Source organism: Perna viridis, chromosome 9 (assembly GCF_037379345.1).
Source record: "Perna viridis isolate PV_CMFRI_1.1 ecotype Kerala chromosome 9, ASM3737934v1, whole genome shotgun sequence".
Taxonomy (NCBI): domain Eukaryota; kingdom Metazoa; phylum Mollusca; class Bivalvia; order Mytilida; family Mytilidae; genus Perna; species Perna viridis.
The window spans coordinates 20,321,010-20,609,367 of record NC_142453.1 but is presented as its reverse complement, the minus strand read 5'-3'; the positions used below and the strand labels follow the sequence as shown (position 1 = coordinate 20,609,367).

The 288,358-nt window shown below is 32.6% G+C and overlaps 10 protein-coding genes and 3 pseudogenes across 27 annotated transcripts; 4 read left to right on the top strand and 9 right to left on the bottom strand.

The window, feature by feature from the left end:
• Window positions 1-26,710: 26,710 nt before the first annotated feature.
• Window positions 26,711-32,101, bottom strand: LOC148607266 (uncharacterized). The gene is made up of 5 exons (XM_088546004.1): window positions 31,978-32,101; window positions 30,945-31,283; window positions 30,209-30,568; window positions 28,066-28,155; window positions 26,711-27,629 (listed from the first exon to the last, which is right to left on the bottom strand). Exons 1-5 carry the CDS (start codon window positions 32,024-32,026, stop codon window positions 27,418-27,420), a joined length of 1,050 nt encoding a protein of 349 aa, XP_088402130.1. The 5' UTR covers window positions 32,027-32,101; the 3' UTR covers window positions 26,711-27,417.
• A 7,696-nt stretch (window positions 32,102-39,797) lies between these two features.
• On the bottom strand, window positions 39,798-42,283 carry LOC148607265 (uncharacterized; annotated as a pseudogene). Its single transcript, XR_015915410.1, has 5 exons — window positions 42,199-42,283; window positions 41,735-41,912; window positions 41,044-41,112; window positions 40,290-40,526; window positions 39,798-40,053 (listed from the first exon to the last, which is right to left on the bottom strand). The product of XR_015915410.1 is annotated as an uncharacterized LOC148607265 (transcript).
• Window positions 42,284-48,728: 6,445 nt separating this feature from the next.
• On the bottom strand, window positions 48,729-60,364 carry LOC148607264 (uncharacterized; annotated as a pseudogene). The gene is made up of 5 exons (XR_015915201.1): window positions 60,341-60,364; window positions 50,649-50,826; window positions 49,958-50,026; window positions 49,204-49,440; window positions 48,729-48,967 (listed from the first exon to the last, which is right to left on the bottom strand). The product of XR_015915201.1 is annotated as an uncharacterized LOC148607264 (transcript).
• Window positions 57,633-60,382, bottom strand: LOC148607263 (uncharacterized). 2 transcript variants are annotated; one of them, XM_088545376.1, is made up of 5 exons: window positions 60,341-60,382; window positions 59,872-60,052; window positions 59,133-59,201; window positions 58,355-58,591; window positions 57,633-57,883 (listed from the first exon to the last, which is right to left on the bottom strand). In XM_088545376.1, exons 2-5 carry the CDS (start codon window positions 60,044-60,046, stop codon window positions 57,645-57,647), a joined length of 720 nt encoding a protein of 239 aa, XP_088401502.1. In that variant the 5' UTR covers window positions 60,047-60,052; window positions 60,341-60,382; the 3' UTR covers window positions 57,633-57,644. The 2 variants fall into 2 exon arrangements, with proteins under 2 accessions (XP_088401502.1, XP_088401503.1); XM_088545377.1 differs by lacking the exon at window positions 59,133-59,201.
• A 6,505-nt stretch (window positions 60,383-66,887) lies between these two features.
• On the bottom strand, window positions 66,888-69,702 carry LOC148607262 (uncharacterized). 2 transcript variants are annotated; one of them, XM_088545584.1, is made up of 5 exons: window positions 69,601-69,701; window positions 69,136-69,313; window positions 68,388-68,456; window positions 67,611-67,847; window positions 66,888-67,139 (listed from the first exon to the last, which is right to left on the bottom strand). In XM_088545584.1, exons 2-5 carry the CDS (start codon window positions 69,305-69,307, stop codon window positions 67,114-67,116), a joined length of 504 nt encoding a protein of 167 aa, XP_088401710.1. In that variant the 5' UTR covers window positions 69,308-69,313; window positions 69,601-69,701; the 3' UTR covers window positions 66,888-67,113. The 2 variants fall into 2 exon arrangements, with proteins under 2 accessions (XP_088401710.1, XP_088401709.1); XM_088545583.1 differs by having other exon boundaries at window positions 67,081-67,387; window positions 69,601-69,702.
• Window positions 69,703-73,416: 3,714 nt separating this feature from the next.
• LOC148607261 (uncharacterized) lies at window positions 73,417-75,350 on the bottom strand (annotated as a pseudogene).
• Window positions 75,351-83,013: 7,663 nt separating this feature from the next.
• LOC148607260 (protein CFDP2-like) lies at window positions 83,014-87,713 on the top strand. The gene is made up of 4 exons (XM_088543510.1): window positions 83,014-83,468; window positions 83,591-83,894; window positions 84,234-84,365; window positions 87,594-87,713. Exons 1-4 carry the CDS (start codon window positions 83,014-83,016, stop codon window positions 87,711-87,713), a joined length of 1,011 nt encoding a protein of 336 aa, XP_088399636.1.
• A 2,856-nt stretch (window positions 87,714-90,569) lies between these two features.
• On the bottom strand, window positions 90,570-148,977 carry LOC148607259 (neurofibromin-like). 5 transcript variants are annotated; one of them, XM_088545767.1, is made up of 61 exons: window positions 148,845-148,977; window positions 146,996-147,139; window positions 143,639-143,722; window positions 142,813-142,881; window positions 141,736-141,860; window positions 140,593-140,696; window positions 139,900-139,967; window positions 139,389-139,464; window positions 138,153-138,256; window positions 137,491-137,556; window positions 136,679-136,855; window positions 135,912-136,118; window positions 135,384-135,530; window positions 134,706-134,840; window positions 133,829-133,942; window positions 133,142-133,221; window positions 132,468-132,645; window positions 131,829-132,015; window positions 131,060-131,301; window positions 130,060-130,232; window positions 129,389-129,560; window positions 128,227-128,366; window positions 127,515-127,721; window positions 125,697-125,807; window positions 123,557-123,673; window positions 122,566-122,744; window positions 122,010-122,221; window positions 121,259-121,342; window positions 120,474-120,655; window positions 119,602-119,694; window positions 118,886-119,016; window positions 113,397-113,571; window positions 112,286-112,450; window positions 111,612-111,704; window positions 110,711-110,896; window positions 109,620-109,743; window positions 109,317-109,454; window positions 108,634-108,798; window positions 107,864-107,965; window positions 107,311-107,448; window positions 106,815-106,995; window positions 106,234-106,417; window positions 105,556-105,643; window positions 105,087-105,173; window positions 104,511-104,630; window positions 103,407-103,524; window positions 102,522-102,662; window positions 101,756-101,976; window positions 101,042-101,103; window positions 100,290-100,404; window positions 99,746-99,826; window positions 98,431-98,571; window positions 97,947-98,073; window positions 97,485-97,572; window positions 96,663-96,706; window positions 96,078-96,424; window positions 95,684-95,917; window positions 95,002-95,102; window positions 94,076-94,215; window positions 93,318-93,364; window positions 90,570-93,115 (listed from the first exon to the last, which is right to left on the bottom strand). In XM_088545767.1, the coding sequence occupies exons 1-61, from the start codon at window positions 148,905-148,907 to the stop codon at window positions 92,783-92,785; spliced, it is 8,457 nt and encodes a 2,818-aa protein (XP_088401893.1). In that variant the 5' UTR covers window positions 148,908-148,977; the 3' UTR covers window positions 90,570-92,782. The 5 variants fall into 5 exon arrangements, with proteins under 5 accessions (XP_088401893.1, XP_088401891.1, XP_088401892.1 ...); XM_088545765.1 differs by lacking the exon at window positions 118,886-119,016 and adding an exon at window positions 118,256-118,392; XM_088545766.1 differs by lacking the exon at window positions 118,886-119,016 and adding an exon at window positions 118,256-118,392 and having other exon boundaries at window positions 110,711-110,893.
• LOC148607258 (protein spinster homolog 1-like) lies at window positions 145,402-179,064 on the top strand. 10 transcript variants are annotated; one of them, XR_015915278.1, is made up of 13 exons: window positions 145,402-145,558; window positions 153,005-153,190; window positions 154,364-154,566; window positions 156,971-157,122; window positions 158,492-158,558; window positions 160,883-161,019; window positions 161,651-161,779; window positions 163,292-163,487; window positions 164,270-164,335; window positions 165,588-165,686; window positions 167,324-167,504; window positions 169,823-173,282; window positions 173,722-179,064. XR_015915278.1 is itself a non-coding variant. In XM_088545773.1 (13 exons), exons 1-13 carry the CDS (start codon window positions 145,477-145,479, stop codon window positions 173,735-173,737), a joined length of 1,599 nt encoding a protein of 532 aa, XP_088401899.1. In that variant the 5' UTR covers window positions 145,402-145,476; the 3' UTR covers window positions 173,738-179,064. The 10 variants fall into 10 exon arrangements, 8 of the variants coding, with proteins under 8 accessions (XP_088401899.1, XP_088401901.1, XP_088401897.1 ...); XR_015915277.1 differs by having other exon boundaries at window positions 169,808-173,282; XM_088545773.1 differs by having other exon boundaries at window positions 169,823-169,907.
• Window positions 179,065-181,845: 2,781 nt separating this feature from the next.
• On the top strand, window positions 181,846-184,395 carry LOC148607257 (uncharacterized). The gene is made up of 2 exons (XM_088545381.1): window positions 181,846-182,249; window positions 183,946-184,395. The coding sequence occupies exons 1-2, from the start codon at window positions 181,883-181,885 to the stop codon at window positions 184,359-184,361; spliced, it is 783 nt and encodes a 260-aa protein (XP_088401507.1). The 5' UTR covers window positions 181,846-181,882; the 3' UTR covers window positions 184,362-184,395.
• A 2,969-nt stretch (window positions 184,396-187,364) lies between these two features.
• LOC148607256 (uncharacterized) lies at window positions 187,365-209,639 on the bottom strand. Its single transcript, XM_088545255.1, has 18 exons — window positions 209,541-209,639; window positions 207,955-208,092; window positions 207,663-207,725; window positions 205,777-205,809; window positions 204,926-205,107; window positions 203,370-203,529; window positions 202,698-202,779; window positions 201,822-201,907; window positions 200,060-200,224; window positions 198,971-199,052; window positions 197,050-197,204; window positions 196,346-196,508; window positions 195,602-195,682; window positions 195,061-195,209; window positions 193,602-193,707; window positions 192,291-192,393; window positions 190,695-190,827; window positions 187,365-188,567 (listed from the first exon to the last, which is right to left on the bottom strand). The coding sequence occupies exons 2-18, from the start codon at window positions 208,071-208,073 to the stop codon at window positions 188,444-188,446; spliced, it is 1,986 nt and encodes a 661-aa protein (XP_088401381.1). The 5' UTR covers window positions 208,074-208,092; window positions 209,541-209,639; the 3' UTR covers window positions 187,365-188,443.
• A 5,824-nt stretch (window positions 209,640-215,463) lies between these two features.
• On the top strand, window positions 215,464-228,691 carry LOC148607255 (eukaryotic translation initiation factor 4H-like). Its single transcript, XM_088545828.1, has 8 exons — window positions 215,464-215,522; window positions 219,133-219,310; window positions 219,798-219,846; window positions 221,366-221,430; window positions 223,048-223,135; window positions 224,384-224,665; window positions 225,191-225,387; window positions 226,044-228,691. Exons 1-7 carry the CDS (start codon window positions 215,473-215,475, stop codon window positions 225,364-225,366), a joined length of 888 nt encoding a protein of 295 aa, XP_088401954.1. The 5' UTR covers window positions 215,464-215,472; the 3' UTR covers window positions 225,367-225,387; window positions 226,044-228,691.
• An 8,500-nt stretch (window positions 228,692-237,191) lies between these two features.
• LOC148607254 (uncharacterized) lies at window positions 237,192-257,716 on the bottom strand. The gene is made up of 16 exons (XM_088545825.1): window positions 257,689-257,716; window positions 257,193-257,274; window positions 254,731-254,829; window positions 254,012-254,091; window positions 250,799-250,897; window positions 249,144-249,266; window positions 247,926-248,024; window positions 246,148-246,273; window positions 242,845-242,967; window positions 242,243-242,362; window positions 241,831-241,944; window positions 241,483-241,596; window positions 240,194-241,082; window positions 239,636-239,759; window positions 239,125-239,284; window positions 237,192-238,363 (listed from the first exon to the last, which is right to left on the bottom strand). The coding sequence occupies exons 2-16, from the start codon at window positions 257,228-257,230 to the stop codon at window positions 237,834-237,836; spliced, it is 2,838 nt and encodes a 945-aa protein (XP_088401951.1). The 5' UTR covers window positions 257,231-257,274; window positions 257,689-257,716; the 3' UTR covers window positions 237,192-237,833.
• Between the last annotated feature and the right edge of the window lie 30,642 nt (window positions 257,717-288,358).

Here is a 288,358-nt window from a genome sequence, read left to right as displayed (position 1 = left end):
GCAATATAAATATTCGAATAGTGCCGTAATTTGCTTTATGTGTAATGTACTGTGAAAGTACTTTAATTCTTGTGTACCTATTTTCCCGTAAGGAGAAAATAATCAGTTCGCAGATTCTTAAATTCGAGGATTTGACAACTCGATCATACAAATGAATGGGTAATTGTCATTTCGTCGGGAATCAAATTTTGTTGCTTAAAAAAAGCCATTAACAATAATAATTTCATAGTATTTTCATTTAGCTTTAAACAAGTCTTAAAAGAACATGAAATTATTGACTCTTGAAAATATTTTAACTCTTAAGTTATTTCAATTAACTTTACAGCTATTTCCCGATTTCTTCGAATATATATATTATTAGCGTACACAAATATAACAACTGTAATTGTTGTGTTAAATCTATTATAGACTAGTAGATACCAGACTAAAATCATTTATATATTTCACTTTCATAGTTTAATAATTCTTTAAAATCAGATTTCATCAGCATTTATTATGTTTGCAGCTCACACATTTCTATCAAACTCAGAAAATAAACATCGAAAAAAATCATAAAATAAAAAAAATAGCCATTTACCCTTAATTCAAAATGTTCTGTTTGTTCATACAATTTATCACTTGAATATGAATCAAAGTATTTGTAATTAGAAGTTGCTTTTTTTAACACCTTTAGCATATTCACACAGGGAATACTGCATGTAAGCAGCTATACAGACTATGGCACATTTTGCCCTATATCAGTAGTAAAGTATTCTTGATAGTTGAATGCCCTTGATTGATAACTGACACTTATTTTATTTATAATGGTTGAATACATTATGAATTAGAATACATCAGACAAAAGATATTGGAGACTTCAATATTTCTATTGTATAGAGAAGTTAACTCGAATTCTTTCAAATCAGATTTTCATCAGCATTTATCATGTTATGTTTTCAGCTAAGATAATCTATCTAACTAAGAAAAAACAATACTGAAAATTTAAAAAAATAAGGTTGATTGTTTGATTGTTTGTTGGGGTTTAATGCCTAGCAGCAATATTTCAGCTATATTCAGGCGATGAACATGAAATGGGTGATAAAATGAACATGCAATAATGATGAAATGGAAAATGGGATGGGACACAAGGAAAATGGCGTCGACAAATTTTGATTGCCACTGGAAATAGCGAGTGGTGGGTAGGGTCGGGCAATTTAGCCTCCTGTGGTAGAGAGCCAAATGGTTCCTACTCCGGGAAAATACCACAGTAGGGTTTTTTAACAAGCGAGGAACGTGACACCTTTCCCAAAACGTTGCACCACTATGGTTTGCGGTCAGGTTTTCTGTATTATGGTCTGACGATCCCAGCATGTAACATGCAAGGGTATCCCCATTCCACCACCTGGGACACACAACCCAGTTGCTCTGTGTGCAGAACGCCCTAGCCCCCGGTTAGAGTTCTTAGCACTATTTAGTCGCCTCTTACGTCAAGCTTAGCGCTGCTGGGGGACTATTCGTTTAACACCCGGACCCGCATGGGGCTTAAAATGAGGAGAATGTATATGGTGAGTATGTTAAACAACCCCAACGGTAGAACAAATGTCAGTTCAAAGACATCTTTGGGTCTTCAATGAACGACGATGAACTCTCACACCACTAGGCAGACTACATTTGATCCCAAAATAGCATTAAACACATGTACAGCATAACAGTTGCCTCATAATACCCCAGCAACATAAAGTAATTTGAAAGTGGAAACAAAGCAAGACATACAGAGGCCAGAAATTCCTGACTTGGGACGGTCGCAAAAATTACGGCTGAGTTAAAGCGTGATCACAACCCTTCCCTTTTTACAACTGGCCACAGTGGAAAAGTATTACACGATCAAACATACCTTAACATCATTTCAAACATGTCTGAGTCCCTTGGTAAAACCCAAATAAAAAATAATTATACGTTTACACAAATGCACACAAGGCCTACTGCAAGTTAAATGACGTGTTAGCTCCATGCCAGTTAAACCAATAATATTAATGAGTTGTTAATTTACCCTCGATGCAAAATGTTCTATTAATTCATATTATTAACCAACTATCCAAAATACGTTAAAATAGGTCAAAAACTGACCTATTGATATAAATATAAACCGGGCATCTCATGTGCTTTCAGAATTGTGTTATTTCAGTAACTTTGATCACCAGGACAAAAAGCTGCAGAAACACAAAAAATATCTTCCATTTTATACAAAAAAATATAATTTAAGACTGACTTATGCAAATAAACCAACATGTTCTCGGTAAAACACAAAAAAAAATGTTCTACAAATCATCTAGTTAAGTTGGTTAATAAAATTATCAATACATGTGTAATTTCAATTGTCCCTGTTATAGGTTTAGGTCAATCATATTGGCCTCGACAGCCATAGTGGCCATCGGTGACGCCTCGGGGCCAATACAACTGCCTCGGCCAATATGACAGACTTCAAAAACTATTACAGCGCCAATATGAAAATACATATTAACATATATTATTTAACGTGGTAATTAATTATATATTATTTAACATGACAAATTAATTATATATTATTTAACATGACAATTAATTATATATTATTTAACATGACAATTAATTATATATTATTTAACATGACAATTAATTTTACTATATGTAGGTATAGTTTGCTTTTTAACACATTTTGCATATACACACTGGTAATACTGCATGTGAGCAGCTAAGGAATTCGTAGAATGCATCTGGAACATACCGTTCTAAATTATCGTAACATTCAAACATGATATATTATTACAAACAAATGACACCAAAAAGAAAACAAATTTAAAAAGTCTATAATCGTTCACAAAAGGATATAAATTGAAGTAGCATGGTTTAATCAACGAATAAATCCATCCCAATCTTCAGGCTGACATGGATGTATTGGATGATTAAACCACGAGAATTAGAAAAAAAAGACTGTAAATCTTGACATTTCTAAAAGAAGGTTAATCCTTTATGAGTATGAAATTAATTGGAATATAAACAGATATTTGTCCAAAACGTTTTATAACGACACTCATTGTACATTTCACTGTTTTGTATGTATTAGAAACAATAATAAAAACAAATTTGTATGCAGAATATACTACCACCAAATTGTAAGTTCAACTGAAACATTACATGGAAAGGGTTCTGAAATGCCACACATGTTCATTAAATACAAAAAAAAAAACACAATGTTAACTGAGTACTGAGTAGCATTTTAACTTCAAAATGGCATTTCAAGTTCAAAATTAAACGGAAAGAATTTATGAATTGATAATAGTATGGCATATATTACAAACAAATCTTCATAATTAATCACAATCACGATGCCTTGAAATCATTTCTATTTTTTTTCAAAAAATGTGCTACCCTTTAAGGTTGAAACATAATAATCAAAAGAAATATTATTTTAAATATCTGATGTTATTTTTAAATGTAGCACACATGGTTGAGTAGTACGAAGTATTAGATACAGAACGGGCGAATATCAACCGTTACCGTATAGTTTTTTTCTGCACGAGTAGTCAGGCGAAGGACTGAGGGGCGGGGTCACTTGACCTGACTACGAGTGCAGAAAACATTATTTAATCTTAGTATTTGCCTGAGACACCGTCAAGAAAATGTAGGTGAATTATGCAAATTTAAATTCAGAAGGGAGAGCAGGTGGTTAGCGAACCCATTTTTATTAGAACATTAGTCATTTTCATGTGTAAAATTGACAAAAATTGTAAATAATGTCCTTGCACCGAGCACCCACATATTTCCAAGGAGCTTTGGCTGACACCCCTCCTTTTCAAAGTGTTATTATATCCCCACCCCCCTTGGAATTGTATCGATTCGTGTAAAATAGATTATAATGTTATATATAACATGAACAATAAAACTGAAAAGTCCAATAATAATGTATGACAAACATGTATAAGTAAAAACTAACGATTACATATCTTTATTTTTTTTATTTTTTTTTTATTTTTAATTTTAATTTTTTTTTTTAATTTTATTTTATTTTATTCATTTTTTGAATAATACAGAGAAATCAATATCATCACGTTTTCATGCCATATTACATTTTTTGATATGGGAGGACCTTTTAATTAGCTTATTCTAAAATTAAGTGCGCATCATCATACATGTACACGATATTCCTTTTTCTTCGGATGGACCCGCCTCTGTAATCCCTGTCATAACAAGTAACATTGATGCATACGATAATATTTAAATATTCGAGTGAACCCATAGCCTGGGTCAAGGTCGTAAAAATATGTTAAATTCTTTTCCTGTGGAAGAAGAACTAATAGGGAACCTTCCGTATAACACAAGTATTGATCTTGACGACAGTGAAGATTTCAACCTGACAACCAGTCAATCTAACAAGAGATTTGGCCGTCCATCAACAACTAAAGAAGTGGGAAAAGTCAAGGATAAAAGTCTCCCGGTAAACAAAGTGAAAAACACCAGTTGGGGCAGTAACACTTATGTTGCCTGAGTAGGTTAGCGTAATAATTTTAATAGACAAAATGTACAAGTCCTACACTCTAGTCCCACCTTTAAGTTCGGTAATTACCGACGAACAATTGGATTTCTACCTTTCTAAGTTTGTTATTGAGGTTGGTACATGTAACACGTTTCACTAAACAAAAACCAAATCAGAAATCAGAATGTGTAACGGTGTATTTGACAATGTATCAATTAGCCGGATCATTTCAGTACATGTATGAAATTTAATATGGTCGCCTTTTTGAACTGTTGAAGAACTTGTAAATTAATCAGTTTACCAAAACCTATAAAAAAGCTCGGTTAATTTCTCTTTTCGAAATGTACCCAATGTTAAGTTCAAAACAACAATGGCATTAAGCTAAAAAAGCTCTTATAATAAAGGATATTGTTGCATTAATACATTGGTAATCCGTAATCAAAATTTTAAAATCAACACACTAAAACCTGTCTAAATCAAACCCTTTTCGGACTGTGAAATTTGTTCTGTTTCCACATGAATTCGTTTTAATAAGGTTTTAGGTAGCTGCCTTTGTACGAATCATGCAAAATCTGAACAATGTGATACACCCCATAAAGGCTACATATATTTATTTTTGTAATTTAGTTGTTTTACGGATCTATATTATGAAAATGAAAATCCAATAGATTCAATTGTATTTGAGTGTCATTTACAGAGTTATCTCCCTTACTTTTGAATCTACAGTGCATTCTACACAATTTTTATCTCATTAGAACACAGTTTATATAAAAAATTTACTAGGTCAATTTAAACAAAATATCAAAAATAAAAATATGTCGGCTGTTTACCTATGGATCACATTTTGCATGACTCTTAGCTAGAGTGCTAATTAAACACATGAATTTGATGTTTATCTCATTGGCATGTAAAAGCATTGATCGTAGATATATTTTGATGCCCAAAGTTGGCGACCGCTTCATTGAAAATTGTGTAAGGGCTAACTGTCGACACTTATACACGCCGATGAAACGTCCAAAATGAAACATTAAATTCTTATAATTACATTTCTTCTGCATCTTTCTCTTTTTTCATTCGTGGTTTGGGGTAGGTTTTTTTATTTCAAAGAAAATAAACAAAGCGCAGCGATCAATAAATATGGTCTGGTGATTGTTGGCGTGGCCTACTAGTAAATATTAATAGCAAGAAACGTGTTTCACGGAATTCACTCTTCTGCAGACGTACTTCAAAAAACGGAGTGGGGAAACGCTCCCAGATCCACCTGGGGTCTGGGAGTAGACCAGAGCCCAGCCGGTGGTAGTACATACTCTGACCAATTCCCTACGAAAATGTTTTCTGTTTAGACAGTAAAATTGGCACTTCTCTTGTAAGATCATGCTTTGTTAAAAAATTGACGCAGGGTAAAATGCTATCTTAACGATTTTTTTAAAATCATATTACACAATAAAACAATGGCAAGCTTATTTTTCAGGTAACCACCGCAACTACACTTTTTCATCATAATCATGATAAGCAACTGGCCACAAAAGTGACTTTTCATTCAGAATTGTTACATTCCTTTCATCTGTGGCAATATCCCTTCGGCACCTGCGTATGGAGTATTCATATCATAACTCCTACGTTATGCCAGAGCTTGCCGAAACTTCGCAGACTTTTTCTATCGCGCTAGAACTCTAATAAATAGGCTTCTGGAACAGGGCTATGTTGCTAAAAGATTTATGGTCCTCATCATGAACTCATGGATCTTTATAGTGTATCCATCTGCACCATGAAAACTGATTTATTTAACGGGTCATAGTTTTCCTTTCCTCGTTTGTCTACCCCGGACTTGACATTTTATGAACAACTCGGCGGGTTTTTCTGGAAAAGCAGAGGACGCTTACCCTACCGGTGCACCTGATCCATGCTCCCAGTTTTTAGTGGAGTCCGATTTGCTCGTTTGCATACTTTGTATGTATGATTTTAGTTACTTTATGTTCTTTGTTGTGTATGTCTGTTTTCCATGTCTGGTCTTTGTCCCTGGATTACATTCTTTTGATTACAGCTATAACCTTGGTTCCCTTGATTACTCACACAAAAGACAGTGAAAGACAAATAAAGCAAATATCTGGCGTCCTCAGCCCCCAATTAGAAAATTGTCTTGAGGATCTGACACCAAAGGAAAGGAGCGCAATTGTCCTACCTAGTAACACAAGTACTAGTTAAGGAGGGGGATTAATAAAATTTTCAACGGAGTGTCACTTTTTGGACTCAAATTTTAATCAAAATATTTAATTTGAACATCGTCGTATTACAATGTAGATAAGGATTATTTTATTAAAATTGATCCCCCATTTAGACATTCATCGTTTTGTGTGCATTGTCTCAAACAATTTATTGGATAATTAACAATGCTTTAAAAAGGTTGTTTTCATCTGTTTCAGACCTTTTTGAAAATTGCCCAAAATGATTTGACGCCCATGGAGAAATATAAATTTAGCATTTTCATTCATATAATATACACGGTACCTTTTACGAATAGAACCAACTGTGTGTTTTGCTCACTTTGACCAACTTTTAAGTTGGGTACGCATGATTGGTTCTATTCATAAAGAGGGTCCATGTAACATCCGTTAAAATACTGTTTTTCAATAGCTCTGCCGGGGGTAGCAACTTACAACTGTTTTTATTCCTTTCTAATATTTTTTAAATCAGTGGATATGTCCCATTTTTCTAACAACAACGTTATAGAAGATTTTTTTGTATTAATTTAGGAATAACTGGGTACATAATTTATATTGAGTATTCCACAGGCAGGCTTAGAAACCAGTACGGTAGATAGTTACTGCTACAACCGTACTAATAATTATCACAGGTACGGAATGTGGTAATTTTCATTATGAATATGGAAAAAATACCTTCGTATTTTATTTTTATTCCAATAATAACAATTTCCAGTTGATAAGTACTTTTTAGGAAATACTTCTGGTTCAATTTATGCAACATTCCCTGAATCTGAATCCTTTCCCTGCATCTGAATCTTGATAGCTCAAACGCTCGGCGTGTGTAAATATATTTTTGATAATGAAAGAAAATTAGAAAATCCTATAGCTGATTGTGTCTAATATTTGTTTAATCTACTTGTGTACCTAAATGAAACGGCAACTGCTTATACAAGCGATATCACTTGTTATGGTATACAATTATGGTAGCTCAGGTGACTCTAAGACTAGTCATATTGCACCAGAAACATTGTGTCATGAAAGTAAATAGTCGAAATCAACCATACAATATCACTTATAGTAAAAACTCCTAGCGTGCACTGTCGCCAAACATGGTTGTCAGAAATGCACTGAATAAATGGAAAGTATAAAATAAGAAAATTTATAACATGTAAAATGAATTATAATAGTTTATGCCTGTACAAAATAATTCAAAGAACACCCTCCCCACACTGCCCCTACTAAACTGACATATGTAGTATTACGCGCATCGATAAAGCCAAGTCACTTGTTGACCAGACATTTATAAACCAGACATTTATAAGAAATGTGAAGGGAAACTGTTTTAATGCTATTCATTTCAAATTTTGTCTGTATGTCCGTGCTGGTAATTAAGTATCAAATTGTTTAGACACAAGGCTAGACATACCATTACTCTAATACTAACATAAGGATTGATTTTGGTCAGTATAATCCACTAAAATCCACCACAATTTATGTCACTTTCACCAGAACTCAATGGCTGATTATATTTTATATTAAAATTAATTTGAGTTATACAACCTCAGGGGACAGTCACATGTCCCCGATATTCTACAATCATAATTGTGTACAACTTATTGTGCAACGGTTTTCGCAGATGATCTCTCGATGACACTGAATAGTGATTTTAATGTCTGGTTATGTGACTTCGTGGTTTCACGAGGATATGTCCTAATCTACCATTCAAATGCATAGATAATTGTCATTTTCGAAGCGTTGGATTCATAAGCAAAACACATTTTCGTGTAAAAATACCTTTAATAATGACAACTATATATTTCTACATCAGAAAGGTGTTTCGAGAACCAGGAAATATACAATAAGATGCAGACCAGTCTTCAGATTTCAATGTGTTTGATATCAGAAATTTCGGTAGGGAAAATGAAAATTAGAACGACTTACAGACCCTATTTTCATTAATTGCTTAAAATATTTAGGTCAAAGCAGATTTTCTTAATTAGTTAGGATTGCATGTTATTTCATGTACATAAACACAGCTCATGCAAATTTTGGTAACGAAGAAGACAATTCAACGGCGTAATCATAACAAACTTTGGAACTTACAACTGGTGCAAGAACAGGTTATATTTGCAATTTATATGAAAATAGAATGGTTTTATTTGTAAACATAATTATTACTTCAATAAACAAGAGAGACCTCCTATACTTTCAATGAATGGTTAGTGGCTGAACTTGACATTGCAAAGCGAGGAGGGGATTCAACTGATTTCCTGGTGTTTTTTTAGTTTTATTTTACGTTAATACTGTAGTCCTCAATGGGTTATTTTTGTTGCCGATATTAAATGAAAAAAGTTCGTAGGTTGGCGAATAATTGGATTATGAAAGTATATACAATATTTCATTGCATTAATATGTATGTTAAAAATATCAATAACTTTGTTAGACAATGATAAAAATGTCATTAGGTTACAATAAAATTGATTTGTAATATAACTTTCCATTTACAAAACTAATACAACATTTAAAATGATCAACAAAAATAAGTGTTGATACAATATGTGTTTTACTTCTTAACTAAGCTAAAAGAACTTGTAGAATAAATCCATGAACGTTTGTTGCATGCAACCAATTTAGTTCACTTTGTCGATAAATCAAGGGAAGTGTTTTGTTGTTCTTCGTTATATTTGCACAACAGCTTTCTTAAGCTTTCTCTAAACTGCTTAGACATTCCGATGTAAATCCAAATGTTCACGAGGTAGGAAACAACTAGAGAAATATTGCCGAACCAGAAATATATTTCGGAGCTTAATACGTCATTATGAAAGAAAGATTTCGAAAACAATCGAATTGCAGACGGCATTTCACCAAGAACAAATACTAGCATAATAAGTACTAGCATGATGGTTGTTCTTTTCTGCACCTGATCATGTGATGATTTCCCCATTTGCATTCTCCTACTACTCACAGTAATTAGACATACCACCATACAAAATGACGTAATGAAGGCTGGAATCACTTGGTAGACAAACAAACGTATGTTTGAGTCTATCATATCAATGGTTTTCTTCGTGAGGCCCCCTCTAGGTTTCACATAACAGTATACTGTTGTTTTATTTTCCAGTGTAGCGCTGATGTTTCCATGACGTTCATTTAAAATGAAATCCTGTAAAGGGACTAAGGACAAAAGCACAACAGACGCAACGGATACAATAACTATTGTTCTTATACCACATATTCTTGGTCCAACAAAAGGGAAAACACAGACAGTGCATCTTTGTATTGCTAGGAAAGATGTCGTAAAACATGACATAGAATGGAAAAAGAGCGCAAAACGAAAGAAAATAGGATCAAAATAGCAAGCAGTCGTCGACAGGAACTTAATTGAAATGAACGTTGTAACTTTATGAAGACTTCCGGAAACCATAGTGAGCATGTCATACAAAGCAATCAAGGAAAGAGTTATCGTCGAACTTGACCTATTTACAGCTGACAGCCACACTTTCATCACGAGGCCGTTAGATATCAGTACAATAAGCAATAGTATCATGTAGATGATAATGATTGTGGATCCAGTCCTCGTTGCTACGTCGTAGATAAAATACATTGTAAGTAGCTGTTAGTACTCTGCAAGATAAGAAAAAGTCAATTAAATATTTACTTGCAGGTTTCTATAGGCGCATCTGATTAATTGATTGATTGTCGGTGTTTAACACCCAAGCAGCAATATATTAGCTATATCCAGGCAATGAACATGAAATGGATGATAAAATAAACCTGAAATGATGATGAAATGAAAATGGGATGGGACACAAGGTTTATAGGGTCGACGAATTTTTATTGCCACTGGAAATACGGAGAGGTGTGTAGGGTGGGGCAATTAAGCCTCCTGTGGCGGAGCACAAAACAAATCCTACTTCCTAATGAAAACCACAGCAGCGTTCTTTTACCTGCATGGAACTTGGCATCTTTCCCAGCACCTTGTACTACTGTGGTTTGCGAACAGTTTTTCTGTATGATAGCCTGACGACTCCAGCATGTAGCTTGCCAGGGTTACCCCATTACACCACCTTGGCCACAAACCAAGTTGATCTGTAGACAGAGCGCCATAGCCCCCGGCTAGGGTTCTGAGCACTCTTTAGTCGCTTTTACAACAAGCTTAGCGCTGCTGTGGGCTTATTATTTTGACATCCGTGTCTGCAGGGGGCTACCTGATCATCTGACAGCTTTTTGCTGTAATTGTATCGTCATTGTGTTCAATAGGTTTAAATACACCTTTTATACTTCAATTGACGACGAATCTAAGACCAAAAGGTCAACGATATTACTATATTTTAACCATAACTCTTAATGTAGATTCCAAAAATCTTTATCATGTTTCATTTTATTTACCATGCCTTACGAACACAGCATGATAAGCAAACGTTTATGAAACTTTCAAGAGGACGTTAGAGGAATACATCATGATATAGATCAAGGTTTTTGTTTAAATTCAAATTATGATGGTTTGGATGCGTTTCGGTAAAAACCCGTTTTAAATACTTTGATCGAGTATACATCAAGACTTACTGGCAGAGGTAACAGAAATGGTTATTGTAGATCGACTTCAGTCACAAACTGAAAGATCCTTTGCTATATCTGTGAAATAGGTTAGTTGTGATATAAGAACTAATCTCGTGTAAAGAGTAGTGTGTTGCGGTTATTATTTGAATACGAGAAATGGTCGAAATTAATTCCCACTGAATAGTATTTTGTTTTATATTTTGTCGGTATGAACAAATATTTTTAAATAAAACCTTCTAAAAGACGCTCATTACACTCATGCATATCGAATTACTGTAAATTTTTAATAAATATTGAAATATAGGTTCCTCTAGAATCCGGAATCCCACTGAAAAAATAATGTGCTTTGTCCTACCTAAAATATGATTTGAATTTGTACTGGATTAAATTCTGTATAATTGGAATTCGAGTTCCTGAAAGGGCAAATTGAAATATCAAATAATGAACACTTAAGACTTAGGTAAAGATGCCTATAGCGTGGAATGTTATGAAAATATATATGCATACTGGGTAAAGTTGTATTATTTATATTTGAATTTAAATTGAACTTCATCATTTAATAAAATAGTTAGTTGATCACGGTTGATCTAACATACCAAAGAAGAAACATCTGTTCCCTAAGTAGAAAAATGTTTTTTTTCAATTTTTTTATCAGCTTAACAATGGCATTCTGAGATAAAAAAAAAATATACATGATTTAGTTTATTGTAATATATTTTACAAATTTCTGTCATTCTCTAACTTTTTTTCTTTACATGGAATTTGATAGATCAAAAGAGTTTTACTTTTGAGAGCCTGTTACACTTGCTGTGTTCGCTGTTTAAGTTTTGAATGTAGTAAACTTTTTATTCGATTGCTATTAGAATCTGTGATTTTAAGCCGAGGAGGATAAGGCTGTTAACAAGATCTTCATATGAATGAATGCAATGTTTAATTAAAGTATTTCTCTGTCTTAGAATCAAGCTAAATAAGAAAAAAGTGTGTAACGGAAGAAACATACAAAGATATTTGTTTGTAATATCCAATTATTTATACCTCAAAGCCTCAAGGAATAACCAACAAAGTGTTTGTTAAGTTTGAACTGTCACGATATTGTAGGTTGAAATTTAATTGAAATGGACTTCGGAAAACTGGCGGTAAAATTCCTCTATGTCTGCAGTAAAAAAATACCTACGTCACCAATGCTTCGGGGTCAGTTTATATAGTTTCTCTTGACGTATTGATTATAATTAAGGCAAAAGTGACCTAATTGAGAAAACAATAATACTCCATCCTCTGCCTGATTCTTGCACGGAATGAAACTTAATTTTTGTTTTTGTTTTGCTTTTTTTTTTTTGTTTTTTGTTTTGTTTTGTTTTTTTTTGGTTGTTTTTGTTTTTGTTTTTGTTCGTTTCGTTTTTTTTTGTTTTGTTTTTTTTTGTAAATATAATATTCTTATTGATATTTAATGAAAGACATCTGTCAAATTTTAAGATTAACTTAATAAGATAAGGAGGCAGGGTTTTGTTTCTCTTCAATTTATGTATTTATTTATTTATTTATTTGTTCAAAACCCTTCAACAAATGACAAAAACACTACACAATTTAAAATACATTACTACACATTTTATTTAAGTAAGCAGGAATTTTAAACCTTCTAATACAGGATGTTTCAATTAATCATTGAATGATTTAGATTTTTTTTCCAAACAAGGTGTCATAAGATTTATTTAATATTACATTTAACACGTATTAAAATCATAACTTGTTCTCGGATAATTTTCTGTAAAATAACATTTATCAAGTAAGTACGGTACTTGATGCATTTGAAAACACTTGCTTGATTTAACTAATGCCTACCATTAAAGAGGTTGACCTGGGCTAAGGAGCATAAAGCTTACAAATCATTGGACTATATGTGTTAAGCATCTTACATCAAACTCATATTAGCATCAAATTAACTTGGATTAACATCATCCTGTTTTTATATGGAAGCTTGGTATGATTTGGTAAATGTGAATATAATACAAACGTATCACTTATTTTAAGAGTTATGTCCCTTACCATTGGTCTACATCCTTGAATTTTAAATATCGTTCGTTTGATTGTTTGATTTAAATGATGATATCATTATATTTGTTTTAAAATTTCAGTTGTTCGTGTAATCATTTTACGTGAAAATTTGTCTCTATAAACCTATTATAGCCAACCTGGTGTTCCCCTAATAAATTAAGTATTAGATTTCAGATATAAAAACCATCACAATTTTACAAAAGTGCATTCTTACCTTCTTTTTCTTCACCTACGACGAAGACAATGTATTTTTTGTTTCTGTAATCTTCTTTTTCATATGTTTCGAATGCCTTTGTTAGAAGTACTGTTAATGAATAATACTGCCGGACATCATTAAATTCTTTGAAGAGAATATTTTTTATGCGCTTCGAATAACATGTTAAAATTAATACTAATGAATAGAGTAGAAGACAAACATTTCAACTTGTTCTTGGTTTAATCAAGAAAATGTGTTCTGTTATGTTTTACATTAAACTGTAGACCTGTAAATGGTATTAAGCTAGAACAAGAGTAACATTTTTATTGCCATTTTTGATTAAGAATTAAATCACGAGAACACCACTTTTTTCATTGTATTACAACGAGTTAGCCATTTATGTTGCTTTGTAACATTTTATTTATGATATGCATGAGGATTGGTTTTGATATTTCACTCTTGTGTGAATAGTGTAAAACTGCATTACTGCTCCTACATTAGTACTATATTGTACTCACTCGCTGGCTAAGTAGGACATGCGTCAGCTTCCAGTGAACCTACTTTCACTCCCAATTTTTTGTGGGAAATCATATTGCATTTGTTAATCAACTCAATACCTTTAAAATCATCAACTTTATTTTTATTTAAGTAGGTCGGTGGGTTGCTGAACGTTGCCATTGGTTCATTGGTTATTTAACAAATTCTTTGAAAACTTAAATCAATTGATAATATTGAAAAATGAACTGAAGCATGTATTAATTAATCAAAACTAGTATTCTAAAGACACCCTGTGTTAGCTCAGGATGTATTTACAAATATGTCTATAATAATAGCTGTATCTGATCCACGAGTTCATGATGACGACCATACAACTTCTGTAGTGATGACTTCAATCTTGTAGCAACATAACCCTGTTCCAGAAGCCTATTTGTTAGAGTTCTAGCGCAATGTCAAAACTAGTATTGTAAAGACACCCTCTGTTAGCTCAGGATGTATTTACAAATATGTCTATAATAATAGCTGTATCTGATGCCACATGTTATAGAGGATATCAGTATGACAGGCAGTTTAGAATACGTGTGTTTGTTAATCATACTAAATCTTGTACTGAAATTGATGGGTTTTTTTTGTGGCTACAATTTATTGCAAAAGGTGCGCAAGGATTTTAAGTCCATTAGCAGATGTTTGCAAACCTTGTTATGATTTCAATTTTAAATGATTTTGCAATCGACATGCAAGTATTTATATTCATACATGTTTTAAACTACAATTCAAGGAGACACAAGAAGAAAGAAAAAATATGACACGTTGAACTTATTGTTTCTCATAAAGCAGATTGGTACACTATAAGATGAAGTCCTATCAGACATTTATGAGTTTTAAAATGAAAAGAATATATCGAAGTTTTTGGTTAACCCAGCATAAACCTATTTATATCATTATAAGGATAACCACCTGTCAAAGAGTAGTTCTGGCTGGCAAGTTATTCCTCCATCTCCTGTGGGGAGATTTCTTACCCAATAGTTAAGACATTACGTTTAAAAGATTGCTGATTTTTTGCTGTCAAGAATGAGCGATCATACATCGGTTTTTATTGAAGAAAAAAAATAGCAAGAAGTGCTTCTGCCTTGAAAATGACGAGATTTACGCTGTGAACAGTACATGTAATCCCTTTTAGGAATCACATGTCAATGAGTAGTCCCTAGTATTCCTGTTCATGAAGCTTATTATAAGAAGTCGAATACAAACACAAAAGGTCCCCATAATTTCTGCAAGATCTGACATTACGTTTGCGTATTGATATAAAAACTCCATACGCATGTGCTGAAGGGACATTGCCACAGATGAAAACAAAGTTGACAATACCGAATGTGTACTCATCGCAATTGTCGTATAGTTCTGTCATATGAGTTTTTTTTCTTTCCATCGATCTCTTAGGTAAGTTAAAATGTAAGGCGTAATTCATGGTTTCTGTAGTGTCTTATTTCTGAGGTTGACGATACCAATGGGTATTTACTAACTATTTGGATTAACGAAAAAGTAAATGCTATGCTAATGGAAAGTCGACACCCATCCATCAAATGAACAGCTGCTAAATTTGTGCATTATTTAGAAGATTCAATTACTGAACCTCACAACAGTATTTTTTCCACATATTGGGACCATTTTCAAATGCCAAAATATTCCATTCTATAATTCACGGCATCTTTAGAGTGTTTTGCAAACAAACGCACGGGTTTCAAAACTTTCTAAATTTCACTTATTTTATGATAAGACCAATTTAACAATCTAATAAGACATTTATTGTATTTCTTAGTCAGAATATAATTTAGTATATAATAGATCGACTGTGAGGATCGCTTTGTTGACAACATCGTTTATTTGCTGACGAATAATGTTAAAGCCGTTTTGAAATAAAAGAGAACAAGACAAAACAAAATAAAACGGCATGACCACCACTATACATGTATATCTTTCCCTTTTCAAGCGGAGGTAAAAATATGATGCTATATTATGCATGAACAAAAATATTATACTTAAAAAGTGGAGATAAATACAACAAGACAGCAAGATACGATACAGTTGATCTTTGAAGAAATAACCTCAATCACGTGGTGTACACGTAATAACCTGAAATTAAATAAAAATGGGACGAATGAATCCTAAAGCACTCCAAAAGTAACCGTAGAATATATAGAAAATACAATGTTCCTAATTCGTTCGAGAATTACTTGGCTTAGTTTGAAAGAAATGTACTTTACTTCCTATCCTTTATTTTGTGGCTCAGTTTGTAACGAATGGACTGTTCTTCCAATCCTTTCTCTTGTTTACCCCAAACATTTATTTTAGAGGCATTTTGACATTAACTGGATCAGGGAATTAGCGTAAGGATTACACGGGGAACTGAAACACAATCCTGAGAGCTATTTACCTATGTGCTTTTTTTGGCTAAGAGTATAATGGGCCTGAGTATACCAGTAAGTACAACACACTATAATTTCTACAATTAATGCTCCCGTATCAATTTTAAATTTGCTAAACGGTTTGCACGAATTTACTCAAGAGGTTTTACTTTTTGAAACGTCGAGTCGTTCAGTATGAACTATTTACAAAGTCTATAACGACAAAAATATAATACAATATATTCGGCCATTTTAATGTGTCGTCAATTTTAGTACTTAAAGGTTATTTTACAAAACAAATGTGGACTTAAATTTGCACACTTTGAACAAATTAAATAATTGCCCGATGTTTCTCAGATCTGTTTTGTAAATGAAATAGGTAAAAGAATTTTGTTGTTGAAGCGTGTTTTGAGTTTCGAATGTTAGCCTGGTACTTTGCTTGTTAGATTCAATTGACGACGGTGAACAGTTGAATGGTAATTTATCGGATAATAAATTATATAAATGTTTGATTGAACCGTTAAAAAAATTATCGGAAACGGTTAATTGAGCCGTTAAAACGATTGATCTGAAAGAAAGATACCAGATATATAGAACAAATTTTACATAATGAAACCCTGTTTTTATAACACTTTGAGTAAGGTAAGAATTGTACGTTTTCTTACTTACACATAACATATCAAATTGGTAACCTGTTAATTTTACCTTTGATCTTCTAGTTCATGACAAAATATTCAAAAATATCCGTCATAACATGGGGATTGTTTGTGACCTCATAAGCTCTTCTTTGGAAATTGACTGAAATGAAGCCAAGCACCAACAGTGTGTAAAGTGTCACTTCTCGATTTTATTTTTTTTCTTGTGCTAAAACTATACCAAAAATTAGTTGTACATTAAAATGGTAAAAGGCATCATTAAAGTCCCATTGAACAGAATAATAGCAACTTAAAGTAGTAGACCTGGGATACCCCCCAAATTTTTCTATAATTCAATGTTCTTGAAATTTGTACATGAACTGTGCGCGTTCAATTTTAAAGATATTTCACCGCGCACATTTTGAACAATAAGAAATAAAATATTGAAATATTTAGAAATCTGAATCATTAGCTAGGCTGAATCATACCTGGTATTTTAGGTTCATTTTGACGATATTGTTACATGAATAACTGAATATTAAAGAATTAAAATATCATATTTAACATGAAATTATTATTCTATCAATGTTGAAGAAGAGATACTAAGCTTTTTAAAAAATAACAAAAAAAGTTAATTTTCAGCTAATTGCTTATATAAAAACCTCTGTTTTGCAAATTTTCTATAATTTAATTTTCGTACAAAATATTATCGGACTGTTTTTATGCAAATCAATTAACAAATTTTCAGAAAGGTTCACCGGTAGTCTTTTTTAATGTTTAAATGATTGTAGGGTAATACATTAAAATCATTTTTTTAATAATTCATGGCTAAAATCATGTTAATATTAAATAAGGTACCAAATATCAATTTATGATGACTTATATTGATGGTAGAGCATTGTTGCATGGCACTAATTTACACAACTACTGTTACAAATTAATGTCACACAAATATTTATATTTCTGCACGAAATGACAAATTTATATGCTAAACATTTGTTATAGAAGGCATAATTTCAAACATTTCACACCTTACAAAATTATATATTTCTCAATGTACCCATTTGAAACATTTAATCAATACTTCAACAGAGCAGAGTTACTGGGGCTGGCATCTTTGTTCTAAAAGTTGTGAATTAGTTCCCTTAATATCATTTTGAAGCTTGCATATTAGGAGTCATTCAAACGCTTTAGTTGTTAAAAGTCTTTCAATTTGGTTTACCTTCCATACCCCAGGTCTACTACCTTCACGCGTAGGTCGAGACATATAACATCATAATCGAAAGTAGCTATTTTTCTACGTTTATCTGTAAATATGCTTCTATTTTTAAATAATCATGGACCCAGGTCTAAGAAATATAATGCCCACAAAAATTACTTCTATATGCTTTATTTTTTTTTAAACTCTATATAACTTTGAGTCCTGAAAATAACACTTACTTCGCTAACCCTTTATACAGTAGGTCCGTGAAAACTTTTTTTTCAGATTTTTTCTCGGCACAAATTTTGGCTTTTAGATTTGTGAGTATTCCTGATTATAATAGAATTTGATATAGTATCATTCATTACTCGTGAATGTTGATTTCAGGTAGGATCAAGAAGCAAACTTGTGATTTGAGTAAGAATAAGAATACAGATTAGATTTATAATTGGACTTAACAGTAGACTTGAAGGAGGTAGACCCAGGGTAAGGGACATAACTCTTGAAATAAGTGATATGTTTTTATCATATTCAGTTTCACCAAAGCCTTTCAAGCTTTCATTACAAATAGAATGAAATATATCTGAAAAAGCCAGAAAACAAACGTTCCAATTTGTAAGAGTTGTGTCCCTTACCGTAGGTCTACCTCCTTAAGACGTATAAGAGTGCTAGTTTCAAAATGAGAGAATTAAGACTTTGAATCAAGGTACGGTTAATGCTAAATATTATGAAATCGTTAACTTTTATAAATGTAAAGTTTTTTAAGGCAAATCATCCTTTCGAATCGAGTTGAAAGTAAGGGCGTTTTCCCATGTTCTGGTCAACGCTTAGTACCCCACAGGATAATGTTTCTTAATTTATTTTTTGTTTGTTTGTTCGTTTGTGTATTGTTTTGTTTTTGTTTTTGTTTTTGTTTCTATTTTTTTACCTGGAGATGTTTTCCGTATCCAGTCGTTACGACACAGTTTCTAAAATTTCAATACATGTGAAAGAGTAATCAAAGGAATCAAGGTTATAGTGGTAATCAAAAGAATGTAATCCAGGGACAAAGACCAGACATGGAAAACAGACATACACAACAAAGAACATAAAGTAACCGAAATCATACATACAAAGTAACTAAAGCAAATGTGCAACTCGAACTTCACTAAAAACTGGGAGCATGGACCAGGTGCACCGGTAGGTTAAGCGTCCCCGCTTTTCTAGAAACACCCGCCGAGTTGCTCATAAAAAGTCAAGTCCGGGGGAGACGAAAGAGGAAAGGAAAACTATGACACGTTGAACAAATCAGTTTCCATGGCTCAAATGGATACACCGTAACGATCCACGAGCCAGTGGTAACGACCATAAAACTTTTGTATGATGATTTCAATCTTCTAACAACATAACCCTATTCCAGAAGCCTATTTGTTAGAATTCTAGCGCGATACAAAAAGTCTGCGTAGTCTCGGCAAGCTTTGGCATAACGTATGAGTTGTGATATGAACATTCCATACGCAGATGTGGAAGGGATGTTGCCACAGATGAAAGGAAAGTTAACAATTTTGAATGAAAAGTCATCACAGTCATAAAATACTTATTTTAAAATGTTAAAATAAAGCTCAAGTTCTTTTTTCATATTCCCAAATTTGGCTACTTTTTTAAGATTTTATAAAGCCAAGGAGGAAACTTTCTACTAATTTGTCATCCGGCAGACTAGTTTCCTGTCAAAGAAGAGCCACGGACAGCAATAGACTTCAAATTGAAATGTTTTATTTGTTAGAGCCGCGATGAGTACTTGATTTTTTTAAAAAATAATTTGCATCTATTTCAAACCATTAAGGTACATAACGAAGTGAAAATAGTTTAAGTTTCCCAGAAAAAAAATTTCTCTGTTTTCCCTTTTCGCAATGAGACCATCAACCAGGTTGTCGGGTGTTCTTGGATTATGTCCCTTTGAAAAGCTGAATAAATTTGCTTGAATTTCGTAAATATGAAAAAGGATTGTTACTTTTGTATTTGAATGCATTGTTATATTATATGTTTTTCGTTACAGGGAACAACTATATCATGTATTTTGTATACGATGCAGCGACGAGGACGGGTCCAACTATAATAACAATTTACTCGATTTTGCTGGTGATTGTACTCGTATCTAACAGCCTTGTTATAAAAGTGTGGCTCTCGAAAACAAATAGGTCAACTTCTACGATAACTCTCTCCATTATTGCATTGTATGACACTCTTACAATGATTTTCGGCACTCTGCACAAGACTGCAGTGTATATTGCAGTTCAGTACCTAACGACGGCTGCTTGCTATCTTGATCCTATAATAGTGCGTTTTACGTTCTTTTTTCATTCTATGTCTAGTTTTGCAACCACTTTTCTGGCAATTCAGAGATGTGTTGTATGCGTGTTCCCATTTGTTGGGCCACGTGTATGCGGTGTAAGAACGATAGTTATTGTAACTGTTGTATCTACTGTCGTATTATCATTTGTTCCTTTGCATGATTTCATTTTCTATGAGCGGCATGGAAACATCAGCAAAACGCCTGACAATAAAACAAGTGTTTATTGTTACCTAAAGCCAACGACTAGTCTTAAAAAAGAAACTCTTGATAGAATGGAAGGTAATGTTCGTTTGTTTGTCTACCAAGTGATACCAGCATTCATAACATCTTTCTGTATGATGGTTTGTCTAACTACTGTAAACAGACGAAAAATTACCACTGGAAAATCAACTCGCGACCAGGAGACGAGACGGACAACTATAATGCTAGTTTTTATCATGCTTATCTTCATTCTTGGAGAGTTACCAGAAGCAATTGCGATGTTCTCAAAGTCCTTCTCTTACAATGCTGTATTAAGTTCCGAGTCATATTTTTGGTTTGGCAATGTTTCAATAATAGTGTCTTACCTTGTAAACATTTGGGTTTACATTGGCATGTCTAAGCAGTTTAGAGAGGGTCTAAAGACCACAATTTGTGGAATTCATGAAAAACGTGAACAAAAAAATGCACGTACAATTTCCTCGGTATTGTAAAAGAGAGTGAATATGACAGTGCTTCAGACTCGTTTTGATACATTGATACCTACTTCAAACGCTTCAGTGATTTTATTAATTTTTCGTTAAACCTTATAAGTCTGTTTTGCTTAACGCTTGTAATAAAATGTTTCAATAAAGTTTACATGTAGAAGTTTAATTGTTCGTTGCCTGACTTTTGGTGGATGACTCATTGGCAATCTGACCACATCTCCTATTTTTATGTGTAAAAATGTCTTATTATATGAAGAAAGGTTGAATAGTATAAATATGTTTTTTATAACATAAATTTGGAAATTGAATGTCTTAAAAATAGATATTACAAAATAGTTCAACAAATGTTAAAAAAAATGCTTCATGAAAGAATGTGTAAATTTTTCGATTATTTTATAACAAAGGGAAAGAAAAATGAAAAGGGTCAAATGGGGAATGAAATGCAAGAGTAATTAATGAAACCAATGATCTGGCGAAATCAACAGAAAGCAATCCAGGGACAAAAACCCAACATGGAAAACAGACATACACAACAAAGAACATTAAGTAATTAAAATATTACATACAAAGTAACAAAAGCAAATGAGCAACTGGGAGCATGTAAATTATGGACAGAAATTCTTGTTTTGCTTCTGGTTATGAATTTGAAATTTATGAGATATATCAGGATTTCGCTCAAAAGCTAAGACTCTCTAAAACATATAATAATAGATTGACATTAATGATTACATTAATTGTATCATTTCCTGATATATACAATAGCGTAAAAAATTATCAACTGACACTTTTGGTGACTCAACCTATCGATATCTTTCATTACTATACAAATAATTCTCCTGAGCTGTTTCGAGGTCAAAGTTTTGAATCGATTTAATACTGGGTTCTTTCTTGATAGTTCTTTTTTTTTTTGGCATACTGATTTGGAAGTAGCTAAAGAGTAATCAAAAATTGAATTCAATCACAGATTCGAACGAAAATAAACGAAATATACACGTATTCCAAGGATAAAGACTAACAGGGAGAACAAACGCACACAACAAAGAACATGACATAACCAAAATAACACTTACAAAAAAAAACAAAGGTAAATGAGCAATCCGGACTCCACTACAAACTGAGAGTGTGCACCGGGTGCGCCGGTAGGGTAAGCACCATCGGCTTTACTAGAAACACACCAGAATAATATACCACTAGGACGCTTCAATATATACATTTTTAGTTTCTTTTCTTATTTTTAATTATTTCTTTCTTTTGGTAATATAGCTCACACACGTAATGTTAGGTTGAATACATTAAGAAACCAATCTCATAGGGCTTATATGATATTCAAAACTGACATTCTCTCCTACGGTCGACATCATGTTCGATTTTGCGGCATTTTATGGCATTTCGAATTTAAGTAGTCGGATTACTTGTGTAAAACGGCATTAGTAAGACATCGAAAAAGGTTTTATTGCTGAAGTATTACATGAAATTGATTTACATTGCCATCCTGTCCTAGACTTTTGAAATTCGTTGCGTAACTTTTGCTCACAACTATAAAAAATGGGGAAAATTACAAAATTAAAAAACGAATTTTATTAGAAAATTTATAAATAAATATCTTGTAATTATTGCATGAAGCATAAGTATGAATCATGGAAGAATACTTATAAAGGGTGAATTCATATGATGTTTAAACAACTACAGACATTCGTTTTACCAAGATTTTGGGTATAAGTGTATTGATATCCATGTAACTGAACAAGTTTCTGTCTCAGAAAATTCAGGTTAGTATTCTTTCCAGTGGTTCGACCTAAACATATTGGGCCAAATACAAACATTTTTCTGATTTCCATTTTTTTCAAGTTGTATAAATCATTATTAATTCTGTGACAAGGCTCTGTAATTAAGAAATAAGTTTGGGATTGAAGAATTTTGTCTCGAATCAACTGGGAATAAGAGCCAAAACGTTCCCTAACTGCTTTTGTATTTGAAAATTTCCATTTTTCCTTTTTTATAGTTATCGTCACCTAAAAGGAAAAACTAAGCGCATGAATTGATCGGATATTTTTGTATATCATTATCTTAATTATGAATGCTTAAAAAATGAGTTCTGCAATGTCGGTATGCTGTGCAAGAGAATTCTGTTTGATACTGTAACCAGTTTTTTTAGGGGATAGTGTAATATTTTTACCAATTTTTGAAAATTAGTTTTTCATACTTTATTTATGTAGAAAATAAAACTATCTATCGAATGATACCAAATTTGAGAGGTTTCAGTTGAGCAATAACTTGTAGAGAAGAATTTTTCCGACTTTTTTACGAAACAAAAAAGAAAAACCCAATTTTTGTGTAATTTCTGACTACGAAAATCGCCAAAATTTATATAAAAAAAAACCCATAAGTATAAATTGTGATAAATTAAACAGAAAATACTCAATAAACCATTTTTTTACTAAAGTATAAATACTCTATTGGTTTTGAAATTGAAAAATATATCAATTTAAGAGAACTTTCGGTGGGGTAAGGGTACATTATATTCATTTTATCCCAAAACTCTAAATGTTACCGAAAATGTATTTATACCATTGCAAATCTGAGATATGGGGCTACGTGATGATACATACATATGTAAGTTTAATTCATTTTGATAAAAGAAGAAGTTCATAGAATCAAAATACTCAAAACACGGATATTTGCCTCAACTAGGTATAAAAAGTAGCCGAAAAATACAAAAATGCTTCAGTGGAATTTTTGGTCACAAAAGTATTCTTAAATGGGAGGTATAAGGGTACCTGAAAATCATATTTTGGTTGATGAGTGGGTAGTGCATGGGGTCTATCTCAGCCCACGTACTACTTCGAAATGGTGGGTCTTATCTTATTATGTTTCACCCATTATGTTTTTACAGAGACAGTTGCTTAACGTTTTAATAATGTACCGTTAATGTATTGTGATTGAAAACAAATGACTCATGGTTAATCGCATGATCTGAAGTAAGCGACTAAGCACCGAAGGTGCGACAAAAACAAAAATAAGATTTATTATAAGGTTAAATCTGTACTTTTCTGCTTTTACCATAGTGGCGATAATCCAAAGACCAGTTTATTGACATTTTGGTAGATTCTTCGGTAACAGAACTTTGACAATTCCTCAAATTTAAACTCGGAATAAATATTACGACTAAAAGACACATAATTGATCAATATATCTTGACTGTGGAGAGGCTCGTGGAATCTGCAGTGGGATTCAATTTGTTTTATCAGACCAAAACCACACCTTTTAATGCAAGGTCAAACAGGACCGAAACAATAAGCAATCACACAATAAATTACCCATAATGATGCATTCAATTTAAATACCTACATATACTATATAGACAAACCCGATATACTTTCGTAGTTACTAAAACCTATATTAGAACACAGAGTGAAAAAAACGACCAGTACTTTGATTTTTGGACTGTGAAATCGCAATCAGTTTCGCAATAAAAATTTATCACGATATGTTATAATCATCGGGAAGCGTATGATATCACGATATGAATTACAAATGAACGATAAATTTTTCATGATAAAAATGGAATCAAAGTATTTTTTCATCCAATATCACAAATAAACTTATTAACTATGTTTGGTCTATGCTATTTCTATAGGTAATGATCATTGAAGGCAAAGAGTGCTTCATTACTATTATAATATGTTTTTTTTAAATTTTATTTTAATGTAACATTCATGTATACTTTTCTTCACAAGTGAACCGTCTCTTTATGCCGTTCATTAAAACAAATTACCGTTTTATAGAATATTAAAAACGACAAACCATATATATATATATATATATATAGAAAATTCCCAACGATATTAGAACTGTCATATTTGCGAAGCAATTTTTGGTCGTTCCCTCCGCGGGACTCGAACTCGTACCGCTGTGACCTCTATGGCAACACCTTCTGCACAAATTCCACCGCCCAAGCTAGGCTATATAAATATAGCTTTCGCAGGTTGGGTCATTCCTCCTCGTAGAATAAATCTTGGGTTGTAACTTAGTGCCCGATGTAGCACGGGATAGTTCATCTAGGTGTTGTTATGTAGGATAGAGGATCAAATTAACGATAAATGTCACAAAAAATCAATATTATACATACATCTCAGAATGTGACCACTCTTTTCGCTACATTGCTTGATCGGATCAAGTTAATACAGAAAAAATAACATAATCATAGAAGGGCCCTAAAAATCCCCAACATTTGACGAGGCCAGGAGGACTGGATCCTTAATAATAATACTATATATCCTGATTTCCAACTGTCTTATGGTAAAGATTTTTCAGTCTGCAACACAAAATCAACTTCTACGATTACACTATCTATTATTGCTTTGTACGGTACGGTTACGATAGTTTTCTGTGCTGTGCTTAAATTTACAACTTGTATTTCTGTCCAGCTTCTAACGACAATCGCTTGCTATTAAGACCTTAGATTTTTCGTCTGGTGTTCTTTTTCCATTATGTTTTTTTTCTACTACACATTTTCCTGACATTTAGAGATGTATCGTGTGCTTTTTTTACCTTTTGTATATGTGGTATTCGGACAATCGTTACTGCCATGTTCATTTTATTCGCATGGCTATCATTTTTTCCCTTGCATGATTTTGTATTTTATGCTCGGTATGGAACTCTCAAGGAAATAAACGCTCGACAATATGACCATAGTATTCTGTCATCTTAGATTTAAAGGCTGCCTTGCAAAAATTATCATTGATACTTTGAAAGGACGATCTGTATGGTGGTATGTCTTATTGCCGTAAAACAGACGGAAAATAATGACTTGGAAAGTCCGTCATGACAAGGGAACAATGAGTAAAGCTTGTATTTGTCATGCCTGCATCCCTTCTAGGGGATTTACACATTATACTTTTTTTCCTGGAACTAAACATGTGTTAAACTCGGTGGTATTTGACTGGTAACATTTAACTTGTGGTATCTTCTCCAGCAAACATTTAGGTTTACATCGGTATGTCTTAGGTTTTAAGGGAGAGCCTGAAATCGACATTTTGTAAATTTTGTAACACACAAGATAATTGTACAAACTGTGCGCAGCCAATCACGGATGAAATAAAACATTCTATATAAGATGATTTGTGAGATTAGTAGGGATAATTGACGGCAGCAGTTTGAGTAATTGTATCTCATTACATTTCCATCGATATTTGAGTAAGCAAATGATATTTCGACAGAACAGATAGATGTCCAATGGCAATGTGTTAAGGCATATCAAAATATTACATTTTCTTTTCTTTTTGACGTTTTTTATTTAACTAAGTGGATTTATTGGTAAGAAAATTGCATTTAAGATTTTAATTCTGTAATGTTCTCTGTTGTTCGACGTTACATTGTACTTAAAGGGAAATAAACAAAAAAAAATGACAAAAATATTAAGGTAATGCTACATTGACATCAAGAGTACTCAAGAGAACTAAGGTTCTATTGGTAATCAAAAGAATGTAATCCAGACACAACAAAAACATGAAGTAATTAAAATAATACATACAAAGTAACAAAAGCAAGTGAACAACTCGGACTCCATTAAAAACATTGAGCATGGGTGCACCGGTAGGGTAATCGTCCTCTGCTTTTCTAGAAACGCCCACCGAGTTGCTCATAAAAAGTCAAGTCCATGGTAGAAGAAAGAGGAAAGGAAAACTATGACATGTTGAACAAATCAGTTTTCATCGCGCAGATAGATAAAATGTGACATTCCACGAGTTTATAGTGTCATACTGCTATAGTGATATAATATTGTGGCACCATAACCTTGTTCCAGAAGCCTACTTGTTAGAAGTCTAGCGCGATACAAAAAGTCTGCATAGTTTCAGCAAGCTCTGACATAACGTATGAGTTGTGATACGAACACTCCATACGTAGGTGCTGACGGGATATTGCCACAGTCGAAAGGAAATTTGACAAATAAGAATAAAAGACCTCACGTTTGTCGTAAAGTTTGGTCAATAATAGGGTGGGTATAGAAAAACAAAAAAAAACGTGAAGCGCAACGACCAACAAAAAAGGATAAACACATATACTAGATAATACATAATAATCATACTGTAGAACACCAAAATTTTATAAGTTTTTTTTCTATTCATTTCTTGCTTTTATTTTATTGCCATTTTTTTAGCCGTCTATTTTGATTTGGTTCCGGTTGTTCCTTCTTCTTTTACATTTCTTCTTGCAACATTTTCTGCATCTTTTGTTGCATTTCCCGCGTTTATCTGTACACTTGTCACATTTTTTACATTTTCTTTTTTTACGATTTCTTTTTGACGTGAATGGGTCAGCTGTGGAGGTAATCTGCTGAGGGAAAAAGGTGTATTCGCACAACACATCTGTAAAAAAAATACAAATTACAAATATTCTTTACATTTGAAATATTTACTTTATAGGGTTTGAAGGGCATATATTTTTATGGTAGTAGGGAAGAAATATACAAAATGACATCGTCATATATATAACGCCTAAGAATGTGAATTCGCTACACTGCTCCATCGGATCAAATAGATACAGGGAAGATAATGTAAACATTTAAAAGATTCTGAAAAGTCCCAACGATGTCAGAACTGTCAAATTTGAGAAACAAATTTGTTATCGTTTCCTCCACGGGACTCGAACTCGTATCGCTGTGACATTTATGAAAACACCGCCTGCACAAAATATTTTGTATCTAATTTTGTCAATTATTTGTTATTTCTCGTGACATGACAGTTGTTTCTTTTCTTTTTTTTAATTTTACAAAACAAAACCTAAATCTGGTGAGATAATTACCTGACGATGTTGCCAAAGTAGCAGTTCCTTCTCCTTCTGTCACCAATCCCTTGCAAGCTGATACTTGACCAGCCTTGTCTCCAACTGTCTCTTAAAAATAAAAGTCATTTGGATTAAGCTCTAAGCAGACGCCGCTCGTTTACTCTCTTATTAATTGCTGTAGGCAAGTCTTTCGATATTCTCGGATATTATTCAAATCAACGTCATTTGACAATGGGATAAGGTCGCAAAAAATCATTCACTTTTGCCGATTTTGCAAGATTCGTGCATGTTCTGAAAGGGGTAGCTGCAGCGTCTATCAAGAGTGAATTTCGAACGTCGGACGCTGTTCGGAGCTTGCAGTTGAACATGACATTTACGTTTATAACCATCAAGCGAAAAACAACATTGTAAAGAAAATAAGTGCAATGCCACGCGCATTTTTACAAGCCGTCCTCACACATCGTAATTTTTGACATTCTAAATAGAAGTACCCACGGTTGCATTCAGTAGATAAACCATGACCGATAAGTTCATTTCAACTTTAATATATAGAACTATATTTAACACACCGACAAGAACTTCAAACAGTATGCCCTATAAAAGTATACATTTTTCAAATCCTTATATAATGGAGATTCATCAATATGATAGAAATTCTCCTACATGCTTCCATACAAATTTAAGCTTTGGTCACATACTTTAAATTGATAATTGGATTCCAAAGTCTGGTCTTTTTCTAAAATAATTTCAAAAACAAAACAAAAAATAATAACACTTCCACGAAATGTTAGCATACACGGCTTGTTGTAAAAAAATAAAAAATACATACTTGTACACACTTCAAAACAACAATCTAATATTCAACATAACACTGATATTTGTTAAAAATTGTAAAAAAATGGTAATCATAATTAATGACACCGTGACCTTTATAATTGTAATAATTCAAACAAAACATCTTTGATTTGTTAGCAAAACATTTGGATGAAAAAATCATTTGATGACGTTTTGATAAAACTGTCTAAAATGTATCGACATGTATCTTGACCTACACTTAGAGATCGATGGTAATGAAAAACTATTGAACAAACTATACGACAAAGGCGATGACTTTACATTTCGTATTGCAGAAGTTTCCTTTCATCTATGGCAATATCCCTTCGGCACCTGCGTGTGGAGTTTTCATATCACAACTTACACGTTATGCTAGATATTGCTACAACTATTTAGACTTCTTACAATTAGGCTTCTGGGAAGAAGTCTCATGGTCGTTATCATGAACTCGTGGCTTGTTACGATGTATCCATCTGCACCATGAATACTGATTTGTTTAACGTATCACAGTTTTCCTTTTCTCTTTCGTCTACCCTGAACTAGACTTTTATGAGCAACTCGGCAGGTGTTTCTAGAAAAGCAGAAGGCGCTCACCCTACCGGTTCACCAGGTCCATGATCCCAGGTTTTAGTGGATTTCGAGTTTTTCATTTGCTGTTGTTTCTTTCTACGTGTTAATTTATGTTCTTTGTTGTGTTTTTCTGTATTCCGTGTCTGGTCATTTTCCCTGGATTACATTCTTTTGATTTCCGCTAGCACCTTGGATCCCTTGATTACTCTTTCTATGTTTGCGTAAGAGATTGAACTTATGACTGTGGGACGTTCTCTGGACACGCCCTGATTAATTATGGATTTTTTTTCTGATTTTCTTTTTTCTTCATACACATCATGCCTCCTCTAATCTAATAAAATCAAATTTAACAATTACAAAATTAAAACCATTGTCATAACCAAGTATGTTACGCATGCAAGCGTCTAACCAGTACTTAAACAAAAAGGGTCGAAAGGAACCAAAACAACTAAAGTGCAATATATCCAAAATTTACAAAAATAACAAAATCTGCAAGATGTACATGTTATGTGGTATAACTTGAGTGCATTGTTGAACAAAAAGATTTAAGAATACTGAAGATCGTTATTATTTTAAGTGACGACTTTGAGACATATTTCGATTACCGCCTTAATTGTCATTTACTTGTAAATACGTATAAATCCGCTAAAGCTTGTCTTGATATAGACTCAATACCATTATGTAGGAGATTACTGCTTGTTTATATGTTTTAATAATAAAAAATAAGAAAATTTCTTTTTAAGTAATTAAAACTTACTCTTAAAACATATGACGAATCCACTCCCACTCTTACTAAAATGACTCTTAGAAAACTTTATGCTCACAGCAGTGTTTGGATTGTACGTTTGTTTAAAACTCTTGTCCGTGATTTTCTCTTTTTGAATCTCGAGGATATCATTTTCAATGTCGATATCAAAGAAATCTACTTCAATATGTGTGAACGTTTTACCATCTAGTCGATTGTTAATATTTATAATACACGGTTCTGAAGCTTTTTTGTAGTTCCATGGTATAAGAGTGTGACTCAAAATGACTCCGCTACTAGCTTGCCTTCCTATCTCCCCTGGTTTTCCTGATTTACCATTGTTGCATATTTCACCGAAATAATTAGATGTACCTGTAATGACAATGAAACAAAATGAAAAAAAGAAGACTTATACATTTCGTTTACAACAAATGCAGGTGTTATACCCATTAAGACGCTTTATAGTTACATGAGTAAATGTGAATGATAATATGGTTAAGTTATTTCTGTCCGTTCATTGTTTTTTTAAACAGGTAGGGTCTAAATTTAACTGTAAATATGAGTGGCATATATTTGAAATCTTTAATTATCTCAAACATTTTAATGGTATTGTAGCACTATACACAAAATATAATTGAACACTAACTGCAAAAATTTAAGTCTATTTACAGGAAAACATTTAATATATTCATCAAACACTGTATAACACAAACATAACATAACTATTGCGGTGAAATATTAGTTTTACTTTTCTTTATGCACCGTAAAGTCCTCACTATCAGAGATTTGGCAGCCTTCAGACATGTTTGATGGGTTATATTGATTATCAAAGTTGAAGGGAATCGCACCAGACAGGTTCGTCTCCAAAAACAATCAGCTAGATCCTTCTTTAAATCAAAGGGAATACCAACGCATGGTATGGAGTCACCGGATAGAGAATTCCCGTTGGAGCAATTTGCAGAGGATGCAACAACTTCTGGATTATATATGACTGTTCCACGTGGACATGTGATGTTAATTGCTTTGCATATTGTCTTTCTGTCATCATCTTTTCTTTTATTGAAGCAATTTAAATCGTTTCCAAAAACTGGAAGTAGACATGTTAAAATGAAATGGCTTAAATTCCGCTTTTATTTAGAATAAGACCAAATCATTTGTTTTTCACATTAAACAAATTTTATAATTGATGTATTTAGTGTCGACAAACAAATTTAAAACTAAACGCAGTAGCAAGTTTCTTTGTTCGTGCTCTCAGTTTCAGCGGGATTCAGATGGCTCTTTTTCATTGTTTCTTTGTACGTTTAATTTTAATAAGTTCATTTTCTTTGTTGTGTGTGTCTATTTTACTCTTGCTATTCTTGGCGTATATAGTTTTAAACTGGAGAGGAAAATGAACAATGTTCACAGTGGCATATATAAAAGTACTGATTTATACATTTTAATCTTTCAACGTAAATGAAAAAAAATGTAAGGAATCTTTAAAACTTTAAGTATATTTAGTGTCCTGAACTTTATTTTCGATTGTTTGCGGTGGAGATTTTCGGGGCTCATTGGTTTGACAAACCGCGAAACTTGGCTTCCAACGAAAAGGGAATGTTCCATTTATTTGTAAGATGAACGTGTCGAATCCACTAATTCAAGAATCTACGAACTGACGTTTCTTGTTTAACCACGAATAAATGTATTTTCACATTAAAAGAAAACTAACTCTTCAGTTCTCAGATGTTTTTCCAGCAAATCGTATAAATTTAGGATGCAACTTTATCATCGTATACTCTTACCTGATGCTACAAGGCTGTAAATAAGCCAAAATGCACATAGTTCAGTCATTTAGAAAATGTTCGTTTGACCAAGACTTGAATGAAGAGTATCTACTTTTACTTAAGCCTTGACATGTATTATTTATATAAATCGGATAAGGAGATTTACTGAATACAATGTGACTGGTTTAGCGTGGACTTTTATTTATAATTATTTTTGTATCTGTTTTGTATATGATACATAGCATAATTTCGTGTGGACTTATTGTTTACTATTTGTTTTGATTTTTTGGTTTGTTGGTTTTTGTTTTTGTTTGTTTGTTTTTGTTTTTGTTTGTTTGTTTTTGTGTTGTTGTTTTTTGTTGTTTTTGTTTTTGTTTTTTGTTTTGCTTTTGTTTGTTAGTTTGTTTGCTTAGTTTTTTTATTCTAATCAAGTATGATTATTTAGGTATATTGCATAGAACTATATATAATGTACTTTGCATTAATTATATAAGAGAGGTCGTGATAGGTATTAAGCATATAATTTATGTTATTATACGGATGAGCTTCAAAGTCCAACAACGCATGCTCACCATAAGCCAGAACGCATTAGAATCGGATCTAATAAAGTTCGATACATAATTTGATATATGTCAATGTTTTATATTTCGACATGTATTATGTTAATAGTTTTGTCAATATTCCTTTTTATTGAACTTTTCCCTTTGATTATCGAGTTTGGAAGTTATTGATTGATTATGTTTCACAGCTTATGGCAGATATTTCTTGCATGTCAGGATGAAAAATATTTATCAATGGAGATCCTGCTTTTACTAATCCGACCCGATGAGCTGGATCTTTAATGTGTTTCCTCAAAGCAGCAACATCCCGAGGGTAGGCAAACTTTCGACTTGGACACTATATTCTAATTTATTCAATCAGTTGTCACTCCTATAACCCATCAAATACCACATGCTTGGAGTAGAAATCAAATACCGCATGCTTGGGGGAGAAGCAAATCCACGACATCCCGCACATGAAGAAAACACGCTACCCTGGGAACACAAAGGCGTTTTTTTTTGTGTTTTTTTTTTGTTTTTTGTTTTTGTTTTTGTTTTTGTTTTTTGTTTTTTTTTTCAAATTGTGGTTTCATCTGATAAAACAATCTACGCGTGATCAGAACGAGTTGTAAAATAATAAGAGCCACTTTATATTTCCCTTGCCAAAATGGGACACTTAAAGTACTCAATTTCATACATATAGTGTATACTTTTATTAATTTTAATAGTTTTAGTTCACGTATAATTATCATCATTTTTTTATTTTATTTTATTTTGTTTTATTTATTTATTATTTTTTTGTGTATCATTTTTTAAATCACGTGATACATATATCGCATGTACAGTTATTTTTGATTTTCCGTCTTAAGTGTCTATTAAAATAGACCTGGTCATCCAAGTAAACTTCCTAGGTTTAACATGTGAAAGGGTTCTAAAACTGTCCATTTTTTGGCTCTTTATACTTCTATTTGTTATCAGCAGCTGTCAGAAATACTTAAAATATTGCTCAATTACAACTGTTATTGACAACTCTTATTGAGAAAAGTATGTCGTTATTAGATACGTACCTGTTTCAAATCATGAGGTTCACTATACCATTTCACTATACCATTTCTCGATAATGTAAACAACCATTGAGAGAATATAGTTCTTCATTTACAGTAATCATTTTACTAATACTAAAAGCAATATATTCAAGAATAAAGTTTTCTTTCAATAAAACTAGCTATTTCGATTCTTCTAGACCGTATTTTAAAGACAAATAGTAACTGTAATTTACTTACGGTTCAAAGAGTTACTATTCTCGAAACTTTGTGACAATATGCACTATTGTATACAAATTTCAACTGCAATAGTGTCTTACTTGGGGCTCTAACTCATACCTCTCTTGAACATTTAATACCAATAATGTGACGAGAAAAAAAGAAATGCCAAATATACAACAAAAAGTCAGATTTTATTAAGGTACCATACAAAACGAAGTTTTTATTATAAAACACAAGACAAAGGAGACTATACTCATTATCCCTATTCATGTCATAATATGAATGAGAATCCACTCATTTTGTTGTTTTGGAAATAAATACTGAAACAAATAGCAAATGGTACATATGTAAGTGTGGTGGATGTTGTAGAAAATTTGACATATCTGAATAAAACAACTAATATCCAATCAATATAATACAAAGCGATTTATCATTATCACAAATTGACAAATCAACACCTGATACATTATGTCTGGAAGTGTAATTTGAGACACATTGTCAATTTCACTTAAAATAAACAGCAATGAGCTTCCATATATGATTTTCAAAAAATGTCAATTATACAAAATTTTCAATTTCAGTAGACTATGAGACTGTTAGGACTAGATGTACAAATACAAGTACTTCCTTCCGTCTAATTATTAGTTGCTATGCTATAAATGCATTGCTTGCTCTAACAAAAAAGTAATGACAAGGTCTTTCAAGATGTAAAATTATGATACGAACCAATAGATGTTGTCCCACTTCATGCTTCTGAAAGTCGAAAAAACCTATACAAACTACTATATAAAAGAAAAAAAAAAAAAAGAAAACATGGTTTTGTTGATGATGAGACAAGATTTTCTAATATGAACAGGGAGCTTAATGAAAACTAAAACAACCTTCCGGCTATTAAAATTCGCCACAACTCAACTTACTAGTGTTTCGTAGTAATACTGTGCTTGAACAAAAGTATGTACGACTTACAAGAATAACTCTTCTTTACGGATGTCAATAGTAACTGGTATATTGGTTTTTGATAGTGACAGTATCACTATTTATATCAGGTAAGCCCGCTATGACGTGATGGATTTAATAACTTAAACGAAGCGTCATGTTTTCCTTTATCGGTAATTTGCTATTTATAAAGGAAAATGAAGCTAGCTCTTTTTCTTAAATGTGTTCAAAATATCATCCAAAAACACTACATTGTTCTTAAATGGAGACTAAATTTATCGAATGACCACTGATCGTCATAATTTGTAATACGGTCCAGTCAAAAGGATGAGGGCCCATAAGGTCTTGTTCAGCAATTCGGAAGAAAACTAAATAATAATGTAATACATATTGTACATTTTCAATTTTATGCATTCAGTTTGTCATTTAAAGAATAACAGTGCAAAAACGAATGCACAAAAACTGCGTGGAAGGCTAATCTGTCAATAAAATAGCATTTTTGCACTCTTCTGCCACTTATTTCATAGTGAGATCCAGCGTTAACCTAAAAAAAGATTAAAACTTAAAGTGTATATTTATAAAATCTTTCTACAGGAAAAAGGATTTTTTTTTTGGTTAACACAGGATCTCCTTGTGCATTTAACAAAAAAAACCTTCAAAAATCACGCTTAAAATCCCTGCAAAAATGACTAAGTCGTACTTTACCTGTCCGTGTAGCATGTGACCTAGCTAACTGTCACATGATTAAGCACCTGGCCACCCGTGTAATATACACTGTACTGTATGCGGTAAGGTATATATGTTTTCCCAAATATTCTTGTTTATTTGTTTACTTTCTTCTACAAACTTCAGTTCTACTGTAGCAGAAACATTTGTATCTGCAAGCAAGTTTCGTTTATCTTTTGAGTTCACTGATTGGCAAATTTTTCTTTGTTTTCTCTTGAAAACTATTTTTAAAGATTAACTATTCGTTGAAAATGCATCTTATAATAAGACATCCGTCCATTATATGAGAAAAGCTAAACTAAATGACACTACATAAATCTATGAAACATGGCCATCATATTAAATCTGTGTGAGACAGGAATTCTTATGTATAATTTACGACATCGTTAATGTATTTTAAGCACTTAGAAAGCCATGACTTCTAAAACGTCTTTTTGTGATCAATTTTGATGTAGGAAAAACCAAATATATTTTTCACAGATTTCAAAGGCATTCGTCGGTGTAAAGTATTATTTCAGTGATTTCCAAATTATTTTTAAGATGGCGCATAGACTAAGTTTCATGTAGTGTAGTTTCCGAAAATTCGACTTCAAAGGTCAACAACTTTATATGTCTTTATGGAGTTCTTACCTTTCCCATTATTTGCTTGGCAAAAGTGGCAACAGTTATCTTGTCGTCATGTGTTTGATTAGAGGTAAATGAATATGTATGGAACAAGACATCTAGAGTTTCGCTAATATCTATCCACGCATGGGGATATCTCCTGTTCGAAAAAAAGAAGGCATTCATTGAAAGACCTAAATTGCAATACTGTCAAAGTTTAAAAATCAATGACTATGCTAAAGTAGAAAAAAATATGTCAATTGCATTGCTGACAGTTGACTAGGTTATTGGTTGAAATGCATCTTTGAATGTATATATACAGTTATCATTGACAATTTTAAATTTAATGACTTAATTCTAAAATGCGATGTAAGTAATTGGCGATAACGGTAGGAAGGAACACAGGGAAAATATTATGTATTTAACTTCATATGTAATAAGCATGGGAACCATGTGTTGTGCGTCTGTTTTGGCCACACATGGAACCATATGTCAAAATCCACGCTACACATGTAAAACGCATGTAAAACAAACGTGTTGTAACCATGTGTTAACCATCACACAAATAAAATATAATAGTCTTTTTGCTGAGGCTTCAAATAAGGCCTAATGCTATATTAAAGTTTGTCGAAACTGTGGTATTCAAATAATGTTTATAAAAATCATACTGACAACACGTTATGAATTTAATATTCTAAGATAACTTGATACACATGAAGTATTAAAAAGAGTAATCAAGGGAACCAAGGTTAAAGCGGTAATCAAAAGAATGTAATCCAAGGACAAAGAGCAGATATGGAACACAGACATACACAACAAAGAACATAAAGTAACTAAAATCATATATACAAAGTAACAAAAGCAAATGAGCAACTCGGACTCCACTAAAAACTGGGAGCATGGACCAGGTGCACCGGTAGGGTAAGCGTCTTCTGCTTTTCTAGAAACACCCGCCGAGTTGCTCATAAAAAGTCAAGTCCGGGGTAGACAAACGAGGAAAGGAAATCTATGACCCGTTGGATACATCAGTTTTCATGGTGCATTAGGTATTACCTTATGCATGTCGGGCATTGACAATTTACATTCATTTCTTCACTAAAAATAAATGGCTGATTTTTTAAATGCTATGTGATGACTAAATTCTGACATGTAGAACAATTAATTGACTAGAGAAGTGGTAAAAGTAATGTCATCTGTTGGCATTCCTTTTTTTTTTGTTTTGCCAATAGTTTTGCAAACAGGTAAAACAATTTTATATGTCTTTATGGTGTTCTTAACTTTTCCATTATTTCCTTGACAAACAGGGGCCAACAGATATCTGGTCATTCTGTTTTTGATGCGAAATAAGGGAATTCATTAAGTGTGGTACATGACATCTGCAGTCTCAAATACACCTTCCCCTGCATGATATCTCCTATGAAAATCATTTAAAGACCTAGATTGTAATACCCTGTGTCAGAATTTGAAAGTTATTGACTATGCTTAAGTAGAAAAAATATGTCAACTGCTGAAAATTGAAAAGGTATTTGGTTGAATTGCATCTTATACAACCATTACCATTGAGGTTGCTTCATGTATATTATGGAAATATAGATTTACTGTTTATTTCATGATTATTCAAAAAAAATACATTATTTTAATTTAGTCATGCACATGAAGAGTACATTTTCTACTATTTACATACTTTGTAAATTTAGTGGCTCCTCTGATTTCATAGTTAATGTGTATTTCACTTTAACTCTTTTGAAAATACTTACACAAATTACTTACAAAGACTTGTTAACATAACTTTCTATTCAAGTTCACATGAATAAGTTAAATTTTAAATATTAAATCTGTTCTGTACTTTTCATTAAGACGACTTAATATGATATTCGAATGAAGTTAATAAATATTTCAGGCCGACCAACCTAGAGAAAATACTACAGACCAAAACGTTTTTATCCCGTATATATATATTTTCCACAAAAATCGAAATGTGACTGGAAATTGCTGAAATGCTTCTTTTCATTAGAATTCATACTAAAATCAAGAAACTACATTGATTGTCTATATGAAAAGTGGAGGAAAATTCATCTTTTGCTCATCTGTTATTGCAAAATGCGTTGACAGTAAAACTATATGTATCAGTATGAGGAAACCTGAAATGAAGTGCTTCATGATGTTTTGGACAGCCAGGATTTCACCAAGATTGAGACTTTACGTTTTACAAAACGAACAAGGTGACAGGGTGCGTGGAGATAAATTGACGGGAACAACAGGCTATATGCCTGATTTGAAAGAATCCATCAAAATCATGACAAAATTCGACAAAGCATTGAAATTTGTTTCATTTACTATCAATAGTGACAAATATATCCATCATGTTTGGTTGACCAAGCCAGACATTAGACCTACCTTTTCAACACAGCATGCCTTCACAAGCATGACAAAATGTGACAAATCTAAGTTCAAGGACAAAGTGGCAGTGAATTTCACATGTAGAATACCCATGAATACAATGAAAAAGAACTTTATTTCCTCACAGAGGTGTTTGGTTTCTTTATGATGACCCTTCTCTCATCTCCTCTTTGTTTTTTAACTTTTAAATGCTAGTAACCTGGCTCAAGTATTTTTAATGCCAAATTTTTATGTTAATTTACTCGATTGAAAAGGGTAAAAACGTAGAAGAACCCTGGCTCTCTCTTCGACTCAAACGAGTACTAATTTTAAATAATTTTGTATTTCAACCTACAAAATCGTTAAATTCTAATAATACCAAAAGTTAAATTATACTCAATGGCAAACTAATATTAGTATGTTTACAGAAAGATTATCTGTGTTTCCAAAGTTTTGAATGGTGGAAAATTGACAAATTGTAATTTCATGTTAATTCAAGGTTTGACAAAATGAATCCCTAATAGAATGCCAGCAATTGACATTGCTGAAAATTCTTTTATCATTTTTCTAGTCAATTCATTGTTCTACATGTCAGAATTTAGTCATCACATAACATTAAAACAAATCCATCATTTATTTTTAGCGAATAAATAATATCAATCGTCTTGATCTTACACGCATACACGTTATACCTAATGCTATTGATACTTCAAACACTATATTTTGTATTAAGGCAAGTCGTCATTCAATATTGTGTTTCAAGTGTACGAAGTTATCTTAGAGTATACAATTATTATTGTGTTTGGCCTACTTACCTACCCGCCTGTAAAATGTAGGGTCGAGAGAGGGGGAAATAAACATTGTTTCTAGAAATGAAGAGGACGCCTACCCTACCGGTTCACCTGGTCAATGCTCCCACTTTTTAATGGTGTCTGAGTTGCTCATTTGTTTTGTTACTTTGTATGTATGATTTTTGTTACTTTAAGTTATTTGTTGTGTATGTACGTTTTCCGTCTCTGGTCGTTGTCCCAGGATTCCATTCTATTGATTCCCGCTATAACCTTGGTTCCCTTGATTACTCTTTGAAATGTGGCCTCATTATTTAAATGGTTTTAAGCATATGGGGACAAAACATATGATTACATTCTCTCTCAAAACATTTGTATTATATGTGTACCGTTTGCATATGGTTGATTCAAAAATGCGTAAAAGGAATGTATTTTTCTTCATATTTGGTTCCGATGCATTGCCAAAATAGCGTGAAACGAATAGTTCAGTTTTGTCTGTGTACAGTTGTTCAATTATACAGAATAGAATACTATTTTCTCCTAATGTGTTAACATATTGACTATTCGATATATATTTCTAATCTGTACAAAACAAACAAAGCTTAGTACACAATTAAATTTATTTTGAACAAACGACACAGTAAACTTCAGTTCCGTCTTTCTATAGTGGGCATCTCAAACTTCCACATTTGACCTTAACCGGATAGAACAAAGCACCATTCTCGCCGGAATTTATGTTGTCCAGGGGTTCGGCATTCATGTCAATGCATGAGTAATCGCTTCTGTAGTGGGCTTTGTGTTCTGTCATCAAAAATCCATTGTATTCGATATTCCATCCCTTATAACATGTTTTTCGTCCTATAGAAACGTTAGAAATGAGAAAAAATAAACTAGATTCAAAATCGGACAAAATCATATGATACATCATCTTACTAACGTCAACATACTAGTATCTTACAGTATAATCTAGAAATATTGTGACAGAACGCTATTCAATGGATATATTCAATCGTAAATTGTTTTAGAATATACAAATGAAATACCAAAAAAAGAAAGTAAAGAACACTTGCTCTGTGTCTTGAAAATAACTTTACCTGGTATCATAATTATAGACGACACTCGTCGTCGTCGGCAAACTACGCATGGCACATCTTTATCCTTGAGGCTTGATGATAATGCAGATGGTTTCGTTTGGCTATAAATTTCATACTCTGAACCATAGAGAAGGTTGTTGTCATATGAATAAGATTGTCCGTTTTCTGGATTATGTGGTAGGCATAATTTGTTAACCCCTCCGCCCTGGGCATTGTATTACATTCCTCCTACTTGTCCTTGTTAATTTAAAACAAATTCACCTATTATACATTTATTTTTCCAAAAGAAAGGTGGATTATTATTTGTTTACTAAAAATAACAAATCAGTTTCTGAAATACACATGCATACTGTATCTTTGAAAAGGTATAAAAATTACACCTTTATTAAATGTTTCAAAAAAAACTTTTAGACATCACGTGTAAAATTTCTAGGTGATACCAAAAAAACATGTTATATAGGTATGTTTTCGCTAAAAGGCATGATTTGCACGACCAAACTACTTACTCCATGTAGATACCGATCGCGTAAAATTTCAGGTTCAAATAGCATACAAATTATACAATAAAAGAAATTTATTCTTGTGGATCTACCAGCAAGTGTTCAACCTTTGTTTTGCAATAATATCATACTTTTTGAATTAATTGAATTGTTAGGAAAATACATATATACATGTCAAACATGTAGCTTAGCGAACCATAGAAGTAATTGTAGGAAATTTATGCGCAGACATAAACTATGATTTTGTTTTTCACCTGAATAAACTAGTTCAGTCGAACTTGGGCATGTTTTGCGTCCCCATCTTGTATATGTTGTACCAATATCTAAAATGAAAGTCGAGGTAAAAATTTTCTTTTTTAAGATATAGCTTTAACTACGGTAAAGCTTTTTTCCCAATACAAACTAGAACTGTTGATTTTTCTGTCAAACTACAACGCATAGAACCCATGATTGTCGACGTTTTAAATGTTTCTCGACACGCTCATGAACATTGTGAAAATTTGATGCACATGCTTTACGTGTAACAAATGCATTGACGCACGTCAAATTTTAAGTATGTTCAATTTCGTGGTAGATTTATTATTCCTGAAAGGCGAAATGTGACATTTTTATCGAGTAATTTTATACCCAAAATATTTATATCATCGAAATGAAGAAATTAGTTCAAGGTGAGCATTTAAGGTCCTTTATGGCATCAAGTTTATAATTGGTCAAAGATGCAACTGAAGAGACATACCAACTAGTAAGAGAATAAAATATATTGCATCCATCATCGATAACTATTCTTATAATGACCTTTGAATAAATAACATACCTAATCTGAAGCAAAATCGTCAAAATGCAGCCAATTATATACTTGATCTACCCATAGTCCGTTAAGGTTATATTATTATTTTGACTATATTTGAAATCGAATTTAAAATATATATATTAAAGTGCGTTTACCATTAGGTGTGTGTGGTACTTTACATTCTGCTTTTCTTGAAGAATGAAGATAATGCTGCATCATATCAATCAACAACTGGTCCGATGGGTTCAAGTTGTATCGTTTACAATCATGGCTATCTACAGACACTATGACCAGTAATGCCACCAGTGCTGCTCGAATTCTAATCATTATCTTCTAGACATATAAATTTATTGAATATGATGAAAACGATAAAACTTCCAATACAAAAGGGTTATCAACAGTATGGAAAAAATAGCACCGACTCATGAACTATTTGTTTATTAAATTGTTTCCAGTCTGAAATGCCATATACAGTAAATTTGTATTTGTAAAGTAAACTTAAATCAAGATGGTTTAACAAGGTACAGTCACTATCAACTTCAAATCTTTGAGCTTAAATTTGTACACAATTGAATACATTATTTGACATGAACACCTGTAAAAATTTGTTTTAATTTACCTTTTATTTGCTATCGTCTACACAGATATCCGTTTAAATGATACAAAATGAATTTGGATCAATTTAGTTGTTAAGATAACTCTTTGTAACATCTGCGATATGATAACTATGTTTTTGCGTGTAGTATTCTTGTTTATTGATTGTTTACTTATAAAATAAAACGTACTAAATTTCATTTTTATTGATGCTTTTTACATATGCATGTCAAACGGATTATTGTGATTGTGTATTACTTGTTGTAATTCATTTTCTATTATGTTTCTCTATTTCTCTGCACATTTTTGTAGATTTTATTTAGATAACAAGACACTCTGTACTATGACAAAAACTTAATTAGATCAGTTTACCTCCGTTACGATTTGATTTTTTTTTGTTTTGGGTTTTTTTTTGTGTGTGTATGTATGTGGTTTTTTGTGTTATCTTTTGTTCGGAATCGTTTTTGTTTTTTTATTTGTTTTTGTTTTTGTTTTGTTTTGTTTTTTCTTATTTTCTTGGGGGGGGCTTCTGAATTTTGTTTTGTTTTGTTTTTGTTTGTTTGTTTTGTTTCGGTATTTTTATACTTCTTTGATTCTGCCTATTTGTTGTTCACTTACATTACTACCAACCGTATATATTTTGTTCCTGTGCTAACATTAAAACACTTTCCTTCAATTAAACCAACTGTATTTAATCATACAAAAACATGCAAAACAAAAATGTTCATTTACGTTAAATTTATTTCCTTTACGCGTGTCCTTCTTTTTGTATAATTATATTTTTGTTGTCTAACTACACAGCTCAGTAATTGTCATACAGTGTACATTATAATGTTATACAGGAAATGTCTTTAGAAAACAAGGTCTATACATTGACATATATGAAATGTCAATACAAAACAGCAAACATAGTTTTGAGACTAAAGAGACTTCATTCTCTTATGCATCCAGATTTTCAAATATACATGTCAACCTGTTTCTGAAAAAGTCTATTCGCCTTTACCTAAATGAGCGTTTTATTTTGTCATTTAAATAAAGAGTTTACATAATAGGATTCAGACACTAAGATTCCAATATGCCTAAATTTAGAAAGTTTTAGTCCGACTCTTTTGAAATATAGAATCACCAACATCAACAATTTCCCTAAACAAATTCCGAAAATGTACATTCGAAAGTTTATGTTCAATGGTTTCTACAATTTTACGGTATGCACATTTGTTGTTGACAGATAGTTTTCCATTGTACATGAAACATAATAATGGGTTACAACTGTGTGAATTATATTGACTTAAAACATTGAATTCGACTCCTTATAGTGTACATATGCGGTAAGGTATATATGTCTCCCCAAATATTCTTGTTCATTTGTGTATTCAAACTTTTTTCTACAAACTTCACTTCTGCTGTAGCAGAAACATTTGTGTCTGCAAGCAAGTTTTGTTCATCTTTTGTGCCCAATTTACTGATTGGCGAATTCTTTCATCTGTTTTCTCTTGAAAACTATTCTTAAAGATTGATTGTTCGGAGGAAATGCTTCTTATAATAAGACATCCCTCCAATATATTAGCATAGCCAAAAATAAGTGACAACACATCAATAAAAGCAATATCCATATTACATTACATCTACGTAAGCCAAGAGTTTTAATGTATTATTTACTATTAATTATTAATATTACATTATTTAATGTATAAAATGTTTTTGTGATCAATCTTGATGTATGAAAAACCACAGAATAACTTTACGAATTTCAAACGCATTCGTCGGCGTAAATAATTCTTTAATTGATTTCAAGATGATTTTGTAAAAGCCGCGTTGTGTAGTTTCTGAAAATTCGACTTCAAAGGTCAAAAACTTTTTATGACTTTATGGAGTTCTTACCTTTTTTCATTATTTGCCTGGCAAGGGTGGCGACATATATCATGTCGTCATGTGTTTAATGAAAAGTAAGGGAATCCAATATGTGTGGCACAAGAAATCTACAGTCTGACTAACACCTTCCCAATCATAATATCTCCTGTGAAAAAAAGAAAATCATTGAAAGACCTGCATTGCAATACTCTCTGCCTTAAATTGAAATTCAATGACTATGCTAAAGTAGAAAAGAATATGTCAATTGGTGACAATTGTCTTGGTTATTGGTTAAAATGCATTTTTGCATGTATGTATACAATATTCAAGGAAGTTTGGGTTCTCTTATCGTCCACATTTTCATCTGAAAATTAATCCGCAAATGTTAATTGAAAATTCAATGACTTAATGTCATTTTTTCTAAAATTATTTCTTTAAAAGGACAAATGCTCACACCATACTAGTGCTCATGATAATACTTTCAGTAATCGGGTGACACTTCCTTGAAATTAAATCTAAAACGCGATGTAAGTGAATGGCGATAACGGTAGGACAACTTCTGAAGGTACACAGAAAAAAATCTGCACCATGTTTTAATTGAATATGTAATTAGCATGGGAATCATGCTTTTACGTCTATTTTCACCGCGCATGGAAACCATATGTCAAAAACATGCGTAAAACGGTACACATGTAAAAAGCATTTTATTCAAAGCACATGTAAAACAAATCTTTGGCCCCATAGGTTTAACAACATTTAAATAAAATATGATAATCTACTTGCTGAGGCTTCAAATAAAGCATAACGCTATATTAAAGTTTGTCAAAATGTAACAGCACTTCATCTGAGGGCTGATCAATCAAATACACTAAGGTTCAGAGCTTTTATTCATAAGACGGAAATATATGGCAGGATCATTCACAATATTTTCCGAAGAAAAATCCCTATAAAAATAAGTACTATCATAAGATATCTGGTAACCATATGTCAAATATCTACATTTCAGTAATAACAGTGTATATCAATTGTGTTTCGTATAATGAAGTAATCCTAATTAGCTCAAATAAATCAAAGTATGTATGCTTACATGTTCCATATGTTTATGACTATTCGTAACTCGAACATTGTCTACATGTATGAAATATTATTAAAACAAGAATAAAATACTGATTGGAAGCTACTTCATTTATAATCAGGATAGAAATGCAAATTCGCGCAATATCAGTAACTTACTATACCAAAAGATATACTGCATACACTATTAGGCAAGGGTCAATATTACAGCAAACCAAAATGACAAAAATAGTTAAAACCATAGCAACCTAGCTTACCTTGCATCAAGGTGCAAAAGGCTACGGTACCTCACATTTGGCTAATTAAACCGGTATAACAAGATAATTGGTTGTGAGTAAAGAAACCCTAAAAATCATTGTAAAAATTTATTTGTACTCATACTATTATACAGATTATTAGCGAAAAGTTAGCAAAGAAAACAAAAGAAACTAACCTGTATTAATGAAAAAAGTTATCCACCCAAGAAATTAGTTTCAGCGTGACATATTTCAATCACTGTTCACAGTTTGAAGGCCAGGATAAGAATGCGTGTTAGAGAATGAATAATAAGAATTTCCCGCTAAAAATCCGAGATCCAATAGAAATAGAAGAAATGTGCGGCTAACCCAACCATGAAAAATACTACAGAATCTAATAGTGAAACTAATATCAAAAGAACTGAATATAATGTCAACTGTCGTAACTCGTCAAGTAAAAATGAACACTTGTCAAATTCAATACATATAACACTATCTTTATTTCATACAGACAAACTAAATACAAACATATTATACATATACAATTGAAGCAATACGTAATTCAAAATACAAATAATAAAATAACAGGCTACCACAAAAACGGTTGTATTTAAATAATGTATATAAAAATTATACTGCTAAATTCTAAGATAACTTCGTACACTTTACGGACACTATTGAATGACGATTTGCCTTGTGTCACACTTTGACAATTTACAATATTTATTCACTGAAAATAAATGGTTGATTTTTGTAAATATTATGTGATTACTAGATTCTGACATGTGGAACAAATAATTGACAAGAAGAGTTGTAAAAAGATTTTCATCAATGTCATTTGTTGGCATTCTTTTAGTTATTCCTTTTGCCAAACAGTTTTTGCAAACAGGTAAACAACTTTATATGTCTATATGGTGTCCTTAACTTTTCCATATGTTACTTGGCAACAGTGCCAAGTGATGTGATAATTTGATAATAATTTGATTCTCTGTACGCACATAATTCGTCTAACCCTTTACTCAAGCCATTTCCGTTGGGTTGCTTCAGGTATATTATTAAAATATATATTTACTGTTCCTTTCATGACTATTCAACAATAAAACATTATTTTAATTTAGTCATGTGCATGTAGAGTACATGTCGTGCTATTTAAATACTTTGTATATACAGTGGCTTTTCAGATTTCATAGTTTTTTTTTCCGGAAAAATCGAAATGTAACCGGAAATTGCTGAAAGTCTTTTTTCATTAGATTTCGTTCTGAAATTATAAATGGAAGCGTTGTCTACATGAGGGCTTAAGAGGCTGAGAGGTGGAGGAACGTTCATCTTTTGCTTATCTGTTATTGCAAAATGTGGCAAGGAAAGTAAAACTATAACTATATGTATCAGTATGAGGAAACCTGAAATGAAGTACTTCATGATGTTTTAGACGGCCAAGATTTCACCAAGCTTGAGACTTCGTGTTTCACAAAACGAACAAGGTGACAGGATGCATGGGGACAAATTGAAGGGAACAACCAACTATATGACTGATTTGGAAGAAAAACATCAAAATCGTGAACGAATTCGACAAAACTTTGAACTTTGTTTCTTTTAATATCAACAGTGACAAAGATATCCATCATGTTTGGTTGACCAACTTAGACATCAGGCTACCTTTTCAACACAGACTGCCTTCACAAATATGACAAAATATGACCTAAAATTCAAGGACAAGTGAATTTTACATGTAAAATACACATGTATATAAATAAATAAAAAAAGTTTGATTTTATCCTTTTTTTGCTTTGTTTTAATGGCAATTTATACTGTAATTTTCTAGATTGAAAAGGGTAAGGGGAGAAAAGCTTAAAATTTGGGTAGCGCTGGGTCTGACATAACTCTTGATGGAAAGACTCAATTAACTACTACTTTTCAATAATTTTTTATTGTAATCTACAAAACCGTTAAATTCAATTAATACCAAAAGTTTAATTATACTCAATAGCTTACCAATGTTAGTATGTTTACAGAAAGATTGGAGACACGATAAAATTTAAAACATTTAAAATATATACATTGCATATCTGTATTTTCAAAGTTTGAATAATGGAAAATTGACAAAATATAATTTCATTTTAACGCAAGGCTCGTAGTGACAGAGCATTTAAAAGTGTTTTGTTCCATGTTCAGTAGTAATAGTCAAGCTACCACAATTAAGTCATTTAATGATTTCTTTCTTTTTTCAAAGTAGATTAGATGCTTATAAATATGTTCGTGAGACTGCATATGTCTTGTGCCAATTTCTAACTTCACATCAAACACATGACGCTAAGATAGCTGTTGCCACGGTTGCCAAGAAAATAATGGAAAAGATAGGAACACCATAAAGACATGTACAGGTGTTTTACCTGTTTGCCAAAACTGTTTGGCAAAAGGAACACCTAAAAGAATGCCAGCAAATGACATTGCTGAAAATACTTTTATCATTTCTCTAGTCAATTAATTGTTCTACATGTCAGAATCTAGTCATCACAAAACATTTCCAAAAATAAATCATTTATTTTCAGTGAATAAATATTGTAAATTGTCAATGTCTGACACACGTTATATCTAATGCTATTGATACTTCAAGCTTTTTTTTTTTGTATTGAGGCAAGTTGTCACAATATTGTGCGTTAACTGTTGAAAGTAAATTCAGATTATTCAATTAATAACATGCTTATCATTATAATTTTAATAAAAATGATTTGAATGCAACAGTTTTGACAACCTTTGTTGTAGCATTAGGCTTTATATGTAGCCATAGAAATATAGCTAGGGCCTACTTACCTACCCGCATGTAAAATTTAGGGTTGGTAGAAGGAAAATATACATTGTTTCTAGAAAAGCCGAGGACGCTAACCCTACCGGTTCACATGGTCCATGCTCCCAGTTTTTTAGTGGAGTCTGACCTGCTCATTTGCTTTTGTTACTTTGTATGTATGATTTGTTATTTTATGTTATTTGTTGTGTATGTACGTTTTCCATGTCTGGTCGTCGTCCCAGGATTGCATTCTATTGATTCCCGCTATAATCTTGGTTCCCTTGATTACGCTATGAAATGTGGCCTCATTATTTAAATGATATTAAGCATTAAGGGACAAAACATATGATTACATGCTCTCTTCAAACATTTGTTTTATATATGTAGCGTTTATATATGTTTGAATTCATGCGTAAAAGGCATGTTTTTTATATATGGTTCCCATGCGTTGCCAAAACAGCGTGAAACGAATAGTGCAGTTTTGTCTGTGTACAGTTGTTCAATTATACAGAATAGAATACTATTTTCTCCTAATGTGTTAACATATTGACTATTCGATATATATTTCTAATCTGTACAAAACAAACAAAGCTTAGTACACAATTAAATTTATTTTGAACAAACGACACAGTAAACTTCAGTTCCGTCTTTCTATAGTGGGCATCTCAAACTTCCACATTTGACCTTAACCGGATAGAACAAAGCACCATTCTCTCCGGAATTTATGTTGTCCAGGGGTTCGGCATTCATGTCAATGCATGAGTAATCGCTTCTGTAGTGGGCTTTGTGTTCTGTCATCAAAAATCCATTGTATTCGATATTCCATCCCTTATAACATGTTTTTCGTCCTATAGAAACGTTAGATATGAGAAAAAATAAACTAGATTCAAAATCGGACAAAATCATATGATACATCATCTTACTAACGTCAACATACTAGTATCTTACAGTATAATCTAGAAATATTGTGACAGAACGCTATTCAATGGATATATTCAATCGTAAATTGTTTTAGAATATACAAATGCAATACCAAAATAAGAAAGTAAAGAACACTTGCCCTGTGTCTTGAAAATAACTTTACCTGGTATCATAATTATAGACGACACTCGTCGTCGTCGGCAAACTGCGCATGGCACATCTTTATCCTTGAGGCTTGATGATAATGCAGATGGTTTCGTTTGGCTATAAATTTCATACTCTGAACCATAGAGAAGGTTGTTGTCATATGAATAAGATTGTCCGTTTTCTGGATTATGTGGTAGGCATAATTTGTTAACCCCTCCGCCCTGGGCATTGTATTACATTCCTCCTACTTGTCCTTGTTAATTTAAAACAAATTCACCTATTATACATTTATTTTCCCAAAAGAAAGGTGGATTATTATTTGTTTACTAAAAATAACAAATCAGTTTCTGAAATACACATGCATACTGTATCTTTGAAAAGGTATAAAAATTACACCTTTATTAAATGTTTCAAAAAAAACTTTTAGACATCACGTGTAAAATTTCTAGGTGATACCAAAAAAACATGTTATATAGGTATGTTTTCGCTAAAAGGCATGATTTGCACGACCAAACTACTTACTCCATGTAGATACCGATCGCGTAAAATTTCAGGTTCAAATAGCATACAAATTATACAATAAAAGAAATTTATTCTTGTGGATCTACCAGCAAGTGTTCAACCTTTGTTTTGCAATAATATCATACTTTTTGAATTAATTGAATTGTTAGGAAAATACATATATACATGTCAAACATGTAGCTTAGCGAACCATAGAAGTAATTGTAGGAAATTTATGCGCGGACATAAACTATGATTTTGTTTTTCACCTGAATAAACTAGTTCAGTCGAACTTGGGCATGTTTTGCGTCCCCATCTTGTATATGTTGTACCAATATCTAAAATGAAAGTCGAGGTAAAAATTTTCTTTTTTAAGATATAGCTTTAACTACGGTAAAGCTTTTTTCCCAATACAAACTAGAACTGTTGATTTTTCTGTCAAACTACAACGCATAGAACCCATGATTGTCGACGTTTAAAATGTTTCTCGATACGCTGATGAACATTGTGAAAATTTGATGCACATGCTTTACGTGTAACAAATGCATTGACGCACGTCACATTTTAAGTATGTTCAATTTCGTCGTAGATTTATTATTCCTGAAAGGCGAAATGTGACATTTTTATCGAGTAATTTGAAACCCAAAATACTTATATCATCAAAATGAAGAAACTAGTTCAAGGTGAGCCTTTAAGGTGCTTTAAGGCATCAAGTTTATAATTGGTCAAAGATGCAACTGAAGAGACATATTAACTAGTAAGAGAATGAAATATATTGCATCCGTCATCGATAACTATTCTTATAATGACCTTTGAATAAGTAATAAAGCTAATCTGAAGCAAAATCGTCAAAATGCAGCCAATTATATACTTGATCTACCCATAGTCCGTTAAGGTTATATTATTATTTTGACTATATTTGAAATCGAATTTAAAATATATATATTAAAGTGCGTTTACCATTAGGTGTGTGTGGAACTTTACATTCTGCTTTTCTTGAAGAATGAAGATAATGCTGCATGATATCAATCAACAACTGGTCCGATGGGTTCAAGTTGTATCGTTTACAATCATGGCTATCTACAGACACTATGACCAGTAATGCCACCAGTGCTGCTCGAATTCTAATCATTATCTTCTAGACATATAAATTTATTGAATATGATGAAAACGATAAAACTTCCAATACAAAAGGGTTATCAACAGTATGGAAAAAATAGCACCGACTCATGAACTATTTGTTTATTAAATTGTTTCCAGTCTGAAATGCCATATACAGTAAATTTGTATTTGTAAAGTAAACTTAAATCAAGATGGTTTAACAAGGTACAGTCACTATCAACTTCAAATCTTTGAGCTTAAATTTGTACACAATTGAATACATTATTTGACATGAACACCTGTAAAAATTTGTTTTAATTTACCTTTTATTTGCTATCGTCTACACAGATATCCGTTTAAATGATACAAAATGAATTTGGATCAATGTAGTTGTTAAGATAACTCTTTGTAACATCTGCGATATGATAACTATGTTTTTGCGTGTAGTATTCTTGTTTATTGATTGTTTACTTATAAAATAAAACGTACTAAATTTCATTTTTATTGATGCTTTTTACATATGCATGTCAAACGGATTATTGTGATTGTGTATTACTTGTTGTAATTCATTTTCTATTATGTTTCTCTATTTCTCTGCACATTTTTGTAGATTTTATTTAGATAACAAGACACTCTGTACTATGACAAAAACTTAATTAGATCAGTTTACCTCCGTTACGATTTGATTTTTTTTTGTTTTGGGTTTTTTTTTGTGTGTGTATGTATGTGGTTTTTTGTGTTATCTTTTGTTCGGAATCGTTTTTGTTTTTTTATTTGTTTTTGTTTTTGTTTTGTTTTGTTTTTTCTTATTTTCTTGGGGGGGGCTTCTGAATTTTGTTTTGTTTTGTTTTTGTTTGTTTGTTTTGTTTCGGTATTTTTATACTTCTTTGATTCTGCCTATTTGTTGTTCACTTACATTACTACCAACCGTATATATTTTGTTCCTGTGCTAACATTAAAACACTTTCCTTCAATTAAACCAACTGTATTTAATCATACAAAAACATGCAAAACAAAAATGTTCATTTACGTTAAATTTATTTCCTTTACGCGTGTCCTTCTTTTTGTATAATTATATTTTTGTTGTCTAACTACACAGCTCAGTAATTGTCATACAGTGTACATTATAATGTTATACAGGAAATGTCTTTAGAAAACAAGGTCTATACATTGACATATATGAAATGTCAATACAAAACAGCAAACATAGTTTTGAGACTAAAGAGACTTCATTCTCTTATGCATCCAGATTTTCAAATATACATGTCAACCTGTTTCTGAAAAAGTCTATTCGCCTTTACCTAAATGAGCGTTTTATTTTGTCATTTAAATAAAGAGTTTACATAATAGGATTCAGACACTAAGATTCCAATATGCCTAAATTTAGAAAGTTTTAGTCCGACTCTTTTGAAATATAGAATCACCAACATCAACAATTTCCCTAAACAAATTCCGAAAATGTACATTCGAAAGTTTATGTTCAATGGTTTCTACAATTTTACGGTATGCACATTTGTTGTTGACAGATAGTTTTCCATTGTACATGAAACATAATAATGGGTTACAACTGTGTGAATTATATTGACTTAAAACATTGAATTCGACTCCTTATAGTGTACATATGCGGTAAGGTATATATGTCTCCCCAAATATTCTTGTTCATTTGTGTATTCAAACTTTTTTCTACAAACTTCACTTCTGCTGTAGCAGAAACATTTGTGTCTGCAAGCAAGTTTTGTTCATCTTTTGTGCCCAATTTACTGATTGGCGAATTCTTTCATCTGTTTTCTCTTGAAAACTATTCTTAAAGATTGATTGTTCGGAGGAAATGCTTCTTATAATAAGACATCCCTCCAATATATTAGCATAGCCAAAAATAAGTGACAGCACATCAATAAAAGCAATATCCATATTACATTACATCTACGTAAGACAAGAGTTTTAATGTATTATTTACTATTAATTATTAATATTACATTATTTAATGTATAAAATGTTTTTGTGATCAATCTTGATGTATGAAAAACCACAGAATAACTTTACGAATTTCAAACGCATTCGTCGGCGTAAATAATTCTTTAATTGATTTCAAGATGATTTTGTAAAAGCCGCGTTGTGTAGTTTCTGAAAATTCGACTTCAAAGGTCAAAAACTTTTTATGACTTTATGGAGTTCTTACCTTTTTTCATTATTTGCCTGGCAAGGGTGGCGACATATATCATGTCGTCATGTGTTTAATGAAAAGTAAGGGAATCCAATATGTGTGGCACAAGAAATCTACAGTCTGACTAACACCTTCCCAATCATAATATCTCCTGTGAAAAAAAGAAAATCATTGAAAGACCTGCATTGCAATACTCTCTGCCTTAAATTGAAATTCAATGACTATGCTAAAGTAGAAAAGAATATGTCAATTGGTGACAATTGTCTTGGTTATTGGTTAAAATGCATTTTTGCATGTATGTATACAATATTCAAGGAAGTTTGGGTTCTCTTATCGTCCACATTTTCATCTGAAAATTAATCCGCAAATGTTAATTGAAAATTCAATGACTTAATGTCATTTTTTCTAAAATTATTTCTTTAAAAGGACAAATGCTCACACCATACTAGTGCTCATGATAATACTTTCAGTAATCGGGTGACACTTCCTTGAAATTAAATCTAAAACGCGATGTAAGTGAATGGCGATAACGGTAGGACAACTTCTGAAGGTACACAGAAAAAAATCTGCACCATGTTTTAATTGAATATGTAATTAGCATGGGAATCATGCTTTTACGTCTATTTTCACCGCGCATGGAAACCATATGTCAAAAACATGCGTAAAACGGTACACATGTAAAAAGCATTTTATTCAAAGCACATGTAAAACAAATCTTTGGCCCCATAGGTTTAACAACATTTAAATAAAATATGATAATCTACTTGCTGAGGCTTCAAATAAAGCATAACGCTATATTAAAGTTTGTCAAAATGTAACAGCACTTCATCTGAGGGCTGATCAATCAAATACACTAAGGTTCAGAGCTTTTATTCATAAGACGGAAATATATGGCAGGATCATTCACAATATTTTCCGAAGAAAAATCCCTATAAAAATAAGTACTATCATAAGATATCTGGTAACCATATGTCAAATATCTACATTTCAGTAATAACAGTGTATATCAATTGTGTTTCGTATAATGAAGTAATCCTAATTAGCTCAAATAAATCAAAGTATGTATGCTTACATGTTCCATATGTTTATGACTATTCGTAACTCGAACATTGTCTACATGTATGAAATATTATTAAAACAAGAATAAAATACTGATTGGAAGCTACTTCATTTATAATCAGGATAGAAATGCAAATTCGCGCAATATCAGTAACTTACTATACCAAAAGATATACTGCATACACTATTAGGCAAGGGTCAATATTACAGCAAACCAAAATGACAAAAATAGTTAAAACCATAGCAACCTAGCTTACCTTGCATCAAGGTGCAAAAGGCTACGGTACCTCACATTTGGCTAATTAAACCGGTATAACAAGATAATTGGTTGTGAGTAAAGAAACCCTAAAAATCATTGTAAAAATTTATTTGTACTCATACTATTATACAGATTATTAGCGAAAAGTTAGCAAAGAAAACAAAAGAAACTAACCTGTATTAATGAAAAAAGTTATCCACCCAAGAAATTCGTTTCAGCGTGACATATTTCAATCACTGTTCACAGTTTGAAGGCCAGGATAAGAATGCGTGTTAGAGAATGAATAATAAGAATTTCCCGCTAAAAATCCGAGATCCAATAGAAATAGAAGAAATGTGCGGCTAACCCAACCATGAAAAATACTACAGAATCTAATAGTGAAACTAATATCAAAAGAACTGAATATAATGTCAACTGTCGTAACTCGTCAAGTAAAAATGAACACTTGTCAAATTCAATACATATAACACTATCTTTATTTCATACAGACAAACTAAATACAAACATATTATACATATACAATTGAAGCAATACGTAATTCAAAATACAAATAATAAAATAACAGGCTACCACAAAAACGGTTGTATTTAAATAATGTATATAAAAATTATACTGCTAAATTCTAAGATAACTTCGTACACTTTACGGACACTATTGAATGACGATTTGCCTTGTGTCACACTGACAATTTACAATATTTATTCACTGAAAATAAATGGTTGATTTTTGTAAATATTGTGTGATTACTAGATTCTGACATGTGGAACAATGGTAAAAGGATTTTCAGAAATGTCATTTGTGGGCATTCTTTTAGGTATTCCTTTTTCCAAACAGTTTTTGCAAACAGGTAAACAACTTTATTTGTCTATATGGTGTCCTTACCTTTCCATTATTTACTTGGCAACAGTGCCAAGAGATGTGATTATTTGATAATAATTTGATTCTCTGTACTCACATAATTCGTCTAACCCTTTACCCCAGCCATTTCCTTTGGGTTGCTTCAGGTATATTATTTAAATATAAATTGACTGTCCCTTCGTGACTATTCAACAATAAAACATTATTCTAATTTAGCTATGTGCGTGTAGAGTACATGTCGTGCTATTTAAATACTTTGTACACACAGTGGCTTTTCAGATTTCATAGTTTTTTTCCGGAAAAATCGAAATATAACCGGAAATTGCTGGAAGTCTTTTTTCATTAGATTTCGTTCTAAAATCAACAAACTACATGAATGGAAGCATTGTCTACATGAGGGCATAAGAGGCTGAAAGGTGGAGGAACGTTTATCTTTTGCTGATCTGTTATTGCAAAATGTGACAAGGAAAGTAAAACTATAACTATATGTATCAGTATGAGGAAACCTGAAATGAAGTACTTCATGATGTTTTAGACGGCCAAGATTTCACCAAGCTTGAGACTTCGTGTTTCACAAAACGAACAAGGTGACAGGATGCATGGGGGCAAATTGAAGAGAACAACCAACTATATGCCTGATTTGGAAGAAAAACATCAAAATCGTGAACGAATTCGACGAAACTTTGAACTTGGTTTCTTTTACTATCAACAGTGTCAAAGATATCCATCATGTTTGGTTGACCAACTTAGACAATAGGCTACCTTTTCAACACAGCCTGCCTTCACAATTATGACAAAATGTGACCTAAAGTTCAAGGACAAGGCGGCAGTGAATTTCACATGTAGAATACACATGTATATAAATAAATAAAAAAGTTTGATTTTATCTTTTTTTGCTTTGTTTTAATGGCAATTTCTACTGTAATTTTCTAGATTGAAAAGGGTAATGGGAGAAAAGCTTAAACTTTGGGTAGCCCTAGGTCTGACATAACTCTTGATGGAAAGACTCAATTAAATACTACTTTTCAATAATTTTGTATTGTAATCTACAAAATCGTTAAATTCAATTAATACCAAAAGTTTAATTATACTCAATAGCTTACCAATGTTAGTATGTTTACAGAAAGATTGGAGACACGATAAAATTTAAAACATTTAAAATATAACATTGCATATCTGTATTTTCAAAGTTTGAATAATGGAAAATTGACAAAATATAATTTCATTTTAACGCAAGGCTTGTAGTGACAGAACATTTAAAAGTGTTTTGTTCCATGTTCAGTAGTAATAGTCAAGCTGACACAATTAAGTCATTTATTGATTTCTTTCTTTTTTTAAAGTAGATTACATGCTTATAAATATGTTCGTGAGACTGCATATCTCTTGTGCCACTTTCTAAATTCACATCAAACACATGACGCTACGATCGCTTTTCCTACGGTTTCCAAGCAAATAATGGAAAAGATAGGAACACCATAAAGACATATACAGGTGTTTTACCTGTTTGCCAAAACTGTTAGGCAAAAGGAACACCTAAAAGAATGCCAACAAATGAAATTGCTGAAAATATTTTTATCATTTCTCTAGTCAATTAATTGTTCTACATGTCAGAATCTAGTCATCACAAAACATTTACAAAAATCAATCATTTATTTTCAGTGAATAAATATTGTAAATTGTCAATGTCTGACACACGTTATATCTAATGCTATTGATACTTCAAGCTTTTTTTTTTGTATTGAGGCAAGTTGTCACAATATTGTGCGTTAACTGTTGAAAGTTAATTCAGATTATTCAATTAATAATGTGCTTGTCATTATAATTTTAATAAAAATGATTTGAATGCAACAGCTTTGACAACCTTTGTTATAGCATTAGGCTTTATTTGTAGCCATAGAAATATAGCTAGGGGAAAACTTTTGGCCTACTTACCTACCCGCATGTAAAATTTAGGGTTGGTAAAGGGAAAATATACTTTGTTTCTAGAAAAGCAGAGGACGCTAACCCTACCGGTTCACATGGTCCATGCTCCCAGTTTTTTAGTGAAGTCTGAGTTGCTCATTTGCTTTTGTTACTTTATATGTATGATTTGTTATTTTATGTTATTTGTTGTGTATGTACGTTCTCCATGTCTGGTCGTTGTCCCAGGATTGCATTCTATTGATTGCCGCTATAATCTTGGTTCCCTTGATTACGCTTTGAAATGTGGCCTCATTATTTAAATGATATTAAGCATTAAGGCACAAAACATATGATTACATGCTCTATTCAAACATTTGCTTTATATATGTAGCGTTTATATATGGTTGAATTCATGCGTAAAAGGCATGTTTTTGAAATATGATTCCCATGCGTTGCCAAAACAGCGTGAAACGAATAGTGCAGTTTTGTCTGTGTACAGTTGTTCAATTATACAGAATAGAATACTATTTTTTACTAATGTGTTAACATTTTTACTATTCGGTATATATTTTCTGATTTGTACAAAACAAATAAAGCTTAGTACACATTAAATTTATTTTGAACAAACGACACAGTAAACTTCAGTTCCGTCTTTGTATGGTGGGCATCTCAAACTTCCACATTTGGCCTTAACCGGATAGAAACAAGCACCATTCTTGTTGGAATTTCTGTTGTCCAGGGGTTCGGCATTCATGTCAACGCATGAGTAATCGCTTCGGTAGTGGACTTTGTGTTCTGTCATCAAAAATCCATTGTATTCGATATTCCAACCCTTATAACATGTTTTTCGTCCTATAGAAACGTAAAAAATGAAAAATAAACTAGATTAAAAATCCGATAATATCATGTACATTATCTTATTGATATCAACATACTAGTATCTAACAATAAAATCTACAGGTATTGTGACAGAAAACTATTAAATAGATATATTCCATCGTCAACGCATGAGTAATCGCTTCTGTAGTGGGATTTGTGTTCTGCCATAAAAAAAAAATCCATTGTATTCGATATTCCATCCCTTATAACATGTTTTTTGTCCTATAGAAACGTTAAAAATGAAAAAAATAAACTAGATTCAAAATCGGACAAAATCATATGGTACATTATCTTACTAACATCAACATACTAGTATCCTATAATATAATCTAGAACGCTATTCAATGGATATATTCAATCGTAAATTGTTTTAGAATATACAAATGAAATACCAAAAAAATGAAAGTTAAGAACACTTGCTCTGTGTTTTGAAAATAACTTTACCTGGTATCATAATTATAGACGACACTCGTCGTCGTCGGCAAACTGCGCATGGCACCTCTGTATTGCTGAGGCTTGATGATAATCCAGATGGTTTCGAATGGCTATTAATTTCATACTCTGAACCATAGAGAAGGTTGTTGTCATATGAATAAGATTGTCCGTTTTCTGGATTATGTGGTAGGCATAATTTGTTAACCCCTCCGCCCTGGACATTGTGTTGCATTCCTCCTACTTGTCCTTGTTAATTTAAAACAAATTCACCTATTATACATTTATTTTCCCGAAATAAAGGTCGATATTATTTGTTTACTAAAAAAACAAATCAGTTTCTTAAATAAACCTGCATACTGTATCTTTGAAAAGGTATAGGCTTTCTATAAAAATCACACCTTTATTAAATGTTGCAAAGAAACTTTTAGATATCACGTGTAAAATTTCTAGGTGAAACCCACAAAAATGTTAGATAGGTATGTTTTCGCTAAAAGGCATGACTTGTAAGACACTTTTGGTTCGTATGCCAAACTACTTACTCCATGTAGATACCGATAGCGTAAAATTTAAGGTTCAAATAGCATACAAACAAATTATACAATGAAAGAAATTTATTCTTGTGGGTCTACCATCAAGTGTTCATTGTTTTACAATAATATCATACTTTTTGAATGAAATGAATTGTTAAGAAAATACATATATATATGTCAAACATGTAGGTTAGCGAACCATAGAAATAATTTTAGGAAATTAATGGGCGGACATAAACTATGATTTTGTTTTTCACCTGAATAAACTAGTTCAGTCGAACTTGGGCATTTCTTGCGTCCCCATCTTATATATGTTGTACCAATATCTAAAATGAAAGTCGAAGTAAACGCGTAAACACGGTAAAACTTTTTTCCAAATACAAACTAGAACTGTTGATTTTTCTGTCAAACTACAACGCATAGAACCCATGATTGTCGACGTTTAATATGTTTCTCGACACGCTGATGAACATTGTTAAAATTTGATGCACATGCTTTACATGTAACAAATACATTGACGCACGTCAAATTTTAAGTATGTTCAATTCCGTCGTAGATTTATTATTCCTGAAAGGCGAAATATGACATTTTTATCGAGTAATTTGAAACCCAAAATATTTCTATCATCGAAATGAAGAAATGAGCTCACGGTGAGCCTTTAAGGTCCTTTAAGGCATCAAGTTTATAATTGGTCAAAGATGCAACTGAAGAGACATACTAACTAGTAAGAGAATGAAATATATCGCATCTGTCATCGATAACAACTTTTATAATGAACTTTGAATAAGTAATAAAGCTAATCTGAAGCACCATCTTCAAAGTGCCGTCTAGCATACTTATAAAATCGGCATACGGGTTGTGTTGTTGGTTAATACGAGGAATCATGGAAATTGTATTACATTAATTGTATACTTGATCTACCCATAGTCCGTTAAGGTTATATTATTATTTTGACCATATTTGAAATCATATAAAAGACAAAATATGTGCGTTTACCATTGAGTGTGTGTGGTACTTTACATTCTGCTTTTCTTGAAGAATGAAGATAATGCTGCATCATATCAATCAACAACTGGTCCGATGGGTTCAAGTTGTATCGTTTACAATCATGGCTATCTACAGACACTATGACCAGTAATGCCACCAGTGCTGCTCGAATAATTCTAATCATTATCTTCTAGACATATAAATTAATTGAATATGATGAAAATGATAAAATTTCCAATACAAAAGGGTTATCAATAGTATGGAAAAAAATAGCACCGAATCATGAACCATTTGTTTATTAAATTGTTTCCAATCTGAAAGGCCATATACAGTAAATTTGTATTTGTAAAGTAAACTTAAATCAAGATGGTTTAACAAGGTACAGTCACTATCAACTTCAAATCTTTGCGCTTAAATTTGTACGCAGTTGAATACATTATTTGACATGAATACCTGTAAAATTTTGTTTTTAATTTACCTTTTATTTTCTATCGTCTACACAAATATCCGTTTAAATGATACAAAATGAATTTGGATCAATGTAGTTATTAAGATAACTCTTTGCAACATCTGCGATATGATAACTATGTTTTTGCGTGTAGTATTCTTGTTTATTGATTGTTTACTTATAAAATAAAACGTACTAAATTTTATTATTATTGATGCTTTTTTACATATGTATGTCAAACTGATTATTGTGATTGTGTATTACTTGTAATTCATTTTCTATTATGTTTCTTTCTTTCGTATTAAAATAACTTTTCTATATTTCTCTGCACATTTTTTTGTATATTTTATTTAGAAAACAAGACACACTGTTCTATGACAAAAACTTTATTCGATCAGTTTACCTTCGTTATGAATTGATTTTTTTTTGTTTTCGGTTTTTGTGTGTGTGTGTGTGTGTGTATGTATGTGCCTTTTTGTGTTATCTTTTGTTCGGAATTGTTTTGTTTTTGCTTTTGTTTTTTGTTTTTTTTTGGTTTTTTTTTTGTTTTATTTTTCTTATTTTGTTGGGGGGGCTTCTGAATTTTGTTTTGTTTTGTTTTTGTTTGTTTGTTTGTTTGTTTTGTTTCGGTTTTTTTTATACTTCTTTGATTCTGCCTATTTTTTTTCACTTACATTCCTACCAACCGTATATATTTTGTTCCTCTTCTTACATTAAAACACTTTCCTTCAATTAAACCAACTGTATTTAATCATACACAAACATGCAAAACAAAAATGTTCATTTACGTAAAATTTATTTCCTTTACGCGTGTGCCTTCTTTTTGTATAATTATATTTTTGTTGTCTAATTACACAGCTCAGTAATTGTTATACAGTGTACATTATAATGTTATACAGGAAATGTCTTTAGAAAACAAGTTTTATAGCATTGACATATATGATATGTCAATACAAAACAGCAAACATAGTTTTGAGACTAAAGAGACTTCATTCTCTTATGCATCCAGATTTTCAAATATACATGTCAACCTGTTTCTGAAAAAGTCTATTCGTCTTTACTTAAATGGGCGTTTTATTTTGTCATTTGAATAAAGAGTTTACATAATAGGATTCAGACACTAAGATTCCAATATGCCTCAATTTAGAAAGTTGTAGTCTGACTCTTTTGAAATATTGAATCACCAACATCAACAATTTCCCTAAACAAATTCCGAAAATGTACATTCGAAAGTTTATGTTCAATGGTTTCTACATTTCTACGGTATGCACATTTGTTGTTGACAAATAGTTTTCCATTGTACATTAAACATAATAATGGGTTACAACTGTGTGAATTATATTGACTTCAAACATTCAATTCGACTCCTTATAGTGTACATATGCGGTAAGGTATATATGTTTCCCCAAATATTCTTGTTCATTTGTGTATTCAAACTTTTTTCTACAAACTTCACTTCTGCTGTAGCAGAAACATTTGTGTCTGCAAGCAAGTTTTGTTCATCTTTTTTGCCCAATTTACTGATTGGCGAATTATTTCATTTGTTTTCTCTTGAAAACTATTCTTACAGATTGATTGTTCGGAGGAAATGCTTCTTATAATAAGACATCCCTCCAATATATTAGCATAGCTAAAATGAGTGACAGCACATCAATAAAAACAGTATCCATAAATACATCACATCTACGTAAGACAAGAGTTTTAATGTATTATTTACTATTAATTATTAATATTACATTATTTAATGTATAAAAATGTTTGTGTGATCAATCTTGTTGTATGAAAAACCACAGAAACACTTTACGGATTTCAAACGCATTCGTCTTTAATTGATTTCCAGATGTTTTTTAGAAGCCGCCTTGTGTAGTTATAGAAAATTTGACTTCAAAGGTCAACAACTTTATATGACTTTATGGAGTTCTTACCTTTTTTTCATTATTTGCTTGGCAAGGGTGGCAACAGATATCATGTCGTATGTGTTTGATGAGAGGTGAAGGAATTCAATATGTGTGGCACAAGAAATCTACAGTCTGACTAACACCTTCCCATGCATCTCCAGTGAAAAAAAGGAAATCATTGAAAGACCTACATAGCAATACTCTCTGCCTTAAATTGAAATTCAATGAATATGCTAAAGTAGAAAAGAATATGTCAATTGGTGATAATTGTCTAGGTTATTGGTTGAAATGCATTTTTGCATGTATGCATACAATAATCAAGGAAGATTGGGTTCTCTTATCGTCCACATTTTCATCTGAAAATTAATCCGCAAATGTTAATTGAAAATTCAATGACTTAAAGCCATAACAAGCGAGTAAACTTTATTTTTTCCTAAAATTATTTCATTAAAAGGACAAATACTCACACCATACTAGTGCTAATGATAATACTGTCAGTGATCGGGTGACACTTCCTTGAAATTAAATCTAAAACGCGATGTAAGTGAATGGCGATAAAGGTAGGACAACTTCTGAAGGTACACAGAAACAAATCTGCACCATGTTTTAATTGAATATGTAATTAGCATGAGAATCATGCTTTTACGTCTATTTTCACCGCGCATGGAAACCATACGTCAAAAACATGCGTAAAACGGTACACATGTAAAAAGCATTTTATTCAAAGCACATGTAAAACAAATCTTTGGCCCCATAGGTTTAACAACATTTAAATAAAATATGATAGTCTACTTGCTGAGGCTTCAAATAAAGCATAATGCTATATTAAGGTTTGTCGAAATGTAACAGCACTTCATCTGAGGGCTGATCAATCAAATACACTAAGGTTCAGAGCTTTTATTCATCAGACGGAAATATATGGCAGGATCATTCACAATATTTTCCGAAGAAAAATCCCAATAAAAATAAGTACTATCATAAGATATCTGGTAACCATATGTCAAATATCTACATTTCAGTAATAACAGTGTATATCAATTGTGTTTCGTATAGTGAAGTGATCCTAATTAGCTCAAATAAATCAAAGTATGTATGCTTACATGTTCCATATGTTTATGACTATTCGTAACTCGTACATTGTCTACATGTATGAAATATTATTAAAATAAGAATAAAATACTGATTGGAAGCTACTTCATTTATAATCAGGATAGAAATGCAAATTCGCGCAATATCAGTAACTTACTATACCAAAAGATATACTGCATACACTATTAGGCAAGGGTCAATATTACAGCAAACCAAAATGACAAAAATAGTTAAAACCATAGCAACCTAGCTTACCTTGCATCAAGGTGCAAAAGGCTACGGTACCTCACATTTGGCTAATTAAACCGGTATAACAAGATAATTGGTTGTGAGTAAAGAAACCCTAAAAATCATTGTAAAAATTTATTTGTACTCATACTATTATACAGATTATTAGCGAAAAGTTAGCAAAGAAAACAAAAGAAACTAACCTGTATTAATGAAAAAAGTTATCCATTAAAGAAATTAGTTTCAGCGTGACATATTTCAATCACTGTTCACAGTTTGAAGGCCAGGATAAGAGTGCGTATTAGAGAATGAATAATAAGAATTTCCCGCTAAAAATCCGAGATCCAATAGAAATAGAAGAAATGTGCGGCTAACCCAACCATGAAAAATACTACAGAATTTAACAGTGAAACTAATATCAAAAGAACTGAATATAATGTCAACTGTCGTAACTCGTCAAGTAAAAATGAACACTTGTCAAATTCAATACATATAACACTATCTTTATTTCATACAGACAAACTACATACAAACATATTATACATATACAATTGAAGCAATACGTAATTCACAATACAAATAATAAAATAACAGGCTACCACAAAAACGGTTGTATTTAAATAATGTATATAAAAATTATACTGCTAAATTCTAAGATAACTTCGTACACTTTACGAACACTATTGAATGACGATATGCCTTGTGTCACACTTTGACAATTTACAATATTTATTCACTGAAAATAAATGGTTGATTTTTGTAAATATTATGTGATTATTAGATTCTGACATGTGGAACAATTAATTGACAAGAAGAGTTGTAAAAAGATTTTCATCAATGTCATTTGTTGGCATTCTTTTAGGTATTCCTTTTGCCAAACAGTTTTTGCAAACAGGTAAACAACTTTATATGTCTATATGGTGTCCTTAACTTTTCCATATGTTACTTGGCAACAGTGCCAAGTGATGTGATAATTTGATAATAATTTGATTCTCTGTACGCACATAATTCGTCTAACCCTTTACCCAAGCCATTTCCGTTGGGTTGCTTCAGGTATTTATTAAAATATATATTTACTGTTCCTTTCATGACTATTCAACAATAAAACATTATTTTAATTTAGTCATGTGCATGTAGAGTACATGTCGTGCTATTTAAATACTTTGTATATACAGTGGCTTTTCAGATTTCATAGTTTTTTTTTTCGGAAAAATCGAAATGTAACCGGAAATTGCTGAAAGTCTTTTTTCATTAGATTTCGTTCTGAAATTATAAATGGAAGCGTTGAGAGGTGGAGGAACGTTCATCTTTTGCTTATCTGTTATTGCAAAATGTGGCAAGGAAAGTAAAACTATAACTATATGTATCAGTATGAGGAAACCTGAAATGAAGTACTTCATGATGTTTTAGACGGCCAAGATTTCACCAAGCTTGAGACTTCGTGTTTCACAAAACGAACAAGGTGACAGGATGCATGGGGACAAATTGAAGGGAACAACCAACTATATGACTGATTTGGAAGAAAAACATCAAAATCGTGAACGAATTCGACAAAACTTTGAACTTTGTTTCTTTTAATATCAACAGTGACAAAGATATCCGTCATGTTTGGTTGACCAACTTAGACATCAGGCTACCTTTTCAACACAGACTGCCTTCAAAAATATGACAAAATATGACCTAAAATTCAAGGACAAGTGAATTTTACATGTAAAATACACATGTATATAAATAAATAAAAAAAGTTTGATTTTATCCTTTTTTTGCTTTGTTTTAATGGCAATTTATACTGTAATTTTCTAGATTGAAAAGGGTAAGGGGAGAAAAGCTTAAAATTTGGGTAGCGCTGGGTCTGACATAACTCTTGATGGAAAGACTCAATTAACTACTACTTTTCAATAATTTTGTATGGTAATCTACAAAACCGTTAAATTCAATTAATACCAAAAGTTTAATTATACTCAATAGCTTACCAATGTTAGTATGTTTACAGAAAGATTGGAGACACGATAAAATTTAAAACATTTAAAATATATACATTGCATATCTGTATTTTCAAAGTTTGAATAATGGAAAATTGACAAAATATAATTTCATTTTAACGCAAGGCTCGTAGTGACAGAGCATTTAAAAGTGTTTTGTTCCATGTTCAGTAGTAATAGTCAAGCTACCACAATTAAGTCATTTAATGATTTCTTTCTTTTTTCAAAGTAGATTAGATGCTTATAAATATGTTCGTGAGACTGCATATGTCTTGTGCCAATTTCTAACTTCACATCAAACACATGACGCTAAGATAGCTGTTGCCACGGTTGCCAAGAAAGTAATGGAAAAGATAGGAACACCATAAAGACATGTACAGGTGTTTTACCAGTTTGCCAAAACTGTTTGGCAAAAGGAACATCTAAAAGAATGCCAGCAAATGACATTGCTGAAAATACTTTTATCATTTCTCTAGTCAATTAATTGTTCTACATGTCAGAATCTAGTCATCACAAAACATTTCCAAAAATAAATCATTTATTTTCAGTGAATAAATATTGTAAATTGTCAATGTCTGATACACGTTATATCTAATGCTATTGATACTTCAAGCTTTTTTTTTTGTATTGAGGCAAGTTGTCACAATATTGTGCGTTAACTGTTGAAAGTAAATTCAGATTATTCAATTAATAACATGCTTATCATTATAATTTTAATAAAAATGATTTGAATGCAACAGTTTTGACAACCTTTGTTGTAGCATTAGGCTTTATTTGTAGCCATAGAAATATAGCTAGGGCCTACTTACCTACCCGCATGTAAAATTTAGGGTTGGTAGAAGGAAAATATACCTTGTTTCTAGAAAAGCCGAGGACGCTAACCCTACCGGTTCACATGGTCCATGCTCCCAGTTTTTTAGTGGAGTCTGACCTGCTCATTTGCTTTTGTTACTTTGTATGTATGATTTGTTATTTTATGTTATTTGTTGTGTATGTACGTTTTCCATGTCTGGTCGTCGTCCCAGGATTGCATTCTATTGATTCCCGCTATAATCTTGGTTCCCTTGATTACGCTATGAAATGTGGCCTCATTATTTAAATGATATTAAGCATTAAGGGACAAAACATATGATTACATGCTCTCTTCAAACATTTGTTTTATATATGTAGCGTTTATATATGTTTGAATTCATGCGTAAAAGGCATGTTTTTTATATATGGTTCCCATGCGTTGCCAAAACAGCGTGAAACGAATAGTGCAGTTTTGTCTGTGTACAGTTGTTCAATTATACAGAATAGAATACTATTTTTTACTAATGTGTCAACATTTTTACTATTCGATATATATTTTCTGATTTGTACAAAACAAATAAAGCTTAGTACACCATTAAACTTATTTTGAACAAACGACACAGTAAACTTCAGTTCCGTCTTTGTATGGTGGGCATCTCAAACTTCCACATTTGGCCTTAACCGGAAAGAACAAAGCACCATTCTCGTTGGCATTTCTATTGTCCAGGGGTTCGGCATTCATATCAACGCATGAGTAATCGCTTCGGTAGTGGACTTTGTGTTCTGTCATCAAAAATCCATTGTATTCGATATTCTAACCCTTATAACATGTTTTTCGTCCTATAGAAACGTAAAAAATGAAAAATAAACTAGATTAAAAATTCGATAATATCATGTACATTATCTTATTGATATCAACATACTAGTATCTAACAATAAAATCTACAGATATTGTGACAGAAAACTATTAAATAGATATATTCCATCGTCAACGCATGAGTAATCGCTTCTGTAGTGGGATTTGTGTTCTGCCATAAAAAAAAATCCATTGTATTCGATATTCCATCCCTTATAACATGTTTTTTGTCCTATAGAAACGTTAAAAATGAAAAAAATAAACTAGATTCAAAATCGGACAAAATCATATGGTACATTATCTTACTAACATCAACATACTAGTATCCTATAATATAATCTAGAACGCTATTCAATGGATATATTCAATCGTAAATTGTTTTAGAATATACAAATGAAATACCAAAAAAAATGAAAGTTAAGAACACTTGCTCTGTGTTTTGAAAATAACTTTACCTGGTATCATAATTATAGACGACACTCGTCGTCGTCGGCAAACTGCGCATGGCACCTCTGTATTGCTGAGGCTTGATGATAATCCAGATGGTTTCGAATGGCTATTAATTTCATACTCTGAACCATAGAGAAGGTTGTTGTCATATGAATAAGATTGTCCGTTTTCTGGATTATGTGGTAGGCATAATTTGTTAACCCCTCCGCCCTGGACATTGTGTTGCATTCCTCCTACTTGTCCTTGTTAATTTAAAACAAATTCACCTATTATACAATTATTTTCCCGAAATAAAGGTCGATATTATTTGTTTACTAAAAAACAAATCAGTTTCTTAAATAAACCTGCATACTGTATCTTTGAAAAGGTATAGGCTTTCTATAAAAATCACACCTTTATTAAATGTTGCAAAGAAACTTTTAGATATCACGAGTAAAATTTCTAGGTGAAACCCACAAAAATGTTATATAGGTATGTTTTCGCTAAAAGGCATGACTTGTACGACACTTTTGGTTCGTATGCCAAACTACTTACTCCATGTAGATACCGATAGCGTAAAATTTAAGGTTCAAATAGCATACAAACAAATTATACAATGAAAGAAATTTATTCTTGTGGGTCTACCATCAAGTGTTCATTGTTTTACAATAATATCATACTTTTTGAATGAAATGAATTGTTAAGAAAATACATATATATATGTCAAACATGTAGCTTAGCGAACCATAGAAGTAATTTTAGGAAATTAATGGGCGGACATAAACTATGATTTTGTTTTTCACCTGAATAAACTAGTTCAGTCGAACTTGGGCATTTCTTGCGTCCCCATCTTATATATGTTGTACCAATATCTAAAATGAAAGTCGAAGTAAACGTTTTCTTGCTTGAACACGGTAAAACTTTTTTTCCAAATACAAACTAGAACTGTTGATTTTTCTGTCAAACTACAACGCATAGAACCCATGATTGTCGACGTTTAATATGTTTCTCGACACGCTGATGAACATTGTTAAAATTTGATGCACATGCTTTAAATGTAACAAATACATTGACGCACGTCAAATTTTAAGTATGTTCAATTTCGTCGTAGATTTATTATTCCTGAAAGGCGAAATATGACATTTTTATCGAGTAATTTGAAACCCAAAATATTTCTATCATCGAAATGAAGAAATGAGTTCACAGTGAGCCTTTAAGGTCCTTCAAGGCATCAAGTTTATAATTGGTCAAAGATGCAACTGAAGAGACATACTAACTAGTAAGAGAATGAAATATATCGCATCCGTCATCGATAACAACTTTTATAATGAACTTTGAATAAGTAATAAAGCTAATCTGAAGCAACATCTTCAAAGTGCCGTCTAGCATACTTATAAAATCGGCATACGGGTTGTGTTGTTGGTTAATACGAGGAATCATGGAAATTGTATTACATTAATTGTATACATGATCTACCCATAGTCCGTTAAGATTATATTATTATTTTGACTATATTTGAAATCATATAAAAGACAAAATATGTGCGTTTACCATTGAGTGTGTGTGGTACTTTACATTCTGCTTTTCTTGAAGAATGAAGATAATGCTGCATGATATCAATCAACAACTGGTCCGATGGGTTCAAGTTGTATCGTTTACAATCATGGCTATCTACAGACACTATGACCAGTAATACCACCAGTGCTGCTCGAATTCTAATCATTATCTTCTAGACATATAAATTAATTGACTATGATGAAAATGATAAAATTTCCAATACAAAAGGGTTATCAATAGTATGGAAAAAATAGCACCGAATCATGAACCATTTGTTTATTAAATTGTTTCCAATCTGAAAGGCCATATACAGTAAATTTGTATTTATAAAGTAAACTTAAATCAAGATGGTTTAACAAGGTACAGTCACTATCAACTTCAAATCTTTGAGCTTAAATTTGTACGCAGTTGAATACATTATTTGACATGAATACCTGTAAAATTTTGTTTTTAATTTACCTTTTATTTGCTATCTTCTACACAGATATCCGTTTAAATGATACAAAATGAATTTGGATCAATGTAGTTATTAAGATAACTCTTTGCAACATCTGCGATATGATAATTATGTTTTTGCGTGTAGTATTCTTGTTTATTGATTGTTTACTTATAAAATAAAACGTACTAAATTTCATTATTATTGATGCTTTGTTACATATGCATGTCAAACTGATTATTGTGATTGTGTATTACTTGTAATTCATTTTCTATTATGTTTCTTTCTTTCGTATTAAAATAACTTTTCTATATTTCTCTGCACATTTTTTGTATATTTTATTTAGATAACAAGACACACTGTTCTATGACAAGAACTTAATTAGATCAGTTTACCTTCGTTATGAATTGATTTTTTTTGTTTTCGGTTTTTTATTGTATGTGTGTGTGTGTGTGTATGTATGTGGCTTTTTGTGTTATCTTTTGTTCGGAATCGTTTTTGTTTTTGTTTTGTTTTTGCTTTTGTTTTTGTTTTTGTTTTTTTTTTTTTGTTTTTTTTCTTTTTATCTTGGGGGGAGGGGGCTTATGAATTTTGTTTTGTTTTGTTTGTTTGTTTGTTTGTTTTTGTTTGTTTTGTTTCGGTTGTTTTATACTTCTTTGATTCTGCCTATTTTTTGTTCACTTACTTTCCTACCAACCGTATATATTTTGTTCCTCTGCTTACATTAAAACACTTTCCTTCAATTAAACCAACTGTATTTATTCATACACAAACATGCAAAACAAAAATGTTCATTTACGTAAAATTTATTTCCTTTACGCGTGTGCCTTCTTTTTGTATAATTATATTTTTGTTGTCTAATTACACAGCTCAGTAATTGTTATACAGTGTACATTATAATGTTATACAGGAAATGTCTTTAGAAAACAAGTTTTATAGCATTGACATATATGATATGTCAATACAAAACAGCAAACATAGTTTTGAGACTAAAGAGACTTCATTCTCTTATGCATACATATTTTCAAATATACATGTCAACCTGTTTCTGAAAAAGTCTATTCGTCTTTACTTAAATGGGCGTTTTATTTTGTCATTTGAATAAAGAGTTTACATAATAGGATTCAGACACTAAGATTCCAATATGCCTAAATTTAGAAAGTTTTAGTCCGACTCTTTTGAAATATTGAATCACCAACATCAACAATTTTCCTAAACAAATTCCGAAAATTTATATTCGAAAGTTTATGTTCAATGGTTTCTACGTTTTTACGGCATGCACATTTGCTGTTGACAGATAGTTTTCCATTGTACATTAAACATAATAATGGGTTACAACTGTGTGAATTATATTGACTTAAAACATTCAATTCGACTCCTTATAGTGTACATATGCGGTAAGGTATATATGTCTCCCCAAATATTCTTGTTCATTTGTGTATTCAAACTTTTTTCCACAAACTTCACTTCTGCTGTAGCAGAAACATTTGTGTCTGCAAGCAAGTTTTGTTCATCTTTTGTGCCCAATTTACTGATTGGCGAATTCTTTCATTTGTTTTCTCTTGAAAACTATTCTTAAAGATTGATTGTTCGGAGGAAATGCTTCTTATAGTAAGACATCCCTCCAATATATTAGCACAGCTAAACTGAGTGACAGCACATCAATAAATGCAATATCCATATTACATTACATTTGCGTAAGACAAGAGTTTTAATGTATTTTTTACGACATTGTTAAAGTATTTTATGCCCTAAAATACCATGACTTGTCAAAAATGTTTTTGTGATCAATCTTGATGTATGAAAAACCACAGAAACACTTTACGGATTTCAAACGCATTCGTCGGCGTAAATAATTCTTTAATTGATTTCCAGATGTTTGTTTAGAAGCCGCGTTGTGTAGTTATAGAAAATTCGACTTCAAAGGTCAAAAACTTTATATGACTTTATGGAGTTCTTACCTTTTTTCATTATTTGCTTGGCAAGGGTGGCAACAGATATCATGTCGTATGTGTTTGATGAGAGGTAAGGGAATTCAATATGTGTGGCACAAGAAATCTACAGTCTGACTAACACCTTCCCATCCATCTCCTGTGAAAAAAGGAAATCATTGAAAGACCTACATTGCAATACTCTCTGCCTTAAATTGAAATTCAATGACTATGCTAAAGTAGAAAAGAATATGTCAATTGGTGATAATTGTCTAGGTTATTGGTTGAAATGCATTTTTGCATGGATGTATACAATATTCAAGGAAGATTGGGTTCTCTTATCGTCCACATTTTCATCTGAAAATTAATTTGCAAATGTTAAATTGAGAATTCAATGACTTAAAGCCATAACAAGCGAGTAAACATTATTTTTTCCTAAAATTATTTCATTAAAAGGACAAATACTCACACCATACTAGTGCTAATGATAATACTGTCAGTGATCGGGTGACACTTCCTTGAAATTAAATCTAAAACGCGATGTAAGTGAATGGCGATAACGGTAGGACAAATTCTGAGGATACACAGAAAAAAATAAATCTGCACCATGTTTTTAATTGAATGTGTAATTAGCATAGGAATCATGCTTTTACGTCTATTTTCACCGCGCATGGAAACTGTACGTCAAAAACATGTAAAAAGCATTTTTTCAAAGCACATGTAAAACAAATCTTTGGTCCTCATATGTTTAACAACATTTAAATAAAATATGATAATCTACTTGCTGAGGCTTCAAATAAAGCATAATGCTATATTAAAGTTTGTTAAAATGTAACAGCACTTCATCTGAGGGCTGATCAATCAAATACACCAAGGTTCAGAGCTTTTATTCATAAGACGGCAATATATGGCATAATAAATATATGAATAAATGAGTAAATATATTCTTGAGACTGCATATGTCTTGTGCCACTTTCTAACTTCTCGTCAAACACATGACGCTACAATAGCTTTTGCCACTGTTGCCAAGCAAATAATGGAAAAGATACGAACACCATAAAGACATATACAGGTGTTTTCCTTGTTTGCCAAAACTATTTTGCAAAAGGAACACCTGAAAGAATGCCAGCTAATGACTTAAATGAAAATACTTTTATCATTTCTCTAGTCAATTAATTGTTCTACATGTCAGAATCTAGTCATCGCAAAACATTAAAACAAATCAACCATTTATTTTTAGCAAATAAATAATATCAATCGTCAAGATCTGACACACATACACATTATACCTAATGCTATTAATTCTTCTCACTCTATTTTTGTATTAAGGCAGGTTGTCACAATATTGTGCGTTCTGTGTAGAAAGTTATCTTAGATTATCCCATTAATAATATGCTTTTCATTATAATTTTAATAAAAATGATTTGAATGCAACAGTTTTGACAACCTTTGTTATAATATTAGGCTTATTTGTAGCCATCGAAATACAGCTGCAGAAAAAAGTACGTTTGACCTACATACCTACCATCCTGTAAAATCTATGGACTGGAGAGGGGAAATAAAAACTGTTTTGAAATGTGGCCTAGGCATCATTATCATAATTTATTTCAATGATGTTAAACAAATGGGGACAAAACATATGATAACAAGCTCTCTCAAAACATTTATTTTATATGTGTAGCGGTTACGTATGGTTGACTGCATGCGTAAAACACAGGTATTTTTACGTATGTACCCATGCATTGCCAAAACAGCGTTAAACGAATAGTGCAGTTTTTCCTGTGTATAGTTGTTCAATTATACAGAATGGTATTTTATTGTTTTTCCCTAATATGTTTACATTTTCTTTAATCGATATATATTTTATGATTTGTACAAAAAAAAACAAAGCTAAGAACACCATTTAATTTATTTTGAACAAACGACACAGAAAACTTCGGTTCCATCTCTGTATGGTGGACATCGCAAAGTGCAACATTTGGCCTTCACCAGAACAAAACATCATTTTCATTTGAATATCTGTTGTCCAGGGGTTCGGCATTCATGTCAACGCACGAGTAATCGTTTCTGTATTGGGTTTTTTTCTGTCATCAAAAATCCATTGTATGCGATATTCCAATCCTTATAACATGTTTTTCGTCCTATAGAATGGTAAAAAATGAATAATAAATCAGATAAAAAATCCGACAAAATCGTATGGTACATTATCTCATTAACATCAACATACTTGTATTTTATAATAAAATCTAGAGACATTGTGACCAAAAAATCTATTAAATGGATATATTCAATCGTAAATTGTTTTAGAATATGCAAATAACATACCAAAAAAAAGTTAAGAATACTTGCTATATCTTCTGATATTAACTTTACCTGGTATCATAATTATAGGCGACACTCGTCATCGTCGGCAAACTGCGCATGGCACCTCTTTATTAATGAAACTTGATGATAGTCCAGATGGTTTCTTATGGCTATAAATGTCATACTCTGAACCATAGAGAAGGTTGTTGTCATATGCATAAGCATGTCCGTTTTCTGAACTATGTGGTAGGCATATTTTTTAACCCATGCGCCTTGGTCATTGTGTTGCATTTCTCCTACTTGTCCTTGTTAATTTTTTTTTAAAAATCACTTATTATAATTTGTTTACGGAAACAAGATCTATATCATTTGTTTACTAAAATCAGTTGCTGAAATAAACATGAGTACTGTATCTTTGAAAAGGTAAAGGTTTCTATAAAAATCATCCCTTTATTGAATGTTTTAAAATAATTTGTAGACATAATGTATACAAGTGTAAAATTTCTAAGTGAAACCAAAAATATCTTCGTTATACAGGTATGTACTCGCAAAAGGCATGAATTGTACGACTCATTTGGTTCGTATGCCAAACTACTTACTCCATGTAGATACCGATAGCGTAAAATGAAAGTTGCATGAAGTTGATGATAGTCGAAGTAAATGTTTTCTTTTTTAAGATTAGCTTTATCAGCGGTAAAGCTTTTTTTTCAATTTAAACTAGACTATTGATGGTTCTATCAAAGTACAGCGCATAGTACCACGATTGTCGACGTTTAAAAATGTTTCTCGACACGCTGATGAGCGTTGTGAAAATTTGGTGCACATTCTTTACACGTTATAAATGCGTCGACGCACGTCACAATGTGTTGTTGAACGTCCAGTGCGGCACAAAATTTTGATTATGTTCAATTTCTTGGTAGATGTATTATTCCTGAAAGGCGAAATATGACATTTTTATCAAGTAATTTGAAACCCAAAATATTTCTATCATCAAAGTGAAGAAATGAGTTCAAGGTAAACACTTAAGGTCCTCTAAGGCATCAAGTTTATGATTGGTCAAAGATTCAAGACACATTCTAACTAGTAAGAGGATGAAATATATCGCATCCGTCATCTGAATAGGGATGAGGAAGGGGAGGACTTTGCGTTCTTTTCTTGGTATACCCCTTCCTGTAATTCTGTTGCACTTTTTTTGTTATCGATAACTACTTTCATAATGACATTTGGATAAATAATTAAGCTAATCTGAAGCAAAATCGTCAAAATGCGAATATCATGGACATTGTATTCCATTATTTATATACTTGCTTTTAAAGTTATACCATTATTTTGACTATAATATAAAAGATAAAATATGTGCTTTTACCATATGGTGTTTGTGGTACTTAACATTCTGCTTTTCTTGAAGAATGAAGATAATGCTGCATCATATCAATCAATAACTGGTCCGATGGAGTCAAGTTGTATCGTTTACAATCAAGGCTGTCTACAGACACTATGACCGGTAATGCCAACAGTGCTGCTCGAATTATAACCATTATCTAATTGAGATATAAAGTAATTGTCTAAATAATAAATAAGACAAAATTACAAAAAAAGGTAACCATCTGTATGGAAAATATAGCATCGGCTCATGAACTATTTGTTTATTGAATTATTGCCAAAATTATTGATATAAACCATATAAAGGAAATTGGTATTTGAAAAGTGTACTTAAATCAAGATAGTTTAACACGGTGCCACCACTATCAACTGCGAATATTTGAGCTTAAATTTTTACATAATTGAATATAGTATTTGAAACGAAAACCTGAAAGATTTTGTTTTTAATTTTTCTATCGTCTACTCAGATATCCGTTTAGATGACAAAAATGTATTTTTATCAATCTAGTTGTCAAGATAACTCTTTCTAACATCTGCGATATGGTAACTATGTTTTTGCGTGTAGTATTCTTGTTTATTGATTGTTTACGCATAAAATAAAACGTACCAAATTTCACTTTTATTGATGCTTTTGACATATGCATGTCATACTGATTATTGCCATGGTGAATACATTTGGCCATTGTTTTAAATCAATCATATTTATATTACTCTAGGACTAATTAGTGAAAATATTTATAATCTGATTTTAGTCGTCGCATTTATTTGTTGCAATTCAATTTTTTATCCTGTTCCTATCTTTCATATAAAAACACTTTTATGTTTCTCTGCACATTTTCTTTTTATGATTTTTCATTCAAATAACAAGACACACGGTTCTGTGATAAAAATTAAGTCTACCTTCGTTATGACTTGTTTTGTTTTGGTTTTTCTTTGTTTGGTGTTTGTTTTGTTTGGAATTGTTGAAATTTGTTTTGGGGGGAGGGGTTACTAATATCAGCTTTGTTTTGTTTGTTTATTTTGTTTTGTTCGTTGTTTTTTTTTTACACTTCTTTGATTTCGCATCTTTTTGTTCAAGTACAACATAACCAACCGTGTATATTTCGTTCCCCTGCTTACATTAAAAACACTTCTCGTTACTTTGTATGTATTATTTTAGTTACTTTATGTTCATTGTTGTGTTTGTCTGTTTTCCATGTCAGGTCTCCGTCCCTGGATTGCGTTCTTTTAATTTCCGCTATAATCTTGGTTCCCTTGAGTACTCTTTTCCTCAATTAAACCAACTATATTTTCTTATACACAAAAATGCAAAACAAGAACACTTCTTTACGTTTTTTTTTTTTGTTTTTCCTTTAAACATTTACCTTCTTTTTTATAAATATGTTTGTGTTATCTAACTGCGCAGTCTTTTTCATAAATGCGTTTGTGTTGTCTAACTACACAGCTCAGTAACTAACTGTTATATAGTGTACAATATAATGTAATACAGGAAATATTTTTAGAAAACAAGTTCTATGGCATTGGAAGATATGTCAACAGCATACAAAGTTTTGAGATAATAGTGGCTTGGTATCTGTAATAAAATCAATGGTATATATCAAGAATGTTTGTGAACATGGTTTTTATATGTATTCAGATATATTTCTATCCAAAATGTAAACAAGATTATAAAAGTAATTTCTCAAAAAATGTCTGCTGTCTGATTAAATTGAATTCATAGTTTATTAATAATTTGAAAAAGTAGCTGTTTGTGATTGATGTAATTGAAGTAAAAATATTGCACTTTCTTCTTGCAATCTACTTCATATTGATACTAGAGGAAACCAAGTTTGTATTCCAGAAAGAGGTGAAGAGTGGATGAGAATTCCACAACCCATGTAAGGAAACAGTTAGGGTAACATACCTGCTTCTATGTGTCTTAGAATCTGTCATCGAAGTTTGCACAGACTTTTAATTACTAGAGACTAAAATTCATGCTTAGGTTAGAAAATGACGCGTATATTTTTAGATGGAATTTAAATTTTCATTAATGTAGCATTTAACAAATGTGGTATTTACTATCAAAACTATTTAAAGTTTAATATTGTGAGAATTGTCTAGTAACTATTGTTGTTTTAACTGAAAAACTGAAGAAAAAAATATTTTTGTTGCAAGTAAAGAGAACACATTTGTAATGACACAAATATAGTTTACAGGAAACTAAGCCGATTAACCGTTCTTTTCACAGTAGACAAGGAAACATGAATGTCATTCTCTTCCAGGGCAGCATGAAGCTTGGGCATTGCCACCTGCTCTGTCTTCCTGAACATGTTGTGGATGGTTGTTCTCACCGTACTCGCATCCAACTCACCTAGATTCTTCTGTTGTACAACCGACCTTTTCTTAGCATTATCAAGGACTGCACTACATCAACAACAGGATCCTTCTCTTTCGTCCTGTTCCTGTGACAATTTCTGACAATCCTAAAGCGAATTAATCAATAGCTATATTCAATTTCAGTTGGATAAATTTGTTATTTTGTTTGCATAGAATTATTTATGACAGATTTAGATTTAATAAGTTATAATACAGGATTTTTTATAAGAGTCATGCATACACCTGTATCTATATTTTTTATATGTTCATTTATGTGTAATTTTACTTCTTTCTTTTACTTCTGGGACAGGATTTCCTCCAATTTAAAACGGAGTTATTCTAGTTAAAATCAGGATTTTATCATTACAAGTCTTTTCATTATACGTTTACTTCCGATTTTGGCCTTTTTTGTCGTCTCCACGAAATCTGTATCTGAACAAACTAACGTACCTGTTTAAACTCCCACATTATGGAGGGAAGAGACTCCCATAAACCCCATAAGGATTTTTTTCATAAACATTTGCTCCTAAGTAAAAAAATCTCCCACACGATGTCCTCCAAAAGTTGACAGATACAACTTGTATTTTGTGAAGTCCAAAATACAATAATTATTGATTACCGACGATTAAACAGTTTATTTTTTAGCATGTAAATAAAAACAAAACTGTTCTGGAGGAGAAGAAATTGCGAACTGCAAATTAACTAATAAACAAAAATGTAAATGCATATATCATAAATGGTACATAATTCACTCAAAATGCAATCTTAACTGGATACAACTGGTGTGATAAATTAGTAAATATCTATAAGTTTGGACTAGCACTTACATGATTAAAATCGGCATTTGATATATTTATTAGAGAGTTAGAAGAATTTAAAGTTTTGTTAATTTACACTCATTATTCTTTTACGATGAATGCCTTTTTAGCCATTTGCTTCATGGGATGGACTGATGTGTCATTTTGTAACACAAGTGGCTTTTCTATTTTTTTCAGATAGAATTGGCTTAAACATTTTTTTTTTTAAATTCAGTATTAATGTAGGGTCAGAAACCTGCTAAATATATGAAATATTGCTATTGAACAAGTTTTTATGCTATTTTGCGAAGCTGTATGGCCTCAAGATTCGTCTGCCAGCGACAAAAGCCCCTCCCCTTCTATTACCATACAGATAGGGTACTCTCGGTGTCCCCCTCGAGACTTTTTTATGGTCCCCAACCGTGCCAAGCCGAAAAGTGACAAATTTGTTTTGATGTAAGCCATTCAAGTCAAATTAGCCAAAACAAAAGTGCAGAGAATCCCATTGCTAAAGCCCTCTACCAGTCCTTGAGAAAGGGGTATTTGAAAAATGAGGCAATCAAAAGGCATCATTATGAAGGACAATGTTTAAACAGGAGGTATAGCCTTTATGTTATTCAATGGTAGTTACAGTACTAAATATGTTTAAATGTAATATTATAGTATTATTTGACTATAATTAAGGCTTATGAATAACAAATTTTATGTCCTATCAACAGTTCTGCAGGAGGAGAACCTAACAGTCATCATACAAATCCACACATTCCCCTCCCTTACAAAAAAACAACAAAAACAGAACTTCATACAAAAGAATTGTCCCTTAGTAACAAAAGGATTAATTTCTTAACCAATCTTTAATGCCTTCAAAAACAAAGAATGCAACTTAACCCAATAAGTCTTGGATTTACAATACGGTGTCATGATTTTTTTTGGTTTTTTTTTACAATAGAAAGAGAAGGAAAAATAACATAGGATGAAATTGTTAATTTGGATCACAATTTTTATGTTTATTTGCTGTTGGGGTTTAACGTCCGAGCAGCAATATTTCAGCTATATTCAGACGATAAACATAAAATTGATGATAAAATGAATATCACAGTACGGTTCTTTAACCTACGAGGAAAGTGGCATCTTTCCAAACATTGTGCACCGCTATGGTTTGCGGTCAGGTTTTCCGAACTATAGCCTGACAACCCCAGCATGTAACACGCCAGGGATACCCCATTCCACCACCTGGGGCACACATCCAAGTTGCTCTGTGGGCAGAGCGCCCTAGCCCCGGCTAAGGTTCTGAGCACTATTTAGTCGCCTTTTGCGACAAGCTTAGCGCTGCTGCAGGCCTATTCTTTTAACACCCGGACCTGCACGGGGCGATCACAATTTTTAAGTGGAAGTTTATATAAAATAATGATTTATATTGGAAAAAATATAATACAAATGTGTTGTCTTCGTGCGAAATTCGGACATCAATGGTCACATTACACATTACATTCTAAAATCCCTGGATATGCTCATGATATGTCAGTATTGTATGAGTGTTTAGGGTCTGTTAATTTACTTTCATTTCATTATTTTTTTCTTCATTTTTTGTCAACACACCTCCTTGTATATGAGGAAAAAATCAAAACCCCTTCCAGAAGTTAATAAAAATCTCTCCCCTTTTTAAATTAAATTGGAAAAATATCCCCCAAATCAGCTTATGAATTCGGAGCTCTGTTTTATTTATTTTTATTTTGTTTTCGAGATATCCAGTTTCGTACCACCTAAAGAGTAATAACAAATTTACCGAATAGATAAAATATTTGCCAAAAATAGTCAAAAAGAACAAAAAACGGTAACACAGTTGTTGACTGAAAGTAATGATCTTGAAAGACCCAAAGCAATACACTATAACGAAAGAAGTCATTGCATCATACTTACATATCACGAGTATTGTGTTCTTCGATACGCATTGACGTGAGGTTTATTTATTTAATATACATATAATTGAAATATTCTTATCTCATTGGATAATTGGCTTTGCACGTGATGTTTCATGAGTTGATGATACAAATTATCGATCTATATTTTTAGAGTAATCAAGGGAACCAAGGTTATAGCGGTAATCAAAAGAATGTAATCCAGGGACAAAGACCAGACATTGAAAACAGACATACACAACAAAGAACTTAAAGCAACTAAAATCATACATACGAAGTAAAAAAAAAGCAAATGAGCAACTCGGACTCCACTAAAAACTGGAGCATGGACCAGGTGCACCGGTAGGGTAAGCGTCCTCTGTTTTTCTAGAAACACCCGCCGAATTGCTCATAAAAAGTCAAGTCCGGGGTAGACAACCGAGGAAAGGAAAACTATGACCCGTTGAATAAATCAGTTTTCATGGAACCAATATTCTAGCGGAAATTTAAAAAATGTAATCCAGGGGCAAAGACCAGACATGGAAAACAGAAAAAGCATGTAAAATAAATAAATAATACATACAAACGTAATTGAGCAACTTGGAGTCCAATACAATGGGAGCATGGACTAGGTGCACCAGTAGTGTAAACGTCCTCTGCTTTTCTAGAAACACCCACAGGACATTCTCAATAATATCGAATGAGAGATCAAATAGCGGTTATTTCAAGTAGAAACGAATACTTTGATTCAAGTTATGTTGTCGTGTATATATGTGTTTTTTGATAAGCACTTTCAAGATTTTTCCTATTTTGCCTGATTCTTACACTAACTAGTACTTAACAAAATCGTTGTCTATATTTTTGTGAGGCAACCAATGACCTCCTTGGTGTCCAGAATTGGAAGAGGCGTTTTGTGGAACTTGTAGTCAACATTACAAGTTAGCCAAGGCTATTAAAGGTCACAGTACTCTACCGTATGATGATTTCCAAAAGTTACCTCCATTCATTCTTAGAATTACTTTGCACTGCCCTGAACATAAGGAAAAGTACCTTTACCTTTGCCGTGTCCATGATGCACCAATATGCGCAAAATGCTTAGTAGTTTTCCACAAAACATGTAAAGACACTCCATTCTTAAATGGCATTTTAAAAAACGTAAAAACATAGTATGGTTTTGAAAATGTAAATACTGAAATTCGTGATTTACATGAACTATTACAAAAAGCTGCAACGGACCGCGAAGCAAACCGAAAAGGTCTGATGATTCAAAAGTCCCAAGTTATGGAAAGTGTTGGAAATATAATGGATAAAACTATATGTCATTTAAAGAATCTCAAACAAAATATGATGTCCGAGATCGACACCGTTTCTACAACTAATGAAATGAAAGTAACAGAAACTTTGACCTTGATAAAAGAAAAAGAGGGAATAATTCAAAATTTGATTGATCAAATGGATGGAATACAGCGCTATACGTCAAACTTTCAATTCTTCATTGGAATAAAAGAAGTAGAAATAATCATTGTGGATTCGAAAAGGGTTTTCCACGATTTATCTGAACAAGGTGCACTAAATGACATTTTTATTGCGATGGAAGAAAACGAGGAAATGGAAAGAACTCTATCGTGTCTCATATCATTCGGAAACATAACAGTCACTGCAAATGTAAAGGATCTTGTCGATACTAGTGATCTTCAAATAGCCCAGAAATCAAAAATACCCCTCACCAGCGTAATATTCTTCAAGACGTAAGTGTGCCATACCAACACAGGATTAGAGGTTTTCTGTCAATTTTTTTCTTGAAACGGATGATACATACAAAGTTCCTTTATATACTGGATGTTGCATTTTAACAAGTGGCCACATGGTCGTTTGCGATCTAAACAACGGACAATGTCATCTTCTGTATCCAGACGGAAAAATTAAGAAATCATTATTTTTAAGACATAAGAGGGCATTTGTGTGTTGGTGGCTTAAAAACCACAGGGTAGTGATATGCGTCTAGTGCAGTAGTGATCGAACGTCTCTAGATCTCTACTGACGCTGGCTAGTCTACTTGTAGACGAAAAGGGGAGCAGCGTAAGCAGAAGCCTTCCTCTGCCAGTACATAGCCTCTACACTACCAAGACTCCTTCAATTTGCCTCCCCGAGGTAACACACGGTAACTTGGGTCTAGTACTCAAGGCTAACATGAAGGGGATCTCGGAGTAACAAGGACCCTAGAGGTGCAGAGAGCAGGCCCACCGGCGCGTGGAACACGCCCTGGCTCTCACCAACCTTGCCCCACCTATGGGTTAAATAGATCGCTGCCTTGTGATGGACTGTTGAGTCAAAGGCTACGGGAGACAACCCAGACAGAAAACGATGGTCAGACTGGGATCAAACCTTTGAAAGGGAACCTGTCTAGGAGAGGAAACTCTGATGTAAAACCCGGCTAGAAAGGAGTCGTCACCCATGGTAAGGAACCTATCTAGGAGAGCTAACTCTGATACAAAAGCATGTGAGGGACTTGCTGACCACCACATTAAAATAAAGCTGAAGCTAGAGGGCCAACCCCCCACTAGTGGATACAAATGGTTACAGAAACGATTACAGTAATTCCTCGGACTCGTCAACGACTAGAGAAAGAGGACCAAACCAAACATCGAGGACAGCAAATGACGCGAAAGCCGATGAAGTTGTTCTCACCAAAACAACCAACAACCATAGGCACTTGGAATGTTAGAACAATGTATCAAAGTGGCAAAAGCTTGCAAATTGCGAACGAAATGGATAGATACAATATCGAAATTCTAGGACTCAGCGAAGTAAGAAGGAATACAGCTGGAATGACAACACTATCTTCAGATCATACGGTCAAATTCTCAGGAAATCCAAATGAAGACGACATACATGACAAAGGCGTGGGATTCATGCTTACAAAGAAAGCCAAGAAATCGCTTTTGGAGTGGAATCCAATATCTGCAAGAGTTGTATCAGCTAGATTTGACACTCGATTCCAGAAAACAACATTTATACAGGTGTATGCACCAACAAACACCGCAGACGAAGATGATAAAAATGACTTCTACAACTTATTACAATCAGTTGTTGATGTCGTTCCTAAAAGAGACATCCTTATCATCTTAGGAGATCTGAATGCCAAAGTAGGTGATGACAGAGAAGGTAGAGAAAGGGAAATAGGACCACATGGAATAGGGCAAATGAATGAGAACGGAGAGATGTTTGTTGACGTTTGCGCTATAAACAGTCTAGTAATTGGCGGTACTTGGTTTCCACATAAATCTTGTCATAAAACCACCTGGATTTCACCATCTGGAGACACTGAGACCACATAACAATAAGCTGTCGATGGAGATCTTCATTACAAGATGTACGAACAAAACGTGGAGCAGACGCAGCATCAGATCACCACCTTGTAATTGGAAAAATTAAACTCAAGCTTTTAACAACAAAGAAAAGAGAGACTACAAAAAGGAAGTTTAATGTTGAGAAGTTTAAAGATCAGAAAGTGAAAGAAAACTTCCAAATTACACTCAGGAACAGATTTAGTACTTTATTAGATCTTGACAACGAAGAAATGAACAATGATATTGATGACATCTGGAACTCAACAAAGACAGCCATTCTGGAAGCATGCGAAGAAACAGTTGGTTTCATTCAAGTGAAAAGAAAGAAATGGATGTCAGATCAAACATGGGATACAATATCTGAAAGAAGGGAAATAAAAGAAAAGTTGATGAGTGCCAAAACCAGACAGCAAAAGAAAACCCTGCAAGACCTTTACAGCGCAAAAGACAGAGAAGTGAAGAAAAGCTGTAAAAGAGATAAAAGAAACCATGCTGAAAAGTTAGCAGTAGAAGCTGAAAACGCCTGCTTAAAAGGAGACATCAAAACATTGTATAACATCACAAGACAACTCAGTGGAAAGATCTCTCAAAATGAAAACTTACCAGTCAAAGATAAAAACAACAATACCCTCACAAAGCTAGAAGATCAGCTTGACAGATGGAAAGAACACTTTAGTGAGGTATTGAACAGACCACCACCAACAAATCCACCAATACTTGAAGAAGGTCCAACACTTAACATAGAGACTGACAAAATTACCGAAAATGAAGTAAGAAAAGCCATAAAACATCTTAAGAATGGGAAAGCAGTGGGAATCGATGGCATACCACCAGAAGCCCTCAAGTCCATGAATGACACTACCATTCAATATCTTCTTGGGCTATTAAACCAGATATGGGAAAAAGAAAAAATTCCAAAAGACTGGCAAAAGGGACTCTTGGTAAAACTACCTAAAAAGTGGGACAAATCCAATTGCAACAACTGGAGAGGAATAACTCTTTTGTTCATTCCTAGTAAAATCCTATGCAGTATAATCTTACAAAGAATGAAAGAAGAGATTGATAGCAAGCTGAGAGATGAACAAGCTGGATTTAGACAAGAACGATCATGTGTCGACCAGATTGCTACACTCAGAATAATTATTAAGCAAACGATCGAATGGCAGTCATCCCCATATCTAAACTTTATTGACTTCCAGAAAGCATTTGACAGCATAGATCATCAGGTCTTGTGGAACATTCTAGGACACTATGGGATTCCACCTAAGATTATTTCCATGATTAAGTTACTGTATGAAGAATTCTCTTGTCGGGTCATACATGCTGGTACATTGACGGATCCTTTCCCTGTAACAACTGGCGTAAGGCAAGGATGCATTCTCTCTCCCCTTCTCTTTCTCATAGTCATCGACTGGATAGCAACAACAGCTTACAACGACCCTCATGGTATACAATGGACACTAACATCTCGTCTAGAAGACCTCGAATTCGCAGACGACATATGCACACTATAGCATCGTCTTCAAGATTCCCAACACCAGGTCAACCATCTCGAAGAAACAGCTAAAAGAACAGGATTATATATCAACACAGCCAAAACCAAAGCCATGAGAATCCAACAAAACCAGATGGATCCAATATTGGTAAATAACCAACAGTAAATTTACGTACCTTGGAAGTGTCATGAGTACAACTGGAGGCACTGACGAAGATGTACAAGCCGCTTTACAGGTTTTTTCCATTCTAAAGCCAGTATGGAAAAGTAGAACACTGAGAACGGCTACTAAGATCAGAATTTTCAACAGCAATGTTAAGTCTGTCCTGTTATATGGTTGCGAGACCTGGAGAGAAACAGAAAACACCATGAAATCTATACAAGTCTTTGTTAACAAGTGCCTAAGAAATATACTGAATATCAGATGGCCAGAAAAAATAACAAACAAGAAACTCTGGCAAAGAACAAAACAACAACCAATAGAAAACACCATTCGAACCCGAAAATGGAAATGGATTGGTCATACTTTAAGGAAGAACAATAAAAACACTACAAAGCAAGCTTTAGATTGGAATCCCCAAGGGCAAAGAAAAAGAGGAAGACTAAAGAACACCTGGAGGAGGGGTTTGAACTCTGAACTGAAGAGAGTAGGACTAACGTGGAAGAATTGTAACACCATCGCCCAAAACCGAAGCGAATGGAGAGAAACTGTAGTCGCCCTATGTCCACCCATGGACGGAGTGGAATAAATCAAGAGGGCATTTGGCGTAACTTGTATAGATGATAACTGAGCTGCAGCTTCTTGTCCTCTGGAAAAATCGATTTGCATGATCGATATAGTAAATTTTGAAGTAATTAAAAGTTTTAAGATTGAATGCATGGTTACGGGACTTAGTTATATTGATGGAAATTTGTTTTTCTGCGTCACCAACATTAAGATGGCAGATTTTTTCAGTGATAAAACTGTTGACTCAGTTTACAATGTAGTGGCAGGCAGCGGTAGAGTCTGTTTTACATGTCCGTCATTCAAATCTATCACTGTTTTAAACTATGCAAAACAAATCATGTTCAAATTAGTTGAAGATGAAAAGCTCCGTGGTGTTTGTGGAATATCAGTGGATAGCTATAAAAATATTTACATAACTTTATGTGATCAAAACAGTATACATTATATTTCGTCTGATGGAAAATCCCAAGTACTGCTTCTGAGTTTGGATGATGGAATGGTACATCCGAGGGCTGTACACTTTCATAACCGCACAAACAAACTTTTGGTTTCTCACAATGAAAATTGGGTTCGCTGTTATTCTGTGGAATACCGTTAGTGATAGTATGAATGATTAGGACACACAACGGTCGTCGGGGTCCGATTTTGAAAATCGAAATAAAAACTTTATCAAAAGCAGATTTGTATTGTAGAAGAAAACATAGTTTTTACAACTTATCGGCAAAAAATACACAAGCGTCAGCAGTAGGATGGTTCAAATTCGTAAATATCCACAAACATGGCCTAAACGTGAACACATGAAACCGAGACAATCTACACACTATACAAAATAAAAATAGATAACTCATTAAAAAAAACTATGATAAGGGAAACAATACGTCACACAAAAAAACTAAAGCACTAACAGTATAAAAACTCACACAAAAACAAACGGGAGTTACACAGATGTTCTTGTAGGGTAAACATGTCCTGCTCCGCCATTAGCGCTCGCCATATTGCAAGTAAATATACGGTAATAAAAAAGCAACAATAATGGCGCTCCGTGACACGTGCCAAACCATTGTTCGCACAAGGGCAAATTAAATCAGTTATATTTGTGTTTTCTTATTAATAAAGAAATGCTGCGCTAAACGTTTGAATTTCCGTCTGAACTGATAAAACATAGCTTCTAGGTGGCAAGATGTTGTTCGTAACGAAAGGAAATATTTTTGGTGTTTTGATAAATTGTTAACATTAAATAGAATTATGTAACCATGAAACCACAAATTTTGAGGTAAAGCTAAAATTCGTATCAGGTGACACAAAATTAAGAAAGCGTATTTCATTCAAACTAATTAAAATAAATACTGGTACATGAAATTAAATTAGTCGTGGGGTTTCCGATTAATGATGGCTGCTTCCATACAAAAAGTGATGATTTCTGTAAAATGATGCCCATTGAACAAGTATATGTGTAATTCTTAAGTAAATAGCAATCTATATTCTACAAGGGTATGTCAAAGGAGCATTATTATCGTATCCCGTGTGTAATACAAAGAACGAAGCCTATGTGATCGATTTAGGGATTTCGAATTATGTGCTACGGCGAACTCGGAAAATAATATATGAAATATAGTTTGTAGTTAGACAAGTCTGACTTCTGCGTTGGACAACACCATAAAAAATCTTCCAGTATTATCTAAGTTCATAGTACCAACCTTATAAATGTCTTCGTACGATTATTAGCTTTTTATAACCGTTTTTGTTTACTAATCATATAAATATTGTAAATTTCAGTATGTGTACACGTGTTTAAAGGAGTATTCTAATGCAATAATTATAAAACAAGGTTTTTCATTAGCTCAACTCAAGGGTAAAATTCTCAATACACCTATGTCGGAACGTATTCACAAATAATGCGCGTATGAATATTACGGTGTGGATAATTGCATTATTAAATTGGCTAACATACTAATTGACAACAAATATTATGACGATTTCGAAGAATATTTATCGCTATCAAATGAAAAGTTTACTTCCAAGTTGGCTTATTTTACTTCTCTATTAACCAAGATGACTATACCATAAAGCTTAAGGTTTATTCCAAATCTCGTTATCTATGAACGAACTACAATTTTCTTTGCGGTAGGATTTTGTAGGGCGGTCAATATGGATCACCGAGGACGCAAATTGTATAAATGAATAATACGATCTTACGCGTCACACCTCATTTAGAATAATTTCATGAGAATAGAGGTAACCGTTTTGCATTTGAAGCTAGGCGTCGCAAAGGTTGTCTCAATTCATGACAGTAAAACTACAGAAGGACGTCTGCAAAGCTTCAACTACAAAAACAATTACCTGTAAAACCTTGCATCGGCAGCATTAGAACCAAAGATGTAGGAAGTTCAAAATTCAACAATAAACTTTATACAAAATGTACTCAAAACCAAACATATCGACCAAGCGTCGATAATTTCTACCTATGTGTGTCAAAGAGCCTATATCAGTGTTGCCACGTGTTTGTATATGTTTGTTAGGTTAGTTCATTCTCTGTTTATCAAGTAAGGGGGTGCTTCCTAAAAATCATACAAAGTAATAAAAGCAAATGAGCAACTCGGACTCCACTAAACACTGGGAGCATGGACCAGGTGCACCGGCAGGGTAAGCGTCCTATGCTTTTCTAGAAAGACCTGCCGAGTTGCTCATGTAAAGTCCGGGTAGACAAACGAGGAAAAGAAAACTATGACACGTTGCATAAATCAGTTCTCATGACGCAGATGGATACACCATAACGATCCACGAGTTCATGACGACCATAAAACTTCTGTAGTAATGACTTCAATCTTGTAGCAACATAACCTTGTTCCAGAAGCCTATTTGTTAGATTTCTAGAGTGATACAAAAAGTCATAACGTATGAGTTGTGATATGAACACTCCATACGCAGGTGCTGAAAGGATGTTGCCACAGATGAAAGGAAAGTTGACAATTCTGAATGAAAGTCATCACGTTTGTCGTAAAGTTTGGTCAAAAGTTTTCCTTTACCATCGATTTCTAAGCGTAGGTCAAGATATGAGACTGACTTCACAGTGTCTGTAGTATCCTTTGGGGTAGATGCGATGTATCAAATCCCCGAAATTAGGATTGTTAAAAGATAATACGTCATCTATATAGCGGAAACTGAGATTAAAAGGTCTAGCCAAACGATGTTCTTTCTTTCGGACCAGGTCAGCTATAAATTCAGCCTCATAAGAATGAAGGAATAGGCAAGCAAGTAGAGGAGCACTATTTGTTCCCATTGGAATGTCGACCGTTTTTTTTAAAACACGCCCTCCACACTGGACAAATATGTTGTCGATTAAAAATTCCAGCATTTTGTAAACATCTTCCTCTATTATTTGGAAGATAATTTGGAATTATTTCTTACAATGTATGAGGTATATCTATTAAGAACTATATATTTGTATCTAGGTGTATCATCCTTTTTGGAAAAACAACGATGTATAATGTATTTAAGTCGGAATTTTAACTGAGTATGGGGAATAGAAGTATACAGTGTTGAAAAATCATAGGTTTTATTGCTATTACATTCTGATTATAGTCTTGAACTGATTGTCTCCAAAAGATCTTTTGAATTTTTCTGGATCCACATTGAATTAATACCACTACGGGAGTAACAAGTGTTGTGGTAGGACTGCAGACCCTCTTTGACAGTTGTGAGTTTAAAAGTTAAACGTTTTGAAAGAGGTTTGGTGGTACATTTTGCAGATCCAGCTATGAAACGTTGTTTGTATGGATTCTTGTGGAAATTAGGAATCCAGTACATAAACGGTAAATTACAATCATCGTCCTTGGTAGAGAGACCAAATGAGAATAACAAAGATTTATGGTTTTCCATAATCACTTCTTTGGAGAGTGTGGTAGCAGTATAGGTCTTATCACTGCTATTATTTTCTATGTCTATCTCTGATAATAAACATTGGATGTAAAACGTTTTACAAAAACATTGTTGTTTTGGGCTTTGTCTGTTGGTACAACATATCTGTCATGTTTGCTACATCGGGGTCTTTGAAAACGACGTAGCCTTGGCGCTCATAGACCTACTTAATACTTTCATTCGTTTCAAAATTAAAGACCTCACGGCCTTTAAACACTGACAGAGAACCAATGTCTTCTTGTTAAGAAATGGAAGACTAAGAAAAGGAAGGCGTGTGTAGTTTATGTGAACAGAAATTGCGGAGCACACCTGTAGTATAGTATATATAATGTACAGCAGCATTTTGTGAGGTCTGTAATCAGAATCGAAGATTGACTGAAGTTACAAAAAGCAAATGCACAATATCATACATTTAGTTGTACTTTCTAACATAACATGAATCATCGAGCAAAGTACATGTACAATCACTATTGTCGATCTCACGATTAACTTTTTCATAAATGTGTATTGATAGAATATGAAAAGTAATGTGAAGACACTCTGTTACTGAATAAAATATATAGAAGTAAATATAATCATATCTAGTCAATTTTGGTTTTTTGTTCCATGCAGGAAGATTATCACGTATATTTTAGTTTAGGGTTATATATGGAGATTACATTAAAAACAAAATGATGCTAAAAATGTAGAAGTGGTGAAATAAAGAAAGATCTTTATATGGTTATATTTAACTTTGTTTAATAATTGTTACCTGTTTACTTTAATTTGCATGCTAAAGATTATAAGTTGGTACTAGACATTTTTAATTGATAGTTTTTGGCAAAGTATGACACATTATTGTTTTGTATTATTTTAATCATACAACAACTTCAATAAAATAGACAATAATGAAAGACAACAATAAACTATGGCTTACGTAATAGGATCGTTTCTTTCCCCTACATCCCAATACCCCTGCAGTCTAGTGGCTGTTTCATTCCCCCATTCCCAAGTCACCCCATATTTTCTAAAACTGGATTTCAGTTCCAAATAGCACACCATTTAACCAGGCAACAAGATAACATCCATTTTCATTTCAACCAATAAAGTCATGTTTCTAGATTCATTCTGATCAACTTTCAAACTATACCTTATGTCCTCACAACTCTATCTTCAAAACACAACCTCACTTAGTAGCTGTTGTATATATTAACAAAATTTAGCTACTTAATTTGTGAAAGAACATTTTGCAAAATTAAATGAATGCAGTGGAATCTGGAAAATCTCCCAAAACTAAGGGATTTCATCCTAATGGCAATGTTCAGTTACAACTTCTATGAAATTAACCTGATGGTTAGTTGCAATGTATTTTGTCAGGCTTTTAATAGTGACTGATTCAACACTTGTGAAATAAATTTGTTTAGTTACATTCGTTAGAAATAGGAACCACAGGATTCAGAAGATCATCTCCTTTCCACCTAAATTATCCAAACCAAATGTGTTATTAACTATCGGTTAATTTCAGACTTTTATAAATCCATATCAACCACTTATGTAATCACTTTAATTAACCCCTCGTTCTGCCTCAAACCACACACATTTTTCTTAAAAACAATACCAACTCTCACACATCTTCATACTTAACTTTGTAGCACTAACAAACTGAAAGAGAGGCCCACAATTGGGAGAATAATATGTTTAAAACATCTAATTATAACAACAAGCAAAATTTGCTATTTTATAGAACTTGGCAGGATATAGTTTAACAAATTGTTTTAAACATTATTTTCAAATAACTTTCCATTTAGCATTTGTAGACAGACCTTTAAGAGCATTACTTTATAGGAGTAACAATAAAATCAGTGTTCATGTCAACAATTATGAAAAAACTTTTTACAGATCACAAAGAAGGTAGATCCCTGTCTTTGGAACTCACAATAATTTAGCAATAGTTATTTTTTCTTAGAATTCTTGAACTTTCCTTTTTTTAAGTGTGTAAAACAAGTTTCATAAATAAATGAGAGTTTAACGTACACTTTGAACATAAAGTTGCATATTTTGTGATGCGAGGCATACCCTCTTCTTGTACAGGAAATCGATAATAAACAACAACCAACATTGTTTACAATATATGCCCCACCTAATAAATTTGAAATCAATCCATCCATTGGAAGCCAAGATTTTTGTGACAAAATTCCATACATCTTAAAATGGCAAAGTCCAATAAAATAGGATGTAGATATTGTACAGCAACCATAATCACTTACAATGTACGTCCAATATAAATGAAGCCACACATAAAATTTGAAATCAATCTATCCATTGGGAGCCAAGATAATTTGACAAAACTCAGACAGAAGAATGGACGGAGTGATGGACAGACAAGGTGATTCCAATATACCGTCCACTCATTGAGCAGGGGTATAAAAATTGAGAATGTACAAGCTCTGTCAGGGACAAAATAACTGATCATTGAAAACGTTAATAAACATCCCTTTTAGCGTTAATGATGGCAGTACTATCATACAGTGTTAGCACACAGAGACATGATATTGGGTGCCAACAACAATGCAGATTTGGCAAAAAAATAGAAATCACACATTAATAGAACTATTATGGTTAAATTTGAAATAAAAAAAAACCTGGGGAGTTAAGTTTTATGACAAAAAAACAGGTCTGTTGTCATGCCAACCACTCTGCCAATATTTTCACACTGTTTTTGTCTCATTTACAAGTGTCTTCTAATGATACAGAACTTGGAGAAAAGTTGGCACAGATTACACCATTCCTAAATAGCTTGTTCAGAAATGGAAGTATTAATTGGAACTGACACAGTAGGCCTATGTCACCAATTAATGATGAATAAAGCTAAAACTTAAGGGTCTTTTCATGATTAACCCAATAACCTCAGTACACAACCAAGCTACATTCATCTGAGTCTCTTTCATCTTTAAAATCTCCTATATATATTAAATAATATAATCCCTAATTGTGGGCCTCATATTTAACAACGGAATGAAAGACAAATAATGAACATCAAGACGTTACCCTTGACAACAGGTATATATTCATTCTATCGGGTCAATACTCGACTTCTTTTTACTGTCTTTCCGTTTAAAACTCCCTGTCCTGTTCTTTGATTGGATGTTATTAGCCGATCCATGTCTCATACGATTACCGCCTGCGGCACCATTTTTATCAACAGTCTCCTTGTCTGTTGGTGAATGCATGCTACTGACACTCAGACTTGACATGGAACTTGATAGATTCAGATTTGATGAGATTCCCAATGAACTTGGATATGGATTTAAAATGTCAAGGTCGTCTCCAGGGAGACAGTTCTCCATCATCATGGCTTCCAGACAGTTCACAAGTAGTTCTGCCGTATCACTTGGTGCAGACTGAAAAAAATAAATTGTTTAATCTTTGTACTTCACTGTATTGCTTTAAAAACAGTAAGATGTTTAAATGCAAATATCTCCTTTCTTTCTAAAACCAAGCATTTGCTATGATTCTGAATTTTCAAGAAAAATTTTAAAGATAAAAAGCATAGCTTTTCAAATTAAAAAAAAAAATAAACTACCTTAATTAGAATGTGCTCACCTTGGTAAATGTACCTGCAAATCTCCACAGTCCACCAAAGCCAATACCTGTTTAAGAAAAACCCTTTAAAAGTTAATTCTATAAAATATCTTGCTTTATATTTGTAAAAGGTGCCACTGGCGGAGCAGGGCAAGCTTACCCTACCAGAGCACCTGATGTCACTTCCTGGTATTTTCGTGAGTTCATATTACTAGTGCTTTAGTTTTTTGTGTGACGTCTTGTTTCTATTATCTTTGGTTTTTATGTGTAATCTTTTAATTTGGTTCAATAAAATGTGTAAATAGATTGTCTCTATTTTATGTGTTCATATTTGGGCCATGTTTGTGGGTTTTGACATAATAGAACCATCCCATTGCTGAGGCTTTGGGGTTTTTTTTGCTGATATTTTGTCGAGAGAAACTTCTACAGAGACAGAATAAACTATATGCAATGTAAGATTCTTTGACATGAAAAGTCATTCCAAGTAAATACTATCTACATTTTTTATTTAAGACAACTCCATATTCATTATAAAAAGTTATTGCATTTACTGTATATGAAATGTTCTTGTGATTCTGTGACATGAAAACATCATTCCATATCAATATTATTGGCACACTTTTCTGAGTTCGGTCAACTCTAATATTTATTTAAAAAATTAATGGTCCTTCTACTTCAGTCTTCAATGGCTAATTACCCCTCAAAATATTTATGGCAGTAATAAAAGTATTCAAAGTAAAACAAGCTCCTTAGGTCACACTACTTTAAATATAACTTACTCTGTAAATATGACAGCTGCTGTTGTGATACATCTTCACATGCTATCATATTCTGTATAATACTCTGCACAGCATTAAGGATAGCTTGATCATGACACAGGGATAAAACATTGTTAATCTTGGCATCTAGCAGAGAATGACTGGAAAGAAACACATATATAATTCATGTTAACTTACTCAATTTTGATAAGGCAAAAGAAAAAAAAAAACTTGACTGTTTAAGCTTATCCTACCTACACTATTTTCTTGTCTGCTCTAGCACATTTTATTGGTATTATGTTGATGAAAGCATTTTTTAAGTAAAGAAATCCTCCTGTAAGTGTCAATGTAAAATAATTTTAAAAAATAAAATGATTTTAACTACCTACCTACCTACCCTATATTTTTATTAAATGTACCTGTAAACAGGCATGTATTTTTTCTTGGCCCAAACAGAACATAATCAGTAGCAGATTCAAGAAGGCCTGAGGGGGCATTTCCCCATAACCTAAACCCACACCCTCATCCAAACATGGACAAAAATGTATGTTTTTTTTTTCATGAAATCTTGAATTTACCCAAATTTTAGTCTAACCTCAGTCTGTTCAGCAATTACACGTTCTTGTATTTACATAAACTCTAACCTAAACCCAATGATACATTCTTGATAAATATGTAGTTATGAAACTTGGCCTGTTTTATATGATCCACAGTATCGTGTAAAAATTCAATAAAAATATTTTATACCTTTTTCTTTTTTTTTGCAAACAATAAAAAATAAATGAATTTGAGATAAATACTATAATCTGATTGGTTAAAATAATTTTGTTATATCTCAATGGATAAAAAAATATTGACACGCCCCTAATCAATTAAATTCAGAGCTACTTTTTTCATGTTTAAAGATAAAAATATGTTTAAAAAAAAAAAATATGTCTACTACTTACATCACCGGGAAAACTTTTGGGAACACAACGGAAGCTTCTGCAAGATACTCATACAGAATTCTAGCCTCATTTTCATCTGTTGTATTTCTGACAAGGGTAGCCTATAAATATGAACAATTGACAAGGTTGTGCAGTAATATATATGTGTATTTTAACATGTCTACATATGTCGTTTAGACACAATACATAAAACTAAAATGAATGTTTACTGTGAACAATTAGTACTCGTACATTATGCCTAATGAAACAATAAATAAATTATTTTCACTTGTCATGATAGACAGGAAACTTAATATACTGTTGAAGAACTAATTTTTCCAACCAAATGCAAAATTTCTATTGAAAACTTAAAATTGTAATGTGGGAATTCATAACTCAACCACCTCACAAAGTTTAAGAAGGTAGACCTAGATTAAAGTACAAAACTCTTACACTCTGACAAATCATTGGTATGTTTGTGTAAACAATTTTACATAAATCTCATGTAAGCATCAAAGTAACTTGGATTATTTCATTGTTTCAAATGAATGTTTGATAGGCTGTGATGAAATTGAATACAATACAAACATTTTTCACTGATTTCAAGAGTTATGTCCCTTAACCTAAGTCTATCTCCTTAATGAAACCAAGAAAACTGATAACAGTAAATAAAAGTACATGTACCTATACAATATACACTTACCAGAACAGTTAAAACTAAGACTTGTGTAGGATAATCTGTGAGAACATCAGGATCTAATAACACATTATTTTCATTTGATACTGAGCCACGCCCCACCCTCACTGCCAGTCCAGATTTTCCATCTTTTTTAGAGCATGGTAATGGCATCGAACTACTGCGGTTTGTTTTTGATAATGGAGGTCTGGCTGGTTCACTGTCTAAACTTCTCCAGCATACTTTGGGACTATTGGCTTGCTGAAAAATTCAGAAATGTCATAAATATTTCCAATCTGACATGAGGAATATTCTAAACATGATTTTGTTGAACATTTCACTAGTCATATACATCTCATTTGAGAAAACACTATTATGCTGTATTACAAAATACACTATCAACAGTGTGTGAAATTCTTACTTGAGCTTGAGCTAAATGAGCATTTCCTTTCTGCATGCCTCTGGCAGTATTCATGGCCGACTGGTCTAACAAATCCCAACTCTTCTGCCGTTTGGGTGTCGGTGTAGCCATTGGTAGAGTATTATTCTGGTTCTGAGGTACTGTAGGGGGAGCTGGTGGAGCAGGGGTTGACGGGATTGATTGACCTGACCCTGATGAACTGTTTGAACTGCCACCTGGTGTTGTAGACATTTGAGGGATTTCTGAATTGAGGCTGTCACTAGAGGGAGATTCTGTCATCATGTACTGACTGATTCTGTGTTTGAGGTGGCACCTACTCCGGACTTCCTCAGATACAGACACTAGGGCTGCAGAGAAAGAAGAAAAAAAATATTTTCTGAACAATCTGAATTTTGATAAAAAGTAATGCAGAATGATAATATTTGACTAAAAAAGAAATGATTGGTAAAATTGGGTTTTTAAATTTTATACATTCAGAGTTCAATACCTAGAATTTGAAAATGAATACTGTGAATGAATTTCTGTTATTGGGATACCAATTTTAATGATCCTATCACTTCACTCAGATTGTTTAACTATACCTACCAGCTAGATATGGCACAGTCTGTGGTGTAACTTCAAATTTATCTCTAGTAAAAGAAAAAAAAAATAAACAGAGCATATGCAAAAATACTAATACCATGTGTTTGTTTTTTAGATCGCTCATATTTGTGAGTTTCTTCTATTTTTTTTTTAAGTTTAATTGGTTAGTAAAGTTCTTGTTTTCTTGAATAATTTTTGTCGTCTCTTGACTCTCAATGATGCTGTATTAATTTCAATTACCAATGTATAACTATTCCGACCCATTGACTAGGTTGGCTATGATGATGTGGGATTTTAATGCCCTTGCCACAGTTTTACTGAAATCAGCTGATAAGTGCCTCTATAATTACCTAAATTATGACTTCAGATAATACTGAACAATTATTCAGGTTGGCTTTAACTGATATCAACCAACTGAGTCCCTGTGATGACCTAATTAATGACCTCTGATACTACTCATCAGTTGGTTGATATGAATCAGTACACTGTTATGACCCATTTTATGACCTTAAGATACTACTGACTTGGCTCATTTGAAAGATAATAACAAATGGTTAAAGACACTGTATTCATTACTATGACACTGCTCACCTGTTGGTTAGTTTAGCCATAATGGATAACAGCTGATAAAGGACACACTGTAATGACCTTATAGATGACCTTAAGACAATACTCACCTGTTGGTTGGGTTGAAGTTATTGCTAAGGAAGACCTAATTTATGACCTTAAGACACTACTTACCTGTTGGTTGACTTAACTGTTATGGATAACAGCTGATTGGGGTTGCTGTAATAACCTAAATTATGACCTTAAAACATTACTCACCTGTTGGTTGGCTTGACTGTTATGGATAACAGTTGATTAAGGACCCGTATCGTTCTTGAGACAGTTGTTGGTTGTGGATGTCTAAATCCTGTTATAACAAAGAAATGGTTTTGAAATCAAGAGAATACCAGGCATGGATATAGTGTGAAATTTTTGTCATCATAAATTGCACCTAGACAGACAGACATCTGATTTATTCAAAATTAAAATTTACAGAACTGTGAAATGGCAGAGGGAACATTCTCCTCGTTCATCAGAACAACTGCAATTTTTTGCATGAAATCTTGATTATCCACACTTTTAAGATACAAATTCCTTAAACAGAAAAAAAATGAAACATTTTGGCAAGCAATCATGCTTTTTCCATCACTTTCACCCCTATTGGTAATTGCTTATGTTAACATCCCTGAACCTCAAATCTTGAATAATCCTGGCATTAATTCTTGAAGAAAAATCTCTCACCTTTGAGTAAATGCCCAACCAGAGCAAAGTTGAAGTTAGCCTTAAAACTAAGTCCCATAGCATGGTCTAACTGTTTAAAATGCCATTCTAAAGGTTCTCTTGTCTCCATCATAATTGCCTCTAACGGCTGTAATTATAGAAGCATTTTTTTTTACTATAAATATATTTAATAATAATGTCATGTAATGTCACAATTTTACCATAGTTCCATAAATACTTTAAACATATTCATTTTCATGGTAACTAATATTTTGGAGATTTTCTAAAGTGAACTTTTTCATGGATATCATTTTTCACGGTTTGAAATTCTCTTAGCATTACAAAGTATTAAAAACAAATGTTGTTTTTACCATTTATTGTTATTTCTGTCCACTGTGCAAAATAGCGAAAATTGTATTTGGTATTTTATGATAAATAATACATTATACAAACACAGCTATGACTATCAGACAATTCTAGTACAACATGTATCTTTAATACAAACCTTAACATCAAATAACCCCATGTTATCTAGTGTGTGTAAGTTCTGTTCTAACAAAGCCAATCCTGCCGCATACAGAGACAACTCGTCTAACTGTAGAACAGATATCGCTACCCAAAACAGGAACTTATGGATAGGAGAATCCTATGAAAAGATTTGAATTATGTGCAAAATTATCTTAAAGAAAGTTCAGGTTCAATGCATATGGCTAAAACTAAAAAAACTTTGAACTTCTAAAAGCATCATAGGTAGCAGCGTATTTGTAATCATTCACTTCAATTTTTGTAGTTGTTTATATCAGTCATCATGCAGCAAGATAAGGTAAGATCTCTAATAAGCTTAACGTTTTTGTCAATGTTAGTTAGTTTTATCAATTAAGACAGGTTTAACCTGTAAAAGAACAAGTTTTAAAGAGGTAGACCTAGGGTAAAGGACATAACCCTAAATCATTGAAACGTTTGTGTAAAGCATTTTACATCTATCTCTTCTAAGCATCTTAGTAACTTGGATTGATTTCATTCTATTTCAAATGAAATTGAATAGGATACAAACATATGCCTGATTTCAAGACTTATGTCCCTTACCCCAGGTCTACCTCCTTAAGTTAGAGTGGCCTTATCAATGACAACACAAGTTCTAGTAAACTTGGGATGATTGGTCTGTGGGCAGAGTGTTCCATATTGTATGAAACTACCTTACACTACAACCACATTTTTGTTCTCATTGAGAGCTACTGGGTCATTTTGCCTGCACTAAATCCATAAATCCAACTGGCTGTCACTCGCTGTCAGATTGAAATCAGGCTCTCAGTGATTCTATGTTCTATTTTGTTTATTTACTGTTATGAGTACTTCTGGACTGTCTACCAAAAGATCTAACACTAGAAATAAACGATTATAGGATGATCCCTAGGCCTGAGTACAGCAGTATCTACATGTACTTACTGATCTCAGTAAAGGTTGTAACCTGGTCAGACTAAAGAATGATCCCTTAGCCTGAGTACAGCAGTATCTACATGTACTTACTGATGTCAGTAAAGTTGTTACCTGGTCAGAACAAAGAATGATCTCTAAGCCTGAGTAAAGTACATGTACTTACAGACCTCAGTAAAGGTTGTATACTGGTCAGAATAAAGGATGATCCCTAAGCCTGAGTACAGTACATGTACTTACAGATCTCAGTAAAGGTTGTATACTGGTCAGACTAAAGGATGATCCTTAGCCTAAGTACAGTACATGTACTTACAGATCTCAGTAAAGGTTGTAACCTGGTCAGACTAAAGGATGATCCTTAGCCTAAGTACAGTACATGTACTTACAGATCTCAGTAAAGGTTGTAACCTGGTCAGACACATGACTATGGCTTCTATTAACACTAAATCTGTAAACGATTCTAATGCCTACAAAACACAAAGAAATATAAGCTGTGTTCAAGATTAGTCTGAAAACCCCTTTACCTATGGTGCAATATTCGAACAAGCAAATTTATACATAATTTACCCCAGTCCAAAATGCTGTTTATGTTTATTTTTTTCTGGATTTTGTTTCATAACAATGTGTATGTTTTGTTCACTTTTTATGGTGTTCAAAGTTTCATCAATCAATTTAAAATTCATTACTAACAAAAAAGGTCTTTTCAAATAAAAAAAAATTGTGTTCCATGAAAATGAAAAAAAAATAGCACACTGAAAATTTATGCTTGCAATAAAAATAATTCTACAATATGTTCATGGATGCCATATACCATTTTCAAAGTAAGACTATCAAACCTAAACAAAAAAAATCTTCCACAAGCCTTAATTAATTAGGGAATAAATGGCCCTAAAACTGGAATTATCTCCCTTAAATAGCAATATTACAAACCTTCATCATAATTTTGAGCAGTTGTTTGACTTCTGAGTCTGTTACAGTTTTACTGATACAACCGAACACAATGATAGCTCTAGGCTGTAATGCAGGGTTGTACTGGAATGCAAATCTGAAAACAGGAGACATTTCAGCAAAAATACTCTTAAAACAGGCTGATGTGTTGTGGTAAGAAAGCAATGGTGAGAGAGAAAACTCTTCTTCTCACCCTTTTACAAGCAATTTGTAGCCATATGCACCCCCCTCCCTTTGCAAAAATTAAAAGTTGAACAGCTGAAGTTCACTATCTCCAGTAAAATTTGTTGAATCAAAATGGCAGCCTAACAACAAATGGTGACTAACAATCCTGCAAAATTTAAACAGAATCTGTCATGTGGGTCTATTGGAATTAGCTCCTCTGGTGTGACCAGAAAATTGACAGACACCAGTATTTCTATGTCCCTTTCTATGCAGTGCCAGGGGAAAAAAAATCTCCCAGTATTCCATAAGAAATAAACTGCGGCAAGAGAGAAACTTTCTTCTTTTCACAACAACATTTTCAGATGATACATAATTAAGGGAATATTTGATTTCAAGAAGTTTTGATTCAATTTAACATATGCAAAATTAGTCCCGATAATAGTGGCTCTAGATGTGTTTCTTGCACAGACAAAATATCTCTGTAACAATTAAAAATAAAAAAATTCTAAACCAGTGCGCCAACATGATTGTAATATGTAAAGTATGCAACATCACAATACTGTACCAACCTTTTTGACAGATCAGTCCATTGTTGTAACCAATCACAATTTGGAATGTCTTTAACACTGGCCTAAAATACAGAAGCATATTTTTTTCTGAACTCGCCAATTCACAGTAATTTCAAAACTCAATAGCTTCTACTATCATTTTAAAGACATGTACACATAAAAATTAATTTTCATTCAATTGTAAAATTCTTCATGACTAAAACAAAATTCCTCGAAATAAAATGACAAATTCCAATTGGAGAAAGATATTCTTTTGAATAAAACAATCTTGATAAAATAAGGCAAATTCAATTTACAAAAGTATTCCTACTGTGAAAGTTCTTTAATACGTGGATATCAATTTTCATGAGAAGGAAAGAAACATTAGTTTGTGGATTCTTGAAATTGTAATTTTGAGGTTTTCAGTATACACATCAATGGAAATACCTTATCATTGGGAATCAAATTTAGTGGTTTAGCCTACCCACAAAGCCATAAAATTGGCATCCAAAAAAAAAACACAAAAATTGGTACCCACAAAAAGCACGAAAAATGGCACCGACAAAAACCACGAAAATTGGCACACACAAAAAAAAAAACCACAAAAATTGGCACCTACAAATCTACGAAAATTGGTGCCCACAAACACCACGAAAATTGGCAACCACAAAAGTTAGCACCCACAAAACCACGAAAATTGGCACCCACAAACAGTACTACTTTCACTGTAGTTACCTCCATAATTTCAAGAAGAGCATCAACAATAGTTTCTAATGAGCTGAGTGATAACTTCTCATGTTCTGGAGGAGACATTGTGAACGAACGATCTCCTGGTCGGAAACTGGTACGGAATGCACTAACGGCTGCAGACTTCACTTTACTGATACCAAACAACTGGTAGAACTTTGGCAGAGAAAACTCAGCCAAGCTCATTTTAAGTACTTTTAATGTGGCTTCTGTAAAAGACAAAAAAAGTCAAAATTATCATAACACATGGTACTTCAATCAAAGCATTTATATACAGGACAAATGTGTTTACACGACTTACACCTCAGTTGATCAAAAGAAATTTTGTTTTACATTTTATTTAAAGTAAAGCAATAGACAAGTTCTCTAAATTTGCTCCTGCTACTGAATTATGGTTTCCAAACCGTAAATTAATGTCTTTGAAACTTACAAGGGAGATAATAGACAGTGAAAAACCATTGACTAAAATTTCTACACAAAAATGGAAAATTAAAAAAAGTTGCTTATTTCATGTAAAATATAAATTCATATTAATGGGGGCTTACAGCATACGATATAAACATTGAATAACATAAATTATGTTAATTACATTTAAATTTATATCAAAGTAGTTTTTTTTTACATGTGAAGCAGTGAATTAATATATTAAACAGCTGTCCATTTTTTTTTCCAATGTATCAAAAATAATTGTAGAGCTGAGGACATACAACAACACTTAATATTATCTGCATTCAGGCTCTCAAGGATGTCTTACCTTTGAAATTGAGCTGTGAACATGTACAAAGAGAATGGATGATGTTGATGACAAGCCCATGTGTTGAGGCTCTCAGAGACAATGGTCCTGTACACACAAGTAATGTCACAATGTGGAATAAAAATGGCAGATGACTGGCGACTGAAACAGAATAAAGCAAAATTATTTATTGATAAATATTTGCTTCTACAGAGAAGCTGAAGAAAACAACCATGCAATATATCCATGCATTAGCATTTTTGGAAAAGATCCAATGCATTCTGAAAATGAATTTGAAAATATTGCATTGTTGTCAACTATAGATACCGGTATTAATCATTTCAAAATGCATACATTAGTTGTTGAAACTGCTTGTTTGATATCATGTAGATGTAATCAATGCATCCATTGAGAGTTAAGAAAATTGCAACAGAATTTGGATGGATGAACAGATGGACAGATGGATGGATGGAACGACAGACAAGATGATTTCAATATATCAACAAGTCAACAAATGGGGATATAACTTAGCCAAGGAGTGGATGAACACTAGGTTGAATTATGCAAATAAAAGTCCTTTGTAGATTATTTATGCAGTAGCTCGTTATCAGGGGTTTTTTTTCCTTCATTCAAAATAATTGAAAGGGATACAGTTTCATTCCTATTCAATAAAGTATATATATATACTGTAAATCGTGAAATTTTCTTAGTGATTTCATTATTGCCACTTTCGTTGTAAAGACCTGTAACACAAAAATTACACTGTCTTCCTTTTAAGAAAATTAAAACATACTTTGAGGACCAATCACAAATTTAACACTATGCACAAGCAGTTTTTTCTGCATAAATCATGAAAAGAGAGAACACAAAAATTTCTGCATAAAATTCTTTTTTTTAAACACCTACCATCTAATGAGTTATTGAATGACAACATGAGAAGATATCTGGCTAAAATGGCTATATCATCCCACATCAGATGTTGTTCCAGGGTAGGTGTTGGGGATGTACAGGTTTTATCTATCAGCTGCAAAGAAATACACAGTTTGTTGATGTAACATATACAGAATAACGGCAATTTTGAGGTTGAGACATGAAATATCCTGTAAGCTTGTTAGGCAAGATGCAATGTTCTGTCGAGACATTCAAAACTAACACTTCTCTATTTATCAGTAATGTCACAATCTATTTGACCTAGCCTTGTTATGGTGTATACATCTGCACCTGTAGAGCTGATTTGTTCAAAGTGTCATTTCCTCTTTGGTCTACCAGAGATTTAACTTTTTATGAGCAGCTCGGTAAATTTTTCTAGAAAAGCAAAGGATGCTTACCCTACCGGTGCACTTGGTCTATGCTGTCAGTTTTTAGTGGAGTCTGAGTTGCTCATTTATATTTGTTGTTTTGTATGTATTATTTTGGTTATTTTATGTTTTTGTTGTATTTGTCTGTTTTCCATGTATGGTCTTTGTCCCTGGATTTTTCAATTTCTGCTAGAATCTTGATTCCCATGATTACTCTTGTCATAGAAATATTTGAAGTATCATGACAGCTTACTGCCAAATAAAATTTATCAGGCATTAGAACAATGGAAAAGAGATAACATTGTGGTCAATATTAATAATCAAGTACTGACATATAAATAGTCAATCATAGTTTAACTGTAATTTCATCAGAACTTAATTTTATAACACATTTATGCTTAAAGTGAATATCATTCATAAGTGGTCAAAGATTATATCTAAATCCCCAAAAACAAGACCAAACTACAGCAATCAATAAAACAATTCAATTTTTGACACGACATTTTACCAAAAAAGCAAATTATTCCTGAAATCAAATTTTAAAGATGATTACAAGTAATTAAAAGTGTGATTTTGGCTGTTACACGATTCATACTAAATACTGTCAATAATTATAATCATAACTATGATGAAATTTTATACCTCTACATATACTTTTTATTACTACAGTAATTTTATTAAATTGATAAAATGTACAAATCAAGTAACATACCCTACACAGTCGACCTATGACCTTTCTAGATACCAGCTGTACATTAGCAGAGGTTAAGGCCACAGCAGTGTCAGCCATAATTTCTGCCTGTATGGAACCAAGTCCCCCAGTGACACTTCTCTGAAACAAAATAGGAGCTTTCCAATATCCATTGCCAAGTCATATTATTGATGTTTAAATGAATATGTCCATTTCTAAAGAACACACCCCCTTTTAAAATGATCTAACCCCACTAATGAATATCAATTAGTTAAAAAATCAATAAAAAATGATTTTGTGTGTGTTTATACACTGATTTTAAATGACTTGCATTTTAATTACTAACACATGTACAACTTTCTTAAATACGCTCCTAGAAATAAAAAAAAAATTTCTGATGTTGATTTCATTTTCACATCATAAAAACAGTAAGAAAAGCTGATATATTTTTTTTCCAACAGAAATTTATAATAATACCTTAATGAAACTGTCCAGAACCATATCCAGTAAACAATACCTTAATGAAACTGTCCAGAACCATATCCAGTAAACAATACCTTAATGAAACTGTCCAGAACCATATCCAGTAAATAATACCTTAATGAAACTGTCCAGAACCATATCCAGTAAATCTGCTACTTGTCCAATATTACCCCAGATCTTGGCTTGTATTGATGGGTACATCTACAATTGTATGATTTTAAATTATATAAGCTCAATTCTAAGAGTTACTTTCACTTACATGTAAATTTAAGGCATCAATTGTTAGCTAATAATATCTAAGCATAAACAACTGCACTAATATTTTTTGTGGGGGAGCATGTAATTCACAACCATAACTTCACATAATGCAATGTCTTTACCGACAGACTAAAACTTACCAGAGTATTCTTGTAATACTTCAAAAAGAGTGGGAATCAGTTTGGTCTAAAATTAAAATGTACAGTTATAATCATCTTTTAAATATGACCTTTTCTTACATACTTTTAAATTATACCATTACATCACATTTTTTTTGCAGTAAATGACACACCTATAGACTTCAAGATTCATATCAAACCCATACCTCCACTTCCTCTATTGTCATTGTAATCAACTTGTCTAGAATTAATGCCACCTTCTGTCTTTTGTTTTCATCTGTATGCCGACAAAATCTGTTCAAGAATTAAATATAAATGCTAATTGTGTTTAAAAAGTAACAACCATCTCACGATTTAATAGTTTAATAAAAGCATGGTCAGAGTGAAAAACAAGATAAATGTAAAATTGATCTGGTTAGGGCAATAACTCTTGATCTAAAAGTGTGATACACTTCATATAAATCTAATTTCATCTGTATTGTTAATGCTATGTTTCACAAAATAGATTTAAAATTTGAAATTTGAACACAGTCGGTACGTCTTTACACATCACCTACAAATAAAATGCTTGAAGAACATTCATACTAGAATCAATATGGATATCCAATTTGTAAAGAGGGAGTTTTATCAAAACTGAAGGCCATTTGTTGAGAGATAATTAGTCAACCACATCTTCTTCTTTTCAAATTGCTAATTCTAACTTCACAATCTCTCAGCATTTGTTTTCATCTTTGCTACTTTAATTTTATGAGTAGAGATCATCTACATTGTTAGAGAATTCACATTCCCTTTAGAACTGACATTTATGACTCAATGAACTTGGAAAAAGCAAAAGAATATATACCCTGTCAAAAATTACACTTTTACAGTTTTATCAACAATACCTGGTAAGATTTGGTAACCAAGGAGTGATGTATTCTAGACACAAATGTTTCAGCTCTATGTTGGAGTTACCAAAGCCCTGTATACATTCCTCCAGAAACTCCAGTGTCAGGTGGGGCTCATTGGCAGCTAGTGTCTCACTGATCGTCTTAATGAATATGGTGTTGTTAGCAGGTATACACAAACCTAAAATATAGTGTTACACGTTCTTCAGAAATTTTTTTTTTTGCACAAACTTAGTCTTTGCAAAGTATGCCAGTCTGACAGTCAAGTCCACTATAATTCTGGAACTACGACCAGTCCAGTTAAATTTTGTTTGGACCAGTAAATCACACCAACTACCTTAAAGGTCCAATGTCTAGTAAAGTACTTCATAACTTAGCAAAGACTATAAATTGGAGGAAAAAACAGAAAAAAAGGTTACTGAGAATGTAAGAAAATCGCAATGCTCCAATTCCAGTAAAGGAGAACTTAGAAGCCCATTGAAATCTCAAATACCCTGAGAAAGATTTTTAAAATCGTCTCCTAGGGAGTTCTGAGTTTTCTATTCAGTACTCTGATACTAGTGTTATTTACAATTTACCTGTAGTTTCCAGAAGTTGTCCTTCAATTTTGAGATCAAATGTTTGAGTAAGAGCGCAGAGTAAATTGTAAGCAGCCGATCGTAAACTAGGATCTGAGCTGCCCAAGTTAAGCAGAGCCACATTAAGTAGCGTCCCTGGTACATCTTTTGGTCTGATCTTTGTATGTACTGTAACTGTATCCTGGAAAAAATTAAAATTATTTGAGATCTTGACTTCTGCTTCATACATATATTTCCATATTTTTGTCACACACTGTGGAAAATAATACATTTTCATGTTTCATAAATGAGAGCAGGCCTGGGTGAAACAATAATTTAGTCTAAGAATATTCTCAACTTCCAGGGTAGCAACAGACAAAGTCTAGAAATTTAATGACGTCAGAATATTCTGGTACTAAAGTAATTTTTTCAAGTTGTGTGGTGCCACAACCTGAAAAAAGACTATCTGTTTTATTTTTTTGATGTGCAGGAGAACTGAAGTTACCAAATTACTTACTGGTTGTGAGAGTTCCCATCTTGTCCTGATGTGTATGATGTCATGAACAATATTGTCGCAATCATTATGGATGAAGGATAGAGGTCCACTCTCATTGGATATCGTCAGTGTAAACTGGTTGTCATCGACCAAACAGACCTGTCAAAAACAGAGATATTCTTCGTACAAACACTCAATTCTAAACTGAGATATCTCTGAGTTTTATCTGTTATACAAAGACAATTTTCATCCAAGTCAAATTATTGTGAAAATGGCCACAATTACATTCTCAAATGTTTTACAAAAATATACATTGTAAAATGTACGACATCAAAATGCATTGATCAAGAAAATAACACACATAAACATGTAAATTTTCTTTACATTTGCTGTCAGAAAATATACAAGAATTTAACCCCTCCACAAAAATTTCCCTCTAACTTGTTTAAAATGTTAAGACATTGAACTGAAAACTACATCCATGCAAAATATTGGGCCTACCCGATGAAGCTTTTTTCCCAAATTAAAATTTAGGGCAACTATACGACTTAACCAACTCTTCCCCAATACAAACCTCTTCTATTTCTGAGGCATAATACACATCATTCAGTAAGACCTGGTGTCCCAAGACTCTCAACTTCTCTGCTGATGTTATCTGTATAGCATTAGGTCCAACCTGAAAGTTTACAATGCAAAAATCATATTAAGTGCACTTATACTGAGCATTCACGTGTCAGAGTTTAATATGATAATGCACAGCTGGCAGACACACTAATTCTAAGTCAAGTAGTCTTATCTGTTGCATTTCACCATACAAAATTCTTTTTTTTTATCATGAGACTATAACTCATGCAATATTTGAAACTTTTACAGGGCAACTTCCCAAACGGCCAATAAAAAATGCATTTGATTAGTGCTAATCATTTTCAGATCTGTTTATACTACTTGATGACAATCTATATTTTTCTCAGTATTCTATGGACATGATCCTTAAAAATCCTGAACTTTCTGAAATTTTAACAAAAGGTACTATGGAGATATTCACAATCCATAGAGCGTAATTTGCTGTCAGAATTCGTAAAAATAACGGAATATCTGTATAAGTAAACACCCCTCAATTGAGCACTCACCTAGGTGGTAAGTGAATATTTCCTGACTATTATTTTAATGAATCTGAACAATGCAGTTTTAGTTACATGTTTATTGAGCACCCCAAAACATTACCAGTGTGCCAAACCAATACTCAATACTTACATGTTCAATGTTAAGGGGTCCCTTAAATGAAGCTGGCTAGTGAAAGTTTCCCTTGGCAGCTTGCAACAGAATGTTTATGCCCATACTTACCTTAATGGTGACTTTGGTATCCTTATGAGACAGTTTGAGTGCATTGTTAGATATTTTGAGATCCTCTTCTAATGATAAGGTTGAGCCAGGAAGTTTTATCTGATCAGGTTCTATAAACTCATGTAACTTGGCAGGATGATCTATAAACACCAATTTCCTGTTGCCCTGTAATGATAAAGGTCATTTCTTAAAGGTCAAATAAGTATGTTGCCCTAACAAATTATAGCAATGCAATATACATCATTTTTCCATTCTCAATATTTCCAGGGATTATTTTACGGTGTTGTCAAACAAAGCGGAAATTGGTTAAATCAGATATAAATTAACAGGGGAAAAAAAGAATCATAATGGTAAAATCCGGATTTCAAGTAGTGGAATTCCACTAAAAAGCAGAAAAAAATCATCCCTGTGTTTCTAACCAACTTGGCGGTGTCCTGCTTCATAGCTTGACAACTGGTCGGCTCAGAAAAGGAATAATACAACTAAGTCGGATGACATTACCTACCAGAGAGCTGTTGCTTCTGTAAGTTTACACATAAAACAGCTGGCTACCCAATTCAGACTAATACAATATAGGGTCTGTTCAACTGATTAAGAATTCTCATTCTAATATGCATGAAATAAGCCATATGATAAAAATTACAATCAGTATTTTGTTTCCTTTCTGCATTTTCTTTACTTACCCTCAGAGGTGTTAGGATTCTATCATGATACTTGGTATACTCTCTAACCCAGGAATTACAGTTATAAATGTAAGCTTGTACAATGTTCTGGTAAACAGCTTCTGGCATGACTACAAACCACTTGGACAGGAAATCAGTCTGCAAACAGAGAAACTATATCAAATAGTAGCATTCTAAAAAATGTCAAATGGGTTCTGTTTTAAATGTGGACAAAATTGTATGAAAAATAGATACAGCAAAAGTCATTACCTATTCAACATGTATGGGTAAAATCTATCACCAGCTCAAAAGGTCTGAACTTACCCTAAATCTATTTTCTGCACATGTATGGGTAAAATCTATCACCAGCTCAAAGGGTTTATTGTAGAATGGTTTCAAGGTCAATAATACATGGTATATCAACAGGTCACCATTGATTTCTCCAACCCTGAAAAAAACATTACTCTTTAATATGTAAGTACAATTTTAACACTAAACAATAAGTAACACCATTCTGGAAACCTTGGAAAAAAATCACTACACAAATTATAACAATGTGATGTTCAGGTTTAAAGTTTTTTTGTTTTTTTTTCAGTAATGAAGGATTTTGTTGATTTTAGAAGGGACAGTAATTTTTAAGCCTGCACTGCTTATATCTCCTCAACTTTCAGGAGAACTAACCCTCATATGCCAGCATTGGTTTTCTATTACCTTTAGAATATGAAGCATTAAACAATTCCAAAAGAATGACTACAGTGAGTATGGTGTTTTTTTAAACAATACATATTTTATTGTTACAATCAGTTAGCTTTGTAAGTTATGTATTAACTTTTAACGTCCTGCAATTTAAGAAATATTCCGAATAATAACAACTAGTAATGTAATTCGTGCACTTATCTGAAGCATCTAGCAACGCAATCTGTGAACTCACAAGCAACGCTTAAGCAATGCAATTTATGTACTCACTTGTAACACCTAGAAATGCAATTTATGTACTCAGTTGTAACATCTAATACCATTTGTGTACTCACCTGTAACATCTAGAAATGCAATTAATGTACTGACTTTCTAGCAGTGCAGTTTTTGTACTCACCTGTAACCTCTAGCAATGAAAATTATGTACTTACTTAAAACCATTAGAGGTAAAATTTATGTACTCGCTTGTAACATTGATCAATGCAATGTGTGTATTCAATTGTAACATTATATACTTACTTGTAATGTCTAGCAATGTAATAGAAGACAGGACATTGTTGTTTACTGGTCCCTGCTTGGTAAAATATGTGTGTACTCAATTGTAACATTATATACTTACTTGTAATGTCTAGCAATGTAATAGAAGACAGGACATTGTTGTTTACTGGTCCCTGCTTGGTAAAATATGTGTGTACTCAATTGTAACATTATATACTTACTTGTAACGTCTAGCAATGTAATAGAAGACAGGACATTGTTGTTTACTGGTCCCTGCTTGGTAAAAGATGTGTAAGTTCTTGAGTGACTTAAACTCATCTTTCTCATGCATGTTATGTTTGGACATGAGTTCCTCAAACTTGGTACTGGTCATGTCCATACTGCTCCATCTACAAGAGACAAGACTACTACTGTTCACATGCTTTCACTGTCCTTCTACAGCACTGTCAAAACCTGTTGTGGTCTGGATAAATTATGTCATGAATCCCTCCCACCTTTTCATGGTATGTTATTACAGAAAGTGTTCCTACATTCTCATTACTGCAAATACAGTAAGTACAATTGACTCTTTTACATAATGTTTTTCTTGATTCTAAATCAACCCCAAACAACGAAAGAAAATATATTGAAAACATGAACAGTTTAAAAAGTTTCTACCAATTAAAATAAAAGAATAAAGGGTTTTTATTAGGTAGCAATATTTTAAAAAAGAAATAACTCCAATTTTGATAGCAGCTAAACAATACTGCAAGTGATAATAGTAGCAATTAGAGAGATATTGCAAACAAATGCTTAATTTAGTTGGTTTTCTATCTTGCTTCTTGCTTCTTTTTTTGGAGGGGAGTAATGTTTGGTCTTCAGTATTGAAAAATAATGAGAACTTATCGTTGACATAAACTCATACAAAATATTACACCATTTCATCCCAAACTCTCCTGTAATTTTTTCAGAGCATGGAACAAGAATTTCTAGAGAGGGTCTAGAACTTAAATTAGATACCAGGTATTTACATTTGTAGCAGGGAAGAAACAAATGTTTTCCTTTCTTTGGAGTTCTCTGTAAAAAAAAGTACTGTTTCTATGGTATACATTTATTGAGTGATTGAATTGCAAAAGTACTTACTGTGAGTCCAAGGGTCTATGTTCTGGAGGACCTAGATAGGCCAGGAGGGTTGCCATTTTGTCAAATGGTCTTCTACCAACTGCCTTGTGATCTCTGAATCAAAACAAATATTAAATCAAGCCAGATCTGAGTTCTTTCCCCTTGCCCTTTCAAATGGGAATTTCCATTTTTTTTTTAAAACAGACCAACAAATCTTAAAGTAACAGCTATGCCATCCTTGCTAAGCAAAAATGCTGATCTACCATTCTTTTCTTTGGAGCTCAGTCTAAAAATCCTAAATCCATTAAAAATGGAAGGAAACTTAACTCTATGACCATAAATACTGTCCCAAAAAATGTTTTTAATTCTTTTTGTATAACATGTGGATGGACAGCAGTATACAATTGAATATATTTGTCTAAACAAATGTGTGTATCCCACATTCCAAAGTTAAATGGGGTATAACTCCCATAAACTTCAGTGTATCATAATTTGTGGGTTATAGGCACAACTAAATGTCCTAACAACCTACAATTTTCATGAAATTTGGTGCAGTGGTTTCCCGACTTTGTTTTGCTTACAAAAGTGTGACTGACAGACGGACAGGGCAAAAATGATAATTTTCCCCAACAAAGTTGGGGAAACATAATAAAAAGGCTGTCAAAAGACAGGCATATAATAAAAATCATATATACCTTTTTTCTCCTGTGTATCTGCTGCTGGACAAGTAATCACCTATTTTTTCTTGATTATTCCACAGCAGCCGGTGCAGAGCAATGACATTGGCATCATTGATGAAAGAGAGGCTATGGTTGCCAGTGTCAGGAATGTCACAATCTGAGGCTATTTCTGTGAAAAATCTACAATTAAAACATACAGGTAATATACACCACATTTTCTAGCAGAATGAGTTTTATGATTAATTCAATCCCCCAGCATCGAGATGGTTGTATAACAAATTTAACTTCTGTCATCAGCAATCTTTATAATTTAATTAGCAACTGTTGACCATCCCAATTTTTTTAAAGGGACTAAATAAAGTAAAATTTATCATTGTGATCAGGGAGTGTGAACTTTTGTTTCAACGAGTAATCTGAAAACCAATGCTCATTAGTAATATCCATTCTCAAAATTAAGTACAGCTCTGTCTTACAACAAGGCAAATGCTTGTGATAAGTGATTCAGGCATACATCAATTTCAAAAATCTTATTAATATAAATCATTCAGTAAGCCTTATAGAAACTTAATTCGACAAAAAGAGCACTCATGAAAGTTGGTCACTGGAGATATTAACACTTAAAACTTGGCATCATACTACTTAAGAAAAGTATAGGAAAATTATATGCCAAAATTTTTATACCATAACCAGTCAAAAATTATTTTACAATAAAAAGCAGATCCAAGGAAATGGAGGAAGAGTTATTTCAGGACATAACAAACGAATTTGAACAGTTTCATTGTTCATTTAGAGGTATGATGAATCACCCTCTGCCTGATTTTTAGACAGACACATACTTCAACTGTTGTCAACAATACCAAAAATAGAATCCACTAATATGGCACACATTCCATGTGTAAAGCTGGTGTTAAAATATTAAGTGGTTTTGACAAGTACCGGAAGAAAACTGTGAAAACTTTTACAAAAACATTGTGATGGACAGACAGATTAAAAATGGTAAAACAATATGCACCCTCCTTCCAAGAAGAATGTAATCATGAGAACCTACCAAACCAGCTTTAAAAACACAGAACAAACCAATCAGAAGACTAGTTACAAACAGAATTACAACTTTCTATTAACCTACCTCCTCCCTGCCTCAAAGTTGGTTTTGAGGAAGTCATTAAAAGTCCTCATGTGAATCTCTTTAGTAAAGAGTAGGTGGTTGGCAATATTTTGCATTATTTTACACATCAGTGTCAGTCCTCGTTTCACTTTGGTTGATGGCTCCTCATCTATGATCCCAGACTCATAGGGAGATACTACATGTAAAATAGACAGCGACTACACAAATGGTTAACTTCACAATTGTGTCATAATAAATTTTTTTATTGTGTTGCACAACTACAGTATTTGTTCTACATGGTGTGAAATTTACTACTATTTAATACATTTATTGTATTATATATTTTGCACATTACAAAATGACATAGATTTTCTCTTTCTATATATATGTATATTATAAATTATATTATAAATTTGTAAACATCTAAATATGTTCAACATTACCAATTGATGGTAAAATTGACATTGAATATTTCAAATAACCGACACCATTCTTCAGCATAAAACTAACCAAGTTCAAGATCAAAACATAGATATTGAAACTGAATCAATCAGTGAATTCTATGAAGATGGTTAATTATTATATATTTGTATATATTTATTCTAATTTGACCTTCCATTTATGGCTAACATTGTCCTAATTCGTGTATTTAACATCAATGATTACTCATAAATTCTAGCACACATTAAGTAAAAGTAAAGGTATTCATCTACATGAATTAAAATAAGAACATATATCATGTGGTAAAGGTTTAAAATTACACAGAATAATTTCTGAGTAAAATCAGACTGCTTAATTTTTATTACATCTTTTCAATAATAAATTGGAAAAAAAACTTAAAAGAAAGAAAAAACTCTTGCATGTGGGAGGTAATTTTTTATTCTGCAACATTTACAACTCTTAATTTTTTACATTTTGTCAACAAATTTTATTGAATATTGGTGGCAATTATGCTACTAAATGTCTGTAAATGTCTGTAATCTGAAAATTACACCAGACTCAATTATTTGCACAGGTAAAATTATGCTGGAATATATTACTGTTAGTTCATTAGTCTGTATTCATAAATATCATTCGTTATAATACATGCATACTTCCATATTACATGTACACTGCTGTTGGAAAGCATTAAAATAATAAACATGTAGATTTAGCATTTATATAATTTCAAAATTTAACCCTTAAATCTGTAATATTTTTTTCAACTAGGATATCCCCTTGTTGAAGCCTTTATGGGATATCTTTTCGTATCACTTTGAACCTTGAATATCAGGGGTCTTTTAAACATTCTAGCGGTTGAACTACTTAGTTTGGATTACTTCCCTTACCTCAGATCTAATACTTAGCTACCGATCTTTTATCTACAATATTTACCGATCAGTAATACACAGTGCAGACATACATGCTTGACACATAGAAAATTAGACAAAGAAGACAAGGCATGCAAGCACTTGAAATACAAAGAAAGAACCAATGTTGCTTTTATCATTTTTGAATGTTCTAGCCACTAATGTACCAAATAATTCCAATACAGATAAAGATGCATACACCATAAGTTAATTAGACTACTGAACAACTTTTTCACACAATGCCACATTTTCCTAATTTGAACTGAAGACCTTCTAAACCCCCCCCCTCTCCCCCCCCAAAAAAAAAAGTGCAAACAGCATTTTGTTTAAAGATGTTTCACTTTACCTGTAGTAATTTCTAAACGAAGTAAGTTCTACCATTATCATATCGGGTACTTTAAGTATGGTTTCTCTGGCAATTTAGGTCATAATCCAACCAACCCGTCACTTATTTTTTTTAATACATACTGTAGCAATTTGAATGGCCCACTCTAAAGACCAATTCAAAATCTATTTAACTCCACCTTTTTGAAGATTGTTAAATTATGTTATATCTTCTTAATCCGTTTTTCTTTCTGTAATTTCTGGAAATGGTTCAATAAAATGTTTTCAAGGTCATATGTATAAGGACACATACTAATTAAATAAAACTGTAGTCTTTCAGAAGAAATATATCAATTTTCCCATCACCAACACTGCTAACCTATATTCACAACACACAATGTAAATCTCCAAGGAATAAAATCATTACTTTTTTTCTTCCAAATCACTTAATGTCAAACCATCATTATTTCATAATCTTTGTTTAAATCAGTATCCAAACCACAAAACTGCACAAATTTACACAACACCAAATTATTTAAAAAAAACAAAGAAACCTATCTATACCAGACATTGCACAAAGTCCCCACATGTATCAGTTTTTGATGCATTTTGAACTTGTGTAAACTGAAGACCTTCTAAAACCCCCACCCCCCCCCCCAAAAAAAAAAAAAAAAAGTGCAAACAGCATTTTGTTTAAAGATGTTTCACTTTACCTGTAGTAATTTCTAAACCAAGTAATGGATTATTTTAATCATTTATACATGTATTCTCCTGCAACATAGCCAGTAAAGAATTTTTGGGTTAACTCCCAGTGCATAAATGAATGACACCTACAATATTTACTTTAATGCAGTGCAACCTGTTTAAAAAAAAAAAAAAAAAAAAAAACCTGTATAGACCTGACTAATCCAGACATCTAATGAAGTCCCTTTATTTCTGTCTCAAAGCATTTAAACCTGTGTAGACAGAACACCTGTCCAAACAAATCAAATCAGTCTGAATAGGGTAACTTTAGGCTTTAATGTATTGTAAACTAGGAAGCTTTTGCAGATTCTATGATCTATCTGATTTGCAGAGTTTTTGGTTTGCAATCTTTCCTCAAATTGTGTTATAATTTTCTTTAAAAATTAACCATTATTCATAATAGTTTAATTTTCGTGTTACAGCTCTACTGTAAAAATAAAACTGCCTAAACATTTTCATGGTTTACAGTATATATTTTTTTTTCAGTTTAATTGAGGACCACTCTCTTCTTTGTCTTATTTATCTCTATTTTTACATTTAGCATACTTTGTCAGTTAAAACAAAAATTCTTCTTACTAAGATGGTGTAACATGTAGGGTTGTTTGTGCATATCAAAATGCAAAATGTGTGCCACAAAAGCCATCACAAAAAGTATATATGTAGTAAAAACAGCAAAGTTGTGATATGCGTTTCAAAAAAAAAACATTAGAGAAAATGTTAATACCAAAATATGTTAATTACAATTGATGTGTCCATGAAGAAAAGAAGATATGTTTAACCTAAAAAAAACATAATTTTGTATCTTAGGCCAAATAAAAAATCTTAAAAGGTGTGATAAACTTACGGACATATGGATAGACAGACATCTAGTATTATTATGTTTCCACACCAGATTGACTTGGGTAACAATGCCTCCCTCCCTCATAGCTTGACTTGGGTAATAATGCCTCCCTCCCTTACAGCTTGACTTGGGTAACAATGCCTCCCTCCTTTAAAGCTTTTTATGGGGGAAAATTACCCAAGAACCAAGAAGTTAACTCTGAATGGCCTAATGTTTACATGTTTACTTGCCCTTCTTGGCCACTGTAACCTTAGCTGGGACCTTACCTTCAATATCAATAGAATACCCATAAGAAAAATATTTTCTGAAAGGTGTGTTAAGGCTAACTTAAAAAAATTCTCAGTTAACTGAAACATCAACAAAAATTATAAAAAAGACCTACCTACTCAAAGAATGTTTTCAATTCCAAAAAAACCACTGTTTTGTTCTATTCATTCAATAGTAAATTTCTTTAGGTGCTTTGGCTTTTTTCTCATGAATGAAAAAATCTCCTTTCTACCTACCCAAATTTGCATTTGTGTGCAAGAAAACTGTTAACAAAATGTATTTTAAGAACAGTCAAATTACTTTAACTTCCCTGTTATTATGCTTTGTATTCTCCACAAAGATAGTCCCACAAAACAATAAATTGACATCGGACAGCACCCAAAAATTAATTTAAGTAGATGACCCATTTATATAAAGCCAAATATTAAATTCAAAATCAATCCATCCACTGGGAGTCAAGATAATTGCAATGAAATTGGAACAGCTTGAATGACAGACACACATACATACAGACAGACAGGAGGACAAGGTGATTCGAATATACAAACCACTTGTGGGGTAAAATAAAATTATATTTTCTCGATGATGGACAAATGATGGCAGTAATACTATTTCAGACCAATGACAATGATGTAGCCAAAAACGGACAACTTTGGAAAATATTTTTCATTAAAAAAAAACATAAAATTAATATTCAATATGACAAACAATCAATTTGTTAAATGTCAACAAAAAAAGACAACACATTTAAAACCAAAATCAAACCATTAGTCAAAAACACAATAATTAACCAAACTTATTGGTTAGGGTTAGGATTTGATAACTAAATCATAAGAATAAAAAAAAACTACCAAATAAAAAAACAACAACAAGGTTCTCTTCATGGTTTGTGAGATTTTGGTAGCTATGCTTGTTTTAAAAAAAAAAAACAATTCAGGTTCATATATCAAATGTAATGGCTACAAGTATATGCCAAAACATCTTGCCCAGTATCCATATTCAACCATTTAGAAAAATCTTGATTTCAGTTCCAAGCATAGAGGCAGACTTTGGAAGAAGCATGGCAACCATGCATCCAGTTAATTTTTTTTTTGGTACATAACTTAAAATTTTTCACTGATAATACCCTAATTTTTTTCAATGCCCCAAAATGATATTCTAAAATCCTGGATGTGCTCCCAAGAAATGTTACAAAATTTGTTTGAAGATATTTTGTGTAGATTTCTGTTTTTGGCTTGGATACTTATAGTGCATGGCTGTTCTATGTCACTGAAACAAATCTCACAAACAAAACTTTAGTACAACGGAGATTTACATTGCATCACACCACCACATCTAATTTTAGGAATCTTTACCTATAGCAGGGTTGATGAAACGTAAAAATATGACCGTCCCGATAACGGTCCAAACCGCTTCAGCGCTACTTTGCTGAAATCGCTGAACCACAACTTGGTATAAACAATGGCACATACTCCGCAGTTTTGATGGAAACCTGTCAGTAAAAGGTCAAAGGTCAATGCAGGGTTAGCAGACGACAAGCTCTAGATACAAATGGCCATGCCTGTACTGAAAGGTCAAAAAGGTCATAGTATTACAAGCAATCAGCATTTTGTTGATGGTTCTTATGAAGGAAGGAGAAAAAGGTCATTGTAAATACAAATTCAGTAAAAGATAAAAGATTGAGATACAAGTAAAGCAAACACCAAATTAGCAATATACAAAAAAAATATACTGTAGATGATTTTTAAATATATTAAGCAAAATGATATAAAATTCTAGATTTCATTCAAAGAATATAAAATATTGAAATGCAAAAGTTAAAGTTAAGCATATCTGTGAAAACTAAACACCACAGCCGAAGAGTAAAAAAGAAAAAAACAATAGTCTAAAAATGGCGGAAAAGGTGCTACAAGAACAATCAACAAAAAGCTGAAATTATTTTGTCAGGCAATGTTGTGGAGAAAGAGATTTGCATAATTTGTTACCTAAAGCTGGATTGAAAAACCGTAGAAAAATTACAGTTCCTGTGGCGTGTATACTGTGAACTTGTGGAAACCTCAAACATATCACTTCATATGTACAGTGACACATAATTCGTAATTTTGGCGGGAAAAAACTGAAATATTCCACACATCAATAATCAGCATTTTTAGAATAATTTAAATTGTGAAGGAAATTGACTTACTGGAATTGTAAATTTCACAAATTTTAAATGCATTACAATATTCTAATAGATGGAAAAAAGTATATAGTATCTGATATTATTGCTTAAAGTATAGAAATAAAAAAATAGGAACTTTTTTTTATATTTTAAATCAGTTAAATAATTACTTACAAAGAAAGTTCAAGCCTACTAACAACTAAATGATTCACCAATTATACTTTTTTGTAAAGAAAGAATAAATAAAAGGGGGGATGATTACCTGATCTAATATCAAGACTAGAAAAGGGTACAAATAAGCAAGAAAAGGAATAAATAAATTAGTCTTCATACATGTAAATCATTTACATGTAGATGTAGAATTATAGAGAAGATCATAATGCTTGAAAAGCTGGATCTAAACTTCATCAATTTTGTTTTTAAATTTTAGCCTTATTTAAAGATCTATGGAGAGACATACAAAAATCATTTCTATTCTACCTCCAGCTTTATTGAGCAAATAAGACAGGTTAGAAAAAAATATTCCAATAAAATACATACGAGTGAGCTGATTCTACGATAGCATTGAAAACTTTCTGTGTTATGAGCATCAAGTTTCTCTTATTATCCTCTAACTTCTCTCCATCTTCTATCCTGAAATATCCAAGCATGAAGTGCTTAAAGTGAATAAGAGAAAATTTAGATTCTACACTTCTATATAAGCCTAGAAGACAATCTTTAACTAACCTTACATTATCATACTCAATTACCAGTTTCATCCACTTACCTGCCAAAGCTATACAATTTTCTTTGCCTTAATTCCTTCCAAATATTGTGAAAGTACTTTTGTTTTTTGGGCACCAATGTTCACGGTTTAGGGAAAAATTTTCAGTGTGTAGATTCTTGAATTTGTGGATTTGATAGCTCTATCATACAAACAAAAGGGAAACTTCCTTCATTTTCTTTGGGAAACAAATATCATTGTTTACCAAACCCATGAAAACCACGAAAATTAGTACACCCTAAACAATAATACTTTCACAGGATAAAGGTTGTGTTACAACAAGACTATCATCACTTTAGAAGTTTTATGGTTGATATCATAAACTTTTTATGAAGTGGCAATCTCCTACATGGAATGGATTTGTTCACTCAGTCCAAGTTTCTCTCTTCATTTTCATCAAATGAGCAATTCAGCAACTACAAAAGCAGATGATGACTACCTAACCATTGCACCTGGTCCATACTAAGTTGTTCATTTCTTCTTTAGTTTCTATGTGCATTCTTTTAGTAAATGTGTTTTATTTATTGTGCTTTGTCTGATTTTATTGGTCTTGTCTTCACCCATGAATTACAAATATACTGTTCCTTGTTCCACGGTGATCACTTAAATGCTTGTACTGACCAACAAGCCTTTCATTTAAAATCTTTACCTCTTTGGGTCAATTTCATATGACTCTTTCTTCTCCTTTTCCATGACAACCATCTCCATGATAAGGGGATTCAGTAAGTCCCTTAGATACTGCTGGCCATAAAACCTAAAGCAGTAAGCCATTATCTTACTGGCTAGACTGTTCCCTCTAAATAATGTCTGCATACAATCTGCTATCTCAACCTATAATTTAACAGAAAAGAACAATAGATCCTTTTTGAGCCATGGAAAACAACAAAGTGGATTTTCAAAGAAAGCAGACAGCATACATCTTACTTTGGTGAAAACATCAGTTTGAATCTAATTCATTAATGATTCAGTTGGTGTTAATTGTTTTTTTTTTCTTGTTTCACTTCTTGTCAGTTTGGTTTGTTATTTCTTCATTGTGTTTTTTTTTTAATTTTTGCACACATTATCAACCTAAAATTTAACAGAAGAGAAAACCATGCAATAGACACCTTTCGATCCATTAGAAATCAGCAAAGTGGATGTTCAAAGAAAGCAGATGGCATACACCTTACTTCTGCTTAAAGCATCAGTTTGAGTCAAACTCATTATTTATTATGCGTGACCTGATTCGATGTTGTTAGCTGTTTTTACTTGGTTCAGTTGGTTTTAGTTCTTTTTTCATTTTTTTTGTTGAGTTTTCTTTTTTCTATGATTTTTGCACACTTTATCAATAATTCATAGCCATTACAATCATTGTTTTCTTTCATTTATTTTATCTGTATTTCTCGTACAACTATTTAAACCCTGGTGAAAAGGAATTAAAAAATGACCACAAACCTCTTTAGAAAACATGTTCCACAGAAGCTGATACAACAGATGCTTGGCATCAAATAAGTTAACAAATACTCTGGCCAGCTCATCCTGGAAAAGATCAATTAAGTCACAATTATAAGGATGAAATTACAAAACATGAAGTTTCACACTTTGTTGGGTTAACACCTGCTATGCATACCCCCAACTTGTACAGGAAGTTGACAGCAACTAAAATTGCTTACAACATATGCCCATCTATATAAAGCTACACACCAAATTTAAAAACAATCCATTCATTGGGAGCTGAGATAATTGCGAAGAAAACCCCAGATGGTCAGACAGACAGATGGACTGACAGACAAGGTTATTCCAATATACCATCCACTCATTAAGTGGGAGTTCGATAAACATAGGGTAAAATATCAGTGATATTTTTTTTAAAACAAACCCTGAAATAACAAAATATTATGGCCAGTTAAACCCAAAATTCAGGGATGTGCCAAGTGGAGAAAGCACCCAATTTTTATAGAAAATTTCTTCAAATTCCTTTTATATAAACATAGCAGATGCCTTCACTCGATAAGCAACCAACTAAAGATAAACGAGTTTCCTTGTTATCAAAATGAAAGTTGGAACACATACAACTGAAAGCATAGAGTCAAATATATAAAACAACCCAACAAATTAACAAATTAAAGTAAAGCTTTGCAATATTGATAAGTTTGAAGTCTGAAGTGGAAACTAATGTATATAATACAAGTACAAATAATCATACCATCTGCTGTGTAGGGACCACTGTAGCTAAAGCCATGGCAATGGGCAGTTCTCCTTTGTCACCAATCATTGTCACTAGTTCCACCAAACGTTCAAATCTGTCAGCTAGAGCTGTCTCTGCAAGAGTCTCAAACTCTGTACCCTGTTGAAGAATCTTAGTCAGAACCTCCATAAATGCTGCTCTTGTCTGAGGATCCTTATGATATCCCAAAGCTGAAATGGAAAAATATTTTCTTATTAAAAATTGTACTTTTTATATGCATGGAACCTTGAACTATGACCCACTGCCCCCAAAATCAATGCGTGTTGTCCTTTTCCATACATGGTTATTTAATACAAGTTTCATGAACATACAGAGATGCCCTGGAAACCATTTGGATGGAAAGCAAAATTCAATAGCACCCTTTTACCACTTCACATGAGGAAAGGGAGAAATAATTATACATCAGTCAAGTTGTTTATTCAGTAATACATTTTATGCAAAAAAGTAACCTACCAATGTGATACACACTACTTAATTTATTCAGAAACACATTTTATGCAAATCAGTAACCTACCAATGGAGTGCATTAACCCACTGTCTATGTTGGCATTTAGTAAATTTGACATGGCCTGTACAGTACAATTACGTAGAGCACTCAAGTTAGAAGTACTCCTTTTTCTGTTTGGGTCCATAGCTGTATCCTGTTCTTCCTCTGAGCAATCATTCAGTAAGTTCATGAATAGGGTCAGATATCTAAACAAAACAAAAATTCTTTATAAAATCATAAGAATTAAACTTTGAAATACATTTTGAAGCAAGGTTGATTTTCAGGTAATTAACAACATCAGTTTTGCAGTTAACAAATTTCGATGGTCATCTAACAATTTCGATATTGCCCAATGACAAAATTGTTTTTTCATGATTTCAGAAGAAGCTAGTGCAGGGTAAGAAATTCACTGAAAAATATCAACAGCCCTGAACTTGAATTTTACAAATTTTAACTATAAAACCAGTCAAAATTTGCTAAATTTTAACCAGCCCTGTCCAGAAATTACCAGCCACAGACAGGAGGTCAGGCTAGTATTTCCAACCTGGCTAGTGTTGTGTCTGAATCCTGTAATAAATTTGCTATGTTATATTTTCCTTCATTGTCATGAATTTATGTTAAAATACAATAAATATATTAATAAATACTGTATATTTTAAAATGAAAATATTGCTTTATAGTTTCAAGCTGAGAAATCTAAGTGATATTCATACATTACATTTAACAAAACATTAAGACATGTATATGTTATTTTATATGAAGTGTTGTTGTTAAAATGAGACATCGAGAAATTGTATAAATAGAAATTGCGCTTTGCTGGAAAATCTGAAATATTGAATCTTTTCATTCTTTGCTTATCTTTCTACCATGGATGTTTCAAAAGGAACAAACTAGTAAAATTAAAAGTGATTACAGTTAAGTAAAAATGGTTACAATTACAGTTCAATCTAGATTTGAAACAATTTAGCGGAAGAAAATAACCTGAGTCTCTCCAATGAACCCCTAAATACAATCTTACTTGAGGAAAAGTTGCGACTTGGCCTCCATTAGATCCCCTCTATCACTCTCTTCAGGTTGCAGTGGAAGTCCAGCTAGCAAGGCAGCAACAGCCTCCATACTGGCTTGGTCTAAATCCCTAAAAAAAAAAGAAACAATTTTTAAATTTGGTCCATCGATCTTATCATGGTGTACAATCTAAGGCAAATTCTAGGTTTTAAAATGATATAAGCCAGGTTTAACCTGCAAGAGGACAATTATTAAGGGAAAAGGCCTTGTTTTTAGAAATATCCCTTCACATAAATTGGCCATCATCCTTAATCCCAGAAGGCTTTATGGGCCGAGCTGTCCTATTTGTTAAACTTCCAGATTTGCACCAAATGATATGCAAGTCATTTTCTGTCAGACTGAAATATGACCCCTAACAGATCTAAGGTCATAGGTTAAATTATTACAGTGTTATGAGGACTCTGTCATTTATTAGACACAAATTTTGGTAATAATGTTTAAATATCTATGATCAAGTAAAAAAATTGCATAAAAATAAGAAGTTTTCAAAATACAAGAAAAGCTAATTACCTTCAATGGAAGTTAACAATTTGTTCCATTGAGCAAGTAGATAAATATTTTCCTTGTACACTAAATTTTCTCGTATTTAAATGTATACGAGTAAACAAAAATAGTGCAATTTGCCTCAGACATGTTAAATTCTTTTACTTGGATAGAATGTCAGTTAAGCCTGCCATGTAATATCAAACATAGCTTAAAAATTAGTAGGAAGTTCTTAATAGAGAGGGCAGAAGTTCAAGTTAGCACTGGTCCGAGGTCTTGCTCTGAGGTCTTGGACCCTTAACTTCTGATGCAGGACAACTGAAATATCATTGATCTGGATCCTGGACATACCTTATATACATACTCTTAACAAGGGCCTTTTTCTTACAGAGGACCTTTCATTTAGGATGCAAAAGAAGTCAGGATCTTTACTCATGAAAGTAAATTTAAACCACTGACAGGAACACATTTTTTCCTGCAGTTACTGAAGGAGGTAGACTTCGGGTAAGGGACACAACTCTTGCAAATCATTGGAACATTTGTATTCAGCATTTTACATCAATCTCATGTAAGCATCAAAGTAACTTTGGCTGATTTCATTCTGTTTAAAAGGAAAGCTTGATAAGCTTTGGTGAAATTGAATGTGATACAAACATACCAATGATTTAAAGACTTAAGTCCTTACCCTAGGTCTACATCCTAAAGTCATGTTATAGATTTATCATTCGTTTTCTGTGGGTTTTTTTTAAATTTCAATAAATCTTTCAGGTTTTTTTCTAAAGCACAAACTCAACCATAAAAATACCTGAAACCAAAGAAATGTATTTAAGTTATTCAAGTACTTTTAAAATAATAAAGCATGATACAACCATAGAATGGCATGCAACAAACAATCACAAATACATGTATGAAATACAGGGTGGGATCAAAGAAATAAGCAAGTAAAGTTGAAATGAACTGGTCCAGGCAGCCTGAAAGCAGTGCATGAAGCAGTTTTTGACACCATTCAATACTTTGATTTTATATATGCCTGAATTTGACATTTCTTTATAGAATATCTTTAAAAATCAAATTTAATGGAAATATACAGTGCACACAAGTATTTTTTTTTACAGTGTATGATCATTACAATGGTCTGCAATGTTGTTCCACATATTAACTATTTCATCTAGTAAATGAACTCCCGTATCATTAAAAATTGTAGGCAACAAGGATCTTATCATGTCAATCTGAAAAACATTTTTTGGAGTTAAAAGTTAGGAAAAGTTGTCACGAAAATATGTCATCTTCAGTATGTGATAGCAGGTAGCCATTTCGCCAAATGCTTGTTGAATGTGGCTAATCAAATTTTCAGGATTGCCTATTTAAATACATTGGACATTAGCCACAGCATTTGTCTGTGCCACTGTTTCTATAACCGCATGACTAATGCAATTTTTTTTCAAAACAGCTTACACTGCTAGTTTGACATATGCATCTAAGTATAGTTCCTATCAAACATGATGTTGGCTTTCAACACAACTCAAAACCATATATTCATACTCACACATCTGAGTGTGATTGGTAGAATACAGGTGTGGATGTGGCTTATTTTGAATATTCATACTCACACATCTGACTGTGATTGGTGGAATAAAGGTGTGGGTGTGGCTTGTTTTGATACTTGATTGGTTGATTGATTGGAATGGATGATTCTCTGAATGGCTGTTCTAGTAGGTCGCCTGGCAACAAAAGTTAACAACACAAATACACAAATAAAAAGCAAAATAAAAGAACAATCTTGGTAATAAAACAAAAGATTTGAGATATTCCTGTTCTTCTGAGAGATTCTAAAGGCATTCCTGAAGTCAATTTGAATTACACATTTGAGAATAACAATATGTAGTAAAATCATATTTTGTCTGTTATGAATCAAAATTGATAGAACTGGAGGTAAAAAATCATTTTGAAACTCATACAAAAATAATATGCTGGTTAAAATTGTATTCTGTTCTAAATAATTCCCAATGGACTGTTCACTAAAGGAACAGAAACTTAAAAATCATAGGAAATAACTTCAAACTACCAACCATAAATTTGGAGAATTTTCATGATGAACAAAGCAATGCAAAAAAATTATCTAGAATCCTAGAACACTGGAAAGTAAGCAGGCATTGGATTTCCATTTTTCCCTTATAATTTTTCATACATGTACAATAAAAGCCTCACGACCTAAATACTGGCAAATAGGTCTCAACTTTTCAAAACACAAATACAAATAATTTTAAATTACAATCAGTAGATTTAAAAATTATCAAAACTTTCTAGTAAAATACGCAAATTTATAACTTGAAAACAGGAGTACCTCAAAATGTAAGCAAATTTTAAGTATAACTGAAGGACATGATTACATGACAATACATAGGGATGCAATATAAGTAGGAATAGAACTAAGAAATATAGGGTAACAACAACTTTACATACATGTATACCATGTCTTAAGGTCAAAAATTTTAAATTTGTATGTGCATTATTACACATATTTTTTCAATTTATGGAAAAAAGTGTGATGCGTGAAATACACAATGCAATTGATGGAGATGTATTAGAAATGTGTAAAACTTATGAAAAATAAATAAAATGTCATACAATATATATTAGTAAACTATATTTAAGAATTGGCAGTAATAAAAAAATTTCTCTATTGAAAAATAACATAAATTTTCCATGTGCATATTGTTTATTGTGCGAAGTGCACATGGAAAATTTATGTTATTTTTCAATAGACAAAATTTTTATTATTGCCAATTCTTGTAAATTAATTTTTTATCTTTAAACATAAGAAAAGTAGCTCTGAATTTAACTGAATAGGGGTGTGTCAACATTTTTTTTATCCATTGAGATATAACAAAATTATTTTAACAATCAGATTACAGTATTTATCTGAAATTAATTTATATATAGATATGCTCCAATTTTAAAGAAATTGTAGAAAACAATTACCTGTATATTATTAAATATTCAATGAAAGGCTTGATACAAAACCGTAAAAACCTGCCTGTTTTATCTCCCTTAGAATTATAATTGACCTCATTACAACATCTTTAGAATTTGAAATTAACAACACGTAATATGATTCTTAAGAACATGATTAAATCAAAAAGATTTCCTAGTCATTCAGGGGTTGATTTGGATGGATTTTTTTTACACACAGAAAACGTTGCTATATATTTATAAATCTCTATATATGTAAACCTCATTAAATTTTAGCAAGGATGATACATGTGGTCAAGCTAAGATATAGCATAAGTAATTAAGCAAAATTTTAAAAGTCTGAAATAATGTAAGGAATTCTCAGAAGCTAAGGGAAAATCGTGCTTTTAAAAGTAAAAATGACTAGCGCAACACCTTCACAACAAAATATCAATGATTTTATACCGTGTGCTTACCTTGACATGCTGCAGATGTCCCCAATATTGACCTGATGGGAATTCCCCATGATCCAGTCTGTTAAGTACTCCACCAATTTATTCCTAAATTTCATCTCCTGTCTGAAGGTGAGATCATCTCGTCTCTGCATCATTGTTTCAACCAATTGGCAGAGTTTGATTTTAATCTGTATCGCATGAACTGTTGAATCAAGATGTCTCACATACCTATCAACAACAGAGTTAATACATATTAATTAGAGGAAAAAAAATACATATTAATTACATAATGTCAGCATGTGTGTTTTGTTTTATATAAAATCATTGCCAAATGCAGCCTATATAGAACATTACAGATTATGATTTCCCTAAATCAATGATACTATGCTTCATGAGATCCAAATTAATTTTAAATAACATTTTATTACCTTAATGAGAAAGTCTATTAAATTACGTATTATGACAGATGAATGTGCCTGTACATCTGTTTCTGTAACTAACATACATGCTATGCACATCAGGTAAGCAGTGATAGGGAAAAGCAAGAGCCATGGGACATATGCCCATAGAAGCTGAAAATGGCCCATTTAAGTAACAGGATTTCACTTAGAATGTTAGTAAATGGCCCAATTACATTTTGAATACTTATACTAAATGCTGAAAATGCCCCATTGTAACAAATTCTTTCCCAACCATCCGATAAGGACAACCAATTTAGAACCATATTCTGTACCTTACGATGGCCAACATCAACGACTCAATACTGGTAACTCCAACATTATCACAGGGTTGGTCTGTCTTGATTTCTAGAATGTTCTTCATTATAAAGATGACATTCTCAATAAACTGTGTATTTAGATCAGTTACTATCACCTGTAAAAAATAATTCAAAATTGCATCTTAATTACTTCATGAAAGTCATGCCTAGAAAATTCCACAATTTTAAAGTTTGTGCGATTTGAAATGGTGAACAAAATAATATTTGTAGTGTCAAATACTACCAACCATTTTCTTTCATTATACTGAAAACGTATCTAATTTGGTGATGTACTAATTTTCACCATTTTCACAATGAACAGAAAAGCACCAAAACAAAAAAGTTACCTGTAACATTGATATCCTCGAATACGTTCACTTGCAAAGATCAGCGAAAAAGTAATCAAGGGAACCAAGGTTATAGCAGTAATCAAAAGAATGTAATCCAGGGACAAAGACCAGACATGGAAAACAGACATACACAACAAAGAACATACAGTAACTAAAATCATACATGCAAAGTAACAGAAGCAAATGAGCAACTTGGACTCCACTAAAAACTGAAGCATGGACCAGGTGCACCATTAGGGTAAGCGAAAATTAGCAACCACAAAATAATTATGTTTACAGTATTCACGGTAGTCAAATAAGCATAAAAATGCACCTGCAAAATCAATATTTACATTTGTTATCACTTAGCATTTCTCATACATTCAACAAAATCTGAGGAAATTAGTAACAGAGAGACTTAGTTTGTTTACAGGACTACATGCATATCAGACACAATAAAATAAAAACAATGGTACTAAAGCAGTATTCCATAACCCTGTTCTTTTATTTATTTTACCAGAAAATGGGTTATCTCCTCTTGATCTTGAAGCTGATAAGATTTTAGGCTATGCCAATGGTGGATGGAGTTCAATGTTATATTAAGAGACAAAACAGCACCCTCAAACATGTGTAATCATCTAAATCCTGTGTCAACAAATTTCGTCACTTCCATCACAATATTTTTTGCTGATCAAAGTCTAGTCTTACATTCTACATATATAGGACATCGCTGAACCTCAGTCCTCATCAACAGCAATGTCCACTGTCTGGAGTAAGGTCAGGTAAATTGTTCATTAAATGTAACTTACCTGGCCAGAAGGGTCAAAGAACTTATCAACACAGACTTTGATCTGATCAAACAGTATGGGAAAGAGAGCTGGGTTCAGCTCGTGTCCAACCAGTTCTTTTACATGCTTTTGTATCTGTGCTCCAAACTTCTCATTCTGACAGACCAACAGTTTCAACAGATTACTGATGAATCTGGAATCAAGAGTTAAAAGGTTGTAACTAGAGGCTATAGTTCATAAGCGGATGCTAAGGAGGTTCCATTGGAAGGATCAAGCATTGTTCAGACATGAATTTAATAAGCCAACAAATAAATTTGGAAATTGATGAAATCGAAAGTAAATATATAGTAAAAAAACCATAACAGGAAATCCCAAAATAATCATGTCTGCTCGTTGTTGAAAAATTATGTTAATTTCCAGCATTACTTGGGCAAAAACTGAACAAAAATATACATCTGGCCTTTTTGTTCTGGAACCCCCTTCAGGATTTGAAAAAGCAGAAATAACTATCACAGTACAAATTTCGAATAGACATATGGTGTGATGTAACCAAAATGGTAAAAAAAAACTGGTACCAGTCCCTAAATATCCACAGTATTAGCTATTCACCTTTACACATGTAAATAGTACAAGGACCATTTATAAAAACAAAGCATTTTTAACACAGGAGACAGAGGATTTATTTTACTTACTGAGTAACAGGGCAATACTGGGAGTCCCCACAACTCTGCATGAGACTGGTCTTTCTGGAGTCTAGTCCACTGGGGATACTAGTAGCACTAATTCTGTGTGGTTTATTCTGTAACCTGACACCACCCAGAGCACACAGAAACCCTGTCATGTTGGCCCATTCATTTAACTGATCCTGTAGTGAAAACATAGGGAAAACAAATCTTTTTATGTCAAGCAGGATTCTTTTTGAAGATTTTAAATAAACCATTCCACTATTTTTTATGATTAAGGGCTCGATTATTCTACAAGAAATATAACATTGCGTCATTTTTTTTAAGGATTCAAAGAGGATTTTTTTTAGATATATTGTTCTTCACCAGTACTATATTAATACTATGCCATTATGGCTAAGGTTCTCTGATACGTTTTAAAACATTGTAAACATGTTTATGCTACTTTAAACTTTCCGACTAACCAAACTTTTAGTTGTAATTTATGACAATGATACTTAAAATCTTGAACTTTGTGTCATTTTAACATGGTTATTATTGACAGATTATAATCCATAGAGAGTAATTTGCAGTCAAATATCACATAAACTACAGTAAAACTGTAATGGTAAACACCTCTGACATTGTAATTGTTTTAGCAAGGAGTATGTATCATAGATAAATCTACCAAGGATGTTACTGTAAACATACTAATCATACATTTTGTCAAGTGAATATATTTGCAGGTACCCATTTTGACAGTTTCAAAAGATGATTAGTTTTATATTGTGTTGTATTATTCATGCTTTTCTACTTAATATGTCTACAGTAATCAGCATGTATATAGCTTTGTTATTTGCACTGTCTTTTATGACTTTCAAAAGCAGAATCTGTACCCTGAAATGACTTTATTTTGAACAACAGGCAAACAAAATCGGAAATAAGTATACAGGAAATAAAGAATAAGTTGGGTAAAGTCTGGACTTGAAGCTTAAATCTGCTAAACAGTGGTAAAATCATCCCTGTTTACCTCCAACTCATGTTCAGTGCTAGCATGATGTGGTGGTTTTCTTTTGATGGGTATCCCAGCTCCAAGTGCTGATGCACTACACTCTTCCATCTTAACTTTGGGATCTTTTGGGAAAGTTTCTAAGTACTGGGTAATGATTTCCCAATTCCTATATGTATCATCCCAAGCCTGGGAGTTTCCAGAGGTATGCTGGTCTATCTTCCTTAGTAATGCCATTATTCTTTTCTGGAGAGCAGCCCTTCCTACAATTGAAGTTACAATCATGATTCAATCTAGACCATTTTGACAAAGTTAAAATCATGATTCAGTCATGACCATTATGACAAAGTTATAATCATGATTCAGTCATGACCATTATGACAAAGTTAAAATCATGACTCTGTCATGAACATTATGACAAAGTTAAAATCATGATTCAAATCAAGACTATAATGATGTACTGGTGTAAATGAGAGCAAATTGGTACCCTGAAAATCCATGTGCACACTACGGGATAAGATGACATAACTTATTGTTAGAGCTTCCCATGACTGAATGACCTTTACCTGATGAAATGTCTTATGTACTTAACTGGACAATTATCAAGGAGATTTAATCTTTCTATTATTTTATAAGTGTTTTAATCTAAGTTTGATAGTAAGTTTAGATCTCGTCGTCAATTTTTCAGTTAAGTACCTAAGGAAGTGCATCAAGTGATTGTCATTAAATTAGGTAAGACCAACTCTATTTCCTGAAGATAACTTTATTACTTGCTGTAATTTACACAAACCTGTTGTAAGAACTGTGCTGGCCTGAGCAAGGTCAGCATACACATTGTAGTTAGGAAGAATCTGTGTCACAGCCATCTCGTCAGCACCACACCTGATATCAGCCTCCTCACACAACAAACTGAAGCATGACATGGCAGTCAATACAGCATCAATATCTATACTCCATAAGTACATAAAAAACACAACCTGAAATAGATAACAGTAATTCAAGACAAGGATAAAAATAAGCAGTTGCCCAGTTGCTCATGGCCACTAAATTTTGAGCTGGGCTATCAAACTTTTCAGTATAAAATTTAGCTGAACATACAGAAAATATTAAACAAAAATATGGTCTGGGCTACCAGGTTGTATTTCCCATTTTTTACCTCAGCAAAGAACCAAGAATCAAGGGGTAATCAAAAGAACATATTCCAAGGATAAAGACTAGACAGGGAAAATAGACACACACAACAAAGAACATAATATAACCAAAATATATCATACAAAGTAACGAAAGTAAATGAGAAACTCTGACTCCACTAAAAACTTGGAGCACAGACCAGGTGCACTGGTAGGGTAAGCATCCTCTGCAAAGTAAATGTTTCTGGAGATGTACAGACTGGAGATATTATAAAGCTACAGTGTAATATAGTACCTACCTCTAATTTGATAGTAATACATATAGTTTTATTGTTTCCTATATTAGCACTAGCACTATTTTTGTTGAGGAAGATATTACGGCAGACAAGGATTTCCCGTAACCATTTCAAAATGTCTGTGTAATTGGCGAGTTGTCTCTGGATTAACTTCTGTGATATGGAAAACAAAACCTGGGAACTGGAAAAAAGAAGTTACATTGAAAAAATCACTTGAAAATGTCTTATTCATACATAAAACATTTTAAGTAACAAGTTTACAGTGCTAATGTTGATGAAGCATTGCAGTGCACATCAGGAACTTTATTTCATATTTTTCATCTTTTTCTCAATTGAATTTGAGTTTGATGATCAAAGGTTCAAAGTAGCAAACACTTGAAAGTGTCTTATTCATACACAAAACATTTTAAGGAACAAGTTTACAGTGCTAATGTTAGTGTAGCACATGTAGTGCAGTAGACCACATCAGGAACTTTAACTTATTTCATATTTTTCATCTTTTTCTCAATTGAATTTAAGTTTGATGATCTAAGGTTTATAATTGACCTAATGAGTTTGCTAACTTTCTGAAGTCTTTTACATTGCAAGGTGATTCCATTCAACCTACTTCTTTCCTATTACTTTAATGAAACGAACTACAACCACAAATTGTCAAAATTCTCATTTGGCAGCCCTACCTGACATCCCAGAATGTATGGATTGGAGATTCAGGATTCCACAACTCTATATTCTCTGGCTGATGTAAGCACAACAGAGCCTGGTAAAAATATGAAAAATAAAACATTGTCACTTTTTGGGGTTTTTTTGGTTATAAAATTGTACATAACAAATAAGTCTTCATTTGAGAGACTTACAATGTAAATGGCAGATAATAAATGTTCACTAAAGAAGGGAATACTGTAAGTAAGGTCAATAGGGTCAGAGCATCAGCTACATCCTACATATGTAGAACCTCTGTCAAAACATGAATGGCTCAAAATATTTCTGTGGGAAAGAGTAATCAAGGGAACAAAGGTCTAGCCGTAATCAAAAGAATGTAATCCAGTGACCAAGACCAGACATGGAAAACAGAAATACACAACAAAGGACATAAAGTAACTAAAATCATACATACAAAGTAACAAAAGCAAATGAGTAACTCAGACTCCACTAAAAACTGGGAGCTTGGAACAGGTGCACCGGGAAATGATGTATGCAGTTAGAAAGAGATGGTTTGAACTTTAAATGCAGACACACATCATGTGTTAAAAAGTCTTGCATATTCCCATTGGTAGAAATGTCAGCAAACACAACAGTGCATTATCAATAAACATAAATGTAATTTGAGTACAGCCTGAAATCATATCATCTAGTACAATACAAACCTCCATAGCTTCAGATGATACATCAGGCATACACTGTTGATGGACAAGGGAGACCAATCCATTCATCAGCTCTAGTGTACTACTCTGTACTTCATGGCCTGGCTTTCCTTGGTTCTATAAATATAACAATGTGATGTAGAGAAATATGAAAACAATATCCAATTACCTAAAATATTGTGGGAAACGTATTGTAGATTACTGAAAAATTCTCAAAAGTTTTTAAAAAAAATGTTCAATATTTTTAAAACTTATTTTCTATATTTAACACTACCTTCAAAATTTTTTAGGTAATTGAGAAATTTTGTTTAAAAGTTCAAAATTTTGAATACATTTAGTTGTTATTTTGGTTTTTTTTTACAATGTTTTCTTGAACAGAAAATTGATACAAAGAACATTTATAAGATTGCAGGGTTAAGTGCCGCATATGAGTATTATGTGAAGTGCAACAAGAATGAACCGATTATAATGTGTCTCTGTTTACACATGATAACCATGATAACCATTTGATTATACATTTTTCAGATACATGAACATCATAAGTTAGCCAGACAATATTTACATATGATTATCATATAAATCAAGTAACATATGATTATCAATAGTGGCACTTTTAGCTGTGTAGACCATGGCATCAGATGCATGATTCAAAACATTATGCTTCACAAATGTCTTTACAAGTTAAAATTACATAAAACTGTAATTTTTTTTTACTTTTTTGAATAACTAACATGTAACAGGAGGTTTGGACCCTGATGTAACAATAACTTACATATAACATGAGGTTTGAACCCTTAACATGTATTATAAAGTTTGGACCCAGGTTTAAAATAACTTACGTGTAACATGAGGTTCGGACCCTAGTGTAACAATAACTTACATGTAACATGAGGTTTGGATCATCATGTATCAATCTAACAATCCATAACAAGAGGTATCTGTAGGTTGTCATGGTTTCATCAGTTGTCTTACTGATTCTCTGAAGTGTCAACTTGGTAATTGCCTGTAGAGAAATCTACAAAGAAGCAGGAGGCCATGGTTAAATTTTAATCATCTAAGAACTAAAAATATTATCGATCAGTGAATAAAAATATTACTCTATCAGTGAATAAAAATATTATTGCATCAGTGAAACATTCAAATAATCATATCACCGCATTAAGTCTGACAGTCATAGAGGAAAACAAATACATTGGTTACTCTCTCACACACTAAACCAAATAATAATATCATAATGAACTGTTAAACCACTTTATTGGCTTCTTTATTCTAACAAGTTGGTTATGGAAATTTGTGAATCCTTAGAGAAATTCACATCCCTGTAGATCCCTAGGTAATATGCAAGCATATACTGCATATACTGTCCCTCTATGTAAAGCCAATGCAATCACAGATCTAATTTTATACGGTCAACAAAGTAAAATTGCCAAAATTGAAAGCATCCTCACGGTAGCAGCGAAAGAAAATCAGGTCTGATATCAAATGACTACTTATACTTAAAAATTTTTACTTCGTAACTGCTGGCAATATGATTACTTTTTAAGTGTTCATAACTTACATATGGAAGAATAACTCCAGCAGGTTTTGATGTAGAATGAGCAGCCATTCCTTGTGTCACCTTGTTTAATGTATCAGTAAACATGTTCCGTAACTCTGCAGCTTTCCCATAAATAATGGTAATGTTTGGCCACCATGGCAATCTGGGCTATAGATATACGAGTTCAATATATATACAAATTCATACTTCATAAATATAAAATGTACACATGACGGACAGTTTTTAAGGGGGTACAATCCATACTACAATTGTACATTGTTCCAATTGACAAAACAAAAAGTAAGAACAGTGCACTTTTTATACTTAAAAATTTTGGTATTGATATGAATAGTATTATGAATATTGATTATAGACACTGTTACTATGGGGAACAGAATCATTTTTGTGCTTGTCAATTAAATGTTTTTAACAATGGCCTTTTAAGAAAATTCATTTGAAACTAAATTTTAAAATTAAACTCTACTTAGGAAGCAACAATATTTTTAAAAGCAATGCCTAAAGGTTGAGCATAAAAAAGACTTTTCTCACCTGTGTGATAATTCTATGCAAGGCGTTGACAAGAACAAAATGGTAGATGGGAGGAGAATTTGGATGTAAACAAACTTTCAAGACGTCATTGTTGTGTGGAGTGATACGAAAGCAGGATACAAAACAATCATTGTAAAGATCAAGATCAACGATACTCTGTCCTCTGGAAAATGGCTTGGTGTTGGGTGGCGGGTTGAACAAAAGTTGCTGAAATATAGAAATCATTAGTGAATAGGAAATCTAGTTCTGAACAAGCCATGATCTGGAGTTAACTAGAAATACAATGTGTGAGACCACTAAGAGAGTACCCCCTGTTAATGGAGTTAAATGTAAAAATCCTTAAGTTGCATTATTTCCCTATGGAGTTGTCCAATAATAATTGTATACACATTCATGCACATCTAAGATGCCTAACCTTCCTCTAAAATTTGATCAAAATCCGTTGGGGAGTTCGGGAATTGTGCTTAGAAGTAATGTGAACAGACAAAGACAGATTCCTTTATACCCCAAAACTTTGTCAGGGCAAAATTAGCGATTTCTACAATTACACACTTTACAAAACTGTATGTTTAAGATTTTGGATATAGTATGTTCAATTGATACTATCTTTCAAATAATTTCACTCTTTACTTAAATTGCATGTACAGTTTTCAGGCATATTGTAAATATAACATTAATTTTTAACATGTTAATATAATGCATTCTGACTGCTGTTGAAATACTTCATTAATCCTTTTCTCAAGTAAGGCAAAACATTATATACTCACTTTGAGATCATTTATAACTGATTGCACTAGACTGAACAAAACATTCAGTCTATCATTGATACTGATATATGTAGATGCTTTACAGAGACGAACACAGGTAACAGCAGCCCCCTCTGTGAGCTTGGATCCAGCATGATGGGGTGATATGGCCTTCTTTACTTCATCAATGAAATGTTTCTGAAGAGGAGAGAAAAGATATTAATTAAAGTAAACATGATAAATGCTGGAATTCAATATACAATATACAAAAACAATAAAAAAGGTCAGTAAAAAATAAGTCCTTGGTTCTCAGGCCCTCACACTTTTGAAAGTGCCTCAATACCCATTTGTACCAATATATATGTATCAAAGAAATAAAAAACAGAAAGATGTCTCCCATAATTTTTTTTTATTGTGAATAATGTATGAAGCCTTCCAATCACTTTAGGGGATATAAAAAAAATTAAAAATAATATCTCCCTCTCTTATCTGGTTTCAATAAGACCTAAGAACCAAGAAATTAACTTTGAATGGCCTAAATAAAATAAAAATATAAAAAATTCACATTCCATTTAGAAGCGGAATGTATTCAATGTTAGTGTACATGCTGTGAAGACATTGAGAATGATGTAAATAATCTTTCCAATTGTACATGTTTCAAAAACTAGTTTTGTGCAATTTTTACTTTCCTCCAAAACACACCAATCAATGACCCAATCACTTTTACTTACAGAACAAGTCCTAAAATGTACTTCAACATGTAAATGTTTTTAAACATATAAAAAAGACATAAATATGGGAAACATGTTTTCCTATCTAAAGCAATACCTTACCTTCTTCAGATGCTGAGCTGAACAAGGGGCACCATTGTCTGCATTGTTTATTTCTTCCAATATTTTCTAAGAAAAGAAGAACACTTCCACAAATTAACTTACGTTAAGGCTTAGATTTGTCTAATTATTTTGAAAACATATAGGTTTTGTCTTTCAAAACCCTGGAAAAAAAGACAATTAATTTTTACCATCTAAGAAATATTTTGAAGCCATCAACATTTTACCATCCAGTTTAAAATTTTATAATTATTTCCATTGTGTCAGAGATAAAAATTTGATATTTAAGATATTAAGAAAACAATTGAAAATGTTAAGCAACCATTTAAATGGACATTCAATTTCAGTTTTCTTTGTTTACAACTGAAAAACCAGTTCTGTTCAATCAGATGCATATGGGTTTGGGAAAGTTCAAAGTTCAAACCCATCATTTTGAAAGTACTTTAATTTGTGGTTACAAATTTTCATTGATCAGGGAAAAAAAACAAGTTCATGGATTCTTGAATTCTTGGGTTCGAAGTTTTCAGTATACACACCGATTGGAATCTCTTATTCCTTGGGAACCAAATTTCGTGGTTTGGTCTACCCACGAAAACCATGAAAATTGGTATTTCAAGAACAATAGTACTTTCACAGTAATTTGGTTTTCTTTAATTTTAACTTACAGGACAGAGAACTAATAGCATCATCTGTAGAGGCCAAATAGCAGCTTTCTTCTTAGAGTTCTCCATACAAGTGTTAAACTGGTCAAACAATTTGTCACAACAATCTACAGATAAAAAGCAGGTGTTGCATTTACATGTGGCATAAAGAATGCCAGTTCAGACAGAAAAAAATAAAGATAACCCAACATAAAAAAGGTCTGATCTCCACTGAGATGTCAAAAACAGACATTATTCTTTTAACATGCAACTTCACAGGAAATTAAGCATAATGATGTCCAAATTGCCCATAGTTTAAGTGAAAATCCAACTCTGTAGACCAAGCTGCTACATCAACCATGCATTAAGTCAATGAATTAACCTTTCAGTTTAAGTTAAACATCAAAGGTCATCAACTATGGTACATGACATCTTCTCTTGAACTGGTCTACCTTCATGCCAAACATTAAATCCTACACCAAAAGATAAACAAGAAACACTGTGAGCAATGCTCACTAACTTGACACTCCTCCTTTCTCCCTTTGTTAACATGAACATTTTGACTTCAGCTTAACTAGGATGCACACAAATGAAATATGTAGTGAAGATTCTGTGAAAGTTTCATAAAATTCCATTTGAGGAGTAATGGGTTACAAATGGGCACCCCTCAGCATAACAGAAGAAAGGAAGGACGGAAACCCATATTGTTGTGAAGGTAATTGTAATCACAACATTGATTTGTTTTATATCCATGTATGGCAGAATAACAGCGTAACACCAAAACAGTTTCAACATTTATTTCGTATCATCTTAAGGCCATCTGACAATTTTACAATATTCAGCATTTATATAGGTAGAGAAGTGGTGCGAAATTACAGCAAGAAATAGTCATGCAAATATTACATAAAGAAATACAAATTAACGGAGCCATTAAAGTCAAATATCGGAGCTATTAAAGTCCATTATCGGAGTAAACAATTTAACGGAGAAACAGATAACAACAATTTAACATCAAAATGAGTAACGGAGAATTAACATCAGCAGAGAACAGAAAGAAAATCACAGTTCGTGACACATATACCTATGTACCCTCCTCAAAGTCAGGAGCAGAAAAATTTATGATTTGTTACACAGACAGACAAATGGGAAACCGACACACAGTCAGACCAAACACTAAAGGACATCTGCCACTTTTTGTGTTGGAGCTTTAATTAACCAATTTTAAAAGATTTAAAAAAAACTACAGAGAAGTCATGTTACCTTGCAGCTCATCATTTGGTTTCTTTTGAAGTTCTGTAAATTCTTCGGGATAGTTGTCCATCCACATCCAAATAGCCTGAAAATGTCAAAAATCAGAGCAATTCATAAAATTAATATTTCAATAACTTGACCTTTTAAATTAAATTAAACCAAGGTCTTCCCTGCCAGTAATGTTTCCATCAGGTTAAATTTCACTACAACTTTTTTTAGCAAAGACCAGTAATGAGGACAGATAGTCCTTCAGTTAGCAAAATGTGGGGAGCAAAAATGATCTTTCACGAACAATGACGATCCCATAGCAAGAAGAAACTTAGTCTTGTAACAATCAAATGAAACATATTGTTTTTTTTCAATTGACAACTTCAAAATCTATGTAATACCCTATGTATCAAATAAGCTGCATAATTCTGACTGAACACTTTATATAAGACAATCATGTCAATATTGGAAACAACTATGATTTTAGTAGAACTCAATACTGAACTATTAACTTCAATGATGAATTAATTACCTTTTCAAGGTTAGAAGCCAGTGTGATGACATGCTTGGTTTTCAGAGATTTAAATTTGGAATTTATATCTGCAAAAGAATATACGATCAATATATTTATCAAGAAATACTGTGAGTATGCTCACAGATAAATGCAAATAAGACACCTCACTTCACATAAGACTTAAAACATGTCACATCCTGTTTGATTACCTCCCCTTGCATGGATCTGACAATATTTTTCTTCCTTCATGCACACTTGTGTTTTATGTCAATTTTCCCATTAACTTTCATCTAAACCTGTATTATGGTTTATGACGAGAGGCATTTAAATATGTAGACCTAGAGTAAGGGACACAACTCTCATAAATCATTGTAACGTTTGTATTCATCATTTTATATCAATCTCATATAGCACCAAAGAAACTTGGACTGATTTTATTCTATTCCAAAGAAAAGCTTAAAAGGCTTAGGTGAAATTGAATATGATACAAACATATCACTGATCTCAAGAGTTATGTCCCTTACCCTAGGTCTACCTCCTAAAGAGATGTGAAAATAAGAAACACATTAATTGGATTGTCTCCCCTTATATGGATCAAAACATATGATAACTAATACAGCCATGACTTTTTTAATTTTTATTTTTTTTGTATTTTAAACCGGTAAAATAAATCTTTCACTTGAAGTGGTAAAACTATGCCTGTAAACCTACCATTGAATAATTTAACAAGTCTATGTACATCCACATTGATGTGTTGAATGAGTTCTAAATCTGAGAGATCTTGGTCATCACCCTGAACTGATAGTGATGTTAACCTGAAGTAGAAGTCATGAGTACAAGAAAAATTATAAAAGAAAATTTAACTTTACGATTTATTGTTGGAGATTTATTGATGACAATAACTAAGTCGCCCCTTTACGAGATACTGTTTGTAAGCTGTCAGTTGATATTAGTGGTGGCATCAGCCTTTGGGATGTCTCCTTAAAACAATTTTGTTGGAGAATGTCCTCTCGGCATGCTTAACTAATATACCAACACTCAAGCCTACTCCCTTCAGCATCTTGACTGCTATGTCAACCCTCTGAGCTAACCCTCTTGACAGCTTGACTGCTATGTCAACCCTCCGACCTACTGACTGAAAAGAGTGATCTTTAACCTCCCTTGGTAGACATTTTCTACATTTCAGGTAAGAAAACATTAATCATAAATAAAGGAAACTAAAGTGTGGTGTAACTGATAATGACTCTGTACACAAATTTTCTCCCCATTTTTTTTTTATGTTCTCAGCAATTTTAGCACATTCTAAGTACTGTAAACATACTAATTTTCACAGATTTTGTCACAGTATCAATTTTCACTGTTTAAGAGAAATGGTAAGTGTTGCATACAGACCTGATTTTACAAGGTCAACAAACAAAGCGGAAATTGGCAAAATCGGAAGTAAATATAAATTAAAAAATGAGTCATAACAGTGAAATTTGCATCTGAAAAAGTGGAATTCCGCTTTAAAGCAGAAAAAATCAGGTAAAAAAAAGGATCAAAAATAAATTTCGCAAGTACATTTTCAGTATCACATATATTTTCTCATAAAACTTCTATGTTATGAAGTTTTCCACAAGGTTTACTAAGGAGGTAGACCTAGGGTAAGGGACACAACTCTTACAAATCATTGGAATGTTTGTATTCAGCATTTTACATCAATCTCATGTAAGCATAAAAGTAACTTGGACTGATTTCATTCTGTTTCATGAAATTGTATGTAATACAAACATATCACTGATTTCATGAGTTATGTCCTTTACCCTAGGTCTCCCTCATTTAGTAAGCTGTTCTCATTTCCTTCATCATACTTACTTAGCAGAGATTCTGTTGAAGACGGCACCAAAGTTGTTCAAACTGAGGGCAAACAATACTTTGGAAGATAAATTCTTTAACTGTAAAACTAGCGTGTTGGGAGTATCTGTTGACTGGTTCAAAAACTGTAGAAAGGATAAAAAGGATACCAGGTATAGTGACATGATAAAGCTTTATAGAATCTCAATGATAAAATGATCATAGAATGTTTAGGTCTTATTAACTGAAAAAGACCGATTCTTGTTGTTCTTTCTGTAAAACAAAATAAAAGCATGGTCAGAAATGTTTTCGTCTCAATGTAATACCAAGTTTCATTAATTCTGCATATTTTTGTATTTACGCAAGAAAAATCAAATTAGGTGTATACTGTTAACTTGATAGATATTCATCATCACATTTCAGGTCATTAATTCAAATACTGCTGTTGTTAAAAGTCTGTTAAACCACTCTATGCCATATCAAAATGACTTCACAGTGATTTATTTTCCAAATTTTATCTTGTCCACAAAAATAAGTTGGTTTTAAGCAATTCAGCTTTATGAACAAGGCAATTCACAAATACCAACCTTATTATTAAGATTTAAGACAAGGAAAAATATATGTCTGTTTAGGGTTATATTCTTTAAATAAATAGGGTACATAGGTAGGCATTTTCATTTTTTTTGTTACAGGTTCACCTTTACTTCAACCAAATCATTAGTCTCTGAGTGTTCTTTCATGCATATGTTAACAACATCTTTGTATGTACTATTCGTAAATATTTTTGTGGTCACAAAGCTGCTGGCTGGTTTCTGTATATGACTGGGTCCACCATATGCAAATAAGAATGCAAACATGCTGTGTTGTCTCAAACACCAGAAAGACTTTGATCAAATGTACTTTTGTTTCAACCTGAAACTACCTAATCTTTTTTTTTTATTTTTAGCTAGTGCATAAAATGGCTATGAGTTGAGTCAGAAAAAAACAGGGTTGGTCAGGTAACTGTAAACAGACATATCTTTTTCTTGGCTTTATTATCATTTTATCAACCACAGCTTCAGTTCATGGTTTACAAACCCACAAAAGCCTGAACCTTACCTTACATATTTCTGGTAATAATAGTTTGACATAAATGGCCTCATCCAATCTTGAAGTGTCTTTTGGTTGCTAAAAAATAAAAGATTTCATATTTCATAGAAATCAATCATGACAGGTAAAGAAAAATCTGGATACATTACGAGAGAATCCTGAAAAATGCATCTTATACTAAGTAGGAGTTTATTATGTAAATATACGGTTTGTGTTCATGACCTTGTAAACAATACTTGTCATCAGGCGATATCAGTTTTACCAAGACTCTTATCTTTTTTAAATTACTTTACTTCATTTGTAAGTGACTAAATATCATGGGATGGGATCATATTTCTATGGGCCCTACTGTAAATACATGTAAATTGAGGTGCAAAATTTGTAAAGAAAGAATGATGGTTAACCACATGCCAAATTTAAAAATCCTATTATCAAAGACAAAAAGTCACTACCCAAATACAATTTGTAACATTAAAATGAAAAAAAAATCAAAATTAGTTTGACTTCATGGTCATAAGTCACAAATCCTCCCACTACATGTCTATTTACATGTGAAATACATGTAGGTGTTAAAGGCCTATTTTGAAAGATAAACAATTTCGAGGCCAGAAATGATTTTTCGTGGACAGACAGACAGACAGACTGACCTCTATTTGATACCTATCAAATGTTATAACAAGTTTCCAGTTGCTATTTAAGAGTATGGTGTCATGTTTTCATGATAAGAGAAAATGTAAACAATGATTTTGAAAGACTATGACATGCGATAATTTCTTGTTTTCTCAAATTTCTTTTACAATGTATACATCTTGATCTCTGTCCTTAAATTACTTACTGAATTTAAAACTTGCTCCAGTGTATCCAATATAATCAACTGGGATTCAAAATAGTTCCTCTCTGCCTCCGGTCCAATGATCCTCTGAAACAAGCAAAGACAAATATCAAAATAATGGTGAGCTGTCAAGGTACAATGATAAAAATCTAAAGCCAGCTGAAAAATAAAAAAATAAGCTACTCATAGCCATACGTCAAAAAAAGTTGAAGCACAAAAGTCCAATAACTCCTACAAAATTTGTCAAAACAAAATGGTGGCAAACTATGATCAACTCCAAATGGTGACTAACAATCCTACAAAATTTGAACGAAATCCATCAAGGGGTTTCCAATGAGTTGCATTCTAAAGTGTGACCAGATGGACACACGGACACTGGTATTTTTATGTTCCCTTCCCCATAGTGGCAGGGGTAAAAAAAATTGTGTAACAAAAAGTTCTAAAATCATTACTTTTTCATGAAATATAAAGGTACAGCAATGAAAACTGCCATGATGGAACTTCAGGACTATCCTGTAAGTCTGATAAATACATGTACATGTATTAAAAATATTCCTCAAGTGCTATCCACAAATCCTAGTCAAAGTTTTGTATTTTTCACCATAATTACATATTTTTGTGATAAGTTATTTAAAAATAATATTGCAATCCTTTTTCTCCTTCATGCCTGTTAAGTTGAACTATTTCAAACTTATTACGTATTTGTAAAATGAAATGAATTAATGGTTGTTAATTAAATAAATAAGATAATAAGTTTTTTTTTTTGAAAGAAAAACTAATATACAAAAAAAATGGAAGAATATCGAATACAGTTCACGTTCTTCTGTCCAATAACTGAATTACATGAACTTCTACCTGAAGATTTTTGTTCCTAATACCATATTCCAAGAAGGGTTACTTCCAAGCATGTCTTTTTCAAGTGATTTTCCAGAAAAATGGATTTGAAAGCAGATTTCCTAGTACAAGTCAGTGGCGTTATTTCTTTATTATTACTGGCGAAATAAAGCATTTTCCAAAGTGAAATTTCCTAATTTGTTCGAATAATGGCTTACATTATTTCATAAAAGGTGTAAAATTATCCCAACTTTATAGTAAAGTATTGGTACTAAAAAACGAAAATATGTTATCGGATTAAGTAAATCTTTAGCTTGAAATGCATACTTCAAAGTTTCCTGTTTCCAAAACACAAGTTATTTTTTCCCAAAATTTTGCAACGTATTTCTACATATACTAAAAGCCAAAAATGTTATAAGATAAGTACGTCTAAGTACTTGTAATACATGTACATATATGTATTTCAAAATATCCAAATTTCCAGAAAATGACAAATATTTTCCCATAAAAGGAAAGTTTTGAGAAAAAAAATAACAACTTTTACTGTTTACATGAACATGTTCATAAGTTAATCCAGAGACATCTCAAAATTTTAAATAGAAGTAACTGATAGATTTCTAGGAATAATTCAGCAGTTGAAATTATGTTATTCATGCCCATATACCTATAAATTAGGTGCTATTAATCTACACCAATGGCTTATGTTTTCAAGCTGAGATAACCTTACTTGTTTATACTTCAATAGAATGCAAACATGGTACCAAGACACGGCAACCTTATCAATCAGTTCACTAGTAAAATTTAACCCACATTTCACTATAGCCAATAAAATTGGGTCAAAACAGGTGAAAACAGTAGAACAAGATTAAATGTCAATTTATCAATAACTGATAAAGTTTACATTACGGGGACACTCCCCCAAAAGTACCTCTTTTGATAAGCTAAAATCGGGTGATAATATTTACCACGTGTAGCTGAGAACAAATTTTCAAATTTTCAGAAAAAAAATGGACAACAACGGAAAAATGAATGGAAAAACAAGTTCTACAGTGGAATTAATGGCTGTCCCAAATGGAAATATTTATATGAGTAAGTTAAATGTTTCTCTTATTTACATAATTTATATTAAAAGTAGGGTGCAATTTTATCTATTTTTGATATATAGGGATACTTTGTACATATGCCAGTATCTTAATTGTTTGTACTGTTCACCAATTATACATGTAAATAACACATTTTTGTCTAAATGCAAATATAAATACATGTAGGTTACTTATACATACATTTAGTCAACTTTCATCAATAATTTAATCACAAAAAAGGCAATGTTTTGAAAGAGTTGTTTTGACATACTAATCTCTACATACATGTCCATTGTAGAAATGGTCTTGTAATTTGCAGCAGAACAGACCTGCTGATATCTGTATGAGTTTTGTTTTTTTAAAGTAATGTTTTTAGTTGGGACAACTTGGAAAATGCATTTACAAGTGTGTTAGGTCATTCAGCACTTAATACTGCAGTATTTTCCTTTCCTGAACCTTTCTAATTTTGGAGAAAAAAAATCATTAAATAAACAGCAAAAAAATTCAAATCACCATCTTTAGCAATGGCCACACAAACAACTTGAAAAAAGATTTGGTTAATTTAGCCAGCTTCTGCCTTTTAATCAAAGCACCGAACAGTTCTTCTAGCTTATTTCCTTAATTCATAAAAAAAATATAAAATAAAACAGTACACACTTTTTTAAATGTAGCAAAATTAGTGAAAGAAAATTTATTACTTTAAAAATAATGAAAACAGACAAGATACATGTACCTGTACATGTATATACATGTACATGCAGATCTGTGTGTTCATACTTCATTTGTTCAACAGATCAGGCAGAAAAGAAAAACTTTAGAAGCTTATTACCCTTGTCTTTGTTTGTATTTTCTTTAAATCCTTAAGGAGGTAGACCTATGGTAAGGGACACAACTCTTAAAAATCATTGGAATGTTTGTATTCAGCATATAACATCAATCTTATGTAAGCATCAAATTAACTTGGATTCATTTTATTCTGCTTCAAATGAAAGCTTGAGAGGCTTTGGTGAAATTGAATATGATACAAACATATCACTGATTTCATGAGTTATGTCCATCACCCATGGTCTACCTCCTTAAATCCACATTTGAACTATCATGCTATGGTAAACAGGGATTCGAAAAGGTTGCCATGCAGGCAAGGTAAAAAAAAACTCAACTTGCCCAAAGCTTGTTCAATAATTGTGCATTTCAACTCTGTATACATCATTGAAAATGACAATTTCCAAAAATTATAATTTCAATTAGTGTGTAGGCACCCTTTTTGTTTGAACATTGGTGACTTAGTGGATAACCACTTACAGAATTATATCACTCATATATTAGAATTGATCTACATGTATCTGACAACCTTCTACGGGTGAATGCAACCAACATGGCAAATTATATCATGTATGGCAAGATCCATGTGATCTGTAATGTAGTAAAAACTATTAGTGCTTACCATACTGGACACAGACTGCAGTGTTTTGGTCAAACCATTGATGACCTCTCTGAACTTGTATCTGCTGACATTTATCAAGCATTCTTTGTTCTGTTCTACATTCTGTATTGACTGAGTAGTATGAAGGCCTGTCTTTATCGGCAACTAAAAAAATAGAATATCTTATGTTTAAAAGATGAATGATAAAGTAGCAATTTAGTAGACGACATTTTATTCTACGTACATTTAAGCACTTATAGAGTAATCATAATTTTGTTGTCAAATCAGAAGAACACATTGTTACAATTAACAAATCAATAACTTCATAAATGGTGTCAAAGTGTATTACCCTTAAAGTCTTAGCCATATAAATTTCTGACAACAAGCCCAAGCTCAAAAATTTTAATGAACTTATATAGCAATCATTGGCATTTTAACAAAATTTTGCAAGCCTGCCAGCTTTTTTACCAGCCATGGCTGTCGGGGCTGGTGTCAATTCCGAAGACTGCCCTAATGTTAAAAATGCATTTAGAAGACATACATGTTATGTAAAGTATAAGTTGCATACAATGTACATGTATATTTACATTTACTGGTATGAACTTTCATATTACAAGTTCTTAAGCTAAAAACAGTTTCAGCAGATAGATGCAGCTTTAAATATAAATGGATCTTCATCAGCAAAATAAACATACCCATGGGTAAGAATTTATTACTAACTGCTGAAAGCATTGACAGTGTTTCTTAGTTCTATGAAAAACTACCAGCTTTCTTCATGGTATATGTGAATGTCTAGGATTGATATCAATTGTGTGTTATGATACAGTGTATCAGTGACAATCTGATAAGATGAATGTCTTACGGCATTTCTCTAAAGCAATACATGTATATACATGTTTGTTAAACACATTGTACATGACCAGAATTATACATACATGTACATGTATATCTTTATAAATGATTGCGATACAAACTGACCAGCTTTCAGGTTTAATCCATTTTTTTTTTCACTGACTCCTGAGCTTTATGATATTTCGTAAATGAAGAAAGACTTTTCAGAATGACGAAAATAATCTAGTCTCATTTCGTCACCTGAAATCTTTGAAAATACAAAATGATTCATTCTTTAACATAAGTTAGGCATTCAATAAAGTTGAATACATCTTTCATTTGTTGTGGAAATTAGCATGACATCACCTTCGTTACTTGCTGCACAGATAATTTATGAACTGAATTAACAATTATTGACATGCAACCCTATGGCCACTATACAATTACAAGTACTATTGCTACCCTAGAGATTTGAAAAATTGACATGGCACAATGAAATTCAGTGAGATATTGTTATTTCATGACTCAAAAAAGCTAGAAGCTGGATGAAAGTAGCATGTACAATGCAGAGATATCTTGACTTCAAAGACTATTTTCAATGTGTAGTTTTTATCAATTCAAACATTAACAATGTATAAAATGAAAAATATCTATCATTGAAACATAAGAATTACAAAAACGAATTTATTATGGTGATAAGTTTGCTGACAGATAATAAATTATGAAAAACGCCTACGCTAAGAGCCTATCCTACTTATTTTTTTCTTTATAACAAAACCAAAGTATTAGGCACTATTTATTATCTTTATTAAATACCCTTGCAGAATATACCGGTCATATTGTTTAAATTTGTCAATGACATTATCCCGTTTAATCTGCAACGAATGAGTAAACAAACACAAAATTCGGTCACACGCTCCAGGGCATTGTGTCGGTGACATTCATTCATAAATTTCCAGTTCGAGTTCGAGCTACAGCTGCCCAATTACTACGATTAAAATGAGGACAACACATTAGCGAATGGACATGACAACCTTACCTGAGCGTCGAATCGACTGATCAGAGCCTGTACCCATTCCCCTGGTTTTTGTGTTGCCATCATTAGAAAAATAAACAAGAAATTTCATTCAAGATCTAGCCTTCCGGTTCTCTACCCGCCATGTTTTATTATGTTGATATTATTAACGCATGCGCACTGAAATATTTGCCGTATTTGGTTCATTTTAGAAGTCAATAGGTCAAACGTCAAAATCGGGCACCTGTTGTGTCATTTAAACGAGAGGTCCATGTTGTCCGTTAAACTAGAACATTTCAAGCAATTGATATTCTGAACATTTTTTTCCCTGTATATTGGTTCCAATTTTTAATTCAGGCCAAATATTATTTCTCAGCACCTGCGTATGGAATATTCGTATCACAACTCATACGTTATGCCAGAGCTTGCCGAAACTACGCAGACTTTTTGTATCGGGCTAGAATAACAAATAGGCTTCTGGAACAAGGTTATAATGCTACAAGATTGAAATCATCACTACAGAAGTTTTATGGTCGTCATCATGAACTCGTGGATCGTTAGGGTGTATTCATCTGCATCATGAAAGCTGATTTATTCAACGGGTCATAGTTTCCCTTTCCTCATTTGTCTACCCAGGACTTGACTTATTATGAGCAACTCGGCGGGTGTTTCTAGAAAAGCAGAGGACACTTACCCTACCGGTGCACCTGGTCAATGCTCCCAGTTTATAGTGCAGTCCGAGTTGCTTATTTGCTTTTGTTACTTTGTATGTATGATTTTTGTTACTTTATGTTCTTTGTTGTGTATGTCTGTTTTCCTTGTCTGGTCTTTATCCCTGGATTACATTCTTTTAATTACCGCTATAACCTTGTTTCCCTTGATTACTCTCTCTCTCTCTCAACTCAGGTCAATAGACAAAATCCCACCAAATATCGAAGTTAATTGTTTTGTTTTTTTTTGTTTTTGTTTGTTTTTTTTTTTTTTTGTTTTGGTTTGGTTTTTTTTGGGGGGGTGTTCTTGTTTTGTTTGTTTGTTTGCTCTTTGAATTTGTTGTTGCTGTTGTTGTTGTTTCGGTTTCGATCATTTGTCTAAGTAATATTTTTTGTTATTTAATTGAACGCTTGCTATTTCTACCTGTTTAGAAAAAATGCATGTCCGGCATCACGAAGAACCTTCCTGTATTAACAGACCAATAAAAATACAGAGGAAAAATAAATATATTTGTGTAGTAAAAATTATATGACATTAAATTGTTCAAATTTGATGGGAGAAATCAGCTTTGTCACCACCATGTTTATCTTTATTAATACAATGTACATCTAATTTTGTAGTTTACTGACAAAATGATAGTTCCCTATGTTTACGAGTTCAGTATATAGACAATACGCACACAGAGTCAACACACGAAATAAACCTGTAACTATTGCACACACAAAATTCATCTCGTTAATTTTGCGCCCCGTGCGGGTTCGGAGGTCAAAAGAATAGGCTTGCAGGAGCGCAAAGCTTATCAAGGAAGCTGACTGAATTCTAACTATCAATCGTTATAAATTTTGCAAATTTTAGAAGTGTATTTTTGTGTGTTAAACATCATAAATACATAGGAGAAATATATATAGGTCAATGATTGAGTTTTGTTTGTTGGCTGAGACATGCATTATAATTTGTTATTTGTAATATATTCATTGAAGAACCTTCATGGCATCCGGAACTTTCATATAAAAGTTCAAAAATTGCCAAGTTGCCAAGTGTTGCCAAATTACTGCAAAACATTGTATTTCTTTGTCGATAACACAGATCTATATGGCACACTTTTGCATCATATTACGGACTGTCAGATATATTAAATTTCTTGCAACGGGCAAACACCAGATTCTGTGTTTTTCTCGGCGGGTGTTTCTAGAAAAGCAGACGACGTTTACCCTTTTGGTACACCTGGTCCATGCTCCAAGTTTTTAGTGGAGTCCGGGTTGCTCATTTGGTTTGTGTGTGTTATTTTGGTTATTTCATGTATAACTGTTTCCCCTGTCTATTCTTTAATGCTGCGTGGATTGCATGCCTTTTGTTTCTACTATAATCTTGGACCCCTTGATTACTCTTTGAATATGTGGTTCCATAGAGACTGAAGGGAACTGGGGATTCTCGGCTATTATTTATTCATTTTTGCCAACAAAGGAGGGCTCCGAACCCCGAATCTCCAGGATCCGCAACTGAACACTGGCAAACAAAATCTCTTGATTCAACTGACAGTACCACTAACAATGTGTCCATTCTTTTATATGTGGCAGATACTGTGTTTCGGGGTCAGCTACAGCCTACCCTTTGGTTTGAGGTTTTCCTTAGCGTTCATTGAAGACCCATGGATGGTTTTGAGTTTTTTTTTTATCCCGGTTGGGTTGTTGTCTCTTTGACATATTTACCATACCCATTCTCTTTATATTGATGCGCCTGGTGGGTCTTTTTTATCTTTCAATATTATGCAACCCATTATTGTTCAATATAACTCATTTTCGCGAATTAAACTCTGTTTTTGATTGCATGGTTCAGCTTATTAGCTGACTATAGTGTAAAATCAGAGATATCTCTAACTTTCATTGAGTCACAAAATGTAGGGGGAAAATCCATCATTTTGATAGGGGATTTTACTAAGTTAAAAATTTCCAGAGCTGCATATATATTCAGTGTACCTGACATCAACAAATTTCTCTTTTTACATATCTTGAACTTTTTTTATTCAATAATCATAAAAATTCAATATATACAAATGCTTATTGATACATCAAGTTAATGTTATGGTGGTTTTATTCTTTTAAAATTTCATTAAAACAGATGTATACTAATATATTTATACCTCGCGCTCTAGTGGATATGAATGTGGGTCAAGGCAAACAGGAACATGCCAAAATGCGCAGCCGCAACGCTAATTGGCATCTACGGGAATAATTTTTTAAAATGTTTCACAGAGTGCAGTTTCGTACATCCACAAACACAAACATCGAACACTTCATATATCGGAAGTTGCATAGTGGCTGGTTTTGAGGGTTCTGATATCAACCCAAACCCCCACTTTTTGACATAATTTTAATTCAATTTCGCGCAAAATTTCGACCCTTTTTTTTTGTTTTTTGTTTGTTTGTTTTTTTTATTTGATTGAAACCAAGTTCAACTTGCAAATCAGGAGAAACCTTAAATATTTTGTTAGGACAGAGACATGTAATTAAATTTAATTATGGGTCTATGGTCAAGATTCAGGACAGGAGTTAAAATCCAGGTCACACCAAGTAAATTTTTGGTATCCCAACTTTGTTAATAACCATGCAAAGAGATTTTTTTTTGGGGGGGGGTGTAGTACACGACTCTAGAAGTCCTTAAAGTTACTAAAAGTTTTCTATTTATATTTAATGTTCAAGTTTTTTTTTTTAATTTGAATCGTCATATTTTTATTTAAAATACGTTCATGAAACGGGAGGATTGCGTTCGATTCTAGAATCACTGTGTATATTATTCAATGAGTTATTTTTCAAATACTTTTTTATGTATACTGGTCTGTCCTATTTCAGTAAGTAAGTGAATAAGTATTTTTTATTTATAGTCGTGTTTCATATTTGTTTTGTTTGTTAATCATGAATGTTTTTATCCCCAGTGTAGTTTATCAACTTTTTTATGTAATTAAAGATGTCAATTTCATAGCAATAATTAATTGATAATGCAATATTGCGTTATTTATATTTTTGTAAGGCAAACCAGGCGCGTAGCTGCCGTTAGGCAAAAAAGCTTTTGCCTGCACTTAATTTTGCCAGTTTTTTTTTGGATAAAATACATCCAGGAGAGGCATAAATGATGCTCTAAAACGCTATCTCCGCGGAGCTTCGGGGGGCTTCTCCGCCCTGGACCTGCTGTTGAAACTTTGGAATGGCTCACCCCTTCTGACGTTAAACCCCAACATTCAATCTTTTCTGAGGGTACATTGTATGTCCGGATTTAACCGTCACCAATTCTAGATTTTACTAACAAAAAGCCGTTTCCTGGTCACTCACGAGAATCATAGTTTTTAAACTTTTTCCCAGTCGGTCATGAACCAATGAGTCATCTTTTGTTTGTAAACACTATAAGATAAATGAGTCTAGTAATCACACCACTTGACGATACATTTCAGCTAGATGCTATGCCTGTTGATGTTTCAGACACTGCCCCGATCGTGAACTCGCCAACCGACGACGATGACGGGACTCCAGACATGAAAAATACTCCAGAGACAACGGTTGTGTCGGGAACTACATCTGGTATCAGTAAATCTAGGGCTTATGTTTGTGTTGGGATACTGCTTCTCATCAATTTGCTGAATTATATGGACAGATTTACTATTGCTGGTATGTTAAGTCTTACTCTTAACGAGAATTAAGAATGGCTTATGAAGGAGACAATTTATTTGGGTTGAGTCTCATGTTCATACAAGAAATGAGAGTCACACATTTAAAACGCTTTCATCTGTTGAAGTACATGTATATAGATTTTCAAAAACTGTTGTCATAACACATTTACCTGTTGTTAATGAAAAATAATTCATGTAAACCCAACTGTATTGCAGTTTTAAGAATGGTATGCATTATTTTGTGAGACAGAAGCAACTTGATGATGGACTGCCTCATGGCTTGAGGTGATGCACCTGCATTAAAGGATCAAACAATTATTTCCGAATTATGTTTTTCAACAGGATGACTTTGAGCCATTCATGCTTCAGACTCTCTAGGCATATAGGACATTGCTGACACCTTGTCCGTTTTATATTTCTCATATAACTTTCAAACTTATTTTCAGGTTAAAATTAAAGACTTTTACAGAAAGTCCATGTTTATACAGTGTGTTTAGTTTATAGTTTACCCCTGGCTGTTTTAAAACTCTTGTGTTCCAGGAATAAATAATTTGACAATCTTTTCAGAACTTGAATTGACAATTTTACTCTTCATCAATCTGCCTATTCTGTCATCCTGTGTTAATCATGGTGTTTACTTCACACATCTTCCACTTACAATTTGTAATCCTTGATTTACTTCCTCTGTAAGCATTAAAGGTTAAAGGTTAGATTTTGTAATCCTTGATTTATTTCCTCTGTAAGGATTAAAGGTTAAAATTAGATTTGCGCTACATGTCAAGGTGTTAAAGTTACAAATGTATGTCTCAGGCCACACTTGAAATAATGTTTTGATTCCCCTTACCCGACCCTACCTCCTAGCTTCAATCAGAGGATTGAATAAAATTATTTGGATGGGACTAATTTTTATGGGTAAGTACGGTAAGGGGAAACATACTATATTTGAATTTTGTCCTCATTACATTTCATTAATATGCATGTAGTTTGGACAGCTCAGTTGTTCCAGTTACTTGTAGTACATTCTGTAGCCAAACACTCTCTACAAAGATTAAGTTTACATATACATATATTTGTAAGAGAGATCTTCCTTAAGACTTAATTTCTTTGACTGTGTCTATCATAAATCTAAAAAATGATTGAAAAAAAGATAAAGCAATTGTCTTTCTTGCAGGTGTATTAGAAGATATTCAAAAATACTATGGTTTGGGAAATGCCAGTGATGGGTTACTACAGACAGTCTTTATTGGTACATACATGATTTTCTCTCCCATATTTGGTTACCTAGGTGACAGGTACAACAGGAAGTACATCATGGCAGGAGGAATATTTTTTTGGTCCTGTGTCACTTTGGCTGGATCGTTTGTAGATAGAGAGGTAAAACACTAACAACATACTTCATTATTTCTGGCCTACAACACACTTTGACTTTCTCAATGAAATTTTATACATGCAGTAATTGGGTGTAAAATTTTAGAATAGCATTTTTTAATGATCTTCATAATGTCAATGGGCCTTTCTTAAACATTCTTTGACATACAAATTTTTATTGAATGGGACATTTTCAGCTGAAATGTGATAAGTGGCACATGGTTCCCTCTTATCCCAAAATACTATACATGTACATTGTACTTGTTTTTTTGTAATGTGCTATATATCTATGTAGCTCATGATGCCAGATTGTCCAGCTAGTGTTACATGACCTTCTGGCTATGTTACTGTAATTTTTCCATTATTTATGTACTTTTTTTTTCTAAGATGAGGGAAACTCACAATTATTGCTTTTCAAATAGTGAAAACGAGCATTGAAAATAAATTCCTATAAGTGTTTTGGGTTCCAACCAAAACTGGCATCAATTTCACAAAAAGTCATAAGTATGAAATTGATCGTAAACTATGACGTCACAATGCTATTTTATGTTGTGACGTCATTACTTCCGATCAATTTTACACTTACGACTTTTTGTGAAATCGACATCAGGGCTTCATGTGGAGGGCCCTGGACTTCTGTAAGTTTCAAAAGAAAGGTCCACTTGAGGATAGGCAAAATTCCACATTAATGTTTCAGTTAAAAGGGTTTAAGATCCAAGACCCATGTAAAATAAAATTTATGGGGTCCAAGGTCAGAATTATGAATTATGGGTACTGGTCCTCGGACCACAACAAATTTGAACCCACGCCAAAAATAAGGCAGAGATTAATCTAGACATTGATGACAAAGTAGAGTTGACGTAAATTCTGTTTGAAAAATAACAAAATTGACATTGTCTATGTAATCTATTACAAAATCTCCCTGTCAACGACAAATGGAGAAGTTTTTGCTCATTTCTCGCTCTAGGTTAGGTCCTGAATAAGGAATAAAAGCCATGGTTGTAAGGAATTTTGAATAGGGAAATTCAAAGATTTGATGTTATTGTATGACACTAAACACTTAAAAGAGTAATCAAGGAAACCATGGTTATAACAGTAATCAAAAGGATGCAATCCAGGGACAAAGACCAGACATGGAAAACAGGCACACGTGATATAGAACACAAAATAACTAAAATCATGCATACAGAGTGGCAAAAGCAAATGAGCAACTCAGACTCCACTAAAAGCTGGGAGCATGGACTAGGTTCACCTGTAGGGTTAGCGTCCTCTGCTTTTCAAGAAACACCCGCCAAGTTGTTTATAAAAAGTCTTATCCGGGGTAGACAAAATTCATGGTATAATGAGTCCTGTTAATACATATACATGTAGCTGACACCATACAATATTAAAATATCTCCAGGTAAATGCAGATTCCTTTATTTATGACCTTTTCATGTAGTATAGTTCAGTGACTACTAATACACTCCAAATCTAAGGGATATAAACTAGGTATAATTGGTGTAATACCTCCATTTAGGGAACCAGTGGCCTGCACATACAAGAAAGTAGTTCTGAATGGCATGTAAATGATTTTGTGTCTTGATCCTTTACAAGATTAACATTGTCATAAGAATTATGTGCAATTTACAAGAAGAGCTAGCCAAATTGTAATTTTGTTAGTTTTATATCATTAATAAAATTTAATGAAAGAAAAAATTATCTGTTGTCAATGCTGTCATACTTTTTTGAGGGTGAAAAATGTTGAGAAATTACAACAAAATAAGTACTTTGATAATAATAATTGACATAAATGTTAACAATTTTATTCACACAGCACAAGTTATAATTGAAAAATTTAAATTAAAATAAATATCTGCAGTCAAGTGTCAGTCTGCTGCCACTAAGTGTTGAAAATTTTGGGAAATTACAACCAGATTATACATCTTGAAAACAAAAATGAAAAATAAATGTTTCTAATTTTATTCATACAGCACAAGTTCTCATTAAAAAATAAAAATAAAAAAAATATCTGCAGTCAATGCGATCACCACACAGTGTTGAAAATTTTGGGAAATTACAACCATATTATACATATTGAAAACAAAAATGAAAAAAAAATTATTTAATTTTATTCATACAGCACAAGTTATCATTAATAAATAAAAAAAATGGCTGCAGTCAATACGATCACCACAAAGTGTAGAAAATTTTGGGAAATTACAACCATATTATACATCATGAAAACAAAAATGAACAAAAATGTTTTGAATTTTATTCATATAGCACAAGTTATCATTAAAAAATTTAAATAAAAAAAAAAATTGTCTGTAGTCAATGCGATCACCACTAAGTGTTAAAAATTTTGGTAAATTACAACCATATATATCTTGAAAACAAAAATGAACAAAAATGTTTTTAATTCCTACAGCACAAGTTATGGTTCTTTGTACTGAGGGCTACTGTTGGTGTTGGAGAGGCCAGTTACTCTACGATAGCTCCTACACTCATAGCTGATCTGTTTGTTGGTGAACTCAGAACTAGAATGCTCATGATATTCTATTTTGCCATACCTGTTGGGAGGTAAGAAGAAATGTATAAGTCCAGAGATACTGTAAACATAATAATTTTTACAAGATTGAAGTCTTCACTACAGAAGTTTTATGGTCGTCATCATGAACTCGTGGATTGTTACGGTGTATCCATCTCCACAATCAAAACTGATTTGTTCAGCATGTCATAGTTGTCCTTTCGTCTCTTGTCTTCCCCCGGGACTTTTAATTAGCAACTCGGCGGGTGTTTCTAGAAAAGCAGAGGGTGCTTTCCCTACCGGTGCACCTGGTCCATGCTCCCAGTTTTTAGTGGAGTCCTACTTGGTCATTTGCTTTTGTTAACTAAGGTGTGATCAACCTCACCATCAAATTACTCTGCAGAGAGAAATGATAAGTATAGAAATGCATTTTATATGTAAATATCTTCAAAAGGTTTAGTTTTTTGCCTTACGCACCCCATCCCACACCCCTTCTTTGTTGGATTTATATGTATATAGTTATCATGGTGTACAGGGATCACTATAGGAAAAAAATCAAGGTTGGGGCAAATCAAACTAAGTTGTATGTTCATAGTCTATGAAATATCTAATCAAAGTTATTCATACATTATATAGAGGTATGTAAAAATCTGATTTTATGGTCTTAGATTATATTTTGCTTCAAAAGAAAAAAAAAAGGTAATTTACTACTTTTCTCAATATTTACATGTACTGAATTGTAAATATGGTTTTGTTATCAATTTTCTAAAATTTAAGGGTGGAATTCAAAATTCAAGGGTGGGGCTGCACCCTGTGGTGCCTGTGGTGAACCTATTTCTCCATCCGTTCATGAATTCATACATCCACAACTTTTTCTATACTACTTCTTATATTGTTTAACAGCAATTTTATATTTTGGCTGAAGTTTTTATTTACCAGGTTAGTGTGTCACATTTTGGGATTCAATATCAGACTGAAGTAACATCTGACTTCCTGTTTCACTTTTTGTTTATATTTTAATTGTATTGTTACTGGGGATGGGCTTTGTTAGTAAGTTTTTCTAGTTATGTAAAGTGTAGTACTGTTTATATGTGAATAAATTAATTTGAGATAAATACTGTAATCTGATTGGTTAAAATAATTTTGTTATATCTCAATGGATAAAAAAAATATTGACATGCCCCTATTCAGTTAAATTCAGAGCTACTTTTCTCATGTTTGAAGATAAAAATTTGTTTTACGATTGGCAATACCAAAAATTTTGTCTGTTGAAAATAACATAAATTTTCCATGAACATATTGTTTATTGCGCGAAGTGCAATAAACAAAATACGCACATGGAAAATTGATGTTATTTTTCAATAGACAAAATTTTTAGTATTGCCAACTCTTAATTGAATCAACATTTTGATATTGTTTTAGTGGTATGGGATACATTGTTGGTGCTAACTTAGCAGAAGCATTTGGACATTGGCAGTGGGCCTTAAGGGTAAGTATACCAAGAATATGCTTTAAGAATGCACTTAAATTCATGCTAATCTGGAGCTGCCATATCAGTTAAGTAGCAGTCTTTGTAAGAATCATGCAAATTCTGCAAAATGTGATACACCTTGAAAAAGGCTGCATATTTTTATTTTTGTTATAAAGTTGCTTTATAGGTCTATATGATGAAATGTATAATTATTCATTCAAATCTGCCTGCTCTTAGGAGATAATCAACATTGAAAATGCAATAGATTCTATTGTATTTTAGTGTCATTTACAGAGTTATCTCCCTTAATTTTGAAATCTACAATGCAGTCTATATATTTTTTATCTCCAAAGAACATGGGTTATATGGAAAACTGAATATTTATTACTGTTTACTATGGCAATTCAAACAAAATATCAAAAATAAAAATATGTAAGCTTTTAACCCATGAATCACATTTTGCATATTTAGCTGGAGTGCTACTTAACTGCTGGTATTTCTTAGTTTGTACATTGTGTAATTTATATTCAGTTCCTTTATTTCCGTTGTAACACAGGATTCAGACCTTTTTAACTGATTTTTGGGTGTGTTTAATTGTGTAATATTTTTTCCACAGTGGCCAGATTTTAAAGTGGAAGGGTTGTGATCACACCAAAGTACTTACCCACCTTATTTTTTTGGCACCTGTTCCATGTCAGGAATTTCTAGCCTCTGCATGTCTTGTTTCATTTTCAACTTCAGTTTATTTTTATGTGATATGAGTATTTATGGGTGACTCTTTTGCTGTACCAGTGTATAATGATGTTTTTGGGCAAGCTGCAGCCTGCCCTGTGGTATGAGTGTTTCATCGTCGTTGATTGAAGACCAATGGGTGGCCTTGGGCCAACATTTTCATCCTGATGGGGTTGTTGTCTCTTTGACATATACACCAAACCTATTCTTGTTATACACGTATAGCAGAATTTTAGGTTTTGCAAACTCATTTTAAGTCGTGAATTCATAAAATCCATTTGAATGTCTTTTCATTAGTTTTTTTTAGGTTTGACCTTCTAATGAAATCCACAAAAACTGGTATCAATGTTCACACTACTGCAAAATTACATTTAAATATGTTTATGTTTAACTACAAGTCCATTTAAAATTCAGGCACTGCCTATTATATAGATGCTTAATGGTATAGAGAAACCCATCGGGCAAACAATGCTGTTTTTATCTGCATATGCTATAGTTTTATGTATCGATAATCCTTTCTGTGTATAGATCTGTATTTTTGAGAAAATAGTACATTAATCATGCAGTAAAATCAACCAAATGAAGCCAATATAGAAATGATAATTCTTGCAAAGTGCCAATTTCTATATAAAAATCTGTAATTTTTATTTCATGAGGACAACAAAATAACAAAGTAAGACTGGTTTTGTCATCTATAAATGTTTCTGAATAAGAAATAAATAAAACTGAATTTTGTGGGGTTTTTTGACATGCATGAATCACCTGTCTGACATTTATGAAGTTGTTACTTGCAACCATGCTTCTAGGTTGGTGCTTTGAGGATAATTGTAGTCACATTTGACAGGGAAAAAAATTTCAGTATGATGAACTTTTCTTAAGCACTTTACCTGTAGCATACTATTGAACTTTTAATAACATCAAAGTTGTCTTAAATAATTATTTTGTTGACTCTCGAATAACCTCATTGCTGTTTTACCACCTTTTGCTGGGGAACAAGAGGTACAACTGATGTTTATATCCTGTCATGATATTTTCAAAACCAAAGCACATGAAGTTGCAACAGACGACACTTTTTTATACCATAATCAAAATGCAAGACAGAAAAAATCTTGTTTCCAGAAAATAACAAATCAGAAGACATCTAATCCACTTGTGTATATAATAACTGGTTGTGATACTAAAATTGTATGGTATGGAAAGTCTGCTTTCAGTAAATTGTAGTTATAGGTATGATATGGATGTTATTTTTATTCTACTTTCAGTGTGATATGATATATTATGAATGTTTTGATATATTACTTTCAGTTTACTATAGTGCTTAGTGTGATAGTGATTCTATTTATAATCTGCTTCCAGTTAACCATAGTGTGTGATAATGATTCTACTGTTTTCTACTTTCAGTTTACTCAAGTGCTTGATGTGACTTGTGTTATAGTGATTCTATTTATATTCTACTTTCATCTTACCCCTGTGCTTGGTGTGATATGTGTGATAGTTGTGCTTGGTGTGATATATATGTGATATTGACTCTATTTATATTCTACTGTCAGTTTACCCCTGTGGTTGGTATGATATGTGTGATATTGATTCTATTTATATTCTACTTTCAGTTTACCCCTGTGCTTGGTGTGATATGTGTGATATTGATTCTATTTATACTGAAGGAACCAAACAGAGGGGAATCAGAAGGAGGTCATAATCTTCACAATACTTCTTACATAAATGATCTCAGATATCTTATTAAGAAGTAGGTGACGAACAGTTTCATAGAGATACAATTTTTTTGTTTCCCCAGACTTGTCTAATGTTACTTTAATGAAAGTATTTATTTAGGGCTGATACAGTAAAACAAATGAGGGAAGGGGGATAGGCACTTTCATTCTTTCTCTATGGGTGGTGTTCAGGTATTTTGACAAAATATAAAGTTTAATACAAAATATCAATAGAACTTCTATGGGTGACTTCCCTGATGAAAAAGCACCTTCCCAGGGTACCTCATATCTGTTAATGGAACAGCCCTCAATGAAAGGTTGTGAAATACAAATTTATTTATTCCTTTATTTATTATTTTACATGAAAACTGTGGTATTAAAGAAAAAAAGATAAATGCATGTAAAATTATTGTTGCTGGGTAGCCTCACAAGAACCGTACTATGGAAATATTAAATTTCCTGAGGTTAAAATTTGTAGATTTGATAAAAAATCATTTCATAGGGTTAGGTTCAGCATTTAGAAAATGTTGTTAAAATGGTGGTTAATTTTCGTTCTGTTCAATTTTTGTTGATAATTCTTATCTACAAATTTAACATTATTGTAATTCTCAACGAAATATCTGTTTTTACAGTATGTCTAAAACAGCTTATTTTTTTTTATTTCAGTAAAAGTTTTATATTGTCAACATTAGGTTTTACCTGTGTAGCTTTTGTGACTGGTGCGTTAGCTTTGTGGGCACCATTATTTATGGAACGCGCTATTAGTATACAGGGCAAAACAATGAAAGCTAGTGTGTAAGTAGACTACTAAGGTATAACTGATTATAGACATGGTTTGTTTCCGCTTTAAGAGGCTGTCCATGTAAAAATCAGGCATGATATGAGTGGTACAGAAAATTTTATCCCACTGAATTTTTTTGTTTCATTCGCCTGAAAATAGCTGAAATATTGCTGCTCATGCGTTAAACCCCAATAATCAATCAATCATGTTTCATTGTAATGTACAGTCGAATGTTGATGTGTTGAACTCAAATGAGTAGAAAATTTGGGAAAAATCTAACTAATTTGACAGTCCTGGCAAAAATTCCCTTACTTGAATACAATTAAACCTCTGATTAATCGAACTCGGATGAATGGAAATCTTGGATAAGTCAAGGATATCAATCAGTTCCCTTGATAGATCTTCGATGTTAATTAACTCAGATGTCCAGAAGTGAACTAGTTATAGTAGGAAAACTGACTGCATTTTTTTTTCAAACAATGACTGAAGTGTGTTTTTACAACATTTAGCATTACTTTTGCAATTACTTGTTGACAACTTTGTGTCCATGTATTTGATCGATTAAAAAATGACTTGTGTAGTAAAAAGAGATGAATTTGAATAATCACATTTGGAATTCAAATCTTCAATATTATCGAGTATTTTGATAATGATAAAAAAAATTGTAGTAAATTTTGAAATGATATCTGATCATTTAATTATACACAAAACAGATGATAATAACTGTATTTTTACAATTATGTTTGTTTTTCTATTAAATCTGAAATTTAATTGTTGTAATGGTTTGATGGTACACCTGATAGCAAGTCGTTATGTGGAAAAGACATTTTTAATGTAGAAAAAATAAAATAAGAATTTCCCTTAAAACATTCGATGTTGCTCAGAATTTATAACATATTTGATACACAACACATTAAAATTATCTTCCAAAATAGGGAGTGTTTATTAGAAGTCTCTGTCATTCACCTTCAACCTCTGTGTTATGGTATAGACATTATGTCTATTTAACTTCAGAGTCAGCTTAACTATCACCTTCAACATGTGTGTTGTAGTATAGACATTATGTCTATTTAACTTCAGAGTCAAACTATCACCTTCAACCTGTGTGTTATAGTATAGACATTATGTCTATTTAACTTCAGAGTCAAACTATCACCTTCAACCTGTGTGTTATAGTATAGACATTATGTCTATTTAACTTCAGAGTCAAACTATCACCTTCAACCTGTGTGTTATAGTATAGACATTATGTTCATTTAACTTCAAAGTCATCTTAACTATCACCTTCAACCTGTGTGTTATAGTATAGACATTATGTTTATTTAACTTCAAAGACAGCTTAACTATCACCTTCAACCTGTATGTTATAGTATAGACATTATGTCTATTTAACTTCAGAGTCAAACTATCACCTTCAACCTGTGTGTTATAGTATAGACATTATGTCTATTTAACTTCAGAGTCAGTTAAACTGTCACCTTCGACCTGTGTGTTATAGTATAGACATTATATCTATTTAACTTTAGAGTCAGTTTAACGTTTGGTGGTATCACCATAGCAGCTGGATTTACTGGTGTATTTCTGGGAGCCGAGTCATCACGGAGATACAAGAGGATAAATCCAAGAGCCGATCCATTAATTTGTGCCTTTGGTCTATTAACATGTACACCTTTCCTATTCTTCGCCTTAGTGCTTTCCAGTATCAATACAACAGCTACATGGGTAAGCTTTAAAAATGTTTTACAGTTAGAATGATTTTAACTGGTCCCTCAGTCAGCCAGTCTGTCCATCATCACTTTATTGTTACTTTAACAGCATCTTCATTATACCCCCTTGTTTGAAAGTAGGTCACATCATGGTTTTAAAATTTGCATGACATAAATTTTTTTACATATTTGCGGTGAGGTGACTTTGGTAAAATTGATAGACATGGGTATCCCCTTATTTTTTGTAAGATTTTATTTTAATATGGAAGTGGTATTCACTTTTTCAAATCCAGATTTTACAGTGTCAGATTTATTGGCTACTTGAAATCATGTCTGCTGGAGAATTACTTTCATAAAAATCATTGATTTATGCAGTTACCTGGATCCAACTGTCATTTTTGGTCAGATTTCCTTAAAACTTGACTGCAGTGTTTGAGTTAAGATCTTGCATGTAATTAATTTTCATAAAATATGCAGGGTTTCATTTATTTTTTGCAATGCAGGTACCTTTGGTTTTGTAGGAGGTACTTTCAATCTTTTTCTCTTTTAAACATAATGTGAAATTTTAAATTCTGAAGGTACCTTTCAGTAGTTTAGACAGGTAAAAGTACCTGGTACCGCCTCTCTATGAAAGGCCTGCTCAAGTTCATTAACATGGTAGCTTTTTTTTTTTAATCATTGTAAAGAAAAGATTGATAGGTCATATGTTAATTCCTGTAAAAATGTATGTTGGCAACATTTGCTCATTAGGTACGTGAACTCTATGATTCTATTCATATATGTATCATTTCTTTACAGATATTAATTTTCATAGGAGAAGTTTGTTTATGTCTTAATTGGTCTATAGTAGCTGATATGTTATTGGTAAGTCTTTTGTCTGTGTTTTTTTTTTAACCATAAATTTTCATGATTTTATCAGAAAAATACTTGGTAAACAAAAAATGTACCGTTGTTTTACACTGGTAAATCCAGAATGCTCAGCACTCTTATTGTAGAGTTTGGACTTTTTGGCATTACTTAATTTATCTTCTGCAAACATCCTACCAAGGTTTTATTAATTTAAGGACTGATGTTAATAATATTTTTGGTCTGTGATGAAATAATCTCAATCAGGGTTCTCAATAAGTGGCGGCGACCGGCGATTTCGCTGTCTACTTTGACATTGGCACCAGCTATTTTGTTGTTAAAAAAAAAATTAAATTGAAAAAAAGTATGTTTGGTTATTTCATGCTTCATACATAAAAATTGCGTCAGAAACCTTCGATCGAGGTGTTTATTGTAATGGTTAATTCAGCGCTTTTGTAATGGACGTGATCCGTTTTTTTTTCAAACGCAGTACTGATTCGTATCACGTATTCCGTACGTGGGAAGTTTTAGAATCAATTCAACATTTCCGGTCATCATTGGTCAAAGCATGTCACAGTGCAAGTACAGAAAAAATATCATCTTATTTTACTAAAAAAGCGATAGATGGTGTGTATAAACAAATATCAACATCTTTCAATGACCTTACGTTACCTTTTAGCTGTGATCAGGCCGAACTATTTCGCTTCACATAAAAAAAATCACATAAATTTTCAAATTTAAGCAAAATCAGCTAAAAAAATATGAGAATATTTGAATCAAGTATAAGAGATCAAAGACTCCTCAGAACAGCCCACCTCCTGCACTAGTGATCAAAGACTCCTCAGAACAGCCCAGCTGCCACCTCCTGCACTATAGATTTTCAAAATTTTCAAGGAGTAATCAAGGGAACCAAGCTTCTAGCGGAAATCAAAAAATGTAATCCAGGGATAAACACCAGACATTGAAAACAGACATACAGAACAAAGAACATGAAATAACTGAAATCATGCATACAAAGTAACAAAAGTAAATGAGCAACTCGTACTCCACTAAAAACTGGGTCTTTCTTGTGTTTATGTTCTAATAGTCCAGTAATTTTTGCTTTTGTTGCATTGGCAACAGTTTTTGAAAAGGTTGAAAATTGTTATATATTTATTTATGTATTTTCTTATGTATTTAGTTATTCAACTTTTGACAACTTTTCCAATTTTTGTTGCATTAGCAAAGATTATGAATAGAAAAAGATTATTGTATTTTTTTTTCTTTTTAGTATGTGGTCATTCCTACAAGAAGATCAGCAGCTGAAGCTGTACAAATTCTAATGTCACATGCCCTGGGTGATGCTGGCAGTCCATACTTAATTGGGCTGGTAAGTAAATTTGTATATGACATTACCTCTGACATGACTGATAGTTTTCTGTTGTATTAAATGGATTTTATACAACCATATATCATATCCTATAATGTTATTATGCTGTTGTTATCAGCAGGGGGGACAACCTTGTATTCATCATTTTAATCCAAAGACACTTCACGTTCGACAATAACTTTAGTATAAGCATTTCGAACCATAGGATTTAGAGGCCAAAAACAAGCACTTTTTATGTCTGGACAATAACTTGAGTACATTTGAATAGATCTCCTTGAAATTGTGTCACAAGGTGTCATACAATGAAAGGAAGGTTGGGATCAATTTTGGTGTTTGTGACTCAAACCGTGAAGAACCAGAAGCATTTTTATGATAACAAGTTTTTTTTCTGATTTCTTGACGATTGCTTGTTGTTTATATCAGGTCCTATTTTGATTCCTCATGAAAATCCCTGCCTACATTTTTCAGTCAGATTTCAGATAACTTTTATGGTTTTCAAGTAAAAAGGGACCAAATGGGACCACATTCCAAAAAATTGATGCGAAATTTTTTCTTTAAATGGATTTTCACATGAAAATCCCAGCTTAAATACAAGAGCTTTAAGAAGTATGCTTTCTTAATTAACCTTAACATTTACTGTTTTTTTTAGAAAATGAGGTACAAAGTGATCCATGAATGCACCTTAAAGCAAACCTTAATACTTAATTTGAATTTCAAAATTTTTTGCAATATTGTGTACGAATGAATTATTGTTTCCATAATGAACTGTAAGTCCTAAAAAAATTAATATTGCATCCACACTTGCCTTAAGTGAACAGAGTTCAACTGTGATTGTATCATGCTGCGCTTGGCTAAGCTTTTCATTTTTATTTTTTTACTGGGGTTATACTTATTTAGGAATAAGGGTAATAAGGAGCCGGTGTGATTCTGATCAAATTCTTTTCCTGTGTTAAATATTCAATCACAAACAAAATTCAAAAATGAGTACAACTGTGAATGGTGTGTCCATATTTGCCTCAACTGTTCAGGGTTAGATCTCTGCAGGTCCTGGAATCATTTTATTCAGTCCTGTGTTTTTGAAATGTTTACATTTCCCATTCAGATCATGTATGGATAACAGTGTATCTTTGATTTAAAATGGGAACGATAGTGGAAGAACTACATGCATATTTTGTGGAGATGCTTTTTGTGGCTTCTATGGTTTGGTTAAACTACTAATTCAATTCCAAACAAAGTGTAAAATTTCCTTCTGTTGAAAAGTTTGTGTGAATCCATGAATTCATAAGAATCAATGGACTTTTGACCAACCACAAAATTGATAAACATCTGTATAGTAGTGTATTGGAAATACAATTTTGTGCAAATTATAATGTAACACTTACCCTACCGGTGCACCTGGTCCATGCTCCCAGTTTTTAGTGGAGTCTGAGTTGCTCATTTGCTTTTGTTACTTTGAATGTATGATTTTAGTTACTTTATGTTCTTTGTTGTTTATGTCTGTTTTCCATGTCTGGTCTTTGTCCCTGGATTACATTCTTTTGATTACTGCTATAACCTTGGTTCCCTTGATTACTCTTTTACTCAGTAAATGTAATTATTCTTCTACTACACATTCATTCATGTCAATGTTTTTGTAGATAAGTGATGCATTAGCCAAAAAGTACAAAGATCCTCCACAGACTCCCAGTGTACAGTTTCCTACTCTACAGAATGCCCTATATATTACACCATTTATATGTGTTATAGGAGGTGGCCTGTTTCTAGCCACAGCTCTTTTCATTGAGAAAGACAGGAAGGAAGCAGAGAAAATTACTAAAGGTACATTCAGTTCTTTTTTCCTGCAATCAATTACAAAAACATGGCACTGTACCCTTTTTGCGAAATGGAAATGTAGATTCCTTTCAGTTAAGAGTGGTTTAAGTTGTTTCACCTGTTGAGATGGTAAAATTTCATTTTCAACATGAGTACAATTAGTGAACATGTTGAAATTTCAATTTTACGATAAAGAGTGAATAAATAGTTTAAGTCAAGAACAGGCTGAAGGGGAATCAGTTCCTAACTTGGAAATAATGAATGGTGGGGAACTTCTTGCTGAAAATTTAATCAACACCTTTTGGTAAAAAATTACTTGCATTTTTTAATCACAGGCTTTGAATATGCCGTAATTGACATTAAATTGAAGAAGAAGAGGAAGAAACTTTATTTCATCAGATAAACAGCTATGGCATTTACAAAACATATCAATCATGAACAACTTGACATAATTTAAATAAAGAAAAGGCTTGCATTTTAGAAATATTATACAGGGTGGAATGGTAACTGCAGAGAACAAAAATGCATTTAATTTCAGGTATACTGTAAGTAGTTATGAAAGGGTACGAGACCTAATATCCTAGCTCTGTTTTAAGAAGCACACAATGTTATATACTGTGAAAGTATTATAGTTCGTGGGGTACCAATTTTCGTTGTTTTCGTGGGTTTGGTAAAGCATGAAATTTGGTTCCCAACGAAAAGGAAATTTTCAAGTCATTTGTATGATACAATTCTCAAATCCACAAAATTAAGAATCTATGAACTGGTCATTTTCCCCTAAACCACGAAAATTGGTAGCCATGAATAAAAGTATTTTCATAGTATTGTTTTTTTTCTAAATGTTGTCTTCAGTATACTATACAATTTGTTAAAATTTGGCCAGGAACAATAATAATCAAAAAAAAAAAATTAACCTTAACTAACAATATGCTAGGCAAACATAAAATGATACTCATTGGTTCCCTTAATTACTCTTTCAATACTGTGCATATTTCAAAATTACAAATTAAAACTTGAGAAAAGTGTGTGATTACTTATATGTTGTCTCCAGTCAGTCTGTTTCCAAAACTTATCATTAAATGAGTCTAAGCACCAATTTTCACATTTTTCTAATACGCCTCAACATGCGTCAAATAGTTTAAATGAAAAAATATCTCACCCAGTGCCTTGAATTGGTGGCTTACAAAGCTGACATGCCAAATGCTTGAGAGCTATGTACTTTCTTTTGATATCACTGATTGCAAAGCCATTGAAGCAAATGGTTTTTTTTTGTCTTGGGCAATATGGAATTGGAATGATTGTGCAATTCTGACTATGAAAAGAGCCTTGTTTTGTAAATACAAGTAGAATCTTAATTTCTTTTTTCATTTCAGTTTTTAAATTTAAAATAATGGGACTATACTTTTGCTGTGCATAGAATTTAGATTACTGATATGGATGCTATTTTAAACAGATTCTTTATAAATCAATATGTGTGTAGTATAAAAATGTTGTAAACCTAGAAAATTAAGGAAGAAATATATGTTTTCCAGTGTAAAATTTGGGGTCTGCATAATTAATGGTAGATTGTACTTAATAAGCTGCAAATAGCTGTCTAGGCTTCCCATGTGTATGATACTAGCACCCAAAACTTAGTCATGTAATTTATCTCCAAAAAGAAAGAAAAATTGAAATATATGTTAGAAATGTCAAGTTTTTTCCTGGTGATACGGAAAAAAAAATTGTCTGAAACATGACCAGCTGGAATTCTCATTGATCATATGACCTAATAGGATAAATTGGTGCAATTCAATCTCAACACAACCACAACACTGAGGTTATTAAAACTTGAAATACTGTGAAAGCATTATTGTTCGTGGAATACAAATTTTTGTGGATTTCATGGGTTTGGTAAACCAAGAAATTTAGTTCCAAACGAAAATGAAATTTCTATTCGTTTGTATGATAGAGTTGTCAAATTCAAGAATTCAAGAATCCATGAACTGTGTCGAATCCAAGAATTCAAGAATCCATGAATTGTGTCGAATCCAAGAATTCAAGAATCCATGAACTGTGTCGAATCCAAGAATTCAAGAATCCACGAATTGATCATTTTCTCTTTTAACCATGAAAATTGGTACCCACTAATAAAAGTACTTTCATAGTATCTTTCTCTGACATTTTAAGTAGCATCATTCTCATGGTACAAACAACAGGTTTAAGAGGATGTACAATGTGAAATAATTATTCTTCATTGTTACTCTTCTAAAGTAGTATCCTTTTCATAGTATGATCTACAGGTCTTAAAAAAATGTATGAAATTTTGTCAGGGTATTCTCTAATAGGTACAAGGGAAATAGATGCTGGAGCGGAACCAGATTTTGACGATGTCAACGTGTTATTAGATGAAGATGACGATGGCCTCTTGCCGTATGCATAGACCAGTGTTGTATGTCTATATTGTCTGCTTGCTGTAGCATAACTAACACCGAAGTTTAATTTTTCTTTAGCATGTGGTTGTATTTTCTTTATTAGCACCTTTCTGTTTTAACATCATGCTTTTTAGTATAATTTATGTTGGATTAATGTTTCAGGGCTGTGGAAATTAACATTTTGAAAATTTAGGGTAACAGATGAATGTTTTTAACAATTTGATTTCGTGGGAAAGGCACTTCAAAAATATTACTGTTTAATAAAACTAATTTTCATTTAATTTTTAATAGTTGGTCGAATCATGAACTTTAATTTTCTATTTATATTAATATTCATAATCAAATATATTACTCAAAATTGTTCCACAAAGTTTTTTATCCTTTCTGGTCCAGAGGAATGTTAAAAATACCACACACACACAAATATCAGTGTGAATATGGTAGAGTTACTACTTGACCTCTGAAACACAAAATTAGACCACTGAAATGTAAACACTCCAAGTTTGGTGAAACTGTGAAAATTATATCCATAAAAAATTTCCCCTTTACATGTTTAATATTAAAGAGCAAGAAAAATTACTGCCACCAAAATAAAGTACTTATATAGTTTACAATTCTTTTTAATTTCTTTTTTTTTTATTGACAATGATTTGCATTGTCATTTAGTAGTTTATATTTACCACCTAATACTGGACACTTCTATTTGGCAAAATGAGAAGTTTTTTTTTATATATTTTTAGAAAAGGGAATGCCAAATTTGTGTTTATGCTGCTTCCTTCCACAAGGGTGCAGTAAGTTTGGAAGGCTTTGCCTAAAGTTTTTATATATTATATATGGAGATGGCAAATGCAACTGTTCAATAATTTGTCCTATATAGTTAGTATATATATGCCAACAGAAGTATAATTATTAATTCTATAGGTTTCCATACATTTTGTCACTGACATTTTTGGTTGTAGTATGGATCATACCTTTTATCTGGTCTTAAGGGACCATCTAGATTGACTTGAATACACTAGGGATACTCCACTGGAAGTAATTTGGATGACATGTCCTCCAGTATGTCTATAGCCCCAAAATAATCCCAGAAATTAGCATTTGGTTCACTTCAAAATAATTCTTATCAGTATATATTTTATTTTATACATCTATTTGTCAAGCATTGTAAAGATTCTGACTCTAAAGTCTCTAATACACTTCACTCTTTGTAATTAATGTAACTGATATTTTTGCACGACATCAAATTATCAGTTGGAATTTAGTGTCTGTCCAGTACTACTTTTTCATCTGATCTTGTCTAAGGATGTATTTGGCTACATGTACTTTTGTATGTATTTTTTGCATGATTTTACTAATAGAAGTAATTAATTGATATTTAATAATTGTAAACATGTGGTTGTTAATCAACTTTCTTTACTTAATAATTTAATTGTAGAACATGTACCGATACTTGTTTAATGCAATTGGTTGTTAGCAATTCACATTGCGTTCATTAAATAAATGTGATCTTGTTGCATGAAACAAGTATTACATGTATTAGTACAAAATACATGTATATTTTTAATAAGTAAAGTCAAACCCCTCTTAAGTGACCTTCTAAGGGAGAGCAAAATAATGGTCACATAAGACAGGTGGTCTTTGTCTACAGGTTACTTTTACATAGGGATATTTTTATTATAGTCTACAAGACGCGTTATTGCTGAAAACAAGTGGTCATTAAGACAAGTGTGATTGTACTTGTACTATAAAATCAGTAAGAAATTTTGGGATTCAGATATTTCGAAGATAGTGCAGTTTAAAGATTTTGATATTAAGCAATTGATCATCTTGCTTCCCAAATACTTACATGTTAAGTAGCTGTCTTTGTAAGAATCATGCAAAATCTGAAAAATGTGATACACCCCAAAAAAGGCTACATATTTTTATTTTTGTAATTAGGTTGTTTTATGGGTCTATGCTATGAAATGTGTAATTATTCATTCAAATCTGCTTGCTCTTAGGAGATAATCCACATTGAAAATACAGTAGATTCTATTGTATTTGAGTGCCATTTACAGAGTTATCTCCCTTAATTTTGAAATCTACCGTGCATTCTATATAATTTTTATCTCCTAAGAGCACAGGTTATATGAAAAACCACGTTAATTTCTGTTTACAATGACATTTCAAACAAAATATCAAAAATAAAAATATGTAGGCTTTTTACCCATGAATCACATTTTGCATGATCCTTAGCTGGAGTCTTACTTAACTTTGGAAGGCTTTGCCTAAAGCTTTTATATATTAAATATGGAGATGGCAAATGCAACTGTTCAATAATTTGTCCTATATAGTTAGTATATATATGCCAACAGAAGTATAATTATTAATTCTATAGGTTTCCATACATTTTGTCACTGACATTTTTGGTTGTAGTATGGATCATACCATTTTAATTTTCTAACCATTTAACTTTGGAACAACTCATGTGGGAGATTAATCCCCCATTGTCACTGTCTCATGTGGGAGATTTTTATGTAAATGGAAATTTTGGGTGTAAAAATTCAATTTTTAAGTATTTTTCATAGAAAATATATTAATTCTAACCAAAACCTCTTACAAATTTGATATTTCTATAATCCAAAGTTTTCATTGATTTTGTTGGAGTGTCCCCCTATAAATGTAGGAGGGTTAACAGGTATGTAAATGGGAAATGGCGTTTTTAACAATAATATCTTGATTAACAATTTTCTAACCATTTTATTGATTGGTGCTTCTATGATGCTTAGCATTGTGTGATTTTTGTTTTGTTGGTGTCTACTTCTAATCTTGGTTTTAGCGTATAGAAAACAAATCTACGAAGGCTATTCAAAATTAATTTCTTGTTATTAAGGCCATTTTCAAGAAGTCAATAAGGGAAGAAAGCATTATTTTCTCTTAATAGCACCCCTCTCCTTTTGCATTGTATATAGCCACAAAAACTAATGAGGGGTTGATTTTGGTATTAAATAGTTGATGTGCTATTGAAATGTGTATGGATCAGTGGCGGATCTAGAGGATGGGTGCAGGGGGTTGCCCCCCCTTTTTATTTTAAAATTTGTCATTTTCATGTATAAAATTGACAAAAATGGCAAATAATGTCCTAGCACCCCATTCTTCTGAGGAACATCGACTGACACACCTCCTTTTCAAAGTGTCTGGCCCTCTTGATCATTGATGCACTTTTTAAAAAAAAAAAAAGGGTGAGGGCATGAGAACCATGAAGTTGTTTATAGTTGGCTAAATGAATTACTTCCCCTTATTAATAATTTAATGATAACTTCACTAATACATGTACATACTACTGGTATACTTCTCTGTTCATTCTACTAGGAAATATCGGATGCTTTTACTTGTAAGTGTAAATGTTTTTTAGTTTACTTTCATATTGTATTTTATGAATTTATAGATTTCTTTTTACAGTTTAAATTTCAGTTGCACTTGAAAATGGTTGTAATCTGTAAAAAGCAGGGAAAATGTTTCAACCAAAACAACTTTCACTGTTGAAACAAGTGATTATATTGCCAAATGAATTTCTCATTTGGGTCATTTTCCTTATTCAAATAAAAAAAATGAACAATATAAATTCAATGATTAATAGCAAAAAATGAAGGATTTAAAGAAATGTTTGGCATTTTCTAGTTAAGAAGTTTGACAAAACATTGACAATGTGAAATATTTACAGACTCCTGGTAAAATTGTTTGATAAAGAAATCTTTATATACATCTTTCTTAGCTACATGCTTATAGTTTTTATAAATACATGTCAATATTTTTTCGTTTATTGTTTTCAGAAATGGTAGCAGATAAAACTAAAGGGATCAGTAATCCAGCATTGACTGTTGATGTTACTGTGAATGTCGACTCTCCAGAGAAAAGTCAACCAATGTAACATTGCCCTAATTATTGACCTCTCTCAGGAACTTCAACTGCCAAATTGTATGTAAATGGATTCAGATTTGTATTCCAGTGCTTAAACTTTTGAATCAATTTCTATCTTGAATGAAAATCAAAATGTTAAGAAATCATATAACAATTCTTTTAAACTCGAATTGTGGTGGATCTAAGAGGGGGGATGGGGGGTGGGGCGTCCGATGGAATCCTCCTTGTTTTGGAAAATCTTGTTTATTTTGTGCTAAATTAATGCAAGCATGAGCAAATAGTAGCCTGGAATCCCCCTTTTCCAAATCTTTTGATCTACCTCTATAATGTTATCTGACTGAAAAATGGCAGGACAATTCCCATTTCAAACCTGATGAGTATATAAGATATTGGAGTTTAATCTTACAAGAAATGGTCTATTTGGTTTATTTTTCGTTAAATGACTGAGACAGTGTACATGTATATGATTTCATGTCTGTTTTCAATTTTTGTTATATGGTTATCTGGATTATATGTCATTGGTTACTGTAAAAATATTGATTTTCGTGGTGTATTTGTTTTCATGGTGAATATAGAAGAGCCTGCGAATCAATTTTTAACACTGTATAACGCTTATCATTTTTTTAATTGATGAAAATCAATACATTTACAGTAATTGAAACAGTTGTGTTTGTTATTTACATATGATGATCTGTGTGACTGAAAATGTGTGTTACTTCTTACATCAAAGACTGTATTAGTACTTTTTTTTGCAATGTCCCTATTTTGCTTGTTTTTTTCATGGGACACTAAAGAAAATTAAATTATGATCTTTTTTGAAAGTTATTATCAACTAATATAGGTTCATGCACATTCATTTATCATAATTAAAGAACATGATTACATACCAGTCTTAGTGAGAATAAGGCAAAATGGGAAAAAAAACAACCTATGTGATAATATTATTTGACTCATAGAAATCTTTTTTAGTTGAAATTATCACTACTTTATCACTGCAGCATCACTGGATATATTTGGAAATATTTCATTAGAATATTAGAAAATTGTGGTTTGTGGACTTGTTTTACCCACTGCCAGAATTTCTGGTTTTTAGAGTAAACTTGACAAAGCTGTTTCAAAAAAAATAAAACGTATAAGGGTCTACTTTAATACAACGATAGATGCATATTTGTATTATTTTCAAAATGCTCTCATTTAAATGAGTAAAATATTTTTCTTTCCATATCCATTTTTGTTAACTTTTCTGACACAGTCAGTATTGACCTTAAAGATGCTCTTCCATAGAAATGCAAGTCTCATGATCGCAGTTCTGTTTTTTGATTGGCCAAATACTGATAAATTAGTTGCAATCGAAAAAAAATGTATTGTTTCCTGAATGAGATGTAGAAAATTATAAGTAAAAAGAACAAGATTTAACTGTGTCTGCTATCTTTATTTTTAAAGATAGTACTTATCTAATAATATACACAATTGGTGGTATAAACCTTCCTGTAACATGGGGTGTGGCATTTTTTAAAGAAAAAAGTATTGGTTCTAATGATCAGGGATTTATCTTGCTTCTGAAGCCATGTTTTTATTTTTGATGTATAGGCGCACTTTGTTTCTATTTTTAAACATATCAACACTCTATTTCTAAATATAGATCCATATTTATTATGTTTTGTTCTGAAATTGCTCTATGTCTGAGACCCACAATCATGGTAAACATCACAGACAAAATGAATTACTTACTCAGTAAATATGTCATGTTAAATATATGGATGTTAGATTGTATTGACTTTTGACTTCTAATATTTGGCTTGTGTTATCTGTACAGATCCATATTTAATAGTCCCAGTATTGACCTTGTCAAATGTTCATAATTTGGGTCATGTGATATATTTGCATTAGTTGCCCCATACTGTCTTAATTTGACACTTTAAAGTTACTAAAATACAAATTTGTCTTTCCATTTTATCTTTTTGATCTTTCAGTCTGTTTCATACAAATTTGTGTATAAAACTAATCAAAATTTCACTTGGAATGGTACACTCATAGGTATATCTAGCTTCTGCACACTTTGCAGTAACCTCCTTTTCCGTTTGTGAATTTAATGATAGGGAGCAGGGCTGAATCCGACCTGTTTAAAAATTTTGTAATAATTTCAAAGAAATTGATAACTTTCCTTCGGATTTTAAACTATGATGTAGAATTATAAATTACTCAATTTTAGAGCCGTCATGCCGTCTAAGCATGAGAGAAATGTATGCAAGGGATGTGTGAATGTCCTCATTTGTAAAAAAAAATCATTTTTTTTAATAAGAAAGATAAGTGTGCCAAATAAACAGAATGGAATTCTTCAACTGTAAAGAACACTGTATGTATAATGTCATGCTCTTTTGAATTGGGTAGTGTATATTATATGTTATGTACTGTATGATGGGTTATTTTTTTTGGGGGGGGGATGTAAAATTTGACAATTTTTAGGCAAAATTGTTTATGAATAATTTCAGTGTTTCTTATTTTGGCAGATGCTTTGTGGTGCACAAAGTACTAGATCCCAAAATAAATATTTCACAGAATTTATTTTTTTACGTTTTTAGACAGACCACATGAATATGCCAAAATTGGCACCTGGGAAAATTACCTTCTGTACGACATTATGTATTCCCATTTCATTTTGATAGTGTATTTTGTGTGTTTGTTATGGTTTATTGGTGTGTTATTATGGGAACTTTTGTGAAAAGAAATAATGAAGATTTGTAATTGATTTTGTAACTGGAGTGAATTTTAGGCTATGAATGTACTGGAGTTGTTTTATATAGAGTATCTTGGAAATGTCAACAGTTAAACTATACACTTTATGTACATCCAAAAGTGCTGTTGAGATGCTGTTAAGTAGTGCTATCAAATAGTGCTATTGATGTTTGATGAAATAGTGCTTTCAGAGATTTTTCTCTGTGTATGTACATGTATTATTTATATTGTTGGGTTTGTGTATTAACTTTATGTTTACCATTACATATGTACATAGAAAATATTGCATCCTGTTTTTCATGTTTTCGTATGTTTCATATGTTTTTCATGTGTTTTTCACATGTTTAGGACAAACTTGTTTCCATATGTTTTGAATCACATGAAAACATATGATAAACAAATTGAAACACATGTTGTAATTCTTCCTGTGTATTTCCAAATGAATTTATTTGGTCATTCAATGAGTCCAAATAAAATTTGTATTATCTGCATTCTTAGATTTAATACTACAAAAATAATTTCATGTCAATATTATGTACTATAAATATTAAGTAAAAAAAAAAATCAGACAGGATTCATGCATGTCAAAAATCCACTGATTTCAGTTTTATTTCTTGTTCAGAAACCAGTCTTAGTTGTACATTTGGGAGTTGCGCTTTCCAGATAAAATTTGTACAGATTGTACATGAAATTAATATTTTGCAAGAGTTATTGTTCATGATTTGGTTGATTTTAGTGGGATGTTCAAGTGTAGCTTTCTCGAAAATACAGATCTAAATACAGAAAGGACTATTGTCACATAAAAACATAGCATATGTAGACCAAAAAACTATCATCTGAACCATGGATTTTTCTACACCATGAATCACTTTACCATAGGCAGTGTCTGAATTTTATATGGACTGGTACTTATTTCAAATTACCTGAGAGATTTCTACCATAAAAACTGTTGTATGATGTATTGTGTATAAAACATATTTACTGATATTTATTTATGGACTTTCTAGAGAAATAAGATGCAAGAATGATTTTATGACAGGAATTGTGTTATAATTCTACCATATAGCGGATAATTTCTGCAGCTGCCAAATTTTACAATTTGCTCTATGAAATGGGGTATTAAATTTTTGCATTCTTGATTTTTGGGGTCTTCAGATTTAGTTGAATAAAATATACTGGTATGTAAAATATCTGAAGTTAAATTTGTCAAGCTTTTATTTTCAAGATTCCCTAAACTAAGAGAATATAGCAAAAATTAGAACCTTGCAAAAATTTTGCACTATATGGTATATTATAAGAACCTCTCTAAAGGTATTTGTACAGAGTTTTGTAAATACTTTGTAATGAAATACTCTAGCTCCATTCAAGATTCATTTTTCAATTGACTAAAAAAATGCTGTTGTGTTTTGTTATCATTGTGTTGTTAATGACCATATGTTCAGTGTTTTCTGTAGACATTTGTTTTTTATGATTTAGATTTATTTTTTGAGTTACAGCCCTATTAACCTTTAATTATTAGGGCTAAAGGGCTAAAAGGAACATTTTGTTCGATTCTATAAATTGCTTATTTCATTACAAAATTAAAGTGGGTTTGATTTGAAGTCATGAGTTATTGGGTTTTTATATACTAAATCCAACTTTGTTTTATATTTTTTTTATATTTAGTCTTTTTTCTCATTAATTCATATACAGGTCCAAAGCAGGGGTGTGGTGCCTGGCAGTCAGGTACTGCTGGAGCATTACAAATTATTTTGTTAACACATCATGCAGTACCTCAAATTCTTATCAAAACAAAAAAACACACAAAAATCAGGTTGTTTTACTCAGTAACTAATTAGAACAAGTTCAAACATATGTGGCTATTCCCTCTGCCGTTCCAATCCTGATTTGGGTGCCACACCTCGGCAAAGGATGTAAAATTTAACTTTGAAAATCTGTCCATTCTTTAATTTGCTGTTTAGAATTTGACCTTAACAGGTAAGTGTCCAATTCTGATTTTAAGTTACTTTTCCACTTTTTATTTTTGATGATAGAAACCTAAGCAGTATGAAAAATATGATCACAAATCGAATTAAGAGCTATATTACACATGAATTCCCCAGTTATTCTTGATTTGACCTTGGTGGTTGTATCAAGCTGCACACCCATTTAGCATTTTATTCATTACTAATTCTGTACTTAAACATGTGTAAACTATGATACTGGCAATACTCTATAAATGAATCTGGCAGTCAAATAAATGTCAAATTCAAATTTTCTACAAAATTTCTCATGCAAGATAATTGAAGGTCACTTATTCTAAGGATATGTGAAATGGGACAAATAACACTAAAATAATACAGCATGAGCATTTGAGCCTATTATAAAATGAAAAATAAGAGGTCAAGAGTCAGGGTAGAATTTGAATCAAATGGTTGATTCCTTATGAACCAAACAATGGCAGCCTCTGAAGGCTGTCAAAATTAATCATTGTAAAAACCATTTCTCTATCAATTCTTCAATAAAAAGTTATTTTGTTATGTGTGTGTCTTTGTTATTCTTAGAACATTCAGATAGGGTGATCTCTGCTATCCAGGAGTAAAGGGCCATTCAAAGTGTTGGAAATGGTATTCGAAAGTTTTTTTGGTTAGAGGACCATTTTAGTGTTGAAAATGATATTGAAAGTGTTGAAAGCCAATGACCAGGGGCTGGACCAGAAATTTTGAAAAGGGAGGTTCTAGGCCATTATTTTCTCTTTTTTGCCCAAACTTTGCACAAAATTAGCAAACTTCCAACAATAGAGGGGGTCCTATTCCATGGCCACCATCACCTGTGGTTACGCCACTGAATGAGGTGACAGTTATTGCTCTTGGAAATTGCATTGTTTTACTTAGTCTCAGTTTGGTATTATTATTTTTTTAGTATGAGGCGCGAAATAAGTCAAAATTATTATTATTTAATGAGGTCCTTAATTATTTATGGACTTCCACTATTCGATTTCAGGACATTTTCAAATATTTCTGGACCACCACGAAGCGATTTTAGGACCCCCTGAATTATTTCTGGACCTTCACATAAAATTGTTTTATTTCAAAATAGGGAGGTCCAGAAATATTTAAGGACCTCCTTTTAGACTAATTCCGCGCCTCATATTTTTGTGTGTACCAAACACATAGACAGCAGTTTATTTTCTATGAAAAAAATCCTTGGGGATATAATATACTTTCCAGCATTTTTATACCCTTTGCACACGTACTTCACTTGGTATAAAGTGGCCACTGTCTGTCTGACTGACTGCTCTACATCAGTACGAATCTTTAAGCACCATCACAAACCGCTGAGGAAACTTTATATGAAGATAAGGCATCATTTGTAGATATAAACGAATGAATAGAATTGTTGTGCAATGCTCTAAAGGAAGATAGTATAAATATATATATTACAAATTTCGGTATACACGTGTTCAAGGAGTAAAAAAACTAATGTGATGTATTATCTGAGTGAGCTTGCTCATAATTATCTGGTTTAAGTTGAACCACATTATAAAAAATTGCTGCCATTGATGTTGGCTTGATTTAAACGAAGAAGAAATATGGAAGGTTCAAGCTAGAGGAATGAACAAAAACAAAGTCGGGAATAACAAAGATATCTGTCCGAGAACAAAGGGAAATTTACATTTTTCAATAGTTTCGCCAATAAGTTAGGTAACACTATATAGAGTAATCAAGGGAACCAAGGTTATAGCGGTAATCAAAAGAATGTAATCCAGGGACAAAGAGCAGACCTGGAAAACAGGCATACACAACAAAGAACATAAAGTAACTAAAATCATACATACAAAGTAACAAAAGCAAATGAGCAACTCGGACTCCACTAAAAACTGGGAGCATGGACCAGGTGCACCGGTAAGGTAAACATCCTCTGTTTTCCTAGGAACACTCCCCGAGTTGCTCATAAAAAGTAAAGTCCGGGGTAGACAAACAAGGAAAGGAAAACTATGACCCGTTGAATAAATCAGTTTTCATGGTGCAGATGGATACACCATAACGATCCACGAGTTCATGATGACGACCATAAAACTTCTGTAGTGATGACTTCAATCTTGTAGCAACATAACCCTTTTCCAGAAGCCTATTTGTTAGAGTTCTAGCTCGATATAAAAAGTTTGCGTAGTTTCAGCAAGCCCTGGCATAACGTATCAGTTGTGATATAAACATTCCATAGGGATGTTGCCACAGGTGAAAGGTTGGTTGACGATTTTGAATGAAAAGTCATCACGTTTGTCGTAAAGTTTGGTCAGTAGTTTTCCTTTACCATCGATTTCTAAATGTAGGTCAAGATATGAGGCTGACTTCACAGTGTCTGTAGTATCCTTTATCTCAAGTTCTTTGGGGGAGATGCGATGTATCATAACCCCGAAATTAGGATTTTTTAAAGATAATACGTCATTTATATGGCGGAAACTGAGATTAAAGGATCTAACCAAACGATATTCTTTGTTTCGGATCAGATCAGCTATATAGTCAGCCTCACAAGAGTAAAGGAATAGGTCAGCAAGTAAAGGAGCACAATTTGTTTCCATTGGAATGCCGACCGTTTGTTGATAAACACGTCCACCACACTGGACAAATGTTGTCGATTAAGAATTCTAATAGAGTTTCATTCAAGTTCAATGTAACATGTGTTAGTTATATATAGAAATTCGTAAAAATAATTACAGACACTTGATCTAGAATCGACATTCTGGAATAAAATTTGGAATATGTTCTTATAAATAATAGTGGTTGCTTATCTTAAAGAATAGTATCTGACATGTATTTAGAATAATTGTTACTGCAACAGATTGTGTAGAAAATGGCCAACTGACGACATTTTACCAACATTGGTCCAATTAAAGACGCACGAGAGGTCTACTAAACCAGTGAAGTAAAAAATGAAATATATATATATTTGTCAACCACGTTAGGGGAAAATACGTTTTAATACAACTGCACATTGCCATGCCATTCTCTTTAAGTTGATGCTCTTACGTAAATGCCTGTGTCGACCTCTTGAAACATATTCGGGTGAGGTTTAGAACTACAGATCCCCATTTCAAGGTTTTGGAATACCATACTACAATACACCCCCCCGCCCCCCCCCCATGAATTATTTACTAAATTACATTTTTTTTCAAGCGTGTTCCTTGTCTTGTGACACACCTTTCAAGGTCCGAACGTATTCCCTTGGTCGAAAAAGAGGCGCCTGTCATAAACCCGTCTATTTTATTATGTCGTCGATTAAAAAGATTATGACGTTTGTCGTTTCTTTGTACACAAAAGTCAAAGTCGTTAGCAACGTTACTGAAAAAAAAAAGAAATGTTTAGCAGCGCGCAGACTGTATCATTTGTGTTCGAAACACGCTATGTAACACAAAATGTGGATGAAAGGCTAGCCATTTCTGGTTCAATCAACGCTCTTGGAAACTGGAATTTTGCCGATGCAATTCTAGGCAAAGAAATACCGCGAAATTCTGGAAGGTGGCTAGTAGCAGTCGAACTTCCGGAAAATATCCAGTTTGAATGGAAGTGGTTGGTGATTTCGAAGAAAAAAACTCAAGTTTTTAGATGGGAAGAGCGACCGAACAGGAGTCTAACTAGTGGAACGCGCCCGACGCATGTCAGATCAGTTTGGAATCTTGGGGAAGAGACTGAAATACCAATAAAACACAAATTCCAGCGACTAGGTAAGCACATGTATCAGGTGTAAGTAGACAAATCAAGTTCACATGAACGTACACAAAATATTTATTGGTATTTCTAACCAAAAATATTATTTTAATATCAGAAGTTTGTGTGTATACAGAACATCTAGACTATAGTGGATATACCGTTTCTTGAAATAGCACCCAAGACTAAAACAGCTTAAATGTCTAGTTGGGTGTATTTAGGCAGTTAACTTTATTAACTGATTTTCTGATGCATAGCACTAATTACTCGTGGTAAAGGATACAGACACAGACAATGCACAGACAGCCTCATATCTTTGCCTATACTTAGAGATCGATGAAAAAGGAAAACTATTGACCAAACTAAACGACAAACGCGTTTTGTCAACTTTCCATTCATCTGTGGCATCCCTTCACTACATGCGTATGGAGGTTTCGTATCACAACTCATCAGTATGCCAGGGCTTGCCGTAACTATGCAGACTTTTTGTACCATGCACACTATATATTTCTTACAATTCGGCTTCTGGAACAGGGTTATGTTGCTACAAGATTGAAGTCTCCACTACAGAAGGTTTATGGTCGTCATTATGAACTGGTGGATCGTTACGGTGTATCCATCTGCACCATAAGAACTGATTTGGTCATAGTGTCATAGTTCTATTTTCCTCTTTCGTCTACACTGGACTAGACTTTTGTATGACCAACTCGGTGGTTGTTTCTAGAAAAGCAGAGGACGCTTACCCTACCGGTGCACCTGGCCCATGCTCCCAGATTTTAATGGAGTTCCAAGTTGCTCATGATTTACTTTTGTTGCTTTGTATATTGTACATGCTATTTTTGTTACTTTATGTTCTTTGTTGTGTGTGTCTGTTTTTCCTATCTGGTCTTTGTCCCTGTATTACATTCTTTTGATTTCCGTTATAGAACACTGTTTCTCTTAAGTACTCTTTCTCAATCATCTTAATTTATATTAAGAAAATATTCACAGTCACATAATGAGTCTTAATAACATTTATATACTTAAGTATCAGTCTTTATAAAAATCAGACAGGAAGTGATCAATGCATGTCAAAACCCCACCAAATTCAATTTTATTTCTTGTTCAGAAACAGTTACTGATCGCATAACAAGTCTTAGTTTTTCATTTGGTTGTTGCGCTTTTGAGATAGAAATTATACAGGTCGAGCATAAAATTAGCACTTTGCAAGAATTACTGTCCTTGATTTTGTTTGATTTGGTTGGTTTTAATGGGAGATAAATGTATGATTTACTCATAAGTACAGATCAGAATACAAAAATAATTATCGTTATGTGAAAATATAGCATATGTAGACTGAAAAGCATCGTTTGATTGGTGGGTTTTTCTACGCAATGAATCACTTCACCATTGGTAGTGTCTGAATTTTGTGTGGACTGGTACTTAATTATAGCTAAAATGTAGGTATGGTATCCACTTTTTTTTTATTCCTTCATTTATTTCTTGATTAACATTCGTCATACCTAAGTATCAAACGACACAAAAAAAGGGGGGTACCAATCCCCTGTGAATCTGTGATTGTCAAACATATCGGGTTATAGTCATGATTCAGACTTTAAGCTACTTTTGAAAGAAAAAGATTACTGGTGTCGATTTCGCTTCATTTTATAATTGTAAGAACTACCATTCTTTTTTCATATAAAACTGCATAGGTTAAATATATCTCTATATTAGGAAGCAGCGGTAGTGATAGCGAAGAAGAATGGAGTTACTTACCATCACAGGATCTCTTCAAAAGTTTGTGTCAAGACGAGGATGAAGATTCATCGCGAAACAAACCATGCGAAAACAATACGGAAGAAAAATCAAACAGTTTCGGTATTTTAGATTACTTCAGAAGAACAAGTCATGGCACAGACAATGTACAAGAATTAAATAGCACTGAATACAGTTCACCTCCAACATATGCCCCAACAGAAATTTGTCAAGGCAGTGAAAGAGAAGTCGATTTACATGACGAACCCAGTAGTTCTACTGATCTAGAGAAATCGGAATCAACAGAGAGTAATACGGAAAATACAGGAAGGGCGTTGGAACCCAGACAACCATTTATTAGGCGCGTAGGAGGTTTCATGTGCTGGTTTCTATGAACGAAATACGTTTATAGATAAATTTTATTTTTCAGTCGTTGTCTTCTTTGTATATTACTGTTTGCCTCTTAAAGCACTCTACTATAGGATTTTAAAACTTCTTAAAATCAACGGAAAAGTCACATGAAAATGAAGTTACAATTTTTGTAGGAAAAGAAGTCACAAGAAAATTATCGATAGCAATGCTTGAACTATACATAATCAACAAAAACATTCTACATCCCATGTTATCACATAATGTAGTTGATGATGCTTGGACATGGCCATACCTTGGGCACATATCATTTTACACAGGTACAGCGAAAGAGTTGCCCCTTTCTAGTAGAGTAACTTAATTACCGTAGTTAATTCAGCATAGGACGCTTATCATACCGGTGCACCTTGTCCATGCTCCCTGTTTTTAGTGGAATCCGAGTTGCTCATTTGCTTTTGTTACTTTGTATGATTTTAGTTACTTCATGTTCTTTATTGTGTATGTCTGTTTTCCATGTCTGGTCTATTCATCTCCTTTTTATTCATGAACATGGTGTGTATTAATGGTGAGTAAATTAAGAAACTAAATGGTCCCTTTGCCATTTGAAATATCAAAATAATATATATATATTTAAAATGTCATATTTTCTAATTTAAGCGAAATGAAAATTAAAAAAAAATAATCTTATTAATTTTTTTTTTATTATATATACAAGAAACAGGGACGATAGTCGTTACAAACCACAGACGAGTTTAAAGACACTTACGTGGTATTTTATTCGTAAATACAGTTTCGTCTTTATATAGGTTGTGGATCCCTTAAAGTAAAATAATGCATCGTAGCCTAACTTTACTTTAGGGGTTACAAGAATACAAGATGACCCACTGTTAAGGTACTAGTTTAACCGTAGAAGTTTTTTTTTAATAATATGCATATTGATTAATGGTAATTACAGTTAAGGTCAAACGCGTTTCAAAGAAATTTTGCTGTGCAACGGGTACACTTAAGTGAGGTTGCAGATAAAATGAAAAAAAAAGAAAATTGTTTATAGGCGTGTAATGGATATAGTGTACAGGTTTTCTAATCCAGAAATATTGGATTTTTGGAATGTTTGGGTTTTTAAAGAACTCCTCTCCTACTTAAAACACATTGATGTAGTACATGTGAGGACGCACATTTTCCGTCCGGAGGTAAATAAATGAATTAATCAAACTTGAATTTGCATGATTTTGTGTGTAATAGAAAAGAGAAAGAAATTGCCATTGCTACTCCCGTTAGTCTTTATATATGTACTTATGATAGACAGAAGTAGACAAATAGTGATGATTCTGGTACTTCTTGCAGAATGATTCAGACTTTTTTGCACGATCTTGTACAAATTGTTCCTGAAAATATTTTAGTTGTTTAGCAAATATGTTTGAATGCAAGTACACTGTATATAAATCTCGAGGGCAAAGAATTCTTAAAACTCATATATATATATGAATCAAATGCTAAAAAGTAACTCAGATTACAAATTGCTGCATAGCTTTCAAAGCAATTTGACCTTCATTTAATAAATAGTACTACGAGATATTTATCCCGAATTTTTTTTATGCTAAAATGACCCCATGGTTTCTAAGAATAAAACAAAAGAGTGATGATAACCTAAGGACTGTAATACATGTATGCAGTGGCAGATTCAAGATTTCAGGTGGGGGGGCCCTTAATTGAATTAAGGGCCGAGCAAATGGAGGCAAGGCATTTTGGGGATATAATTTGTGGAAATGAAGATTTTATGCAAATTGTTATTTTTTTCTTCCAATTTTAGGGGGAAGGGGTGTGTACACCCAGCATGCCTTTCCTTGGATCCTCTGGTGATAAAATGCACACCTGACTTCAACCACCGGGAGGTTATTAAATTTCTGCGAGAGATTTCCCACCATTTTACATTACGATTCTCCCTCAACCCTTGATTTAAACTATTTCTCCACTCAGTGAAATTTACCATAGAATTTACCAGATTTTACCATCAATTCAAATCACTAATTACTGGAGGATAATCTGTACGTATAAACTAGTAAATAATAATTTCGGCATGCAATCTGATCTTCGTTAACAAAAGCAACGTAAGAAGCAGAAATACCGAAGGTGATAACAAGGGAATCCTTTGACAAGATAAAAACAAGTACAAAATAAAGAAGCAATAAGTACATTCATAAAACTCAACTAAAATCTCATGTAGTGTGGCTACCTCTGGTAGTACAAATTTTCTGACCTCATGAACTTGACTGACCCTAGAAATCGAAAATCAAGGGGATTCCAGATTTTTCTAGAGGACTAAGTATGTACCAAAATTGGTTGAAATCCATTGAAAGATGGTTGATTGCAGTGTTCATAAGGGTGTTGTGGACAGGAAACCGGTACAGATTTAGTCCTGGGCGCACCGAGGCCATGCACCTTAAATTTGGGGAAATATTTCTTTTTTTGCATGAAATCTTAATTTTTCACAAATTTCACAAAACTAAAAAAAAAAAATGATTAGCTCCAACCCCATCATATATGATGATGGTTGATAATTTTTCACAAAATGATACTGAAAATCTACATTTTCACCTTTTCTGTTAACTGACAACATGGAAGAAAATTATTCACACTTGTAAACAATTTTCTTACACTTTAGAAGGAAATGATTAAGTACAAATTTTCAGTTTTATTTTGACAACTTTTGATCAACATACACACATATCATGCACTCAACATTGCATACATCAACGTGTTTCTCGAACTACATAGAGGGTGGCCTGTATATGTTCACACTTAATGACGCAAAAATAACACTTATCTCTTTCAATGTTTAATCTATAATAATATGTAAAGGTCAGGTTTCATTAAAAAAAATGTAGTTTTCAGAGTTTCTGCAAATCCTTCCTAAAATTTTGACTAATCAGCTAACCTGGAAAATGAGCAAAACTCAAGGATATACAGAAAATCACTAAGATTTTTCATGAAACCTGTCTCAGTACTGATATCACAGAAATTCAGACTAATTTAAAATTATAATTTATTCAATTTCTAAACTTGCAAATCTATAGCCATTATAATGTCTGAAATACAATCACAGATCTGATCAATATCAAATCTTGCATTTAAAATTCCTATTTTGGAATATTTCCTGAATTAAACATAACATTTATTAAATTAACATTTCACACACAGTTGCAATAAAGATGGAAATAACAAACTTCCACAGGGGTTGAAAATTCCTAAAGTCCGACGCCTGGGACTACAAAAATTACACCTCAGACTTGCCGTTTTTCAATGAAATAAGTCCGTCGGGCATGGCAAATCTAAAAAAATAAAAACTCTTTTTTTGAAAGATTTTGTTGTCATTACTTGGACCATGTATCTCGATCTATTCCCTGACCTATAAATAGTTTTAACTTTATTTTTAGAATGGGTATTCACTAGATCGATCATTCTCAAGTCTGAATCACACCTGCGCTTGATCAGACGCATTTTTTGACATACTACAAATTTAAATATATGAATCAAACGCTGAACGCTAACGAGTTCTTTTGAGGAAAATATTGTTGCTCAAGTACAATTTCAAAGTTAGAAAAATGCAGAAACGGAAAGCTGATGACAAGGCATCAAACCTGGAGACGAAATCAATTAACACCGTGTCTTCTTCCCTGCTAACATAGAATTATACATAAGAATATCAGATAACAAAATTGCATTTATATCAATTGGGACTTGACACAACATTGTTCGGGCTTAGTGTACAAAAGATGAAAAAGTCCAGGGCTCGGGTCTTCCCAAAAAAATTTTCAACCCCTGTTCCATACACAGAAGCTTCTTAGTACTTCAAACTGTTACCATGTTCAAACACTTGAAGAAAATCTCTACCATTCTATAATCTTAAAATAAAATATTTAGTTTCACTTTTTCATTTTAAAGTATGTCAACTTAATAATATTCTGCACAGTGTATGCTGTATTTGGAAAGTTGTAAAAGCTTTTGCTACTTTACCTAAAGGAAACTATACATTTTTCACTATTTGTGGCAGGTTGTTAATTAATGAAGAACAGTACCGCCATCAGTTTTGTCAATTTATTGCCAAACTTTATTTTTTGAACATCATTTGTCTAAGTTTCGTGGTAAGTATTGTCCATTTCTCTTTCCAGCTCTGAAAGCTGTTTCCTTCAACTTTTACCCATGGTACCAAGTATTGGGCAGGCTGGTTCCACCTGTAATTAAAAAGTAAAAAAAAAATATACAGATACAATGACACCTTACAATAACAAAAAATCCTAGTTAAAACAAAGAATTATGTTCTTATAGCAACTTAATCATTTTTTTTCACGACACAGTCGGTACTAAGTTCAAGTTTTCATCACTTGACACCCATAAAGCTTAACAATGGCAATGAAACCGATGCAACTTACAACCTTCCATTTCATTGGTCAAAAGTTGTATTAGTTTGCAATGACATCATGTGACGTCCATGTTAATTAACCATGCCAACCTAACCAATGTAGCCTATAAACTTGCATTGGATTGGACAACTGTCATAGCAACCGTGAAATTTAAGGCTCCACTGGGGACATAGATGTACAGAATATTTTTGATCAATTTTACATATTGAATAATCTTTTATAAATTGAAAAACTGGAAATAGTTTACTTGTTGGACCAATAAAATAATTGAAATATGAAACTTATTACAGTGACCACAAAGTTCACCAATAAAATCTTAATCAGATTTGGTGTTAACAAAGCAAGAATATGCATCGGCTATCTTTTAAAAATAGCAGTACTTGTTATTACTGCCTGGTGTTTTCTACCTCAGGCTACTGCCTCGATTTTTATCTTATTTGGTAAGCCTTAACTTGACATGTTGAAAAAAAATCAATAGCAGAATTAAAGAATTTAAGAAGGAAATTTGGGAAAACTAAATATCACTGAGATGGGAGCCATCTCTGTGGTCCCGCTGTCAATAACATGTGGTAAATAAGCTGATATGAAGCATTATTTAAAGTTATTAAATAGTCTTGTTATGTGTGATTTTATTCTAAGATGTTTAGTGAAAACTGATAAATACCCTGAACCAATTTGACTGATGTATGATACTCCACGTCCATTTTTGGGGTATTATTACACATTGACGTAACTATAAAATAGTAACGGTTCTCATGAAATAGAGCAGACACAATTTGTTAAGAATGGACGGATGGACACTACAACCGACACACCACGGACCTTTCACCAGGAAGTTGTACAAACATTATGACATACCCTCTGATGTTGGTTAATATACATGTCAAGTATAAACTTTAAAATCATAACGGTTCTCAAGATATAAAGTGGACACGATCTTTACCACAGGACATGGGGTTGTCAACTGAAACCAAAGTTTTTGACCTTGACCCTTCACCTAGGAAGTTGTACGTACATAATGACACACCCTCTGGTGTTGGTTAATATACTTGTCAAATATAAACTTTGAAATCATAACGGTTCTCAAGATATAGAGTGGACACAATCTTTACCACAGGACATGGGGTTGTCAACTGAAACCAAAGTTTTTTTACCCCCAACTTTGACCTAGGAAGTTGTACATACATTATGACAGACCCTCTGGTGTTGGTCAATATACATGTTAAGTATAAAGTATAAAATCATAACGGTCATCTAGATATAGAGCGGACACAAATTTGTTACGGACGGACAGACTGATCACTATAGGGCATCCCTATTTCAGCTCTAATTCATATACAAAAAAATTGCTGCAAATGTCTTTTAAACACTTTTTGGTTTTAAGTAGCAGTCTTAGTAAGAATCATGCAAATTCTGTAATTTGTGATATGCCTGAAAAATGGCTACATCTCTTATGAACAAGGGTTATATGAAAAGCCATATGTTAATTTCCATATACTATAACATTTTAAACAAGATCTCAAAAATAAAAATATGTAGGCTTTCTCCAACCATGAATCACACTTTGCATGATTCGTAGATGGAGTGCTTCATAAATCACTTACAAAATAAATAGGAAAGTATTTAGGTTTTCATTGTTCTTCATAATACTGATCTGGTATTCTTTATTATCTTAGGTGAAAATTGTTAGGTTTTAAAAATGCACAATAACCACACGATGGTCCTATCTAACATTTTTTAAAGTATCGTCAATGTGATTTTACATTGCTGACAACAAATGGAAGCTGGCAAACAATAGATGGAAAAATATCAAAAGCATTCCTAAAATTCAATTGTCATTAGGAAGGATTTAAGGACTCAAGTTTAAAAAAATTTTACAGTGTGGCAAAATTTTAATTTTTATGTACACATTAAGAATTTTCAGTACTAAAATTTTACCAGTCATTAATGGTATCTTTGACCTGGACACAGTCAGCCAGTGCCTTCCCAGTAGAGTTGATTCTCTTGTTTAACATAGGAATCATCTCGTCTATTAACTTCAGATCATGTTCATGTACACTCTTGCACAAATCTGAAATGAAACCAAAGTACTGTCTGCAGAGGCTCCATAAAGAATTGAGAAACTAAAAAAACCCAAAAATTGTAGTGAACTTAGTTAGAATGATATAAGTCGTTGTCAGAATCTTCAGCATTCAAACGACATTTACTGAACAGTTTATTTGATGAAAGACAAAATAGGAAAAATCGCAACATTTATGGCCACCATGAAAAACATATGAAAAATATATGTTTCTGACTAATTAATTAATAAAAAATGAGTCAATAAAAATATGGGAATTATATGTCTACACTCAGATTTCATACATGAAAATAATATTGTTTTCTTTTGATGTTTGAAAATATATGATATCCTGTATTTTCAAGTACCAGTCCACATAAAATTCATACACTGCCAATAGTAAAGTGATTCATGGTGTAGAAAAACCCACCAAACAAACAATGCTTTTTCAGTCTACTTGTGCTATACTTTCACATAAAAACAACTTTTCCTGCATTCAAATCTGCACTTTTAAGAAAATCATACATTTATCTCCCAATGAAATCAACCAAATAAAGCCAAATCAAGAACGATAACTCTTCCAAAGTGCAAATTTCATGTACAATCTATATCATTTTTATCTCAAAAGTGCAACAACCTAATGAAAAACAAAGACTGGTCATGTGATCAGTAACTGTTTCTGAACAAGAAATTGAGACTGAATTCGGTGGGTTTTTAACATGCATAAATCAACTTCTGTCTGATTTTTATAAAGACTGCTACTTAAATGCACAAAAACATGCATTGATAATAAACACAGGGATGATCTTACGAGATCTACAAACAAAGCGGAAATCAGCAAAATCTGCAGTAAATATACAGTAAAATCCAGATTTAAAATTGAAAATTTCCGCTAAAAAGCAGAAAAAAGATCATCCCTATGCATGTTTTCACTTGTTTTAAAACATATGTTGCAATTTTACCTGTGAACTGCTAACTATCCAAGTCATGATCAACTGTGTAAAACTAAGCACTAAAATCGTCAATGTTTTATACTCATAAAATGTTTTTTAAGTGTTTGTTTACATATTAGTAAAGGCATATCTCTTCCATACAATTTTGATGCAATTTGATAACCTTTCAAGTGTGTAAATCCATGCAATATAATATGGCATCAAATGGGACATCAAATGACACCCTCCTATGTTGCAAATACTTTTTTGGGATTAAAAACAACTTAAAATGTCCAGAACTTCTGCGTAAATAATCTGATCAAACAGACGTTAAAACCTGACCTGTAATCATGATACTCATTACATATATAAAAGATCCTTCAATACCTTCTAAAGTTATCATATAAAGCCATCACGGGACAGATGGAAAGACACGCCAGGTTTCGGAGGGTATCACAATACCTCTCCACTCATGTGGCGTCGTATAAAAATCAGTTTTTTTATTGTTCCTTTACATACATTTAGGTTATATTTTCTCCTTACCTTCTAATTGACTGGATGATTCTACACTGGTTGACCAATCATGTGTCGTCGTCAATCCTTCATATTTCATTTTCAGGCAATGCAGCAGTATACATTCTGGAGCCTGAAGATTTAAATCCAATATTCATATTAAACAGCAACAATAAAAACAAACTTTCAGCATCAGCCTTGCAATGTAATGATAAAGAAGTAATACAGATAGTAGAATGGAAAAATTGGCAGACACACAGGTTATTGAATGTGTCAGATTTCTTTAGAGTTTGGCAATCCAATCATTTCCAAATTGAAGAAGTGGCAGATACTGATTTTAATGTATTATACTTTTCTATAAGTTGAATTGCTGATTTTTTACCAAAAGTGACGAAAAAAACCTAGACAAATCGAATTTGCCAGATAAGGCTGATAACTTGCTGAAAAAATATTGACTTATGGTCCAAAAAATACAGTAGCTTGATACTACTGTCCTGTCTGTTTCTATTTTTAGAAGAAATGGGTTTATACTAGAACTAGTTTTACAATTAGAATAGAAATGGGTTATATAATCAAATTCAACTGATGATGTGATAAAACCATCCAATTACATCAGAGAAAAAAACCCATCCAATTATATCAGAGAAAAAACCATCCAATTATATCAGAGAAAAAAACCCATCCAATTACATCACAGAAAAAACCATCCAATTATATCAGAGAAAAAACCATCCAATAATATCAGAGAAAAAAACCCATCCAATTACATCAGAGAAAAAACCATCCAATTATATCAGAGAAAAAAACCCATCCAATTACATCACAGAAAAAACCATCCAATTATATCAGAGAAAAAAACCTATCCAATTACATCAGAGAAAAAAACATCCAATTACATTAGAGAAAAAACCATCCAATTACATCAGAGAAAAAAAAAAGAACATATGTACTTTACAATACTTATATTGCAACTGTTTTATATGAGCAGTCAAGATGCACTGACCATATATTTACAAGTGATATACACTCACTAATTGAATATAACTATCTGTTGTGATGTCACAAACATGACATTGTTTTGAAGTTGAAAGGATGTCACCCCTTTGAATAAAAAAACATTGTTTTTCTTGCTTAAAATGTCATTTTTTGTTTCAAACTTTGTTGCAGTATAATAGAAAAAATAAGAGAGGATGGATTTGACTACAACTTTAATATACAAATTCGGCTTGAAATGGTGAGAATACTCAGCACAGCCTCGCATTTTCCCATGGTTCTAAGCCTCATCCATATATCAATTTTATGTCAAGTCAGTGGACTGTTATTGTCTATGTAATACTATACCATGTGAGGTGGGAACTGAATAGAATCAAGAACTTGTTGTAACTGTTGGTGAGCAGGACTAGACAATACATTGATGGAGATCTCTGACTGGGGTGTTTTTAAAGAACTGAAAGAGAAATAGAAAGGTACAACAATTACATTGATAAAATTTTATCATCACTTAGCAGGATATGGTACATTTATATGATTCATGATGAGTGAAGTTGAATATCGCAAAATACCGGTACTAATATTTATTTAATTTAATTTGATATTTAATGTCATAACAAACAAGTCTTGGTGAGTTATAGAACCACTTTCTCTATGAATCTTCAGGAATATTTGGCTGCTTGACATTTAGCAACTGTGATACTGATAGTGGAAATTTCAGCCATGTTCCATCTATGACATCACCAGTTGTTACAGAAGAATAACATAAAAAATGTCACATGGTCATCTTCGACTAACGACGTTGTGCTGACAATACATCCGAATCATACAGCAACCAATCAAAATGGCTAATTGCTAATTTTTTATATCAGCGGTTCATATCACATCATCTCATGTCATGTTATTGCAAAATATCTAGTTGTCCAAGAAGTAGATAAAACAATCACATCATAGAGAATTATAAAACTTAAACATAACAAAAATTTATCTACTTATTAACCATAAATTACATCAAAAGGGAAAAATAAAAATATTTAAACTGTGAGTGATATCCCTGCCTGCAATATTATCTAAAACCTTTAAAATGGGATTATCTCCCTTTTCAATTGTCTATCAACAATTCATTGCTCCATGCACATCTACCAATGCTTATGAAATTCCACAAAACCCATTGGTAGGTTTAGGAGGAGTTATGCTTTCAAAATTTAGAACTTGTAAGAAGTTAGGTTTTAATTTTTCTCTTTACAGGTGATTGACAATAGACATTTTACTTCCAAGTTCATGCACTTCTATATATTAATTACTGGATATCAAGAAATTTTTTAGTATCACACAGCAGCCTGAGATAGAAAATATCTGGCAAAAAGAACAATGGAAGAAATGTAAGGTTACTGATAAATACAAAATAATGGCAGTTTTGAGGTTGAGACAGAAAATATCACAGTGTGCCTGTTAGGGCAAGATCTGATGTTTTGTCGAGACATTCAAACTGATGTTATTCTGTTTATCACCAAAGTCACCATCGATTTGACATAACACTGTCACTGGAAATTGCCTATATCACAATATTTCAGTATCACAACAGCAGCCTGAGACAGTAAGTATCAGGCAGTAAAAACAATGGAAAAACAAAGTTGCTGATTAACACTGCTGTTTGGCATTTATAAACAATTTACATTCACTGTTTCCTTCATTGTATCAAACATTTTTTTCAGTTTTCCCAAATTAATTTTTTTTACTTTCTCACCTGTAAAAAATTTAAATGTTATAAAATTCTACTTGTATAAACTTCTACTTCAATAAACAATACCTTTCATTCCAAACAACATATAGTAGATTTGTAAAGCTTAAGGCAGTAAATTTATCAATCTCGTTCACGACACAGCCATGAAGGTCACTTGTTAATGTTTTGGTTTCAGTAAAATGTGTAGACAATGACTTTTCTATATATCTTTCAATCTAAAATAAACAAAAATGAAATGCTTCACTGGGTGCAGCTTGTTATGACCACAACGGTCCAACTCTGAACAGTTGGGGTAAGTATGGACAAACAATTCAAGATCAATACAGCTCTAAATTATTTGTGATTGTATAAAAAAAACACGTTAAACAAGAAATTGCATATGTACAAACAGCAATCGAGATAAAAACTTCAGCTCTTGTCCAGTCATTTAAATGGGACAGTTTTTGTTTTAATGAGCCATTCTTGAGAAACTACGTAACATAATTGAAGATCGTTACACAGTAGAAATGTCTATTCTTCAGGTTTTATTTTACATGTAAAATATTGACATTTATCACACTTAGAAAATTCAATAAATCATCGCTATCTGCACAATAAATTAATTTACCTCCTTCCTCTGGTCTTCAAGTCTACGCTTGGCATTGTGATTCTGTCTGGCTAGCACTTGTATCAAATTCTGTTTTCTTTCCTGAAATTTACTATACATTAAAAATCATAGAAAGTGACAGGCTATTACTATGACATTTAACTGATAATCAGAGCCCAATTACAAATCACTCTACATGGTCAATGTTTTGTTCCAGAAGCACAAACCATAATTCGGAGAAAAAAAATTACATAAATATTCCAGGTCTGCAAGTAAAATTTTTACAAGCCCATTAGCCTCAGGCTTTGGACTACTGGTTAATCAATAAAACATATGCATGTCCACTAAATGATGCTTTTTTGCCCATCCATGACCTTTTACCTCAACTCTTCAATTTTAAATGATCTGATAGGTTGAAATCAATATGGGCCATGATTTTAAGAATACCTCAATATATTGTTTGCATGTTGTATATGTGTTACCTGTTGCTTTTCTTCATGCTGCACATGCTGCACATTTATCTTTTTATAAAATTACTTAAAGAGATAAAAAATCTAGAAATCATTTAAGTTCTTAAAAAACCTAAAACTTCACTATTGAAAAGAAAACTGAGAGCAAGTAATGACAAAAAAAAAGAATTTCAATTGGAGCATGGCATGTATCAATACAAGTAAACATCTTTTACTAAACTCTGTCATGCAATTAAAACGAAATTATGAAAAATACATAAAAATATTAAAAAGGAACTTTGAACATGAATCTTACAGCAATCTGTTTAAAGTCCTGAATCCTTTGGAACTTTGCTGACAAAATCTCCTTTTCTTTCATAGATTTAGAAATGAGTTCTCTTAAATGGTTTGCTTCTGTATTCAAACTAGATAATATAGCTTTTCTTCCTGCTAAATCCATGTCACATTCTACTAGCTCTCTAAAAAGATATGTCTAAGGGCTATTCCAGAATTAATTGTGAGGGGGATGGGAAACACCTCTATTAAAATTTGATTGGTAGATGTTGTTTAACATAATTAGCCTTAAAAATGAAAATAATCAATTAAAATTGTATGCATGGTGGGATCCAATAAAAAGTGACTCCAGACTCCCTACATTTACGTCTGGAATTGCCCTTAAATCATTTGATTAAATACACATCACTGAAAATAATTCCTTCCTTTGTGGTCATATAAAAACATATTTCAGATAATATTTGTCTGAGCAATTAATTATATCAGGAGTTACTGTTCAAATTTCCGAAAGTAAGTGGCGCACTCTACCAATAATTTAATGCATAATTTGGTTAATTAGATGGTAAAATTCTGATAAAACAAACATAAATTGCTGCCTACAGGCTATCTTGAAAACACTGAGCAAATGGGCAAGAATGCTTTATTAGCCATTTTTTCACCTGAGAAACAACATGCTTTACCAAGTCTTTCTCGGTAGTACAACAACAGAAACGTGACATTACTTACTTTGCTAATATTAAATCTTTGTGATTTTTGAAGACAAACTGTAATTTTCTATCTATCTCCTCCTTTAGTTCAGCAAACTGGTGTTCTAGTTTCCATGTATTGTTGTTGTATTTCTCTGTTTCTACAAATCTCTTAATTTGGCTGACTTGGTTTTCCTTCATAAAGAAAACAACACAAATGTGATAAGTCTCCAATTTTTGGCAGGAGACTTCCAATGTTTTATGAAAAACTCAAAAACCTACCCATTTCATTTCAACGTCAAAGCGGAAGATTTAGACATAGTCATGAATATTTCTCCCATCTTTTATTGAATTTTCAGCTTAAAATCATAATAAATTAATTCAAATCTAAGAAAAAATGTCTTCAGAAGAAAAACACTGCGTATCTCCCACCTTGAGAAAATTTTGAGGAGGAGGAGGTCTCCCACTCTAGAATTTTTAAAGGTTAACACCTAACACAACACATTGTGAAAATATATGTACCGGTACAGATCATCCATATAACTGTAAAATAACTCCTAACCTATTAAGTAGCACTCCAGCTAAGGATCGTGCAAAATGTGATTCATGGGTAAAAAGCCTACATATTTTTATTTTTGATATTTTGTTTGAAATGTCATAGTAAACAGAAATTAACATGTGGTTTTTCATATAATCTGTGCTCTTAGGAGATAAAAATTATATAGAATACACTGTAGATTTCAAAATTAAGGGAGATAACTCTGTAAACAACGCTAAAATACAATAGAATCTACTGGATTTTCAATGTTGATTATCCCCTAAGAGGTGGCAGATTTGAAAGAATAATTACACATTTCATAGTATAGACCCATAAAACAACTTAATTACAAAAATAAAAATATGTAGACTTCTGGGGTGTATCACATTTTTCAGATTTTGCATGATTCTTACAAAGACAGCTACTTAATTTGCCAGCCCACAATATTAATATGCTACTTAGGCAGAGGACAAAAGGTAAGAAATCTACTTGTAAAAAAATTATGAACTTTGGTGGGCAGATATATTGTTTTTGCCCTTTCTGTCTGTCCCACTTTTTAAGCACATCTACTTGGAATTATGGCACCAAATTTCATGACTGTTGATTGTAAAGGTTAGGACTAACCTGGAAGCCTAGGTAATATTTTCATTCCACAAGTTTCTCTCAAATATAACCCAGGGTCACCAGTGACGTCTTCTGTATTTTGATTGGCTGAGCAAATATGACGTTATTTTATTTACTTCTTTATGTTCTAATATTCAAATTTGAAGAAAAATACGTTAAAATATTTTGCATGTTACTTATATCATTTTTCGATACATATGCACCATTATAAAGTTAATTTGGATAATCTCATCTTTGTTTTCATTTAATTACATATGCGGCAATTTACTCATATACTGTGCATATCCATCACAGGTGACCTGAGTTGCTTATGATATTGACCAGGGAACCAGATTAAGGTTAGGACATTCATTTTAGGCACAACAATCTCAATTCTAAAGCAACTGTCAAACAATCAGTAAAAATTGAAATAAAAAATCTTAAAAATAACATCTGCACAAACAAACAAAAATTTGAGGCCTTGTTGTTATTCAATGAAATTCAATGTAGCAATTAATGTTGCAAAAAATGAATGTTAACTGACTATTATATATGTTTATCTCCATAATATTATATAGGTAGCAATGATAGATCAAATATTTCCCATGTAAAAAATTTTAATATTTCACAATGTGATATAAATTCGGTACTTCCTCCCGCCAAAACATCACAACATGAATATCAATATGCTGATTACAAAATTTAATATCCACATACATGTTAAATCTTGGCATTTTTTCAACACTTGTGATCATTATTTTGGATAGTCATTCTTCCCAGTAAATCATCCTATTACGATTATGTTTTATTGAGAATTTACCTCAAGTAATTGATGAACACTCTGTAGCAAATTAGGTGGGTTTGACTCATCTTTCAATTGACCAGTCCTCTCATATTTGAATCTAAAACAAAGAAGTTTACATAGTACATGTACATTCAAAATTCACATTGAAAAAGCACATACACATAAATCAGCTGTGTTAATGCATGTATGATAGGTTGTCTCCCAATTTTATCATGTAGAGTCCCACTACTCTGGAACTAACAAGACCAATTAATGTCTTAATGTCATCGTCAATGTTTTTTTTTCTTTCACTTTTTTTCTCGCATATACCGCTGTGACATCTATGGCAACACCACCTGCACAAAGTCCAGCACCCTAGACCACTTGGCCAGCTAGCCTAGCTGGTCTAGGGTGCTGGACTTTGTGCAGGTGGTGTTGCCATAGATGTCAAAGCGGTACAAGTTCGAGTCCTGCAGAGGGAACCAAAAATAGCATCGCAAATTTGACAGTTCTAACATCGTTGGGAATTTTTCAGACCTTTCTATACGTTTACATATTTTCCCTGTATCAATTTGATCTGATGGAGCAGTGTAGCGAATAGAGCCGTCACATTCTGAGACGTTGTATATATATACATGTGTATCCCTACACATGACTAAAGCAACCAAGACCTGCTTTCCCTGTCACTTATGCAGACAAAAAATAGTAAATAAAATACATGCTAGTAAAAATTATACTAATTCCTCAAAAGATAAACGACATCGGTATTCCAATAGTACATTTGTATCAAAAGATGGCCATACAAAAAAAAAATAGGGCATTTATGGAGCATTATGTGATACCCAACCACATAATGGTTAAAAAAAGGGGGATGGCAAAATGTTCAAAAATAGTCTAACTTGAAAACAACATTTTGGATTTTGCTGAAAATTGACCTCAACCTTTATTTTATGGTATTAAACAACAGCAAAGTTGAAAAAAAAGCCATTGATCCTTCCAACACAATCATATTGAAACGAACAGAGAGAGGGATGGACATGCAAATTTTCCAAGGAATCATACAACACCTTGCCACTATGTGTGATGGGGTATAAAAAGAGTAATAAATTGCTTGTGTGGCCTAACCTAAGTTTTTCAGCATCTCTTCTGATGTCTACTTTCGATGTCATTTCTCTCAGTGTAAAAGCTGATTCCTGTGTGTTTGTAACTAGAGAATTCAGGATCTGTGTAACACTGAACTCACTCAGAACTTCCTCTACAGATTTCCAAAGAACGTCTTTCTTTGATTGACTAAACAAAAAATGGAAATAAAAGGTAAAATTCAACTTTATTCCATGTTAAAATATCATATTCATATTAATGTTCTGTTACAAGAAGGGGTTAATATTCTTGGGTATTTTAGTGAGAAAAAGGAGGAGAACTAAGGGCTTTTATTGGCCAAAAATACAACTGAAAATTAACCCAAAAGTGTTATATATGTTTTGAGAGACTTGAATCCTTAACAACTCAACTATTAAGAATTTCTAGAAATAATGGCATTACCAGGACATAAGAATTTCTTAAATTTGCTAATTTTGTACTTTCTGAGCTACCATTTCTTGTCAAATTTCTGGCAAAGAAATAGTGTCTATGCCAGAGAAACAACTTCATATTTAGTGAATACATTAATTATTACATAGGTTATCATATGTGAGAATATAAATGTTTCTTTGTTATGAACATATGTTTCAGGATGTAAATATGTCTAAAAACCACAAAATTAACTATTCTCAGGGGATTTTTTGTTAAATGATACAGCTGTGGCATCATTTTGAGGTCGTTGCAATTAATAATTAAAGCCATAAAAGATTAATTTTCCTTCTATTAATGTTATTACAACATAGTTAAACTTTTTGGGCCATAATCATGGCTTAATGTCCCTTCACCTTTAAGTTATTACTGGATATTCAGAATTCCAGGATTTACATTTTCTACCATTCAGGTCAAGAGAAAGTTTGATGTGAGAGGTTATTCGTTATTTGGCAAGTAGAAAGCATATATTTCTGAATGAATTTCTTAAGTGTAGGAACCAGACATTTATTAATGTTATTATAAGCTAATTTTTCATTTGGAGATTTCCTGTGAAGCCTTAAATTTTCAAAATCCTAAAACACTAAACAACTTAAAGAGATTACAATAGTGAAGAATAGTAATGTTTTGATTTTTTGTTTTGTATGTATTACAAATATAGCCATGTTTACATCACCCTGATAAAACATGTTTACCATAGCTGAATTCAAGCTCTGAACAGCATTTGACATTCTAAAAACCTTCTAGACACTGCAGCCAGTTCATTTAGAAACTACAAGAATCTCGCAAGTTTTGGAAAAAGTGAATGATTTTATGTGACATTATCCGATTGTTAAACAATGTATGATTTGAATAACACCCAAGAATTTTGAAAGGCCTATTATCAGCCATTAATATACTATCAAAAGAGGGAACGAACGTCTGCGACTGTTTGGAGCTTGAGTTGAACCCACTAAAAAACAGTGTTTGGACTAGTGAGTACCAGGTATTTACTGTTTTCAACAATAAAAAATAGAGTAATTTTATGTCTTCTTGAATGTGACTCCTCTCCTTAATACATAATATTTCCCCTTTCTTGGCACTTCAGTACTTTTGCTTATCTTTGACTAGCTATCTATACATAATTCTAAAAAGGACCAGAATGTTGATAAATATATACATCAAATTGAGATTCACAAGACTGTCAAATGTATAAAACAACTAAGTTGAACAAATTCTGTGGCAATCAATATAAATTCTATTCAAAGAAGCTGGATTTAGGTGATTTAAATGGTAAGTTTCTATCTAAATCCATGCAATGGGAACTGTCAGAGCATACAAAACTGTCTTATCTGTGCCAAACTCTCCCTGAAGCATTTTCTGTAGAAATGATCCTACAGCTTCACAGGTCTCTCTGACTCGTTTCTGTAAAAAGAAAAAGGTATAGTTGAGGAAACTTAAAAAAAACTTGGACTGAGATATTATTCTTCCCAAATGCCTACAAAAGGAATAAAATTTAATCCAATGAAAGTTAACAATACAATTTGTTTTTAAAAATAAAACCATCATGGAATCTACAGTGTGAACAATTACACAAGCAAAATAAATATACATGTCATGTATAATGTGGTGACGAAAACATGATCAATAAATTCATCTCAATCTTGTACATGTATTACAAAATCTTCCAGGGAAGAAAAAAATGAAGAATAAACAAGAAATATGTGAGTGATGGCTCACTAGTTATACCCCTAACTTTCAATCACGATATAAGGAAAATAAACAAAGTCCTTGGTAACCCGGAAATTGTTGTTGATTTTTCCTGGAAATGGATCCCACCATATGGCAACAGTGTTAGAAACTTCATTTTTGGTCAACATAGACCCTTCATAATTTTATGTAGACTGCACTGTACATTTCAAAGCAACTTGAGCAAATTTCATTATAGACCTGCTTGATTTTACATAGACTCGGTCCATAGGTCTACTGCTAATTTCTTTTATTGTAACAAAGGGGAAGAACTCAGTGCATCATTAACTTCTTGGTAAATCCACAACTACAAATAATGTCCTTACTACACACACAGTTTCATGATATTTGGTGCAGTAGTTTCCGAAATGCTGGCTTATGGAAGTGTGATGGATAAACACACTGCAGACGGAAAAAACAATATGCCACTCCACCAAACTAGGGGGTGCTTAATACATGTATTTACCCCTTGTCTAGTTTCCAGACCAGAACCATAATGATCCTCATCTGTTGAACTTCTCTTCCTACTGTAATAGTCAGATCCTTTTCTGAAAAAAAATATTAGCATTTTCAAGATTGAAATGATATTTGAACAAACTTCATGCCCCAGTACATTCTAAGGGTAGCATTTTCAAATTGATATGATATATCTAACATTCATAACTGTGTCTACCTTTAACAGTTTGCCAGCCTGCCCTGGCATTTTTATTTTTCTGCCATTGTTACAATTCTAGTGTATTGAAGAGACATCTAACATTCATATAAGTACATTTCCTTAAATTGATTAGTTCATCATCTTGCCCTGATATTTTCTTTGTATACCCCTCATAATGTTTGTACCAGTGTAAATATCCATTACCTTGTTATTTTCTAACATTCATACAAGTACCTTGCCTTATTGATCACTTCGTCAGTGTTACATTTTGAGTGTAACCCTATCTAGTACTTTGTTATTTTCTAACATTCATACAAGTACCTTGCCTTATTAATCAGTTTGTCAGTGTTACATTTAGAGTGTAACCCTATCTAGTACTTTGTTATTTTCTAACATTCACACAATGTCTTATTGATTAGTTTATTAGTGTTACATTTTAAGTGTAACCCTATCCAGTACTTTATTATTTTCCCACATACATACTTTGCCTTATTCACCAATTTGTCAGCCTGTCCTGATATTTTCTTTGTGTATTCCTCATAATGTTTAACTGTATCATTTATCTGATTGGAGTAACATTGTACTAAAGCTCTCTGTCTCTTTAGGTTGCTGATCTGACTACATTCTGACTGGTAAGATGACTCTTCAATACAAAAAATTATTTTCCCTAACTTGATATAAAAAGCTCACAAAATATAAGTCTAATGAAGTATCAATAATTACATAAAATAACTAACTTTCATATACAGTCAAACCTCAGTAGCTCGAACTCCAAGGGACCATTGAAATGTGTTCAAGTTATCGGGAGTTCGAGAGATTGAAGTTCGTATATTTCCGGATTTCTTTTGTTTCCGGTCCGAGTTCGACTTCATCGTTAGAAATTGCTTACTTCCTCCGAAGTTGTGTTAGTTCGTGGACCTTTTTCATTCGCTTTCGGAAGATTATGTTGATTTGTGGACATTAAAAATGCTGTGTTTTCTTTTAAAAACATCCAGAGTGCGGGTTCATTGGTCAATAATTTGTTTTCATCCGATTTTCTTTCATGGTTTCATCATACCGACTTCGGAACATTCCCGAATTTCAATCAGTTTTATGTTAAGATCAAAACTACCGAATTAGTGATGACTTAAATATTATCTGTAATTAACTAAAATGACACTGATTAATGATAGGGTTTCAGTTTTTCACACCTTTTATTACCCAAGCAGACAAAATGTCTGACGAGTTCGAGTTAGTGAGGGTTATCCTCAAAGATTTATTACCGAACAGACAGACTAGTCAGTTCGAGTTTTCGAGAAATCGAAGTTCCAGAAATCCAAAGTTATTTATATTGATTATATAGAAGAAAATTTTGGTACTTTGAATTGTGTTCGAGAAATCCCGGGTGTTCGAGCCATCCGAGTTCGAGCGAGTGAAGTTCGACTGTATAAGGCAAAAAATAGTGCGTGTGTTTCCTATGACACCTTTGAAAAAATAAATAGGGTAGGTATTTATGTACAGTGCTTATTGAAAAGTGTTAAAAACAAAAAAAAAAAAACAAAAAAACGTGGGTATACTATATTAACTGAAGTTTCAATTTTTACAGGTAATGACTCATGAAAACCAGTGAATGCGATAGAATTCAAATTAGAAATTATGGAAGCATGAAAGTTTATTAAAGAAAACTCACAAAAAAAAGATACTCTCTGTTCAACATGGACTCTGACCACCAAAAGTCCTTAAGTTTTATTATATTCATAGTTGCATATTTCCAACAATAACAATCTCCTATCATGCATATTGACATATGAATTAAAACATTCATATAAATTTTCTATACAATCCTGATTACAGATAGAAAGACAACTGATTCCTATATAGCCCATAACTATTGCATGAGTATATAACGAACACAGCGAAATAATTGTCCGTCCCTCATATATGCATTGTGCTTAGCAAAGAAGCAGTGACTAGAATTTTTTAAATCTTCAGTGTGACTCGGCCAGAGAATGAACAAATGACCTCCAACACCCCAGAATAATAAGAAATCCAATTTATACCTGTTTCAACAACTTCCTGCTCTAATCTTTTGTAGTCATTCTCTAGGTGGTTAATGTCTGTCAGTAGTGTAGTTATCTCCCCTGATAACTGGTTCCTCTCTTCTAAAAGGTTTTGTTTCTCTTCATCGTATTTATTACCTCCCTTGTATTTAACTTTGTATGATCTATCTGCATGTCTCTTTCTTTTATGAGTTAAGGAACATATTGTGTAATTTAAAACAAAACAAGCCTATAGTGAAAAAAAACTCTATAATTTGAAACATTGAATAGATATATCTTGGTACGGATGGGCTATTTGCAAATAATACTAGTCAAAGGAAGAAAAATTTCCTGAGCTGTCTGGCAAAGGAAATTTGATTCATGAGGTTTTTTCTTTCAATATTAAAAAGTTACTTTGAGCCATGAGACAAAAGAACTTCCAAATGGATTTTACTGGGATGGTACTCATGAGGGTAGAAAAGGCATATCAATTTTACAAATGCCACTGCTAAAGCGGAAATGGCATTTTTTTTGTGATTATACACAGACAGCTGTAAGAATTACTGAAATTATAAAAATACAATTAAAATATACTTGTTATCAACCAAAAATTCTTATAAAATTTAGGTTTAGAAACACTTTGCTTTAACATGTCCTTCTGACTTGAAGCCAACCAGTCTTCAATGTATCTCATATAAACTCCATCTCTGTGGAGAAGCAGTGACTACCAATTTTAAACTTTTTGGAATGCCTTGGCCAGGAATTATACCCACATCTCCATACACTTAAGACATGCATGCTATCTAGAGACCACTCCGGTGATCAAATCACACTATAATGTATCATTTCATGCAAACAATTGGTAAGGATACAATGCCAAGTTTCCTTTCACTTTCTTTACAGTCCTACAATATACAAATTTAAAGTTAGACCAAAATAAAAAAATATCCTAGATTCTCATCCCCTCCCAACCCATTTTTTTCACCCTATCTGAAAAAATTTATAATGATTTTTTCCCCTAATTTAAGTCAGTTTCTTTCAAATTGACAGCATTTTTCCCTTAAGTTGATAAAAAATAAAAAATAGAATTTCCCTTTCCCACCCCTAAAAAAATGCTGGATGAGAATCTAGGATTTTTTTTATGATGGCCTCGTACTAAATAAAAATACATAAGACAAATTAGTAAAGGCCAAATTAATTCTGGTGCTCATTTAATCTAAGAAGATATTATTTACATTATACAGTGGATTCCGCTTAATTGCATAGCCTATTTGCCAGTAAAAATTATGCAAATAACCGGGCTATTCTTATAACCGAAATTACGATTTTACCGGAAGTGTGAGTTCAGGTCAGACGACGATACTGTGAATCAACCAGGGATATCACTGTTCAACATTTCTGATCTGGTATTTAATTGTTACAGACCTTCTCAATGTATTGTTCTTTTATCAATAAATAATAATATATATAGTGTTTGTCTTGTTTATTGACCTTCTTTACGTTGTGTGTATTTATAAGTAAAACCATGTGTTTCTCATCTATAAATAGTCAAGTAATTTCCTGACTTTTCTATGAAAGAAAATCCCATATTTCATATTTCAGCCAGGATTCAGTGTAATATTCATCAAAGTTTGCAGTTTGTGGGCTTTTGAAATGGTCTGTGTGTTTTTATTCCTCTGTTCAATCACCATTGTACACTGATAGTTGTGTATTATACCTGTCATTGACCTTGATATATTCCTATGAAGTGTGGATAGTATGGGGCACCTTAGGGTAGTTGAATTTCATTAGACATTGTACTGAATGAATGATGACTTTTAATTTTCAGTTGATATTTATGCCTAGTAACCCAAGCTCACAAAAAACTGTTCAGCTCATTAAAGAAAATTAAATTTACATTGATAATCATTTGTAGTTGGAAGAATTTAAATAGGGACAAAAAAATACCCCAAGCTGAACCCCAAGCCGCATCATAAGATGATGTTTGGCATGTTGTCAAAAGTCATTGTTCACCTAGGTGCTTGTTTATTTTAATGTAATTAGAAATCATTTAAATTGTCTTTTATGTCCATTATGTTTTTAATCCATTATTAACACCTCCTGATTGATGATAAATATAGTTTTTACAACAATAAATATGATTGACATATTTATGACCCAAAGGCTTAAAATAGAATTTGGGGAACCCTGTCTTTACCTGGATGAGGCAAAATTCTCTATGCAATAAACCGAAATGCACCTGCAAGGCCTATGCAAATAAGCGATTTTTTCCCTAATAGAATAATAGGAAATGGTTTTGTGCAGGAGAAAATTATGCTAATAACCGAAATATGCAATAAAGCGATATGCGATTAAGTGGAGTCGACTGTAGTATTTTGTATTTAATAAAACATGTTGTTTTTTTATGAGACTAACTTTCACTAAGGGTAAATTTCCTGCTTTTTATTATTAAACTAATGCAAGTCCATGGCAATGACAGCATGGCTAATCCTAATAGTGGTGGTTAGCAAAAAAACATTTCCTTACTCATTTTCTAAAATCTAAAATCATATTCAAAATGTTTATACTTGGTTTTTAACTTCATAATGTGATAATTCTGTAGGATGATTTTTGATTTATGTATTCTTAATTTCTTCTAAATTGTATTTTAGGTTTAAGCTATTCTCTTAGTATTTACCATTGATTTTACCTACAAATGTATCCAGAGGACAATTGTGTGAAGTCCATAAAATGTTATTTAGTAAGCCTTAATACTTACTGGGCAGACCGGACTCTAGACAACACAAACTTCCAAAAATCTGCTGAAGGACCTCTAAATATTCTGAAAATAAAAAAAAAAAAAAAATATTAAAACATCTACAAAAATTTGTAATATGCACAATAAAATAGAAAATAAAAATGACAGATTTCATGAATTGAAGAGAGTGTCGTTATATCACCTAATGATTGGCATTACTCTTAAAACAAAATAAAAAATTGCTTCTTCCTCAAAATAATTGAAAATTTCTTTTTCAAATTTATGTTTCATAAGTAAGTAACAGAAATATTACTGTTTAAACTGGTTGGCGTTTGGCAATGGTGTATGAACATGTCGTCCTTGAGGGTGGAAATGCATTTCCTTTATTGCCCAAGCAGACAGCTTTGTCGCCAATTCATCTTCTGATGTCATATTTTTATCTACTAAAGTGCTAAAATTTAAAAAAAATTATATACATAGTGCGTAAGACATGTAAAAGTAACTTATTTTTTAGCAATTTGTATACTTCTGTACCCTATACATGTACATATGTATGAATAAGAAAAAATGATTATATAGAATATTTTATTTCATGTAATCATATGTAAGCGTCCTTACACCGTCATGACATTGTTTTTGTTTCCTTATTTCAAATGTGCACCAGCCCATGGGTTGGGAAAAATAGGTAGCATGTTGACATTTTAGGGAAAATTGCTCATATGAAAAACAATCAAGATAAGATGAACTACTAAAATTTACAAGACATTTCTTTAATACCATGATTTTTTGTAATTTTATTGTTACTTATTTTACACAAGTTATCAAACAGATTTGAGTGAAGTAAGGGACTTTATTTTTGTGTCAATCTGAAAAAAAAATTAAATTATTTTAATTTCTAAATCATTTTGATTGACATCACACAATATGATTCTTAAATTTGCCACTTCTACAGTATCTTTACAGCCAGGTTTTGTGATTGAGGTGCGTGAATTTTTAACTAATCAAAACACTTGTTGCATTTGCGTTCTTAATATTGGTATAAACATGTATTACATGTACAATGTATGTCCTGTAAGGAAAAGGAAGAGATATATTCATTTATAACAGCAGAGTTTTTTTCCAGGATTTTGAAAGCTTAAGTCACTTTTGAGTGAGAAAATGAGGACCATTTTGATGGTATATTTATTTTAAGTATTTGCATCTGACATAAAAAGATATTTCAGCATTGTCTGTTACTTACAGCACTGTGACATTAAATAAAACTTATATGTACAATGCCTATGAATAAAATATAAAGCACATTATTTTTATTAATATTGAAAAAAGCTGTTTTCTGCATGGCCACTCTTTGTAGAAACACAAAAATACACCTTACACAATGTAGATTTATATAAATATTTTCAGATAAGTATTTCCTGTGTTGCCTCATGAGATTCTATTTTTACTTTTACTGTTTTAGCACAATTTCAACTCTACACCGAGTTAATGATAATTTTATGTCATTATTTCTCCATTACATTTAGTATTGTTCTCTGACAGGTTCATTGACAGCATAAATGATATACACGTATTCAAGATCATTAATATTGCCAACTTGCAACTGCAAAATGTGACCAAATTACCCACATAGGCACATTTGGACCAAGAATTTTTCAGGTTCTGACTGTTCCTTGCAACTTTTTCGTTGGTAAATGTACGAGGTTCAAAATGGTTTTGTAGAAAGATATTTCAATTTCCTTAAAGTCTGTATAAGTTTTAGGTGTTTCAGACTGGGTGTCATGATCTTATCTGTTCCATCATGCAACAAGCAACGAATCATCGATGACATTTCATGTTAAAGGTGTACCCTTGTAAGAGAAGTTATTGTAATACATACGTGAGTTAATATTTCATACTTACAAAACCCAATGAAATTGCTGTTCGACAGAAATCGAGACAATTAACAAAGACGATAACTTCAAAAATTGAAAACAATACCCGCCAATCAAAGGGAAACAACTCGTCGTCATTCTAATAGACAAAGTAAAATTCGGAGACATCCCTTTTCCGAATATTTTTTTTTCATTTGCCAGACAAGCTGCTAGCTTGGGCCGTTGGATGCCAGAGCTTGTCCCATAAAAAAACGTGGTATTTTGAGCACCAATTTTGGTGCGTGGTTCGAGTCAACAATTTATTTCTATATAGGCTTTTGAAAGATAAAACTGGGTACTAACGGAATATGAGAATCATTTGTAACGATTAGTAGCTATAGAAATATCAGTGCAAATTTCAATAATGTATTTCTTAGACAAATGTATAATGAAATGTTTGAAAAGACACAGGTGAATTTAACAGAACCTTAAAATTCAATGTGAACCACAGGTACTTCGGTTCGGGATTTTTTTTTTTTTTTTGGTTGAAGAGAAAAAGATACTACATCATGTGTTATAACTGTAAATATAGCGCTTATACTATCCATATGAAGTTCTCTGATATATGAGGGTAGACTGGTATATAGGACAGAGTCCCCATGTATCAGAAGACTTCACATGGAAAGCAATATTTGCTGTTATAACACATGATATCGTAATTTTTTTCTCTTTAAGTTTAACCCCCCTATCCCCCCAAAAAATAAAATAAAATAAAAAATAAACGTACAAGTAGATCGTTATGGTGTATCCATCAGCACCATGAAAACTGTTTTATTCATCGGGTCGTAGTTTTCCTTTCCTCGTTTGTCTACCGGGACTTGACTTTTTATGAGCAACTCGGTGGGTGTTTCTAGAAAAGCAGAGGACGCTTACCCTACCGGTGCACCTGGTCCATGCTCCCAGTTTTTAGTGGAGTCCGAGTTGCTCATGTACTTTTGTTACTTTGTATGTATTTTAGTTACTTTATGTTCTTTGTTGTGTATGTCTGTTTTCCATGTCTGGTCTTTGTCCCTGGATTAAATTCTTTTGATTACCGCTATAACCTTTGTTCCCTTTATTACTCTTTCGTAAAGTTGGGTAAATAGTTTTCCTTTACCATCGAGTTCTAAGTGTAGGTCAATATATGTACAGGAAAGGAATAAATACTCAGCTGATCAGAGTTATTGATGATGATTAAATTTTGGAAATTTGGTAGCAGCATTCTTGAATATAACTTCTCCAAATATTTTACCACATGCATTGTATGCAACTATAGTGAAAAAACCTGTTTACAACTCCAATCTCCACATTATGTACATGCTTACGTTGAGTCCATTTGAGAAAATGAAGAATTATAGTGAATGAAGGTTGTGCATTTGATTCAGTGAACTCTGGATCCAAAACAGGAAAAAAACATATACTCGAATTCTTGAAAATTCAGCATAGTATAAGCTCACATAGATATACGGGTACTGCTTTCATTTTAAAACATGCACACCCCGTCAAAATATACCAGAGTAATCCCACCCCAAGCCCTGGGTTAAGTCAACCAGCACAATTTGGTCAATCTGCATGGGGTCTAAATGTGTTTATTAAAAGTACACATAATCGACAAAAAAAAAACATTTAAGCAAAATGTAGAAAGACAATTCAGAGGCATCAGCAAGTACAAAATGTAAAAAAACTAGAAACAGCTAGACAATCTACATACACACTGCACTGGGCAAAAAAACTGGGAGTGACATCAGGCTCACGGGAAAGGGTAAGCGTGTCCTGCTCCACCAGCGGCACCCATCACACTGAAAGTTGTGTATAATCGTATAATCCGGTATTAATGCATCAATTTCGGTAGTTTGTTGATACGGGTAAATGTACAATGTAGATGACGACCGTGTAAAATTGTGCTGAATATACCCTAATCTAACAAGTTTATTTGACAGTATACTCGCACTCTAAAAAGAAAGTTTATGCATGTACAAATCACGTCTACGATAGTAACGGATCAATTCAGAAATGCAGCCCGGGGTGACTGAGGGAATATGCCACTTAGGCCAATGAAACTTATATTTCTGTTTTCTGTTACCCTACCTTCACTATTTGTGTGCCTAAACCAAACATTTTATATTCGTTTTGGCTCAGGTATCGTTAAAGTCTAGATTGTTTATTTCCGCCTATCAACCCAATGTTTAATGTTTTTGAAAAAATAAAAATTGATTACATACCTTCCCTATTTTTCTTGCTTAGGTAGCATGAAACAAGTCTATTGTTTTGCCTAAGAAAGGGGAGTTTTTAGTTGGAAAGGTTTTAGTCAAAATAATCACGTTTGTAATGAAGTTTAGATTTTATCAATGTGTATAGGTTTAAGCCTAGGTCTGAAGCAGAACAAGGTATACGCCAGTTGTCTTTTTAATTTGAAGTTCATTAGGGTAGACTAACTGTATAAGCAATCCTTAAATTTTGGATTATTCAGATATAATGCGTCATCTATGTTACGGAAACAGAAATTGAAGGCCTGGGCTAACCGATTCTCTTTTTTTAGAGGCTCCTGTGAAAGAAAACTAGGTTCATACGAATGTCGAAACAGATCGACCGAGAGTGTCCCGATATAATTTGTTCCCATAGGTATTCCAATTGTCTGTTGGAACATGCATTCGCCTGTCTTCCTACTTTGACAAAAGTATTAATTGTCGACCAGTAATTTCAACACTTGAGTGAGTATTGTAAGAATAAAACGGCATGATTTTTTTCTTCAGAAAATAAGCCCTTTTCTACCTATTACTAGATATGCACATTTAATAAATCCCCGTTTTGTATAAAACATTGGTGTATGAGATCAGACAGAACTGCGTGATTTTACAGTTTTTCATGTTAAGTAGTAGAGTCGTAAGGAGTTTTGAAAGGGTTTATTTGTCCACTTGGCAGACACAGTTATACACTTAGCGTTGTAAAGGTAGTAGTGAAGTTTTGGCGCCTAATTAATAGATTCATCACCTGAAGAAATACCAATTGTAAAGGATGTTAAAACAGACACTTTATTGTCAATTATATTATTACTAATCCTTAGTACATTTATATTCTGAAGACAGAGACAAGACAAAAAAAAATTAAATTAAATAAACAACTGAAATTTTTTTTATAAAACGTGCAGATAAAAGAAACTAGGAATGTACACACAACCCGAACTCCATTATACTAGTAAATGAGAGTTTGGACCAGATGCACCGGTAAGGTAAGCGTCCCTGCTTTTCTAGAAATACCTATAGAGTTACTCGTTTATAAAATCCAGATAAATCAGACAAACGAAAGAGGAATACTACGACATTGTGAACAAATCTGCTCACACAGTGATGGCAAATATATACATATATATAGTAATGAGTTCTTAAATTTTACCTTTCGATAAACTTTTGACTTAAGGGATGACTTTAGTCTTGTGGCAACATAACCATTTCCCAATGTTTCTATGTAAAAGTAAATTAGACATCTTTTAGTGTATGTGTCATTTATGTCAAGTATTTTGGGACAGATTGATGAAAAAATCACCGAACGATTGATAATTCAATGATAGTACGTCATTCATGTAGCGGAAACTGAAGTAAAAGGACCTACCTAGCCAAGTGCCAACGATAAGGACAGACGCGGACCCAAAGACCTACACACACTCCAAAGGATTGAAAACTGCATGGAATTTACATTTTAACATATTATCCAAAAAAATCTTTTTACGTCCCCCCAACCTGAAATCATGGATCTGCCCTGTAGAAGAGTAATAAGGGAACCAAGGTTATAGCGGTAATCAAAAGAATGTAATCCAGGGACAAAGACCAGACATGGAAAACAGACATACACAACAAAAACATAAAGTAACTAAAATCATACATACAAAGTAACAAAAGCAAATGAGCAACTCGGACTCCATTAAAAACTGGGAGCATGGACCAGGTGCACCGGTAGGTCAAGTCCGGGTAGACAAACAAGGAAAGGAAAACTACGACCCGTTGAATAAATCAGTTTTCATGGTGCAGATGGATATACCATAACGATCCACGAGTTCATGATGACGACCATAAAACTTCTGTAGTGATGACTTCAAAGATGAAATAACGTAACTAGCAGGATTCTCTTTAAGCAATATAGAAGTCTTTAAAATTTATAGAAGTCTTTTAAATAGTATATGCTGAAATTGTACAAGTCTTTAAAATTGTACATGCTGAAATTATAGAAGTCTAAAATAGTACATGCTGAAATTATATGTTAAACACAACTAAACAGCTGACAAAAAATACATTCATTATTTCGTCCAGTAATTATCAAAGTAAGTGAATAAAATTCAAAAGATCACCAATGATGAAAATAGCTCTGGCTTAGCCGCACAACACTGTCCGTCCCTTACTGTGTAATATGTTACTCGTAATGTATATTGAACAGAACCAACATCATATTTGTAACCGGTAGCCCTTGATGACCTCTGTATTGTAGTGATGTAAGTTCCCTGCTACTTTTCACAGATCATGAGTAGCCTGAACTACTACTAATGAGAAACTATATTTCTTGCGCTGTTATTTCCTGTTAATAAATAATAAGTTTTATTTATTTTTTATATCTTATATTGCTCACATTCTTACTAATTTTCTTGTGTATTGTGTATTTTTCACAGGTTCTTGGGGTCGGGATTTTTTTAGAGGAGAAAATACAAAATCATGTGTTATAACAGCAAAATATGGCACTTATTAATATACTATCCAAATGTAGTTTTTGATATATATATATAGGACGTCCTATATATACCAGTCGACCCCATATATCAGAAAACTTCATATGGATAGTATAAGTGCAATATGTGTTGTTATAACACATGATTTCGCATTTTTCTTCTAAACAAAAAAACAAAAACAAAAAAAAACACAAAAAACACAAAAAACAAAAACTAAAAAACAAAATAAATAACGAAAAAACAAAAACAGAAACAAAACACAAAAAACAAAAACAAAAACAAAAACAAAAAAACAAAAAAATCCCAGCCCCAAGTACATGTGATATTTTTCACTAAAAATGCATCTTTGTTATAGTAGTTGTTGTATTATGATTTGCCTGACAAGGTCCCATTGTTGGTCAATAAAATAAAGTCTAATAATGGTATTACTAAGGGGATTTTAACGTCCTTGACTACTCTTACCAGTCTCGCACGGACGGTCTATAGGAGAGTTCATCGTGATGTCATCACTTACCTGTGATTTGGTTTTGGTTGGCAAAAAATCCATTGAGTGGCATGGGGCATCAACTTTAACTCATCATAACTTTTTTTTTCATTTGTAAAGATAATTGGAAAATTCTTTTGGTTCCCAACATTGTAATATTCTTTTTATCCATGGAATTTTTAAATAAATATTCAGTAATTAGACTATATGTACATAAGATTATAATTAAAATTTTATACAAAAATAGAGGTTGACATATAAATATCACTACAAATTTATTTTTCAAGTAAAAGAGTTATAAATTCATATACATAATATAAATTATTTTATCTCAATGAAACATTTTACAGAACCAAAATTGGATTTAAAATAAAAAAATTATAAAGTTTTGAAAATTGGGATTCTAATCATGACATTGTCAATTGTTTATTTCGCTGTTTAGTAGCCAACCAATTTGGCACTTAATGATATGGAAATCAGTGAATATGACATCACTAATGCGATTGGCGAACTCTCCTATAATGGTTGATCTACATTTAACACTTTGGGTTGATGCAAAACTGTAAAAAGCATAATAAACATAAAAAATATCGATATATTCAATTTGTCTCTTACACTTCATATTTAATCTAACAATAATACAGTTTCTTTCCTACCGTTGGGAAGAAAAATGTATAATTGCTTTTTAAAAAATCCGCGAAATACAATCTTGACTGACCGGAACTTCCGGTACTCATAACCAATATGGCCGATTACGGTGAAGACGATAATTATCAATCTGGAGATAGATATAGGTGTGATTTAATGTCGCAATTGATTTTTTTTCTTGCTATTTAGATGAATGAACCTTGTCAGTTTATTCCTACAAATGAAACTATTGAGTAACGATATTATCAAAGAATGTGCACGCTTATCAAATTCACACCAAAACAAAACAGGAGACACACGTGTAGCCGTGAGCATTTATACACATTTTCTTTTAAACTATGGATTTAAAACTAATGTGCTCTGTTTACTCTTTCGTTTTAGGGTAACAATCATGATTGACTTTGTTTATATCTGAAATTGTTTTGTGGCACATGCCGCGGCAAAAAAACTAGAAAATTTTCTGTGTTCATAATTCTGATGTAAAAATTCACTTGTTTCTGTCTGGTGGTTCATGTATCTGAAGTATTTGAATTTGTGATTGTTTCTTTTTGTAGCTGATGGTAACTGTCTTCATGTCTCAATGTAACTTTTACATCTGACACCATTTTTTCTTTTGGGTGGACAGGCATCACCATAGTTATGGAACTACATGTAGCATGACTAGAGCCACTTGCATCTTGCTCAAGTGCCTAACGACCCTATGCATCCAATCAAATTTTCCCCAGACAGCATATTCTTAAAAAAATAAGCTAATAGAAACTGTTGCATACATTATTTAGGTTTAAAATAGGTATAACTGGTATAGTCCTGAAAATTTATTTTGAGACAAGTCAAACCAGAAACTCTCCCAAATAAAGATGAGTCTTGACACTGTTTGTTCCAATCTTGGTCTGACTTCACACATTATCTTTTGTGGTATGGAGTTAGAGAAAATTCACTTGATACAAAACCTCTTTACACTACCATCAAACTAAATTTTATTTTGTCCACTCTTCACAGTGGAGTCACCATTTTCCTCTACTGTGTCTCCAATAAATTAAGAACTGAGATAAGATTGCTTCATTCCAATACTTTTCATTTATTTTTAAGTCACTAATATTGTTACTGACTTCTTGCACTTGTAATTTTAGTAGTGTACATTCACATATGATTTGCATAATTATACATGTACATAACTACAATGTGCACTACCTTATGCTGCAGATTCTGGCTAAATACGAGATCAAAATGTACCTCTTAAATACCATACTCGTGTGTTTGACATGGTTTTTTTTACTTGTATAAAATTTGGAAGTTTACATTTAAAAGATGAAATGATCAGTTAGCATTGAACTTACTGTAATACAGCTGAGAAACACTAGACTAGTCTCTGATTCAGTGGTTGCCATTTGTTTAATCTGGGGCTTAATCTGGTTCCCTGGTCAATATCATAAGCAAGCCAATTGAGAACGAAAACACTATCTTTTGGCAGAAGTCACCCGATTTTAGAGCATATTGCAACTGTGAGTTCTTACCATATAAGGGGGTCAAGATCAGGGCTCTGACATTGTTTTAGCCATTTGTGTCACGAAAATGCGCGGACTATCTGTTAATTGTTCTTTGTTTAAAAGGCCATTTTGACTTGATCAGTGTGATTCTAAGATGGATGCTCAGCCCAACGAGGTTAGTCAACGTCTGTTCCTCTGTCATAATCATATTCTGGACACATTTGAAAATTTTGCCGGGTGTAATTATGAATATAGTTTCTTAAAATAATTGGACATGGAACGATGTGTTTGGAGACATCCCGGTGATTTGACCCTTGATGAATAAGATGTTAAAGTGTCTGTCTTGGACAAATTAACTAACAGTAATAGTTATGGCATATATTTTCTCAGTAAATTTTAAATCAGACTTTGAAGATGTAATTACAGTGGTTCACGAGTTTGATCAAAGACTTAAATATGTAATTTTTTAATTTTTTGGAGATACCCCTGCAAACGGTGACCTAAAAAATAACCAAAGACCTAGGCCTAGTGCTTATACGTTATGATAACAACATGGTCACTGGTAAATGTTTCTAGACTTTGTTGTTTTGTTTGATATTAAAGAAACAGTTTGTTCAATGATATTCTATAGTTGATATCAATTTCAAATTATCGTGTCCTGTCCATGTATCAAACATTGACAAAAGATATGAAAAAATGTACATTGTACATGTATTATGATTCAAGATATTGAACATTACCATTACAAATTATCATATCAGTGATATAACTGAATAACACTTTTTGTATAATAAACAAAAAAGAAATGACAATGATATACATAACTAAAGAAGTCATCAAAGATACAGAGAGTAACTAATACTAATTACCTCACACATGTCACAACCTTATACATTTTATTCTGCATTTTGTCCTCTCCAAAAATTTCAATAAAATAAAATTATTTCTCTACCTACCAACCCATGCTTCAAACCATTGGATAGGGGAACAGCAAACTAACATATTTTTATGTTTGGCCTGCTTATTCCATTGTGTTAGATCGAGACACTGTGACTCCCACAAAATTAATAAAAATTTTAGAATTTCCTATATAAAAATGTGAGGCTCATTTGAAATTATATTTCCGATGAAAAATACTAAATAATTGAAATTTTACATAAAATCTCCCACATAAGACAGTGTCACTAGGGAAGAATCTCCCACATGAACCATTTTAAAGGTAATCATGTATATATGTTACATGTACATGTATAATTGTTTAAGTTACATTGTAAGGGTACAAATAATGTGTGGCTTCAAAAAAGGCCCTCTCTTGGGTGCTGTTGAGTGCAGGAGGTCGTTGGTTCTTTATGTGTAAATGTTTGTAAGAATCAGGCAAAATGGGAAAAATCAGAAACATGCTTGTCAAAACCCAACTGATATGACAATGTAATATCACTCAAGGATGCTTTCTCTATTTAAAAAAAAAAATTGATCTCTGCATCACTGGCTTTGCTCAGACATTTTTCAATAGTGTTAGAAACATGAGTTTTTTTGACATAGTTATCTGCCCTTGAAATGTTCATTTTCAGTGCATTTCAATTATACATCAATGCACCAATATGACATAGAAAATATTGTCTTTTTTTCCTTTATTCTGATGGTGCAAATAGTCAAATTACACTCTTGAAATGATGGGTTTTTCATACCATGGTTCACCCACTACTTAATTCTTACAGAGACTGACACTTAAAATTTGTAGTCATGGCTTCAATGCCAAGTATGCAGTATTGAAGGTATAGAGTGAGGACGAGTCAGAATAATGTGTCTGAGTGGGGTGGTAATTTAGGGCCTAATCTAGAGAGAGAATTGAGCAAGAAGTTTTCCTTGCTTATGCTGATTCTCCCATTTGTCTTTGACAGGGAGAAGTTTTTGTAATAGATTACATAGACAAAAAATATTAATATTGTAATTTTTTTCAAACAAAATTACTTAAACTCATGTCATTGATGCCTAGATTAGGCCTTAGGTGGCATTCGTATCTGCTTACTATGGCTTCTGCTAGCTAGCACATTAAAAATTCAGCTCGGCATGTGGGACTAGTACAAAGTAGGGCTTGATTAATAGGTCAATTGTTCTCGACCTGAAATGCATCAAGTATCTGCCATAGACTATAATCAATCCATCAATTTGGTACTGTTATCATTCCCGAATATAACATCGTTTTTTGTTGTTGCTTTTTCTACTTTTTATATTTGTTACTCTATCAGTTATTTTTGTTAACTTTCAGGGGCGACTACGACAACTATAACAACAAAGGTTACAGAGGTGGTAGAGGAGGAGGTTGTGGTGGTGGAGGGGGTGGTCATAAGCCCCTCCCTACAGAACCTCCATTCACAGTTTATGTTGGCAATTTACCCAATGGTTTAGTTCAAGGAGATTTAGAATTGATTTTCAAAGATTTGAGGGTAAGTGTGTTAAGTGAAATACACATTTTACATGAGATTTAAATTTTGCCATGCAGAAAGTTAATAAAGTCCACATTTATGTTTGCAGTTAAGCAATTTTAGCCTTAAAGAGGTAGACCTAGGGTAAGGGACACAACTCTTAAAAATCATTGGAACGTTTTTATTCAGCATTTTACATCAATGTCATGTAAGCATCAAAGTAGCTTAGATTGATTTTATTCTGTGTCATATGAAAGCTTCATAATATAGACCCATGAATTAACTTCATATCAAAAATAAATATATGTAGCCTTTTTTAAGGTGTATCACATTTTACAGAATATGCATGATTCTTACAAAGACTACTACTTAAGTCTTTAATAAACATGATAAATTTGATTTTCCTTTTTATTCTAATTTTATTTCTTGCAATAAATATGTGTTAAGTATGATAAAGCTTTGTATTATTATTTCAAATATGATTTTTAAAATTTATATATTCTTGTAGGTTAGAAATGTACGACTTGTCCGAGACAAGGAAACAGATAAATTTAAAGGTAAAGACTCAAGTATTCCTTAACTACGTGAAATAGTACATGTATGAGAAATCATGTACAATTGTGGATATGCATGCATCGTGTACTAAGATGCTCTGTGAAGAAATACTTTAATTGTAAATTTATTTAAAATATCTTAAATGCAATTTTTTGTGTCTTTTCTTTAAATATGTTAAATGAAACTTCTATATTTTGCAATTTACTCAGACATGATTTTCTTTCGCATTTAAATCCAGCTTTTACCGTAACAGTTTCTTTTTTACTGTTTGTTTATTTCCGACTTTGAAATTTCTGCTTTTTTAGTTGGCTTTGTAAAATTCTGTCTGTTTGCAGATAATTATTATTGTATAGCACTAAATTATGGAATGCTGTCTGTGTAATAAATTTTCGTGTGAAATATATGTAAATTCTGTAAATTCACTTTTCGACTTTTTAATGTTAAAATCTTACAAAGCTTTTCTCTTGTTAACTTCATTTGACATCAGTGATAATTTGGTATATCAATCAGCTGATCATACAATGTAAAATTTTTTATTGTTATTCTTAAATTACTATTAAATCTTATCATTTTCAGCCCTCTTGATCCTATTTTGGTTCTTTACTGTTTCCAATTACTGTGAAAGTACTTTAATATGTGGATACCAATTTTCGTGGAATAGGGAAGAAACACAAGTTCATGGATTCTTCAATTTATCGTTTTTAGGTTCTCAGTATACACATATTAGAAATCTCCTTTTTGTTGGGAACCAAATTTCGTGGTTTGGCCTACCCACAAAAAAAAAACCACAAAAATTAGGACCCCACAAACGAAAGTACTTTTATAGTAGTTTAAAATAAATTTTTCTATTTTTCATGACTGGGTTTAACTTCTGTTGTAATGGTTTGAATTGTTTTTTGCACGGTTCGTATTGAAGTCGCTTTGACATCACATCACACCCACGATGCTTAACCATGGCAATGTAACCAATGGAACTTACAACTTCGCATTTCATTGGACAAAAGTGATAGCCATCATGTAATTCAAGGTCCCAGTAGGGACATTGGTGTCATCAACATTTTCAATCACTTTCATATATTGAAGTATGAATAATATTTTACGTATTGAATAATTGGAAATGGCTTACTTGTTGAACCAATTTTATAATTGAAATACAAAACATAGCCCAGTAACCACAAAGTTCACTATATATAAAAAAATAATTCAGATTTGGAATTTACATAGCAAGAAAATTGAAATTATTTTGAAATTAAATTAATAAAAATAACCGGAGAGATAATTTTAAATTTATTTAAATATAAAGGGATGTTTTTAACTGTACATACAGAAATGAGATGGATTATATTTCAAAACAATTCAGCTCTAAAACAATGGGTAATAAAAATAGAATTCTAGGATATCAGTTATGATATTTTGGCATGTGTGTCTGATTGAATAAGGCTTATCATTCAATTTGTCATTCTCTGAATACAACTGTACAGTGGATGGTACTATTTAAGTTTTTTATTCTGTCTTTTCTAGGTTTTGCCTATGTTGAATTCGAAGATCTGGATTCACTTAAGGAAGCCCTAACCTATCATGGTGCTGTAAGTTTTACTGGTAAAATTTGGATAGTCTGTGTGGGAAATTTAACCTGTATGCTACTCTGGGATAGGAAAGTATAATGTACTGGAATTTATTACAGTCGACTCCACTTAATCGCATATCGCTTTATTGCATATTTCGGTTATTAGCATAATTTTCTCCTGCACAAAACCATTTCCTAATATTCTTTTAGGGAAAAAATCGCTTATTTGCATAGGCCTTACAGGTGCATTTCGGTTTATTGCATAGAGAATTTTGCCTCATCGAGGTAAAGACAGGGTTTCCCAAATTCTATTTTAAGCCTTCGGGTCATAAATATGTCAATCACATTTATTGTTGTAAAAACTAGTTGTTAATAATGGATTAAAAACATAATGGACATAAAAGACAATTTGAATGATTTCTAATTGCATTAAAATAAAGAAGCACCTAGGTCGACTTCTGACGACATGCCAAACATCACCTTGTGATGCGGCTTGGGGTTCGGCTTGGGATAATTTTTGTCCCTATTTAAATTCTTCCGACTACAAATGATTATCAATGTAAATTTAATTTTCTTTAATGAGCTGAACAGTTTTTAGTGAGCTTGGGTTACTAGGCATAAATATCAACCGAAAATTAAAAGTCCTCATTCATTCAGTACAATGTCTAATGAAATTCAACTACCCTAAGGTGCCCCATACTATCCACACTTCATAGGAATATATTGAGGTCAATGACACGTATAATACACAACTATCAGTGTACAATGGTGATTGAACAGAGGAATAAAAACGCACAGACCATTTCAAAAGCCCAGAAACTGCAAACATTGATGAATATTATACTGAATCCTGTCTGAAATATGAAATATGGGATTTTCTTTCATAGAAAGGTCAGGAAATTACTTGACTATTTATAGATGAGAAACACGTGGTTTTACTTATAAATACACACGACGTAAAGAAGGTGAACAAACAAGATAAACACAATATATATTATTATTTATTGATAAAAGAACAATACAATGTGAAGGTCTATAACAATTAAATACCAGATCAGAAATGTTGAACAGTGATATCCCTGGTTGATCCACAGTATCGTCGTCTTACCTGAACTTACACTTGCGGTAAAATTGTAATTTCGGTTATAAGAATAGCCCGGTTATTTGCATAATTTTTACTGGCAAATAGGCTATGCAATTAAGCGGAATCTACTGTATTACATTCAGAAAAAAATATGGTTTAGGCCAGTATATTAGTACTTCTCTGAGAATTTAGTGAATACTTAATTTCAGAACAACAGAAAGAAAAAAAAATGAAAAGAAAGTACGTAAAAAAACATGCAAATGTTATGCTAGGAAAAGAATTACATAAAGACCATAGGATATTGCATGACTAAAATTAGAAAAAATCTAGAAGAAAACTATATTGCATATTACCAGGAAATTCTGATTGTCAGCTTGATTTTGAATTTTGTTGAAGTTTTAGCCTTTTGAACATAGTTTTTGAGAAAGGGATGATACAGTTATACAGACAAGAACTTTAATTCCTATATATTGTTACTCATTTAAGTCTCAGATTCTATTGTTTGCTTTGTCATTTGAACTACACATTACCATTGAAAATACTTTCTTTTAGCTGTTTGAAGATAGAAATTTAAGGGTTGACATAGCTGAGAGTCGAGATAAGGGCAAAGATGGTGGCAGAGGTCGTGGAAGAGGTCAAGGTTAGTACCACGTAAACTGTCTAAACTATATACATGTGATAAAGTAGTTCCTTCAAAATTAGAGATATGTCATTTTTGCAGCTGGAGGTTTACTTTGAAAACAGGAGGCTTTTTTTATCATTTTTTTTTCTCCTGGTGTAACAAGTATTAAAATTAAGTGTGAAGTTTATGGAAAATATCATGCATAAGTTTTTTTACTTGAAAAACTATTCTGAATGTACTAGAATTAGAATATGTATCATTTTTCCGGTTTTCAATTTCAAATTTTGGCTCATTCATATGCATTCATTTTATGGAGTATATTTCTACATGTTCTCTAAAAGGAACTCTTATTAAAGTTATTGCCATCAAAAGGCCAAAAATGGCATTTTGTGTAGATTTTAACAAATATTTTGAAAACCATAATAGGTAGAAAAAAAATTCAATTGATGAAATGATCCTCTTTATAGGCTTACAAAGTCGTAATCGGTCAGAAGCAGGTGTTTCTAGAAAAGCAGAGGATACTTACCCTACCGATGCACCTGGTCCATGCTCCCAATATTGAGTGGAGTCTGAGTTGCTTATTTACTTTCGTTACTTTGTATGTATGATTTCAGTTAATTTATGTTCTTTGGTGTGTATGTCTGTTTTCCATGTCTGGTCTTTGTCCCTGGATTACATTCTTTTGATTTCTGCTTGTATCTTGGTTCCTTGGATTATTCTTTCAAAGTTGATTGACTACTTCTTGCCCTTGAATGGTGAAGAGTGAACTGGGTAATCGATACTGGCTCCTTCAAGCTTCTGGGAGCTTCTAGTTCTGTAAAATATGCATCAGATTTCATGAATTACTGATTTTTTTGTTAGCTTTTGTACAATCATGTCTTTGAAACTATTCAAAGGTGACAATCTCTCAAAACTTCCAAAATTTCCAAATTGTAGACCAGGAGTAATACCTTCACTAGTTGTTAGTGAATTTTTCTTTGATTTTATCAGCTGATAATAACCCTTCTTGGGACTTTATGTAGAGGAAGAACAATTTTGCTTTCAACTAAAGATCTTCTTATTGTTGACATTTGAACACTTTCAACACTTAAGGGAGATTTTCAATGGTTATCTTTACTTAATTATTATCCTGCTTATTGCATTGCATCTCGAGTGAGAAATCAATAATGTGTAGATGAATGATGAAAAAGTCCACCATTATGTGCTTTAAAGTTATGGATTTATATTTTTTTGTTTTTGAAACCTTAAACGTTTTGTTATCTCTAGGTGGATTTAGAGGAGGAGGAAGAGGTGGAGGTCGAGGGGGAAGAGGAGGTATGGATGGAGGCTGGAGTGACCGAGGCAATGATTTTGATGGACAATATAATGACCGACGCGGAGGTGGTCGAGGAGGTTACAGAGGTGGTTATGATGGGGGTCGAGGAGGATTTGACGGGGGACGAGGAGGCGGCTTTGATAGAAGAGGTGGTGGTGGTTCCTTTGGAGGTAGACCTCGACAGCAGGAACGTCCACCTTTTAGAGAAGATGAATTTAGAGAACCTTCTCCAGGTTTGTTTTTGTTTTGTATTTTAAGGCCAACTGAAAAAGTGTGTGGTGTCAGTCTCATAGTAATCAGCTAACTGCTTTGAACATTAAGGTTATCTCATCAGAAAGAACAACCTAAAATCTTAAATCTACATGAAATACTACAGTTCTTCATTGAAAACATTTTATTCTTTGCATTTTGACAGCCTTTATCTAGGATGTAAGTACTGTAAATGAATTAATATTCACAGTGGACATAAAAGCATGAAAAATTGTCCCAGTGAAATTGATTTTAAACACTTGGTAACACAAGTCTTTTTTTTTTCAAACTGCGAGAATTGATACCATGAATATTGTCATTTGACAGAATCCATGAAAAAAAAGCAACCATAAAAATTAATACGTTTACAGTATCTAACCCTGCCAAAATGTTCCAACTTTCTACCACTATTGAGCTTCATGAAAAGTGGGAAAAAAATAATTTGATGAAAAAATACATCCTTGATAAATCAGTTACTTAAATGTATCATCTCCATTTTTGAAAAACAGAATCTGCAGCGCAAAGACCTAAACTAAAACTTAAACCAAGAACTGTTAAGGATCCTGTTCTGCAGAAACCTGATTCAGAAAGAAATGCTAGCATATTTGGTACTGGTAAACCGCGTGAAGAAGCAGCCAGCGACAGCACGAGAAGTAGAAACGCAAGTGAAGGAAGTAATCACTGATTTTTGTTTATAATTATCAAGGTATGAATAGAAAAAAAGTTTTACATACAAGGGGTCATCACCTGCCTGATGATCAACTGTGTCCGCTATTTTTATTCGGAAAATATGTCTCTTTTGTCAAAAATGGGAAATTAGGAATAACCCTTCAGAACTTTTAAAGTTGTAGTTAAGATGATTAATTTTATACAGGATGTCGAGAAAAAGATAAGTCAGAAATGTTTAAGCATTGTAATTTTGAATAGGAACACCATATTTTACTCTTGAACTTCCCATTGGAAATAGCTTTGCATCATTTTTAGCCATTCTAGGACAAATTAGGAAACTTTCATCAGGTTAAACAGCCTTATTTTGGATGTAATTTAAGGCAAATTATATCACTGCAGGTTGAACTTTTGTTTTTGAACTGATACCTTTAGATTCAAGAAATACATTTTTTAAAGTTGATATTAACTGAAAGTAAAAAAAAAGTGTAACTGAACTGTAAACCAGTTTTTATTGCGACTCTCAAATTATCCAGTTCTTAAAACGGTATATAATTATTAAACCTGTACTAAACAAACCTTGTTTGTCTGAATTTTGTCCCAATTATCTTGATTCAACGAATGTATGGATTTATTTAAAATTTTGCACTGCATGCATGCAACTACATGTTTCAGTGATTTTTTGTTTATTTCCAGTTACATACTAGTGCTCCATTGTCTCATTTCAAACCAGGACTCCAGGCCAGGGCACTTCCTTGACATTACCCGCAGACACTGAAGATACCGGCAGTGTTTTGATGATCAGATATATATATTTTTATACCTTTGTGTATAATAACAATTGGTGTGTAACACATCTTGTTGAAAGTTCAGCCAGAATTTTGAGTAAAATGATACATTTTGATTACAATTTTGACCTTTTGAACATAAGTCAATTTAACATTACAATTTGGAGTGAACAAATATTTTGTACTTTCCATATTAAAATGAATTTTATAAGGATTTTTACATGACATATTTTAAAGAACATTTTCTTTCATTTTCAGTTTTTGAAAGTTTAATTTTTATTTTTTTTCCACGTTAAAAACAATTTTTTTTATTGACGAGGCAATATTCACCATATTCTACCATTTTATAAGTGATACTAATTGGATGTACTAAGTTTCAACTCCTTCAGATAACAAAATTTTTAAATTAAGGAATGGTGTGTTCAATTAGATAAGTAAAATTTTAGTGTGGAAATTATTGCTTTGTTGTTTATTGAGCAATTAATTCAGATATTTTTTTGTGTTTGAGGTTTATTTTTTCTGCATTTGTGAATAGTTTCCCATGTTTTATCTTCATATACAATGCATTGTTATTTAGACACATTGATTCTCCTTCAATAATGAGTGGTTCAAATAATTTCTCCACTTCTCAATTCTCAAGAAATTAAATCACTGCCCGGTGGTGAAAAAGTCATGTGCACATTTAATCACCGGGTTAGAATGGGAGTAATGACTACATACAATTGTAATTTCATTGTTCATATCTTTAAAGTTCACAATTTTTACCGTTTGTATGGAATGAATTGCTGCATTTAATCATGGCGTAATTATGAAAACAATTCTTAATTTATAAGTGCTAGGTGCCTGGTGATGCTACTGTATATATTATTACATTTTGATGTCTTATTATTGTGAGCAAGTTGTGTTTGCTTGTCTTGTTTTGTCTACAGAAGCTTTCAATTTTTCTATACTGATGGCATAACTTTAATATTTTTTTTCTTGGCCTGGAACATGTACTAATGTACCTGGTATGTAGCTATTTCACTTGTTAACTATTTCTGGGTTTGTTTTCCCTCTTTTTCATACCAAAACATTGGACTGGTTTGTAATAAATAAAGAAAGAAACAGGGTGTCAGTTTACTGTGCTGACTCCCTGTCTCTTGTATTGCTCTCCATGAACCAGGCTATTCATAAGTGAAATTATCCTGTAAACATGGGTCTGTAACTTGTCTCTACAGTATACTGCTGACATTGTGTTATAGATAACGTACTGAAATTAAGTTACTGAATAACAAGAATACATCTAATTAACTGGGCAAATGGAATAAGAGTGTTATTTTATTTAGCAAATAATTTAGTTCATGATGCAGAGGGTCATATGGTACAGTACCTGAACCGATCCGTGCAACAAAAATTGTGATCGGTCATCGGTCACCGATCAGTTTCCGGTCAGTCATCGATCTGTCAAGCCGATCCATTAAACTGGTGATCGCATCATGTGACACAGAGCGGTCACTATAATTTACGATTTTTATTGTTTTCTTTGTCAATTTTATACATATTTAATAGTGAAATAGATTTAAACATCAATTTATACATTTATTTTACATTTCTTTTATTTCAAACAGATCTTACACCATTTTACATAAAAAAAACTGCGATCTGATCGGTCACCGGTCATCGGTCACCGATCCGTCAGCAATCAATAAGTCAACGGTCATCAATCCATCAAATTGTTGCGTGGATCGGTTCAAGGACTGTAACATATGGAAGGTTGGTCTCCCCAAAAATTGTATGGAAAGAAGCATAGCTGAGGTCCTTTGAGTTTTTTAGGGCATCCAAACAGTCCATACATTGCAATTTTGCCTGAAGTAACGAGGAACTCCATGTAATTTCCTACCGGTCCATATGACGTTGTTTTGACTGGCAGTTATATGTAAGAAAGTTAAATTAAAAATCATAAAAGTATGATATTAATATGAGTGGTTGTGGATTACATGTTTGTGACATTTTACATTATTGGTGAAATAATTATGTTTTAATCTGAATGTAAAGTATAGTTTAAGAAAGTTATTTTTTTTTCTGAGTGTTTCACAGTAATATTTCTTTTTACAGTCAGCTACTCTATTTTAACAATACCTTACATTAGTAGGAGAGTTTTTTTACTGGATAAGTTGGCAACTAATTTTATAAATAAGGAGCAGAATATAGACCCTGTGAAATGGCAGGTTTGGAAATTATTGTGGCAATTTGTTATTGCAAAACATGCGAGTGGGATTTTTCTTGATATCACGTAAATAAAATCACGTTTGTCCAGTATGAAAATAAATTGCAATAATGATCACATGCAATAATTTCTGAATGTTTAGTACATGTGCACCAGGACCAGTATGGTAAATTTTACTGTCAGATTTAACTAGCATTGTTAGTGTGTTAGTTCATGGCTGTTGATATTAGCTATATATTTTATGTTTTCCTCATCATTGTACATAATAATTGTGTTCAGTATGTACAGAACATACACAAAGGCTGTACAGAATGCATTGTACAAAAATACAATAAATTTGTAACATATCAGTATTTGTTGTGATTTTTTTTATACCAATCACCTCATGGGAGACCAATAGATTAACACAGGAGCAGAACATTGTATCAGTCAGGGAAGTGCATTCAAAGTGAAAGTAGCCTTCAATTGAAATTAAAATTAAAATATGCATTTCATAAACAAATACAATATCAACAAGAATTATTTACAGTGTCTTGATCCAGTACACTGATTTTGTTTTCTTTTTCAATGACTTCACCAACATAAGAAATAGCTGCAATATATGCTCGGTTGTTGGCTGTGCTCAACTCATATTATATCTGAATTACCCCAGGTTATTAAAATGTAGTCAAGAAAAAAATAAATAAAAAATCTCACCCATCTTTATTTTCAGTGTTTATATATATAAGAACATAAAAATATATATATATATATATATTAAAGATATACGATTAGTACACACAAGGATTATATATATATATGTATTTATTGACAATAAGAGTGTATCGACTATGGATAATGCTTAGAATGGGGGTAAAACACAATTTACCTGATTTGTACCCAATTTGCATATTGTTATACTGTTGCCGTCTTCATACCGCAACCCTTTTAATCTTTGAATCAAATTTTTATACGTTTTTACATTCTACTCTACCAGAGACTCCGATAGTGACGCTACAATTAACAGGTAGTTAATGCAAGGGTAGAAAGTAGGCGGAGCCAAAGGGTTATATACTTTCAGTGACTGTATAGGTTACAGACCACCAATTCAACCAATGAGCATTTGGAACGTACGCAAAAATAGTCCTACGCAGAAATTACCCCTGTTCCTCATAGTGCTGTGAAAAAAGTTCTCATCTTATTTAAAAAATTTAAACAGTTTCTTAAAGGAAAAACATTTCTGTACATTTTATAGGTGATTTTGCTTCTTGTGATGTGAAGCCAAATCTCCATAATGATTTTTAAATATACCGCTATCTTGTGAAAACACTGGGATTTCCCATGCTATTTATAGACCCTTCACTTCCGGTGACCAGTACTGCACTGCAAGTCTGCTAACCCCACATGCCATTCTGAGGATTGTGAGCTGATTATGTAGAATCATGCTGATATATAGTCCTCTGCAGGTTAAAGTTAAGGTAAAGTCCAGAGAAGCCATTGAATATTGTGAAATTAGCATAGAAGCCTATGGGAAGTGGAATTAGTGGTTTTTAGCCTTAAGCTGAAGCCATGGCAAAATGAAAAGTTTCTTGAAATAGCTTTAAACTACTTGAAGATCTTGTTAACTTTGCCATGAGAGGAATACACTACAAAAATCCTTCAAAATATGCATTTTTTTAAGTTATAGGTCCAACTTATGGAAAATTGGTCTTATTGGCTGATTTTTATGTCCTATTTTGTAAAAAGTGTAGAAAATTTAGTAAAAATATCAAATATTAAACTTAGAGGGCTATATTTACCTAAATATGGTGGTAATAAGCACTTGAAATCAAGTTTTGTGTAGATTTGAGCAAAAATTAGGTTAGAAATGAGGAAAAACTCACTTTCATTACTGCGGTTAAGGCCATATAAGCATTCCCCTATGGCAACATGGAAAATCCATTATTGCGTACTTTTTTTGCTTTAGGTGCCCTTTACTGGTCATGTTTTAATGTGAAAACACTGTATTTACAAATTTAAAACCAAATATATCACCTTTTGTGAAAATTTAAAGATTTAGGATTTTTGACATGTGATCAAGAAAAAGGGGGAGGCATGTCAGAAATAAATTTTTAAAAATAAACCAATTTCTCAGAAAATGATTACTTTTAAATCTATCTCTTTATTAATATTGTTAAAAAACAAGTTGTGATTGATTTTTTGTATTTGAAAAGTCAGAAAAAGTTCTTTGCAAATATTTAATGCATTTAAGTATGGTAGAATATTGTCACATTTTTGCTCACGCAACTTGGTTACCCTATATTTAAAAATCAAATATTTAAAAAAGTGCTTGTCACATTTCACTGAAACTTTGCAAATGCATTCAATATGTGTGTAGGAAGATACCTGTATAGTTATTTATTTTTTCTAAGACAAAAAGTGACTCTAGGTTACAGACCACCAATTCAACCAATGAGTATTTGGAACGTACGCAAAAATAGTCCTACGCAGAAATTACCCCCTGTTCCTCATAGTGCTGTGAAAAAAGTTCTCATCTTATTTAAAAAATTTAAACAGTTTCTTAAAGGAAAAACATTTCTGTACATTTTATAGGTGCATTTTGCTTCTTGTGATGTGAAGCCTAATCTCCATAATGATTTTTAAATATACCGCTATCTTGTGAAAACACTGGGATTTCCCATGCTATTTATAGATCCTTCACTTCCGGTGACCAGTACTGCACTGCAAGTCTGCTAACCCCACATGCCATTCTGAGGATTGTGAGCTAACATATGTAGAATCATGCTGATATATAGTCCTCTGCAGGTTAAAGTTAAGGTAAAGTCCAGAGAAGCCATTGAATATTGTGAAATTAGCATAGAAGCCTATGGGAAGTGGAATTAGTGGTTTTTAGCCTATATCAGCAGTTAATGTATTGTCAATACATATTTGAGAAGCTCACCAATTCGATTTCAAGAGCTCCTATGATATTTATGGAGCTCATGAAATCGCATTGTGGAGGTTCACAAAATTTTTAGGAGCTACTGAAAACGAATTGTGGAGGTACCTAAAAATATGAGGACCGCCTGAAATAAAAGTAATTTGCCGAGGTCCTAAAATCAAGTTGGAGAGGTCCAGAAATGTTTTAGGCGCTCTTGAAATTGAATTGTTGAGGGTTCATAAATAATTATTAAAACCCTTAAATGATGATAATTTTTCGCTTTTCAATGGCAATAACTCTAACAAGGAGTCGTCCAACAACTTTGATCCCTGCAGACTTTTGTATGCCGTTTATTTAGGATTATTTCGGCAATTGAAAGAATTTGGTTTAACTTAACGGTTTTGGAGATATATGAGATCAGATCTATGCAAAAAACCCTAAGGAATATTCATACCAAGCTTGGTTCTGATTGGTCCGGTAGTTTCAGATGAGAAAATATTGAAAGAAATAACCTTAAAATATGGATAACAGGTCGAAGAAGGACACTAACTTCAACATGGCTAAACAGATTAAAACGAAAATTTGACAAGAGATAGATATTATCATGCTGAACACTTTTACCTATGTCAGAATTTGGCTAAATCTAACGGTTTTGGAGATATGTGGGTAAAACGTCTGTCTGGCCCCTATGCTCTGTTTTTAATAATGGCGGTCATGTTTTTCGACGGATCAAAAATTACCACATCAGTTCTATGGAGAATACCCAAGGAACATTCATACCAAGTTTGGTTCTAATTGGTCAAGTAGTATCAGAGGAGAAGATTTGTGATAAATTGTTAACGACGGACGATGACGACGACAGACGCTGAGTGATGGCAATGGAAACTTAGCTTTTTTACATAATAAAGGCAAACAAAACGCCTGAAAAACCAAGCCCTGAAATAGAAATAAAACCACACGTCCGAACTCTGAGATCAACACATGACGCTATTCAACATTGAGGATAATTTTTAGCTGAACAATTTTTATGCTATATTTCATGATGATAAAAATCATAGCGCAACGATTATTATCATTTTCATATTCGTTGACGAGATGGTAGCCACTTCGGTGGTCTCAGGGTAGCGTGCTTGCCTCGAATGCGAAATGTCATGGGTTTGATCCCAGCTGCCGAGCCGCACTAAATACTTTAAAATTGCTGGTGTAATGAAAACTGACCCCGCGTGTCGATCAGTCTAGTACAAAGCATTGATGAACCATTCTAGTCCTGAAATGCAACTTAAAACGGTCATAACTTATGTGTAAATAATTTGACCAAATTAACATTCGAACTTTGCGTGTATTTTATGATATCCACTAACTGTGGAAAGTTTGAAAAGAGATCCATCAATAATATCTCGAACCCGACAGGACGGACGTACGGACGAACACGCAACGTTTTGGAATGTATCACAATAACACATCGATCGGTACGTGGTATGGCAAGGTATAAAAACGGGACGAAAACAAATTGATTTTGAAATTTGGTATGAATTACATTATGATTATTCTAATTGCAAAACCATCTTATAGAATAATAATTAAAATTCACACATCATGCAACGCTATTCTGTTAATGTTTTGGGAAAAAAAAAAAAAAAACACTCTATAATAGCATAGTCTTGATATACTTCCTTGTGAAATAAATTGTAAATAAACACACTATTATAACTTAAAAAATTAGCGATATGTACAACAAAGAACATTTAAATCAGAAAAAGTAACCATAACGCTTATTTTTCTACTGAAGGTAGGGACCATATTTGCTTCTCACTGTGTTTCTAGTTAGACTGTTGCTTAACAACATCCCCTTTGCACTCGGGATAACCGAATTCCTGTATAAAGATTGACTTCTTCTGGTGTTCTGGACTATTGAAGGGGCTGAAAGTGTAACAAAATGTAAAAAAGGTAAACATAATTTTGATGATGACATTCTGCCATATAAACCATTTTTAGGTGTAGATACAAAATAACATATCGTTGCGCAAAGAGACAATCCAGAAGGTTTACAATCATTTTCTAGGTTGATACAAAAAGAAAGAAAGAAATGTCTGTGTCTCTGTGTTAGGTAATTTCAGTAACTACAATCTTTCTTCATGGTCCCTTCATTTACTTAAAGATACTATGAAATTATAAGAATTTATTATCAAAACATTGGGAAAGTCGTAACATCACCAACGTCTTGCAGATGATTTGAAGGGCTTAAAATCATTTTGTTGACATTGAATGAAGTACGTGATCCGGAAGTGAACCTTTTAAATTTAAATTGGTGTATAGCACTTTTCTAGGAAGGTCTACGTAATGACATTCCCCATAAGAAGCCAATTAGTAATTTGTTATTTAAGTTTATTTCATATCGGTGAAAATTCTGATTTTCTAACTGGATAAAAGGTGGTCACGTGTCAGTTTTAATTCCACGGGAGAATCTCCATCAGTCAATAACGCGAAGAAAAAAACGGACGAGAAAACCGGTAATTATCAGAACATTTCACAATAATGACCAGCTGAGGATTTAGAGTTTAATAAAACGCAGTTCCCATTCAGACGTGCATTTGACAAATTCACACTTCTTTAAGTTTAATTATATGTAAAAAAAAAGTTCTTCCATGAAATAAACATACATGTAATAGTTGTTGATAAACTAGTCAATTTCGTGATATTTAGACTGCCGTACGACAATGGTATTGACAGCGTACAATCTAAATATCACGATATCGAACATTTTATCAACAACTATTATATAAATAAATGGCCCCATGCCTCATTGGCAAGAGCTAAAAATTGTATTAAAAAACCAAACACACCACACTTAAGAAAAGCAGCCCCGAGAAAACCGAAACTGAAATATCATATATAAATTATGAAATAATTATGATAAACTCACTTGACTTTAGATGGTTTGTTTGCTTTTAAGAAATAAATGCTGACAAACACAATGAGCGCCAAACAAGCAACACCTCCTATTGCACACGCAACGACTTTAACGAAGACATCATCATCCTCAGCTAAAAAAGGAAAAATAATGTTAAAAGATTAAACAACCAAATACGCAGTCATTTCAGGAGGTAAAAAAATATCAGAAGAGCTTTTTAAAATGGAATGGTGGCGGCCTAGGAAATATTTGATGGACTATGCTCTGGGTACCTACAGCTCTAAATATATCAAGGAACTCCTTAATAGAAAATAATTGTACTATATCTGTGTCTAAAACAACTGCTATTATTTACTCATCAGATTATAGCGAACATTTATGGCACAATATTTACATACTAGGTATGAGAAAAATGCATTTGTTAGTAAAGAAATACAGTCATTTATACAAACTATCATTGCAAAATAAGGATTAAATTTTATTTTCATATTTTCGTTGCCTGTATATCCATAAAGTTGACTTTTGACCTCAGAACATGATCCACATCAGGTTATCTGTACCAGTCCTAGACATGCGCAGTTACATGTCTTAATTTAGAAGCTCTTACGCTGGCACTGTAATGCTTAGTACTAAACACCATTTTTTGTAAATCAGAACTCCGTATCGGAATTAAAACACGTTATTCGGTGATATTAGGAGAGTTTTACATCCAGGATAGCAAAGCAAATAGTTAAGCGGAGTGATATACAGGGGATCAAGAACTGGCGATGAGTTAGCGGAACTAGATTACTGTAATGCATATAAATACCATAACACTCTTTTTTTTGTTGCACCCCAATATTGGCTGTGGTGGAGTCACCGTCACATTTATTACACTGAAGTTGGTCTGTTAGCGGTTGGTAATATCCCTTAGCACAGGGAACACATTTTCTTCCGTTATAGTACGAACCAGGTGCACATTCTAAATATGAAAAAGATTACAAATAAAACGAAAAAAAATACATATTGCACTTTCTAATGCGATCTAAATTTTATTCTTTACATGGATTGATATATGGAACACAACATACCTGTCATTGTCAAATACATGTCCGCTGATTTAACTGTTGTCAATAAATTCTCAGCTTCACATCTGTACATTCCTATTTGTTCGTAAGTTACAGCTTTGAGCATGAGAACATCCCCATTTTCATTCTCAATTATGGATTCATTAAAATACCATCTTATAACCGGTTTTGGATCCCCACTGACACTGCAGGTCAAGGTGACCGATTTCCCGAGCAAAATAGTTTGGTTGAAAAGGTCTGATTTTATTACAGGTGCAGAGGAACACCATGTGTTGGTTTTATTCAATTTTTCTAATTCAGGTTGCATTTGAACTGAAATATCGAAGGACTCTCTGATTGTCCACGAATCATTTGAGAGGAGATTCATGAACTGATCTTCCAAATTCGTAATTATGACTCTACTATCATTGACGCCTGATATTGAGTTGTCGCTGAAAACGTCGTACAATTCGGAGAAAGCGTACAGCACACAGTCCTTAAAACCGTAACATTTTGTTTCATCGAAATATGTCTTTGTTGTATTTGCCATGCCTTCAACCCATTGAGGCATGAGTGACATTGAATTAGCTGCTTCTAGCTCTTCGTCCATGTTATTTGCTGCAGCATTAGACACATTTATCATTTGGGAGATGTAAGGATCTTCTGTAAAGTTTGACAATACACCTTCCAATACATTATCTATTTGTTCCTGGCTGATATTGAACTCTTTTAATGCATATTCAGTATTTATGCCAAAGGAATCAACTGTTTGGTTTCCATCTGTCGTATTGAAAGATGAAATGTTAGTGTTTATAAAATCCTTTTTTGTAGTTGTTATATTTTCTATTGTTTCCGCAGATTCCTTTGTAATTGAAATAAAATTGTCTATGGAAAGAGTTAAAAAGGAATGGATATGTTGAAATATGTCACAATGGTGTGCAAAATATTCAATTTTGTTTTTGAACTTGGATTCAAAGTAGGTACCGAAGTCTTTAGAAAAGGTTCCGTTTAGGGAATCAGAAAAGTCCGTCTGATTGAATTCGATGGCAACGTCTCTTTTATAGATCCGCAAAATGTGATGTAGCTTGTTCATTGCATCATACGAAACTTCTCGGCGCCTTCTTTTCCCAAAAAGTTTTTTAACGAAATCGAACAATGTCTCAACTGTTGATTTAGCAACTTTCCACATACTAACTATCGGATTCTTAAAATCAAATTCAAACTTAAACGTGTGCCAATCAAGACTAAATGCTTTAACTTCGCAGGAGACATCGAAGAACGACTTATCTGTTGTAGAAAGTTGGTACTCAAATCGACAGTTTCGCACATCTATCAAGCTTTGTAGACCATACTTTATTATAAGATCAAAAACATAAAGCGAGGCTTTTAGCAAAAACTTAATCGAGTCGATCGCAGCTTTTGCGGCCTCCATTAGCGTTTTTGCAGTCTCTAGACCAACTTTTGCAATCTCAAGAACTCTGTCTGCGATCAAAAGTACCACTCGTGATGCATTTACAGCATATTGTGCCACTGATAACGCAGCCTTTGCGATATCAAGAGCAACCATAAAAGTACGGACTGCCCATTTTGCAGCTTCTAATGCAGCATACGCTATTCCGCGTAGGACTCTACAGGCTGCATTAGCCACTTCACATGGTATGTTAGGTATTTTGTACATACAATTCGTCCAACTAGGACAGGGATATGTAATCCAACCACCACAACGTCTCCAAATGAACCCAGGAATGCATATCGGAGAACACGATCTTATTCTGCATAGTCCATCTACTCTCCGCTGTGCTTCTTCTAGTTTTCTTATGGCATCTTTGAATGGACGTTTTGCTTGTTCAACACGATACTTTGCATTTTCTAACGAACGAACTGCCTCATCAAATGCAGAATTAGCAGTACGAACCTTCTCTTGGGCAACGGTAAGCTTGCCCTGAGCCCATGTTAATCCTCGTTGTGCAAACGATAACCCAGCCTTTGCCATATCTAATCTTATGATAGCAGCATCAACGACTTTCTTCGCAAAGTTACGCAATCCGTCGAGATAACTTCCACCGAAATCGTTCTCACCTTGCTTAACTAAAAAGTTACCTTGAACATTATATATTAAGTCATACCAGCTGTTTTCCATCGAAGCTTCAAAACTTATTCTCGCGAAAAACACATTCCAAATATTTCCCTCGATTTGAAACATTATCATTTTATTTGATATTAAGATATCACTGGACACCTTAAGACCTAAGACTGTTATATAAGCATTTAAATGAGCTACAAATTTGAATTTCGACAAAGCAAACGCAATACTTAGTGCAGCGGATTTCGTACCCTCTATGGGTACGTTGACGAGCTCCGTTTTTATGAAATAGCCAAACTTATGACTTTTAACCAATCGCGCCATTATTTTAAGTGATTTCTCCCCTTTAAGAATACTGTAAACGTTCTTGAACTTACTACACTCAGCAAGTCTGTCAAGTGAATAGACAAGTTCAACATCTGCTGGACCAAAGCCCAGTTTCATCAAATTGATATCAGCAGAAAATTTAAATCCAAACCCTGTTGTGTAGTCCAGGACTTTGAAAACTTCCTTTTGGGTTTTGCTTATTAGTCCTGATATCTTTTGGCGGATATCATTTATGTTTTTTTTCAAGGTAATCCTTCATATTATTTATCATATCATCAATGTGGAATTCTAACGTGTCTAAAAGTGTATTCACGATTTTATTGATGAAATCATGAAAAAACTGCCATAGTTTTGAAATGACCGCGGACACATCTCCTAAATTTGGATTGTCATTACCAAGAAATTCATCTGTTATAGCAATAAATGTGGATGATGTATTATGCAGCTCGACCAACAACTGTCTTGCCGTCTTCGATATACGATCCTTGAGACTGTCTTTGAAAGTAAAAATCATTGCCTTAAAGGTATTAACAATTTGTTTCAAATCCAAAATTTCATTAAACATGTCAATAGGTCTGTTTGATAGTGCGACTCCATTTGTATCGACAGCAAGAAAAGCAAACATTCGAACATTAACATCAAAAATCCATTCCTTAAACAGAGCAATGTTCTGAAACGGGTTGAGGTTAACATAAAAAGACGCATAAACTCCTTCCGGATTTGCTCCGTTACCACACCAAACACGATTAAATGAACCTGCAATAGAAATTTAAGAAGTGAATAGAAATTAGCTTTTTGATTGATGTTTATAGATGGAGGGCTCATACTGACAAAAGTCACTAATTAGTATACATTTATATAAAATATGAAGTAATCATTTAAACTGATTATAGGACGTCGGAATTGACTTATTAAAAGTTAATGGTTTAAGGGAAAAATTGGTATGAAAGCCAATAAAAAACCCCGAAAGTTTAAGACCTATCGTGTTAAATATAATGACTTATGCATTATGTTTATGAAACTGTCAGAAGTTCATATAAATTATTTTTCAAATTCGATAAGACTGCTGTAAATGATACTGAACAAAACGCAAGTCAATGTTTTAATATGAAGTATTTCATGTAAGCAACAGTAGTTTTTAAAAGCTAATGAGATATATTGTTTCAACTGTACAAAAACCAAACCAAACTACAAACAAAACAAAACACCAAGCATACCAAACATGGTTTGCCACACACAAAAGACTACACTAACTCAAATTCAATTTGCAAACAGCTCACCGTTCAATCGGTTGAAAAGCGACTTGAAAATGATTTATCTTCGCATAATTAAACACAAGAACGAAAACGGGACACTGATTTGCTACTTAAACTGTCGACATAAAACATTCCGACAATATTACATTTTTACGATATACTGTTAGAAACACAAGAAGTTTAAATACTTTGTAAGTGTTTAAATATGTATTTTTTGTGATGATTTGAGACACGAAACAACTTGTAATGATTTTGTCATACCTCCGATAGAAATGTAACCATCAAAACTTGCGGCGACAAGGTTTTTAAATTCAAGAATAACTTCGTCGCCAAATAGCTCGAACCGTAACACAGGTGTGACGAACAATTCTGTTATACGAAAAAGAACATTCCACTCCTCAACATACATTCCTGACAAAAGCTACAAAATGAAATAGTGAAAAAGAATAAAGAATAAGAATAAGAATAAATGCACGCAAAAGGAGCTCAAACATCTATACATTCTTTCCTCACATCTATTCGAAAAGGTCTTTGCACATAACATTTTGGAGTCATTTGAAAGTATTTTCTTATGAGAGGACAAGTAGGACTGGAAAGTAAGGAAGATTTATACTGAACACTACTATCCTTGACTTCACGCAAGTGTGCATTTAGGTTTCGAATCCGGACAGTAAATTCCTACAAGTGATGTCAATAGATGATTCATCGTTTACTTAACTTTTGAGGTAAATTAACAGTTAAAAGTTTCTAACGAAGATAAATGTATACATACCGTAGAAAGACTTGGTATACCGATGAATAGGTCTGCTCTTACATCCACTGACAGTTCTAAATCACCAAACTTTTTGAACCATTTTACATTTGTATCCATCCACACATTTGCAGACTTTAATGTGCTTTCAAAAATACAATTATATATACCGGTATTTATTTTCGAACACTATTAATGGAATTTTTTTCTATGTTATATTATCTATTCACACAAGCTAAGGAATGCTTATATAATAGTTTATTATTTGGGTGGATTACCATGGTACATTTACCGTCTAAGGGCGATTGATGCCTCGAAGGCATTATCAACTATTGTGTTTGTTTCGTTAAGGAATCTACTGATGACAATGATAAATGCCCTCTGGACATTTTAACGCTCTTAAATGAATACCACATGGTCATGTTTTAACCAATAAGAATAGCTCGCACTTTTCTGGTGATATGAAATAGAATAAACAATTTTTCATTGTTATATTTCTCAAAAGAATTAATTGACGAACATCTCCCATATGCTTTCTTTTTTTCAATTGTACCAATTTTTTGTATAAGATACCATTACCTATAAGTGAAATGTTCGGCTCCGTTCCAAAACTGTAGTGAGCTAACCGTGTTTTTTACATTTATACTGCCAGGTATCGACAGTCCGATGCCGCGAGGGCGAAATCGGACACCAGAAGATAAATATATTGATGTCATGAAATCAAACTTGTCTAGAACATCTCGAGATTCAGGGGGTAGCAAAATAAACACAGTCTCTGCGTTATCTTGGCATATATCTACTAAGATGCATACTTTATTTCCTGCAATAGACTTTAAGAGAGAAACTTCATTTCCAAACAAACTAATATTGAAATCATTGCCGATGCGAAACACATTGTAAAAATGTGAATTATACAGGGGAGCACCTTTACAGTCAGAATCTGTTGCTAGCTGTCTTCCATTCAGCATGTCTGTTCTTAAGTCTGTTATAGAAACAACATTCACATCAGATGTAATGAAGCGAATCCAACTAGGCATGACATTTTCAATATATCTAAAGAACGTAGGGACAAATGACCGCATTAACTCCAATACATCTCTTGGTTTTGTCGAAAAGAAGAAACAATCCTCATTTCTTTTATTTTCTAACCGAATATCATTTTGTGATACAAATGATAGCGACCCAAAAGATAGATCGAAACCCGATTCAGTCGATACAACCCTTAATCCAGTTACGGACACCGGCAATGACAACGAGTCAAGTTCAACAAACACAATACCATGAGTGTAAAACACGCTTGTATTAGTTGACATCTGATACCAATTCGTAGTAGAGGAGAAGGCAATTTTTTGATCAGGAGAGTTTTCATCACAGGCCATCAGCTCTAGTATGGCACAACCTTTTGGCAGCAACTGGCGTGGTATTTTATGAACTTCAAATACTGAATGAGATAATGTATCGTTTGATGCTGAAAAATATAATACATCTAAGGTTAAAAACCGTGTAGAACACTTTGGTCTGTCGAGTAAGTTATAGTAATTATTTTTTCAACTACAATTGCAACTTATAATAAGTAACAGTATTAACACCTATGTCGATTCGTAGACCAGGGGCGGATCCAGGATTTGAGTTTAGGGGGCATTGATTGAATTAAATGCCGGGCAAAGCAAGGCAATAATATTATTGGGTGAACTCATGGTGAAAATTTTTTATCTTACCGATTTAGGGGTGGACGTACGCCCGGTACGCCAGTCATTGTATCCGCGCCTGTAGACAACATATTCGTATCATGTTCATCGGGCTTTTGATAAACCTTAAGTTAAACGTAAACAGCTAAGAGGGTAAATTTCATTTTTTACATACATTACCTTTGCATGTGCCGTCTGAATTCAATTCAGTTGTGCATTGACAGAAATATGACCCATTTGTGTTTACACATGTCTCCTCGCATCCGCCATTGGAAAAGGTACATTCGTCTATATCTAGTAAACAAACGTTATATCCTTTTAAGTTGCCTTAATCGGAAAACAGAGGATGTGTTTCTAACGACAATCTAAGTAAGTAAAGTAAAATAAAATATGTTAACGATGGAATGACGTATACAAAACCATTCATATTGTGACAAGTTACCGTCAATCACATTAATGTTGTTTTTGAAGCATTGTTCATATGTTTGCATATGGAGAAATTCATGCGATATTGATTACAAGTCTTGCCTTCTTCGCAGTATGTGCCCTCATAGCCTTGCACACATTTGCAGTTAAATGTTCCTACACCATCTAAACATGTGGCTCCATTTTTACATTCAATATTAATGCAATCGTCAACGTCTGTAACGAAAAGCATTCACTTAAACATATGATGCTTAAGAATAAAATATTGACCTTAAAATATCCATGTGCATACGTCATTTATTCCATAAATATAAATGTAAATTTGTCTATGCTGTATAACAAAAGGTTTTAAATTCATGAATTTACTATTGAAAAGTGAATAATAATGCGTTTCATGCACATGACACAGATTTCATTAAAATCACATTATCAAATGAAAAGATGTATTTTGTTGTTTCAAACTTTGAAGATTATATCAATAATCCATTGATTTTTGCAGAAATAGGAAACATACCTATGCAAGTGAATCCATCAGAGCTAAGATAAAAGCCAATGTTACAACCACACGTATAGGAACCGTTAGTATTGTGGCAAGTCTGTGTGCATCTCGAATTTGTCTGACATTCGTCTATGTCTATCAGAGAAGTCAAACAGATCTCCATACAATAGTCGTCATAATATTTATATAGCTAACAAATATGCATTTTCGTGAGATCAATGTTTTTTTTGTGTTTGCAGATATTTAAGAACAAGTTTGGGAGCACCTCAATTAGATGCACAGATACAGTTTTGTCTTATAAGGAAAATTGTCGTGAACTGAATATGTTTACCACATAAACAGAGACTATTCCCTGAATTAATACTAATTGGATTAAGAATTTACTGTTCAAAGAAAAATTCTCTTTAATTGTTTTTTTTACACAATATCAATTCGATCAGGTAATACCAAAGCTGATGGATGTATCAAAAACCTTTGTCGACAGGACAAAATATTAATACTTCTGGTGACTAAATTTAATGTAAACTGTATAAAACTGGAGCCTATACAAATTCATAAAATATTACATAAATTAAGAATTTGCAAAATAATAAAACAAAAAAAATAACGTTTCATACCTTTGCATGTTTTTCTATCAGAAGCAAGCTTGAAGCCGCTATAACATTCACATCGAAATGATTCATACTCATTAATACATTTGTGGTTACATCCTCCGTTCTTAGTGGAACATTCGTCGTCATCTGAAATGGATTCCGGAAATTGTTGTTTAAATATTATTCACGACCTAGTAGGATACCAGGCTGTCGAATTTTGAGAATTAATACACCGGAGTATAATACGGCTATACTTTATGCTTATTTCATGCTCTGGTGAAATATCGATGTCGTACGCATCGATTGTGGTCACGTCTCTAGCAAATTGTGGGCAAAGTTCAATCATGATTTTAAAGAAAAAAATAATGTATTATTTTTGTATGATTAACTTCCCTTTGTTGTTTAGAAAAAAACTTTTTTTTACATCAGATGGTCTCAAATTTAATCTTATACAAAAATAAATAGCTATGTTTAAGAAATAGCAAATAGTTCCGCCTGCAGTCGTTTTTGATAAACATGCAAAAACTTTCAAATTTTTCATCAGTCCGAATTGAAAGGCCGACCTTGACTATTGAGATTTTGAAATGTAAAATTACAAAGTAAAAATTTAAAAAAAAAAACATCTTCTGAAATTATTTTTTAATATCTAACATTGGCAGTAAAATAACGAATTTTCTATTTAAATAGCAGTTTCATTTCTCCATTAATTCAAATACAAATGAGAATATTTCGTATATTTGCGAAGATAATCATATAATATTAAACGGAACTGCTTAGTACGCATAAGTTTTATATGACCATCTCAGTTCTTGACGAAATTTGTGATACACATGGAATATTATTCACTCAAAAGAACACCAATGAACCTATCTATAATTTCCTGTTGTCATGGCTACAGCGCAAATTATCAGTTTGTTGAGATACGGAAAGAATGTATTAATTTTGAAAAAAAAAGACAATACCAATAATGCAATAAATATCATTAAAAATGTCAACACAACACTTCGTTATTTGGCCAAAATTGATATTTATTGCACACAACGAAGCAGTGCAATATTGTATCCTAATTGCTTTGGTCTTATTTTTTTGCCGATATTAGCCGTAAACATACCAGCGCAAGCCAAATGAAAGAAACAAAAATGCTTTTATTGTTCTATATATTGTTGTACAAGGTTTTTTAAAGGTAAAAAACTGCGACAAGACACTTTTCTTCTCACCAGTTTGATTATTTGTGTCTGTAACAATTTTTTGGGGGTTTGAAAACCTTTTTAGCCATTGTCTTGGAACACTTTCTTAAAAATAAAAAAAAACATAACTGTTACTAATAGTACACAGGTGTCGAAGGAAAAGGTTTTAAACAGAGTTTAGCTGTCGTTAATTAAAAGCGAGTAAAAGTATTGAACATTCTGGAAGGTAAACCCGTATCCTTCACACAGACCTATTATGAATGTACAGTTTGTTACTGGATACTGTGATAGCCTTTGATTAGAAGCCTGTCAGTTTATGAAAATATTTTAGCGAAAAAGAGAGGATATTTTAATTTCATTGCACTGGCCTTTTGGCAAGATAGCATTGACAACCTGCCATATTACATATTGGATTTTTTTTGTAACCTAAGAAGTTGTTTTAAGTTTTCTGTTTCAAATGAACTAAAACAAATAAAGGACTTCCGGGAGGCTTGGCCGTTTGTGTAGACATCCAAACGTAAGTAATAGATATGAATATTTGTTGCTCGGGTGTGAGCTAACATGATAAATATGTATATTTAAGAGTAATCAAGGGAACCAAGATTCTAGCGGAAATCAAGAGAATAATCCAGGGACTAAGACCAGACATGAAAAACAGACAACTAGGAATTAGGTTGACAACATTTCGACGTGTCATAGTTTTTCTTTCATCTTTGTCTACCCTGGACTTGCCTTTTAATGAGAAACTCGGCAGGTGTTTCTAGAATAGCAGAGAACACTTACCCTACCTGGACAATGCGCTTAGTTTTTAGTGGAGTCCGAGTTGCTCATTTACTTTTGTTACATTGTATGTATTATTTTGTTTATTTTATGTTTTTTCTTGTGTATGTTTGTTTTCCATGTCCCTGTCCATGTGTTTGTCCCTGGATTACATTTTTTTTGTTTTCTGCTAGAATCTAGTTCCCTTGATTACTCTTTCAAATGTTTTAGCATTCTTTTAATTTCTTCTTTAGCTAAACCAGTGACCTAATCTTCTCTTTTTATATGCTTAAATATTTGACCAAGATATTTTACAACACCATTAAAATAACTCTCCAATCTACTAGTCTTAGTACTAGATGTCGAAAGTTTGGAGGACTATGCACGTTGACTATTACAATCCGAATTAAAACGTATCATATTCATATTTGGTCCGAGTCTTATAAATGTCAATTGAAAAAAAAACAAGCGGATATCCAAATGAGAACACAAAAGCAAAATTATATCGAAGATTTCTTGCAAACTAAACAAAATAAACCAAGCAGAATAAATAGTACACAATATATCATTATCGAAACGCCACAACACATGAGTATAATTTTGACTTAGCGTACTAGTTATTGACTGGCCACTATATGCGGAGCGCGTGATATTCCGCATTTATGAGGTAACTTGTACCACCTATATTGACCTTTTTGTTAATTAATAATACTTCTTATCATTCCACAAAATTGAGAGTTCATTCAGAAGGTACCTGGTCACACAATCTATACACTTGAACCTACTGTGGTCGATAAACACGCACGAGTTTCATACAATTGATGAACGTTGGCTTAAAATTAGCACAAAAATACTGTCTGCAAAACCACGTCAATCACGTCAATATTTTCTGCATGACAATATTTAATTCCAAAATAACAGCTTCATGTAATTCCTAATGTTTAGTTTGCAAGACACTTTGATCATTAACAATTTCTTTTTATGTTTTCATAATCAAAATTGACTTTATGTGTAAGAAAACAGGGCGCCCTTACAAAATACAAATTTTTACAAATTGTGACCGCAATACATTTGTACGACAATTCTAATTTAAAGTGGAATGATTTTCCTAAATAATAATACCTAATATAGTCGTATTCTATTTCGGTGCATTAAACTTGGTTATTTGAAGGCTTTTTAAACCACTGTTGATTTAATGAAACATTTGTCTTCCGGACAAATTTAGATAGCATGTATCGTAACAGATAGCAAAACATAATTCTAGAAACATGTATAGTACTAAGATGCCATTAGGAACGGATATGTAATTTTAATAAAATTGTCATATGAGATTGAATCATGAAACACATTGCTTCGACTGACTCATAGGTACATTATTTACCTGTACAGTTTTTGCCTGTTGTTTGGTCAATACTAAGTCCATTTTCACAGTAACAATAGTATGAGCCTACTGTGTTACTACAATGCTGTGTACATCCTCCATTATGGTCCATGCACTCGTCTACATCTGCAAAGTACAAACACCGTGGTGTTGAATAAATCATATACGTTAACATATGTTTAGGTTGAATATACCATATACATTTTTGCATATATTTCCTTGTTTAAGTAGAGTGTAGAGTCGACATACTTCAATTTAAGTAAAGAATGATCAAGGGAACCATGATTACAGCAGATATCAAAAGAATGTAATCCAGGGACAAATATATGGAAAACAGACAAGCACAATAAAGAACATAAAATAACAAAAAATAATGCATACAAAGTAACAAAAGTAAATGAATAACTCGGACTCCACTAAAAACTGGGAGAATGGACCAGGTGCACCTGTAGGGTAAATGCCTCCTTTTCTAGAAACACGCGCCGCGTTGCTTATAAAAAGTCAAGTCCGGGGTAGACAATAGAGCAAAGTGAAACCATTACAAATCATTTGTCATGGTGCAAATGGGTACATCGTAACGATCCACGAGTTCATGATGACGACCATAAAACTTCTGTAGTGATGACTTCAATCTTGTTGCAACATAACCCTGTTCCAGAAGCCTTATTGTAAGAAGTCTAACACAATACAAAAAAAAGTATCGAGGTCGACTTCACAGTGTCTGTAGTATCCTTTATATCCAGTTCTTTGGGGTAGATGTGATGAATAAGATCCCCGAAACAAGGATTGTTTAACGATAATACGTCCTCTCTATAGCGAAAACCGAGATTAAAGGATCTAGCTAAACAATGTTCCTTCTTTTGGATCAGATCAGCTATTAAGTCAGCCTCATAAGAGTGAAGGAATAGGTCAGCAAGTAGTTTGTTTGAATTGGATGACGACCATTTGTTGAAAATCGCGTCAACCACACTGGACAAATATGTTGGAGATAAAAAGTTCCAGCGTTTTGAAAACATCTTCTTTGGTATATTTGGAAGATGATTTGGAATTGTTTTTTTACAAAGTATGGGGAATCTGTACCAAGAACTACATATTTGTACCTTGTATCTAGTTGTACCGTCTTTTTTGGAGTAACAAAGGTGTATGTTTTTTTCAGTCGGGATTTTAACTGAGTATGGGGAATAGTAGTATATAGTGTTGAAAAATTATAGGTTTTAATGCTATTATACTCTGATAATAATTTTGAATTGAGAGTACATATGGCAAGTACATATTTAACATCGTTGGCATTTTCTACAAGATAAATATTGTTTTTGACAATAAGTTGCAGCATTTGATTTGTTTATTGGTATATTATGTGTTTTATAGTAGTAGCAAATAAGCATATTTTGTAGGTAAAACAGTAAAAACTTCCAGAAATATTTAAATTGTAGTTGCTACTTTTGTTCAGGCGGTATATTGATATATATATGCGTTTGAACTTGGACATTACTAAATCTCTGGTTTAATTATGGATTTTTTTTTGGACCAAGTTACCAGTCAAAATTAAGAGTTGTTCCTTCATCCTTCATCAAAGCTTCTTTTTTATTATGGATTTACTTTAATCGCGGACTGTATACCGATCGAAGTTCATGACGTCACGGCACCAGGTTAGTCAATGGAAAATAACCTGTCTTCACGAGAGGAGAAATAAATAGTCAAATTAAATTATGATTTCATTCATATTAGAAAAGGCGACTCCCCTAATTGCTTTTTAGTCTATATCTATAATTAATTACCTTCACAATGGGGTTTAGCAAAGCCCGGTCGACAGCTGCACTGGTCAGGAGAAATACATGTTCCTCCGTTCAAACATGTTGTTGATCCAAAGCATACCGCTGAAATATTTTCTTTTCAGTAAAACCTCTTTCATACTTTGACATTGGTTGATTTCATCAGCTTTAGACAAAGAGATTTCAAAACGAGATTGATTTTCCCAGGATCAATTTGACAGAATTAATAAGACATGGACTAATAACAGTTCAATCCATTCGGCTTTAAATATCAATAACTTTTGAATAATTCACCCTCCTTCATGATATCTAATATTTTTAAACAATGCCATAAATTCCATCTTCCATTGAAATCGGGATTTGTCATCACATGAAAATCTCGGCTTAAGCTTATAACAATGCAGACGACGTCTACCCTCCCGGTGCGCTTGAAAAGAGCTCAGGGTCTTTGGTGGAGTCTGAGTTTCTGCGTGTATCAATTTTGCTCATTTGTATAATTTTTTTATGCTTGTTTTTTTGTGAACTATCGGAATAGCATAGCAGTCATAAACCTAAAACCTCTTAGCACCCTGTGCGGAAATTATTTATTAAAGTCCAGGGGATTAAGTTAGATATTTGTTGAGATATCATTCATTGTTTTTACACGAGTGACATATATTTGTATATAGGTATCTCGAGTTAACATGTAGATGTATGTGTGTGGATTGATTTGATTTTATGTTTAAATCGGAGTCTTCTTTTTGTTCAGACCTAACTTCCAAGTAAGTAAAATAGTTGTACCAGTCTCTGCAAGAATCAGGCAGTCGGTGAAACTTGGTATGAAAAAAAACAACATTATTTTTATAGTTTAATTTGACTATTTGCATCATCAGAATGAAGACAATGTTTTCAGGACGCTTATCCTACCGGTGCACCTGGCCCATGCTCCCAGTTTTTAGTGGAGTCCGAGTTGTTCATTTTGTGATTCAGAGATCATGTAATGGATTGTTTAAATAGAGAAAGCATCATTGAGTGATTTTACATTGTCAGATCAGTGGGTTTTATCATGAATGTTTCTAATTTTTCCCATTTTGCCTGATTTTTACTAACACTTATACTTAAATCAGTAGTAGTTTCTATATAAGGATAATAAGGATACCATAGCCACATGAAAAAGAAATGAATGCTTGGAGCATGTTTGATCGAAATTGAAGCAAATCTAATTGTCTCTTTAGTTATTTTTACCCTTGCAAGTTTTCCCATCAGAATCAAGAACATATCCACTGTCACAGGAACATTGATATGATCCTACTGTATTCGTACAGTAGTCTGAACATCCTCCATTGTTTGTACTACACTCATCGATATCTGTAAAATATTTCTATTTCGTTATTAACCATTAAATTTTAAAAGAATTGTTAAGGAGGAAATATAAATTCTTATTCACATATTGTTAGTTTGTGCAAATTTATGTATAGAATGACATTTCATTGTTGGTCTGTTTAAGCAGGATAGATACTTGTAGCTTAAATGAAAACTTCATTGTGAAAGAGTAATCAAGGAACCAAGATTCAAGCATAAATCAAGAAAGATATATTTAAAGGATAAAGACTATAGAGAGCAAACCGACATGAAATATAATAAATATCACGAAAAAAAGAAACAAAGTAAATGAGCAACCCGGAGCATGGACCAGGTGTATCAGTGCGATAATTGTCCCCTTTTTATAGAAACAACCACGAAGTTGCTCATAGAGTGTGAACGACAGAAAACAAATTACGAACTCAAATAAGGAACTTCCTCTTTCCTTGTATATATCTAGGGTTCCATACACTCATGCTTTTACGCTTACGCTAGTTTGCAGAGACTATCATATATAGATAATAATAGCTTCTTTAATCGATTTTGATGCAAACACTATCACTACTAACTCTAAGGAAGATCTGATAACGTCAAAATCACATCCAATATGGTTTGACTGATATTTTCGAATATCTTCTCATGTGCAAGAGACTAACGATTTTTAAATTTACAAAAAGTAGTTTAATTTTATGTGTATGTGACGGCTTGCGTCAATATAAGCATTAGTTTTCATATGCTTCCATTCTATTTGATTTGTTACATTGTGTATATAGATTGTCTTTGGTCCATCTTTTCTCGTTTACGTCATATTTTGGTTTTTTGACGTATTTGAATTATTCCTCTGTTGAAGCTTTGGTATTTTTTGCCGATGTTCGGTGATACGCGGCATTGTGTTAACGTAGCAATACTTCATACATCTGTATACCACATATGGATTTTTTTTAACAAAAATAAATGTAAAGAGTGTTTTGAGTAATAACTTTGTTTAAGGATGTTCGATCATCATGTTCAACATTTGTTTCAAATTTTCGGAATCCTCTGGTTTTATCCATTTCATATTATTTATATGTTTTTGCCCAGTGATTCCCCATTTTCTTTTCCTAATTCCATTAAAAAACACCTTAAATTTTATTTGGGAAGTTTTTATGAAATCATTGTTGTTTGGTCAGTGTTTTAAATAGATAAAACCTACCAAAACAAAACCTATGAAAAATCTAGAGAAATATATTTCCCGTCAAAATTGTAAAAAAAAACTTATATATCAAAAACGAGCTCACTGCTCCATCTTTTTTTCTTCTTATATTAATCTAGCATGAATATCTTAAATGATTTCACAACTCATTTTAATATTCTTGTTATTTTCAAATAGACCAACGAACATCCTTTAGACATAGCCTTCCACATTGGATCAATCTGAAGTGCTTGTAGTAATCCTTATGATTTACAAAGTTTTTTACACAACCATAAAATTGCATATGATTTTAATCAAATGAGGAAACAAATTCAAGATATTCCTCTGCAGTGTTATTCTTAATTACCTCTACAGTATGGGCTAGAAAACCCTGATGGACAGGTACAGTAATTGGGTGATGTGCACGATCCTCCATTTGGACAACTGGTCGAACCGAAGCATAATGCTGGAAAAATACTCCGAATTAAGCATAAGTACGTCGCAAAATAGTTGATGGCTAATAATTTCCACCATCATTGTGCACTGTCACTGCTTTATGGGCAAAACGCTAATGCTTTGTAAATAGTGATTAAAAGAAAGAAGTAATTTCAGTGAGGTTAAGGATGGAAAATCAGAAGATATAAACGCGACAGGTAACAGACAAATATGTCAGATGATACACAACATGTAATTGACAACAAATTTACGTATACCTCTTCAAAATTTTTAACCATAAAATGGATGTTTGATTTAAGTCAATTACGTCATCATCCACAAAATATAAAGAAATAGAGAGGAATAAAACTGTTCTGAATAAATTTAAATGTTCATTATAATGTGCTCTGACTTCAGATATAAACCATTATGTATGATAAATATCGTACGATAAAAAGACATGAAATGAAAATTAAAAAAAATACTATTTAATCTTCTTTTCAATATGTCGAACAGTTAAACCGTCCGAAACTAAACCCTAATTAATATGAAAACATGCCTCATAAAGACACTTTCTAAAGTCCATTTACATCAATTTAAATGCATTTTGACAACAAGTAAACTTATCCAAATATATTCTTAAGTACCACATATGAAATTTAGATAGTGCCAATGATAAAGTGATTCATGGTGTAGTCAAAACCCGAACAAACAATGTTTTTTTTTCTGTTTACATATGCTATATTTTTACAAAACATTTACAAAACAATTTTTATTTCTATTTCTGCAAAAAAAACTCATGTTTACTTTTTAAAGTCTTGAATACATATGTGAATATAAAAAAAATTCTTATAATCGACTACAATATTTTCTGAATACAAATTTATACTCTACTTATGATTTATCACCGGGGTACAAATGGGAACATTTTAACCCCGCTAAGATTTTCTTTTAATAACACAGCATTTTAAATACATTAATAATGTTCAGAGAATAAGAGTTATATAATTATCGTCGAAGCTAATAAAATTCTACACTGAAAGACAATTAATGCATCAAGCATTGTTCGTCAAAGGTGCTTTTAGTTGTCTATTAGATTATGACACAAGAGTACCATAAATAGTATGTCCTATCCAGAAACGTTTTGTTAAAGAGTAATCAAGGCCACCAAGATTCTCGCGGAAATCAAAGAATGTAATCCAGGGATAAAGATCAGACAAGGAAAACAGACAAATGCAACAAACAACATACAATAAAATGAAATAATACATACAAAGTAACAAAAGTAAATGAGTAACTCGGACCCCACTAGAACCTGGAAGCATGTACCAGGTGCACTGCTATGGTAAGCGTCTTCTGCTTGTCTACAAAAACACGTCGAGTTGCTAAAAAAATTCATGTCCGGGATAGACGTAAGATGAAAGAAAAAACTATGACACATTGAACAAATCAGTTTCATGGTGCAAATGAATACAGCGTAACGATCCACCAGTTCATGATGACGAACATAAAACTTCTGTAGTGATGGCTTCAATCTTGTAGCAACATAACCCTGTTCCAGAAGCCTAATTGTTAGAAGTCCAGCGAGATACAAAACGTCTGCGTAGTTGCGGCACGTTTTGGCATAACGTACGAATTGTGACATGAAAACTCCATACGCAGGTGCTGAAGGGATGTTGTCACAAATGAAAGGAAAATTGATAATACTGAATGAAAATTCATCACGTTTGTTGTATAGTTAGGTCAATAGTTTTCCTTAACCATCGATCTATAAGTGTAGGTCAAGATATGGGACTGATTTCAAATTTCTGTCGTATCTTTTATTTTAAGTCCCTTGGGGGAAATTAGGATTGTTAAATGATACTAAGTCATCTATATAGCGAAAACTGAGATTAAAATATCTAGCTAAACGAGGTTCTTTCTTCTGGATCAGATCACTATAAAATCAGCCTCATAAATCTGAGGGAATAGGTCAGCAAGTAGAAGAACACAGTTTGTTTCCATTGGAATGCCGACAGTTGGTAGAAAAAACGCGCCCACCACACTGGACAAATATGTTGACGATCAGAAAGATGAATTGGATTTTTTAAAAATATATGAGGAATCTCTACCAAAAACCACATATTTGTATCTAGATGTTACCACCTTTTCTGGAGTAACAACGATGTATAATAATTTTGAGTCGGGATTTTAACTTAGAATGGGGAAAAGAAGTATAAAGAGTTGAAAAATAGAGTTGAAAAATCATAGGTTTTAATGCTATTATAATCTGATAATAATCTTGAATTGAGGGTTTCCAGTAGATCGCTCGAATTTTTCAGGATCCATATTGAATTAATACCACTACGGGAGAAGCATGTGTTGTATCACTGGAGACGTTCTTTGATAGTTGTGAGTGTAGAGGTTTAACGTTTTGAAAGGGTTTTGGTGGTACATTTTGCAGATCAAGCTATGTAATGAGTTTAGGAATCCAGTACATTGACTGTAAATCACAATCATCGTCTTTGGTAGAGAGACCAAAAGATGACAGCACAGATTCATGTTTTCCACTATCTCTTTTTGGAGAGTGCAGTGGTAGTATAGGTCTTACTACAGCTATTATTTTCTACGTCTACCTCTGATAATAAATATTGTAATGGGTTTTGCAGACAAAAACAATGTAATTTTGGGCTTTGTCTGCTAGTACGACAACATATTTGGCATGTATAGAAGACAAAGTTTTTGCTATATCGGGGTCTTTGAAAACTGATGTAACTTTGACACTCGTTGACCTTCTTAGAACTTTCATATGTTAAGCTTCACTTTTCATGATATATAACGTAATGAAACTATTATTTTTCATATTGTATATTCATATAGTCTTATTTTATATTATTTGCCAATAATTTTGGGATTGAACCTCTTCAATAGGAAATGGACTTTAAACCTTTTGTTTATTAGAAAAATATAACTAAATATTAGAAAATCGCTTCAGTGATGTTCAAAAGCTAAAGTCAGTCGCATTTTTAAAATAAATCACAAAAAAAAAACAACAAAAAACAAAAAACAAAAAAAACAAAACGTGTGAGACTGAATGCAAACAAATAGGTGGATTAAAAAAAATTGATCTATCGAAAAAAAAAATCCCTTTTATCCCTTAACACACCTTGAGAGCAGTAACTTCCGGTATACCCTGTACAGCACGCCGTGTTCGTGCATTGATAGCTTGTAGTAACTAGTTTTAATCTACAATATAATCAAAGTAGTGTCATATGAATTCTAAAATATTGCAGGAAAAATGAGTAGTATTAAAGTGTTTATCCCTGACTTTATTACATGTCAGAGAACGCCTTATATATGGACAGGGATAGAATTAGGAACATTAAATGTGGTTTTGTTCGTAATTCAGGGAAATCATAATTTACCGTAAAATATTTTGTCATTGACCTTATTGTGCCAGTGATTACATAGCACGCGTCCTTTGTTTATAGTGGTATTTTTATTTTCGGAATACTGCTCTGTATTTGAAAATTGCAATCAAACGAAATATTTATATACCATTGAAAAAATTATTAATATGTGCAATATTGAAAACGTCACACGTGTTGAACATATCAAACACAATTGAACAATCGATGACTATTTGCTCCATTCATCGTTACTTTATATTGATTTCAAAGAAAGTTACAGAAATACTATCATAACATATCGAAATAGGGCGGTTAAAATTCAAAACTTGTCGTCAGCAAAATCGGTTTATGCCATGAAAAATTTAGACAACTAGAAAAAAAATAAATGACTATGTTTGATAATTCCTTCGATTTACCGCGAATAGGGGAAGCTGAGACCTGCATCATACAAAATCTAGACAAATTTCAAAATTACTTGTAAACATAATTGAACCATCCTGTACTGTATCTTGTAGTTTCGTATCTGTTAGTGTAACATGTTGAACTGAAGTGGCAATAGCTACCTACAACATTACTGTAAGAAAATAAATTAATGCGTTTTTTTCTTTAAACGACGCACGAACATTTGACTAGGTAAGCAGACCATTTTCTTCCGCTTAGTATGAATTGCCATCAAGTGTTTGATTAGTACACAGCAGGTTCTATTCTATCCTTTCCTGAAACCCATGAAAGCGATGGACGCAAAACCACAATCAATCAATTAATTATTGTTCCATAAAACATGAAAACATAGGTATCTATTAACAAGGCAAAATAAAATCAACATTATTCACAGACATTCACGCATAAATGCTTGTAAATTTATATTTTTAAAGGTTTCCTTGAAGTTTTGATTGAAATTGTATTCTAACAGCAACCACTGTTGTTAATATTTTTTTGTTTATTTTTTTATCTTTAAACTGCAACTCTCAAATTTTGTGTGAAATTTCGTCTGATATTCCGCATTCGGCAATATGCAGCATGGTTTTTTCTTGGTTATCGTGTAAATGGTCTCCTCTTAGGATTGCCTGTAATATGATTCTATCAAATCCAAGCAATTGAAGTTTTCGAAAAACAAATAGCAGAATGTGAAAGCCAACTGCAAAAAGAGTTGTCTATTTTACTTTTATAATCATTAATATGAATACGTATATAATCGTTCCAATGGTCTCCGTGACTTCAGATGCTAAAGAATATGAGAAATGCGTGTTTAAATAATGTACAATTTTCTGAAAAAAAAACTTTCTACATTTTGACGAAGAGAATATAATATTTTGAAAGGTAAATCAAGGGAAACAGGATTAGAACGTTAGTCAACAAGTACGCAATTCATGACAAACACAATATAAGAAAATAGACACAAAACATAACATGAAATAACCAATACATGTATAACAAATGTAAATGAGTCCGGTGAAAACGAAAGAAAAAGTGAAAGCTATGACACGGTGATTAACTTGGTTTTCATGGTGCAAAATAATACTCTAACAATGCACAAGTTAATGTTACTTTTGTAACGATGACTTTTATTATAGCAGCATAATCATGAACTGAGGGTTGGCACACAGAACGAGAAATTATCGCGTTTTATGTATAGTTGGGTCATGAGTTTTTTTCTTTTGAATGATCCCTAAGATAAGGTTAAGATATGTGTTTGATTTCATATTGCCCGCAGTATATTTAATTTCAAGTTTATTGGTAAGATACAATAAATTAATTTAAAAATCTTATTTGATTATTTGAAGGCCGTTTATATAGCATAGCGTGAGATTTCGCCAAATGGTTTTCTTCTTCCCAATTAAATCGTCTATAAAAATAATTTGAGAAGATGATTAAGAATCATTTTATACAGTATAAAAAACACCTCTGCCAAGTACTACGTGTTTTTATCTAAACCTTTCTTAGTGTAACATCCCTGTAATAAGTTTTGGTGTCAGGATTTTAACCGAAATGGAGAAATGCAACATAAATAGTTGAAAAATAATTGGTCTTGTTGCTTCGATAATAATCTAGCATTAATTCCTATTTATGAGAAGTGAGATATTTTAGTATAGGATAAATGTCATTTTGTTTTGATAGTGACTTTATCTCGGTTCATATAAGTTAAGCCCACTTGGACGAGCCATGATATTAAATGTGATGAAGTCACTGTATTACACAAAATGTCATTTATCCTATACTAAAAGAAAATGATGCTCGTTATCTGAAATATGTTAAAAATATTACCAAAAAGCACTACTTAAATCATTATCAGGATTATTATAAGGATTATATAAAATCTACAATGGTGAGTAACGATTTTGTTAGTTTTCTTGAAAATGAAGTAACTACCGTGTATGTTGTAAGAATTGCTGGAAGTCCAAAGGACGATAAACGTCGGTTTTCTGTTAACCATCCATTTGCTTTTTTAAATTTTAAAATAGCACTTTATAGTAACTAGTTTACAAGACAAGATTAACATCAGATACATAGCTTGAAAGAGCATCGTGATTTTTCCAAATATTTTTTTTCAGCGCAAGAGCAGCCGATTAACATGTACATGTAACAATGCTGCAAATTTTAATTGTGGCTTTAGGAAAGTACAACGTATTGATTTATTAGCCATTTCAGCATGAATGTTAAAAGGATTTGTGATATTGTTGTACACGTATGGTATTCTTTTGTATTTGTTAAAAAATAGTGTTTACAGTAACGGTAGCAAGTACAAATTTGTCGGCCGTTTTAACGTCATAGGAAAACGTTATTTCATTGGCCCCCTGAAAAAGGAGGGTCTTCTACGCAGTCAACCGATCCAAGCATTATCAGCAAGTACACGACAAAGGAATTTTGCTGAAATTACCGATAATATATATTATTAGATCGATTAGTTTAGTAATTTTCCAACCCAGCGTTACTCACTGTACTGCTAACAGGCTTGTAATCAAAGTCAGTATCATAATGCCGTCTATGCCTTTTTTTGTTACATGCTCCTTATGTATGACTATAAAGAACATACAAGAAAGTAAAATAATATGGAAGTGTCTATCGAGATGAAATCAATGGGTGAAAAGTCTCACAATATAAAAGTCCACCAGTACAAAGACACACAATATTGCAAAATAGATGTTGATAATTGGCTATCATTTTAACTTGAGCCTACTTTGATTTAAAATTAGGGTGTTAAGTTAAAACATATTATTAATGTACTTTATTTAATAAATTTAATCTCCTTTGTTCCTCACAAGAAGTAAGGTATTTTTAAAATCATTGTTTAGTTTGTGATGTCTCATTATTGTCTTTTATCTAACTTATTTCTTTTCTCGATGTTAATTCAAATCAAATAACCTATCGTTATATTCAACTTGAATTCATTACATTTATAAATCATAAATTTGGAATATTTTGACTTACCTACTTTGCGTAATGAAACTAAGGTTGTTTAGTTTCGAATGCACAGAGAACGTGCTAGAACATGCAGAGCCAGGCTATTCTTATTGGTTTGAACAACACCAATCATAAGTTAACTATACTTCCTGGTAACGTTTGGCATACATTATATAAACATATTAAATGAAACTATAATATTGTTTGCATGTAAATAATGATTCTTGTAAAAGAAAATAAAATGGGACGGTTGGGTGAAAGACTTAACTTGTAGGTTTGGGTTTAATTTTTACATTTATTTATTCAGATTCTAAATATGAAATTAACAGTAGTTAAAACTCAGAAAAAAAGCTAATGTGCATATCAGTTTACAGGCGAAATCAAAGAACAGTAACAGTTCTATAGGGTTTGTAAGCCTCGTCATGAGACTCCGTGGTTTCACGAGAATTGGCCGTAGTCTACTTTTCAAATGCATAAAGATTTGACATTTCCAGAGCGTCAGATTCAGTATATAAAAGCAAAACATATTTTCGTGTAAAAATAACGACAAAAATGACAAATATCTATTTCCACATGATATAAGTGTTAGAAAAAGCGCAAACTAGAAGATTTTGCATTGTAATACACGTACAGCGTTTTGAGATCCCGGAAGTAAACAGTAAAATGCAGACCGGTCTTCGGATTCCAATACGTTCTACAAAAGAAATTCCGGTTAGGAAAATGAAACTAGAACGAGACTTACAGACCCCATTGCAACAAAGGAAGGTTAGAACAAGAACAAACAATAGTTAAATTAATACGGTATAACCGGACGGCTAGACTTCTTGTAATAAATATAATTTCCATTCAAGCTTAAACCCTACAACAAAGGCTACAGGTATACACACTCTCTGCTGTACGAAACGGGATATGTTGTTTTATAAAGTTTGCCATTTTTTTACAGGTTTTACCTTAATATCCATTGGCCAGATAACGAAACCCCTCTTAGAGGGATTTTTGAAGACCAAAACAAATCGATAGATTTGTACAATAAAACGTAAATCGGCTTTATTGTCCCCTAAAAAATAAATACAGAGTTGTCATAGAAATCAGGGTATAAAAGTATCTTTGTTACATTTTAGTTCAATCCAAACTTAGCAAATCTTTTTACATCGCCCCCTGAAAACTCGCTTAGGAGAGACAAAACAGTTTGATTTATTTGTCTTATATTTGCTTTACTGAGCACAAAGAAATGATTATGACATATGGGTCCAACAAAAAATGATTGAGGGGCAGAAAATGCAATATTTCCGTGAAAAAAATATCCGTGACTGTTGAATAGCTTGGTACAGATGTTTGTCTGATCTTCAGTACAAACTCACACTATGTAGGCATTTAATTGCATTTAATTATAACACTATCAAAACTAATATAATTCAATTTAATGAACTGTAAAATGTAAAAAAAGATGTAAAGTTAAGAATATTTCAGGAAAACAATTTCCATGACTGATTCACTTTGCCTGCAGGAACAGAACTTACCAAAAAAAAACAATGAAAAGTACAAATATGAAATTCCCACTTTATGGACATTTATAACGCCTAAACTGTTATTGGGTAAAGAGTTTTCATCCTATAAATTTCTAGTATAATAATTTCCTCACAAAATCATTAGCCACTTTGAATATTTATAATTCTCATGTATTGACATGACTTTTATAGTCTTATCATGATAAATATAAATATAATTGTCAGTTTACTTTTATATATATGACATTAAAGCTTCATTAGAAGTTTGACGCTGCAATTATATTTTAATAAACAAATAATATTTTGTTTTATTTAAACCACCGTTTTTAAACTTTATTTGCAAAAAGTCTTTTACGTGTTTACCGATGTATACTCTTCCGTGGCGATCTTCAAATTTGAACAATTGTCAAAAGGCAAATTTGGACGGTGGAAGGGAATATTTTTCTTTATATTTTGGCTGTAGTTTTATAATAAAAAGTTTAAACCACATACATATTAAAAAGTTTGCTAGCTGGAACCTATAATAGTATTTATCTTTTTTGTATCTGTATTTTCTTCATTTAAAATCCATTTTGTCAAATTTTGCCATTTTCACATCACCGTCTTCTCTATTTCTTTAACCCTGAGCTAGCGGAGCACTTAAGCCTGGCAAACAGACTTAAATGAGTTTCAAATACACAAATAATGGATATATAGGTCTACAAAAATACCTCTGGGTATGTGTGTGGTATGCTGATCAATAGTCACCCTTCAGAAAAAAAACATAAACCATTGGCCAGAGCATAATTCACCGCTAAAAGGGATGTATTTAGATAAGCATCTAATGTCATTTCAGATTTTTTTTGTAGGAGTGCATATTGCAAGTGTTTTATTTATTGTTTTGTTGTGTTTGATATCTTGTTTTCCTTATCTTCAGTTTTTATATGTAATCTGTTTTGTTCAGTCGCTACAATGTGTTGGTATATTGTCATTGTTTCCCGTTTTCACATTAAAGCTAAGTTCTTGGATTTTGATATACTTGAATTGTTCCACATATGACACTTTGGTATTACTGGTGATATATAGACCTCTAAAGGGATCGTTATTGATGTACTGGGAACATATTACAGCCTGTTGTTAAAACAAAAGTGCAGAATAAGCTCAGCTTTGAAAGAGTAATCAAGGGAACCAAGGTTTGAAGTAGTAAAACCCCATGGCGTAGATATAAACAGATATAAAAAAAAAATGCAAAACGCCTCTAAAAAGTTTGGTTTGCAAGCTTTTGAATGAGCATATGATTCAAACATTCTATAATGAGATTGATGCACAAAGGAAAAACATATTCCCTGCTAGAAAACGTTTGAAAGATATCTCGATTCACGGTAGTAAAGGCCGGCAACCACTTGAATTGACTTTAAAGGGTTTTATTTCAATATTCAATGTTGAGAACCAGGCGTCTACCAAAATAAAACTACAGCATTGTTTTAAATGTTGGTTGCATAAATACCCCTCCCAAATTAGGCAATGTGCATGCGCCTGATAAAGATGAAAAAATGACCATTTTTACGTTTATCATGAAAAGACAATTACGCGCATTTCAGATATATATATATGAATAAAAAATGGCGATATGCGAATTATTTTGTTATAAAAAAGTTAAACTAATTGAAATTTTAGTTTTTCCCCCTTTTTACCTAATTAAAATTAATACTTCCATAACTTTCAATTAATATTCACGTTCGTGGAAAATGAAATAAGGCTTTCGCAGTTTGCTGGTCTATACTGCCCCATATGCATTTTGTCAATTCTTTGATTAGATCTTAATGTATGAAAATCTTCCATTTCTGTATATTAACCTAATGATTTTAACTGCTTGGTCCTTACTAGACGATTTAAGAGGGCGAATGGTGTAATTTGAATTCCCTTTTCTTCTAAGCAACTTCATATTTAACTTCAGAATAAATGAAAATATTACAGCCTTCGTACCAATTTTATTTCCAATTAATATTTATTTTACTCGGAAAGAAACAAACTCTTCCAAATCTGAATACTTGAAAATGACCTTGTGGCTTTGTTTTTATGGATAGGTTTCCTTGAAACGTTGCACTTATATATTGTATTTCGGCAAAAAATTGGTTGGATTTATGTTACTACTGTAAATATTTATTAAGCAATGAAGGTCTGAAAAACAAAACCGGTTGGGGAGTGATACTGTGGCTTATAGACTTATTTTTTTATAAACAAATTGATAAGTTGGTGGAAGAAGTATAATGACTTAAGTCATGGACAAAAATTAAGTTTCATTTTTTTTTGTAGTTAATGTTGTTCAAATTAGTGATTGATTTTTTTATTCTAATACAACACGGCGAAGTTACCTAGTACCTGTCTGTGTCCGTCCATGCGACTTGTCACGCTTACCAAATTGTTTAACCACTGGATAGGTTCAGTTCAAATTTTGTGTTGAAAGAATTGCTCGATTTACAAAGTACGATAAACATTGTCGGTTATCTGATTACCATCCATGTGCTATGTTTTATGCTGAAATAGTACTTTATAGTAACTATAAATGTAGTTTACAAGACAAGATTAACATCAGCTACATAACTCGGAAGAGCATCATGGTTTTTCACATTATTTGTTTTTAGCGCGAGAGCAGCTGACATACATGTACATATAAGAATGCAGCAAATCTTAATTGTGGCTTTAGAGAAGTAAACCGTATTGATTTATTATACCATTTCAGGATAAATGATACAGAGATTTGTAATATTGTTGTACATGTATTGTACAAATAATAGTGTTTACAATAGCAGTTGCAAGTACAAATTTGCTGTTCATTGTAACATCAAAGGAAAACGTAATTTCATTGACCTCCTCAAAAGGGAATCCCTACGCGGGTAATTGGCAAGTTCATCAAGTCTCAAAATATCAAAGTCCCCCAGTATAAAGACACCAAATATTGCAATATGGATTTTGTCAAAATTGGCCATCATTTTAACTTGAGGCTATTTTTTTAATTTAGGGTGTTAAGTTTAAAAAAAATATTATTCAAGTATTTTATGAAATAAATTTATTTTTCTTTGTTCCGTTCAAGAAGTCAGATATTTTAAAAATCACATTTTAGTATATGACGTCTCATTTTCGTCTTTTACCTAACTTTCTTATCTTTTTATTTGTTTGTTGTTGATTTAAATCAAATAAATTTAAACCGTTAAATTACACTAAAATCCGTTCCATTAATGACAACATGAAATTTAAAATAATTTGACTTACCTACTTCGCGTCATAAAACCCAATTTTTTAAAAAATTCGAATGCACAGATGCTTTTAGAATAAGGAAGTGTTCGAACATACAGAGCAAGGTTATTCTTATTGGTTTGAACTACATAAATCATGCATTAATGATACTTCCTGGTAATTTTTGGGCATACATTATACATACATATTAAATGAAAATATAATGCTGTTTGAATGTAAATAATTATTCTTTCAAATGTAAATAAGATGGAATAGTTGGGTGAAATACTTAACTTGTAGCAGTGTTAATAATAATCATACATCGGCTTGTTTTCTAATCAATACTGTTGTCATAGAAACCAGGGTAAAAGTAGGCAACAATGTGGCAAAAATGTCATTCTTAAGTATTCGTCTTTGAAACATTTTGGTTCCATCCAAGTAAAACATATCATATTATTATATAGATAGTAGTGTTTTATCGAATACTTCCAGTGTAATAAATTTCGATAATTCACACTGTGACATAAAGTCGGTAATTTCACTTTCGTTCGCCCTTTCTTTCGTCAAGACGTCAAGACTTTGAGATCAATCCACCAATCATAGAATTTAAATTTCATATTGAAAATATCGATAAATTGTGAAAGAGTAATCAAGGGAATCAAGGTTTTACTGTAATCAAAAGAATGTAATCCAGGGACAAAGACCAGACATGGAAAACGGACATAAACAACAAAGAACATAAAGTAACTAAAATCATACATACAAAGTAACAAAAGCAAATGAACAACTCAGACTCCACTAAAAACTGGGAGCGTGGACCAGGTGCACCGGTAGGGTAAACGTCCTTTTTTTCTAGAAACACCCGCCCAGTTGCTCATAAATACTTAAGTCCGGGGTAGACAAACGAGGGAAAGAAAACTATGACCCGTTGAATAAATCAGTTTTCATGGTGCAGATGGATACACCATAACGATCCATGAGTTCATGATGACGACCATAAAACTTCTGTAGTGATGATTTCAATCTTGTAGCAACATAACCCTGTTCCAGAAGCCTATTTGTTAGAGTTCTAGCGTGATACAAGAAGTCTTCGGCAAGCTCTGGCATAATGTATGAGCTGTGATATGAACACTCCATACGCAGGTGCTGAAGAGATGTTGCCAAAGATGAAAGGAAAGTTGACAATCCTGAATGAAAAGTCATTACATTTGTCGTAAAATTTGGTCAATAGTTTTCCTTTACCATCGATTTCTATGTGTAGATCAAGATATGAAGCTGACTTCACAATGTCTGTAGTATCCTTTATCTCAAGTTCTTTTGGGTGATGCGATGTATCAAATTCCCGAAATTAGGATAGTTTAAAAATAATACTTCATCTATATAGCGGAAACTGAGATCTAGCCAAACGATACTCTTTCTTTCTGATCAGATCAGCTATAAATTCAGCCTCAGAAGAGTAAAGGAATAGGTCAGCAAGTAAAGGAGCACAATTTGTTCCCATTGGAATGGCGACCGTTTGTTGAAAAACACGTCCACCACACTGGACAAATATGTTGTCAATTTAAAATTCCAGCATATTGTAAACAGCTTCCTCTGTATATTTGGAAGATGATTTGGAATTATTTCTTACAAAGTATGAGGAATCTGTACCAACAAATATATATTTGTATCTAGGTGTACCATCTTTTTTTGGAAAAAACAACAATGTATAATGTTTTTAAGTCGGGATTTTAACTGGGTATGGGGAATAGAAGTATACAGTGTTGAAAAATCATACGTTTTAATGCTATTATATTCAGATAATAATCTTGAACTAATTGTCTCCAAAAGATCTTTCGAATTTTTCAGGATCCACATTGAATTAATACCACTACGGGAGTAACAATTGTTGTGGTAGGACTGCAGACCCTCTTTGACAGTTGTGAGTATAGTAGTTAAAAGTTTTGAAAGAGGTTTGGTGGTACTTTTTGCAGATCCATCTATGGAATGTTGTTTGTATGGATTCTTGTGGAGTTTAGGAATCAAGTACATAGACGGTAAATCACAATCATCGTCCTTGGTAGAGAGACCAAAAGAGGATAGCACAGATTTATGGTTTTCCACAATCTCTTCTTTGGAGAGTGTGGTGCAGTATAGGTCTTATCACTGCAATTATTTTCTACGTCTACCTCTGATAATAAACATTGGAAGTAAAACGTTTTGCAGACGAAAACAATATTGTTTTGGGCTTTGTCTGCTGGTACGACAACATATTTTTCATGTATAGTAGACATTGTTTTTGCTACATGGAGGTCTTTGAAAACTGATGTAGCCTTGGCATTCATTGACCCACTTAAAACTTTCATTCGTTTCAAAACTAAAGACCTCACGGCCTTTAACCACTCTGGCAGAGAATCAATGTCTTCTTATTCTCGTTTTATCCATTTTCTTGCATAGAACTTTAATGTTATAATTCCAATTTATGGAGCGTGGTTCACGGTACTTGGGACCTTTAGAAAGGATATTACGCATAGATTCGTTTTCGATGATGGTTAAATTGACTTTTCACACAAACTGGTTTAAAGAGTCTGTGGAAACCAATATCCAAAATGATGGCAACAAGTCTGTATAATGATGAGGTGGGATCAGAAACAGGAGTGTCAAGACTTGTTTTGTATATGGAGTGTAGTAGAGTGAGAGGTATAGAATAAAGTTTGCTTCTAATGTGATGAAGTCCAAGAGGTTTTTGTATGAAAGGAAGGAGACCATCTATGGAGACATCATGTAACTTAGCTGACGTATAGTGGCGATGGCCACGACTCCTTTCCCGTCTTGGATTTTTGTCAAGTAGAGTCATCACATTTATGTTATTGTTATATTGGCTTGAAAGGTTTCCTATACTTTTGATGTTGTCATTACATCCGTAAGGTATTGCAGTACCTAGTCTGCGTATCCAGTACTCCTCTTTCTCCCTACGATAGGTTTTACTTGGAACTGGACTGTTCGTAGGATGGTAATTTTTTTTATAAAATACACACTGGCATAACGTATTAGTTATCGTGAATAACCAAAAATAGTATCAAGAAAGCTTGCAAATTTAAGTCGTGCGCGGAACAAGTTCTTAGGCACTCGTGATAATATTTTCGTTATTCACTCTTTCCAATAAATTATTCTATAACTTACCCACTCCTTTAAAAATCGTCAAGTAGTAACCAAATTAACAGTTTAAGTCATTGCTTTATATTTGCTATTTTTGAGCAAAAACGTTTGAAGGGTAGAAAATGTCATAGTTCGGTAAAAAATAATTGTGACCACAAAAACCTGAAAAAAAAACAGAAAATTTTCAGATTTTCTATAATTTTGCTAAATGTGTGTTTTCTTTCTAACAATGATTATAAAGTACAAAAAACACTACACTCACATATGTATTATGATACAACATTACATATTTCATTCGTAATATTTGATATTTTTTTAAAAATGACATTGTTTTTTCGACACAACATGATTGATCCTACAAATATACATTCCAATATAATCCAATTCCTTTAGCAAAGGGTTTTTTTATCATATTTATTTACACCTATCAACTGGAAACTGTAGAATTTACCATTAGGTACATGCTTTATTTCGGTTTTTATGGAAATCCTCGTCAAATTGCAATATTCGGATTTTATCAATTAAAAAAAATCCTTAAACAAGGGTTTCCTTAACTGTTGACATATTTCATATTTTATATCGAATAATTGAGAGAACATGCTTAATAATCACCAAGTTCCAATAAAAGAATCTAGAATGAATACTGACACTTGGGTAAGTCTTAAAGCTCAATCAAGAATAGAGAATTTATGTCAAAATCCCGTAATTAGTGAAATATTTTATCTTTAGAAAATAAAAATAAAAAGATTTTTTTATAAATACAAATGAAGTATCGCAAAATCAACATGTTTCAATAAAAAGATATTGAATATCGAGAAATGATCAGGAAAGGTTTTCTTCTAAATTAATTTGATTGTATTCATGAATTATGCATGGACCGACCCATCAGCTTCCGAATCGCATAGAACTAATTTTTGCTTCTTTTTTATAAGGACGATTCTGTTTTAGAATATATACTATCCTTATCAGAGACAAAACCTTGGAGCAAGTTTGTGTAGATTTCTTGTTGTGCTAAAAAATGGTAAAACAGCAGTAAAACTATTTGATTTAATTTATTATAACTGCACAATATATTAGAAAAAAATATTAATATATCAAGGAAAAGATCTAGTAAAGAATATTCATCCGAGTTCTGATATGCATATCAAGTAATATGTCCATCTACCAAATTAAAAAAAAAGCTGAAATTAAAAAGATTGTGATATCTAGATACATTTTCCTTGTATGTAATTAATAATACCATAAACAGAGGTTCAGAAGAGTAAAAGTACAAGCCCTTTACAGCTATATCAAATCTTTTCTAACTTTCAATTTTGAGGCTAGAATTATTTTTTTTTATCTATACATAATCGTGTTTTGTTCTAAACCGAATATAGCTAAGAGTTTTAGAAATTTGTTAATCTATGTAATATATCACCATTAGGAACAGTTGACAATTAGAGTTATCTTTCTTTGCATTAAAGAGAAGTTTTACTGTTTATTGAGATAAATTATAATATTAAACTTGACGCAAATTTGAAAAAAGAATAAATAAATAATAAATAAAGTTATTTACTTAATTTGAGAATAATAGTTCCAATATATAAATACACTTTATTAATTCAAAAAAAAATAAAAAAATAAAAAAATAAAATAAAAAAATAAATAAATAAATAAAAAATAACAATATAGAATAAACTTGCAGCAAAGTTGAAAAAGAAAAAAAAAGAATAAATAAGGATATTCACTTAATAACTATCCCTCGATGAATATCGTTAACTCGAGCAATATACTGTTCTACACGGGATAATATTCTCCAGTATTTATGAAATAACCCTATACCATGATATACTGTATTGAAAAGGAAACTATTAACTGTACTAATACAGAGCTACTGCTCGAATATATTTGATTGCTTCGGAAGGCAGAAACAGAAACTAAAAACAGATCCTTGTTTACTTTATTAAAAGTATCTTTAACTTCATTAGTAAACTTGGTAACTATATATACTCAATATGTTTTGATCATGCAAGTGTAATGTAAGTACTGAAGTCAAATGAATTACTTTTTTTAAATTAGTCAAAAGAGTGTGTTCCGATGAGTTAACGTAGATAGTTGACACAACTAGACATAAATATAAACTTGAAGTAGCGAGTATTCTTGTATCTAAAACGAGGTATTTATCTAAGCTTTACCCATTATGACGTGATACTTTATGTCAAACCTGTCACGTTTAAAATAATACATACACCAATATATTAGTAACAACAAATAAAAAATCATATAATAAATACAACGAAAATGCTTACTCTTCATATCTTACCAATCTATTTTACAGCTGAGTGTAGGATTATTCAAATGAGATTATCAGTCTACTTCTGGGGAAGTGAAATCATGAGTTTGAAGGTTCTTAATTGGACTAAAAATTGAATTACACATTGTAGGGTAATTCTGCTTGATCTAATACTTTAGATTTTACATCATATCATAAGAAATACAGTTATTTGACGGTTTAAATACCTTTAAAACAAAAAACAAAACAAAACAAAACAAAACAAAAACAAAAATAAAAACAAAAACAAACAAACATAACAAAACAACAAAAAACAGAAAAAAACGGATAATGATGACAAACTTTTTGGCCTTGAATAGTCATTCAAACTGTCGAAATAGCCTGAAACGCGTTTGTATTATGCCCTTTACCAATTCAAACTGTTACCGTTTGTCTTTTTTTTCAAATAAATCATTAAAAGGTTGTAACTCGTTTTTGTAACATTGCAGTTTGTGCATAAACAACGCTACCACGAAACTCTGTATCCATTTTATATTTTAGCTGACTTACGTGACCTTTCTTCGCTTTATCGATTTTAATATGTAGATTGCAGATATAACAACAAATACCAAGCCCGCCACACCTCCAATTACAGCCGCCATTATTTTCAGAATAGCGCTGTTGTTTTCGTCCTAATATAAACAAAAGATAAATAAGAAACTGCTGCATTAATTAAAATAGTCAATTGAATACTCCATCCTTGAAGAGTCATAATGTATATAGTCTTTTATGGTTTTAGATACCCTATTGCGAGAGACCCTTATTGATCACTTTTAAGAGATCTAGGATCGCAATTTATAATTTGTGACAAGTTTTCATGGCAATATAGTTTTCATTCCTAAAGATTGCATGGATGACATCATACCTGCCCATAGAAGTAGTCCAGATTAAATAAAGGAGATAACGACAGTCAATCTCTGGTGGACATAAGGGTATAAATTGTTTTCCGTTACTACTCTTAGTTTTACTTTAAACTCAACTAATTTTACATATGTAAGGTAAAAAATGGATCTAAGTTGTTCTAGGTTAAGTACCATAACAATCTTCTTTCTTTTGGGCCCCAACACCGGAAGTTGTGAGGTCATTTTCACATTTCAGGCCTTCTTACACTGGACACAACTTCCTTCATCAAAATACAAACCAGGTTAATATTCTAAAAAGGGTCGCAAGTTGCAATAATGAATTCAAATAAAAACGAGGGTAACTTTTCCACCTAAATTGTCTAAAATTTTAATTAGTTCAAATACAGAATCGTGGTTTTTTTAATGTGATAATTGTTATATTTGATTCATTTTAATTAATAAAAATAAGGTAAATGAAACAAAATATTACAAAAATATTGACATCAAAACTATCCACTATTGATGAAAAAATACACATAACAGAGTAAATGTAAAGGTAATATTGTAAACTTTTTAGTATAAAATATCCGATACCTTAACATAGAACTTATCATTTTAAAAGACCCGTAATTGCCAAGTAAACATCATTTGATTTCACAGTAGTCAATAAATTTTCCGCCTCACATCTGTGTTTTCCTTGATTTTCCTTTTGTACGTCTTCTAGTCTAATGATTTCATAGTTTTCATTTTCAATAACAGAATCATTAGAATCATTGAAATACCACCGGAAATCCGGTTTTGGATCCCCAGGGACACTGCAGGTAAAAGTGACAAACAAAGAGGTCTGATTAGTAATCGGTTTAATAGCAAGTGCAGTGAACATCACGTGTTAGTTTTGTTAAACATCTATAATTCTGTCCGGATAAGATTTAAAATATGAAAGGACTCATTTATGATCCATGAGTTATTTGAGGGGAGATTCATGAAGTGGTTTTTCAAACTCATTGTTATGTCTTTGCTGTCATTAACACCATGTATGGAGGTATGATGGAAAACATCGTGCAATTCAAAGCGTTCAGTACACAACCATGCAAACCGTAACATTTTGTTTCGTCAAAATATTCTTTTCGTTATATTAGCCATTCCTTGTATCCAATATATCATAAGAGACACCGAGCTAGCCTCAGCTGATTATCTAAAGTATTTTGATATAGATATATCGCTTCATTAGAGATATTAACCATCTGTGATATATAGGAATTTTCAGTAACGTTTGTCATTACACCATGGATAACTTGATCTATTTTTTCTTCACTAATATTGAACTCCTGGAAGGCATACTCTGTATTAATTCAAAACGAATTTTTATGTCGTTTTCTGACGAATGGAAACTTATATAGTTAGTAACGATATGTTCTTTCATGCTACTTTTATTTCCAAGTGCTGCAGCTCATTCGACTGTTATTTAGTCAAGTAGATCGATGGATTCATCCAGAAAGGAAAATATATGAAGAAAGTTATCGCAGTCAAAAGCGAAATATTCAATTATGTTTTTGAATCGTGGTTCGAAGGAAAAGTCTTCAGTAGAGGTTATGAAAAAAAAATAGAAGTCGGTCCGGTTAAATTCGGTACCGACGCCCCTTTTATACATTTGCATATACGATGTAGTTTGGACATCGCATCAAAGGCGACTTTCCGCCGCTTTCTTTTTCCCAGTAAATTTTTCACGAAACTTTTAATGATTCGACGTTTGATTTGGCAATTCTCCACATACTTACAATTGGATTTTTAAAGTCGAATTCCAAATGTGTGCCAACTAAGCCTAAATGCTTTTGCCTAACACTAGACATAAAAAATGTTCTGTCGATTGCAGAAAGTTGAACTTCGAATCGACAGTTTCGTACAGCAATCAAACTTTGAAGACCATATCTGACAATTTGTTCAAATACGTAGAGTGCATTATCAAGCAAATATTTAATGAAATCTATTGCAGACTTTTCAGTTACTAGTGACATACTGGCAGTGTCTAAACCGAGTTTTGCTACTTTAAGACCTCCCTCAGCAAGATAAAGTACAATTTGGGATGCATTTAAGGCATATTCTGCAACAGAAACTGCAGCCTTTGCAAAATCGAATACGGACATGGCATTTTGCAGCTTCTAATGCAACATACTATTGCTCTGAGAACAAGAAAGGCTATATTTGCTAATTCACAAAGGATGTTAGGAATTTTGAACATACATGATGTAAAGCTAAATCAGGGATACTTTATCCAACCTCCGCACCACCTAAAATTGACTCCAGGAACACAAAGCCACCCACAAGCCTTATTCTGCATATATAATCAACTCTCCTTTGAGCTTCTTCCAGCCTCTCAACTGCATCTTTGAAATGCTGTTTTGTTCTTTGTAAATTATATCTTCTGCCCGGTCGAACGCAGACTGTGCGCTTTGAATTTTTTGTTGTGCAACAAAGACCTTTTCTGGAGCCCATGTTAATCCATTCTGGGCTAATCGAAACACTACTTTTGTCTTTTCAAACCTTTTGTTTGCAGCGTTTGCAATGTTTTGTAACTAAGTACTAATGCCGTCAATGTAGCTAGTACTAAAATATTTCTCTTCGTTCCGTGTTAAAATTTCATTCTGAATATTAAATATCAGGCCGTACCACCCTTTTTCCAGTGAAGCTTCACAACTTATTCGCGCATTAAACACATTCCAAATATTGCCTTCAATTTGAAACATTAATATTTCATTCGATAACAAAATATCACTCAACACCTAGAAACCTAAAACTGTAATGTGTGCATTGAAGTGTGCGACAAATTTTACCTCCGACAATGAAAATGCCATGCTAAACGAAGACGATACTTCAGCGGATATGAAATAATTCACATCTTATACTTCTGGTCAATCTTGCTAAAACATTTATTGATTCCTTTCCCTGAAGATTATTGAATTATTTCTTGAACTTGTTGCACTGGTCAAGTCTATCTAATGATTTGACTAACTTGACATCTGCGTGTCCAAACTCAATTTCAATAAGATTAATACTCCCTGAAAATTTTAATCCAAAACCCCTCTTGTACTCGTTTACATTCAGAATTTGGATCTGAGTTTTGCGTATCACATCAGATATCTTTTAGCCTATTTCTTTAGATTTGTTTTGTAAATATGCTTTTGGTTTTGCGTATCACAACTCATACGTCATGCCAGAGCTTGCCGAAACTACAGTTTTTTTTGGTATCTCACTTAACTTCTAACAAGTAGGCTTCTGGAATAGGGTTATGTTGCTTCAAGATTGAAGTCATCACTACAGAAGTTTTATGGTCGTCATCATAAACAAGTGGATCATTACTGTTAGTTCATCTGTGCCATAAAAACTGATTTGTTCAACGTGTCATATTTTTTCTTTCCTCTTTCGACTACCAGGACTTGACTTTTAATTAGCAACTCGGCGAGTGTTTCTAGAAAAGCAGAGGACGGTTACCCTACCGGTGCACCTGCCCAAGCTCCCATTTTTTAGTGGAGTCCAAGTTGCTCATTTGCTTTTGTTACTTCGTATGTATTATTTTATTTACTTTATGTTCTTTGTTGTGTATGTCTGTTTTCCATATCTGGTCTTTGTACCTGGATTACAGTCTTTTGATTACCGATAGAATCTTGGTCCACTTGATTACTCATCCATTAAATAATGATAGCTTAATGCTATCTTACTTCCAACAGAAATAAATGCTTCCATACCAGCGGCGGCAATAAATTCAAGAATAAGTTTTTGACCAAGCATATCAAAACTCCAAATTGGCGTTACAAATAAATCCCGTATTGGAAATAGCAGATTCTACTCGTCGATGAAAATCACTGTCATTAACTAGAAGACAAAATGACAATACTTAGATAATTGGGTTCTATTAAGAACGGATCCTTGCCTCGCTGTACTAAAAATACTGAGAGCAGAGAAAAATGATTATATTAATTACCGTGGTTTGGCACTTCTTTGTGTGCATCTCTTATATATATAGTTGTAAGAATTTTGCAATATTAAGTTTGGAAGAAATGAACGTACTACCACATTACAATGATTAAATCCACCAATACAATTATAACCATTTTTAAAAGCCATTTAAGAGCAACTCGGATGTGTGCCCCAGGTGGTGGAATTAGGTACCCCTGGCGTGTTACATGCTGGAGTTGTCAGGCTATAATACGGGAAACCTGACCGCAAACCATAGTGGTGCACCGTGTTGGGAAAGATGCCACGTTCCTTGCACGTTAAAGACACCTGCTGTGGTATTCGATAGGAGTAGGAATCTTTGCGCTCCGCCACAGGAAGCTAAATTGCCCGACCTTATCCATCCCCCTTTTTCTAGTGGCAATCAAAATTCGTCACCCTATTATCCTTGTCTTCCATCCCTTTTTTCATTTCATCATCATTTCATGTTCATTTTATCATCTATTTCATGTTCATCGTCTGAATATAGCTGAAATATTGCTGCTCGGGCGTTAAACCCCAACAATCAATCAATAAAAGCAATAAAAAACCTTTTCCATTGTTAATAAATTAAACATTGTCTGTAAGTAGTATAAAATTACCTGTAAGTAAAATCGTTATGCCCATTCCAAACAAAGCAAAGAATTAACATTATTCTTTACATTGATTCTGCGTCGTAGTGAAAGTGGTTGAAATTGTACACCAGCGGATGTATTAAAGTCTTTCATTACGTCATACTGATCTAGTATACCTATTGACTCCGCGGGACACTGTACCAGCCTTATCTTGGCATACATTTATCAGAATACATACTCTGTTACCGAAAATAGGCTTAAAAGGAGTCACCTCATTTTCAATCAAAGTAATATTGAAATCATTACCGAATTGTACAAATGTTTATCATACAGTGGAGCACCATTACATTCTGAATCGGTTTCAATATCTTCACCATACAACATTTCTGTCTGTAAGTGTCTGTTATAGAAACAAAATTTGAACCCAATTTGATAAGGCGTTTATGATGTAATTGAAGTATTGTAGAATATATGCAATATGATCATTTAATTTTCTTTTTAACATGATATCTTTTGAGTTGAATATGACCATGATAGATCGAATCCAGCTATAGTGGAGACTATTTGTAAACCAGTTACCAATACCGGCAATGATAAAGAACCAATCGCCAAACACAACGCCATATGTATACAACACACTTTCGTTCGTTGAAATATGATACCAATAGCCTGTCGAAGAGAAGACAACCTTACGTTCTGACGATATTTGGTCACATGACATCAGCTCCAGTACGGCGCACCCTCTAGACAATAGTTTTATTAGCATTTTGTATTTTTCGAAAACAGACAGAGACGATGCATTCTAAAATATCAAAATGATGTGTCTAATTAAAAATCAGCCCATGTGATAAGTTTAACACAATATTTATGAACATGTATTGCTTATTGATATAAATATTATTTTGGTTGTTTTTTCCTTTTTAACCCTTTTTAACAAAGGTTGTATAAATTGTTTTATCGAATCAATGTTCACAGAAACTAAACTTTGTCACTCATTTGAAAATTTCCAATAAAAGACAAAACACACTGATATACGGAAGTAATAGTAAATTTAACATCTATTTCCTTTTCTTATCATACCACTTATTTTTTAAGTAACTGACTCTGTATGTATCATGCAAAATCTTTATCTTTATCTTCTAAAATTATGAAATATCTAGATTCAAATACGTAGTACTTGGTATCGATGGAAAAGGAAAACGCATGACCACATAATACGACTTGCGCGATGGTTAAACTTTAACTTAGCAAAATTCCGTCAGCACCAGCGTATGGAGTTTTCATTTTAAAACTCATATGTTATGTAAGAGCTTGCCGCAACTACGTGGACTTTTTGTAACGTGATAGACTTTTTGCAATTAGGCTTCTGAAACAAGGATTTGGTGCCAAAAGATTAAAGTCATCATTACAAAATTTTCATGGTCATTATGAACTCGTGGATTGTTATGGTGTATCCATCGCATCCATGACCACCGAATTATTCACCATGTAATAGTTTTCCTTTCCCCTTCCTTCCATCCCAGATTTGATATTTTATAAGTTATTTGGTGGGTATTTCTAGAAAAGCAGAGGACACTTACACGTCCGATACATCTGGTCCGTGCCCTCAGTATTCAGTGGAGATCGGATTTTTCATTTACGTTTGCTTCAATGTACGTGTTATTTTGGTTATTTCATGTTATGTGTAAGTGTCTGTTTTGCTTGTCTAGTTTTTTTCTTGGGTTATATATTAATTCGGTTAACATTTGAATCTTGGTTCCCTTAATTACTCTTTCAATGCATTCATTGATTGTTATAACTGTCGATTTGTTTCTCGGTGTTTTTACTCTTTGACAAGTGCCGTCTTTGATCTCTTAACAAGGTAGGTAATATAATCTATTATATTTGTTATAGCAAAAGGTCCCTTCCATTTCGAGGTCAATTTGTGACAAACTCGAACTTAACTTTCTTGCTGGCATCATGAATCCATACTGCTTGTCCTACTTTGAATTGACGTTTAGTTGCATTGAGATCGTAATGCCTTTTCTGATAATCTTGAATTTCTTTTCAGAGTCCCTCTAGCAATTTAATGAGCCTTTTCTCTTTCCTCTTGTAAATCATCAATGTATTGATCCTTTTCAGTATGTTTTCGTCCTCCAGTATTGATCGCGGTACTTGGTCAGCTTCCATTTGCACTGTAATGTTTCTTCCTAGTATCATCTTGTCCGGCGATTGGCCAGTAGATAGTGGATTGGTGAGCGATATGTCATGAGGAGTTAGGGCAAGAACTTATCAAAGTGCTTCTGGTTGTTTTCACAGTAAAATGTTAACATGCATGTTAATGTCCACCTTTGCGTTGGTTTAGTGGTGTTGACTTGTGGTTCTAGCCTTGTAAATGTGCAAAAGGTCACAGAGATCGTGAATCATCTTTGATTCAATCATCCAACCTTGGTTTGAATGTAACTGTAGTGGTGTTTCGAACCGTGATATAAATTAATTCATTATTACTCTAGATATGGTCAAGGATTTTTTTGTCTGGTATTGGATAAGCTTCTGTTCATTTTGTGAATCTGTCACACAAGGTTAGAATGTACCGGTTTCCTTTCAAGGTTGTTGGCAGTGGTCCAAAGATGTCAACAGCAACGCGTTCCATTGGTTCTACTAATTATTGTCCGAGTGGAGCACGATTGTCTTAAAGATTTGCGTGCAGCATATTTGTCATATTTTCGGCAGTAACCAGTAATTGATTTCCTCATGGCATGCCAGTAAAAAGTTCCTTGTATTTCCTTTTTCTTTTTCCAGCATTTTGTCTGCGGTTAAATGTTCTCCTGATGGTATATCGTGATAGTGCTGAAAGATTGTATCTCTGTTTTGTTGTTTAACTGATTAGTAAACAGACTTCTCATTATCTCCAGTGAAATATATCCTGTTCAGCATTTATTAGCTTCAGCCTTTCCCATCGTTTCCACAGAGATTTCAATGATGAAGTGCCACTAGAACCTAATCCCAGGTTGGTTTTTCATGTTCTTCCTCTAAGTTAATCATGATGTAAGCTACATCCTTATCTTCAAGTTGTTGTTGCTATTGTGGCCAGGTTCCCATCCAATCAATGTGTATCAACTGCGTTCCTCAGGTTTGCTCTTGTTTACAGTTTGGCTCCTTGTACATACGCTTACTTTCTCTTTCTACTCCGAATTTTCTTCTCTGTTCTGATTATCGTTTTCTTCTTGGTTTTTATTTTCACTGATGTGATTGCCACTTTCCTGTCTGGTGTAAGACTGGCATGGTCTCCGTGAAAGAGCGTCGGCATTGGAAGAGTAATGAAGGGAACCAAGGTTATAACGGTAATCAAAAGAATGTTATCCAGGGACAAAGACCAGACATGGAAAACAGACATACACAACAAAGAACATAAAGTAACAAAAATCATACATACAAAGTAATAAAAGTAAATGAGCAACTCGGACTCCACTAAAAACTGGGAGCATGGACCAGGTGCACCGGTAGGGTAAGTTGTCCTCTGCTTTTCTAGAAACACCCGCCCAGTTGCTCATAAAAAGTCAAGTCCGGGGTAGACAAACGAGGAAAGGAAAACTATGACCCGTTGAATAAATCAGTTTTCATGGTGCTGATGGATACACCATAACGATCCACCTGTTCATGATGACGACCATAAAACTTCTGTAGTGATGGCTTCAATCTTGTAGCAACATAACCCTGTTCCAGAAGCCTATTTGTTAGAGTTCTAGCGCGATACAAAAAGTCTGCGTAGTTTCGGCAAGCTCTGGCATAACGTATGAGTTGTGATATGAACACTCCATACGCAGGAGCCGAAGGGATGTTGCCACAGATGAAAGGAAAGTTAACAATTCTGAATGAAAAGTCATCACGTTTGTCGTAAAGTTTGGCAAACAATATCACAGATAAGTATTTGTTTATTTTACTTATTTTTTATTTGACAACAATCTCATATGAATTGATAGATCAAATTATCAGAACGACGACACTAAGTTTGAAATTGTGATGAATAGTATGTAATAAAAGTTTTTCGTACCACTTTCAATAACCTAAAAATGTATCAACCTTAGCTCCTGAGAATGGATTGACTTAAAAAAAATCTGATGTTTCTGATGTTGTTTTAGATATTGCAGTACCTAGTCCGGATAACAATAGTTCCATTTCTAGGCGGAGAAAAATTATCGAGATTTATTTTATTATTGGATTGCTACATATTGAAATAAAATAGAATAAAATTAATACCAAAACACTCAACTAATCCATAACGCTCTTTCATACCTCATGACCAATAAATACTGAATTTCATCAATGCTTGATCAATCCGAGACTCCTAAATGATCACAAAGCTTAAAGTTCATTGTCATTTAATTAAGTAGTGGTGCGATAAAGATCTAGGGATGTGAAATTCGGTATGCTATATAGCGTTAACTATATAGAATTTAAACATATATTGTAATGTATATACAAGTATACAAACTATTTTTTAATCTAAATATATTATATACCAAGGAAACAAACAATTTATATTGCGATATGACATTATATCATGCATTTTTATTTAAATATACGGCTGTTTATGTATTGTAATAAACCCTTTATCGTTTTCCCTATATCGCATAACTTTTATCACATCCTACACCTATACAAGTACCCTATCTCGCACCCTTTCTATAAGAACACTTGAGTTATATTTAAATATATGATATAATTACCATAACATGTCCAAATCGATTATCCCTAACCTATATCAACCCTCGGAACGGTGGCCCTTTTGTTGATATCGGAGTCTCGATTTAATATTGTATATAAGACAGATTTTGGTAAGTTATAAATAAAGGTCATTTCATTCAGTTAAATGATAACGATGGATATGTTCTCGATTCAGACGGACAGAGAGTAAAGGTTGAAATTTAATATACAATTCTTATATCTTCATATTGTATCATGATGTCCGTATTGATGGTTAGCAATTATTACTTTCATACGAATCTTGATCTAAGTACACGCCGAAAATGATAACGATAATGATCATAATTATTTTAGTGTAACTGATCTAGCGAAATAGTCCATCAATGTATAGTTAACAATAGCCTAGTCAGCCATGGGATCTGTAGTCATACTATTTGTTGCTCTGACTATTGTTTACATTTTTCGATGATAGAAAACATTTTTATGTCAATTTAGTGTCGTGTCTATGAACAAGCTACAAACATGATTTTGTGTTCCAATTCTAGACGCAGCTGACAGCTTCTCAGAAAATGCAAAGTTGGGAACAAGTGAATGAATTTATACTACGTTACCCCTGACGACTTTTGATAAACGGCCAAGAATTTCAAAAGGCATTTATAACCTGTTTTTTTTTTTCATTTATTGTATGAAAAAATGAAAATATGGAAGATATGACGTGTGTTTTTTCTTAAAATATGAAACTCAGTTGTACATTCGGGAAAATGGATGATCACGTGTACTGGTTAAAAAACCTTACTGTAAACCCCGCTTGCTATAATGTCATGGTATGTATTATTTCATATCATTCATGTATGGAAAATGTAAATATAAACGTACACAAAGTTGTAACAAATTAAATATGTTTTCTGTTCTTTAAAAATTATCATAACGCATTTGGATGCAGTTACCTCTTTTTCTTAAGTGTGTTGTCTATCGATAACAGCTAAAGATGCTTAATTAATTTTAATGCAGGGTTATACGCACGTAAGGAACACTACTTCTATAAGATACAATAAAATCCTAAACTCTCGTAATGCTGATAAATACTAAGGTTTACTATAAATGGCATAATCAAGACACTGCCAGCATTAAAATATTCAAGGAACTATGTTCGTATTTCGCAAAATATAGATCTAGTTATCAAACATAAAGGAATCACATCCGCATGATTACGCTATGTCTGAATAAGAAATTATTCAAATTATCATCCATTTAATCATTTTGTTTCCTCAAAATACTTTCGAACTCTTATAATGAATCATTTGTCATGCAGTGACTAGTTTACAATAAACAATGTGATTTATGCTTTCAATTGGTTGAAGTTTGTCACGTGTTTTAAAATGGTTCTGACAATCATTTAAAAATACTTCTAGAAAATGCAAAAAATTCATGAAAATCTCGAAAAAAAATGTCATATAGTAGTTATCTGGTTCCAATGTTTTTTTTGAGAGGACGCGTTATATGCACAAAACGTACTTTTCAATATTGATTCTAAATAGACGGAGTGTGTGACTTTGTATCGACCTAGAGAAAAGCTGTAATTTAACTTGAGCTTAAGAAATACATGAACTACTAAGGTTTAGGTATCATTTATGAGTATCACATGGTAGAATCTCACAATTAGTAGTACGATTTGTCTGGTATATTACTTAAGATTACTGATGTAAATGTTGTATTATAAATTCAACATTTTGCCCGTCATTTACAGTAAAATTGCACCAATCAAACAATGAATTATCATTACAACCCGTCTTAGCCAGATTTTGTTAAACTGTATCTTATAATATTTTCAATAAAATTAATAACTTACATGTAACACCAGCTTACATTGCACCAACTTTAAAGTCAAAACGAGGTTACTTGTAAACATGTTTAACAGTATAACAAATTCATCCAACCATCCAGCTTTAGTTAATACAATCACACGACATAAGCAGCGATTTGAATACTAAGAAATGTTTTATGAATTATAAAATTTAACTTTTTAATTGTTTTTCATTACAGTTTACTGAAAAAGACACGATTGTAATGACGCGTTTACAAGTTATATATTCGCATTATACATATGTGTATGTTTATATTATACATGCATTTCAGTTAATAATTCGGACATCTTATAACCAAGATTTACAACTTAAATGTTGACTGATGAATAGCGTCACAAATAATGACCCATTACAATACAACACCTCATCTGTAACATGAAGGGATGCAGTAAACCAAAAAGACAAAATTTCTGTGTCAAATTTATTATTTTTGCTGATCTTGTATATGAACTTTTTAAAACTATCCCTTGCATGCTTCTGAAATTTACTAGTTATAAAAAAAGATATATACCAATGGCAAGCCATTGTTTAAAATTTCACAACTCTAGCAATTTAGAGCAAGGTTATTGTTTTGTGTTCGGAAACATAAAAAAAATGTTTATATCAGCTCTATCTGAAATAAGAAATAATTGAGTAATTATGGCTATTAGTACAATGTGTTTTCTTTTAATAATTGTCATAGTGTATTAGAGCGTGTTGTGAAGTAATTGAGAAATACGAGATAACAAAATTGCATAAATTTGTATTTACAGATCAACAGATCATTTTTAAACATAATTGTTTTTTATTATATTTTTTTAATCTGAAAAAAAATAAAAACAATACAAAATAGTGTGTACTATAGTATGGAACGATAGCTGAAAATTATGTTTAGAGAAAAAAGTACAATTCGATAAAAAGCTGAAAACTGACCCCAAACATATATTCATTAAAATATCGTTTGATACTGTTGTTATGAATAGCGAGTTCAGCCTCCAGAAATAAAGTAATATTTAGGGACTCTTTTGTAAGCTGTATATACATTCTGTATGCCTACGTGAATGTCCTGTGCTAGATTGTAGGCTATGCAAAACAATTGCTTTAGTGCTAAGAATAAAACTGGTTTGATGTAATGTGTTATTTTTTTTCTTTCAAATTAAAGTCAAAGTTAAGCCCCAAATCTCATCCGCTATATGGATCGTTTTGGTCCTTGTCTGTTTTGTAATACATTCCGACAGCGCACTCCATTCCATGGGTGAAAACATTTTGGTAAAATGGTTCAATTCATGTTTAAAATTTGGCTATGTTAACTCTAAAGATAAAATTAAAATAATATTTTAACTATTAAGAATATGTTAATACTATTGAAGTTCCTGTTCTGATAATTATCCAATAATTTTCGGAAACTTCATTTTATCATTGTTTTACCACTAGCAGGCCATTCATGTCATCCCAATTTACCCAAAGTGGAAAGGAAATACATACACTTAAAGTGATATTGCAAAAATTGATACATTACAGAAAACAACTGGTATGTAAAAATTTATTTGCCTAGTTCCACCGAGGGAAGGGCAGTTCCAAGGTAATTCCTTTGTTTCATCTTCTTTGAATTCTTGTTAATTGAGGTTCTTTACAACAAGAATTCTCTTTGTAATATCTTGGTTCTTGATGGGACAAACAACAACAATGCCGTATACTCCTGTGAGTGAATACAAGTTCGTTTGATGATAAGTAAAAATGGAGTAATAGATGAAATTAATTGTATTATTAAACTTTAATTTGGCTTGCTACTACTAATAAAAGCTGTTTACATTTGCTTTTGGCGATGTTATTTTGATTATTTGTGAAAATTTAAACTACTTCACAGAGGTATCTTTCAAACAACGAAAAGCATTTACAGTGTAAGGATTATATTCCATTAACATAAAAAGCTCCATTTATATAATATACTCCTATTTAATCGTCAATGTTTAAAGAAGATGAAAAAAAATGCTGGAATATTGCATGACATTTTTATAGAAGCTGTCGAAGATAATTCAATTGACGTACGTTTCCTGCTATGCCTATTACTCTAACGTGTGATATCGTCATTTAGTACTAATACAAGTATGAACGCAACAGAGCTTCTTTTCATGCAGACTCAAATTTAATGTGTCCGATTCTAACCATTCTACGATATAACATTTTACATTCCTGCGTTGTGGGCAATATCTAGAGAGTATTGTATGGACTTATCCATATATGTCAGGTTTTATTCTGCAACTCGCATATCAGACTGTGATATCGATGGCTGATAACGGTGAAGGTGGGGGGTGATGCCAGACCAATATTAATTAGCCTTTGAACAAAGCATTATACCATATACTCGCAAAACTTTTGTTTAGATTTAACCATCTGAAAGCTGCTTCCAGTGTGCCATTTACTGTCAAAGATAGGAAAAGCCATTTTTCCGATTATTTATTTCTGTATAGATTGCAGCAAAGCTTATATAATATATTCGAGTATACACATACAAATGGCGATGAAGGCCCATGGCTTTGATAATCTATCGTTTATTAGTCATTGCTATACAATTCTTAAATCAATCTTGTGATATTCTGGATCGATGTAAAAAGATACGTTTATTAACTAGTTCAGGAGCAGACATCATAGGGTGTACCAAGTCTAATTTACTTTATTTGTAACCTGGAAAACCGGGTAATATTTTCGTTCCACAAGTTTTTCTCAAATATACCCTCAGGTCACCAGTGATGTCTTCTGTCTTTTCATTGGCTGAGTGGATATGACGTTACTCTATTTGTTTTTATACGTTCTAATATTCAAATTTAAAAAAGAAACGTTTAAATATTTCTTTCAAATTACTTAGATTACCTTTCGATGCAAATGCATTGATAAGTTAATTAAGGTAATTTAATCTTTGGTTTTATTTTATTTCATAAGCGGCAATTTACTCATATATTGTGCATATCGGTCGCTGGTGACCGGAGTCTATATTCTAGCGATCGTAGGGTCGCTTTTGATATTAACCAGGAAACAGATTACTTCATCTGTTACTGTATTATTGTTACATATTTTGATTTAACTGCATTTAATCTTGAATAACCGATTTATCGTGGTTTCGCTGCTCCATTTGAGTTTACTGTTATGAATAGAGACAGAGTCAATTTTAAAGTTTTAAATTGGACATTAAAACTTGATAAGAAAAATCGGTGTTATAGAGTTAAAGAAAAGTTAAAAGATAGTAATTATGATTTTTGTTTTCAAATATTGATAATATTTTATCAAAATAGTGTATTGTAGCCTTGGATGACTAGATACATTGGAAGCTTTTCTAAATAAAACAATAGTCAAAAAAATTGTCTTTTCAGTCAGTTTATATGCTAAAAACTGTTATGGTTTATATTAAGATGATTTATTCAGGGGTTGGGGTGGCAACTTTTCAATTTAAATGGCGTCGAATGATGTAAATACTTCTGACTTGGGCTAATTTGAAAGCTAAGACAGCGAAGGTACTTGACCATTAAAAAAATTGGATTACGATACAAATTGATAAAATCTGAAATTCTGAAAATATCCTTATACAGTCACATAAATATTGTAACCCTAAAACGAAACAATTAGCGCCTTAATTGAGCAAACACCTTGGATGCATAGTCATTTTATTTACAAATGCTAAAACTGTGAGTTTCATTATAGAAATGGGATGTTTAGATTGAGCATTTCTTTAATAGATTCGGCGTAAGGATAATATTTATTTAAATATACAAAAAATACCAAATACGTAAAAGTACTGAAATGTAAATACTCAAGGGGTTTTGACATTGAAAATATGCAGATTTTAACTGTTTTTTTTTTCGATTTGTAGGGAAATTATATTGTTTCAATCCTCAAGTGATACATCAACTTTTGTGGTACCATTGGAAAGCTGGGGCATTGTGATACCTGATGACACATCGACATGTCCATTCACTTCTTTCTACAGAAACGAAATTTGACAAAATAATAAAAAAAAAACCCAACGATTTCGGATTTTTGCATCAACGAGGTATAAAAAAGTTGTAAAAAATAAAGTGGTATCAGTTTATTTGTCGGCGACTCATTAATTTATAATTTGGAGAAACTAGGTTACCTGAAAATCGTCTTTCAGTTAATGAGGGGTTTGGTGCATCAGCAAACTTACTAAATAATTGAAAGTGGGTTGGTCATAAAAACATTTAAACCATAAGTAGAGGAAAGTTTTTTTGTTTGAAATTGTCAATGTCCATGGTGCTGGATGAAATTGGACTCGGTAAGATCATAAAACCCATAACTGATAGGGTAAGAAATGTCCGACAATAAAAATAAACGTCTTGATTAGATATATAATCATTACATAGAGTTCGGAAAAATACAATGACGCGTTTTGGAACAACAGTTCACATACCATCATTTTCAGTAGTTTCCGTTTGCGATTTTTTGTAAGATTCAATGTTATTTAGCTTATTACTATATAATTCATATTAATAATAATAATAATATCAATAATTATAAGGTCAATTGTTCCAGAACAATTGAAAGGTCTTTCCCACCAATTCTCTTCTGACAGCAATCATGTTCAGAAGAAAGTACCTTTGCCTTACGTCAACTTTCATTGTATAACAGTCTGTAGCGACGGGTCGATCGACACTACTTATTTCTTGCATATATTTTAAAAGGCGAGGTTTTTGAAAATCATTAAATTTGCAAAATAGTTCTGATTCTTAGAAAAAGATGAATTCAGTAGTAACTGTTTAGTTATAAACTTTTTTTCTGTCAATTTCATCAATAAAATTATTTAAGAAAAAAATGAACTTGTGATTTTCATGAAAATAGAAAAAAAATCAAAGGGAGATAATTATAAAGTATTCCAAAGCAAAATGCCTCAATTGTCACTCCCAGGTCAAATGGCCGCCTCTCTATGGAATAATAAAAAAACACTTAACCCAGTATTATGCATTGTAAAGGTATTGTTTAAATGTGTATTGAACAAATGGGGTCAAAATAAAACTCAGATTGTAAACTCTAAATTCGTACTTTTAAGTCTCTACAAAAGTATGAGTACTGCGTATCAGTGTGAATTATTTGCCTCCGTTGTGTAAGTTGGGACAACAATGCCGGAAAAAAGTGACTTTACAGTATTACTGTACAATGACTGTTTAAATGTTTTGATAACCAAGAAGTTGGTCTCTGTTCTTCATTTTTTAAGGCAACTGAAAGAGTCAATGTAAATTGATTAAGTACATGAGTACTTTGATTTTTCTATTTTTATGACAATTGAAAATTATTAATACATATTAAATAATCGTGATATTCCCGCTAGGCTTTTGTTTAATGTTAGGCGATGTATAGGCTTGTTTTGTAGTTAAAGATCGTAAATAGTGATTTGTACTGTTAAAAACGCGACCTTCGGCGATGTAGGTGCCTATTTATAAATTGAACGTATCATGCCGCCTTAAAATAATGTAGTGGGAGTATTTTTTAAAAAGACAGCTTTCAGAAACTGACACATCTATGAACGTATTCACATTTTTTTATTTATTGTCTTAATTAATAAGAAGAATTAAAGTATTTCGCTTTAAGAGATGTCAATGTGTATTGCGGCTATTTTTTTTATTATTATTATTGCACTGTAACGAAGGTGACTGACTGTAGCTAGTTGGTATTTTAATATTATTGTTTACTTATCAAACTGTTCACGTGATTTGGCTTTGGTCATGTGACATTGTTACCGATGTAAATAGTCGTAACTTTCATTTTGAGCTTGCCTCGGTGTTTTACGTTAAATGTTCGAGTCTAAGTATTTTAAATAAATTCAGTTTATTTCAAAACGTGTTTTACTCAGATCGAGTTCATAGCATTTGAGTTGATATCCTTGCTCTGATTGGTTGATTCATTTTTAACTGTGTATTTTAGCCAGTGCGCGACGCGGTTTAACGCTTCTTCTACAGATAGCCAGTTCAGGTGTGTATCACACATTTTCATTAATTTAAGACTGTTACAGTGTGTAAGTTCTTTGTTTCTAACCTATTTACGGTTTTACCGTTTTTCTCAAAGGAATTTAACATTCCGGAGAATTCTTTTGGAATTTTTGGCTTGCCGATTTATGTAATGATTTTGGATATTTAGGCTTTTTTATACACTAAAACATTTAAACTTATTGGTTTTCTGTCGATCGTCGAGCCGTGTTTAAATGTAAATAGTAATTAAGGTTGGTCAACAGTTATGATTTTAAATCCCAAGCTTTCCCAAAACAATGTTAAAGTATTTTAGTTAAAGGCAGTCACCTCCAGTTAACTAGCTGAACCGGTTAATTTACTCACAGGCGATCCGCATTTATAAGCATTATGCACCATTGTTTTACATGAATTTGTACTTTGTTAAAAAAAACTGTGTGTTTCCACATGTAGTTCTTATTCACAGTGTTTAATGATAGAGCCCAGTGCACGAACAATCCACGCGGGGTGTACTGTATGAGCTTTGGTCATAGGTAGTAGTTATTGACAAGTAAATCTAGAAAAGCAAATTATTCATCGAACATTCAAACACTATCATTTATTAAAAGATCACACTACTTAAACAGTTAGATAAGTATTGTTGTTGTCTTAGATTGTAAAGTATTAATTCGTCATTTTCACTGAGAAACTTGCACACACAGAAGACTCCATTTACAGCACCATGATTCATCGTTACTCATTTACAGTACTGGATTTTGTTATTGTATTCATTTTAAAGGTGAAGTGTGAGAATACTAGAAATGCCCAAAATTACTTACAATCTTTTACAGGATTATTACTTCACGAATGATTTTCCAAATAAAATATTTTAATTTGTCACATTAATCAAACAATTCGGAAAACGTGAATACATATTACAACTGTTTGCACACATCAACGAAGGGGAAGGTAACAAAAAAGTAATACGAGAGGTCGCAACAAAAGAAAAACAAAGTTCTAATTAAATTAGCCTTGCAGTAGAAAGCGATAGCCATCAGTTTGAACTATAAGAAAATACAAGGAAATTTAAACTTCATTTTTCTTTATTTCCGTGATTCATTTTTTCCACTTGACATTTGGAGTTACAGCGCTTTGACCGCATATGTTATAATGATTACGTTCACTGTTTCAAACAAAATAAATATTTGTCATACAACTAAATATGCATTCATGGATTCATTTGAAGCTTTGAATAAATGTAGTGAAGGTTTCTGATTAAAAGCAGCTAAGAGATTACCCTTGAGCACGAGACGATCATACTCCATTATCACATTTTCATTACATAAATCATGATTGTTGGATTACTGTAGAAAAATCTTAATCCGTATTCTTTCTTTAGATTAGTTTCATTAAACAAATGCATCAACTATGGTAAGAACTGTTGTTTTCAACGTGTGGACCAATTTTCAAAGAGAGAGGTAATTTTCAATAACCAAAACCGGCAAAGACACCACTAATGGAATTGGTTGTATAGTTCTAAATGTCGGTGGAGAGTTTTCCTATATAGATACATATTTAGACAGTAAATACCGCGTTACCAGTAGTAATAACTCATACTATAAAGACTTAAACAAAAAAACTACAGCAAAAAAGTGCCTAATAAAGATTCAGAAATGACCATACAAATGAGGTAAAATATCTTATCAAAGTTTGACGAAGAACCAAGAAATCCAAAAACATACTGCAAATCATTTAAGATCAACAGTGAAGGTCCCAAGTCTATACGACTTACGGTTTAAAAGTTTAGTGACCAACCGAACAATTTCATTTTAGGTCGCGAAATCGCGAAAACAGGGAAACCTCAAATCTTTTCGAAACTTTGTCAAATAGTACTGCCCCGGGTTTCTAAAAAATATGGAGCTTTCGGTTTGTGTGTATCGAAAACGGTTTAAGAAATTTAGCAAAAGTAGTTTTTCCGCTACGGGGCAGATAACTCTGGACCGACAAATTATCACGTCTCACAAGGTGAATTCCAAAGTCCCCTGTCAGATGGCAAAAGATTGTCAAAATCTTGTCGTGATACGTTCAGCCAAAACTTTGGCAAAATGCCTGGCGGAATAATAATAATAATAATAATAATAATAATAATAATAATAATAATCAGAAGAAATACAAGAAGGTCTTCCCATTGAAATGGGAAAGACCTTAATAATAATAAAAAAAGAAAAGAAAAAACTGTCTATCTTATGTAGAATGCCGAACCATGCCAATAACCAGTCGTGTATCGATATTAGTCTATATATAGCTAGTTCCAATCAATTCAATACCGGACGTTCGGAATTTAGTTTGGATTAAGTTATGTTTTGCCTTGTACTTTACAGCTAATTATCATGTCATCTAGAAATCAAAATTAAGGAGGTAGACCTAGGTTAAGGGACATAACACTTACAAATCATCGGAACGTTTGGGTAAAGCATTTTACAATCATCTAATCTACACATCAAAGTAACTTATTTTATTTTATTTCAATCTATTTCAAATGAAAGCTTCGTAGCTTGATGAAATGGAATATGACGCAAATATATGACTGATTTCAAGAGTTATGTCCCTTAACCCAGGTATACCTCCTTACGTCAGAAT

Excerpts from the sequence above, each read along its gene's own strand:
- LOC148607266 (XM_088546004.1), bottom strand. The coding sequence starts at position 32,026 with ATGACTGAACTATGTGCATTTTGGCTTATTTACAGCCTTGTAGCATCA. Across the intron at positions 31,284-31,977 it reads TTACAGCCTTGTAGCATCAG|TTTTTGGAAACGATTTAAAT; the intron begins GTAAGAGTATAC and ends GTCTACTTCCAG. Across the intron at positions 30,569-30,944 it reads TTTACGGTGCATAAAGAAAA|GTACATCTAATTATTTCGGT; the intron begins GTAAAACTAATA and ends TTGTCATTACAG.
- LOC148607263 (XM_088545376.1), bottom strand. The coding sequence starts at position 60,046 with ATGATTAGAATTATTCGAGCAGCACTGGTGGCATTACTGGTCATAGTG. Across the intron at positions 59,202-59,871 it reads AGTACCACACACACTCAATG|ATATTGGTACAACATATATA; the intron begins GTAAACGCACAT and ends CTTTCATTTTAG. Across the intron at positions 57,884-58,354 it reads GTCTATAATTATGATACCAG|GACGAAAAACATGTTATAAG; the intron begins GTAAAGTTATTT and ends ACGTTTCTATAG.
- LOC148607262 (XM_088545583.1), bottom strand. The coding sequence starts at position 69,307 with ATGATTAGAATTCGAGCAGCACTGGTGGTATTACTGGTCATAGTGTCT. Across the intron at positions 68,457-69,135 it reads AGTACCACACACACTCAATG|ATATTGGTACAACATATATA; the intron begins GTAAACGCACAT and ends CTTTCATTTTAG. Across the intron at positions 67,848-68,387 it reads GACTGAACTAGTTTATTCAG|GACAAGTAGGAGGAATGCAA; the intron begins GTGAAAAACAAA and ends TAAATTAACAAG.
- LOC148607260 (XM_088543510.1), top strand. The coding sequence starts at position 83,014 with ATGGATAGATACAATATCGAAATTCTAGGACTCAGCGAAGTAAGAAGG. Across the intron at positions 83,469-83,590 it reads ATGAATGAGAACGGAGAGAT|CTGTCGATGGAGATCTTCAT; the intron begins GTTTGTTGACGT and ends CATAACAATAAG. Across the intron at positions 83,895-84,233 it reads TGGAAGCATGCGAAGAAACA|CTAGAAGATCAGCTTGACAG; the intron begins GTTGGTTTCATT and ends ACCCTCACAAAG.
- LOC148607258 (XM_088545771.1), top strand. The coding sequence starts at position 145,477 with ATGGACAACAACGGAAAAATGAATGGAAAAACAAGTTCTACAGTGGAA. Across the intron at positions 157,123-158,491 it reads TTTGCCATACCTGTTGGGAG|TGGTATGGGATACATTGTTG; the intron begins GTAAGAAGAAAT and ends ATATTGTTTTAG. Across the intron at positions 163,488-164,269 it reads TCAATACAACAGCTACATGG|ATATTAATTTTCATAGGAGA; the intron begins GTAAGCTTTAAA and ends ATTTCTTTACAG.
- LOC148607259 (XM_088545765.1), bottom strand. The coding sequence starts at position 148,907 with ATGATGGCAACACAAAAACCAGGGGAATGGGTACAGGCTCTGATCAGT. Across the intron at positions 122,745-123,556 it reads AAGTCGCAACTTTTCCTCAA|ATATCTGACCCTATTCATGA; the intron begins GTAAGATTGTAT and ends TGTTTTGTTTAG. Across the intron at positions 105,644-106,233 it reads TGGTTACCAAATCTTACCAG|ATTTTGTCGGCATACAGATG; the intron begins GTATTGTTGATA and ends ATTCTTGAACAG.
- LOC148607257 (XM_088545381.1), top strand. The coding sequence starts at position 181,883 with ATGTTTAGCAGCGCGCAGACTGTATCATTTGTGTTCGAAACACGCTAT. Across the intron at positions 182,250-183,945 it reads ACACAAATTCCAGCGACTAG|GAAGCAGCGGTAGTGATAGC; the intron begins GTAAGCACATGT and ends TCTCTATATTAG.
- LOC148607256 (XM_088545255.1), bottom strand. The coding sequence starts at position 208,073 with ATGACATCAGAAGATGAATTGGCGACAAAGCTGTCTGCTTGGGCAATA. Across the intron at positions 205,108-205,776 it reads GTGAAAGGAAACTTGGCATT|AAAGAGACATGCAGATAGAT; the intron begins GTATCCTTACCA and ends AACTCATAAAAG. Across the intron at positions 188,568-190,694 it reads AAAGATACCATTAATGACTG|GTGGAACCAGCCTGCCCAAT; the intron begins GTAAAATTTTAG and ends TTTTAATTACAG.
- LOC148607255 (XM_088545828.1), top strand. The coding sequence starts at position 215,473 with ATGGCCGATTACGGTGAAGACGATAATTATCAATCTGGAGATAGATAT. Across the intron at positions 219,847-221,365 it reads GGAAACAGATAAATTTAAAG|GTTTTGCCTATGTTGAATTC; the intron begins GTAAAGACTCAA and ends TGTCTTTTCTAG. Across the intron at positions 221,431-223,047 it reads CCCTAACCTATCATGGTGCT|CTGTTTGAAGATAGAAATTT; the intron begins GTAAGTTTTACT and ends ACTTTCTTTTAG.
- LOC148607254 (XM_088545825.1), bottom strand. The coding sequence starts at position 257,230 with ATGATACTGACTTTGATTACAAGCCTGTTAGCAGTACA. Across the intron at positions 249,267-250,798 it reads TTCTAGCCCATACTGTAGAG|ATATCGATGAGTGTAGTACA; the intron begins GTAATTAAGAAT and ends AATATTTTACAG. Across the intron at positions 241,083-241,482 it reads TTCAGACGGCACATGCAAAG|CATCAAACGATACATTATCT; the intron begins GTAATGTATGTA and ends TATATTTTTCAG.